We start from the raw sequence: 288,358 nt of genomic DNA, 5'->3' as shown, positions 1-288,358 counted from the left end.
CCCCCCTATAACAGTGCCATCCACAGATCTCCCCCCCATAACAGTGCCATCCACATATCCACCACCCCATAATAGTGGCATCCACAGATGCCCTAATAACCTGTGGGAGGGGCCGGTGTCATGCAAATGCCGGTGCGGTCACTGTACTCCGGCCCCACGGCTCACTCACTGCTTTATTGCCTAACATTTTATAATAATAGCTTTCATTGAAGTTCCGATCCCCAGCCCCATCTGTACTACTTACTAAATGTCCTGTAGCAGGCAGAGCAGGGCGGGCGGCCGGAACTCACTGACGTCACGTGCCTGCGCCGCCTACTTTATGAATGAAGTAGGCGGCACAGGCACATGACGTCAGTGAGTTACGGCCGGCTGCCCGCCCTGCTCTGCCTGCTACAGGACATTTAGTAAGTAGTACAGATGGGGCTGGGGATCGGAACTTCAATGAAAGCTATTATTATAAAATGTTTAGGCAATAAAGCAGTGAGTGAGCGGTGGGGCCGGAGTACAGTGACCGCACCGGCCCCGCCGCATTTGCATGACATCGGCCCCTCCTCCCTCCCCGTCCAGCTGATACATCGCAGTCTGCATTTCCCCATAAGACGCAGGGGCATTTCCCCACCACTTTTGGGGGGGAAAAAGTGCGTCTTATGGGGCGACAAATACAGTAATACAAGACACTTACTAATGTATTGTGATTATCCATATTGCCTCCTTTGCTGGCTTGATTAATTTTTCCATCACATTATACACTGTTCAGGGGTTACGGCCTCCCTGCAATCCAGCAGCGGTGGCTGTGCTTGCACAATATAGGAAAAAGCTGGGGCCTCTCTGGTGGCTGGGAGTGCACATAGGCCTGCACTTTTTCCTATAGTGTGCAAATGCTGAATTTCAGGGTGGTCGTAAACATGGAAACGAGCAGTGTATAATGTGATGGTAAAATAACTCAAGCCAGCAAAGGAAGCATTATGGACAATCACAATACATTAGTAAGTGGCTTGTATTAACTTTGTCTACAGTAAGTGATGAATGCCATTTCCATATGTGAGACAACCCCTTTATAATCTGGCATTTTTTTTTTCTGTTTTTTGATAGTTTCATTAAAAAATCCATTACTTTTACTTTTCTATCATCATAGATGTATGAGGACTTATGCAGGGCAAGTTGTATATTTTAATGGAACCTTTTTGGAGTACTTCAGGTGAATTGTATAACTCAGGCATGCTCAACCTGCGGCCCACCAGCTGTTGCAAAACTACAACTCCCAGCATTCTCAGACACACAGTCTACAGCTATCAGCCTGCGGCAGGGCACGGTGGGAGTTGTAGTTTTACAACAGCTGGACTGCCACAGGTTGAGCATCCCTGGTATAACTTATAAAACTTTTTTTGGTGCAACAGTGTGAAAAAACAAAACAAAAGCAATTCTGTCTTTTTAGGGTTTCATTTTTACAGTGTTCACTGTGATATTTTCTCTTTATTTTGCGGGTCACTTCAATTATATGGTTTGTGTTATGTTTTACTATTAATTAAAAATTTAATTGCTTTTGTAGCCATATTCTGACACGATAACATTTTTATTTTTCTGCCAACAGAGCTGTGTGGGGGCTTGTTTATTACGGGTTGACCTATAGATTTTAATAGAATTTTAATAGATTGGGTCATTGCAGTTATGTTTATCTAATTTTTCCCCATTTATTCAGAAGAGTATTTGTGAAGTCAGGCAATGACTTGGCTATTTCATTCAAATGGTGTTTGATGAGGTTAAGATCATGACTTTATGCGGGACAGTCAGGATCTTCCTCACTGAACTTACCCAACTGTGTCTTTATGGACCTTGCTTTGTGCACTAGAGCACAGTCATGCTAGAACAGAAAATGCCTTCCCCAAACTGTTCTTACAAACTTGGAAGCATGCAATTGTCCATAATGTCTTGGTATGCTGAAACATTAAGATTTTCCCTCATTGGAACTAAGTGGCCTAGGCCAACCTCTGAAAAACAACCCTACAGCAGAGATGTTTGGAAATCTGCAGTAATTGAGTCAGCAGAATGATGGTGACTTTTATGCACTATGGGCCTCAGCAGTCTTTGACCCTGGTCTGTAACTTTACGTGGTCTGCCACTTTAGTGCTGAGTTGCTCTGGTTCCTACATGCTTTCACCAATTCCGTGGTCTCTTTAGAATGACCCATTCTTTCACAAATCTTTGTAAAGGCAGACTGCATAGCTAGGTGCTAGATTTTATACTCGTGTGGCGATGGGACTAAATTAAACAAAATAACATAACAAAAACAAATACAGGTGCACTCTGCGGTCTTACTAACCCTCGTACTGGTGTAAAATTGAGAATTAGCCAAAATATCCTGCTTGGAGGACATGTCTGAGCCCGAGCACCGCGCCAAGGTTTCTCAAGTAGCTCGGGAACCTAACGCTAAACCTACCTGGGCCGTATGGGCAATACCAGGAGCCAGTGGGCGAATTACAGGTGCGCAAGGTCCGACTCAAAGCAATCTCCCAGTAACTTCCAGCATGTGACTATGCATACAATGGGAGGAGGCAGAGAGCTCTGAGCCCCACCCAAGACTGGCTGATATAGCCCGGGCCTTACATGTGCACCAGAATGCTGCCTGTGGATGGAAATGAAGGCACATTCAGACTAGGAGTTTCTACACCTCCAAAAATTCAAAATACAAACTACAAATTGGCGTGGTATTAAAAAGCAGGAAGTGCTCAAGCCTCCATTGTATGCATTTTTGCTGGAGATTGCCATTAGCAATGGGCCACAAGTGCAGGATCTGCCCCCCCCCCTTCCCCGGTATAGATGCACCACTGCATATGGGGTTGAGCACCTCCTGCTTTTTAATACCACACCAATTTGTAGTTTGTAGACTGAATGAAACACTTGAATTAAATAATTAAAGGGGTTGTGAGGGGTCCTCAGGATAGGTTATCAATATTGGCAGGGGTCCAAGACCCGGCTCCCCTGCCGATCAGCTGTTTGATGAGGAGGTGACGCTGCATGTGAGCGCCGCTTCCTGGTCATTACACTACGCGTCGTCTCCTGTGGAGTGGCTGCATAGTGTAATTACAAGTACTCGCTCCATTCAAGTGAGTGGAGAGAGTACTCATCATTAAACTGCACTTCCGAGACGAAGTGCAGTGTGATGAACAGGAAGCGGTGCTCGCATGGAGAACCGCCTCCTTTTCAAACAGCTGATTGGTGGGGGTGCCAGATGTCAATAGGTCATCAATATAAATCACTGCACAACCCCTTTAAGAGGTGGGTTCCAATACTTTTGTCCATATAAAGTATATGAGAAATAGGAAAAAAAAAACTTTTTTTTTACATTGTATGTTTTTTTAATTGTATGTTTAATTTTCCAATATACAGTGAAATACACAATTAAACAAAATACCCCAAAAGGTGCAAGGAAACATTTCAAGTGAAGATCTTACAAGAGTATGACGAAACAATCAAAAAGTACAAAACAGCCTAACAGACTAGAATGAGCAATCTAAGATAATACCTCAAAGAGGCATGAAGTGACATCAAGAGCATAGTATATATAGTGAGGAACAGAACTATTTGAACACCCTGTGATTTGCAAGTTCTCCAACTTAGAAATCATGAAGGGGTCTGAAATTCACATTGTAGGTACATTCCCAATCTGAGAGACAATGAAAAAAAAAAATAATCTGGAAATCACATTGTATGATTTTTAAAGAATTTATTTGTCTTGCACTGCTGAACCTAAGTATTTGAACACCTGAGAAATAGCAAGAATTCTGGCTCTCAAAGACCTGTTACTGTGCCTTTAAAATGTCCACCTCTACTCCACTCATTAATCTCACTTAGTAGCACCTGTCTGAGGTCTTTAAAGACCTCTGTCCACCCCACAGTCAGTCAGACGCCAACTACTACCATGGGCAAGAGCAAAGAGCTGTCAAAAGACACCAGAGACAAAATTGTGTACCTCCACAAGGCTGGAAAGGGCTACGGGGCAATTGCCGAGCAGCTTGGAAAAAAATAGATCAACTGTTGGAGCAATTGTTAGAAAATGGAAGAGGCTAAAGACGACTGTCAGTCTCCCTCGGACTGGGGCTCCATGCAAGATCTCACCTCGTGGGGTATCACTGATAAGAAAGGTGAGGAATCAGCCCCAAACTACAAGGGAGGAACTGGTCAATGACATGAAGAGAGCTGGGACCACAGTTTCAAAGGTCACTGTCGGTAGAACACTACGCTGTCATGGTTTCAAATCATGCATTGCACGGAAGGTTCCCCTACTCAAGTCATCACACGTCGAGGCCCGTCTGAAGTTTGCCAATGACCATCTGGATGATCCAGAGGAGGCATGGGAGAAAGTCATGTGGTCAGATTAGACCAAAGTAGAACTTTTTGGTCTAAACTTCACTCGTCATGTTTGGAGGAAAAAGGAGGACGAGTTGCATCCCAAGAACACCATCCCTACTGTGAAGCATGGGGGTGGTAACATCATGCTTCGGGGGTGCTTTTCTGCGAAGGGGACAGGACGACGGCACTGTATTAAGGAGAGGATGAATGGGGCCATTTATTGTGAGATTTTGAGCAACAACCTCCTTCCCTCAGTCAGAGCATTGAAGATGGGTCGTGGCTGGGTCTTCCAACATGACAGCGACCCGAAGCACACAGCCAGAATAACCAAAGAGTGGCTCCGTAAGAAGCATATCAAGGTTCTGGAGTGGCCAAGCCAGTCTCCAGACCTAAATCCAATATAGCATCTTTGGAGGGAGCTGAAACTCTGTGTTGGCCCATCTCCTGACAGATCTAGAGGAGATGGGCCAAAATCCCTGTTGCAGTGTGTGCAAACCTGGTCAAGAACTACAGGAAACGTTTGACCTCTGTAATTGCAAACAAAGGCTTCTGTACCAAATATTAAAACTGATTTTCTCAGGTGTTCAAATACTTATGTTCAGCAGTGCAAGACAAATAAATTCTTTAAAAATCATGCAATGTGATTTCCTGATTTTTTTTCTATTTTATTCTGTCTCTCAGAGTGGTAATGCACCTACAATGTGAATTTCAGACCCCTCCATGATTTCTAAGTAGGAGAACTTGCAAAATACCAGGGTGTTCAAATACTTCTGTTCCTCACTGTAGATGCATGGAGCTAAAACTATTCAAAAAGACAAAAAGGTTAGGGGAGAAAAGGTAAAGTATGGAGGGTGCAAGCCATCCATACCAGGCAGCATTGAGATAGCTACAGCTGGTGGGTGACCCAATATACATTCCATATGATCCAAATGTCCTCAAAAAGGTCAATTTTGTCATGGATTAATGCTGTAAGATATTCCATACTTCTAATTTCTAATTTCTCTGACCCTAGTTTAGATATTCGCCAGTGATAGTAGTGAATTCCGTTTCCAATACCTGGCAATAATACAATGAGCAGCCATCAAGATGCTAAGCATAAGGCTCATGGTGCGCTTTCAGATAGGATGGACAGGATGTTTAGTAGATAGTACAGAGGGTTGAGATAGATATCACACTCTAGAAAATCTTGGAGAAGCAACTCCAAGATACCTCAACGTACCTCTAACCAGAATGAATGATTAGCCATCATAAGATATGAAATATGATCCCTCTGGCACCATTACAGCACCAACACATTCCTTGGGTAAACAAATTAAATTTATGGAGAAGCTCCAGAGTGTGATACTACAACATCAGTACTTTGTGTTAATTGTCTTTATTAGTCACTGAGAGGGCTGATTTTGCTGCTGTCCTCCATACTAGGCGCCAGGTAGAGTCTGGCAACAGCCTAGCCAGGAATTCTTCCCAGTGAGTCATTTAGGAATGTCTAGGCAAGCTGTCTTAGACTGGATCGAGTAAGAGTGAATAAATATTAGACAAAGCCCACACATGAAGGTACCCAACTTACATTAATGTTCAAAGGCTGTAGGAATAGATACCTGGAGACTCTGAAAGATACAATGTGCGGTGACTCCCTGAGTAGCCGGTGTAGAGCAGGGATGGCCAACCTGCGGCACTCCAGCTGCTGTAAAACTACAACTCCCACCATGCCCTGCTGTAGGCTGATAGCTGAAGGCAGTCTCGGCATGCTGGGAGTTGTAGTTTTGCAACAGCTGGAGAGCCTCAGGTTGGCCATCCCTGGTGTATAGGATAGGAGTGGTAGTGCAATGTTGGCGGTCCATGCCCGCCACTGTCTTGTTGACCTGGGCAAGAACGGACGTCGCACTGTTCTCCCTGTGTGATTCGGGATTAGTGCTCAGTGAAGGTTCCTTAAGCATTGAGAGAGTTAATACTTTCCATCTGCCCCTGTCCAGGTGCTGGTTAAGTTGCTGACCAGTCTCCCTATGTAGCTGGGCTGTGGTTCTACCACCTCACTTGTGCTTTGAGGTTGTCTAATCTCTAGTAACCAGCTAAGGTGATCTGTTGTCTGTAAACCCGTGTACTGAACCTTGTCTGTATACCAATTCTGCTCCTTGCCACCTGCCTCGATCCTTGGAACTGGGACCTGGACTAAGCACGTATTTTGCCTGCCCCGACCTTGAAATTTCTATTTGGAATACGCAAGTACCCAGCATGTCCTGACTTTGGACTGTGTTCAGAATACGCTTTTTGTTTGTGTCCTTGGTACTTCGCACTAGTGTCTTTGACCCCCATGGGTCAGCAACCAACTACACCAGGACTACTCCCGGAGGTAGCATCCTGGTCGTTTTCCCTTTGGAAAAGACCAGATCCTTGTACAGTGGTTAAAGGGTGAAAAACAGGGAACCGCCAGTACAGTGCCCTTAGGTTTAGCCGAAAGTCAAACTGTTTAGTTGGCACAGTTGGTCCTCACCAATTGCCAGTTATAGCTAGTAGCCCTGATGAAGTGTTGTGTCACAGCGTACTCCCTTAGGCCGTTGCTTCCTGGGGATCAGTACAGTTAACAGTCTCCGGACCGCCTAACGCAGGATTGCGTTCTGGAGGCGGTCGATTCATTCCTCCTGGACACGTCGGCGCGTCATCTCGTGAGAGGCGAGATTTCCTGTAAACGTACGCACACAGGAGCACGTGTTTACAGGAACCGAAGGTAAACGAGTGGATCTGCAGCCTGCCAGTGGCGATCGTTCGCTGGCAGGCTTTAGATGCGATTTTTTTAACCCCTTAAAGGTATATTAGACGCTGTTTTGATAACAGCCCCTAATATACCTGCTACCTGGTCCTCTGGTGGTCCCTTTTGCTTGGATCGACCACCAGAGGACACAGGCAGCTCTGTAAGTAGCACCAATCACCACTACACTACACCACCCCCCCTGTCACTTATTAACCCCTGATCACCCCATATAGACTCCCTGATCACCCCCTGTCATTGATCACCCCCCTGTAAGGCTCCGCAAAACAGATACGGACGTCTGAATGGAGTCTTACAGGGGGGTGATCAATGACAGGGGGGTGATCACCCCATATTAGACTCCCTGATCACCCCCCTGTCATTGATCACACCCCTGTAAGGCTCCATTCAGACGTCAGTATGTGTTTTGCGGATCCACAGATCCGCAAAACACATATGGACGTCTGAATGGAGCCTTACAGGGGGGTGATCACCCCTTATAGACTCCCTGATCACCCCCCTGTCATTGATCAACCCCCTGTAAGGCTCCATTCAGACGTCAGTATGTGTTTTGCGGATCCGCGTACCCACGGATCCGCAAAACACATACAGACTTCTGAATGGAGCCTTACAGGGGGGTGATCACCCCATATACACTCACCTAAAGAATTATTAGGAACACCTGTTCTATTTCTCATGAATGCAATTATCTAGTCAACCAATCACATGGCAGTTGCTTCAATGCATTTAGGGATGTGGTCCTGGTCAAGACAATCTCCTGAACTCCAAACTGAATGTCAGAATGGGAAAGAATGGTGATTTAAGCAATTTTGAGCGTGGCATGGTTGTTGGTGCCAGACGGGCCGGTCTGAGTATTTCACAATCTGCTCAGTTACTGGGATTTTCACGCACAACCATTTCTAGGGTTTACAAAGAATGGTGTGAAAAGAGAAAAACATCCAGTATGCGGCAGTCCTGTGGGCAAAAATGCCTTGTGGATGCTATAGGTCAGAGGAGAATGGGCCGACTGATTCAAGCTGATAGAAGAGCAACGTTGACTGAAATAACCACTCGTTACAACCGAGGTATGCAGCAAAGCATTTGTGAAGCCACAACACGTACAACCTTGAGGCGGATGGGCTACAACAGCAGAAGACCCCACCGGGTACCACTCATCTCCACTACAAATAGGAAAAAGAGGCTACAATTTGCACGAGCTCACCAAAATTGGACTGTTGAAGACTGGAAAATGTTGCCTGGTCTGATGAGTCTCGATTTCTGTTGAGACATTCAAATGGTAGAGTCCGAATTTGGCGTAAACAGAATGAGAACATGTAGCCATCCTCTGATGGCTACTTCCAGCAGGATAATGCACCATGTCACAAAGCTCGAATAATTTCTAATTGGTTTCATGAACATGACAATGAGTTCACTGTACTAAAATGGCCAACACAGTCACCAGATCTCAACCCAATAGAGCATCTTTGGGATGTGGTGGAACGGGAGCTTTGTGCCCTGGATGTGCATCCCTCAAATCTCCATCAACTGCAAGATGCTATCCCATCAATATGGGCCAACATTTCTAAAGAATGCTATCAGCACCTTGTTGAATCAATGCCACGTAGAATTAAGGCAGTTCTGAAGGCAAAAGGGGGTCCAACACCGTATTAGTATGGTGTTCCTAATAATTCTTTAGGTGAGTGTAGACTCCCTGATCACCCCCCTGTAAGGCTCCATTCAGACGTCCATATGTGTTTTGCGGATCCGCAAAACATGGACACCGCGGATCCGCAAAACACGGACACCGGCAATGTGCTTTCCGCATTTTGCGGATCCGCACATTGCCAGAACTATATAGAAAATGCCTTTTCTTGTCTGCAATTGCGGACAAGAATAGGACATGTTCTATACGCTCTACAAAAAACGCAGTGTTCGCCCGATCAGGCCTGATCTTGTGCGCACACTTGCGTTCAGTCCGCCCCACCGCAGTGACAGAATTTTTTTTTTCTGATCACTGCAAAAACACCGTAAAATCGCTGCGGCGCTATAGAAAGATCACTTTTGAGAGGCATGGCGAGTTCATAGAAGATTTTTTTTTTTTGTCACAAGTTAGCGGAAATTCTTTATTTTTTGTTTTTTTCTTACAAAGTCTCATATTCCACTAACTTGTGACAAAAAATAAAATCTCACATGAACTCACCATACCCCTCACAGAATCCAAATGCGTAAACATTTTTAGACATTTATATTCCAGACTTCTTCTCACGCTTTAGGGCCCCTAAAATGCCAGGGCAGTATAAATACCCCACAAGTGACCCCATTTCGGAAAGAAGACACCCCAAGGTATTTCGTGAGGGGCATGGCGAGTTCATGTAAAATTTTATTTTTTGTCACAAGTTAGTGGAATATGAGATTTTCTTTTTTTCTCTTACATTTTCCGCTAACTTGTGCCAAAAAGAAAATATTCTAGGAACTCGCCATGCCCCTCACGGAATACCTTGGGGTGTCTTCTTTCCAAAATGGGGTCACTTGTGGAGTATTTATACTGCCCTGGCACTTTAGGGGACCTAAAGCATGAGAAGTAGTTTGGAATCCAAATGCGTAAAAAATGCCCTGTGAAATCGTAAAGATTCTCATTGGAATTTGGGCCCCTTTGCGCACCTAGGCTGCAAAAAAGTGTCACACATGTGGTATCGCCGTTCTCAGGAGAAGTAGGGCAATGCATTTTGGGGTGTCTTTTTACATATACCCATGCTAGGTGAGAGAAATATCTCTCTAAAATGACAACTTTGTATAAAAAAAATGGGAAAAGTTGACTTTTACAGAGATATTTCTCTCACCCAGCATGGGTATATGTAAAAAGACACCCCAAAACACATTGCCCTACTTCTCCCGAGTACGGCGATACCACATGTGTGACACTTTTTTGCAGCCTAGGTGGGCAAAGGGGCCCACATTCTAAAGAGCACTTTTAGGATTTCACAGGACATTTTTTACACATTTGCATTTCAAACTACTTCTCACGCATTAGGGTCCCTAAAATGCCAGGGCAGTATAACTACCCCACAAGTGACCCCATTTTGGAAAGAAGACACCCCAAGGTATTTCGTGATGGGCATAGTGAGTTCATGGAAGTTTTTATTTTTTGTCACAAGTTAGTGAAATATGAGACTTTGTATGAAAAATAAATAAAAAAAATCATAATTTTCCGCTAACTTGTGACAAAAAATAATAAGTTCTATGAACTCACTATGCCCATCAGCGAATACCTTAGGGTGTCTACTTTCCGAAATGGGGTCATTTGTGGGGTTTTTCTACTGTCTGGGCATTGTAGAACCTCAGGAAACATGACAGGTGCTCAGAAGGTCAGAGCTGTGTCACGGGGTTCCGAAGGTGCACTTGGTGCCCCATTGCCCGCAGAACTGTTGCTTAGCTTTTGGAATGAGGTTCTGTGTTTGACCTCATTCCCAGGGCGGCTTTACTAGCTGGGTGGCTCCCTGCTCCTAGTCTGCCTTGAGCGCCGAGCTGATCACTCGGTGCTCGACTGGTTGGTCTGTCGGTCATGTGATGCTGGCCACGTCACATGACCCTCACTCCCCACTATAAATACAGGCAGCCTGCTGGCTACAGGTTGCCTGTTAATTTCTAGGCTCCTGGCTATTTGTTGGACTACTGAATATTTACCTGATCCTGTTCCCTGACGATCCTCTGCCTGCTCCTCCTGTACTGCGCATACATCCTGGTATTGTGACCTCGGCTCCCACCTGACTACTCTCTTAGGACTCCTCTTGTACTTCGCTACTCTCCTGGTATTTGACCCCGGCTTCTCCTGACCATTCTTTGCTTAATCCGTTGTACTGCGTAGATCTCTTGGTTCTGACCCGGTCCGTTCATGTTCCGTATTTTGTCTTGTCTGTCTTCCCTGCACATATCCTAAGTTAGGGATTGCCGTCAAGTTGTCCCCTGTCATCAGGACTCGTGAGGCAAGTAGGCAGGGCCAGGGGTGAGGGTGGAGCGCAGTGGTCACTACCCTTCCCCCTGTGTGTGTGTGGACGTGACCGTTACAAGCTGCTTCAAAATGCGGAAATTCACATTTTTGTACCATAGTTTGTAAACGCTATAACTTTTACCCAAACCAATAAATATACACTTATTGCATTTTTTTTTATCAAAGACATGTAGAACAATAAATTTAGAGAAAAATTTATATAGAAATGTAGTTTTTAAAAAAAAAAATTACAACTGAAAGTGAAAAATGTCATTTTTTTGAATTTTTTTGGGTAAATTTCGATTAATAACAAAAAAGTTAAAATGTCAGCAGCAATGAAATACCACCAAATGAAAACTCTATTAGTGAGAAGAAAAGGAGGTAAAATTCATTTGGGTGGTAAGTTGTATGACCGCGCAATAAACCGTGAAAGTAGTGTAGTGGAGAATTGTAAAAAGTGGTCTGGTCATTAAGGGTGTTTAAGCTGAGGTGGTGAAAATACAGTACGGAAGGAGGCCAGAGTTAAATGTAACAAAGTCTTTTTTTTACTAAGTCCAACATAGAACTTTACATGCAGAAGCAGCAATCTCCAAGTGCAATTATCTCTGGCACCAGCAAGGAATCTGGTGGCAGGTTGGATGGCTGCAGTTAAGCACGGAGGTTGTACTGGCCTATTAATGTTCTGGGTGATGTGTGTCTTAGCTGTAGTCCCTCACCTTACAGCAGTATCTGTAGATGCTGATATAGCAGTTCATGTTGCTGTCCAGAATCTCAAAACTTCACCTGACGACAATTGGAGTACTTCTCTCTGGAGAATGTGGTAACAAGAGTAGGAGCTCTGCAGGTTGCTTCCTCTCTTCTCTGAGGTTAACCAGGAACTCCCCCTCTTGGCAGGGAGCAGGACAAGCCTACTTCTAGCAAGAGGGCAGGAACAGGGTGATTAGCCCTGTTCTTTGCCAACTTTTGCCATTCAGACTGTCGTGATCGCTATAGCCAGAAAGAACACAATAAAACACGTTATGCAATACCGTATAACAGTGCACACACTGTAGTACCCACAGGTCTGTAAAGGGCAACAAGCACCTTATGGTAGGGTCAACAATGTCTGCAAATGAAAGAACTTATTTTGGAACTATGGTTTAGATTTATTAGGGAAAGAAAGGTGGTATAAAAAAAAAAGAGGTGATTGGTGAACATGAAGATGCTTTGGGGCTACAATATCTCCAAATATCTATAGTAAGAGACACAGGGCTCAGGAAATCCCTAGTGAGTGGGTCAAATGGACTACACTAGAGTAGATTATAGTGGACTGAGGCTATTTTGCACCCATATTGGAAATGGAAAAAGCAACGTTCATGCAAGGGTTCGTCATCGGTGAGTAGCCCAGTGGTAGTGAGAAATACTGGGAACTGCCAGACCATCCATTTCCTTACTAGCTAGGAGGACTGACCTTGGAATTCTATGTCTTTTCTGAGCCCATATAAACCTTAAGATACAGTCCTAGATCATTTTAATATCTTGCAGAGGAATCACCACTGGCAGTATTACAAAACAGATATAACAGATTCGGAAGAATTGTCATTTCAACAGCGGAGATTCTGCCAAGGAGGGACAATGGCAGCTTAGCCCAATGGGAAAATAAATCATAGTCTGGTAGACTTACGTACTGTATGTTATAAAAAAAAAATTAAGGGAGCACTACATAACGTGATCTTCAGGGTATCCAGCAACTTTCCTGGGCAGCTCAGTTGCCAGAAGTTTCCCCTATCAAGAGAATGTCTGGGACTGGATGGGGTGATGGATTTCCCGTACACAATAGCCAACAACCACCTTAGGTAAACTACAGGTCCAAGTTAAAAGAGCTTGGAATGACATACACAGGAGGATATGTAATACTGATTTGCGATTAACAAAGTATAAACTGCTAATGGTGCTTGGTCAATGATCATACAATCACATTAATAGGTGGCATCCCCCCTTGCTGTGATACAGGCTGCCAGTATTGCATGGTAGCAGTCATACAGATGCTGGATATCCTCCCGTGGTATGTCATTCCAAGCTCTTTCAACTTGTACATGTAGTTTACCTAAGGTGATTTTTGATTGCTGTGTATGGGAGATCCATCGCACCATCCAGTCCCAGATATTCTTGATAGGGGAAAGATAATCATGTTAGGTAGTGCGGGCAGAGTGTGGGTGGGTGTTATCTTGTTAAAACACCATATCCCCTGAGGCAAAAAAGTCAGTGATTTCACAATGTCTTGGACATAATGAAGGCTGGTCAGTGTTCTCTTCACAAATACCAAATTGTAACACCTACTGTATAGTAGCTAATGGCACCCAGGGACGGATTGGCCATAGACCTTACAGGGAAATTTCCCGGTGGACCTATGCCCAGAGGGCCGCCCAACCCCCATCTCTGCTGTTGGCTGGGTACATAATAAGCTATTAGGGGTAATTAACTCTGTGAGAATCAGGTACTCATGCACCCAGCCAGGGACATGCTCTCCTGAATTCAACTATGTCCCGCATCTCACCTCCTAAGCCCCCTGCTCCATATCCTCATCAGAGACAAATGGAAGAGGAGAGAAAGTGGCCTCTATTGATGGCCAACTCAGAGGGACAGCTTTTGGGGCAATCTATTGTGCGGCCCTGAGGTACGTGATATTTTGCACTTTGGTATTACCGACCCCCCTACTTTTGTTGCCCCACCTCCTCTCAATTTAGACCCTCTTACAATATGGGGCTGCTTTTAGGTATTGTTTTCCAGGGCCACTTTAGGTTCCCAATCTGCCCCTGATCGCACCCCACAACATGACACCTGTTACTGGGTGTCTCCTCACTATGGATGATGGCAGTTATTATTTGCTATTCATGCTCTCAAAGGGCTGTCTTGTGGCACCAGTGCAGGCTCTCTTGGCAATGATGAGACGTCATTGGCAAACAAGCTAGTGGAGTGCAAAAATGCAGCCTTACTTCAAATAGATCGTTTCTTATGGGCTGGGCGGTCACTGCAGGGACTACTGTAGAACCAAATTGTAATGCCATTGCTGTCCTTTGAGACCACGCTTATTATTTAGTAATGTTAGCATACATTGGTCTGTCTTGACTAGGGATGAGCGAATTTCATATTTTGAAGTTCGTGTGTGGGTTCGTGTTGTGGTATTTACTGAATTGCGTTATGAATTCCGTTACCACGGACCATAACGCAATTCCATGACGGAATGCCTTTACAGGCATTTCGTTATTCATTCTGTCATAATAGAATTCTATGGCCAGCATAACGGATCCGTCCAGTTTCCGTTATGCAGGAGAGGACTTCAGGATAACGTAAACCAGACGGATCCGTTATGCAGGGCATAGACTTCTATTATGATGGAATGAATAACGGAATGCCTATAAAAGGCATTTCGTTATGCATTCTGTCATGGAATTGCGTTATGGTCCATAACGCAATTCAGTAAATACCACAACACGAACCCGCACACGAACTTCAAAATATGAAATTCGCTTATCCCTAGTCTTGACCACCCCAAACCTTCTCTACGTGCGTGTCCACCTCTGACCAACATTGAAACCTGCACTGCAGGCATTTTCATCCAACTTTTTCTGAGAGTTGATTGATGTCCCACTATTCGGCCCTTTTCAAAGTTCGTTAGTTGCACAAATGATGCACGCCTTCATTTAGCAGGCATAATGAACACTTTAACAGCACCCAGCAGGTTTTTTGTCTTTACTCTTTGTGTTGGTGTCCTTTTTTCAGTTTCTGGTAGTGTAATTATACCACATATGGTGCCCTCTTAATATACCACATACAATACCTCTGCACTCTCTATAGCCTTACTTTACTACTCTGATTTTACAGTTGTAACTGATGCTGGCTTCTCCTTTCTTAAAACACTGTTAGGCCCCTTTAACACAAGCGAGTTTTCCGTGCGGGTGCACTGCGTGATGCGAACGCATTGTGCCCACACTGAATCCGGAACTATTCATTTCAATGGGTCTGTGTACATAAGCGTTGTTTTTCACGCATCACTTCTGCGTTGCGTGAAAATCGCAGCATGTTCTATATTCTGCGATTTTCACACAACGCTGGCCCCATAGAAGTGAATGGGGCTGCGTGAAAATCGCATCACATCCGGATGGCATGCATTGCATTTTTAACTCAAGTAACTTAGCAACACAGAATGGATTTAAGACAGGAAGTTAAGTTGCTCAGCGTCTGGCTCCAGGCAGCACATGAGGCAGGAGTTTGCTGCACAGTTTTCCAGCCCTTGCGGACCTTTATCAGCCATGCCGAAGACACCACGGGCTATGGATGTTGAGAGGCTCATTGTCCTCATGCAGGAGAGGCCCTGCATTTGTGATACGCAAAGTGGGGACTACCACGACAGTTATAAAAAAGATGCGGCCTGGGTGGAGATAACCCAGGAGCTATTTGCCACCATCTGGGAGAAAACCAAAGGGCAAAGTTGCCAGAATTTGTGTAAGTAGCCAATGTATATACATGTGTGATCCTTGCTGTCCTCCCTAGCATAGCACATGTGATAGTTTATCCTCCATAGCATATGTGATACGTTATCCTCCATAGCATAGCATATGTGATACGTTATCCTCCATAGCATAGCACATGTGATACGTAATCCTCCCTAGTATAGCACATGTGATACGTAATCCTCCCTAGCATAGCACATGATACGTAATCCTCCCTAGCATAGCACATGTGATACGTAATCCTCCCTAGCATAGCACATGTGATACGTAATCCTCCCTAGTATAGCACATGTGATACGTTATCCTCCATAGCATAGCACATGTGATACGTTATCCTCCATAGCATAGCACATGTGATACGTTATCCTCCCTAGTATAGCACATGTGATACATAATCCTCCCTAGCATAGCACATGTGATACATAATCCTCCCTAGCATAGCACATGTGATACGTAATCCTCACTAGCATAGCACATGTGATACGTAATCCTCCCTAGCATAGCACATGTTATATGTTATAATCTGTTGGATTCTATATTTAGGTAAATTTTTATTTTTTTGATGAGGTAAAGAATCGTTGGCAGAGCTGCAGGAACCAGTTCCGCAAAGTGATGCACCACCAGGGGCGGAGTGGTTCCGGGCTGCCAAATAAAAGGCCATATATGTATAGGGAACAACTCATGTTCCTCCGTGAGGTCATGGAGCTGCGTCCATAAATTAATTCTACACAATGACCACTATACATGTTTATCCATACACACTGTATGTAGACTATTTAGGTAATGTTATATAGTTTGAAAATGTTCATGTAGAAAAGGCATATTTGCTAATAGCAACGATTCAAATTCCTCCTTTCATGAGCAAAAGTAGGTGACCAACATGACAAGTGGAGTATGATTTGTTGCTATGGGCAGCTAAGACACGTCTAATTTCCCCAATGTACATAACTTACCCCATATGTAATAAGTTGGTTATTTCATGTAGTACTGTGGGCAAAAAGTAATTTGATGATTATAGTAATATGTGACTTTAATAGTTATAAAACAAAATACTGTATCTAGTAATGTACTTTTTTTTTCCTTTTTTTTTTTTTTTTTTAAGAACTGAGGAGAACCTAGAGGATGAAGGGGATGAGTCTGCTCCGCTGCTCTCCAGTGCCTGTGAGGAAGACACTCCCTCTGGGGCAGCGCAGGCAGAGAGTGCCCCAAGAACAAGCATGGCCACCAGCTGTTTCTGGAGGGGATTCCCCCCCTCCCACTTTGGCTCTACCCAGCCGGGCCAGAAGACGGGCAATCGTTCCTGCAGAGTCTCTCATCAACACCCAGGTGCTTGATTATCGAGAGCCCAGCAGGAGGATGAGTTTGACTTTTATGCCCGTAGTCTGGCCTCATATTTGCGTCGGCTGCCTTCAGAACGAGTCCTGAGAACCAAAGCAGCTCTCAGAATCGTTCTGGATGCAGCCACTCCCCCCAACGACCCTACAGAAATTTTTAGAGCCCTGGAAAATTGGCACATCAATCGGAACATGTTTGACCCCCAGCCAATGCCAATTTCCCAGGGCTCACAACCTCCACCTCCTCCACAATTCCACCCTCCAAGGGGTCATTATGGCCCACCTACTCTGCCATATGGCCCACATTATCATGTGGAGTCCAAATATGGGCATGCTGTCCCCACCTCCTCACAAGATGCCCCATCGCAGTACTTAGGCCCCCCTTCCCAACCAGCCTACCCTGGCCCGCAGTTTCCAGCCCCACCCTCGCCATCTGGGCATTATACAAGTTTGTAAATGTTTTTGTATGCTTTAATTTATTTTCTAAAAATTACATCAAAGAAAAAGTCGATATGACTAATTTTTAGTTTATAATAAAGAGTTTTATTTAACCGATTTATATTGTTACTTCTCTTTATTATATACATTGCATATTTATATTTATGTATGACCAACACATAGATCACATTAATAATAGTATACTGTATAGTACTAGAGTACTATAGTATAGTACTGTAAGTATACTGTATAGTGATATACTGTATAGTAATATACCATACAATAATCTTACCCAAATACACTTAACTCTATATATACTTGTTTAGATTGTTTGATAGATCACTATTCAAAATGTTATTTTTACCTAGGTCTTCAAATTTCCAAACTTTATTATACATATTTTTAATATTTATACATATATACATAACATGTTTTCCACAATATAATGTCCTTTAAGCACACTCTAGTAAACCCAATACTAATAATATTTTTTGTCGTACATCATAATAAAGCCAAGTACAACTTTATTTATGATAATGGGGAAGCATGCATACATGTTTTTCGACATTTTAAAAATGTGTATGAATGAGGTGTTAGTACATATTTCACATACAGTGTTGAAAAAAAAAAAAAAAAAAAAAAAAAAAAGTCAAATATCTAAGCTCGCAACCCACGTCAAGGGTCCTCATTATCTTGCGAGTCACTAACTACAAAATACAAAAGCTAACTAAAATATATCCATCCTGGGCAAAAAAAATAACTGGCAAAAAAAATAATACAGCCAGGATTATAAAGATTAACCCCAACGGAACTTGATTCTGGTGTGACTAATAAATTACTTTGTATAACTCCAAGTTACTTTATACAAAGTGGCCGGCCCAAAAGCATACACACTTTGTTACTTATAATGTAATATATGCACAATACATATGTACTACTATTATGTACATAGAACAACAGTTCTGATTACACAGGCCATAGACCAAACTACTATGTATTGGCAAACAGTGGGTCATTCATGTACGAGTCTGATAATATAGTCTTACCTTAAAGTAATAATGAGACGTTCTTCAGGTGACACACTCCGCCGCATGTTGGTGCCCTGGAAAGTCAAGGCAGCCCTCAACTCCCCCAAAAGCCAATAAAATGTAGCCACCGACATGCGGCAATAATTATAGAACTTCACAGGAGGCGCATGGAGGTCAGAGTACAAACCAACAAATTGGCCTTTGCTGGCCCGCTGCGAAACAATAGGATGCACCCACATACGCTTCCTCCGCGGTTCCTCCTCTATCGTTTCTGGCTGCTCTCCAAAACAGCGGAAGACTAGCCAGTGAAAAAAAACATTGTCAGTGGATGATAAGGGGAAAGTGGACATCCTGCAAAGGGAAATCCAATAACAAAAACACACACCAACCACACGTCTAAAACTCTTCAAACAAATGGAGCTGTCCAAAAAACCAATGCATGCTGGGGGTATTTATATGTGTTTGCAGTAACAGGTGAATCTAGAGAATGGATCTGTTTTTTTCATGTGCGTTAAAAAAACACATGCAATCCGCATGTCATCTGCGCGGGGAAAATTTTCTGTGTTTTGCGGTCCTTTTATCACGGATTCAATTTTTTCTTTCCGTTGTGTCTCCGTTTCTGTTCCGTTTTTCTGTTTCGTTTTTCTGTATGTCATATACAGTATACAGAAATGACATAGAAAAAATTGGGCTGGGCATAACATTTTCAACAGATGGTTCCGCAAAAACGGAACGGATATGGAAGACATACGGATGCATTTCCGTATGTGTTCCATTTTTTTAACGGACCCATTGACTTGAATGGAGTCACGGAACGTGATTTCCAGGCAATAATAGAACATGTTCTACAGTCGTGGCCAAAAGTTTTGAGAATTACATAAATATTGGAAATTGGAAAAGTTGCTGCTTAAGTTTTTATAATAGCAATTTGCATATACTCCAGAATGTTATGAAGAGTGATCGGATGAATTGCATAGTCCTTCTTTGCCATGAAAATTAACTTAATCCCAAAAAAACCTTTCCACTGAATTTCATTGCTGTCATTAAAGGACCTGCTGAGATCATTTCAGTAATCGTCTTGTTAACTCAGGTGAGAATGTTGACGAGCACAAGGCTGGAGATCATTATGTCAGGCTGATTGGGTTAAAATGGCAGACTTGACATGTTTAAAAGGAGGGTGATGCTTGAAATCCTTGTTCTTCCATTGTTAACCATGGTGACCTGCAAAGAAACGCGTGCAGCCATCATTGCGTTGCATAAAAATGGCTTCACAGGCAAGGATATTGTGGCTACTAAGATTGCACCTCAATCAACAATTTATAGGATCATCAAGAACTTCAAGGAAAGAAGTTCAATTCTTGTTAAGAAGGCTTCAGGGCGTCCAGCAAGCGCCAGGATCGTCTCCTAAAGAGGATTCAGCTGCGGGATCGGAGTGCCACCAGTGCAGAGCTTGCTCAGGAATGGCAGCAGGCAGGTGGGAGCGCATCTGCACGCACAGTGAGGTGAAGACTTTTGGAAGATAGCCTGGTGTCAAGAAGGGCAGCAAAGAAGCCACTTCTCTCCAAAAAAAACATCAGGGACAGATTGATCTTCTGCAGAAAGTATGGTGAATGGACTGCTGAGGACTGGGGCAAAGTCATATTCTCCGATGAAGCCTCTTTCCGATTGTTTGGGGCATCTGGAAAAAGGCTTGTCCGGAGAAGAAAAGGTGAGCGCTACCATCAGTCCTGTGTCATGCCAACAGTAAAGCATCCTGAGACCATTCATGTGTGGGGTTGCTTCTCATCCAAGGGAGTGGGCTCACTCACAATTTTGCCCAAAAACACAGCCATGAATAAAGAATGGTACCAAAACACCCTCCAACAGCAACTTCTTCCAACAATCCAACAAGAGTTTGGTGAAGAACAATGCATTTTCCAGCACGATGGAGCACCGTGCCATAAGGCAAAAGTGATAACTAAGTGGCTTAGGGACCAAAACGTTGACATTTTGGGTCCATGGCCTGGAAACTCCCCAGATCTTAATCCCATTGAGAACGTGTGGTCAATCCTCAAGAGGCGGGTGGACAAACAAAAACCCACTAATTCTGACAAACTCCAAGAAGTGATTATGAAAGAATGGGTTGCTATCAGTCAGGAATTGGCCCAGAAGTTGATTGAGAGCATGCCCAGTCGAATTGCAGAGGTCCTGAAAAAGAAGGGCCAACACTGCAAATACTGACTCTTTGCATAAATGTCATGTAATTGTCGATAAAAGCCTTTGAAACGTATGAAGTGCGTGTAATTATATTTCACTACATCACAGAAACAACTGAAACAAAGATCGAAAAGCAGTTTAGCAGCAAACTGTGAAAACTAATATTTGTGTCATTCTCAAAACTTTTGGCCACGACTGTATTTTTCAACGGAACGGAAATACGGAAACGGAATACATACAGGGTACATTCTTTTTTTTTTTTGCGGAACCATTGAAATGAATGGTTCCGTATAAGGACCAATATACGGAACGCAAAAAAAGGCCCGTAAACAGAAAAAAAAAATGGTCATGTGAAAAGAGGCTTAACGCAACGCACTCGCATACAAAACAGACACCAGCCGCAAGCAAAATCGCGCGATCACTGAAAGCACCCGGACCCAATCCCTGACGCTCGTGTGAAAGAGGCCTTAGGCCAATTGCATAAAAGCGCAATATGGGCACAATTTTGCCTGACAGCAGTTCATAGAACTTTTTATTTTTTGTCACAAGTTAGCGGAAAATGATGATTTTTTTTTTTCTTACAAAGTCTCATATTCCACTAACTTGTGGCAAAAATTAAAAACTTCCATGAACTCACTATGCCCATCACGAAATACCTTGGGGTGTCTTCTTTCCAAAATGGGGTCACTTGTGGGGTAGTTATACTGCCCTGGCATTTTAGGGGCCCTAATGCGTGAGAAGTAGTTTGAAATCCAAATGTGTTAAAAATGCCCTGTGAAATCCTAAAGGTGCTCTTTAGAATGTGGGCCCCTTTGCCCACCTAGGCAGCAAAAAAGTGTCACACGTGGTATCTCCGTACTCAGAAGAAGTAGGGCAATGTGTTTTGGGGTGTCTTTTTACATATACCCATGCTGGGTGAGAGAAATAGCTCTCTAAAAGTCAACATTTCCCTTTTTTTTTTTAATACAAAGTTGTCATTTGACAGAGATATTTATCTCACCCAGCATGGGTATATGTAAAAAGATACCCCAAAACACATTGCTCAACTTCTCCCGAGTACGGCGATACCACATGTGTGACACTTTTTTGCAGCCTAGATGCGCAAAGGGGCCCAAATTCCTTTTAGGAGGGCATTTTTAGACATTTGGATTCCAGACTTCTCACGCTTTAGGGCCCCTAAAATGCCAGGGCAGTATAAATACCCCACGTGATCCCATTTTGGAAAGAAGGCACCTGTCACGACCATGCTTATGGTCGTGACTCTTGTGGTCGTATGCGGTTGTCAGTGGTTTGGTCTGGTTGTCAATCACAGGTGAGGGCTGTAGTATTTGCCTCACCTGTGGTTGCCGCTGGCAACATTATTTATGTGGCAGCATAGCAGCCTGAGCTGTATCGTAGCAGCTAGCTATGTTGTGCATGCGGTTGCACCTGGCAACCTCTCTTTATAGGTGTGCCTTTAATCGGTGTGCACTTCCCCTTTAAGTTGAAGTCTTCCCTTCCCTGGTGTTGGAAGGGTTAACTTCCTTCCTAGTGTGTGTGTGCACTGGGTGTGTCTGACTGTGGGTGTGGCTACTTGGCCCTATAAACCCCTCAGTGAATATCTCTAGTCTGAGGGGTACTTCAGCCATGGTTAGCTGGAGCAGCCTCCTGTGTTATTCCATCTGCCAGTGGGGGCTACCCTTGTGGTCATAAGTTTATGTATGGTGTTTAGTAGATGTTTGTTTGGTCTTTTTTTATTGCAGAATATGGTTTCCTGGGTTCCCGTGTGAGGTCTGTGTGTGCGGTGTCCTTTGTGTTGTTTGTGGACAGCAGCACTTGCACGTGGGTTCCAGGTGGTGTGTCTGTGGCAGGTAAGTGTGGTACTAGTCTCACTTACCTGTCACTGCCATATGTCTGTTCATGTTCCCCTTTCTATGTAGCTTGGCCACTTTAGACTCCTGTTCCTCCGTGTCCAGGAGGAACGGGCTGTCTACCCAGCTCCTAGTCCAGGGCCACCCTGAGGGCGAGCAGGAATATCAGGTTCCAGTGTATGAGCCCTCCCACCATCCGGGTCGGCTCATATGGCTAGGAGACAGGGTCAGAATTAGGGATGTGTAGGAGGTGACCTTCTCCCTTATTCCTGTCCTGGCCATGCTCAGACCATCCATCTTCTGATACTGCACGGCTGAGGGTTTTCCCCATCCTCAGCCGTGACAGCACCCCAAGGAATTCCATGAGGGGCATGGCGAGTGCATCGATTTTTTTTTTTGGCACAAGTTAGCGGTAATTGATTTTTTTTTTTTTTTTCTCACAAAGTCTCCCTTTCCGCTAACTTTGAAATTTTTGTCCCATCTTTCATGGACTCAATATGCCCCTCAGCGAATACCTTGGGGTGTCTTCTTTCCAAAATGGGGTCATTTGTGGGGTGTTTGTACTGCCCTGGCATTTGAGGGTCTCCACAATCATTACATGTATGGCCAGCATTAGGAGTTTCTGCTATTCTCCTTATATTGAGCATACGGGTAATGAGATTTTTTTTTTTTCCGTTCAGCCTCTGGGCTGAAAGAAAAAATGAACGGCACAGATTTCTTCATTCGCATCGATCAATGTGGAAGAAAAAATCTCTGCCAAAAAAAAAAAGAAGGGGAAAGGCGGCTGCCAGGACATAGGAGCTCCGCCCAACATCCAAACCCACTTAGCTCGTATGCCCTGGCAAACCCGATTTCTCCATTCACATCAATCGATGTGGATGAAAAAAATCATTGGCAGGATTTATTTTATTTTTTTTATATACAAAGTGTTTGCCAAAGCATATGAACACCGCCCCTCAGCTCATATGCCTCGGCAAACGCATCTTTTTTACTGCAGAGGAGAAATCTCGTCTTGCAGCGCCACATACACCGACTTTTGTGTAATCTGACAGCAGCGCAATGCTTCTGTCTGAATGCACATCAGTGCTGCAGCTCGTTCATCGGTTGGTTCACCTAGAAGGTAAAAAAAAAAAAGCTCCGCGGTCAAGAGCAGCTCAAAAAATCCCAGTGCCGAACCGATCTGAGCTGTCTCAACCCAAACTCCAGACTGGGCGGTGAAAGGGGGAACTATTGGTGCGGCTGAAGTTGGGGGCTGCCAATCAGGGTTTGCCAGCACCTCAGGGACTCTAGGGGCCTGTCTGTCTGTGCGCTGGCTGCGACGGGGGAACTACCTCACGTGCCACCGTACTAGCTTCAACTGCCCTTCTGGTGCTCACCACTTCACCATGTTGTATGGCAGTGCTGATACTAGGTCCAGGATGGGCTGCGCTGCTGGTGTATGCCTCACCATGTAATCCGACAGCGCCAGCCCCACTCTGCTGCCCTTGAAGCGGATCCTGCGCAACCTGTGGTCTAGCAACACGGGGCCGGGTACGCCTGGTGGTATCAGGGACCTCAACCTCCTCGTCCGAACTTTGGGTCAGACTGCCACTGCTTTCTACAGGTTCATATTCTGACCCGCTGGATTCGTCAGATGAGGGTTCCCATTCCTCATCCGACTGGGTCAGAATCCTGTAGGCCTCTTTAGAAGAATACCCCTTATTTGTTATTTGGTCAACTAAATTTAGGGGGTATTGCCTGAGACTACCAAAGAAAAAAAGCAAGCCTGTCTTACAAATGGGAGGCTACTGAAGTACCGGAAGCCGCTGCGATTAAAAAATATCAAAACTGATTTTTTTATCGCCGCAGCGCTTGTGAAGTGATTGTGCAGTAATAATAAAATAAAGAAATTTTTGTCACTGCGGCGGGGCGGGCGTGGGTGAACGCACGTGTGGGCGACCGATCAGGCCTGATCGGGCAAACACTGCGTTTTGGGTGGAGGGCGAACTAAGGTGACACTAATACTATAGATCTGCCTGTGATCAGTTCTGATCACTTACAGATACTATAAAAGTACAAATGCTGATTAGCGATACGCTAATCAGCGAATCAGTGACTGCGGTGCGATGGGCTGGGCGCTAACCGACGCTAACTGCCTAACAAAGGGGCCTAAACTATCCTAAACCTAACCGTCAATACTAGTGGGAAAAAAAAGTGAGTTTACACTGATCACTTTTTTCCCTTTCACTAGGTGATTGACAGGGGCGATCAAGGGGTTAATTAGGGTGATGGGGGGTGATCTGGGGCTAAGTGTTGTGTCTTGTGTACTTACAGTGATGTGTGCTCCTCTGCTGGGACCAAACGACGAAAAGGACCAGCAGAGGAGCACAGAAGCCATTTAACACATTATATTTATAAATATAATGTGTTAGATGGCTTCTGATTCGTTTTTTTGAAAATCATCAGCCTGCCAGCAACGATCATTGGCTGGCAGGCTGATGACGAACATGTCCTCTAACTTTTGCCGGCCCGCGATGCGCATGCACGTGTGAGCGTCTCGCGAGATGCGTGATTGTGCCTGAGTCAGCCGCCTCCGGAACGCGATCCTGCGTTAGGCGGTCCGGAGGCGGTTAAAAAGAAGGAACGCACCGGTGAGCTCAGCAACACCAAAAGACCCGGAAGACCACGGAAAACAACTGTGGTGAATGACCGAAGAATTCTTTCCCTGGTGAAGAAAACACCTTTCACAACAGTTGGCCAGATCAAGAACACTCTCCAGGAGGTAGATGTATGTGAGTCGAAGTCAACAATCAAGAGAAGACTTCACCAGAGTGAATACAGAGGGTTCACCACAAGATGTAAACCATTGGTGAGCCTCAAAAACAGGAAGGCCAGATTAGAGTTTGACAAACGACATCTAAAAAAGCCTTTACAGCTCTAGAACAACATTCTATGGACAGATGAGACCAAGATCAACTTGTACCAGAGTGATGGGAAGAGAAGAGTATGAAGAAGGAAAGGAACTGCTCATGATCCTAAGCATACACCTCATCAGTGAAGCATGGTGGTGGTAGTGTCATGGCGTGGGCATGTATGGCTGCCAATGGAGCTGGTTCTCTTGTATTTATTGATGATGTGACTGCTGACAAAAGCAGCAGGAGGAATTCTGAAGTGTTTTGGGCAATATTATCTGCTCATATTCAGCCAAATGCTTCAGAACTCATTGGATGGCGCTTCACAGTGCAGATGGACAATGACCCAAAGCATACTGCAAAAGCAACCAAAGAGTTTTTTAAAGGAAAGAAGTGGAATGTTATGCAATGGCCAAGTCAATCACCTGACCTGAATCCGATTGAGCATGCATTTCACTTGCTGAAGACAAAACTGAAGGGAAAATGCCCCAAGAACAAGCAGGAACTGAAGACAGTTGCAGTAGAGGCCTGGCAGAGCATCACCATGGATGAAACCCAGCGTCTGGTGAGGTCTATGCGTTCCAGACTTCAGGCTGTAATTGACTGCAAAGGATTGCAAAAAGTGAAAGTTTGATTTATAATTATTATTATTATGTCCCATTACTTTTGGTCCCTTAACAAGTGGGAGGCATATATGCAAACTGTTGTAATTCCTGCACCGTTCACCTGATTTGGATGTAAATACCCTCAAATTAAAACTGACAGTCTGCAGTTAAAGCACATCTTGTTCGTTTCATTTAAAATCTATTGTGGTGGTGTATAGAGCCAAAAATGTTAGAATTGTGTCAACGTCCCAATATTTATGGACCTGACTGTAGATTGATTATCGGCAGCACATCTCTGATAATTGTGCATCTTTCATCCTGGTGAAAGATGCAAATCAGCTGACAAATAAATATTTGCTCTTTTATTGGCTGATCAGCGGCACGATTATATACCGCAATAATAGAGAATGAGTGTTCCTAGGAATGCATGTTCTTGTTTAATTGGGCCAATTTTTTTAAATTATTACAGCCCATACACAGGCTGTCTAGACCTGCACCAGATTTATCCCTCAGGGATAGACACCTTTCTCTGACTATACCAACTATTGTCTGGCTTATCCTCAGACAGAATTTTATGCCATAATTGTGGCATATCTTAGGTTCTACCCTTTTTGATAATCCCACACCTTTTCCAGCAAGTCAGTGGAAAAAAGTGTGGAAACTCTAGTTCTGCCATATATATTGCACTAATTTGTACCCAGTTCTTAGACAGATTTTCAGCACAGACACATTAGTAAATCTGGGCCAATGCACGCAGTTTGATGAATTTGGCGCAAAGTATGTCAACAGAGACTCAAGCAAAACTGACTTCAAATATTACCCTCATGATAAATTCCACTTAGGTCTACTTTCACACTAAAGTTTTTTGCTGGATCCGGCAGGGTTCAGCAAATGCGCTTCGGTTACTGATAATACAACCATCTGCATCCGTTATGAACGGATCCGGTTGTATTATCTTTAACATAGCCAAGACGGATCCGTCATGAACACCATTGAAAGTCAATGGGGGACGGATCAGTTTTCTATTGTGTCAGAGAAAACATATCCGTCCCCATTGACTTGCATTGTGGGTCATGACGGATCTGTCTTGCTCCGCATCCCAGGACGGGAAGCAAACCGCAGCATGCTGCGGTTTGCGCTCCAGTATTAGAATGGAACGGAATGCATTTTGCAGCATTCCGTTCTGTTCCGTTACGTTTTGCCCCCATTGACAATGAATAGGGACAAAACGGAATCGTTATTTTCCGGTATTAAGACCCTATGACTGATCTCAATAGCAGAAAATAGAAACGCTAGCGTGAAAGTAGCCTAAAATGTTTGAAATTAAATTGTGTGTTTTGGAAGAGGTCAGTGGTGATGAAAACACTTATCTTTAAGGGCAGTGTAATGGATTTATGCTCTTGAAAATTTAAGCCTGAACGGGTTAAGCAAAATCTGTAACTTTATCATGTTCTAGTGTTTCCACCTCCGATCAGCTGTTCTGTGTAGCTCCATCGCTGGAAGTTGGCGCCACACTGCAGTGTCAACAGTGTAGCGGACAGCACTTGTCACTGCAGCGCTGCCCCAATCATGTTTACACATATGATCTAGTCAAGAACAGAGGGGCCATTTACACAACTCTCTAAGGCCTCATGCACATGACCATATTTTCAGTCTGTATCCAATCCGGATCATTCTTTAATCAAAACACTGATGTGTGACCTAGGCTTAACTGTCAGATGTTGCAGTTCCCTATTAAGCCTCCCTCTCAGGGCCACTGGAACATGTCTTTTAGTTTGTACAGATAGATATTTCTTTAAAAGAAGATACCAAGCTAGGATATTGAGAACTGGCAGCTTTCCCTGTCCTGTGAATACATTCTTAAATTCACTCTTATATACATACCAACATTTAGGTTGGTAACATTAGGGCATTCACTTACACCACTGAGGCAATTCTGTAATTTTCGGAAACCTCATCCACCTCTCTTAGGCTAGTTGCGCACTATGGGTGGTGATCATGCAGCACTTTTCTTCTCAGCTTATTTACTGGATCTCCGCTGGTCCCCCAATATGTTGAATGCGGCCGGAAGGAGGCTTACAAACCTCTGGTGATCTGCCTTACATTATCTTAAAGCTTTTCTCTAATGTTATGTCCCACTCCCTTCCTGGACCTTTAGATTATTGCATCCTATAACAAGTCTCCTCAGATTAAAGGGGTTATGCCTTGTTATTATTTTATCACCTATCCACAGGGTAGGGGATAAGCATGTTATCAGTGAGGTTCCCATTCCACCAAAGGAATGGAATGGTAGTACAGAATTCATCTAAGGACCAACACCAATGTTGCCCATGGACCACATCGTCTACAATGGGATCTGTTAGGTTTCCATTATGGTGTTTGTCGTTTTGCAGGACAAAATAGTGCAGCATGCTTTGCTATTTTGTTCTGCATTTTTGACAGACTATGATAATCCTCCCAAATCAAATTTTTATTTTTATTTTTTAAGAATTGTACATACAGTGAACAGGACTTCCCACCTTACTAAATGAAATGCTCCGCAGGCCAGCGATATCACGACTGTTTCACTTCAGTGGGGCTGAGCTGCACCCAGGCCACATGACATAGTTGTGATGTCACTGGCCTGTGGGAAGCAGCAAGAAGGCCATGTACTACTGCAAGCGCTGCTGCCTTCTCAAACAGCTAATCGGCAAGGGTTTTGGAGGGACCTCAGCCAATCAGATGCTGATGACCTATGCAAAGCATAAATCAGTAAGAAATAGGTATAGGCCCCTTTAAAAAAACACTGATTGTCTTCTTTTAATAGGGATTAGCGTTTATAGACACACATGGAATTGAATTTATGAACTACGGTGTTCAGGATGAACAGTGGATTAGGGCAAGGCATTTTGTCACAATGCTCATAGAGGTAAAGATTTTATCTGCATTTATATACATCAACTGCTGGCTCTACCCAGACTTCAGCAGTGTGTTTTACTGCCATCTGCTGGCAACTTAAAGCATTGCAGCATTCTTAATTTCCTCTTTGTTCACAGGCAATTGGTGGTATCTACCGAGGAGATTATGGGTTATATGGTTAGGTTTATGTATTACAACCATGTTTCTCCATGACTGTTACACAGATGAGGATGTCTGTCTTTATTACAGACTACAGAAGCACCATGATAGGCATTCATTGGTTACCTGGCGTTTTATTTAAATTTCCCCCACCCCAAATATTTATAGTGTCATTGCTGTCTTGACCCTGCATGTGTCACCTGAGGATAGGTCATCAATATTAAAGGGAATGTGTCATCAGAAAACAACCTATTGTTTAAATCATGTTTTTATCTTAAACATATTTATAATTTTCTTTAGCTATCAATATAGATATCAATATCTATATATAAAAAAAAATAAAACCAGACAATGACAGATAAAATAAATATATATTTTGAGGAACATCTGCTGGGACGGTTCGCGAACGCGATCAAATGTTCGCGAACCGTAAGTTCACGGCGGGTCCCATTCATTTTAATGTCAGGCGAACCTGAAAAACCTTCAGCTCATATTTGCAGCTAAGAAATAATTACTGGAAGTGCACAAATAGTCCCACAACATGGACAGTGACATACTAGATGTATTATTCGAATTTGCGATCTCCATTCATTTTTTTCAATGCGAAATATCGGCAATATAATTTTCGCGTACGCGCATGTGCAAATGCACTATACAGTACCCAAATGCACTATAAAGAAAGTATATTGGTATATAACACCCCGCTTCAATCAGTTTTTTGGGGGACGACTGGTATATAACACCAGTAGAAATTATTTGTTCCAATAACGCTTGTCCCTCTATATACCTGCAGTATCGCAGCAGAACCGCACACAACTGCCGCACAATACAAATGCACTATAATATACTTTCTAACATAGAAAGTATATTATAACATTGTACAAGGAAGGCAATCCTTAAGAATATACATAAAGATAAAACGCAACCTTTAATCATTTTACTATGAGGGTCCATTCAGATGTCCGTAAGGGTTTTGCGGATTCGCAAAACACGGACACCGGCAATGTGCATTCCGCAATTTGCAGACCGCACATCGCCGGCACTATAATAAAAAATGTCTAATCTTGTCTGCAATTGCGGACAAGAATAGGACATGTTTATTTTTTTGCGGAAACGGAAGCACGGATGCGGAAGTGCGGATCCGCAAATGCGGACAGCACATTCCGGCCCCATTGAAAATGAATGGGTCTGCACCCGTTCCGCAAAATTGCGGAACGGATGCAGACCCATTTTGCGGACGTGTGAATGGAAAAGATATCCCTCAAAATGAAAATATATTAAATTATTAAATTTAAGCAAAAATATAGATGTGGTAGGCAATAACAAGTGCTCGGTGCTAGATGATGATGTGGTATTGATGGACAGGGTGGGCAAAGAACTGTTCCTGATATTGCCCTACAGGGGGGGTGCTATTCTGGCCCTGATGGCCTAACCACAGACCACCCGCCCTGATAAGAGCGACCCCGTCCGGAACCTTACCCTATATAAAAATGGCCCTAGTAAGCCCCTAGCCCCCTGACTTCCAGGTGATCACTATATAGATCTATGTTTTTGACTCATTATAAAAGTATATTATAAGTATATCGCACCCCTCTGTGTATCACACCTATCGATAGCACACCTATACCAGTCCTTAAAAACACTTTTGTGGCCCTATTAGCTAGTGTTTGGTGTCCCTAACAGTCTGTCCCTGCTCCACACAGCAACCTCTCCCTACACTGGGAAAACACTGAATGTAAAATGGCGGCCAGATCAGGTTTATTTATAAGGTAGGGGGTATGTCCATGTGCTGAAACATCTCAATTGGCTGTCCTGTACCACCTGATGGATGTGTCATGGGTCAAAGTTCTTCACAATGTAAAAGAATATGGCGGGTGCGAATATCTCTATATGTTCGCATGTTCGGCGAATCGCGAACACGCAAAGTTCGCCGCGAAACAACTGCCCGGTGAACCGCAAGGCCATCTCATATTCATATACATACATATACATATATATATATATATATATATATACACACACACACACATATACACACACACTCACCTAAAGAATTATTAGGAACACCTGTTCTATTTCTCATTAATGCAATTATCTAGTCAACCAATCACATGGCAGTTGCTTCAATGCATTTAGGGGTGTGGTCCTGGTCAAGACAATCTCCTGAACTCCAAACTGAATGTCAGAATGGGAAAGAAAGGTGATTTAAGCAATTTTGAGCGTGGCATGGTTGTTGGTGCCAGACGGGCTGGTCTGAGTGTTTCACAATCTACTCAGTTACTGGGATTTTCACGCACAACCATTTCTAGGGTTTACAAAGAATGGTGTGAAAAGGGAAAAACATCCAGTATGCGGCAGTCCTGTGGGCAAAAATGCCTTGTGGATGCTAGAGGTCGGAGGAGAATGGGCCGACTGATTCAAGCTGATAGAATAGCGTTGACTGAAATAACCACTCGTTACAACCAAGGTATGCAGCAAAGCATTTGTGAAGCCACAACACGCACAACCTTGAGGCAGATGGGCTACAACAGCAGAAGACCCCACCGGGTACCACTCATCTCCACTACAAATAGGAAAAAGAGGCTACAATTTGCACGAGCTCACCAAAATTGGACTGTTGAAAACTGGAAAAATGTTGCCTGGTCTGATGAGTCTCGATTTCTGTTGAGACATTCAAATGGTAGAGTCCGAATTTGGCGTAAACAGAATGAGAACATATATCCATCCTCTGATGGCTACTTCCAGCAGGATAATGCACCATGTCACAAAGCTCGAATCATTTCAAATTGGTTTCTTGAACATGACAATGAGTTCACTGTACTAAAATGGTCCCCACAGTCACCAGATCTCAACCCAATAGAGCATCTTTGGGATGTGGTGGAACGGGAGCTTCGTGCCCTGGATGTGCATCCCTCAAATCTCCATCAACTGCAAGATGCTATCTTATCAATATGGGCCAACATTTCTAAAGAATGCTATCAGCACCTTGTTGAATCAATGCCACGTAGAATTAAGGCAGTTCTGAAGGCAAAAGGGGGTCCAACACCGTATTAGTATGGTGTTCCTAATAATTCTTTAGGTGAGTATATATATATATATATATATATATATATATATATATATATATATATGAGTATTACACTCACCGGTAATCCGGTTTCCTGGAAGTCTCCATGACAGCACAAACTGAGAGATTGCCTTCCTCTGATAGGACAGGAAAAAGCACACAGAGAGGTTAAAACCCCACCCCCACCCCTCATCGCCAGTGTATTATAACAGGACTAGGACAAGGGGTAGAACATAAAGCTAGCCAAATAGTCTATTGACAGAGAAAAAAACAAGGGCGGGACAAAGTTGTGCTGTCATGGAGACTTCCAGGAAACCGGATTACCGGTGAGTGTAATACTCATTTCCCCAGTCGTCTCCATGACAGCACAAACTGAGAACTAACAAAGTAACTTAGGGGGGGACTACAGCACCTAGGACTTTACGTCCAAAGGCCAAGTCCTCGTCAGCAAACACATCCACCCTATAATGCTTGGTGAAGGTGTGGGCCCTCTTCCAGGTAGCTGCCCTGCAGATCTGTTCTAACGAAGCAGAGGCTCTCTCAGCCCAAGAAGTGGAGACCGATCTAACCGAGTGGGCTCTAAGGGATGTAGGAGCCTCCTTGCCAGAAGCTCTATAGGCCTCAGAAATGGTGCATCTAATCCAGCGGGATATAGAGCTCTTAGCTGCCTTCTTACCCTTATTTGGACCTGCAAATTGGATAAATAAATTTTTATCGATACGCCATTCCTCCGTGGCGTGCAAATAATGAAGAACTGAACGCCTAACGTCTAAATTGTGGAATCTAGATTCCTGCTCGTCTTTAGGATTAGGAAAAAAAGACGGGATAACTATATCTTGCGACCTATGAAAGGAGGAGACCACCTTAGGGAGAAAACAGGGGTCTAATTTGAAAATGAGCTTGTCGTCTAGCACCTTGAGGAAGGGTTCCTGTATGGACAGGGCCTGGAGCTCGCAAACCCTCCTTGCGGAGGATATGGCCACTAGGAAGATGGTTTTCAGAGTGAGCCACTTAATAGATAGGGAGAGCAGAGGCTCAAACGGAACATCTGACAGCCCTAAAAGGACAGTGTTGAGGTTCCATGGTGCGACCATATTCCTGACTCTGGGTTTTAGTCGATCTGCCGCTTTCAGGAATCTTGCTACCCAGGGGACCTCATAGAGGCTGGTATTATAGAGGGCCCCCAAGGCAGACACCTGAACTCGCAATGTGTTAGGAGCAAGACCCAAATCCAGCCCATCCTGGAGGAATTCCAGGATAAGCGGGATATTAGGGGTGGACTGGTTGAACCTGACTCCTCCCCAGGAGGCGAACTTCCTCCAAACCTTGAGGTACGCTTTGGAGGTGTTAGACTTCCTACTGAGTAAGAGGGTCTTAACTACTCTCTCAGAGAGCCCTAGCCCTAGCAAGAGGGATTGCTCAGAATCCAAGCGGACAGCTTGAGGAGGTTGGTATTGGGGTGCGGTATGGGACCCTGGGTTAGAAGACCCTCCTCCGGCCGGAAACGAATGGGATCTTCCGGGCTGAGGGACCTGAGGAGCCCGAACCAGCTTCTCCTGGGCCAGAATGGGACCACCAGAATCAGTCTGCACCTTTCGGACTGAAACTTTTGGAGCACTCTTGGGATTACTGGTATCGGGGGAAAAGCGTAGACAAGGCCAGTCGTCCAGCTCTGGGTAAAAGCGTCTATTGCCACACATGGGTCTCTCCGATTGAGGGAGAAGAAATTCTGAACCTTGCGATTCTTTGCTGATGCGAACAGGTCTAGGATGGGATTCCCCCAACGGTCCCGAATTTGTTGGAAAGCGATCTGGGACAAAGACCACTCGCCTGGATCCAGACTTTGCCGACTGAGGTAATCCGCCTGGAGATTCAGGGATCCCTTTAGATGTACTGCCGCAAGGGATTGTAGATTCTTTTCTGCCCAAAGGAAGATTCGGTCTGAGAGCCTCTGGAGATGACCGTGTCTTGTTCCTCCTTGGTGCTGGATAAAAGCCACCGCTGTAGAATTGTCCGAATGGACCAGAACGTGGCGATTTTTGGCCTGTATTTGGATGGACCTGAGGCCTTCCCACACCGCACGGAGCTCTCTGTAGTTGGAGGACATCTCTCTCTGGTCCTCGGACCAAATCCCCTGGAAAGTCTCCGAAGCCGTGAGGGCCCCCCAGCCCCAAGAGCTGGCGTCCGTCGTGAGGGAAAACACACTTTCCTGCCTCCATGGAACTCCCGATTCCAGGTTCTTTGCCTTGAGCCACCAGCCCAGTGAAGCCTTTACCTCCCGGGACACTGACAGCCCCTGGTCCAGGGATGATCGATACCCATTCCATTGCTTTAGAACCAGCTTCTGTAAAGGCCTCGTATGGAATTGGGCCCAGGCTACCGCGGGGATGCAGGAGGTGAGATGGCCCAGCATTTCCATGCCCTGCCTTATTGAGCAACGGGACTGTTTGGTGAAGTGGAGGACCCTTGACCTCAGCTTCTGTACCTTTAGCGGAGGGAGAAAAGATTTTTGAAGAACTGAATCCAAGAGAATACCCAGGAATACCTTCCGATGGTCTGGGAACATGTCGGACTTCTCCCGGTTGATCAACCAGCCCAAGTTCTGGAGGCGCGAGAGAACCACCTGGATGTGTCTGTGAAGGAGATCTGAGGATTCTGCTACTATTAGCAGGTCGTCTAGGTAAGGGACGATTATTATCCCCTCCTTGCTTAGGGAGGCTACGACCTCCGCCATCACTTTGGTGAATATGCGGGGTGCCGATGATATGCCGAACGGGAGGCACTTGAACTGAAAGTGGCAAAGTGTCCCGCCTTGCTCCACCGCGAACCTCAGATATCTTCTGGAACGGACCTGTATTGGGATGTGGAAGTATGCGTCGGAGAGGTCTATTGTAGCCATCATAGACCCTCTCTTGATGAGCTTCACCGCTGACTTGACTGTCTCCATCCTGAACTTGTGGTAGGTGATGTGTTTGTTCAGGGGTTTCAAATTTATGATGGTCCGAAAATTGCCATTCGATTTCCGGACCAGGAATAAGGGGGAATAGTGACCCTTCCCCAAATCTCTGGCGGGTACCTTTTCTACTGCCCCCAGGCGTAATAAGTTTCTTACGCCCTCGGATAAGGGAGACTCGAGGCCCCTGGTGAGCTTGGTCAGGACGAACCTCTGCGGAGGAAGGGAATCCAGTTCTATAGTGTAGCCATGTTCCACGATGCCTAATATATATGGATCCGTGATGGTTTGCTCCCAAACCCCTAGAAAGGAGCTGAGCCTTCCTCCGACCGGGATGATGTCATTGTTTTGATGAAGAGGGAGAGGGATCTCCCCTGTTGGGATTAAGGAAAAAACCTTTTCCTCTCCCGCCTCTCGTAAATCCGCGACCCTCGCGGCTCCTCCTATCGGCCCTGGGATCCGGCTGGGGCCTCCGAAAAAACTGTCTCCTGGACTTGGATTTGTCCTCTGGAAAGCCCTTCTTACGGTCCGTGGCATTCTCAAGGATTTTGTCCAGGTCGGACCCGAACACGTACTGACCGTGAAAGGGTAGGGATATCAGCCTGTTTTTCGATACGGAGTCGCCCGACCAGGCTTTAAGCCATAGTACCCGTCTGGTGGTATTGGACAGAACCGCCGTGCGGGCAGAAAGCCTAACCGATTCTGCAGCGGCATCGGCAAGGAAGAAAGTAGCCTTCTTCAGAAGAGGAATACTATCCAGGATCTCCTCCCGAGGGGCCTTATTCGCTAAATGGTGCTCTAGTTGTTCAAGCCACACCGCGAGTGTACGAGCCACACATGTCGCTGCTACCCCCGGTTTTAGGAGAGCTGCTGTAGCTTCCCAGGTTCTCTTGAGCAGACTCTCGGCTTTCCTATCTAGGGGGTCCTTGAGCTGCGCTGCGTCCTCAAACGGAAGGACCGTACGTTTCGCTACCTTAGCGACGGGAGCATCCACCCTGGGAATGGTCTCCCAGTCGGCACAGTCCGCTTCGTCGAAGGGGTATCGCCTTTTGAGGCCCCGTGGGATAAAGGAACCCTTCTCTGGCTTCTCCCATTCTGCCCGTATCATCTTCTGGATATTGTCCGGGACCGGGAACACTGATTTGTGCCTCTCCCCTAAACCCCCGAAAATCTCCTCCTGGACTGACTTGGACCTCTTAGGGACCTCCATCTTAATAGTAGCCCTGATGGTTCGGATCAATTCTTCTATATCCTCTGGGTTAAAGAGGAATCTCCTGTACTCACTACTTTCCTCCAATTCCTGAGATCTAGCCGAAGTCCCGCATCTGACAAAACAGAGTCGGCCGAGTCCAGATCACTCCCGGAGTAGTCCAGGCCTCTGGAGGAGGGTGGTCTGTGGCCCTGACAGGGCTGGGGTATAGGGGAGGCAGGGGGGTCCCTAGCGGCCAACGCTGATTGGACCTCCGTTCTGACCAGAGTCTTGATCTCCTCCATAAAACTAGAGGACTCTGCCTTCACCACGGTAGAGGTGCAGTCCTTACACAGTAACTTGGACCCTGAGGAAGGAAGGCGCTTAGAACAGACGCCGCACTTCCTGGGTTTGGATTTAACAGAGGAGGTAGACTCCTATTCTCCCTGCAACACACAAGGGAGGAAAGGGTCAGCCACTGCAGGGAAAATATGCAATAAGAAAAGGTGCCAGCAGGCTACTCACACCGCCCAGAGTGGTAGGGGGCTCAGGACCCGAGCCAGTGGTGGTAGGGGCGCTCATCCTCTCAGCTCCCGTCCACTTACGATGCTGTCAGCAGGTAGGGTGAATCGTAGAGGCCTCAGAGCGGTCCGAATCGGTGTCCCTTTTTGAATTTGGCGCCGGCTGCGGCCTCCGTGACGTCACGACGCTGGCCACGCCTCCCGGCGTCCGACGTCATCACCTGGCGACTGGAGGGAAGCGCGTCATAGCGTCGCTCCAGCCGCCCTACCGCACTGCTTCAAGCCCGCCTGGGCCGCCGCAGAGGGAATTTCGCCGGGGTCACCATGAATGAGGGTGACCCGGGCATAGACCGCACCTGGAGGAGGGAAGAGCCGGACCCCGGAACCGACCTCCGGTCTAACGGATGACCCCCTGCCGTAGCAGGGCGAGAAGAAAAAAGGTAAAAACCGAAGAAAAAAAGGACTAGGGAACCCAGAAGAGCTCCCAGCACCTCTCTGGCATTCCTTCCTTGTCAGGACAGGAAAAAACACTGGCGATGAGGGGTGGGGGTGGGGTTTTAACCTCTCTGTGTGCTTTTTCCTGTCCTATCAGAGGAAGGCAATCTCTCAGTTTGTGCTGTCATGGAGACGACTGGGGAAATATATATATATATATATATATATATATATATATATATAAAAATATATATAAATAAAGCACATGATCCACTATTCATAATAGGTGATAAAGACTACTTCCACACTTGCGTTGTTTTCTGGTATTGAGATCTGGTCCTCATGCATTCTGAATGGAAAGAGATCCATTCAGGATGCATCATGATGGCTTCCGTTCCGGCAGCATTCAGTTTTTTGACTGGATACAAAACCACTGTAATCTGCAGACACAATGCACCTCCTGTCCATTGTGTCTATGACCCATGGTGGCTGCTGTAAAGCATATCTCTAAATACTGTTAAGAATAGCTCAGGCAAGATGGCAGCCTCTATAATCATGTTCAGGAAATAGAATTAAAAAAAAATCTATCAGAAAATAAAAACAGATTAGGAAAAAAAAGGAGATATGCTGCGATCTGGTTTTAACTGGCAGAAAAAAAAACATTTGGTAACACATTCCATTTAAAAGGTAAAGGCAAATAAAGCAGGCACAACCACCTTCTGGAGAATATTGTAGCAATTTGATTCAGTGATAAAAATATAGCAGCAGTTTAATCCAATAATAAAATATGTGTATATACTCAATTCATGTAGCAGCAGTTGGAGAGTATAGCAGCAGTTCAATCCAATAGTAAAATGTAGCAGCAATACAATATGTGTATATACTCAATACATAATAAGTGCTCAGTGAATAAATCGATAAAAAAAGATGAAAATTCATGACGAAAGGGTCCAGTAATTAGGTCAACGTCAAATAAAACCACTGGTAAGATGAAGGTCTCTGAATGTATCAAAAGCCCATATTGCTCATCTTTAAGTAGAATGCAAAAATGTCTCCTTATAGAAACGTAGTAATGAATATAGGAAAGTCCCACTTTTGAATGTATAAGATTGTGATAATGGAGATCACTGCCAGTTATCTTATAGACGGCTCAATATGCGGAATCACATAATATAGATATTGTAATATTTTAAACGTTTTGGAATGTCTCAGTGAGACTCTTACCGCTTGCTGGAAACTGGAGTGTCCGTTAGATGTATCGGCAAAATTGCCTACTCACGTGCGTGATCGGGCACAATACAGGAGGCGGAGAGCGAGAACCATTCCCCAGGACGCTGACTTCACCTTTTCCTTCTGTTTTACTGGGTAGGTGACCGAGTGAGCAGTGCACCCACCGCTACCTACCCATCTAGGTTTTGAGCCCCCCATCCGTTTACTCCACATTCTATTTAAACACACAGAAAACCCTTTTAAGCATGAAGTTCCTTAAAGGGATTAACTAGTTTAGAAAAACGTATCTTCAGATAACCTATTAGGGAATTCCGAGTTAATGGGAAAGCAGAGTCAATAGAGGGGACCTCCCTTCACACTCCTCATCTCTCTATCTACATCAGGGGTAGGCAACCTCCGGCACTCCAGCTGTTGTGAAATCACAACTTCCAGCATGCATACTTGCTCTGCTGTTCTCAGAACTCCCATAGAAATGGATGGAGCATGCTGGGAATTGTAGTTTCACAACAGCTGGAGTGCAGAAGGTTGCTGACCCCTGATCTACATGATCTGTCCTGTCCTGCATTGCACAGACAACTCAATAATTTCCATATACACAGTGTAAATTTCTCTGTGGCAGTACGTCAGGGAAATGAAACACTTAGGGGGTCATTTACGAAGACCGACTTTTTACGCCAGTCTTAAATTTCCCCCATTAGATGCCGTAAGATTCAGCTAAATTAAGTGCATTTACGGCTGCTGTGCGCCTGTAAAGAAAAACCTGAGTGGAGTAGTTTTCACCAGGGTTAGTAAGTTTACCGTGATCCAGGTCCCAGCCCGGTCCTGCCACTCCCAAGTGGCGAACTTGGCACAGAAACACCAGTGTGACTAAATATTGTCATAGACACAGAGCGAGATCTAATTCCTACTGGAAGAGATAAGTCTTGGAGGTAGTGTTGAGCGACTCGACCTTCGGATCGTAGATCTTAAGTTGATTTGTTCAATAATTTGTTTGAATCCGTACCTCATTCAAATGTACGGGCTGTGGCGAGGGAAATCTGTTATTACCGAAGTTTTACGGGATTAAGGTGAATAACTTCTGGATTTGATTTTTGAACTTTAAAACCATTTTAAAACATGGATCCAAAGTCGGCTTCAGTCCAAAGTACCAGCTGGTACCAAAGCCGACTGGATCCAGGTTTTAAAATTCCATGCTCTCCCTTATCCTCCGCAGAGGGTTCTACTTGAATATGATTTATTGATGCCCCTGTCCCCCTTAACATTCATTTGGTCACCTAATATCTCCTATCTTATGTTACAACTATGGAGGAAAATTCAATTTAAATATAAATTAGATACTCCAATCTTGACAATGCTCCCTATATTTAGAAACCTCCTCTTTCCTCCTGGGTAGGGATGTTCAGGTTCGCCGGGTTCTGCTGAACTTCGGGTACAAATTCGGGTTTTGGACCCAAACCCTATTGAAGTCAATGGGGACCCGAACTTAGGTGCACTAAAATGGCTGTAAAATAATCATAGTAAGGTCTAGAGGGCTGCAAAAGGAAGCAAAATGGGGGTAAGAGCAGGACAATTGCCCTGCAAACAAATGTGGATAGGAAAATGACAAAATAAAATTCCGTATGTTTCGCCCTATAAGACGCACCTAGGTTTTTGAGGAGGAATTTTTTTTTTTAACCAATAAGGTGTGCTTTTGAACTAATGGTGGTCTGTGCATGACACTATGGGGGATCTGTGGATGGCACTGTTATTGGGGGGGGGGGGGGGGGGGTAACCTGTGGATGGCACCGTTATGGAAGGGGATCGGTGGATGGCACTGTTTTGGGGGGTGGATCTGTGGATGGCACTGTTATGGGGGGTGGATCTGTGGATGGCACTGCTATGGGGGGTGGATCTGTCGATGGCACTGCTATATATGTGTCACCCACAGATCCCCCCACCCCATAACAGTGCCATCCACATATCCCCCACCCCATAATAGTGGCATTCACAGATGCCCTAATATACCGGAGCTAAACCTGTGGGAGGGCGAGGGAGTAGGGGCCGGTGGCATGCAAATGCAGCTCACTCACTGCACTCACTGCTTTATTGCCTAAACCTTTTATAATAATTGAAGTTATGATCACCAGCCCCATCTGTACTACTTACTAAATGTCCGGTAGCAGGCTGAGCAGGGTGGGCAGCCGTAACTCACTGATGTCACGTGCCTGCGCCGCCTACTTTATGAATGAAGTAGGCGGCGCAGGGACGTGACATCAGTAAATTACGGCCGGCCGCCCGCCCTGCTCTGCCTGCTACAGGACATTTAGTAAGTAGTACAGATGGGGCTGGGGATCGGAACTTCAATTAAAGTTATTATAAAAGGTTTAGGCATTAAGGAAGTGAGTGAGCGGCGGGGACAGTACAGTGACCGCACCGACCCCGCCGCATTTGCATGACATATCCTCCCTCCCCCCTCCAGCTGATACATCGCAGTCTGCACTTTTGGGTGGGTGGGGGGGGGGGGGGGGGAGGGCGTCTTATGGGGCGAAAAATACGGTAGAATAGAAAAAATTATAATCTTGAACTAGGAGGCGGAGGTCAAAATGGAGTAGGAGGTTGAGGAGGCAGTAGACGTGGCAGTGTAAGTGGAAGCGGCGGTGGAGGAGGAGATGGGAAGGCCCCAAAACATTGGAAAATGGAAAAAAGAACGCAAAGAGAAAGTGCGCTAGAGTATAATGGCGCTGGATGCGGCCAGTATACTTGTCTATTCAGCACAAGGTTCGGACAAATCCTGTGGAATCCATGCCTGGTTCATTTTAATGAACGTGAGCTTGTCCACGTTGGCTGTGCACAGGCGGCTGAGCTGGTCTGTGATCACCCCCACCTGCCATGCTAAACACACGTTCGGACAATACACTGGCCGCAAGGCAGGACAGTACCTCCAAGGTGTAAAGGGAAAGCTCAGGCCATGTGCCCAATTTGGAGACCCAGAAGTTGAATGGGGCAGACCCATCAGTCAGTACGTGTAGGCGTGTGCACACGTACTGTTCCACCATGTTGCTGAAATGCTGCCTCCTGCTAAGACGTTTCATATCAGCTGGAGGTGCTGGTTGTTGTGGCGTGCTGACAAAGCTTTTCCACATTTAGGCCATGCTAACCCTCCCTTCTGAGGTGCTGGTGGTGCCCCGGCTGCATTGGCGACGACTTCCTCCTCCTTTGCCTTCACCTTGTGCTTCCACTGATCCCCCGCTGTCAGGTGGGAATGCCATCAGCATTGCATCTACCAGCATTCGCTTGTACTCGCGCATCTTCTGATCACGCTCCAGTGACTGAATTAAGGACAGCACGTTGTCCTTGTAGCGGGGATTCAGCAGGCCACCCAGTAATTAGCACTGGTTAGAATATAGGCAACTTGGCGGTCATTGCGCAGGCACTGCAGCATGTAGTCGCTCATGTGTGCCAGGCTGCCCAGAGGCAACGACAAGCTGTCCTCTGTATCCCCCCAGAAATGCTCTAGTGATGCCCATGAGCTGCTTTGGGTGCCACCCTGCAGTGAACACGATTCCTCATCCTCCTCCGGAACGGTGTCCTGGCTGGACAGTTGTGTACCTGGCCTCTGTTGGTGCAGGAACCCACCCTCAGTACCACTTGCAAATGACTGGCCCGATAACCGTGGACATGATCTCTCTATCTCCTCCTCCTGTGCCACATCTTTTTTCATCATCGCCAGAAGCGTTTTTTCAAGGAGATATAGAAGTGGTATAGTAACGCTCAGGATGGCGTCATAGGCACTGGACATGTTGGTGAAGTACTCGAAACAGAGCAACACGCCACACACGTCTCGCATGGAGGCCCACTCGTTTGTGATGAAGTGGTGTTGTTCAGCAGAGCAGACGCGCCCATCTGACATATTGGGGTAATTTTTCAGGAGCCTTTGCACCACCGAATTCAGCACATGCGCCAGGCAAGGGATGTGCGTCAAACCGGCTAGGCCCAGAGCTGCTACGAGATTTCGCCCATCATCGCAAACCACCAGGCCGGGCTTGAGGCTCAGTGGCACCAACCACTCATCGGTCTGTTGTTCCATGCCCGTCCACAGCTCCTGCACGGTGTGGGTTTTTTCCCCCAAATAGATGAGATTCAAAACAGCCTGTCATTTCCCCCTGGCTGTGCTGAAGTTGCAGGTGTTACGCTGACCAGATGAGGAAGCGGAGAAGGAGGAAATGAGAAACGTCCTGCAATCCTCGGTGGTGGAAGGACATGCGCCAAACTGCTATCCTCCTCAGGCCCAGCCGCCACTGCATTTACTCATTGTGCAGTTAGGGTGATATAACGTCCCTGCCCGTGCTCACTGGTCCACGTATCGGTGGTTATGTGGACCTTGCCACAGATGGCGTTGCGCAGTGCACACCTGATTTTGTCCACCACTCGGTTGTGTAGGGCAGGGATGGCTCATCTGGAAAAGTAGTGGCGGCTGGGAACCACGTACTGTGGGATAGCCACCGCCAAAAGGTTTTTAAAAGTCTCTGTCTCCACCAGACGGAATGACAGCATTTGAAAGGCCAGGGATTTTGAAATGCTGGCATTCAGGGCCAGTAATCACTGGTGGGTAGGGGGGTACTTCCTCTTTCTCTCCAGTGTTTGGGGAGTGGACAGCTGAACACATCCATGGGACAGTGTGGAGATGCTTGGTGATGGTGGTGGTGTTGCTGTCACATCCTGTGTTTGCGGGGTGGAAGGTGCCACTGTCACTCCAGAGGGGGAGGAAGAGGCAGAGACCGCAGCAGAAGAGGGAGCAGGAGGAGCCTGTGGTTTTTTAAGTGTGTACTCCACTGCAGCTAGTGCTTTGTATTTATATGCCTGCTGGTCAAGCTCCGATTACACAGCGTGCAAACCAATCGCGTCTTGTCGTCAGCACATTGTAACTGAAGAACTTCCACGCCAGGGAACTCCTTGGAGCTGGCTTTGGTGTGCTCAGTCCCATGGTGCAGTGGGTTTTTGCACCCTGCTCCCTCTTTTGGTTTTCGGCTGGCGCTGTGTGACCACCACCTCTTCCTCCGAACTGCACACGTCACTTGCATGACCTTGATTCCATGTGGGGTCTAGGACCTAATCATCCTTCACATCTTCCACCCCTGCCCCTCTTGCCGGTCTGCACACTGCAGAAAGCCGTAGCAGTTGGCACCTGTGTTTCGTGCTGTGACGACGGTCCTCCCATGTCCACATCCTGAAGCATAAGTGGTTGGGCATCAGTGCACTCAATCTCTTCCACTTCTGGGGCAGGGCTAGGTGGATAAAAGACTGCTGCATGACTTGGGGCTCAGACTGCTTGGCTGATTCACAAGGGGGTGAGGTGAAAGACAGATGCCCATGGGCTGCAGGTGCCAACTCTGTCTCCCACTCGGTCCCCTGCTGAAAGAGCAATGTGAAGGAACTGGAGGCACTGTCAGCCACCCAATCTACTACCGCCTCTACTTGTTTTGGCCTCACCATTCGCACACCGGTATTCAGGCCTACAAAATAACTCTGAACGGTCTGTCGTTTAGCTGACACAGATCGACCACGTCCTCTCCCTGCAACAGGAGCGCCACCAACTCCAGCAGGGCCACATCCCTTATTTGATGCTCTCCTCATTCTTTGAGGTCACCCACTGAACTGACAGATTAACTATATTAATTTCTGTCACGTATGCAGTGCAGGTGAACCTCACACCAAAAATGGGTATATGTCACCAAACTAACAGATGGATTAACTATATTAATTTCCCTGTCATGGATGCAGTGCAGGTGTACCTCACACAAAAGGGTATATGTCACCCACCGAACTAACAGACAGATTAAGTATTATATTTGTGTCAAGGGTGCAAAGCTGGTGTATTGCACCCACAAAAAATAAAATCACTATAGGTCACCCACAGAATAAATAGCCAGATGAGATTCCTAAAACTTTCCCTCTCTTCAGCTGCCTGCTTCCTGTCCCAGCACTACTCAGAGCTGATGGGCGGTGCTACACGTGATCCAGCTTGTATAGAGGCTGGGTCACATGATGCACCGGCCAATCACCGCCATGCCATTACTAGGCATGGCTGTGATGGCTTTTAAGTGCCCACAGCTTAAAAGCTTGTTGACTGGCTGCCGTACAGCCTTTCAGCAAGCTTTATTTAATGCCCTTACTCGAACTTTGCAGTTTGGGTTTTCTCAACACTAGAGCTGACCTGCCCCTCCCAGCTAGTTTATGTAAAATACGAATGCTAAATTGGCCAACTGAATAAGGACTCTCTGATGTAGGAGGAGATGCATTGCCAGATGTATTGCCCTCAATTCCTTGAGGTTGGAAGAGATGTCCTTCTTTCTGAAGAACCTTCTCTGTATCCAAGTTAATACAGGCTCGCCAAACCACATTGAATGCACCTGTAGTTAGAACAGATTGAGGCACACTGTAAACAGACCTCCCTGCCTCTAATTTCTGGTGAAGCAGCCACCATTTGAGATGTCTGTCTGGTGGCCATGACTGTTATAGTAGCAGTGTTCCCATTCACTTGAGGGCTGAGGACAGAAAGGAAAGCACACACAAAGCAGTTTGCAGGGGGAAGAAAGCAGCACATATTATTGGGAGGGAAACTTTCACATAAGAAAAGCAGGAATCTAGAAGTAGGCAGCAAACTTATTATCAGAGAATCTGAAAATAAATGAAAATTGCAGCCTGAAATGCAACCCTTTTTCACTCAAGGTAACCATTAACATATGTAATAATATTTTGCACAATTTGACAGTTGGTGTGCTCTCCATGTAATAGAATTTATTGGGCACTGTATGGTATGAAAAAAAGATGCCACTAGTACATAGACTTTAAAAATATTTTATTACACAATTATTTTTTGTATCTTAATTACATTCTGCTTAGGTTAGCTAAGCTTGGTAACTCTGTGGCACCTTATGAGCATGGCTATGCTGTACATGTGTACAAAGTGTGGTAAACTTTGCCAACAGCAGTTTTTTTCCCCATAAACTCAGCTAAAATACCATGGTCTCTAAAATTGAAAATTAAGTGTAAATGTGCCTTACAGCAGCACGTTTTTTCCCCCCACAAAACTGACCTTTAAGAAACATAGTCCCAAGTAAATGAATATTCCTTATTTTTATCCTGATGAAAATACTATATAGCAGAACAGAACAAATTCAAGGCGACAAAATCCACAGGAGCTCCAGTATTCACAAGCTAGAGAACGCTACTTATAAGAAATCATTTGGAGATCTATTAGAAAAAAATACACTAATTATAAAGAATATATGCAAATACATCAAGAAAGACATCACAAGACTTTATTAACAGTGCAGAAAAATCCAAAAATGGGTAATGGATTTAATTTCATTACCCTTTTATGGCATTTCAACTTGATATGTCAGAAGTGATTGGTGTATAGCTGACCCTGGTAATTTTCACAAAATCAGGGGTCTTTGGCCCTCGGTGATACACATCCGGTCACTCACCATTAACAAACAGGAGAAACAAACTGTGGAGTGCTCAGTAGTGTGGTGGGAAACCCCTTTAGGGTGCCATTACAACAGCGTTCCTTCCTGTGGGTAAAATTCAAACTTTACTGCTAAATGCCGGTCTGCACCTGGACTTGCAACTTAAAACAATAGAAAGTCCTGGTACAGGCAGGCAATTAAACTATAAAACGCCTGCTAACACAAGGATGAGCAATTTGATAGAGCGACACAAGTAACAGTGGAGGAGATGGTGTTGTCCATGGCAACCATTCACTAATTTTAGCAGTTTTACTAGCTTTCTAAAACATTTCATTGCCTGGAAGAGATTCCAAAATAACCTGGAGAACAGTTACATAAATGAATATTGCATCATTTAGAGTAACTGCATAGCTTATCTAGCAGTGCTGATCTGGTGACTGCATAACTGTTTACTTACCGCCCGAATAATAGAGTCAGGAACACTAGCATGTACAAAAAGTACCACATTAAACCAATACAAATCTGAAACATGACATTTATTTACTGGAGGGGTTTCCCATTATATATATGTCAAGTAATATATAATGGGCATAGTTTTTCATTGGGGTGGGGTTGGCCTTATGAGGTTTCTACAGTGAAATGAGGAATCTTCTGTATCTGGATAAATGGGATTCATGTCCTGATATACATGTATAACCAACTTACAGATGGCAAACTTCTCTTTATCAATAACCCTCCCGATCTTATATATTGATGTTACTGTTGTAAATCAACATATATTTCACATACCGAAACATCCATTCACACACCCTACCCCACAGATCAGTTTTATATTCCAGAAGTTTTTATATTGAAGTTGTGTTGATTTTGAAAGCTGGAGCATTTCTTACACCTTGCCAGGTGCAAAAGATAGTAGATAGGTTGTCTTCTGGTGCCTGACCAGAAAAGGCCCCCACATAACACAAGCACAAGTGAAGCACAGTGAGCCCTTAGGTGTACAAATACACCAAAATCTGCATTTTTATGAACATGTCACATATTTGAAGGTGTAATTGTCTTTGTAACACAAAGCAGAAGGCAAAAACAGATTTTTAAAACTCAATTTCTCACTTTCACAAGTAAAATAGCAGTATCTCTACTGTCACAGACAGGAAGAGTACAGACAGCCCTGAGATAGTGCTGCAAAGGTATCAGGAGCGGCATAGAATGAATTACAGAATGTCAACGGCCACCCTCCAGTAAGAAAAAAAAAATAGCCATGTATGCCTTGTCATAACGATTGTACCGTTTTCATTTAGGCAATACGACATGGCCCTTGGACCCTCCTGCTACTGTACTAGAAAAAGTAGCACAGCAAGCCTACGCTGTACCAAATCCATGTTTGCAGGAGGAACACAGCTTTATAAGGTCATGGTAAAATATGGTGCACCGTTGATGAAAGCTGGTTTAAAAATCACCACCACAGGTCATTATTATAAGAGAATCATTCTGAAAGATGAGGAACCCAGCTACAGAGTGGTAGAGGGCAGTTTCTTGACACGTCGCTGTGCAAGGATGGAGGATTTGATTGGTTGTAGCTCAGGGACTGGCTTAGAGCTGTTTAAGGCAGAATATGTTGCAGCCATAGCTCCCTAGAAAGTAAAAAACAAACAAACAAATTATTCCATTATTTTATGAAGTATACTGACATCAAAGGTAGCAATAAAAAAAATCAATAGATTTACTGTATTGCGCCATGTATTATGGCCACATATATGCATTAGGTATTTGTACTGTATTGCAGCTACTGGTTCACCAGGACAAAAATTGTTGTAGCTAGACAATGTCACTGCTTTGACTAAAGGTGGACATACTCATTAGTTGATCAAAACAAATGATTTCTAACAAAACGATAATTCATTGGGCTAAATTTAACAAAATTGTTTTGGCCAACCAAAGACAGACTACCATTTTCTGAAAGGAAGTCAGTCGTGTTTGAAATGATCATCCAGTAGTTGAAAGAAAGATCTTTAAAAAATAAATAAAAATCGTTTGAGGAAGATCTTTCTTTCAAATAACGTTCCCAGAAATAGCTTTCATCCATTACCCTGTGTGACTGAACACATTGTACATTATAACCGTAATGTCCAATATGGACTAAAATATTTATGGCTGTGTGTGCGAAACGACTTAACCAGATGATTGTTAACATGTAGGAATAAAAATGGCGGTCAAGATGGACACAAAGGATCCTAGAATTTGCAACTAGTGACTGGTACCAGGACTGCCCCTATTTTTCTGGAAAAAAAAAGGTGGACAGATCTAGGAAAATATACAGTATATATGTGCAAATATTGTAGACCTGCTTCAGCCCATGTATTGACTCCCCAAAGATACATTATATGGAGCACAGCTCTTTATCACTATCTTGCAAAAGCAACCAGTAACAGACCTGGTGCTGTACAACTACAGCCATTAATAAGAGTAACAGGTTATTTCTCTGAAGATTTATTAGTCTTGTAGATCTACTTATTCAAGCTGTTTCTTAAACAGGTTATATACCATATCCCACGTATTACTGATGACGAACAATTTTTGTATCTCATGGTCTAAGAATAACAAAAGCATGAGTAGGAAGAGTCACCTTCACTAACTGTGCATCCTGTCTTTTAAGCTGACTCTGAGGTAGCAAGTCTCGTTTTGTTATCCACTCGTGTTGTAGAACTTGACGTGCAGTGAGCCGGCGATGGGGGTCCACGTGCAACATACGAGACACCAGGTCCTGGAAAAGAATACAGCTAATCTGGTTATAGACAAAATTCACACAGATGTAACAATCTCAAAGTTCTATCATAATGAACACAGAAATGGACAAGTCACCTAAGGGAATTAATAGACCATTATTACTAATATTTAAAGAAAATGTGTCACCATAAAATGTAGTGCAATCTGCAGACAAAGGATATAGAGCAGGAGAAGCTGAGAAGATTGGTACATAGTAGGGCTTCGTTCACATCACCGTTCAGCCTTTTCGTTCTGCTCCGTTTAGGAGCAGGAGAATGGAAAGGACGGAAAAGGCACATAACTGACGCCAAACAGTCAAACGGAGCCCTTAGGACCCCTTAGATTATAATGGGGTCCGTTATTTTTCCGCTCAGAAGATGATTTTTAAGCGGAGACAAAAGTCCTGCATGCACAACTTTTGTCTCCACTTAAAAACCATCTTCTGAGCGGAAACATAACGGACCCCATTATAGTGTATGGGGTCCTTAGGCTCCGTTTGATGTCAGTTATGTGCCTTTTCCGTCCTTTCCGTTCTCCTGCTCCTAAACGGAGCAGGAGAACGGAAAGGCAGAACGGTGATGTGAATGAAGCCTAATTTATACATTTAAAAGGGAATGGGGGACATTTATCCATAATGGTGTAATTTGCGCCAAAAAAATACTAAAGTTACAAATCAAAAGTGGCGATTTGTTTCACCTCATATCAAAAAGGTGCACGCCACTTGTAAAATGTTACTTTTTAAAATGTCAACTTGATTATATTTCTCTTGATTTGCGACATTTTAACACCAATAGCAGCAAAATAAAACACTTTTAAAACTGAAATGCGTTGATTTCAGTCACCCCCTGTCCAGACCACCCTTGCTACATTTGAAACATATTTGCAACTTTTGAAGTATATTTGCGACATTTCCACTGGTAAATTGCGACTTTTGTCTCTGGCTCAGGGTAAGTAACTGGCTCAATGATAGAAAACAGAGGGTGGTTATTAACGGTACATACTCAGATTGGGTCACTGTCACTAGCGGAGTACCTCAGGGGTCAGTATTGGGCCCTATTCTCTTCAATATATTTATTAATGATCTTGTAGAAGGCTTGCATAGTAAAGTATCAATTTTCGCAGATAACACTAAACTGTGTAAAGTAATTTACACCGAAGAGGACAGTATACTACTACAGAGGGATCTGGATAGATTAGAGGCTTGGGCAGAGAAGTGGCAGATGAGGTTTAACACTGACAAATGTAAAGTTATGCACATGGGAAGGAATAATGCAAGTCACCCGTACATACTAAATGGTAAAACACCTCGGTAACACTGACATGGGAAAGGATCTAGGAATTTTAATAAACAGCAGACTAAGCTGCAAAAACCAGTGTCAGGCAGCTGCTGCCAAAGCCAATAAGATAATGGGTTGCATCAGAAGGGGCATAGATGCCCGTGATAAGAACATAGTCCTGCCACTTTACAAATCGCTAGTCAGACCACACATGGAGTACTGTGTACAGTTCTGGGCTCCTGTGAACAAGGCAGACATAGCCGAGCTGGAGAAGGTCCAGAGGAGGGCAACTAAAGTAATAACTGGAATGGGGCAACTACAGTACCCTGAAAGATTATCAAAATCGGGGTTATTCACTTTAGAAAAAGACGACTGAGGGGAGATCTAATAACTATGTATATATAAATATATCAGGGGTCAGTACAGAGATCTATCCCATCATCTATTTATGACTGTGACGAGGGGGCATCCTCTGCGTCTGGAGGAAAGAAGGTTTGTACACAAACATAGAAAAGGATTCTTTACGGTAAGAGCAGTGAGACTATGGAACTCTCTGCCTGAGGAGGTGGTGATGGTGAATACAATAAAGGAATTCAAGAGGGGCCTGGATGTATTTCTGGAGCGTAATAATATTACAGGCTATAGCTACTAGAGAGGGGTTGTTGATCCAGGGAGTTATTCTGATTGCCTGATTGGAGTCGGGAAGGAATTTTTTATTCCCCTAAAGTGGGGAAAATTGGCTTCTACCTCACAGTTTTTTTTTTGCCTTGCTCTGGATCAACTTGCAGGATAACAGGCCGAACTGGATGGACAAATGTATTTTTTCGCCCTTATGTACTATGTTACTATGTTACTTTAATGACAATTTACTGATAAAGCCCTGCTGTTTAGCTCATTTATATCATCCTGTTTTAATACATACATTTTACTTGTTCCCACGACAGGTTGGTTTTTCTTTTCATAAATGCGACTTTTTAACAAAAAGTTGCCTCTTTAAGCCATAATTGCGACTTTTTAGGGCTCTTTCACACTTGCGTTCTTGTCTTCCGGCATAGAGTTCCGTCGTCGGGGCTCTATGCCGGAAGAATCCTGATCAGGATTATCCTAATGCATTCTGAATGGAGAGAAATCCGTTCAGGATGCATCAGGATGTCTTCAGTTCCGGAACGGAACGTTTTTTGGCCGGAGAAAATACCGCAGCATGCTGCGCTTTTTGCTCCGGCCAAAAATCCGGAACACTTGCCGCAAGGCCGGATCCGGAATTAACGCCCATTGAAAGGCATTGATCCGGATCCGGCCTTAAGCTAAACGTCGTTTCGGCGCATTGCCCGAGCCGACATTTAGCTTTTTCAGAGTGGTTACCATGGCTGCCGGGACGCTAAAGTCCTGGCAGCCATGGTAAAGTGTAGCGGGGAGCAGCATACTTACCGTCCGTGCGGCTCCCCGGGCGCTCCAGAGTGACGTCAGGGCGCCCCAAGCGCATGGATCATGTGATCACATGGATCACGTCATCCATGCGCATGGGGCGCTCTGACGTCATTCTGGAGCGCCCCGGGAGCCGCACGGACTGTAAGTATACCGCTCCCCCGATCCCCGCTCCTACTATGGCAACCAGGACTTTAATAGCGTCCTGGGTGCCATAGTAACACTGAAAGCATTTGGAAGACTGTTCCGTCTTCAAATGCTTTCAGTACACTTGCGTTTTTCCCGATCCGGAGTGTAATTCCGGCAAGTGGAGTACACGCCGGATCCGGACAAAGCAAGTGTGAAAGAGGCCTTACACAAACCACCACCACATAAGCTAGCTTAATTGTCCGCAACAATTTGAGCCATTTCTGTCCATAAGAGGATGATAAATGAGGCGTAATATGTGCCCATTTGATAGCCCCGCCTACTTTGACATTTATAACTCATTTCTGGTGTGATGCATTCTTTATGGTGAAAATTGTGGAGAAAACAATTGATATATTTGGTGCAAATTAAAACGCCATTCTTTTTGGTGCATTTTATGCCATAATTCTGATGCAACATACTTAATAAATGTCCCCCAATGTGTCATCAGAAAATGACCTAATTTGTGTGTTAAACATATTTCTTATGGTTTTTTGGCGACTTTTTTTTTTTTCCATGTCACTATTTAAAAAGAAATTCAGAATGCATTAGGACAAAACTGATGCGTTTTTATTCAGATATTGAGACCCTTTACTGGATTTCAATACCGAAAAGAATAACGCTAGTGTGAAAGTACCCTTATCCTTCAATTTTCACACTGGCCATGATTTCCTGTTCTATACAGGTAACTTTTCAGTAGCCATTATCATTATTAACACAGGCAGAATGACAATGACAAGTAACTCTATAGATAACCACCATTCACAATAGGTGATCACAGCTTATCTACTCCATCCTGATCTCTATACAGGTCACAGAGCATGCCTATCGAGTGACAGGGAAAATTTAAAAGGACACAAAAAAAAAAAAAAAAAAAAAAAAAAAAAAAAAGGGTAACGTCACGTGAATTCAAGAGATTTGAGAATGAATAAGCTTACGCAGGCTGAGTGAATAAATATATTATATATTTAAATCAACACAAATCACATACTGAATAATAAAAAGTAAATAAACATTAGTAGCCCAACTATGGGGTAGAGATCCGGTCGATCATGCTATAACACATGGCTGTCTACCACGTTATAACACATGACTAACACCCCACAGTGTACCAGAGATAGGGAAAATAAATACTTACATCCTACCTAGGATAAAGTGCCTGGTGGAATCCCAATTAACGGTTAGTGGAGACCACAGTTATTCTCATTAGCCCCTCCTCCAGTGTGCATCACGCATGTCTCCGAGATCACTCAGGAATGTGTTCTTATCAGCACAATGGGGGATGTGTACTATCTCTAACCCACTACATTACAAGGAAAACTTATAAACTATTACACAGAATTAAAGGGGACAGAACCAAAATCAGTACTTAAAAATACCCTTACAATACAAAACGTGTTTAAACAATGGATCATTTTCTGATGACACATCTTTTTTTCCCCCAACATTTGTTTTTTTATTAAAGGTTTTCACTGGTATACATCATACAGTATTGGTAACAGTACCAGCATAAGTTTGTACATTGAACATAATGAACAATAAAAATTGAACATGGGAAAACAAGGGGAAGGGTACAGCACCTTTCCTATACCGTAATAATGAGGTAATAAGATAAGTATGTGTGCAGATATCGATCAGCTGAGATCACAGTATCTGGAATTGGACCAAATGTCCCATATTTTTAAAGGACCCTCCAGGAGTCTGGTGTAGGTATGATAGTGTTTTTTCATACATATACGTAGTATTGATTCTTTGTAATAGATCTGAAATTGACAGAATGGTTTCACTCTTCCAGTTGTATGTGATCGATAGTTTTGTTGCTAGAAATAGATGTGCTAAGACATTTCTAAATTTGCAGGGGATGGTGTCCAAGTCCAGATATAGCAAAGCCAAGGAAGGGGAGGAGGCCATAGATTGGCCAGTAATATCAGTTGCTATCAGGAAAACTTCTCTCCAGAGTTTATCAAGTTTAGGGCAAGACCAAAGAATGTGCATTAATGTACCCCTGTTTCCACATCCCCTCCAACATAGGTTTGATGTGTTGGGGAACATGTGGCATAATCTGTCTGGGGTGAAGTACCATCGTAGTGTGGTCTTCATAATGGATTCATAATGTGTGGTACATTTGAGGAGTTTGGCGGATGTGAGCAAGGCGGGCACCCATTGAGCAGTCGAAAAGGATTTTTTCAATTCTGACTCCCAGGAGAGAAAAGGGGAGGATTTGTCAAAAGTCGCTTTATTGCCTAGCATGACAAATAGGTTTGAGGGGCAGGTTTGTCCGTCCTAGGGGGTCGAACACATTACTAGAATCGAGCGGTTTATATTGATGGGCATGCGTCGTTCTGTTTGGACTAGATGTCTAATTCTTAAGTATTTGTAGAAGTCTTTGGTCGGTATGTTGTATTTCTAACTTATGTGCTGCTATGAATATACAGTTGTGTTCAAAATAATAGCAGTCAAACATCACTAACCTGATCAATCACTGTTTTTGGTAGAAATTATATTTCTACGTGGCAAATAATTTACTAGCAAGTGTACTAGAGTAATAGAAATCCAGCAGGCCCAACAGTCATGACATGCATGCTGCTGATTCTGTGTAATTGAATCACTAATTGAAAGAGGCATGTTCAAAATAATAGCAGTGTGGAGTTCAATTAGTGAGGTCTTTCATTCTTTGAAAAACAGGTGGCAATTATTGCCCTTATTTCCTTATTTAAGGAAGGAAGGCAGCAAATGTTGTACAGTGCATTTCTCTCTGAAATTCTGAGCAGACATTGTTCAGAAGAACAGCGTACCTTGATTAAAAAGTTGATTGGAGCGGGGAAAACATATAAAGAAGTGCAGAAAATGATAGGCTGCTCAGCTAAAATGATCGCAAATACTTTAAAATTGCAACCAAAACCTGAAAGACGTGGAAGAAAGCGAAAAACTACCATTCGAATGGATAGAAGAATAGCCAAAATGGCAAGGGCTCAGCCAACAATCAGCTCCAGGAAGATCAAAGAAGGTCTAAAGTTACATGTGAGTACTGTTACAATTAGAAGATGCTATGTGAAGCCAAGCTGTCTGCAAGAAGCCCCCAAAAAGTCCCACTGTTGAAAAAAACACATGTGCTGAAGAGGTTACAATTTGCCAAAGAGCACATTGACTGGCCTAAACAGAGATGGCCCAACATTTTGTGGACTGATGAAAGTAAGATTGTTCTTTTTGGGTCTAGTGGCCGGAGACAGTTTGTCAGACGACCCCCAAACACTGAATTTAAGCCACAGTACACTATGAAGACAGTGAAGCATGGTGGCGCAAGCATGATGATATGGGGATGTTTCTCATACTACGGTGTTGGGCCTATTTATCGCATACCAGGGATCATGGATCAGTTTGAATACATCAGAATACTTGAAGAGGTCATGCTGCTTTATGGTGAAGAGGAAATGCCCTTGAAATGGGTGTTCCAACAAGACAAAACACACCAGTAAATGTGCAACATAATGGTTCCAGACCAACAAGATTGACGTTATGGAGTGGCCAGCCCAATCCCCGGATCTTAATCCAATAGAAAACTTGTGGGGTGACATCAAAAATGCAGTTTCTGCGGCAAAACCAAGAAATAGAGAAGAACTGTGGAATGTAGTCCAATAATCCTGGGCTGGAATACCTGTTCACAGGTGCCAGAAGTTGGTTGACTCCATGCAACACAGATGTACAGCAGTTCTCAGAAACAGTGGTTATACAACTAAATATTAGTTAAGCGATTCAAAGGAAAGCAAATACGTCAAACATTTTTCAGTTTATATAGTGAATGTTTGAGTTTGTAAAGAATACAAACACTGCTATTTTTTTTGAACAGTCCAATATTCACTTTTCTTCAATTTGGAACAACACAAATTTGATATATTTTTCTTCATGTTTTGAATGTGTAGTGTTCCCAATGCATTTGTGTTTATGGAAATAAAAGCTATTAGAAGGATTTATTCACTTTTTTAAACACACTGCTATTATTTTGAACACAACTGTAGATTAGACATAGTTGCTATCTGTGAGATCTTAGTAATTCCCTGGGCTATCCATGTGTTTACCTCTATATTGGAGGTGAGAAGACTTATGCAGTCAAGAGACAAATTTTCTAGAATAGAAGTAGGACTGTGACGAGTTAGGGCGTGGAATTTTTTCCAGAGCTTCAATGCTGCGTTTACCAGGTATGGGTATTGGGAAAGGGAGAAGGAGGGAAAAAGCGAGATCAACAATAGAGGCCTCAGAGAGGCTTTAGGGACAGAGGAAGCTTCTATTTGCACCCATTGTTTATAGAGGTCCCCCTGCCACCAATCCTGCAACTTCTGTATCTGTGTAGCTAGAAAGTAGTCAGATACATTAGGTAGGCCAATGTACGCTTTTAGTTTATATAGCAAAGAGGAGTGTATTCTTGGCTTTTTTGCCGATCCATGTGTAGGTGTTAATAAAACGTGTTTCCTTAGTAAAGAGGGATTTGGGCACTATAATTGGAAGAATCTTGAAAATGTAAAGTAGGTTTGGTAGTACCATCATTTGAAAGGCTGCTATTCTACCTAACCAAGAAACCTCTTTTAGGATCATGGATAAAAGGTCAGTTCTTAAAGTGTCTAGCAATGGTATGTAGTTAGCCTTGTATAGATCTTTCGTGGTGTGTGTGTGTGTGTGTGTGTGTGTGTGTGTGTGTGAGTTTTAAGCCAAGATAGTCTATCTGGTTGGCCTGCCAGTCTAAAGAGAACTTTGCTTGTAGGTGTTTCTCTGTTGAGATATTGAGGGGTAGAATTTGAGATTTCGTTTCGTTGAGCTTATAAAATCCTATGGAGACCTCTCCTTTTACAAGTTTCATAGCAGTAGCTAGTGATTTTTGCAGTTGGGTGAGGATTATGTCATCAACGTATAGTGAGATGTGATGTGAGTGGTCGCATATAGTCACCCTGGTTATATCCGGGTGGGTTCTAATGGCTTCCGCTAGTAGTTCAATTGATAGTACAAATATGATGGGGGAAAGAGGACAGCCCTGTCTCGTTCCGTTCGTGAGTGTTAACAAAGACTCGGGTAGACGGGGCAGAGTACAACGCTATGAATGCATTGAGGCATGTTCCCTCGAGGCCCATGTGTCGCAACACGGAAAAGGCGAACGACCAATTCACCCGGTCAAAAGCCTTCTTTCTCAGCATCCAGTGTCACAAGTACTGCCGGAGATTTCCTTCTCTCCAGGACGTCCAGTATATTAACAATCCTTCTGGTGTTTTCATAAATCTGTCGGCCTTTTATAAAGACCGTTTGATCGGGGGAGATGAGGTGTGGGACCAGGTCAGCCAGGCGGTTGGCTTGGATCTTGGCGTATATCTTTACGTCTGAATTTAACAGAGAAATCTGTCTGAAGTTCTGCAGGATTTCTGGGGCCTTGTAATAGTGGGCTCTAACATTTCACTCGGGAATTTCCCCTCATTCATAGCCTGTTGTAGAGTATGGGTTAAATATGTGGCCAAGGTGTCTCCGTACGTCTTATAATAAGCATAGGAGAGACCGTCAGGGCCCGGGGCTTTGTGTAGGGGTAAGGATCGGATGGTTAGTAAAACTTTTTTGGCCTATTGGTGCGTTTAAAATTTCTATTTGGGATGTGGATAGTCTAGGGAGCTTGAGTGTGTTTAAGTATGCGTATCTGCTTGTTTAGGGTGGCTGAAGGAGTTCCTTCCCTCTAGGTTGTATAATTAGGCATAATAGGCCTTAAATTAATTGGCGATTTTATTAGGATAATATATGTGGGCTCCCATAGACTGGGAAGGATTTTTTATTTTATAGCCCTTTGTTTAATCTTGTGTGCCAGTAGTTTGCCTGCTTTATTGTCCTGGGAGTAGTATGTAGCCTTGGTCTTTCTAAGGCCCTGTTCGTATTGGTATAGTAAATGTTCTCTAATTTGAGTCCTAAGGCACTTCAGTTGGGCAGAGCGTGTGAGGGAGAAGTTTATTTTATTGAGAGCCTCCAGTGGCGTGATTTTGGACACGAGATCCTACATTTTTTTTGCCTTGCTGCCCATCTTTATGAGTATTCCTCTTATGTAGGCTTTATGTGCATTCCACAGGGAGAAGGAGCTAGGAACTGAGCCTACATTATATTGAAAATATTTGTGAAGAGCAGATTTGATTTCTTTCTTATATATGTTGTGTTCTAAAAGGAAAGGGTTTAAGCACCAGGAGGAGTTCTCTTTAGCGTGGTAAGTATCTTGTAGCGTTAAAGTAATAGCTGCATGGTCTCACCAGGTGATTACTTCGATTGATGTGTCAACGGCAGCATGGATCAGGGGCCTACTCAGGAGGAAGAGATCTATCCTCTAGTACAAGTCGTGTACTGAGGAGAGGTCTCTCTCACAGTCATGCTGTAATCTCCATATGTCCTAAAGGTCTCCAGATAAGAGGAAATCCCTCAACCAGGGTGTTCTGTTTGCTGTAGAGGTGGTGTCTAGGGATGAATTCGCCACTCCATTAAAATCTCCGAACCATATGGATTGGCTCTGTCTTTCTCTCTCCACTCTTTTGAATAGTTTGTTGAGAAATGTAGTTTGGTGTTTATTTGGGGAATAGACTGCTACTAGTGTGTACATGACATTCTTCAAAGAACCTACTACTATTCTGAATCTACCATTGGGGTCCAATATAAACTTTGGATAGTTGGAAGTCTACTGTATCTTTAATTCCTAAGATAACGTCTCTGTTTTTTGATAGTGGGAATGGCATAGGACTGGGAAGGAACGGTGGTGGATCTGATTAGCGTCAATAGCCTTAAAGGTGTGATTCCTGTATGCTGAATACATCACACTGGAGATTTATGATCTCTCTCCACATAAACGCTCGTTTGTGAGGGCTATTCAGACCCTTTACGTTGAGCGATGCGATTTTAAGTACCATTGGAGACGTAGGATGAACTGCTCAGCATACCCAGAGGTCTAAGCCACAGCTTCAAAAGTACACTACACAAGACATGTACATAACCACAGGGGTTAGACACACAAGAGTTCGCTGTCAGCGTGATGTTAGCTGACGTTTGTCTGGGGGTTACCAGATAACTCACGGTTTATGACCGGATATATCAGTTCAGCTTTAAGCTACTTTGTACAGCTAGTCGTGGATGTGGCTTTTGTACTTGCACTTGGAGGAAACCACTTTCCACTCTTGGCATAGATGGGTTGGAGACGGTTTTTGGTTCTGGGCGGCATCTGGGATTGGGATGTTCCATTGCTGCAGCAGAAGTTTGCCCTCTTCCAGCGATGAGATGCACTGCAGTGCTCCGTCAGGTTAAATTAAGATCTTCGTGGGGAAACCCCATCTATAGAGCATAGCATGATCACGCAGGGCGGCGGTTATAGGAGCTAGGGTCCTTCTTTGCTGTAAAGTAGCTGCAGATAAGTCAGCGAATAGCTTGATCTCCTCATAAAGGGGAGGGCAGGGTTCCTTTATTCCTGCTGGCTTGAAGTATTGCCTCTTATTTGAAAAAAGTGGATCCTGGCTAGGACAGCTCTAGGAGTAGTGGGAGGTAGATGTTTATGGCGTGCCACCCTATGTATTCTGTCGATAAGGAGGTCACGTTCGGACAGTGAAGGGATTAATGCATCAGTCTCTGAAGGTATGACCGTAATTCTTGCGACTGGACCTCCTCAGGGATTCCCCAGATTTTGACGTTATTTCGGCGTGACTCATCTTCAAGGTCTGTAAGCTTGTTCTTTATTGCCTCTATTTGTTCTGTGAGGTCGTTATGAGCGTCAATAAGTTGGTTATGGGGGGATGCAAATTCTCCTAGTTTTGTTTCAGCGTGTTACATTCTGCCTTCTAGCTCTGAGATGGAGGCTTGTAAAGGAGATATAAGCGAGGCCATGTTATGTTACAGGGATTTGTTAAGCGCCAGTAACATCTCCTTCAACAGAGAACCAGAGTCTGGCACGTCTGAGGTAGGGAAGTCCTGGAGGGTTATACCAGTCTGATCTTTATTAGTAGTGGGCAGGGGTAGGGGACCCGTTCGCACCAGTGCGCTTTCTCTGTTGCAGGAGCTGCTGGTTATGGTAGCTGTTAGAGGGGGAGGTGTGCTGCTGAAGCACATGGTTCGTGGAGCGCGGGTTCCCTGTGAAGTTCTCATGTGGCGGGAAAGTGGGAAGTAAGTTTGTGCCGCTGTGCATGCTTGCCATTCGCGGAGGGGATCGGGGACTGGTTTCCGTACCTTCTCCAGGCTCTTCAGCAATGGGGGAGCCGTCTTCACAGTTCACTGGTGAGAAGTGTGTGCCTCTGTTGCCATGTTGCACCCGCTCTCTGTCAAAAAAGAAGCTCAGCTTTCCTTGAGCTTTTATCGAGCGCTTGCCCCTGGTCATCATAGATGTTTGGGACATGAGGGCAGAGAAGAGTACGCTGTTTTCCAGGGCATTAGGCTGTAACGTCGCTGCTGTACCGGAGGAGCTCAGCATTTAAACAGCAATCTTTCACGGCAGCAAGCCACGCCCCCCCCGACATCCCTTTTAAATCTGTTTCTCACTTTATTGTTCACATGGGAGATTATATCAGTGATAGATAGCATTATTTGTGTGTGTGTATGTAACGAAATCTGAGGTGAATAGACAGATAGATCTCATAGTCTCCTAAACTTACATTATCAATAGCTAACTGTATAGTAGTGGCTAATTGATCTATTAAGCAAATGCAAATGGTGCCTCTAGATGCCAGCCCGTCTGAAGACTAGGTGAGACACTCCACATTATCAAAGGAAGGCCCCATTTAGCACTGGCCTGCTAATTGAAAACCATTTGGGCATCCTAATGAAGACCTGGGAGGGGGATACTTAAAATGCACAGCCACCCTAGACATGTTGGCTGCTAGACCAGTGGGTGGTCTAACCCATTCAGTAGATGAATGAAATAATATCAGAAGCCATAACTCCGACCTCAGAACCCTAATAATTATGTTCAGCCTGACATGGGCCTCGGGCAGAGTCTATGCGCGCCATACTAGACGGGAGGCATTTCTCTGTATTCAGGATGTGGCCTTCTGGAATTCATAACTCAATCACATTTGGTGTCTGTATGACCGGGACGAAGTGACTCAGATTATGGGATCATACCTGTACCCGCAGTCCTTGTCATACAGCGAGGAATCGCCATGATTCATATTGCCACCTCAGTCAGTCTTCTGGGAAGGTGGGGCAGAAACCTGAATAATATCAGACGTCCCAGAAGGCCGGACCGAAAGGAGGGAGGTTCCTTCACAGCCCACCCCTCAGCTGAAGGGGGAATAATAATGGGTGTTTGGGAACAGGTAATTGTCATCCATTTTGGGGATCCACATCGTTTGGAGTGACTGCCCATATCTTCAGCTGTCCTTACAGCCGGAATATAACTGCTGCATCTCAGTAAGCCCATAGTCTGTATTTTAACCCTTTTATTTTATCCGTTTTACTGCATGGTTATTGTATTTATATTTTTATCTGACGCTTTCTTTTTGTATTGCACTGCTCTATTGTGTAAAAATGCAAAAATTGATAAGTCCCTTCCTTGTAGTCTTATAGAACTTGCTCTTTCGGAGGGAATAACGTTACCAGTAGTGTTTCAGAGGATTTTAGGTCCCATATAGATAACCTGTGTTACTATGTTAAATTTGGGTTGAGAGTATAGGCCCCTATTGCCTTATAGTATAGGTGGTGGCAGCTTTTGTGATAGAAAATATTGGGGTGTTAGAATCTAGGGGAGTAAGTTAGCATAATTCCGTCATCTTGAAAAGGTGGGTGGGAATTTCTGTGGTAACTTGATGAGCTCACTAGTATAATTCACCCCAGTGATGTGACCTATTGAGTAGGGATCGTCAGTGTATATACAAAGATAGCTGTCAGTCACTGATAATACCTCCCCTGTGAACAATTAAGTCAGAAAGTGCAGGGTTATAAATGTATAAATTGCAGGTTTTACTGAATTTTATATGTGCACTAGCACATAATAAATGTGGTGCCAATATTCAAAAAGGGGTCAAAAAGTTGGCCTGAAAGCTATAGGCCGTTAAGTTTAAAATCTGTTCAGGTAAACTGTTAAATGTTTTCTAAGATGTTACTCAGGAGTATCTGAATGAAAAGAAGTGTACAGGGAGTGCAGAATTATTAGGCAAGTTGTATTTTTGAGGATTAATTTTATTATTATTGAACAACAACCATGTTCTCAATGAACCCAAAAAAATCATTAATATCAAAGCTGAATATTTTTGGAAGTAGTTTTTAGTTTGTTTTTAGTTTTAGCTATTTTAGGGGGATATCTGTGTGTGCAGGTGACTATTACTGTGCATAATTATTAGGCAACTTAACAAAAAACAAATATATACCCATTTCAATTATTTATTTTTACCAGTGAAACCAATATAACATCTCAACATTCACAAATATACATTTCTGACATTCAAAAACAAAACAAAAACTAATCAGTGACCAATATAGCCACCTTTCTTTGCAAGGACACTCAAAAGCCTGCCATACATGGATTCTGTCAGTGTTTTGATCTGTTCACCATCAACATTAGGTGCAGCAGCAACCACAGCCTCCCAGACACTGTTCAGAGAGGTGTACTGTTTTCCCTCCTTGTAAATCTCACATTTGATGATGGACCACAGGTTCTCAATGGGGTTCAGATCAGGTGAACAAGGAGGCCATGTCATTAGATTTTCTTCTTTTATACCCTTTCTTGCCAGCCACGCTGTGGAGTACTTGGACGCGTGTGATGGAGCATTGTCCTGCATGAAAATCATGTTTTTTTTGAAGGATGCAGACTTCTTCCTGTACCACTGCTTGAAGGAGGTGTCTTCCAGAAACTGGCAGTAGGACTGGGAGTTGAGCTTGACTCCATCCTCAACCCGAAAAGGCCCCACAAGCTCATCTTTGATGATACCAGCCCAAACCAGTACTCCACCTCCACCTTGCTGTCGGACTGGAGCTCTCTGCCCTTTACCAATCCAGCCACGGGCCCATCTATCTGGCCCATCAAGACTCACTCTCATTTCATCAGTCCATAAAACCTTAGAAAAATCTGTGTGTCTTGTTCAGTGGTGGTCGTCTTTCAGCCTTTCTTACCTTGGCCATGTCTCTGAGTATTGCACACCTTGTGCTTTTGGGCACTCCAGTGATGTTGCAGCTCTGAAATATGGCCAAACTGGTGGCAAGTGGCATCTTGGCAGCTGCACGCTTGACTTTTCTCAGTTCATGGGCAGTTATTTTGCGCCTTGGTTTTTCCACACGCTTCTTGCGACCCTGTTGACTATTTTGAATGAAACGCTTGATTGTTCGATGATCACGCTTCAGAAGCTTTGCAATTTTAAGAGTGCTGCATCCCTCTGCAAGATATCTCACAATTTTTTACTTTTCTGAGCCTGTCAAGTCCTTCTTTTGACCCATTTTGCCAAAGGAAAGAAAGTTGCCTAATAATTATGCACACCTGATATAGGGTGTTGATGTCATTAGACCACACCTTCTCATTACAGAGATGCACATCACCTAATATGCTTAATTGGTAGTAGGCTTTTGAGCCTATACAGCTTGGAGTAAGACAACATGCATAAAGAGGATGATGTGGTCAAAATACTCATTTGCCTAATAATTCTGCACACAGTGTATAACTCCATAAAGGCATGGTTTAAGGGGGATCGGTCATTTCAAACTAATCTGATCAGCTTCTATGAGGTGAGTTCTTTACTGGACTGGGGCAATTCGTTGGATGTCAAATATATATTTTTCCAAAGCATTTGATACTGTGCCGCATAAAAGGTTGGTATATAAAAGGAGAACCTTTCCACTGGGGGAAAATGTGTGTAAGTAACCGTCTCAATGATAGGGTGATGTACAGTTCCTGCTGCTGAGGCCTGTGATTGGCTACAACAGTCACAGGACCAAGTGTTCCCTGGTCTTGGGGGGACCAGAAACACTCGTGAACCGAGCAGCAGTAGGCTTGCGGACATATGAGTAGGGTTGAACAAGCAAGCAGCTCCTAGTGGAGCCCAGTTGTGGGCATTAGTGAGAGCAAAACTTGATAGAATAAACTTCATATTCACACTACTCTTTAGGAGAAAGGTTCCACAAAAGATATGTTTGAACTGCTTTCCTCAGTCCCTACCTAGCCCTCTCAACGCTTGTGACAGACTCCCTTTAAAAACACATTTGAATTTAGATCACAAATTACTTTTATAGTCCAACAAATAAAAAGGTTATAGCCATTCAACCAGCACAAATGTGAAATTATTACAAAGTGTCAGGTCATTTCAGAATATATATATCCAGGCATTTAGTGGGTAAATTACCTTTGCAGATTCTGAAACAGTGTTCCAGTTTCCCCCTCTCAAAGTAAACTTTCCACTTCCAATCCGTGCCAATATCTCCTCCGGTGTGTCTTCTGGGCCATTAGCAAATGGAGTGTATCTGTAGGTATAAAAAAGATAAACGACCTATAAAAAACATCTTATAACTGTAAAGTAGTAAAAGGATTTTCATGGGAATGTAATTCACATATTACCTATCGTTCACAAATTATGGAAGTTTTGGGATTTTTGCAAACACTTTTCCATGTGAACCTAATTCAAAACCATAACCAGGCTCTATTCACATAATGTTTAGAGACTGTCTGAGGAAGGCTGAAACATATCCCACTGTATAGGCAAAATGAATAGGAATACTGACATTTTCAAGCCCAAAGGAGGCCAAAAGGAAAATAATTTGGCCTCAGTCGTTTGAATGGAGCCATACGGATTAATTTGACATATACTCCAAGCAGAGCACGATGTGAGCAGAACCTTAGAGCTGTGAGGGGAGCTGGACATTAAAAAAATGTTTGGAAATCTATATTAACAGAAGAGCAGTTCTATAAGAGCACTATGGAAGAGACTATGGAACATTCTGCCAGAGGAGGTGGTGATGGTGAACTCACTACAAAAGTTCAAGAGGGGCCTGGATGTATTTCTTGAAGGTAACAATATTACAAGTTACAGTTACTAGATTGCTGGAGAAAGGTTGCTCAATCAGGAATTATTCTGACTGCCAGATGTGGAATTGGGAAGGATATTTTTTTTTTTCTACGATGATGACATTTTTTGCTTTTACCTCATTGAGGACGGGGCTGGGGGTTGCCTTCCTGTGAATGTAACAGTTTGTTTGTAGGGTTAAAAGAATACCAATGTTGAAGTCAGCCCACACTTGTGTCAGAAGCTTAAGCTACTTTGACACCAATGTTTTTGCTGGATCTGTCATAGATCAGCAAAAACGCTTCTGTTCTGATAATACAACCGGCTGCATCCTTTATGAACGGATCCTGTTGTATTTTCTTTAAAATAGCCATGATGGATCCATCATGAACTTCATTAAAAGTCATTGGGGGACGGATCAGTTTTCTATTGTGTCAGAGAAAAACGGACCCGTCCCCATTGACTTACATTGTGTGCCAGGCCAGGACTTGTTCTGCACCACATCGCGGACAGAAAAACACTGCTTGCATTATTCTGTCCGCGATGGGGACACAACCAAACGGAACGGACTGCATTCTGGTGCACCCCGTTTCATTCAGTTCAGTTTTGTCCCCATTGACAATGAATTGGGACAAAACGGAAGAGTTTTTCCCCCGGTATTGAGATCCTATGACGGATCTTAATAGCAGAAAGGGAAAGCGCAAGTGTGAAAGTAGCCTTACTTATAAAGTAATGCAATAGTACGACCAACTTTGTCCTGACAAATGGCAGTAAACAGATTTCTTCTTTTTTGAAGATTTATTTTTTATTAAAGTTATGCCAAAGACATTGCAAAGGCACTGTACATAATAAACAATAAAAATTAACAAATAGAAGTATCCATATGATATATTCTGGCAAAGAAGGCTGGTTGGATGAAAATACTTCCAAAGAAGTGCCAAAGCATAGCACGTAAGGAGGGGAGGAAACAAATAGGACACATGGCAGGAAAGTGGTATAAATGGCCTTGTGTAAATACACAATGGCGAACAAGGGAACACATTAAAGGTAATCTATGTTAATCCACATAATGATCCAGCTAATTAAGACCAACCCCCTGCATAGACACACTTCATCATGTGGTGTTGTGGCGGGAATGTCCCATATAATCGGCCCATGTTTGCCATATTTTCATAAATTTTTCGGGTTTCCCTTTCTCCTAACTGGATAACTCCTCCATTCTGTAAATTTGTCTCACTTTATCTTTCCAATTTGCAAGAGTAGGAGGGGTGGAGCTTGCCGCGCTGCGTGATGGCCGCATAACTGCAGCGCTCCAGACTACCTAGCCTTCACAGCAGCTTTTAGAGACCACATTGTGATCGATATGGTCAAGATCGGAAGAGACAAGCAGGGGAACACTCTCCCTACCTTCAAAGTGGAGAAACAGCAATCCGACATGGATAAATTCTTACAAAAGAAGCAGGACAACACAGAAGGAAAATCGAAGATGGTGCTGAAAGGCGCACTGCCGCAGCACATGAGGGATGACTCCAATGGAGAGAGCTCAGGGGCAATGTCAGATGCGACCGGTGAGTCAATATCCACCCACGTCTCCAGGTCCTTTTTAACTAAAGCCCTTAGAAAAGCAATTGCTCCAGTAATGAGAGACTTGGCAGATATTAAAGCGGACATGAAGAGCTTAGGCCACAGAGTGTCAGTGCTTGAGGACTCACAGACTGAGGTCTCACAACAATGTGCAGCTTTGAAGTCACTTACCTCCTCTTACAGAGATCATATTAACCAAGCCCTCCTGCAGATCGAGGATCAGGAGAGCCATAGCAAGAGGAAAAAAATGCGGTTGAGAGACCTGCCAGACACTGTAGAGGCTGAGGCTGTCTCGCAAACAGTCCACTCTATATTCGCTCAGATTCTTGGGAAGGAGAGAGCCCAGCAGGTGGTAATAGAACAAGCTCACAGGGGCCTTAGGCCTAAACCTCCCCCAGATGCTCCCCCTAGAGACATATGTGGACTACTCAGTTACTTAGACACGGCAGCTATACTGAGAGCGTCCTGAGAAATCAAATAAATCCTGTATGAAGGAACCCACATACTTATATTCCAGGACCTAGCCGCCAGTACATTGGCGAAAAGAGTTCTGAACCCCTGACTGAGCTGTTGAGAGCACAACGCATCCCCATACCCTGGCTATACCCGTTTGGACTAGCCATAATGAAAGGTGGGCGACAACTTACAATACGTTCAACTGAAGTCTGGAAAAAAATGGAGATTCCTCCCATGGACATACCATCTTGGCTTTCTATGCCACATTCAGGTGATCTTCCAAACTTACCTCAGCCTGAGAACTGGTCAGTAGTATGGAAGAACAAAAAGCAGAAAAGACAACAAGCTGCTGCGGCGAGCACTCCAGCTTGAAGACATAAAAGAACAGATAATGTCTATTTTCTTTCTCTTCCCTTTCTTGTCCACATGTTCTATTCTGTTGCAGACATACCAGAGTTTTAAGATGACCACAGAAGTGGCTGTTTTACTTCATCTCATCTCCGGAGTTGGAAGTGCCCACTCTGCATAAAGACAAGCATGTTATGTGGGCTCTTTCTGAGAAGTACTAAAAAAAATTGATGTATTCGTGGAGGTGTAGGTAAGTCGCCTTATGAGGCACCCACCTCCCAGTTTATCAGAGACTCACTGTGGACCTCCTGGGGACACCTTTAGTGCCCCTGACGGCCTAACAGTGACTCTACCATTCATACTATTGCAGTTACAAATGTTCTTACATTTATCTCTTATATTTGGCTCTTGCCTGTTGAAATGTTTTACCTTTTGGTATACTGTCGTTAGATGTTCCAGATACCCAGTAAGAAAGCTTCAATACTATACCCCCCTTTTACATAGACATGGCTACACTAAATGTTGTGTCTTTTAACATTAATGGTTTAAATACGCCACAGAAGAGACAACAAATGTTCAGACTTCTCCGGGGTGAACATGTAGATATCCTGTTACTCCAGGAGACACACTTCCGCCACAAACGCATTCCTACACTCCCTACAAAACCCTATTCCCAATGGTTCCATAGTACACATTCCTCAGCTTCAAGAGGTGTTTCAATTGCGATACATGGTTCTTTGCCATTCAGAATGACATCACTGTATGCAGATCCAGAGGGTAGATACCTAGTGCTTGTAGGTACTCTGGGATACCAAGTTGTAACCATAGCTAATATCTATGCTCCTAACGTCAGACAGGTACTGTGGCTACTTAAAACACAAATTTATTACATCTCACTCAGCAGGCACATTGTTCTTGGGTGGAGATCTTAACCTGACTCTAGACCCATGTTTAGACTCGACCTCTGGCTCTCAATCCGCTCCTAGGTCATCTTTGACTAAACTTAAAATATTATGATCTGACATGGCCTTAGTAGACGCTTGGTGTACTGTCCACATAGATGATAGAGACTATACTTTTTATTCAAATACACATGGCACTTATCATCGACTTGACTACATATTTGTACCAGCTCACTCACTCTCCAATATTGTCTCGGCCAAAATAGCTCAGATATCCATTTCTGATCATGCTCATATTTCACTGAAACTCCAGCTTCAAGGACTGACCCATAAAGAATGGACATGGAAACTTAACACTACAATTTTGGACACCCCTTCTCACACGCAATCCCTGAACCAAAAACTAGAGTTTTATTTTCAAACTAATGCCGACCCTGATATCTCACAACCAATTCAGTGGGAGACCCATAAGGCGTACATTAGGGGTGAATTGATTGCATTAGGGAGCCGTCTTAAGAAACAGATGGAGAAGGATCTGAAATCATTGCCAAGTCAGATTTCACAATTAGAAACCACCCATAAAGTATCTAACTCTTCGCTCCATTTTAAGAGTTTAGTTTCCCTCAGGCGCCAGGTGAAGAATTTATTAAATATTAAGTCTGCAAATATCTCAGTTATAAATATTACGCACACTGAGATAAGGGTAACAAGGTAATGTCCTCGCTGTTAAAAAAAAAAAAAAAAAAAAAAAAAGCAGAGAACTAAAATCTTTATATCTTCCATCAAAACCGCTGAGGGCACTAGGGTCACTTCTACACCCCTAATAGCACAACAATTCCATGGTTTCTAAACTTTCTACACCGACCTCTATAACCTAAGTTCTCCAACTACAAATTGCCCAGATAATCTCACAAACAACCCAACTGAGGACCTGGGCTCTTCTTTCCTCAATAACGTTGAAAGCTTTCGACAGTGTCAGCTGGGAGTTCATGAGACGCTCGTTGCAAGCCTTTCAGTTTCCCGACTCGTTTATTGAGACTGTTTTCTCATTATACTCTTCCCCTACTGCTAGAATACAAGTAAATGGCACCCTGTCGAGCCATTTCTCTATTAGGAATGGCACGCGACAGGGATGTCCCCTGTCCCCTTCGCCAAACTAAACAGATCCAAGGCCTCAAAGTTGGCACTTTCACACACAAAACCGCTGCATACGCGGATGATTATTAATCATAACCAACCCCCTGGAGACGTTTCCCATTATATTACAGATATTTGACAGTTTTGGGAAGGTGTCTAATTTTAAAATCAATTTTGATAAATCTGAAGCTTTGAATGTGACCCTCCAGAGCTCCCAGCTGGCCCTTGTCAGAGAGCTGCCCATTCCGATGGCCTACTGATACCATTACATACCTGGGAATACGAATCCCAACAGACCTCACCACTTTATTTAGGATTAATTATCTCCCATTGCTCCAAAAAATAAGCAACTCTCTTCAAGAGTGGAAAGTACCGTATGTTTCCTGGTTTGGGAGGAAAAACATCATTTCCACATTTATTCTTCCTCAACTACTATACATAATACAAGTATTGCCTATAGATGTCCCACTTTCCTACTTTTCGAAAGTTCACACATTGTTTAGAAGATTTCTGTGGAACAACAAAAGAGCAAGACTGTCTTTGCTGCACCTCTCTCAAAAACCGGCTGGTGGAAGCATTGGCCTACCCGATTTACTGCTATATTTCCAAGCTTCCCAATAGGCTCGTTGGACACTGTTAGCCAACCCAACATTGAAAGTCACGTACCTGGAGATTGAGACACAGACCGTATCACCCGATTATAGACTCTGGCTGTGGCTTAAATACCCCCCTCTGAATCCCACAACTGTTCCTAGTAACTTAACATGAGGTATGCTGAGAGTTTGCAGGAAACACACCTCTCTGTCAATACATGGAGATTTGATCTCCCCCTTAGCACCTATAAATACATTACCTTTAGTTCTAGCACATAAACATATGTCCACTTGGTGGAATTCGTTAACTGTGTCGGGCATGGACATAGATAAGGATTAGAATATCTGATCCAGTTTTGGGGATTAGGGGGATCATCATTGACACACGTCAGGAACGTACCACAGGACGTCACAGATCACAGAACATCTTCACCACTTCCAGTCCTAAGAAAAAGCTCCCTACACCCTAAGGAATTCTTCCAGGGACACCCGAGACTCGCAGAAAAACTGACAGATCTAACTCTTGGAAAGCTGGGTCCCTTCTAAAAGCTCTTTATCCCAAAGCCAGGGGTAATGTACAATTTATTTCATTTGCAGTAATTATAAATCGCTCCAATGGGCATATAGTTGAGACCCCATTATTAGTGGGTCAATAGTGCTAAAACAGTAATTTTATGGGAAATTTTAATGAACGTGCACATCATTGGAATTCCTGTAATATTTCTATCAGAGTGGGATCTCTGATCGGATTTTATTATCCGTAGTAAGGCCAACGGGCGTATTTATAATGTGTCTCTTATTGCCATATTCTTTGATTGAGCATAAGGGACTTTCCACAGATTCATTTCTATAGTTTTTTTTTTTTTTTGCTGCATTATAATGTTTTGATAACCAGTACACTAATCTGTAATAATTTGATAAAAAAAATATAAAAAAAAGAGTAGTATTGTATTATACTTGGTGTAGTAAATTAAGTGAACCTGGCGTAAACGGTGGTGCACCATCTTGTGGTCAATTTTGATATTGTCCTTGTATTAATTTGTATGCCATTTTTACTGTATGTATTTGTAATAAATTATATTTTATATACTTAATTGCACCCTGTTTCATTAGCTGCACGAATTGACTTTAGATCATCAATAAAAGAACTGGTGTTTATATGTCCGCCAATTACATTTTTCAATTTTCATAAAAATATGAAATCATAATTTTTATGATTTCATATCTTATATAAAATAAATACTTGACAACTGATAAAGATTGCAGAAGTTGTTGATGCTAACACTGATGAAGATGCTTTGTCTCAAGTTTCCAAAAGCTCAGGACTGTCACTTTCTAGTCTACAAAGATTTGATATCCTCTCAACGCTTTGTCGTTTTGAGAGTCAGAGGTTAGAAAATTTCACGCTTCTTGATACTCCACCGGTCAAACTTCTTTCTAAGATTTATAATACTCTTCTCAAAAACCGTTCTGTCCATAAACCAGCGTTCATTGCTTTATGGGAGAAGGAACTTGGCTGCACATTTACGAAGGAAGAAAGTTCCACTATGCTTGCACGCTCTCATGGGTTCTCCAAGTGTGTGAAAATCCAGAAAAACTCCTTTAAAATCATTACACGCTGGTATAGAACACCGGAGTACTTGTATAGCATTGGGGTTTCCCCAGACAAGGAATGTTGGAGATGTTGTGCGGAAGCTGGAACCATTTTACATATCTTCTGGAAATGTGAAAAGATTAAAACGTTTTGGTCCGACATAGGTGAGACAATACATCAGATCTGCCCTAGGTCAGAAGCTCACTTAGATGAAAAATTAGTTCTCCTCTGGCTATCAAGTGGGTCCTTCCGCCCTGTTAAACGGGATCTAGTTACAACTCCTATAACAGCAGCCAAGTTGCTTATTCCTATGCATTGGAGGTCGACCTTCACACCTACTCTTGAGCAATGGGTAAACATAGTACATCCAATCTGTCGGTTTGAAGAAATAGCAAGTTGGGAAACTCACTCCAGACCATAAAGGTCTAACCTTATATTTGGATCCTGAGGTGTTTGGAAGTCTAGCGTGTTCTAAAGCCTTGTTAGCAGATGGCCTACAACATACTCTACACCTCTTTTCTCTTCTTGGCCCTTAAACCCCTATAGATTTCACTATATCCACTATTGGGTTATCACTGAAGCAATTTGTTTATTGTTCATTATTCTTTATTTTATATGTTATTTTTGTCACTTCCTATCTCATATACTTTGTGGAGTGGATTAACAGATAACCTATTTGCTGGATAGTCTTCCTTCTCTAAATATACTGCTGATTTGTGCCTTGATGTTTACATTGTAAGTTACTACCTTTATGGCCAACCAAGGCTTGCAAGCCAAATCTATGAAGACATTTTGGATCCTCTTCTTAATGTAAGCTCCTCTACAAGTGTATATTTATACTTCTTGTCTTCGACTTCGTCGAATGTACTTTTCAATAAAAACTGATTTTAAACAATTTGCAAAAGTAGAAGGCTCTGTTCACTGACCGTACAGAGGAATGAATGTTTTGGTTGCTGAAATCAGGTGCATTGAAAGAGCATGTTTTGAAGAGACATCATTTGGGGAGGTTCTCGCAAAGGCAATAATGTCAAACGCAAGTTTAAATGGAATATTACAAATATCCCTAATCTGCTGACCAAAAGAGTTTAATTAAGGAACATTCCCACCACATATAGTTGATGTACAACACCGGTAGGATTTGGTAGTAGACAGCCAAGGAGTGTAGACAAATTCTGGTGTCTTTTACCAACAGGTAAGCAATTTATAATGGTTAAACACATCTAGAAAACTCATGCCAAAAAATTCTAAGAATGATTTATATTCTTTTAGATTTGAACTGCTAATTCCTGTTCCCAGGAGACTCCTGGTTTCCAGGAGGATGTCAGTGCCAACAATTTATCATACACCATCACTAATCTCTTAACTGTCAGGAAGAAGTGTAATAAAAGCTGTTCAAATCAAGACAAGTCATTTTAAAATTCTAGACCATTAGCGAGATCATTATATTTTTTTTTTTGTAGGTCTCCCAAAAGTAAATTTTCAAAAGGGCCCCACACATGCAAAGAATCCTCAGAAGATATCTTTCCCAACGTATATAAGGTAGGAGGGAAAAACGGACTATTATGACCAAAAGATGATTACTAGAGGCTGTGTTTTGCCTGTCAGCACTGTAAGTATAAGGTCTCATGCACTTAGCCGTTGTTGGACCACAAATTGCTTTCCGCAATGCACGGGCACCGACTGTAGGGCTGCCGAATGTGGACTCAGGACCCACTGACTTGAATAGTGTCTGCAATCTACATCTAACATTCCGCACTGCAAAAAAGCAGAGCCTCGGTCACGCACCGCACTTTCGGAATTGCAGATGCATCCATGATTCGGTACACAAACGGCCGGTGCCCATATATTGCGCGCCACAATACAGGCACTGGCCAAGAATGGCAGTGTGCATGAAGGCCCTAGGGTACATTCACACAACTGTATTTATGGGTCCGCAAATTGCGGAACGGATGCACACCCATTCATTTCAATGAGGCCACAAAAGACGTGGGCAGCACATAGTATGCTGTTCGCATCCATACTTCCGCTCAGTGGCCCCGCAAAAAAGATAGAGCATTTTACTATTTTTGTCCGCAACTGCGGACAAGAATATGCATTTCCATCATAGGGCTGGCAATGTGCATTCCGTAAAATGTCGAACGCAAGTGGCTAGTATCCGTGTTTTGCGGACCGCAAAACACATACAGTTGTGCGAATGTACCCTTAGGCCTCATGCACACGACCGTACCGTGTGTTGTGGTCTGCAAATTGCACACCCGCAAGACACAGATAACAGCGGTGTGCGTTCCGCCCAATGATAGAAATGCCTAGTCTTGTCTGCAAAACAGAGTAGAATAGGACATGTTCTATTTATTTTTTATTTTTTAATTTATTTGCGGGGCTTTGGATCGGTGCAATATGTGTTGTCCACATCTTATGTGGCCCCATTGAAGTGAATGGGTCACACTTCAGTTATTTTGATCAGTTATTCTGAGCCAAAACCAGGTACAGGTCAAAATGACAGAACAGTTGCAAATCTTTACATTATACATGATCTCTGAGTAGGCTTCACTACTGGTTTTGGCTTACAATAACTGATGGAACTGACCAAACAACTGGTAACTTCGCCTTAACCCACTTACTGAATACTTTTAACCAGACTGTCATTGACAGTATGGTCACATCTACATATACACTCAGGTCTGTCTTCTAAATATCTATTCCTCAACTGTGATTTGCAAATATGACTTACCTCGGCCACATAATAGGACAGCAGTACTTTAATGATCATACAGTGATTAGTACAGATATAACATAGCCCAGGAAGTAGGCCGCAATCACATTTTATGGTTCACAATGAATTCTCTGTTCCAGTATGCCTGCACTTACCCTGCAAGCATAGTGTAGAGGAGAATGCCCAGACTCCAGATGTCACATCCTTCGTCATATCCTTGTCTCTTTAACACCTAAAAAATGTTACAATACATGACACACTAATAAAAGTCCCTTTGCATTCTTATTATACACCATTAGCCCATTCTTCAAGGGCATTATTACCTCAGGGGCCACAAAATTCGCTGTGTAACATGGGGTCATTAGTAATCCATTTTCTGCACGCAGTTGCTTTGCAAATCCAAAATCACAAATCCTTATGGACTCTGGGTTTCCAGATTCATCAACATACAGGATATTGCTTGGTTTCAGGTCTCTATGAACAACCTAGAATGCAAAAGGAAATGGTAAAATGGTCAACGCGCCTTTTTATTAGATATTCTGAGAATGTGATATTCTTACCCCTTGTGAATGTAGATATTCCACTGTCTTGCAGATAGTCAGAAGAACAGCACACGCCTCTCTTTCTGAAAAATACTTCTCACGTAAAATTCTGTCAAGCAGTTCTCCACCTCTCATAATCTCGGTCACCAGGTGGACACTGTTTCCTTCTTCATATACCTGTTTTGATTTGCACAGAAAAATCTATATAAATTACTTGCTTGCAAGAAGACGACCACTGTCTGCCATTTTGTGTGCTGCAGTTATTTAATTGTAATGTGCATACACAGCGTTCACACTTACATCCTTTAGTGTAATAATGTTGGGATGTTGACCGTATCTGCGTAAAATCTCTATTTCTTCTGACGGGTCCCTCTTGGTTTTATCTATTATCTGTGTAAGTAGAGGAGACCATGCAAGTTTCAAAGACACCGATATTAAGTGGAATTTGTTATTATTGCATTGCACTTATTTTGGGCTAAAAAACAATAGTGTTATAAAAAAAAATAATAATAATTCAGCCATTTGTTCTCTGCAGCCATCATGTTTACACCAACTCCACACACTGTCCTGTCCCCCTCTCGCTGAAATCCGTCAGAGAGCTGCCCTGATGGCTAGATCTGTAATCCTTATCCGTGGCCTCTTGAGAGATCATAAATTCATTTAACCCCTTAATAACCACCTACAGTATTTTGATAGTGGGTGGTGCAGGTCCTCTGTTTACATTGACATCTTTTGGTGGGTTAACATCTCCTAGAGTGCTCCTTTAAAGAACCAGCTGTTGCCAACACCTCTTCTCCTAGAAGCACCAATCTAGCTGTTAAGTCTTTGATTGCCATGGCCCATGAACAGAGCCTGACTAAAATGGGACTACCCACTACAATTATTAAAAGAATTTAAAATAAGAAATCTATATATATTAGATATCTACATGACCAAAACAACCTAAAGAATTCATCTGAATTAATTTCCTCTGGTTGATTACTATAAAGTATGAATAGTATAAAATATAAACCTAACAGTCAAAAACGGCTTTTCTTTCTAGATCTGCACAGCAAAAATAAAATTATAAAAGTTATGCCTCATTCACACGTCAGTGATTTCCATCAGTGATTTTGAGCCAAGACAAAAAAACAGAACAGGTGCAGCTCTTTCCCTTATACCTATGTCTGTGGAGGATCCAATCCTGGTTTTGGATCACAATCACTGATAGAAATCACTAACCAAACACTGAGGTGTGAATGAGGCTTCACGCTGTAGCTTATATGTACCCCCCAAGCATTGCCAAGTCAATGGAAGAATAAAAAAGCTCTGGCTGCTGAAATGCAGAGAGGCAAAAATGAAACCAGCCATTCATTACGGCCCTTTTGCCATTAAAGTGGTTGTGACAAGTTTAAAAGTTATACCCTATCCATAGGATATTATATAACAAACTATCTGGTGGGGGTCCAACTGGTGGGACCCCCATAAATCTAAAGATCGGGATTCTGTTGCTCAGTTTGAATGGAGAGGCAGGTAAAACATGCCTGCTGTTGCTCCTTTCATTCTCTATAGGACTGATGAAGACTGACAGTCCACTAGAGAATGAATGAGGCTTTAGTGCTCATTCAGGCAGGGGAACTGGACCCAGTTATTAGGATCCGTGGAGGTCCTATCGTCTGGACCCCACCAATCAGTTATCCCCTATCTTATGGATGGGGTGTTACAATTAAAAGTACGTGCTTAGTAGGACACATGCTGCACACATGACAGCCCATCCAGGGGACACATGCTGTATCGCCACAGCCTGACATCTAGACCCTCAAACAGCTGCTAACACCCTCAGACATGATAATGATGGGAGCTACGTGAGACTGTGCAGGCTACGACATCCTCCTTTTTCTTCTGGTGCTAAAAAGGAGAAGGAGCCAGTGCCCGAAGAAAAAGGAGGAAGGAGTAGTCGGCACAAAGATCAAATCTGATCACACGGCGTGCAGGTAAACAATGAAGAGAACTCTCTAAACCAGGCATCCTCAAACTGCGGCCCTCCAGCTGTTGCAAAACTACAACTCCCAGCATGCCCAAACAGCCTACAGGTATCAGCCTACAGCAGGGCATTGTGGGAGTTGTAGTTTTACAACAGCTGGAGGGCCGCAGTTTGAGGATGCCTGCTCTAAACAGCCGATCAGCAGTGGTGCAGGGAGTCAGACCTGGGCTTAGATTATTGGGGCAGGCTGCTGGCTGTTATTACTAGAGAACCTCTTAAACATTAAAAATTGTATTAAAAAGTAACACCCCCCCATCCCCCCCAAAAAAGATATTTCCCCAAAATTTTTAATGGTATTGTATAGAGGAATGCACGTAGGCCGTAAATCATTAAACATCTGCCTATTTTGGCATTTCCTTACCTTCACAGCATACTCCATATTTGTTCCCTTGTGAACACAACGCTTGCACACAGAGTAGGAACCAACGCCAATAGTCTCCCGTACAGTGTACACATCACTGAATACAGCGTTTTTAGTGTATATCTATAAGACATCAAGAGAACATGGAGGGAAATTGCATTGAAATGCGTGATAATATGCCAAAGAGGAGATATTTAATTAACTGTTATAGCCACGTTTTACCGTCACCTTAGGTACAGAAAGTCCAGGAGATGTGGAAGCTTTTCCATCCACATTGGGTAATGAAGTAGCCACAAAACTAAAACCACGGAAAAGCTGATGAGCTCCTGCGCTTGGAGGAATTCCAGGAGAGTCTGTGTAACAAAGTAGGAAGCTGATCACAGGTGGCAAGGTCTCCTGATACTACATGTAGCTACTTTTCAAATATCTCTATAGAGAGGTTTTATATAAGCAGCTTCACCTCGTTAGGGAATATGTTACAAAAGCAGATGAAAATGAGGAACAAACCTTTACTACATGTGCAACAAGCCAAACAGTGACGGGTTGTTCTATTTCTTCACATGTTACAGTGCAGTTAGCATGATAATTGACGGGTACAATAATAGTAAAGGACGGACAAACATCTTGAAGGTTGGGACCTAACGATACCATCTCATTGTAATCCACAGCATACAAAAGAAGCCTAAGATGATACCTAATGTTCCAATTCAAGTGACTGCATATTCTGACATAGCTGAAAGTAGCAGATATTAATCACGTAACGTTTTGATCCTTATGGATCTTTGTCAATCTGCTGGACAGTGTGGGCCAATGAGCAAATCACCTTGCTATGTATCATAGTGGCACAATTTGCTCCTCACACAGCGTTTTATGGCAGATTCTTGACAAAGATCAGTATGAACTGAAATGTTGCATTATTAACATCTGTTAGCTTTATGTTGGCATAAACAATCGCATGAACTGGAACATCATGAATCCTCTTGCGCCTCTTGTGTGCTGTGGATTACAATTAGACTGATTATTTACAGGGGCAGCAGTGGCGTATGTGCACACTGTAAAAAAAAGACTAATACATGCTATTGCGTTAGACTCCAGTCATGATCAGTAGCATTGTTTCATAGATCTATAAATCATTAAATAATTTCCATTAGTAATACGACTGTCTCAAGCACCAATGTTAGATTGCAAACCTAGATGAATACAAAGGTGCAATAATATACTATAGGATAGGTTTCAAACCTTTACTGCACTTGAAACTGTCCGGAATTGGGTATTCAGTGTTATATATATTATACATTTTATTTATATATCTGGTGCTCAGCTGTTTGATTATTTAGTAAAGTATTCCCCAACCAGTGACCGCAAGCTGTATATGATTGGACCCAATTACACTGACATCCTACTGTACCAGGAACGGCCACATACAGGCAGCCCAAGAGCCATATACAGCTTGCGGTCACTGGTTGGGGAATACTTTACTAAATAATCAAACAGCTGAGCACCAGATATATAAATAAAATGTATAATGTATAATATATATATATATATATATATATATATATATATTAATTATATATATATATATATATTTTTTTTTTTTTGTTGTTTTTCATTGAGTCTGTGTGTCTGTTTGTAGAATATATAATATAATATATATATATATATTATATTATATTATATATTCTACAAACAGACACACAGACTCAATGAAAAACAAAAAATAATCTAAGGCAGATAAGTAAATTATTATAGGTGTGGTCTGCTAAACACTGGGTCTTGCCACAATTGCTTCTCCAGCTGCCATATAAAAAGGCTCTCAGAGACTATTTTTGGGCGGAGTACCTCTTGGTAAGAAATCTTTGACTGCTAAACATGCCTCTATGATGCAATCAAAGACATTTTACCCAGTTGACAGACTTTGATAGGGGGCGCATCATTGGATTGAGAGAAGCAGGATGGTTGTTTTGATGAATTGCCCCCCCACCTAGGCAGTTCTGACCTAGCTGTTAGGTGGTGTTGGGAGCAGGGGTTACATAAGGGCACTTACACACGCCCAACAGGCTCCAGTAAAGACCACCAGTAGAGAGGATAGTTTGATCTGCAACCAGCACGAGCAGCAACCACAGTTTTGTTGCCCACCATACATACACAGATGGCACCTTCATTACACATGCCTGTCTCTGCCCACACGATTTCCAGGAGCTTAGCGGAAACAAACTTTGTGTCAAGGCACGCATTACGTGTCCTGCCAATGACAGCCAGCAACCATCGCCTTTGTTTGCAGTAGTGTTGTGAATGAGAAACCTGGACTTCCATGGACTCAAATATCATCTCTAGCGACAGATACAGGTTTTGGATGGGCTTCCACGACAGTTAGGTTCGACTATGGAGGCCTGGTGGTGAGCACTTCAATTCTACCTTTGGATCAAATGTAGTAGTGATGCGAGGAACTTTAAACAGTGTAGTGATATGTTCAGGACCATGCTACCCCACACACACAGCAAAAGGCTTCCCAGAAATGTCTCTCCGACTTCAACACTGCCTTGGCCTGCCCGTTTGCCAGATTTATTGCCAATCAAGCATTTATGGGACCAGCTGAGGTTCCAGTTTCAGCAACTTACAAGTGTGCAAGATCTTTGGGCAGTGTGCTGCAGGATACCATATGGAACCTGTATGCCTCCATGCCCAACCGTAGCTCATCTTGTATCCTGGCTAGTGGCGGTCCAGCAGGGTACTAGAGCCTTTCAATTTTACAGTTTCCCCACAATCCTTTTGCTCCAATACTGTAATCGCTTACATATATCATCATTATATTCATCCATATAAAGTTTCATTCAACTCCAACAACTCCTTCTTGGTGTGTTATTTTTAGCCAATGAGAGTGTGTGTGTGTGTGTGTGTGTGTGTGCTAAATTTGTGTACACAAAAGTGTAGAATAAAAAAAGTTTCTGAATTTGAGCTTGAAATCAGAAATCAGAATATCCAGTAACCACTGTAGTATTTTATGCATACAAGTGTTCAAGCAAGTGAAAAAAAAATAATCACCTTTTGGAGTGCGTGAAGTAAACTCTTTGTCAAAGTAGTAGGTGTCATCTGGCTGCGCAACTGCTGGTTTGAAGGGAGGGCTGATCTCTCTGCGGTACAGCTTCTATGAGTAGAAAGAAGGAGCTCAGTTTAGAAAGGTGTAAATTAAACAGCACAATGTCGTTAGTCGGTTGCTGTTCACACTACTGCAGGGGTTTTTGTTCTTAGTATGGTCATGAGAAATCTAAGATCTCTTATGAAATGAGATCTTAAACCTGTAAAATATAAATATATATATTACACACACATATATATATATATATATATATATTTATTTATTTATATTATAACTCTGGGCAGCACCGCAATCCAAACAGTAAAGGAGTGCCAGCGGCTGTAGATGCAATACCACCATCCAATAAGAAAAGAAACTCCACGGCACTTCCAAATAAAGTGTGCGTATTTATTCCACCAGTTGCGACGTTTCGGTCCTCTCAATGGAACCTTTTTTCAATGCTTGAAAAAGGTTCCATTGAGAGGACCGAAACGTCGCAACTGGTGGAATAAATACGCACACTTTATTTGGAAGTGCCGTGGAGTTTCTTTTCATATATTATATATATCTATATCTCTTTCTGCTGCTACTAAACATTTCTGTAAGATACATTTTCAGGTCCATGAAAATAAGAAAATGCAGATTTTCTGTTAAAGAGGTTCTCCGGTCCCTACTTGAAAATTGCCCATCTTCATTACCTGTGGGGGAAAGGTTATCACACCAATACTTACCCTCCACAGTGCAGCCCTTCCTATGATACTCTTCCTGAAGCGTTTTGAAGTCTTCAGGTCCAGCGCCATCCTCTTCTTTTCCTGCCTGAGGCAGGAGACGGAACGTCATCACTGACGTCATCGCCTCCTGCCGGCCTTCCTCGGTCCCGTCGCTTGCACACTACTGCGCATGCGCTGGGACCGCCGGCCGTCTACTGAGTGTACAGGAGGCTTCTATGTGAAGCCTGTACTGACTCATGTACAGCGCGATGTAAGCGCTGTACATGAGTGACAGCATAGCTATCAGCCACAGAGGCTGATCACAATGCTGTGGAGGTCATTGGGGGAGCTGTGGGTGGCACATGGGTGTCCTTGTGGGCGCCGTGGACGTCAACGTTATGGGGGCACCGTGGACGTCACCGTTATGGGGGCGCTGAGTATAAGTGATAGGGCTCATGCACAGAACCATTTCGGTCGGCAAGTTGCGGATCCACTAAATCAGGTTACTGTCCGTGTGAGATTCACTTTTTTTTTTTTTGCAGTCCCAGAATAGGACATGTTCTATCTTTCGCAGAACTGACATACGGATGTGGAAAGCACATGGACGTCATCAGTGTGTTTTTTACATCCGAATGTCAGTACCAGTAAAGACAGAACATGTCCTATTCTGGTATTCCATGGATTTGAGGTCCTCCTTTTGAACTCAAAGGGACTGCAAAAAATGTGGATCCCAAATGGATACGGTTGTTTGCATAAAGGTTTAGATACATAGCTCAGCAGATTTTATGATACAAAATGGAATTCAATACACAGCTCAGCAGGCTGTATCATAGAATATGGGATTAGATACACACTTCAGCAGCCAGTATCGCACAAAACAGGCTCTGTATCAGGCACACATACATGTTAGGATTAGATACAGATGTGTTTGGACATGCTTGCCGATTCCAGCTGTTTATCACACTCTGGAGATGGTGAGGGAAGAGCCAGTGGACGGTCAGTGAGGAGTTTAGATACACAGCTCAGCAGCCTGTATCACACAGGATAGGATTAGATACAGATGTGTTTGGTTGTGCTTGCTGCTTCCAGCTGTTTATTACACTCTGGAGATGGTAAGGGTAGAGCCAGTGGACGGTCAGTAATGGGATTTAGACATTGAGTGAGAAGTAGATTCCTGTCTGTGTGCAGAAAGATGGACACAGGAGTTATAGGAGTAGCTGCTGCAGACAGAGCAGTGTGGGGGGGGGGGGGGGGGGGGGTGTCCAGCCTGTGACTCGTCACTGTTTAGTGCAGCCAGGCTTGTGTATCAATAAAGTTATGTATTCAACAAAACAAGAAGGGGAGAAAGTAAACAGATCTGCCAGGATAATCTGATGTCTTCCAGGGAGAAAGGCAAAAACAGGTATTGGGGGCATATGTATGCATGGTGAGGGGTGTTAGGAGCACATAAAAAGAATTTTGATTTTGGGACCGGACAACCTCTTTAAATGTGACCAAAGACTATCTGCAGGACCTCACAACCTGTAGAAGATGTAGTGTGGGGAGGAAAGCAACTGCCATCCAGAAACGGAGCTGGAATGTCTAGTATAGACAGAGGCTATGCTTTTTCAAGTAGTGAAAAGTTTCTATTGCTTGGTGCTAACTTCATTGTAGAATTTAATACTCACATTCCAATCAATGGTGGAAAAAAATGGGTGGCGCTTAAGCTCTTCTGCGCCATCAACGCCAGAGCCTATAAAAAGAGCAGCATAACAAGCATTGCAGTTCAAAATTTGTAGAGCCTAAACGTGTAGCTAAGTAAATATTGGAAAATTAAACATAAAAACGCTCTCATGCAAAGTTTACCTAATCTATTGATTGGATTTCTCTTAAAGAGAGATCGTAACAAACCCTGAGCTTCACTGCTGAGAAACTGGGGCATCCCCAATTTGGCTCTAGAAAACAAAGGTAAGAGAATGAACACAGAGTAAAATGGAAAAATACTGAGCCATATTTTGTATGCAAGCTTTCTATATACTCAAGTGATTATTATTATTATTATTTTTTAACTCTTATTCGTACAGAAATTACTGTAATGGGTGAAAACCAAATCTGCAGCAAAATTGTGTGCAGTTTACCCAAATGTTTCCACTTATTATTGGACACCTATTCAGCATTCACAGTATTTTAGGACAGCTACTAAACTGACTTAAAAGATCGCAGTCAGATTTAGTTTCATCTGACCATATACAGGTGCATCTCAATTAATGAGAATATCGTCGAAAAGTTAATTTATTTCAGTAATTAAAAGAGTGAAACTCATATCATATAGCAGGCATCCTCAAACTGCGGCCCTCCAGATGTTGCAAAACTACAACTCCCAGCATGCCCGAACAGCCTACAGGTATCAGCCAACAGCAGGGCATTGTGCGAGTTGTAGTTTTACAACAGCTGGAGGGCCGCAGTTTGAGGATGCCTGTCAGAGCATCGTTACACACAAAGTGATCCATTTGAAGCCTTTAATTCTTTTAATGTTCATGTTTATGGTTTACAACTAATGAAAACCCAAAAGGTATTATCTCAGAAAATTTGATTATTATACAAGACTAATTAAAAAAATATGGCATGGAGGTGATCAGCCTGTTGCACTGCTAAGGTGTTCTGAAAGCCCAGGTTACTTTGATAGCGACCTTCAGCCTATCTGCATTGTTCGGTCTGGTGTCTCTCATCTTACTCTCGACAATACCTCAAAGTTTCTCTACGGGGTTTAGGTCAGGCAAGTTTGCTGGTTATTCAAGCACAGTGATATTGTGGTTATTAATCTAGGTATTGGTACTTTTGGCAGTGTGAAGGGTGCCAAGTCCTGTTCGAAAATGAAATCAGCATCTCCATTAAGTTTGTCAGTAGAGGGAAGCATGAAGTGCTCAAAAATTTCCTGGTAGATGGCTGTGCTGACTTTGGACTTGATATAACACAGAGGACACCAGCAGATGACATGGCTCCCTAAACCATCACTGACTGTGGAAACTTCCTTGTGAATGTTCCCCAAATTCTTGAATGGCCTTTTCTTAACCACTTAAGATCCGCCTATAGGATATAAAACGTCCTATGGGTGGATGTTTATCTCTGAATGGACGTTCTGGAACGTCCATTCATAGATGGCCGCTGAACGCCAATCGTGCAGCTGCCGAGCGGGGGCCCACTGTCAGTGACAGCTGGGCACCCCAGAGAGAAGGCAGGAACAGTTCAACGAGCGCTGTGTATACAGATCAGGAAGTGCTATGCTTCATGTGACCGCTGAGGCCGGGAGAGAGCAGGAGCTGTCGGGTCTTCCATAGACCTCGATCAGCCCTGTACTGAGGCTGTACAGCGTTGTATTCTGCTGTACAGCCTCTCTGGGGACTGTATTTCACCTGTAACTGGGGTTCGAGAAATCAATAGTGGGGAAAAAAAAAAAAGTGACGTTAAAATGTACCCCAGAGGTCTTATATGACCTTATGGTGGACACAAAGTGTGAAATAAAAAAAAATAAAAAATCGTTTTATAAAAATAAAAATAAAAAAAAGTTTCACATATAATTTTTTTCCCCTCAAGTAATAAAAAAAAAAAAAATGTTAAAAATAGAAAACAATAAATAAAATAGTATTGTCGCGTCCGTAACGACCGGATGATCCACCCTGTCTGATAAACACCATAAAAAAATAAAATAAAAACTGTAAAAAAAAGCCATTTTTGTCACCTTACATCACAAAAAGTGCAACTCCCAAGTGATCAAAAAGGCGCATGTCCCAGAAAATGGTACCAATAAAACAGTCACCTCATCCCGCAAAAAATGAACCCCTACATATGAAAATCGCTCCAAAAAAATTAAAAATAATAGCTCTTTTAGAACATGGAGACATTACATCATTTTTTTTTGTTTCAAAAATGCTATTATTGTGTTAAAGTGAAATAAAAAAAAAAAAAAAAAAGAAGTATATATATTAGGTATCGCCACATCAGTAACAACCAGCTCTATAAAAATATCAATATAAATACCGGTATATGACCTAACCCCTCAGGCGAACAGAGTTATGAAAAAAAAAAAAACAATGCAAAAAAAGCCATTTTGTGTAACCAATCACAAAGTGCAACACCTAGCGATCAAAAAGGCGTATGCCCCCCAAAATAGTACCAATCAAACCGTCAACTCATCCTGAAAAAATTAGACCCTAACTAAGACAATTGGTCAAAAAAAATTAAAAAAGCTATCTGCTCTATTAAAATGTCACATGACCTAACCCCTCAGGTGAACGCTGTAAAAATAAATAAAAACTGTGCTAAAACAACCAATTTTTTGGTCACCTTGCCGCATAAAGTGTAATAAATGATCAAATCATCATATGTACCCAAAAATGGTACCAATGAAAACGTCAACTGTTCCTGCAAAAAACGAGCCCCTGCACAAGACGATCGGCAGAAAAAAAGAAAAAGAAAAAAAAGGGCGTTCAGAAAATGGAGCCACAAAAATGCTTTATTATGTAAAACTAAAACAAAGTGGACATATTTGATATCATTGCGTCCGTAACAACCTGCTCTACAAAAATAGCACATGATCTACCCTGTCAGATGAATGTTGTAAAAAATAAAAAGTGCCAAAACAGCCATCTTTTAGTTACGTTGCCTCACACAAAACGTAATATAGAGCAATTAAAAATCATATGTAACCCAAAATAGCACCACAAAACAGTCCCCTTATCCCCTAGTTTCCAAAATGGGGTCACTTTTTGGGAGTTTCTACTGTAATCAGAGGGGGCTTCAAATGTGACATGGCATCTAAAAACCAGTTCAGCAAAACCTGCCTTTCAAAAACCATACGGCACTCCTTTTGTTCTGCGCCCTGCCATGTGCCCTTACATCAATTTACAACCACATGTGGGGTGTTTCCGTAAACCGCAGAATCCGGGTAATAAATATTAAGTTTTGTTTGGCTGTTAACCCTCAATGTGTTAAATAATTTTTTTTTTTATTAAAATGGAAAATCTGCCAATAAAGTGAAATTTAGAAATGTCATCTCCATTTTTCTTTAATTCTTGTGGAACACATAAAGGGTTAATAAAGTTTGTAAAATCAGTTTTGAGTAACTTGAGGGGTGTAGTTTCTTCAATGGAGTCATTTATGGGGGGTTTCCACTATGTAAGCTCCACAAAGTGACTTCAGACCTGAACTGATCCTTAAAAATTGGGTTTTGAAAATTTTCTTACAAATTTTAAGAATTGGTTCTAAAATTCTAAGCCTTCTAATGTCCCCAAAAAAATAAAATGACATTTACAAAATGATGCCAACAAAGTAGAGATATGGGGATTGTTAAGTAATACATTTTTTATGAGGTATCACTTTGTTTTAACCCCTTAGGGACACAGCCTTATTTCACCTTAAGGACCAGGCCATTTTTTGCAAATCTGACCAGTGTCACTGTAAGTGGTGATAACTTTAAAACACTTTGACTTATCCAGGCCATTCTGAGATTGTTTTTTCGTCACATATTGTACTACATGACACTGTTAAAATGAAGTAAAAAAAATTCATTTTTATTTATAAAAAAAATACCAAATTTACCTTTCATTTTCTCTACTTCTATAATACATAGTAATACCTACAAAAATAGTTATTACTTTACATTCCCCATATGTCTACTTAATGTTTGGATCAATTTGGGAATGATATTTTATTTTTGGGGGATGTTACAAGCAGGGCTGTGGAGTCGGTAGATAAATGGTCCGACTCCTCAGTTTTTGGTAACTCCGACTCCTCTGTATTTAATATGCAAATGTATTTTATAGTATAAAATACATTTGCATATTAAATACAGAGGAGTCGGAGTTACCAAAAACTGAGGAGTCGGACCATTTATCTACCGACTCCACAGCCCTGGTTACAAGGCTTAGAAGTTTAGAAGCAAATCTTGAAATTTTTCAGAAATTTTCAAAAACCCACTTTTTAGGGACCAGTTCAGGTCTGAAGTCACCTTGCGAGGCTCACATAATAGAAACCACCCAAAAATGACCCCATTCTAGAAACTACATCCCTCAAGGTATTCAAAACTGATTTTACAAACGTTGTTAACCCTTTAGGTGTTCCACAAGAGTTAATGGCAAATGGTGATAAAATTTAGATTTTTTGGCAAATTTTCCATTTTAATCCATTTTTTCCAGTAACAAAGAAAGGGTTAACAGCCAAACAAAATGCTATATTTATGGCCCCGATTCTGTAGTTTGCAGAAACACCCCATATGTAGCCGTAAACTACTGTACGGGCACACAGTAGGGCGTAGAGGGAAAGGTGCACCGTATGGTTTTTGGAAGCCAGATTTTGCTGGACTGGTTTTTTGACACCATGTCCCATTTGAAGCCCCCCTGATGCACCCCTAGAGTAGAAACTCCATAAAAGTGACCCCATCTAAGAAACTACACCCCTCAAGGTATTCAAAACTGATTTTACAAACTTTGTTAACCCTTTAGGTGTTGCACAAGATTTAATGGAAAATAGAGATACAATTTAAAAATTTCACTTTTTTGGCAGATTTTCCATTTTAATATTTTTTTTCCAGTTACAAAGCAAGGGTTAACAGCCAAACAAAACTAATTATTTATGGCCGATTCTGTAGTTTACAGAAACACCCCATATGTGGTCGTAAACTGCTGTACGAGCACACGGCAGGGCGCAGAAGTAAAGGAATGCCATACGGTTTTTAGAAGGCAGATTTTGCTGGACTGTTTTTTTTGACACCATGTCCCATTTGAAGCCCCCCTTATGCACCCCTAGAGTAGAAACTCCAAAAAAGGGACCCCATTTTAGAAACTACGGGATAGGGTGGCAGTTTTGTTGGTACTAGTTTAGGGTACATATGATTTTTGGTTGCTCTATATTACACTTTTTGTGCGGCAAAGTAACAAGAAATAGCTTTTTGGCACTTTTTTTTTTGTTATTTACAACATTCATCCGACAGGTTAGATCATGTGGTAAATTTTATAGAGTAGGTTGTCACGGACGCGGCGATACCTAATATGTATACAATTTTTTTATTTATGCAAGTTTTACACAATGATTTTATTTTTGAAACAAAAAAGTTTTAGTGTCTCCATAGTCTAAGAGCCATAGTTTTTTCAGTTTTTGGCCGATTATCTTAAGTAGGGTCTAATTTTTTGTGGGATGAGATGACTGTTTGATTGCCACTATTTTGGGGTGCATATGACTTTTTGATCGCTTGCTATTACACTTTTTGTGACGCAAGATGACAAAAAATGGCTTTTTTTACACCGTTTTTATTTTTTTTACGGTGGTCATCTGAGGGGTTAGGTCATGTGATATTTTTATAGAGCCGGTCGATACGGACGCGGCGATACCCAATATGTATACTTTTTTTTTTTACTTATGTAAGTTTTAAAAACCCACTTTTTAGGGACCAGTTCAGGTCTGAAGTCACCTTGTGAGGCTCACATAATAGAAACCACCCAAAAATGACCCCATTCTAGAAACTACATACGGACGCGGCGATACCCAATATGTATACTTTTTTTACATAAGTAAAAAAAAAAAAGTATACATATTGGGTATCGCCGCGTCCGTATCGACCGGCTCTATAAAAATATCACATGACCTTTCTTTGTTACTGGAAAAAATGGATTAAAATGGAAAATTTGCCAAAAAATCTAAATTTTATCACCATTTGCCATTAACTCTTGTGGAACACCTAAAGGGTTAACAACGTTTGTAAAATCAGTTTTGAATACCTTGAGGGATGTAGTTTCTAGAATGGGGTCATTTTTGGGTGGTTTCTATTATGTGAGCCTCACAAGGTGACTTCAGACGTGAACTGGTCCCTAAAAAGTGGGTTTTTGAAAATTTCTGAAAAATTTCAAGATTTGCTTCTAAACTTCTAAGGCCATTTTTTAAACAAAAAAATCATGTTTTAGTGTTTCCATAGTCTAAGAGCCATAGTTTTTTTCAGTTTTTGGGCGATTATCCTAGGTAGGGTATGATTTTTGCAGGATGAGATGACGGTTTGATTGGTACTATTTTGGCGTACATGCGACTTTTTTGATCACTTTTATTACCTTTTTTGGCAAGTAAGGTGGGCAAAATTTCAATTTCATCATAGTTTTTTATCTTTTTATTTTTATGGCGTTCACCGTTCGGGTAAAGTAACATGACCGTTTTATAGATCAGGTCATCATGGATGCGGTGATATCAAAGATGTGTAGGGAATTTTTCATTTTTAATCAGTGATAAATGTGTTTTTTGATTTTCACTTTTTTTTTTACCCAGACCCACTTGGTTCTTGAAGATACAGTGGGTCTGATGTCTGTATAATACAGTACAGTACACTATATAGTCTACTGTATTGTATTTTACTTACACTTTGTCTGAACAGATCTATGCCTTTAGCACAGATCTGTTCAGAACAATGGACAGCAGGATGCCTGAGAAGGCGTCCTGTTGCCATGGGAACCTTCCCCGTCTGCTCAGTTGTGGCCACAACTGCGCAGACGGGGAAGGGTAATGAGGGGGGCTCCCTCCCTCTGCGAACTCATCCTGTCTGGTGGCTGCAAAGGCACAGCACCCCCCCGATGGGAGAGTGAGGGAGCTCCCGACTGTTAACCTCTGCTAGTCCGTACGGACCGCGGTATGGAAAGGGTTAAACGGCTGACATCGCATCACAGATGTCAGCCGTTTATACCAGAGTGTCAGCAATGTGCTGACACTCTGGTATAACCACTGGCCACCAATGATTATTCAAGAGGAGGCGGGCGGTTTTGCCGCACTGCCCGCACAACCCCCCCCCCCCCCCCACCGCCATAAAAATCATTTAGGGGTGCAGGGGGGGGGGGTGAAAAAAATATATTTTAGGCACATAAAGTTTCTGATCCCCGCGAATCAGAAACTGTAGAAAGCGCAGAAAACCGCAGGTCTGAATTGACCTGCGGTTTGTTGCGATCGCCGACTTGGGGGGGGGGGGGGGCTTCACGAGAACCCCCCGCGCATTTAGCCGAGGTGCCTGCTCAATGATTTGAGCAGGCACCTTGTTCCGATCACCGCCGGCCGGTCCTTAAGAACTCGGGAAACATGCCATACCGGTACGTCATGTGTCCTTAAGGGGTTAAAAGCAGAGAAATATAAATTTAGAAAATTGCAAATTTTTCAACATTTTTGGTACATTTTGGATTATTTTATAAATAAAGGCGAAATTTATATAGACTCAAAATTACCACTGTCATGAAAAAAAAATCTCAGAATGGCTTGGATAAGTAAAAGTGTTCCAAAGTCATTACCACATAAAATGACACGTCAGATTTGTAAAATTAGGCTCTGTTAGGAAGGGGGTAAATGGCCCGGATGTGAAGTGGTTACCTATCCTTTAAAGGCAGCAGTAATCCCTGTTTGTGCACCTTTTTCTACCACACTGTTTCCTTCCACTCAACGTTCTATTAAAGAGATTGTCCAAATTATGAAAAAAATAAATATATATAGCGCTGTAAATCTGATGGGCAGCAATATGTAACTAAGCTAAGCAAGTTTTAGGCAAAAAAAAAAAGCTATTTCCTCATTTTCCTGGTTCTCTTCTGGCCCTTTATCTTAAATATCAACAATCTCTGAAGTTTCCTCATGAATATTTGTGCCCCTCCCCCTGCTCTGCAAAAGGAGTGAATAAAAGTGCTGCCCTGAGTGAAATGTCTGCCTGCTGGGAGACTCAGCAGCATGTTGTATGTGTAGGACTACAAGTCCCAGCTGTACAATGACACTGCTGATACACACAGGATCTTCCCCTACCTGTTCTTGTGTAAAGCTCTGCAGAACTCCTTCAGTCTGTCAGCTCTGTGACTGCAGGATGAGGATCCTGTGTCTCTTCACTGCCTGCAACTGCTCACCAAAGCCTCCAGCCCTCTCTGCTGCTTAAGGGGTTAATCTTTCCTGAAGTATCCAGTAGGAGGCAGACACAGGGCAGAGGGCAGCAGCTCAGCCAGTGCAGGGCGCATGGCCAGCACAGTGACATCTCATGTGCAGGCACATACAGACATCCCAACCTGCAAAAACCCATTTCAGGGAGGTGTACTTCCCATTTCAGGGAGGTGTACTTCCCATTTCAGGGAGGTGTACTTTCCATTTCAGGGAGGTGTACTTTCCATTTCAGGGAGGTGTACTTTCCATTTCAGGGAGGTGTACTTCCCATTTCAGGGAGGTGTACTTCCCATTTCAGGGAAGTTTTCTTTCACAAACTTTTTATTACATTTTCCAAACATATGCAGTATCTGCACACTTTGCTCTATGGTGTGGAGGACTGGGCTCATTACCCGGCCCCAAATTATCATATTTATGTATATGATTAAAGGGATTCTGTCACCACCTATAAGCCCTGTGAGCTAAACATCTGCTCATGTCCAGGTAGTATTCTGATTTCTAAGGTGGCCTTATAAAAGCTATTTGTGGCTTTATTCTGCGGAAAAACAGGTTTTACTAACCTGTCAATCATTGAATTAAGGTGCCCAAGCAGGGGAGGTCTGTGGATGCATGGTGCCCGGCCGCACGCATCACCGTTCGTGGCCAGCGCCGCCTTCTACTCCTCAGTGCCACCTCTCCCTCCCTCCCCCTCCTCCTACTTTGAGATCCCCCGCGTGCGCACAGGCTTAGCCTGATGCACCGTTGCGGACTGCTGGCATCGGCTTCTTCTTGCACTGTGCGCACGCGCCGAGAAGGGGACTCTGCTACCGGTTGCCGGAAAGGTTTACCGCGAGTAAACTAGAGATGGGAAGTTCGGATCTTTCACATGAATCGGTTTCATTTGAATCAGTTCATTCAAATGAACCGATTCATGAATCGAATCTTTGGTTCATTCGCTGAGCTGACAAGAAGCAAGTGAACCGAAGCTTAGGTTGCGCAATGCGCATGCGCGGATGCTTCAATTCACTTGCTGACTCGCTGAGTCGGCTCTTGGTCTGAGTCAGGAAGTTTATTCTTTAAAGCCCTGTGTGTAATTATCTACCCCACTGTAGGAAAAAAACAAGCATCCAGGGGGTGTGAATTTAACACTGGGGTAAATAATATAATTAAAATGGAGGGTTAAATGTGTAAATCTATTTAAAAAAAAATACATCTCTCTCAATAGTTATATAGCTACTGAATGAGACAGAAGGAGAGATGCCTTTAACATATATATCTCCTTGAGAAGCCAATTTGACCCTAAAGGGTTAATTCAACCTGTAATCTAAACTCTGTTCCTGACACTTCTCTTATCTCTCTGCTCTGCTATCAGTAAACCTTTCCAGGATATATTGTTTCACATGGGGTGTCAGGGAGCTGCTAGATAGCGGGAGACTCCCTGAACCTCGGGAGACTTGAGATCCCTGCACATATCTGCTCTTTCAGGCTTGTGCACAAATCAGAGCAGGGAGAGAAGCTGACATCACAGGTCATGTGGCCCTCAGTGAAATCTGAGAAAGGGGCCACTACAGATGAAGTGTATGGTAAAGCCTTTACATTTTCCTAGTAAGAAACATACAAAAGGACAAAAAACTAACTCAGACAACCCCTTTAATATGATTGAATACAGCACTTTGAACAGCCAGCTTCTTCAGCAATGACCTTTGGTGGCTTAATCTTCTTGTGGAGTGTGTCAGTGACTTCTGACAACTGCCAAGTCAGCAGTCTTCTCCATGATTGTGTGGCCTACCAGAACCAGACTGAGGGACCATTTAAAGGCTTAGAAAACCTTGGCAAGTGTTTTGTATTGATTGAATGTGACATCATGAGTCTACAATATTGAACTTTATAACAAAATTCAAACTTTCTTAGGGTACTTTCACACTTGCGGCAGGACGGATCCGACAGACTGTTCACCCTGTCGGATCCGTCCTTCCGCTATTTCGCCGTGCCGCTGGACCGCCGCTCCGTCCCCATTGACTATAATGGGGACGGGGGCGGAGCTCAGGCGCAGTACGGCAGTTCGCAGTGAGAGGCCGCCGGACTAAAAAGTCGGACATGCAGGACTTTTAGTCCGGCGGCCTTTTGCCGTGCACTACCGTGCTCCGCCGGAGCTCTGCCCCCGTCCCCATTATAGTCAATGGGGACGGAGCGGCGGTCCAGCGGCACGGCAAAATAGCGGAAGGACGCATCCGACAAGGTGAACAGCCTGTCGGATTCGTCCTGCCACAAGTGTGAAAGTACCCTTAGATACTGACTTTTGGGTTTTCATTAGCTGTAAGCCATAATTATCAACATTAAAAGAAATACACACTTGAAATAGAATCTATATTGTAATGAATCTATATACTAAGCGAGTTTCACTTTTTGAATTAAATTACTGAAATAAATTAACTTTTCAATGATACTCTAATAAATTGAGATGCATCTTTACATGTGGACAAAATAACCATGTCATCACTGGGCAGCCTGGGCATGAGCAGTATAAGACCATTAGTAAATGCAGGTGTAAGGAGATGGTTGGCAAGATTTTTAGCTACTAGAACTTTATCACTATTGTTTTTCTGTGTAAAAATGTTTAATTGTATTCACGTCAGTAACTCACTTTAGGATTAGTGTCATAGTTTCTTTGCGATCTTTCCCCTGGAATGGTAGGGACCCAGTAAGCATCTCAAACTGAGGAAACAAAAAATTTGGTTAAGAAGGATAATACAAAAAATATATAAAAAAATCCAATGCCAATTCTGCTCTTAAAGGGGTTGTCTGGGCCCCCACAGCAATTTAATTTATGGCCCCGAAAGTGCTCAGACTAAGACCTCATGCACACGGTCGTTGTGCGCCTGTTCCGTGCATTGGGGACTGCAATTGCGGTCCCCAATGCACGGGCAACATCCGTGCAGCGGGCCGGACCCATTCAACTTGAATAGGTCCATGGTCTGTCCACACTGCAAAAAAATGTGACATGTCATATTTATTTGCGGTGCGGAACAACGGAAAGAAACACCACAGAAGCACTCCGTAGTGCTTCCGGTGTTCCGTGACTCCCTTCCGTATCTCCGGAATTGTGTACCCATTCAAGTGAATGGGTCTGCATCCGTGATGTGTGGTGCACACGGCTGGTGGCCGTGGATTGCCGACCGGCTGTTTGCGGGCCGCAATACTGCCACGGCCGCCCAATGGCTGGGTGCATGAGGACTAAAGGTAAAAAAAAAGCCACTTACCTATTCACTGCGCAACATTCCAGCATTGTGGTTCCTATAACTGCTTTTGTTCCCCTGTGGACTGTAAGCGTGCAGTCCAGACTCCAGTCCATCATTACGTGCACCACTGCAGCAATTAAATGGCCTCAGTGGTGATGTGTCCCCTATCCACACTATTGCTCCATTTAGTTTCTATGGGACTGATTGAGATAGCCAAGTGCTGCACTAAGCTATCTCCATCAGTGCCACACAGATTGAATAGCACAGCAGAGTGCATACTTGAATATTTCGCCATTCAAACATGGGATCCCATCTTCATGATTGTTGGAGGTCCCAGCACTTTAACCCCCAGCGATCATCAAATTATCCCCTATCCTGTGGAGAGGAGATAATTGTACTTTTTGGCATCTTAAGATGTAAGATGGCCTTACACATTAGTTATGCACGCAGTTTATATTGAAGATCTACAGGTGAAACTCGAAAAATTTAAATATCGTGCAAAGTTCATTTAATTCAGTAATGCAACTTAAAAGGTGAAATTAATATATGAGATACTCGTTACATGCAAAGCGAGATATTTCAAGCCTTTATAATTAGGATGATTATGGCTTAAAGCTTATGAAAACCCCAAAGTCACAATCTCAGGTACCCTTTGCTCAGGGAATATGGATTAATTAGCTGACTAGAGTCACTTTTAGCCTAGAATATTGAACCTTTTCACAATATTCTAATTTTAAAGGGAACCTGTCACCAGGATTTTGTGCATAGAGCTGGGGACATGGGCTGCTAGATGGCCACTAGCTCATCTGCAATACCCAGTCCCACAGCTCTCTGCGCTTTTATTGTGTTAAAAAACTGTTTTGATCCATATGCAAATGACCCGATATGAGTCCTGTATCCGGAGATGAGTCAAGCGGAAAAGAGCCCAGCACCGCCCCGCGTCCTCCGAATCTCCTCCTTGCTGGCTGACGTCAAAGAGCAGGAGCGCCATGCGTAGTTCGTTCCCTGTGCTGATGCCAGCACAGGGAATGAACATGATGGCCATCTAGCAGCCCATGTCCCCAGCTCTATGCACAAAATCCTGGTGACAGGTTCTCTTTAAGTTGCATTACTGAAATAAATTACCTTTTGCATGATATTCTAATTATTCGAGTTTCACCTGTATGTCCTCCAGATAGATTATCAATATCTGATCAGCGGGGTACAACAACCTGGAACCCCAGCCGATGAGCTGTTTGAAGGAGGCAGCGGCATAGTGTAATTACAAGTACTCTCTCCATTCAAGTGAATGGAGCAAGTACTTGTGATTACACTGACTGATCCCCTTTTTTTTGCAGTTCCACACTGCACTTCCAAGACAGGCAGTGTAAATAGGAGGAAGTAGTGCTCATGGAGTTCTGTCTCCTCTTAAAACAGCTGATCAGCAGGGGTGCCAGGTGTTGGACCCCTGACTATCAAAGGTTAGGTCATCAATAGAAACTGCACAACCCCTTTAACTAATGTATATGATCATGTTAAATCTTCAGATCACAAAAAAAATAAAAATATATATCATCTATCCACAGGATTGGTGATCATTTGATTGTTGGTGATTGAAGTGCTGGGACCTTGAACGATAATGCTGCATGCTGATTTTGGTGGGATTGGCCAAGTGTATGGCAATGTCCTTACTCTCCTTAGATGGTTAAGGGATTTCAACATGCCCAATCTTTTGTTCACGGGGGAGATAAGCCACAGCCAGAGGCATGCTCCCTATCCCCACTTAGAAAACGTGCACTCGCCATAACTGACAATTTAAACCAAAACGATCATTTATCTGTAAAATTTAACAATGCGGGATCGTTTTCACCTACCAGTGACAGACCATTGTTGTCTGAAAAGAAAATCAGGCATGTTTGAATTTTTCCCCTGATAGCTGGACAAAAGATCTTTCGTGCAAAGAAAGATCATTCGTGGACAAAAAAAAACAAAACAAAAAAAAAAGCACTCCTTGAAAGAACATTCCCAGGAACATCTTTCATCCATTGGCTGGTGTTATTGGACATGTTTGACCTGTCTGAACAAGTGTAACAGTGAATATGGGCTACATTTTTTATGGCTGTATCTGCAAAATCATTGTCCACCAGATTATTGTTCAACCATCAGCCAACTTTTATCTAATGTGTATGGCCAGCCTTACATTGTCCACCACGGTTATTATACTTATAGGGCTTTATTTTCTAAAGAACTTAGATAACATTGTATGGCTCTCTAAACTCTCCTGCTCTCTTGAACACTGGAGTCCAGAAGTGCAAGTGATGCCTATCAGTACATACTAATAACTATTTAAATTTATGTAAGACACATACTTGAGCTCCCACTGGAATCAAATAAATCCGCTGTATTCTAGTACAAAGTGATATGACTTTCTACCCAACCTGAATTACAATAGCTGTCCAACGCAGAAGTGTCTGTTACCAGAGAAACTCTAAAGCCTCGGAAAGCCCAGTCTGATCTTAAAGAGATTATAGAGATCTGATCACTGTATTAACACGCTTCTAGATTAGCTGATGGGAATGTTCACCTGCACATTCACACATCTGAAGCTGCTCAGTGGTTTCTAGCACCTTTTACCCTTAAACATGAAAGCAGTTTACCATCAGAACGCCATAGGACCACCAATCTGCACTGTGCGAATGGCCTTGACGATTCACCACCTCAGGAGCCATGTACTCCACTGTCCCACAGAACGAGTATGCCTTTTTCTCGTGATCTATCGCTTCTTTACTAAGTCCAAAATCTGAGGGAATAACAAGCAAAGATATAACCATATAAGATGAGCATAAAGCAAGACAAGTGTATAAAAAAATATTACAGACAAATGTATCATAATTATTTTTTTTAAAACTGTGTAAAAGAAAATATATGTCTTTGTTGCCCATTGCAACCAAACACAGCACAGCTTTCAATTCATATTCTGCTCTTAAAAAATGAAACCTGTACTGCGATTGGTTAGTATGGGCAACAAATACATTTTTTTTTTAGACTGTTTCATAAATCTGCCCCATTATGTTCTAGGGATATGAAGCAAGTTGTGAAGTTTGGACAAAAGAGCTCTTACCAGTTAGTTTTATGTGACCTTCCTCATCAAGTAAGATGCTGCAAAAATAAAATACGCGCTCATTAAAATGAAAAAAAATATATATAAATTTATATAAACTATACTGAAATTATTCAATATGAATCACTAACAATTTGTGCTCTGTGTCTCTCACCAGATTTGGGTCATGAAAGAACATACATTTAGATTGGATGGACAGACATATTTTTCCCCCCTGTATTTATATGACAGGATCCGACCGTATTAAGTTTATTTATTACAGGTGTAAGCAAGCTTTAGTGTATATGCACACGTGACATGTAATATGTGCATGGATTTCTGCAACCTCCATCATGTGAATAGGGCAGTCCATTACATTTCTGGAAAAAAATTGCCATACATGAATATACCCATATTTTTTTTATTCCCCTACCTTATGTAGAGCTAACATATTCTGCCCCAATTTACACAGAAAGTTATTACCATCTATTCCTATCTCAGGCACATGGATAGAAAACTGGATTTTTGTACTCACCGTAAAATCCATTTCTCGTAGGATGCATTGGGGGACACAGCACCATGGGTATATGCCCAGCTACCACTAGGAGGCACTAGATAGATATATATATATATATATATATATATATATATAATCTAAGTTGGCTCCGCCCAGGTGGGCTATACCCTCTCCACAGCACTAGGCTATTCAGTTTGTACCAAAAGCAGTAGGAGAGAGAAACAAAAGCGAAGAACCAACATATCCTGGACCGGGAAACAGCAGCCCAGTGACAGGAAGAGTAAGTACCGACAGAGGGTGGGATCTGTATCCCCGAATGCATCCTACGAGAAAAGGATTTTACGGTGAGTACAAAAATCCAGTTTTCTCTTGAATGCATTGGGGGACACAGCACCATGGGAAAGCAGTCCTCAAGGGTGGTATTGAAACCGCATGCAAAAAGAAGGATGCACAGGTGCAGAAGAACCCTAGCATGAAATGGTTCCAAAGAAAAGGGAGACCGTGAAGATCCCAAAAACAGGTGCCTGGGAAACAAGGCGTGCAAGAAGGAACAAGGGAACACCCAGCTCCACCCAAGGTGGGAAACAATAGAATGCAAGAGGATAAGGGACAGGGCCAGATGTCCTGCACAAGAAGTTGACAAGAGTGCACTAGAGAGCCAGAGAAAGGATCTAGAAGAACCAGGGCTCCCCCTGAGGATACAGGAGAGTAGCATAGCAAAGTCTGTTGGTAACGACCTAGCGCTCTGCATATGGAAGGACGTAAGTTTGAAACAACCTAGCGCTCTGCATATATAAGGAATCTCCAGGAGGAAAAGCCCTAAGAGCACAGACCCAACAAGACAAAATAGACATGAGGGTGCCTGGCAGGAGATAAAATGCCTGGAAAAAGGACGGAAGCAGTTCTTAACCAAAGATTAAAACTAAGTTGTCTCAGACCAAAAAACAGCCTGTCCGTGGCCAACCACATGTAAGGGCCAGGGTAGAGAGGAAACAAGAAGCACTGGAGGCTAAACGCTTGAGAGAAATCTTAACAAAGGCTCACAAGGGAAGGGAGCGAGCCTCCTTTCACAGCAAGGAAGGGGGGAAAGAGAAACACCGAAGAGAAGGTGGAAAACTCTTCCTGCCAGAGAAAACAGCCAACCCCCGGAGGAGGGGGGTCTTATGTAATGGTCAGGAGAAAAGACCTGCTTCTCATCAGAGGAGGCGAGGAACAAGCCTCTGGAAGACATCATTTCGCTGTGAAATGTAAGACGAGGGAAATCCCTAGCTACATAAAGCCACAGGAAAAAAAGGAACCAGTCGCAGTACCTGGTAATACAAGCGGAGACCCACTGGTGTAAGAGATATTGGAGTAGGAGGAGAGGACTCCAAACAGCCAAAGGAGGAACAGTTCTCCAAATGAGGGAAAGCTCTGTCCCAAAAGTGCCCAAACAATGTAAACTGCAAACCATAGCACTAAACAACTAGGTACCAGGTACTTGACCTGGGGGGGATGGAAAGAGGGGTTAGAATCTCAAGAAGGCAACAACCTTTGAGGACACAGGAGGAAAAAAGGAGCAAACCGGGCCCAAAGAAGCAGCTGTCATACAGAGCCTGTGTGGTCAAAAGCCATGGGTAGCTTCCCCAGAAGGGAGCTGCCAGCTAGATGGGCTAAGAAAGAGTGGGGTCAGGGACCCCAAGCAGGATTACCCAGACAGGGACTCAAGAAGGGTCCAAAGGACCAGACCACCTAAGGACAACAATAGCCAAAAAAAAAACAAGGAAATAACATCGGCCATGGGTGACCAACGATCCCAAGTGTAGTGACCAGCCAACTGTATAACATGGTCCCAGAAGGGGCAAGTACAGCAGTAAAAGAAACGCCAAACATCCATATTCCAGAAGGATGCAGAAGTCAGCCGGGGAGATTACACTGACATGTAGCGACCAGCTACCAGCAGAGCACAATGAAACCCCCAGGGAAGGGGGAAAGAACTGACAGGTGCAGACAATGGCCAGGTCCAGAGAACGGCCCTTCTGTCATGTAGCACAACTAATCAGAAAACATAAAGGAGTACCAAGAACGCCCAGACCATGGAAGAGGTACGGTTCCACGTCCGATACCAGAGCAAGCCGCGGAGAAGTCCACCCGCCGGCAGGAGTGTGGCACTCACTGGTTCTGTCACAGCAATAACAAAGAGGACGACCAGCGAAGACGCATGTCATTGACCACCCAGAAGGATTCTGTATGGAGGACATCCAGCGATGACCAAAAACTGCAGCGGCGGCTGGTGCTCACAACGCTGCGTACCTTTGCGGGAAAGAACATCATAGTGCAAATCCCTGTTCTCTGCCAGGACTGTGCCATGTAACTCTCTGAAAAGGAGCAGAGGAGCAGTAACAACAAAGCGAGTACTCCATCATGAAATGGGGTAACGCGGCGTGCAGCATGCAGTAGTACTTTACAGGGTTGACAGAGAACAATCCTAGCATGCCAGCCAACAGCCTGCCCACGGAGGAAGAGAAAACTTCTGGTGCACAACAGGACTGGGAAGTCTAGTTAAATAGTGAGTCAGGCAATGAAGTAAAAATCATTCCTAGTGAGTGGGGGGGCGTGGCCTGTGAGCGCATGGAGTGAGACGCACCGTTCACTGCTCCTGCTAGTATCCTGCTATAAACCGGTAGCACGCTTTGATTATTTGAAAAATCTTACCTGGTGAGAGGAAAGTGTCCGGTGGCTGCTGTGTCACAAATCGGGAGCCTGAAAATGCCGAGGAAATCGAGCAAAGTCACTAAACAAGACCGGCTGGAGGTGGGCCAAAATGGCGCTGATGGCGGAGAGGTGACGGCGCTGCAGGAGATAGTGAGCCAGAGCGCGGCAGCTAAACTTAGCAAGTTTGTTCGGCTGGACAGCGGAGTGGGCGACTGGGCTGATGACAAGGGTACTGACATACTTACCTCCTCTGATCAGGAGGATGGTTCCGTGGATGGCGACGGCCCGGATACGGCTGATCAGCCTTTGCATACTCCTGCAGGCCCTGCAAAAGATACAGAGAGCCTTCGGGACGGGTCTACAAAGGAGCCCACTCTGAAGGACATAATGGCTGCTGTAGCAAGTTGTAATAGCACCCTTAAAGTGCTCACAGTACAAGTCGGCAGTCTGCGGTCTGATGTGTCTATAATTAGACACAATTTACACAAGATATCCGAGCGCACCTCTGAATTGGAGAAGAGAGTCTCCTCATTGGAAGATGTAGTCCAGCCTTTGAAAATGGCGTCTAAGACGTCTATGAAGGACATTGCTGCCCTGTATGCTAAAGCGGATGACCTAGAGAACAGGTCGCGGAGGAACAATCTGCGAATTGTAGGAATGCCAGAGAAGACAGAGGGGGCCAATGCCACTGAATTTGTGGAGAAATGGTTGTATCAGTTGTTTCATGAAAAAGGCCTATCTTCCCTGTATGCGGTGGAGCGGGCGCACAGAGTGCCCATGCGGCCGCTCCCACCGGGCAGGCCTCCACGCCCTATTCTTGCGAAGATATTGCATTTTAAAGATCGGGACACAATTCTACGTCAGTCCAGGGACAATGAAGAGATGGTTCTGAATGGGGTCAAAGTGTCCATCTTCCCAGATTATTCGAATGAGGTGCAGCGGAGGAGGAGGCGTTTTATGGATATCAAGAAAAGGCTTAGAGGGTTGCAGGTTCCATATGCCATGCTGTTCCCTGCTAAATTGCGAGTAGTGGCTTTGGGATCCACCAGATTTTTTGAGGATCCGGATGAAGCGGCGCAGTGGCTGGACGTCCACGAACGGCAACTGAGAAATGGGGCCCTGGACACTTGAAGAAGGCAGATATGCTTTTTGGGTTTAATTTACATATGTGTTTGCACTTTAATGTCACCATAATGTTGCACCAGTTAAGTGTTCTATATAATGCTACCGCATGGTAGATTCTGAAGTGGGAGTAGAGGTTAGGGGATTGTAATGTATTTCCCAGTTGTGGAGAGGATTCTCTGCCCGAGGTAAAGTATTGTTAAAATCAGTACTGATTATTGTTCATTAGGGGGCAAGTTGCTCACGGATAGCCCTGTTTTTGGGTTTGAAGTTGGAGAGGGGGGGGGGGAAGACTACTGTTCCCATTTGCAGTAACCTGATTACTGGGAGGGAGATATGGGGGGGGTAGGGTGATAGTTAGGGGTGGGGTTGAGGGCGTGAACTCTGAATGGATGTGGATTGAGTGGGGTGTGAGAGGGAGGTATGTCAGTGTTTTGTCATGACACAGGTGATTAAAGTTTTGAGCTGGAATGTGAGGGGTATGGCTGATGCACGGAAATGACAGTGTATTTTTCACTACTTGAGGCGTTTTCAGCCTGCCATCTGTTGCCTGCAGGAAACGCATTTGACTAGTGATACTGTACAGTGGCTGAACAAAAGCTGGGTGTGACATGTGGTACACGCAATTTATTCCTCACATTCCAGGGGAGTATGTGTGTTAGTGCATAAAAGTATTAGATATGAACATGTGCAGCAGTGTGTGGATGCTGAGGGCAGGTTTGTATGTATTGTGTGTAAGATTGATGGGATGCAGGTGGTGTTGGTGTCAGTGTATGTGCCTCCACCGTTTGCTTCTCCTTTGATACGGGCTATTATGACCTTTGTGGCGGACTTCCCTGGGTTACCATGGCTACTAGTAGGGGACTTCAACTGCACGCCGGATGACTCCTTGGATAGATGTCGGGTGGAAGGATCAAGCGGATCACCGGAGAGTGTTGCTCTGAAGAATATTATGAATGAAACTGGTGTGTTTGATGTGTGGAGACTACGCAACCCTAATAGGCACGAATATTCGTGCAGATCTGCTACGCATCATTCACTATCACGCATAGACTTGGCTCTGGTTAATGATGTTATGTTACCACTGATCAGGGATGTTACTTATCACCCTTGGTCGTTGTCTGACCATTCTTTGGTGCAGATTGACGTGTGCCTGGGGGTGCTCAGACAGGGACCAAGGTTGTGGAAATGTAACCCGCATTGGCTAAACGTACTGGATGACCTATCTGGGGTTTATCTGTCGGTCAGAATACTTTGCTATCAATGGAGGGACAGCTTCAATACACGGAGTCTGGGATGCTATGAAAGCATTCTTGAGGGGAGTACTGATAAAATAAATTAGTAAGCATAAATCTAAGTCCAGAGAAGCTGATATTAAAGCGCATGTGCAAGTGGCGGAAGCTGAACGGGTGTTTGGTAGGTCCCCTTCCCTGGCTAATAGTGAGGCTCTGGCGGTAGCTCAGGAACAGTTGAGGTGTCACTTAATGCAGGCTACAGAGCGGAAGTGTAGTTTTTGCCAAAGATCTTTTGAGGAGGGGGAGAAGGTAGGTCATCTACTGTCAGTTGTTTCTCAGGCTCAGCGGGGTTCCTCTTGCATACAGGAACTGAGGGATGAAACTGGGAATAGTAGCCAGGACACGAAAGGAATATTAGATATTTTAAAAGGTTTTTATGTGTCTTTATATGCTTCCACTGTCTCTAGTTCTGAGGAGGCTTTGACCGCCTTTTTGGCAGAGGCACAGTGATCAGTGTTGTCAGACGAGGATAGGGAGAGATTAGAGGAGCCGATCTCGCTGGAGGCTGCACTTGGGGATACGGCGAATGGTAAGGCTCCGGGGGCAGATGGCCTACCAGTGGAGGTATATAAGAAGCTGCAGGGGGTACTTCTTCCCGAATTGCTCAAGGTGCTTGAACATTCACTGGAGACGGGTTCACTACCACATTCTATGCAGGAGGCTATTATTGTAGTTATCCCTAAGCCTGGGAAGGATCCCAAATTACCAGATTCCTATAGACCAATTTCGCATTTAACAGCGGATGTAAAGCTCCTGGCGAAGGTGCTGGCGAACAGGTTGTCAAGGGTGATTCTGACCATTGTACACCCGGATCAGACTGGATTTATGCCTGGGAAGTCGACTGCTATAAATGTTCGCAGATTATATGCCAGTTTGAATATTCCGGCGGATAATTGTGGGGACAGGGCCTTGCTTACTCTTAATGCCACCAAGGCGTTTGATAGTGTAGAGTGGAATTATTTGTGGGGGATTTTGAGAGCCATGGGCTTTGGTGTGCGGTTTATTCAGTGAGTAAAGGTGTTATACTCGAGTCCCAGGGCGAGAATTAGAGCAAATGGGGGGTTGTCGGATAACTTTGTTTTGGCTAGAGGCACCAGACAGGGATGCCCACTGTCGCCCTTGTTGTTTGCTCTTGCAATTGAGCCACTGGCAGCCCTAATTCGCCTGTCGCCTCATATTGTGGGGTTTAGATATGGTGCGGTGCAGAACAAAGTGGCTATGTACGCTGACGACACCTTGTTATTCCTGGGTGATACTGGGTCATCTCTGGATGTGGCCATGGCTCTAATAGATAGATTTGGGAGCTTCTCTGGACTTCAGATAAATTGGCAGAAGTCTGCTTTGATGCCGATAGATGGGCAGGCCCTGCCAATTAGGTGAGTTAATAGTACGGTACTCTGGGTAAATAAGTTCAAATATTTAGGGTTGTATATAACACCTAGATTCTCGTTCACCTAGACACCTCGGATTTTGAAGAATTAAATCTGACCCCGTTGCTCGCTACTTTTAGGCTGAAGGTAAGGACTTGGTGTAGGCTCTTTTTATCAGTAGTGGGTAGAGTAAACCTTTTAAAGATGGTAATGATGCCCCAGCTGCTTTATGTATTAAATAATGCCCCTGTGTGGATTCCTTTGGATAGGTTTAGGAAAATACATTCTATGTTCAGGGACCTTATTTGGAAGTACAGTCAAGCAAGGATCAAGCTGGAGACGTTGCAATACCCTAAGACAGAAGGAGGTTTGGCAGTTCCGAATGCCTGGATCTATTTCTTGGCCTCCCAGTGTCAGCACTTTAAGGGCTGGATTGACTTCCAGTCGCCGGATGTGACGGGAAGGATACTGCAGCACTGGTTGGGAAGTCGTGACCTTATGTGTATACTGGAGGGGTCGGGAATGCATGTGAGGAGAGAGAAGGTCTTGCTTATTGAACTTATGAAGAAGGTATGGGCAAAGGTGAAACAGCTTAGTGGTGTGGGGGGAGTTGGAGAGCTGTCCCCAATATGGAACAACAACTTATTGCCAGAATTCTTGTCTTTGACAGGAATTGGGAATCTCATAAGGTAATGAGGATAGGTCAACTGATGGAGGGTAATGTGTTCAAATCATTTCAGGGTCTGCAGCAAGAATTCAATGTCCCCAAGGTCTGGTTTTATCAGTATCTACAATTGAGGCATGCCTATGATGTCACGATAAGGAAAGGTTGTATTATAGCTAAAATGGATGTGGTACATAAACTTGTTCTCCCGGTAGGGGGGAAGAGAGGGTTGATTTCGCAAGTGTATACTCTTGTACTGGACAAATTTCTAGAAGGGTCCCCTCTGAAGCGGATGGTGAAATGGGAGGACGATCTGGGGGACATTTCTAAAGATCAGTGGGAAGATATACTGGAGGCAGTTCCCAGAGTGTCCCTAAGTGAGCAGGGTAAGTTGTCACAACTATTCATCATCCACAGAGTATATAAAACTCCGGTATTTTTACGGATGGAGGAAGGAGCGGACCTGCTGCATATGCTTTGGTCTTGTCCAGTGATAGGTAGTTACTGGGGTGAGGTGTTGACTTTGATTAACCGCAACTTGACGCTGAGGTTGCAAAAGGACCCTAAGACATGTGTGTTGGGATATGTGTCGGAGATTGGAGGGAGTGAGCTAGTAAAGGTGGCGGTGGGGAGGCTATTATATGTGGCTAGAAAGTTGGTGGCGCAGCAGTGGATCCAGGGGAGTCCGCCAACACTGGATGAATATGTACGGAGGGTGCATGTCATGTTAACTATGGAAAGAGGTGTGTTTGCGAAGAGAGATTGTCCTCAGAAGTTTGAGAAATTGTGGAATGAATGGTTGTCTCATACTCATATTGTGATATAAGATACGCTGGAGGTATTCACGCTCTGAATTATAGGGGGGGGGGAATATTTTGCTATGTTTTATGCATATAATGTTCAATATTTGCTCTTGTTAGAGTACATTGTATACTGCTGTGAGGGGATTTTCTCCTGTTATTGTCATGGGATATTGCTATGTTCCAATCTCTGCATTTGTGATTGAAGAAAATAAGTCTACTATAATTGATCAATAAAAATGGTTTGATTTAAAAAAAATAATAAAATCATTCCTAGTACAGAATTAAAGGGAAGACTAGAGGGCCTGGTTCAGGGGGAACTGCACCTGGTGTCAAATCTGAACAGGCCAGCCATATACTGAAACTAACAAAGCAACTCTACTCTGCCCAGGAAGGGGGGAGACATATGGATACCAGTGATTAATACAGCATCAGGAGATGGAAACACCACTCCATGTGAATGGGGGGCCACATGATTGCGTATCACAGATCAGAGCCAGGGAAGGGAGAAATACGCCCAGTAACGTAGGCGCCGCATGGGCCGCAGATTGTACCAATAGGGCACAGCTCCTGGAGATATTGCAAATACTCCGCCTATAATAGGAGTAATGTGGCTGCATGGTGCTCATTATAATGAGAATGGAACACAGCTACGGCATTGGAATGCTACAGTATATGGAGGCTGTCAGGTACTCCACCTAATAAGGGAGAAATACGGCTGTGAAGTGCAGACTTAAAACCAGACAGGTGTAAAGGGTACAGCATCAGCAGATGGCACAGGAACTCCACGTCAGAGGGGAGCGATGCCTGGTACAGGTACTCTACCTCTAAAGGGAGCAATGTGGCAGCTTGGTGCACACTACCCAGCATAAGATAATGGTACAGATGGAGGACCAGAGAACCAGACAGGTGTACTGACTACAGCGTCTGAAGATGTTACAGATACTGTACCTATGAAGGGAGCAATATGGCTGCTTGGTGCACATTAGAACAAGTGTAATGGCTACAGCCCCTGGAGATGAAGCACCATAGAACCAGACAAGTGTACTGACTACAGCATCAGAAGATGGTACAGGTACTCTACCTATGAAGGGAGTAACGTACATAGCTGCCGGGATACGGCTGCATAGTGTACTGTAAAGGCTACAGGTACTCACTCTGGTGAGCCAGGGCTCCCTCTGTATATATTGTTCCCATTATATCTTAGAGTACCTGCGCCGGCTGTCTCTTCTTCAGGAGAGCCTTTCAGAGGAGTGGAGTGCGGGGATTCCCCTACTTCAGAAGACGCTTCTCTCCCATGTGGCCAGCCTCCCGCTGCTGTGTCGCAGGCTCCTTCCTGCCCGTCATGTACCTCTCTGTTCCCGGGTGCGGGACCTGGGGATTTCGGTGTGGTAAGTTCTTCCACATAGCTTGGGTGATTAACTGCTTGAGCGTCTTCCTCTTTGTCGCTGTCCGCAGCGTTTTCCTCTCCGGCGCCATCTTGGAACCTTCCCGCCTCTCGGGTGAAGTAAAACTTCGTCAGTTGGGGGTACTTCTGTCCCTTTCTTTTCCTCCCGGTCATGCTCAGGGAGTGCTCGGTGCCTTGTCTGCCTGGTTTTGGTGTGTTCACCGTGGGTATAGTCGCTTTTTAGGTCGCTGGGTGTAGTGCTAACTCCGGAGCTACAGCACACTACATCCGCGCGCCTCGGCAGCCAGACCACGCCCCCCCCTCTGTATATATTGTTACGTGTTGCACCAGAATGGCTGTTTTGGCTACAGCAAAAGCCCGGGAAACAAGGGAAAGGGGCGGGAGAGAATGCAGCCTAGGCGTGGAGGAAGCCGGGGCCTCGATTAATGAGGCAGCCGGAAAAGGTGCAAGTCGAAAGCGCGGGAGACCCCGGGCCCTCCGGAATGAAGAAAACCGGTGAGGGGGGCTCCTGAGGGGGAGCCACGCTCAGCGAGGGGAAAAACAGGGCAAAGGGAGCACCAGGGGTGGGCCATAGAAAACGCGGCTTAGCAGAAGCCACGGACTAAAGTAGATGGGAGGCCGGGGAGTGGATCAGGGGAGACCGCAAAGGAAGAGGAATGACCAGGAGAAGGGAAAAAGAGGCCAGGGAGGAAGGAAGAGGGGCCCGGAAGGTCCCCCTCCCTCTCCCAGAATGAGAATCCCCCCCCCCCTTCCCCCCCGCCTGGGAGAGAAGGGAAGGATCCCACCCCCTGGCCACAACAGGGGATCTCACCCTGGACCCCCACTAACTCTGGGACAGGACGCAGGAGGAATACTCACCGTCCGATGTCTTCGGGCGCTGCAGGGTCACCCCATCGGCAGACTCAACACTGGGACTGTGGGAATGCAGTCATGCCACTGTGGATGCAGTCAATGGGGACTGGGTGACCGGCGAGGTACCTGGGTACGCGCCCGCAGGGGGTGCAGCTAAAGTAGCAGCCCACGATGGAGTACCCGCCTGCAGAAGGTGAAAACCTGCAGGAGAAAAAAAAAAAGAAGAGAAAAAATTAAATAGCAGCAAGACCTGCAGGAAAAAAGCAGGTCAGGTCGGCCTCCTACGGCACTAGACTAAAAACCGAATAGCCTAGTGCTGTGGAGAGGGTATAGCCCATCTGGGCGGAGCCAACCTTTTTTTTTATATCTAGTGCCTCCTAGTGGTATCTGGGCATATACCCATGGTGCTGTGTCCCCCAATGCATTCAAGAGAAAGGCCAATTTCATAGAATGTTTTTAAGGGGGGTGGAGAGGGGTGGTACAGTACTTGAATAATTTGGAATAAACTCCATGCAGGTCTTTAGTACCTAGGACCTCAGTGCCGTAAGGCAACAATGCTAACCACTGAGCCACGCTCCTGACCCTAAACATACCCTCACACATCTGCCTGTCTTTTTTCCTGCATTAAAAAAACCTTTTTTTTCTACACTGGAGCCAGCTACTCCAAGGCTACTAGACACTGCAGCATGATGACAGATGCCATCTTCAGAGTGACTAATAATTTTGGACCATGATCACCTCCAGGTTCTGTTCACATATGCGTTAGAGGCCCCATTAAGAACTTCCACAGCAGATTTTATCATTTTATGAAGGGCAACTTGACTGATCCCAACGAAGACCATTATGAGTCAATTTGGCAAATCAGTAGCTGTAAGTGTCAGTCATGTAATGGATTCTTTACAGCCAAAATTCTGTATTTTCTACTCTTATGATGGGCCAGAAAGACGGAATTCATATAACAGATGTAAACAACTTAAGTGGGGAAAATTGGCTTGTACCTCTCAGGTTTTTATTTTTATTTTGCCTTCCTCTGGATCAACTTGCAGGATAACAGGCCGAACTGGATGGACAGATGTCTTTTTTAAGCCTTATAAACTATGTTACTATGTCCGCGATGTGATGCGGAGCAAGACGGATCAGTCCTGACACACAATGTAAGTCCATGACGGATCCAGCAAAAATGCTGGTGTGAAAGTAGCCTTAGACAACACAATTATCCAAGTATGACTCCAAAATAAATTGATGAGCATCCATTAAAAAGGTACATACTTCTCAGGTTTTAGATCACGGTAAATTATCCCAAGGCTGTGTAAATGATCCAAACCCAAAGCCAACTCAGCCAGGTAAAACTTTACATCCTCCTCTGTAAACATCACCTAAAAGAGAAAATTAAAATCCTAAGACTGGACAGAAACAAAGGGTCTACAGTTTACATTTTTCTGTACTGAAGATAAAAACAGTGCATGAGGTTCATGTAAGGATAGTTCAAAGAGAATAGTTTGATACTATAGGCAGACATCCAACTTTCACACTAACCTCCTTAGAAAGACGAGTGAAGAGGTCTCCTCCTCGTAAGAAGTCTAAGATCAGGTACAATTTCCCCTCAGTCTGAAAAGCTGTAACCAAATGACCCCAATTTCAGTCAAGGCTGTGCGGTATCAAAGGTATCACTATCACTAAAGCACACTGAATAGGAAATAACGTCTTGGAGAGTTCTTACCATAATGGAGCCGGACAACAAATGGATGATTAACTTCAGCAAGAATATCCCTTTCCATTTTAGTTCTTACTCTGTCTCTCACTGGGGGGAAAAATAAAAAATAAATCAGAACTGCTACATGACCCTCTCTTCAGCAACTAGCAAGTCAATATGTCAAAGGTTGTAATAATGTGCCACGGACATAAAATCTAATTTCACAGACTTAGGCCTCATGCACACGACCGTTGTGTGCATCCGCGTCCGTTCCATCATTTTTCACAGTTTAGCGGTGGTCCCATTCATTTCTATGGAGCTGTGAAAAAAAAAAACCGGATAGTCCTCCGTTTTTTCTCCGCGTCCGTGATTCCAGTCAGTCAAAAAAATATAACCGGTCCTATTCTTGTAAGTGGAAAATGGAGGACGGACCCATTCAAGTCAATGGGTCCGTCAAAAAAAAACGGATGCACAACTTTCTACAAGACCTTGGTGCAATAAAATTACACTTTTCATTAACCTTCCTTTTTTTTCCCCCTGTCAGACAAAAAAAAAGGAAGACACAAGGAAACACAACTGAAGCAAAATCGGACATGGACCACTGAAGCCAAATCACTGACAGTGAAAAAACACTGTCGTGTGCATGAGGCCTTAGGATGGTTTGACACAAATCTTTTTTTTCTTTAAAAACACAGAATTTTTATTAGCAATTTTGTATGTGCAGAAAATGTTATTAACGGATGTTAAATGTTGGCCAACAGGAAATTTTTAAAAGGCCTACAAATACTGTTTGTAGTACCAATTTAAGGCAGTTTGCCGGCATCCTATGGTCCCTTTTCAAGCATTATCCCATAGACTACTCTTTAGGGACAAGATTCTGAGAAACATTACTGTGACTACAAAATGTTTGGGAAAAACAACTGCATGAATATCAGAGTTTTAGGTTTTTTTACATGCAAAAAAAATGCTGCCCAAAAAAGACAACTAAATGCCCTTAAAGGGTCCTTAACAGGTAAACACTCATACCTGATCTGATAGTGTGTGGAGCAACATAACTGCATGTTGGAATGTAGAGTTCCTGAGGCAATTATATGACCCCAGCGAGCATCATACATTAATTCTAATTAATAGAACCCATGCATGATATTTTATGTCCACATAAAAAGAAAAGAGGCTCCAGCACCAGTGGCAAATGCTTTAGCAGTCCCGATCTTTATTCACCAAAATTGTTCAAAGTAAATACAACATACAGTGGCACCGATTCCCACTTACTCCCAGTAGATTTACGCGTTTCGAACAGTAGTGACTAAGAACACTACTGTTCGAAACGCGTAAATCTACTGGGAGTAAGTGGGAATCAGTGCCACTGTATGTTGTATTTACTTTGAACAATTTTGGTGAATCAAGATCGGGACTGCTAAAGCATTTGCCACTGGTGCTGGAGCCTCTTTTCTTTTTATGTGGACTTACATCGGGACTGGCATGGGTCCGCTCCGTGCACCGCTACACAGGATGATATAGGTGAGCTGGCTGTAACCTTCTCTTCTATGATATTTTATGGTCATTGTACTGCAAGAGGAACATTTTATGGCATCACATCATAAAGTAACCAGTAAAATGCAGACTCTCCTTATCCAACCCAATTTCTGCTTATCCCAACCTCTCCACTAATCTTTCCAAAGCCAAAAATAAATTTTTTCCCATAGTTGTGTTTTTTCCTTATACCAATACCTCAGTATTGGATGTTTGATCATGTTTATTTGGGTGGTCATAGGGCTCTTTCACACTTGCGTTGTTGTGTTCCGGCATAGAGTTCCGTTGTCGGGGCTCTATGCCGGAAGAATCCTGATCAGGATTATCCCCATGCATTCTGAATGGAGAGAAATCCGTTCAGGATGCATCAGGATGTCTTCAGTTCCGGAACGGAACGTTTTTTGGCCGGAGAAAATACCGCAGCATGCTGCGCTTTTTGCTCCGGTCAAAAATCCTGAACACCTGCCGCAAGGCCGGATCCGGAATTAATGCCCATTGAAAGGCATTAATCCGGATCCGGCCTTAAGCTAAACGTCGTTTCGGCGCATTACCGGATCCGACGTTTAGCTTTTTCTGAATGGTTACCATGGCTGCCGGGACGCTAAAGTCCTGGTTGCCATGGTAAAGTGTAGTGGGGAGCGGGGGAGCAGTATACTTACAGTCCGTGCGGCTCCCGGGGCTCTTCAGAGTGACGTTAGGGCGCCCCACGCGCATGGATGTGTCGCATGGATCACATCATCCATGCGCATGGGGCGCTCTGACGTCATTCTGGAGTGCCCCGGGAGCCGCACGGACTGTAAGTATACCGCTCCCCCGCTCCCCACTACTACTACTATCGGATCCGTCTTCGAATCCTTTCAGTTCACTTGCGGTGTTACGGATCCGGCGGGCACTTCCGGCAAATGGAGTGCACGACGGATCCGGACAACGCAAGTGTGAAAGAGCCCTAAGTTCCATTTTTTTTTTTTTTTTGTGCTGCAACTTTAAGGTTTTTGATTTCGGTTCTCACCATAATGAAATAATAGAAGTCACCAGTATATACTAAATGGTAAAACACTTAGTAAGGGCTTGTTCATATGAGCATGCCGTATTTTGCGGTCCGCAAATTGCGGATCTGCAAAACACAGATGCCGCCCGTGTGCCTTCCCATTTTGTGCCTTATTGGAGGCAATGGATGGAGATGATGGAGATGATGAAGACTCCATAGAAAGATGCGTGAAAAGACTCCACGACTATGGCGTATTTGTTGTTTATGCAGATTTTTGAGGACCAATATTTCTCTGGTTGTTACAGCGGTGAGCATGGGAGGGAAGTTACCTGGTATCCAACAGTGACCTCTCGATCTAAGGGACCTTAGTGGGTGGTGGATGCTATTATGAATACGGCTGATAGGGGCAGTGTAACATGAAAGTGATCACATGGAATGTTAAACGTCTTTGTTCCACATATAATGATATTCAGCCACCACAAGAAATTAAAAGCAGAGAAATAAAAAGCAGAGAAATAAAAAAATAAAAACGCAGGAGACAGGTGTGCTGCTGCTTATACACAAACACATCATGCACCGACAGAGGGATGCGGAAGTGTGAGTACAGCTAGATACAATTGTGGGGAATTTGACAGTGTATAATGAGTACACTCCAAACTAGTAGCAAACCCTTCTTTCTTTCCATGGAGAGTAAGATTTTGCAAGAAAGAAATGTCAATATCTTGGTAGAAGGGGACCATAACATTGCATAATTTGTCTCGGGGTGAGACTGGGAAGGAGGGTTCAGGGTCTCTGCCTTTACTCCAATGGACTCCACAAGACTTCTAGATGTTTGGCGGCACCATAATCTCACAGGGAGAGAGTATTCTCATTTCTTTCATGCTCAGCAATCAAGGTTAACTCTTAGTTTCACCCCAAATACTGCAGAATGTCATAAATGTTAATATTAAAGTCATCTCCAACCATGCACCAGTTACGATGAGCATAGCAGATGCCATCCCAAAGGGAATGGACTTCATCTCGTGCCTATCGGGATACTTGGCAATAAATGAGGACTTCATACAGAAACTACACTGTTGGTGGTGGGATAATGCCCAAAATATTGAACGCCATAGTGACATAACCCAACTACCAGTTAGATTTTTGCTTAAGGGCCCTTTACACGGGCCCAGAATCCTAAGAGTCACAAACAAGCATTCATAGGAACGCTCGTTAGCGATATAAATGTACTGCCGATTACCCGACGAACTAGCAAAAAGCTCATTCATCATGTTATCCGATCATTTGTGCACACACATAAATCATTGTTTGCAGGCAGCAGATCAAGCTGTGTAAACACGATCTGCTGCCGGCAACAATGAGTCAGTACGGGGAAGAGCAATGGCATTAGCGATCCCCATACTCTGGCGGAGCAATCTGCTGCTCTGTCGCCCCATGTAATGGGACCTTTAGAAAGGCTAGAGAGACTGCAGATACGAAGTTAGATGCCTTGATTAAGTTTGGCAACAAGGCAGGGAATTGTAAGTTAATCTAGTGAGAGGCCAGGCGGCAGATTCACTATATTCACAGATTAAATGAGAGAGAAGGGGTTTTAGTGACGATCATAAGCAAATTCTTGAGATTTCTTCTGATATGGCCAATGGATTCAAATTGTGAAATCAAGTACAACTACAGTAGATGTAGAGGAACTTTCCAGAATTAGGCTACTTTCACACTAGCGTTCGGGGTTCCGCTTGTGAGCTCCGTTTGAAGGGGCTCACAAGCGGCCCTGAACGCATCCGTACTGCCCTAATGCATTCTGAGTGGATGCGGATCTGGCAGCGTTCAGCCTCCGCTCAGCAAGCGGACACCCGAACACACGCCTGGCCGTGCGGAGGCAAACGGATCCGTCCAGACTTACAATGTAAGTCAATAGGGACGGATCGTTTGAAGATGACACAATATGGCTCAATTTTCAAACGGATCCGTCCCCATTGACTTTCAATGTAAAGTCTGAACGGATCCGTCTGAACTACTTTCACACTTAGAATTTTTTCAAAACTATAATGCAGACGGATCCGTTCTGAACGGATCCAAACGTCTGCATTATAGGAGAGGATCCGTCTGTGCAGACACCAGACGGATCCTCTCTGAACGCAAGTGTGAAAGTAGCCTTAAAGGGGTTATATGACTCTTTGTAACTGGTCTTATCTGACACCCAGGACCCCCGCTGATCAGCTGTATGACAAAGCCCCAGTGCCGTGGCCTTCTCACTTCTTACACTTGACCAATGACGTCACAACCATCGGTCATACGGCGTAGGCACAGCTCAGCCCCATTCAGGAACGGTTTTAGCAGTTCAGGATTCCTTATATCAGCTGTGTGTGTTAGGAAAGTCTTCAGAGCCTTTCACTTTTTTCACATTTTGTTATGTTTGCAACCTTGTGCTAAAATAAAATTGAATTTTTTCCCCATCATTCTGCACTCAATAATCCATAATGAGAAAGTGAAAACATAGGGGGTCATTGATTAAGACCGGCGTTTTAGACGTCGTTCTTAGTAACCCCTATAGCGGGCGGTGGATCCGCTGAAGTTATGAAGAGGCGCTGGCCTCTACATAACTTTGGCAGATCCAGCGCCAGTCTAAATGTAAGCCAGGTTTCTTCCCAAAACAGGCGTAGAAAATTATGAATGAGACGGGCCTGCCAGCCTGTCCCATTCCCTGCCCACACTCACTTTTTTAGGCCTGGCAGGAGTGGGGAAAAGTCGCAGATCGCTTCGCAAATAACTTCTGTGCCTTAATCTGCACCAGAAGAACGCCTAATATAGGTGTATTTTTGGATAGTAAACGGCACCAAAAATGTTTGAAATCTTTGCTAATTTATTAAAAAGGAAAAACTAAAATATTGCATTGACATAAGTATTCAGACCCCTTAATCAGTACAGAGTTAAAACACCTTTGGCAGTGATTACAGCCTCCAGTCTTCTTGGGTATGCTGCCACAAGGTTTGCATACCTAAATTTGGGGATTTTCTACCATTCTTCGCTGTAGATCCTCTCAAGCTCTGTCAGGTTGGATGGGGACCATCAATAGACAGTAATTTTCAGGTCTCTCCAGAGATGTTCAATTGGGTTCAAGTCAATGTTCTGGCTGGGCCACTCAAGGACATTCACAGAGATGTCCCTAAGCCATGTTGTTATGGCTGTGCGCTTAAAATCATTGTCTTGTTGAAAGGTAAACCTTTGGCCCAATGTGAGGTCCAGAGCACTCTGGATCAGGTTTTCATTAGGAATAACTCTGTGCTTTCCCCCAACTGTAATCAATCTCTCTATCCCAGAAGCTGAAAAACAGCCGCACAGCATGATGCTGCCACCATTGCTGTAGGGACAGTGCCCGTTTTCCTCCAGACATGACTTAGAACTAGGGCCAAAAAGTTCAATCTTGGTTTCATCAGACCTGTCACAGTCAGAGTCCATTTTTTTTTTTTAAACTACAGGCAGGTTTTCATGAGTCTTTAGGAGAGGCTTCTTTCTGGCCACTGCCATAAAGCCCAGATTGGTGGAGTGCTGCAGTCATGGTTGACCTTCTGGAAGTTTCTCCCATGTACACAAAGGATCTTTGGAGCTCAGGCAGAGTGGCCATTGGGTTCCTTGTCATCTTTCTTACTAAAGCCCTTTTCCCTCAATTACTTAGTTTGGTGGGGTGGCCAGCTCTAGGAAGAGTCCTGGTTGTTCCGAATTTAAGAATTATAGAGGCCACTGTGTTCTTGGGAACTTTCACTGCAGCAGAAAATGTTGTACCCTTCTCCAGATCTGTGCCTACACACAAACCTGTCTCTACAGGCAGTTCTTTCCTCCTCATGCCTTGGTTTTTGCTCTGATATGCACGGTCAGCTGTGAGAACTTATATAGATAAGGGCATGTCTTTCCAAATCTTGTGCAATCAACTAAATCTACCATAGGTGGACTCTAATCAAGGTGTAGAATCAGCTCAAATATGATTAAGAGAAATGGGAGCTCCTCAGAGCAAAATTTCAAGTGTCATAGCAAAGAGTCTGAATACTTATGTCCATGCAAAATTTTAGTTTTTCCTTTTTAATACAATTGCAAACATTTCTAAAATTCTCTTTTCACCTTCTCATTTTTATTATTTCAGTACAAGGCCGTAACAAAACATAATATAAAATGTGAAAAAAGTGAAAGGGTCTTTCCGAACACACAGTACATATGCCAACCCACAAGCAAGAGTTTCTCTCCCCAGGTTACTGTCCACTCCATTCCATCTACAGAAGGAGTAGACAGAGGTGAATTTTCTTGCACTATTGTGTTCACATTCATGCTGGAGCCTTTAATGTTACATTTAATACGAGTGGACATTTACAAAGGAATATTGGTAGGGAAAAAGGAAGTCAAGCTGACGTTAGCTAGTATTACACTGGCCGAATGCCGGCCAGATCATCACTTACTAATTAAGGATACCTTAGCTTCATGGAAAGCGACTAATTATATAAACTTCCAAAAAAAATAAAAAATAATTAAAAAATTTAGAAACAGCACACTGTCAGGCGGGTGCAAATCCGGCAAAGACCAGCGACCAAGATCCAAAATGATATACCAACAAACTTTTTAGTGAATGGAGATTGAAACAGATTATGGTCTTGCGGGATGTGCTAAAATCACCAGAAAACTGATTATTATCATGGCAAGTATCAGACAGGGTTCATTTTGATCCTAGTCAATACCTGCAGTACTTACAGATTAATTCCTTTTGCCATTCTCAAGCAGTCTCCTTAGATTATGCGGAGAGTATAGCGCATTTTAAGGGTCTGATGGGATGGCTGTATGGGTCGACTTGCTCCGATTTATACTGTAGGGTTAAAAATGTTCATTTTTAAGGGGTGACGGCATCTGCTTTTCATAAGTGGGAACATGAATTAGGAGATGATAAATTAGGGTTTAATATGAGAGAAGGCATGGCAGCAGGGGTAAGAGCAGCAATTAGTAGTGAGCAATAGAGGGAGATGCAGTTTTGCATAAAACATAAGGCAACCTATGCTTCTGACCTCTCATATAAGGATGCACCTTCACACTATTTGAGGTGTTGACCCAAATGCAATTTACAAAACGCTAATCTATTGAATGATTTATGGGAATGCCTGCTATTGAAGCGGTTTTGGCACAAGGTCTGTAATTTTTTTACTGACATCTGACTGATATTAGAGATTCTCCTCCTCAATGCATTTTTCACCATCTTCACATGGACCATGGAGCGGATTCTTCAAGGGTAGCTGTAAAGAAGTGCATTTTATGCCATTTGCTTCAACCGCACCTACCCCCCTTGAATGAGGTACAAGGGACTTTACGATATCTTATGTACAGACTAGAAACTGAACCTCACAAGAAGAAAGCCACTATTGGGTTTTTTAAGAAATGTCCAGATGGGTACTTGAGGTGCAATTTTATTTTGTATCATTTATTTTTCTCATAGGACATGTGACTGTACTCATCATGTATGTTGTTGCTTTAGTTGGTCTCATTAAAAACTCTTGCCTGGATGTACATCATGGTCTTTCAGGGGAAGGTTTTGGTTCCTTTCATCATACTACACCCAAACTCTAAACCAAAGGACCCACCTTTAAGTGTAGCTTTCTTGAGCACTTTCATTGCATACAGTTGATTGTTGTCAGGCGGGGTGATTTTACGAACCAGAAATACCTGCGGTGAGAAAAAAAAATAAAATCTATAAAGAGCAAATAAAGGTCATACCCCAAAAAATGTCATTCACTCCAATGGTTCTGGAGACAACTAATAAGATAACTGGAGTCTAAATTTTCCATGATTATCCCTCTAACAGAACACAGCCCTAGGCCTCTTGCACACGGACGTTTCGTGCATTGGGGACTGCAATTTGCTGCGACGGATCCAGAACCATTAAACTTGAATGGGTCCATGATGTGTCCGTACCGCAAACAAAACATTAACTTGTACATTCCTCCTACATACAAGTATGTGTTGACCAGATAGGCTCACAGCTGAAAGGTAGCGGTTCCATCTCTTAACACAGCTCAGGGTGTACTGGGTCGGCCTTATTGGTGTGGGTCTTTCACTCCTGAAGGGGGCATCAGATGGTCCCCTATTCTGAGCACCCAGTCATTGGATCGACTCACCCGATTTCCGAGCTCCCTGCACTCAGTTGTATCTGCGGCGACAATGCGCAGATATAACTGGGCATCCACCTCAGGGCTGGCAGAACAAGGGAACCATTGGTTCCCTACCCTGCCATTCGGCGCTTTGCTGTCATACAGGCGGCACGATGATGTCATTGCTACACCTGAAACATTCTGCCTAGCACGAAAAGGAGTGCATTACTGGATAACTTCTTGGGAACGGGGATAGGCGAGTATTATGCTGTGGGGTATACACTGTATACAGGGAAAAGATTCTAAAACACACAGCAGGGGGGCACAGATTCTGAAGCACAGAGCGAGGGCAGAGATAGTGAGGCGCAAAGCAGGGGGCACAGATTATTAGGCACAGAGTAGGGGACACAGATTATGGTACAGAGCAGTGGGCACAGATTCTGAGGCACAAAGCATGAGACACAGTATGAGGGCCCAGAGCATGAGGCAATATATACAGCGTGCACAGAGCATGAGGTACAGTATGGGGGGCAGTGATAAGCTGAAGACATCCGGGCGGCAAACTCTACAGAGCTGAGAATCCAACTATGGCTGGAGAAGCCAACTATGGTGGCCTGAACCAGACAAAGAAAAGGAAAAAGAATAACCCTGGAACAGACGTCAACTCTAAGTCACTAAATGTAAATCTTTATTCTGCCACTGACCGGGTCTGATCAGTGCTGTAGTCACTCGTATGGTCTACAACAGTGATGGCGAACCTTTTAGAGACCGAGTGCCCAAACGGCAACCCAAAAATGCACATATTTATACAATGTAACCTGAATACTACAGTCCAATAGTATATCTTCCATGTGCGTTATCACTTATCTATAATATCCTGCCTACATTCAGTGCGCTGCCTGTGCTGTTCATAGCGCATCCTGCGTTGATGAATGGCAGGAAAAGTCTAAGGCATATTGGTACACTATAGACTTTTTCTTGGGTGCGGGTGTCCACAGAGAGGGCTCTGAGTGCCGCCTCCGGCACCCGTGCCATAGGTTCGCCACCACTGGTCTACAGCATGACAATGGCTGGTAGCATTCTCTTTTGGGAATCTACCACTCCTAGCATACCTTTACACCTGTTCAGGACATAATGGGGGCTGTAGTTTCATACAGTATTGTGTTTGCTTCTTGCGCTGTATGTATGTAATGTGCTTGGTTCTAAGGGCTGTACGTATGCAATGTGCTTGGTTCTAGGGCTATATTAATGTAATGTACTTGGTTCTAGGGCTGTACGCATGCAATGTGCTTGGTTCTAGGCCTATATTAATGTAATGTACTTGTTCTAGGGCTGTACGCATGCAATGTGCTTGGTTCTAGGGCTATATTAATGTAATGTACTTGTTCTAGGGCTGTACGTATGCAATGTGCTTGGTTCTAGGGCTATATTAATGTAATGTACTTGGTTCTAGGGCTGTACGTATGCAATGTGCTTGGTTCTAGGGCTATATTAATGTAATGTGCTTGGTTCTAGGGATGTACGTATGTAATGTGCTTGGTTCTAAGGGCTGTATGTAGCTAATGTGCTTGGTTCTAGGGCTGTATATGTATGTAATATGCTTGGTTCTAAAGCTGTAAGTATGTAATGTGCTTGGTTCTAGAGCTGCATGTATATAATGTGCATACATGTACATAATGTGTTTGGTTCTAGGGCTGTATTTATGTAATGTGCTTGGTTCTAGGGGAGCTCTCCCTGCATAAAAGAGCCCTTATGCCTTATTCACACATCAGTGTTTGGTCAGTGATTTCCATCAGTGATTTTGAGCCAAAACCAGGTGCGGCTCTAAACACAGAACAGGTGCAGATCTTTCCCTTATACCTTATGTCTGTGGAGGCTCCAATCCTGGTTTTGGCTCACAATCACTAATGGAAATCGCTGACCAAAACACTGACGTGTGAATGAGGCTTTACACAGCTCCATCAGCAGGTGTCAGAATATAGGAAAGCAAAACATGGCAAAACAAATACAAATTAGCCATCACTTTTTACCGCCCAGTGAACACTGTAAATACGAAACCTGTAAAACAATGGTGGAATTGGAGGTTTTTGTTTTCCAATTCCACTTTTTTTTTTTAGCTTCCCAATAGATCATATGGAATATTAGGGAAGCTGGTTAGTGATGAACTGCCTTGTGCAATACTGCCATTGATTACCCTATGAACAAGCCAACACTTGTTCATAGGGCAATCACAATCTTTAAGCAGGTTTAAAAATAGAAAATGCAAATGCGATAGCACTCTATATCCAGCATTCTGCCCTGCCTCCATGCTGGATGAGACATTGGTGTACATTTTGGCCAAAGCGTAATAAGCCACTCACCACGTCAAGGTCGCCTCATTTGAGTGGTCCCTAACACTAGTTCCTACCTGTTTATGGGCCATGACAGCCACACAAAGTCCAGGGAATGCAGGTCAGCATGCAAGCCAAGCACACTCTGCTTTTAACCCCGTCCGGTGCCATTACAGCTTTCATCGGATCCAGGGATGCAAGTACCAACATGCACGCTGAGCCCACCATATACTTCTCCTGGAGCCATGCTGACCTGCATTCCCTGGACTTTGTGTGGCTGTCATGGCCCACAAACAGGTAGGAACTAGTGTTAGGGACCACTCAAATGAGGCGACCTTGACGTGGTGAGTGGCTTATTACGCTTTGGCCAAAATGTACACCAATGTCTCATCCAGCATGGAGGCAGGGCAGAATGCTGGATATAGAGTGCTATCGCATTTGCATTTTCCGTTTGTATATGTATTTCGCCATAGTGATGTGCACCTACATACAGGTTGTGCGGACTCAACCCCCCACAGGTTTAAAAATAGTTTGCCGGCGGCACATCATGCCCTCTAATCACGCTCTTCTGCCAGTAAATAATGATTCTCTATGGGGACAAGAGATGGCATTGGCTATAGCTCCTCCTCATACTTTGGTCACTGCATGTAATAACAGCAGTCTTCTCCGCTGACAAGCAGGTGATTGCCAGGAAGCCTTCCCAACAAATAGTCTACATGATCTGCTGGTGTAATACCAGCCTTAGGCCTCATGCACACGACCGTTGTGTGCATCCGCGTCCGTGGTTCCGTTTTCAGTTTTTTTTCGGGGACCCATTGACTTTCAATGGGTCCGTGGAAAAATCGGAAAATGCACCGTTTGGCAGCCGCATCCGTGATCAGTGTTTCCTGTCCATCAAAAAAATATGACCTGTCCTATTTTTTTGACGGACAACGGTTCACGGACCCATTCAAGTCAATGGGTCCGTGAAAAAACAAGGACAATGCGCCGCACAGACCTTTCACTTACCAGTAGGAGGAGCGCCCGGCCGGTCACAGACATCGCAGGTAAGTATAATGCTTCTATTGCTAAGAAACCATGGCAGCCAGGACTGCAGTAGCATCCGATCGGAACTCTCCGCTGCCACCAATGATGGGGAAGGTGATTTTAATTAGGGGGGGGGGGGGGATAGGGGAGGCCGCACATGGGGAAGGGGGGGAGAGGGGAGCCCGCACTGGCCACCAATGATGGGGGAAGGTGATTTTAATTAAAGGGGGGGGGGGCCCGCACTGGCCACCAATGATGGGGGGGTGATTTTAATTAGGGAGGGAGGGGGGGCCGCACTGGCCACCAATGAATTTAAAACTGGGGAGGGAGGGGGTCTGCCCTCTCCTGCCTGGCAGCACCTGATCTCTTACAAGGGGCTATGATACGCACAATTAACCCCTCAGGTGCGGCACCTGAGGGGTTAATTGTGCGGATCACAGCCCCCTGTAAGAGATCGGGTGCTGCCAGGCAGCAGGGGGCAGTTATCACACAGTTCATATTATATTCTAACTTGAAGCGTCCCCATCACTATGGGAACGCCTCTGTGTGCGAATATACTGTCGGATCTGAGTTTCACGATCTAACTCAAATCCGATGGTATATTCTAACATAGAGGCGTTCCCATGGTGATGGGGACGCTTCAAGTTAAAATATACCATCGGATTGGAGAAAACTCTGATCCGATGGTATAATAGGGACTCCTGACTTTACATTGAAAGTCAATGGGGGACGGATCAGTTTGCAATTGCACCATATTGTGTCAACGTCACACGGATCCGTCCCCATTGACTTGCATTGTAAGTCAGGACGGATCCGTTTGGCTCCGCACGGCCAGGAGGACACCAAAATGACCTTTTCCTTCATGTCCGTGGATCCTCCAAAAATCAAGAAAGACCCACGGAAGAAAAAACGGTAACGGATCATGGAGCAACGGAAATCCGTTTTGCGGACCGCAAAAAAAAACGGTCGTGTGAATGAGGCCTTAGTTGTGCTTCCTAGTTACATTATAATGGAATTCTTAACATGAATAAATTTAAAGGCAGCCATGCACATTATGTAGGAGTAGGTACATGGTTAAACAACTGCAGCTATACATATTTTAGTCCATATTGGTTGTTACAGTTTTTCAAACTGGCCAATGACAATAATGAGCAGTCTTCGTCTGCGTACATTCTTCTACTGAAAGTTCTCTTACGGACTAGATACGATCGGAAAACAAGTTTAAAGCACAGCAAACTTCTTTCTAAATGATGATGTACTGTCAGTTGGCTAAAAACAATGATTTGTTGTTAAAGGGGTATTCCCATCTGGGACATTTATGGCATTGCTAGGATATGCCTGAAGGTTGCAGGTCCCACCTCTGGGGTTCCAAAGTAAAGGGATAGCAAGCCCCATTCATAACTAAAGGACTTACAAAAATAGCATAGCACTGGCAGTTACTTGTGGTACTCCCATAGCAGTGAAGGGAGAGGATGCAGGCATACGAGGTGTGCTCTACATTCACTTCCATTCTTAAGGTAGGATTGGGTCCCAGAAGTGAGACCCGAAGCTATTGGACAATCTAGCAATAGGCCATAAATGTTCCAGTTGGGCCTGCCCCTTTAAATTTCACCCGACAAACAAATGGTTTGTCGAAATGATCCATTTTGATTAGCTTTAGACTAATGTGTATGGCTATCTTTAGAATTTACTAGATGATTCATCTACTCACCTTCCCAAAGGATCCTTGCCCCAGGACTTTCAGCAGGACAAAGTGTGATTGATCAGCCTTCTCAGATCCTTCCTTGACGAGGTGTGTAATGGGGATTTCCTTCACTACCACTTCATCCTGTTGAGAACAGAAATAAAAACATCAAACTTTAGTGTATGGTTTTTAAGAAAAGGCAATGTATGATACAGTTAGCTTTTATAGTATTTTCTTGACAATTTCTCAAGAGTCTTTAAGACCACTGTACTGTATATGTGTGCGCGATTGGACAGACAAAATGGACAAATCTCGGCTATATATGCATTTTAATAAAGATTTGCTTATTTCGAATTTGATCCTGTATTAATACAAAGTAAAACATTTTCAGACAAAACAGAAAAAGAAAAACCTCAAAATAGTACATTTAAGCAGCACACACCCCTCTCATCACACAGGAAGTGGTAAAAGCATCAGGCAGAACATCATATGAATACAATTCTTATGCCACTATAAAAAAAATAAAAAATAAAACACAATTGCCTTTGCACATGTTAGTCCAAACAGTAGTGCCTATGGGATGCTACAACTAGTGCCTACTGACCAAACTGCCCAGGTGTTCTGTATCTGGAACTGGAGGACATCGAGATTTGTCCTTGTGTTTTTTCTGGATCCAAAGCGAAAAAAGTGTCCGAAATCCAGGAATCCGAATCTCCTTCTCCATGGGGCTCAATGCCCACATAGAGAAGATGGCAATTGAACGCTAACGAGTGAGATACTGGACTACCAAATCCAAATGATGTTATCTGTCACCTCCTCAGCTGCTTTCTGCAGAAACTGAAAGCCTGTGTGATACAGCTATTAAACTTCCTCTGTTAACCTCAATACCAAAATACATTGTGAACCAATGGGTAGGACACAGAGCACCAAGCAGTCTCCTGTAGTACAATAGAGAAGCAGCAGCAGCACCTCAATGCATGATCTCAGCCTTAGAAGGGATGTCCCCATAAAACATAAAAGCTGCCATATATTAAATCAGAAGTTAGAGTAATAGCCAAAAATTTACAAGAGATATTGCCTTTTTTATTCAGATTTTTATTAAACAAATAATAAAAAAACGTATCCATGCGATCATTTCTTAAAGGCATAGTGGCATTAGGAAAAAAATTATACTCTTCTCTACTTTTCCCTGTCCCCCACTCCAACAGACATGTCCCTGCTGGTCGACTCTCTCAAATAACAAGAACTCTGCCAATCACTGGCTACAACGGTGACCAGCCTCCTCCTGGTAGGATGGCATGATTGTCAAAGATGTGATGTGTGATGAGGGAATAGAGGTGAGGCCCCACTGAATGGAGGTACAATGAGAGAAGGCTACTACAAAGTGGCTCTGGGTTGGCGTTGCAGCAATGGGGCTCCTGTCCTGCGCTAGAGAATGGAATAAACACTTGTTGTAGGGGGAACCATGATTTGAGTGAGCTATGTCTACACCAATCCATTATACTACAAAACAAAAAGGAACCCAGCAAAGTTGATACCCTCATGGAGGGGAGAGAGATGATGACCAGTATACAAATAAACAGTGTGTGGTTCACATATCTAAATCTGCACCATAGTAGATTTAGGCCTCTTTCACGCGAGCGTGGCAGATTGGCTCCGGTTCAGAGTGCGTTCAGTAAAAATCTCGCACCATTTTGCAAGCAAGTTCAGGTCAGTTTTGTCTGCGATTGCGTTCAGTTGTTTCCGCGCGGGTGCAATGCATTTTAAGGCGTTTTTCACGAGCGTGATAAACAAATGAAGGTTTACAAAAAACATCTCTTAGCAGCCATCAGTAAAAAACGCATTGTATCCGCACGTGCTTCCGAATGCAATGCGTTTTTCACTGAAGCCCCATTCACTTCTATGGGGCCAGGTCTGCATGAAAAACGCAGAATATAAAACATGTTGCGTATTTCACTCAATGCAGAACTGATGCGTGAAGAAAAAAAAAAAAAAGGGTCATGTACACAGACCCATTGAAATTAATGGGTCAGGATTCAGTGCTGGTGCTATGCGTTCACGTCATACATTGCACGCGCAGGAAAACTCGCTCGTGTGAAAGGGGAGTTACTGCGCAGGTTTTAGCCAGCTGTTCAAGTAATTGGACAGCTAAATGCCAGGTCGCCCACTATCAGCAACTACAGGGGACCCTGAAGATAAAACAGAAGCAGTTTTGACCACTCAATTAGTCTTGGTGGTCACATGATTGCCAGGATGCCAGTAGCAAGAGGCTGCTGCCTATACTAGAACCAGCATAGCCCTAAAAGTGAGAACTGTAACTGCAGAGGGGCCCAACTCTAGGGGGAAAATCTGCCCTAGAAAAATAAAGAAATAATAAAGTCCTTCAATGGTAATTTTCCCCGGTGTTCTTTTACAGGACAGTCCATAAACACTAACAGTGGGGCTATATTACAAGGGGGAAAAAATGAAAATTTTATGTCAATAAGTTTTCACAATTTTTTTTTTTTTAAACTAAAGCCTAAAAAAAAATCTATTTAAAAAAAAAAGCATTACCTATGTGTCTACAAATGATAAAATGGCATTGCTCATGAAAAAGATGATGTTGCTAGTCCAACAAAGTTATAGCTATCCCACATGATAAAAGCTGCTAATCTGTGTCTAGTCCTAAAGGCTTTTGAATGTGAGGCTTCTTTAAGACCAATATGCGTCATTTATCGCTAAAATTATGAGTTTTTGAATAAAAGTCGCATCTATCTGATCTGTCTTTTTAACAATTTACATGACCACAGAAGCAAGCTTAATCTACCGCTACATTTTGTGCCTTTTAAGCCGAACATAAGTTGATGAAGGTGGTGTAATATACGTCAATTTAGCAGCCCTGCCCACTTTTCTGCCATGTTTCATTCTTTCTGGTGAAAAATGAGGAAATAGTTGATATATTTGGTGCAAAGCAAAACGCCATTATTTTTGGTGCATTTTACACCAAAATTCTGCCGCAACATGATTCATAAATGTCCCCCATTGTGTCAACACATTCAGTTAGTGATAAAGAGACAGATGTACCATCAGTTGCAGAAAAGAAAGCAGCTGCAACTTCCTGTCATCACTACTTACAAAAATGGACATTACAACAAATAGAAAAATGCCAATAACTCAATATAGTCGTTACGAAAATATAAATAAATGCGGGCTACTGCTCCAACTTTAGATGTCCCTCATATGACCATTTTACATACTGAGTGCAAATGACCTTATATTTGTCCATATTTCACTTGGATTACGTTAGCACAGACTAAGCGAATGGAGTGGTGACGTCACTCCAAGTCTAGGTGACTCCTTTTCATAGCTCCCTAGCAAGGCTGTTACTTTAACCATGACCCGCCTAGCCCAACAAAATATGCAGATGTGGGAAAGTCAATAGCAGCATCTACGGTATTTCTTCAAGGGGCTACATATTTTACAAACTATATTCCTGTTCTAAGCTTCTACATAAGACACACTTATGATGGAGGTGTAGTAACCCCATGTATATTCAAGGAAGCAAAAAATACAAATAAAAACAAAAAAACAAAATGGAAGGTGTGTGGGATAAAAGCTGGTACTGAAACCTATTAACTAAAAGTCAAACACATGTTTTCTGGCCACGACAGTACTATAGGAAACACAGATCAGAACAGTCATAGGAGAGGAAGAGCAGAAACCACCAAAAGCTGCAGTGGATCGAGTATCCTCTCAGGTACAAACAGCACATAGAACTTGCCTCTTTCATCTTGGTTTTTGGACGGAATATTTGCTTTAACATTTTCGGGGCCACGTTTTTAGTCATCGCTATCGTCCTGTAAGGTCATCTCCCTTGCTGTCTACAATGCACTATGAAAGGGGGGTGGTCAGATAGAGGTGGGTTTTTGTAAAGGGCATAAAAAGGATATCCTTCAGCTACAGAAAAAGAAATGAAGAAAAAGGGAAATATTGCAATTTCCTTAGCAAAAGCAGAAACCACAAAGAGTGGCCGTACAGCTGGTTACAAGAGTAAGAGGTTGCGATAGAGGGAAGTCAAGCTGGGGGATAAGAATTGTAGAGAGAAAACAGAATGTATGTGGCTGATGGGAAATCTCTTCATGTGCCCATGCACACCACATCATTGTCTGGCCTGTGTTCTAATTCCAGTTTAGTACTAAAAGTTGTGAAGGTCACTCATTCAGGCAGTGATGTACATTCCCACCTGGAGTCTGCTAACTGTCATAAGGACAGAAGTGGGGAAATAGTCTACAGGCCAAATCCTAGGTAATCCCAGAAAAAAAAAAAACTATGACGCAGATAAAGAAATGGTAAATACTACACTATGATCTTCAAAGAAACCTCAGAGATTCTAGATGAGTTTTGGTTGCCAAGCTTTGGATATACCTAGCCAACAGCCTACAGACCCTGGTCCTAAGAAGGCTAGTCCATGTACTATATGCAGAATACGCAAGAATGAAGGTTAATAATAAGACTGAGCATGGCATGCAGTAATCATACAAATATAAAGTTGTAAGTAGCACCCCAACCGTTTCTATAGGTCATGCCTTGTATTCCAACAGGCATAAAATTTTCACACTTTCTTCTACTGAAGTACTTGCCTAACCTGCCAAAGAATACAACACTACTGAAGAATGAACAATGCTAAAGGGGGGGGGGGTCTGTCACACTAAACACACTGTACCGATGGGCAGCATGTTGTGTCTACCACAAATAAGCCTTCCCTTTTTGTATCCCGTACCTACACTTGTAATAGGTCACTGAGCATCTGCCGTAAATCCACTCGTGTCTGTTTGGAAAGTCCTATAAATACAGGTCAAAAGCCTTTAGCTTTAGGTATCTGCTGGATTTGAGAATGGAAAAGAGGCAAGAACACACCTTCCATGCACAGTGAAAGCAATAATGCTGACTACAGGAAAACTCGAGACAACCCCCTTCCATATGTCCCTATCAGCTGAAGTTGCAGTCACTAGCAAAGAATACATTGAACTTAAAAGGTTTTTCCCACCCGGACATGTATTTCATATCCTGAACGTCTGGAAACTGCATCGATTGAGTCTCAAGAACTGCTGCTGCTGAGGATGGAGAGGTGGCCACACCTCAGTACTACGGAACCATGGTCTGTTTTTTGCGAGTTGGCGGAACAGGGAGATAGGAGTACTCTCTTCAGTTTCTGAGAAAGTAACGGTGTGATAATCACCTATTTTCAGCCATATTACCAGTCAGACAGTTGAGGCTCTTTCACACAAGCAAGTTTTCTGTCCGAATGTGATGCATCTAGTTAGTCCTGACCCATTCATTACAATGGGTCTGGGTACATGGTTTTTCAAGGATAATCTTTGTGTTCGGGAAACGTGTTTTCCCGGCCCTTCATGAGCGATGGTGCATTTTGAACGGCACAGCCACCGCAGTGATGTTGCTGGTGCCTGAAATATTCAATAACAGAAAGGAGCGTTGTTATTGGTTGGTTTGGGGTCGGTTGCCGAACCATTTGGCACACCGCTCTGAAGCGACGGCACGCAATCTAACTACATGCACACACACCATCTGCACAGGGCAGCTCTAGCAGCAGATGATCCCCACAAATTACAGCACTGGGAGCACTATGCACAGGAACTATAGTAGAGCCCGCCCATTACCAGTTAACATGGCTGCTGATGTGCCTTCAGCTGCTGCTCAGGATGAGCTCAGTAAGTTAGCTCCCATACTTCTGTGGTGAGGGGCACTGTGGGTAGGGTATGATCTCAATGGTATGTGTATTCATCCGTGGCGTGGTGCATGGGCATAGAACAAGCCGTGGCACTGCAGCCTCCAGTGTGTGTATTCTATGAGGAGAGGGCGCTTCTCTGGCACTGCTATTCTGAAGAAGGCCTCTACATGTGGAGGGCAGTGGGGTTAGTGAGGGACAGGCAGTGGCAAAAAGACCTGTGCCCTTCTGTGTTTCCCGAGCCTGTCTGCAGTATTTAGGCTGGAAGTGAGAGCACAGTCTGGAGCTAGTCACTCTCCATAGTGCTGGTTCGCTCCCATGTTACAGGTTACCGTATTTTTTGCTTTATAAGACGCACTTAGATTTTATGAGGATGAAAATAAGAAAAAAAAAATTGTTTGAACGAAAAGGTGTGCTTTTGGTGGGTTTTGAACTAATGGTGGTCTGTGGATGACACACTTATGGGGGGGGGATCTGTGGATGACGCACTGTTATAGGGGGGGGATCTATGGATGACGCACTGTTATAGGGGGGGGATCTATGGATGACACACTGTTATAGGGGGGGATCTATGGATGACGCACTGTTATAGGGGGGGGGGGGGATCTATGGATGACACACTGTTATAGGGGGGGGGATCTATGGATGATACACTGCTATGGGGGATGTGTGGGGGGGGGGGGGACAACAACACACATATAGCATCTTATGTAATGGGGGTCACTATTCACACATACTGTGACCAGCATAAGATGATCCCTGTGTGAATAGTGACCCCCATTACACCCACTCACAGCAGTCTTTAAGGGTAAAATGTTTTTATGTAAAGCTCCAGCAATGTTTCTGTTTTCGTCTGTAACAGTAATCACTATCAAAGTAGCGGTCGGTCCGGCAGCATAACGCAACTCCCTCAGTCACTCCTGCCAGATTCATTAATGAAATGGGAAGAGCATGATCGAGTGAGTGACGTCACACGCCAACCGGACCGCTGCTTTGATAGTGAGTACTATTACAGAAGAAAGCAGAGCCATTGCTGGAGCATTACATAAAAAGATTTTACACATAAAGACTGCTGTGAGCGGGGCCCGGTGTAATGGAGTATAGTGACTGCACTGGGCCCTGCCGCAAGTTAAACAGCAGTTGCCAGCCTCCAGCACCTCCTCCCTTCCCGCTGATACATCGCAGGCCACGGTGTGCAGCATAGGCAGCCGGTGATGTATCAGTGTCAGACATTTAAAAAGCGCACCATTTGCTTTATAAGACACACTGGGGGGGAAGGGGGAGTGCGTCTTATATAGCGAAAAATACGGTGTGTGTGTGTGTGTGTGTGTGTGTGTGTATATAACAGTCACAGGATTCACTGGTGTGGACAAGGAGAAGGCCCCAGTGCTAATGGAGTCTCAGAGCACCCAAAGATGCCTGTAGCTCCCATGGATCTCTGTGTAGCCGTATGCCACTTGTAACCACAAGGCTGCTGTGGCCTACCCATTCTCTCTGTCAGGGAAGCCTTCACTTTTTTGACTAACCTGTGTGACTTGTGTCTTAAAGAGGTTGTCGGAGTTAGAAACATTCAAAGGACAAAAAACTAACTAGGCAAATGTAAGAGCTTTACAATGCACTTACTTTATCTCCAGTGGCTGCTTTCTCAGATTTCACTGAGGGTCATATGACCTGTGATGTCAGCTTCTCTACCGGCACTGATTATGTTTCGTGCACAATCCTGAGAGAGCAGATATGTGCCTGCACATGAGATGTCACTGTGCTGGCCACACATCCCTGCTCTGGCTGAGCTGCTGCTCCCTGCCCTGTGTCTCCCTCCCACTGGATTCTTCAGGAAAGAATAACCCCTTCTGCAGAGCATTGCACAAGAACAGGTAGGGGAAAGATCCTGTGTATCAGCAGTGTCATTGCACAGCTGGGACTTTTAGTTCTACACATACAACATGCTGCTGAGTCTCCCAGCAGGCAGAAATTTCACTCAGGGCAACACTTTTATTCACTCCCTTTACAGAGCACAGGGAGGGGCACAAATATTCATGAGGAAAACCTCAGAGATTGTTGTTATTGCAGGTAAACAAAGGGCCAGAAGAGAACCAGGGAAATGAGGAAATTGATTTTTTTTTGCCTAAAGCTTGTTTAGCTTAGTTATATATTGCTGACCATCAGATGTACAGTGCTATATATAGGGGACAATCCCTTTAAATACCAGTGATAAAGTATAGAGATGATTCACCCTACTGGACCGTACTTTATCATTTGGCTATAATAGCCTGATGTTATTTAGACCAGTAATGGTTCCCCTGTAAAAATACCCACCTCTTAGGGCGCATTCACACCACTGCTGCAAACAAAAATAACGGAATTGCTGGATCAGGCACATAACTGACAAGAACAGAGTTGAATAGACTCCATTTGGCATAATTAAGTCCGTTCAGGATCTTGTCTTTTTACCAGACAAAAAAAGTCCTGCGTATAAGGATTTTTTGGCCAGTCTTTTTGACAGAATCTGTGTGAGAGGCCCCGAACAGAGCCTCCAACACAGATGTGAACAAGCCCTTAAAGAGGACCTTTCACTAGAATAGAAAATCTAAACTAAGTATACAAACATGGAGAGCGGCGCCCAGGGATCTCCCTGCACTTACTATTATCCCTGGGCGCCGCTCCGTTCTCCTGGTATAGCCTCCGGTATCTTCGGTCACTAAGTTATGGTAGGCGGAGTCTGCCCTTGTTCTGCTGTAGCGCTGAACAATCGCAGCGCAGAGCTCACAGCCTGGGAGAAAATAACCTCCCAGGCTATGAGCTCTGCGCTGCGATTGGCCAGAGCTACAGCAGAACAAGGGCAGACTCCGCCTACCATAACTTAGTGACCGAAATCTCCGCCTACCATAACTTAGTGACCGAAGATACCGGAGGGCATAGCGGGAGAACGGAGCGACGCCCAGGGATAATAGTAAGTGCATTGAGATCCCCGGGCGCCGCTCTCCATGTCTGTATACTTAGTTTAGATTTTCTATTCTAGTGAAAGGTCCTCTTTAATATTACCTAGGCCAGGGATGGCCAACCTGAGGCTCTCCAGCTGTTGCAAAACTACAACTCCCAGCATGCTCAGACTGCCTACAGCAGGGCATGGTGGGAGTTGTAGTTTTACAACAGCTGGAGAGCCGCAGGTTGGCCATGCCTGACCTAGGCCTTATTATTTATGTATTATTGCAAATTTCTTACTCCTCCTCAGCTAAAAATACTTTTACCATTTTTGAGGAGTATTTTTACTCTTCCAGAAGAAAAATTAATGTAGTGTGACCCAGGGTGGATTTGATTTAAATCAAAATGATTTAAATCACTAGTCAGTAAGGCTTGATTTAAATCATAGTTTTCTACATAAAGACTAATTCTTGCTGGTATAACTTATAATATGCAAGTAGATGAAGATTTAAACAACTTTTCATATTAGTTTGATTAGGTTGATTCTGCATTCATAGGTTTGTAGAACTTAGGATTAAGGTATATTTCTCAACTCTGTTCATGTTATAACATTTTTGCTGTGAAGAAGAGGCATGTGATCTCTGCTGAGTCAAAAGTAAACCAAGCATCTGTGATAATATCTTGTAGGCAGAGAAACTGCCCAATAATCTTACAAAAACCTCTGGAAGAGCATGACATTGTGAATGAATTAATGGAATTTATTTACCAAAAAAATTACACATATAGAAACATAGAATGTGTCGGCAGATAAGAACCATTCGGCCCATCTAGTCTGCCCAATATACTAAATACTATGGATAGCCCCTGGCCATATCTTATATGAAGGATGGCCTTATGCCTATCTCATGCATGCTTAAACTCCTTCACTGTATTTGCAGCTACCACTTCTGCAGGAAGGCTATTCCATGCATCCACTACTCTCTCAGTAAAGTAATACTTCCTGATATTACTTTTAAACCTTTGCCCATCTAATTTAAAACTATGTCCTCTTGTAGCAGTTTTTCTTCTTTTAAATATTCTCTCCTCTTTTACCTTGTTGATTCCCTTTATGTATTTAAAAGTTTCTATCATATCCCCTCTGTCTCGTCTTTCTTCCAAGCTATACATGTTAAGGTCCTTTAATCTTTCCTGGTAAGTTTTATCCTGCAATCCATGTAACAGTTTAGTAGCTTTTCTCTGAACTCTCTCTAAAGTGTCGATATCCTTCTGGAGATATGGTCTCCAGTACTGCACACAATACTCCAAATGAGGTCTCACTAGTGCTCTGTAGAGCGGCATGAGCACCTCCCTCTGTCTACTGGTAATTCCTCTCCCTATACACCCAAGAATTCTGCTAGCATTTCCTGCTGCTCTGACATTGTCTGCCTACCTTTAAGTCTTCTGAAATAATGACCCCTAAATCCCTTTCCTCAGATACTGAGGTTAGGACTGTATCACTGATTTTATATTCTGCTCTTGGGTTTTTATGCCCCCGGTGCATTATCTTGCACTTATCAACATAAAATTTTAGTTGCCAGATTTTTGACCATTCCTCTAGTTTTCCTAAATCCTTTTCCATTTGGTGTATCCCTCCAGGAACATCAACCCTGTTACAAATCTTTGTGTCATCAGCAAAAAGACACACCTTACCATCAAGGCCTTCTGCAATTTCGCTGATAAAGATATTAAACAATATGGGTCCCAGAACAGATCCCTGAGGTACCCCACTGGTAACAAGACCATGGTCTGAATATACTCCATTGACTACAACCCTCTGTTGTCTGTCCCTCAGCCACTGCCTAATCCATTCAACAATATGGGAGTCTACGTACAGCCTTATTGTACATAATTAAAAAACTAATCTTTATTTCACGATGGAATAACCTTTGGATGGTAATATATTTTCCTCAAAAAGCATTTTATATAAAAAAAAAATCCGATTTAAATTAAAAAAAATCCGATTTTTTTGATTTTTTTAAAAAAAATAATTGATTTTTATCCACCCTGGTGTGACCTCTGGTCTCAAAATCATTTTGAAAGCAAAGCAACTGACAGATCAGAACCTTAACCCTAATTTACAAAAAAGGTATTTTTTAACCCCTTCAGGACCCAAGCCATTTTTCACTTTAGTCTAATTTTATAAATCTGATATGTGTCACTTTATGTGGTAAGAACTTTGGAATGCTTTTACTTATCCAAGCCATTCTGAGAAAGTTTTTTTCAGGACACATTGTACTTTATGTTAACAGGTGAATTTGAGCCAATATGTTTTACCTTTATTTATAATAAATAAAAAAAAAATCTTCAAAACAAGACTTTAAAGGGTTTCTGTCACCCTGCAAAACTCATTTTTTTTTTTTTTTGGATAGTTAGATTCCTCATAGTGCGATATAGGAGAATATAATGCTCTTACTTACTTTCATGCGGCCGATTCTTTATAAAACGAACTTTTATAATATGTAAATGAGGGCTCTACCAGCAAGTAGGGCGTCTACTTGCTGGTAGCTGCTGCAGAAATCCGCCCCCTCGCTGTGTTGATTGACAGGGCCAGCCGTGATCTCCTCCTCCGGCCGGCCCTGTCAGTAATTCAAAAATCACGCGCCTCGCGTCATTCGGCGCAGGCGCTCTGAGATGAGGAGGCTCGTATCCTCAGCACTCCCTCAGTGCGCCTGCGCCGATGACATCACCGAAAGAGAAGACGTCATCGGCGCAGGCGCACTGAGGGAGTGCTGAGGAGACGAGCCTCCTCATCTCAGAGCGCCTGCGATTTTTGAATTACTGACAGGGCCGGCCGGAGGAGGAGATCACGGCTGGCCCTGTCAATCAACACGGCGAGGGGGCGGATTTCTGCAGCAGCTACCAGCAAGTAGACGCCCTACTTGCTGGTAGAGCCCTCATTTACATATTATAAAAGTTCGTTTTATAAAGAATCGGCCGCATGAAAGTAAGTAAGAGCATTATATTCTGCTATATCGCACTATGAGCAATCTAACTATCCAAAAAAAAAAATAATGAGTTTTGCAGGGTGACAGAAACCCTTTAACCACCTCCGGACCGCCTAACGCAGATTCGCGTTCCGGAGGTGGCAGCGCTGCGCACAGTCACGCATATACGCGTCATCTCGCGAGACGCAAGATTTCGCTCCAAGCCGGCCCGCGCATGCGCATCGCGGGCCGGCAAAAGTTAAAGAACAAGTTCGTCACCAGCCTGCCAGCAACGATCATTGGCTGGCAGGCTGGCGATTTTTAAAAAATCCAATCACAAGCCATATAACAGATCATATTAGTAAATATGATCTGTTATATGGCTTCTCTGCTCCTGTGCTGGTCCTTTTCGTCGGTTGGATCCAGCACAGGAGCAGACTGAACTGTGAGTAGCACCAACACTACACCTTAGCCCCAGATCACCCCCCTGCACCCCAATTAACCCTTTGATCACCCCTTTGATCGCCCCTGTCAATCACCAGTGAAAGGAAAAAAAGTGATCAGTGTAAACTGTCACTTTTTTTTTTTCACTAGTATTGGCTGTTAGGTTTTAGGAATAGTTTAGGCCCCTTGGTTAGGTAGTTAGCGTCAGTTAGCGCCCACCCCACCGCACCGCAGTCACTTTTATTCGCTGAATAGCGTATCGCTAATCAGCATTTGTACTTTTATAGTATCTGTAAGTGATCAAAACTGATCACGGTCAGATCTATAATAGTATTAGTGTCACTTTAGTTCGCCCTCCACCCAAAACGCAGTGTTTGCCCGATCAGGCCTGATCGGTCGCCCACACGTGCGTTCACCCACGCCCGCCCCACCGCAGTGACAAAAAAAATATATTTTTTGATCACTGCACATTCATTTTACACGCACTGCGGCGATAAAAAAATCAGTTTTGATATTTTTTATCAACCGCAGCGGCCTCCGGTACTTCGCTAGCCTCCCCTTTGTAAGACAGGTTTGCTTTTTTTCTTGGGTAGTCTCAGGGAATACCCCTAAATTTAGTAGTCCAAAATGTCAAACAGGGGGTATTCTTCTGAAGAGGCCTACAGGATTCTGACCCAGTCGGATGAGGAGTGGGAACCCTCATCTGATGAATCTAGCGGGTCAGAATATGAACCTGTGGAAAGCAGTGGCTCTCTGACCCAAAGTTCGGACGAGGAGGTGGAGGTCCCTGGCAGCACCAGGCGTACCCGGCCCCATGTCGCTAGACCACAGGTTATGCAGGATCCGCTTCAAGAGCAGCAGAGTGGGGCTGTCGCTGCCGGATCACGTGGTGAGGCATACACCAGCAGCGCAGCCCTCCCTGGACCTAGTACCAGCACTGCCGTACAACATGGTGACGTGGCGAGCACCAGAAGGGCAGTTGAAGCTGGTACGGTGGCACGTGCACTAGTTACCCCGTCGCAGCCACCGCAAAGACAGGCCCGTAGAGCCCCTAGAATCCCTGAGGTGCTGGCAAACCCTGATTGGCAGTCACCAACTTCAGCCGCACCTGTAGTTCCCCCTTTCACCGCCCAGTCTGGAGTTCGGGTTGAGACGGCTCAAATCGGTTCGGCCCTGGGATTTTTTGAGCTGTTCTTGACTGCGGAGCTCTTGGACTTAGTCGTGGCAGAGACCAACCAGTATGCCACACAATTTATATCCGCCAACCCGGGAAGCTTTTATGCCCAGCCTTTCCGGTGGAAACCAGTCCAAGTTTCCGAAATTAAAATTTTTTTGGGCCTTCTCCTCAACATGGGCCTGACAAAAAAGCATGAATTGCGGTCATATTGGTCAACGCACCCGATTCATCACATGCCCATGTTCTCTGCTGCTATGTCCAGGGCACGATTTGAGGCCATCCTCCGTTTCCTGCATTTTAGCGACAACACCACCTCCCGTCCCAGAGGCCACCCAGCTTTTGACCGGCTCCACAAAATTCGGCCCCTCATAGACCATTTCAACCAGAAATTTGCAGATTTGTATACCCCCGAGCAAAACATCTGCGTAGACGAGTCCCTAATACATTTTACCGGGCGCCTTGGCTTCAAACAGTACATCCCAAGCAAGCGTGCCCGGTATGGGGTCAAATTGTATAAGCTCTGTGAAAGGGCCACAGGCTATACCCACAAATTTCGTGTCTATGAGGGAAAAGATCAGACCCTGGAGCCGGTCGGTTGCCCTGACTACCTGGGGAGCAGTGGGAAGACAGTCTGGGACTTGGTGTCACCCTTATTCGGCAAGGGGTACCATCTTTATGTGGACAATTTTTACACAAGTGTGGCCCTCTTTAGGCATTTGTTTCTAGAACGGATTTGCGCCTGTGGCACCGCGCGAACTAGTCGCGTGGGCTTCCCCCAACGGCTTGTAACCACCCGTCTTGCAAGGGGGGAGAGGGCTGCCTTGTGTAACGAAGAACTGCTCGCGGTGAAATGGAGAGACAAGCGTGACGTTTACATGCTCTCCTCCATTCACGCAGACACGACAATCCAAATTGAGCGAGCAACCCGTGTCATTGAAAAGCCCCTCTGTGTCCACGACTATAATGCGCTCATGGGAGGGGTGGACTTCAATGACCAGATGTTGTCTCCGTATTTAGTTTCCCGCAGAACCAGACGCTGGTATAAGAAGGTGTCTGTATATTTAATTCAATTGGCGCTGTACAATAGTTTTGTTCTCTACAGTAAGGCTGGGAGAACACGATCTTTCCTCAAATTCCAGGAAGAGATCATCGAGAACCTCCTTTACCCAGGAGGTTCCGTGGCCCCATCCCCCAGTGTAGTTAGCCGTCTACACGAGCGACATTTCCCCAGTGTCGTTCCTGGTACCTCAACCCAACCGTCACCCCGAAAAAGATGTCGTGTCTGTAGCAGGAGTGGAATAAGGCGTGACACCCGCTATTTCTGTCCTGACTGTGCTGACCACCCTGCCCTATGCTATGGAGAGTGTTTCCGGAAGTACCACACACAGGTACACCTAGCATAGGGATTGCATCTCACAGGACAGGCACACAGGGCTATTAGGGCCCTTTTACTCTCAGCTGCTGCAAACCTCTCCTTTCACCTGGGATAAAGTGCATAACGTACTTCGCCACATCTTTGGGCGATTTGCGCTTTGCACATTGTCCCATGGGGAAGGAGAGGTTTGTTCTATAAAGGTAAAAAAAACTAAACAAAAAAAAAATTACCGGTAAGTAAAAAAGTTTAAAAAGTTTAAAAAAGTTAATATGTTCTGTTCTAAAGTTAATAAAGTTATTGCTTTGCGGCCTGGTTTTTTCTTTTTTGTTTTGTTTTTTTTACCTTCCAGGTGGACCAACCGATCGACCAGCTGCAGCACTGATGTGCATTCGGACAGAAGCATTGTGCTGCTGTCAGATTACACGCAAGTCGGTGTATGCGGCGCTGCAGGACGAGATTTCTCCTCAGCAGTAAAAGATATGTTTGCCGAGGCATATGAGCTGAGGAGGTGGCGGTGTTCATATACTTTGGCAAACACTTTGTATATATAAAAAAAAAAATCCCGGCAATGATTTATTCATCCACATCGATTGATGTGAATGGAGAAATCTGGTTTGCCAGGGCATACGAGCTGAAGTGGGTATGGATGTTGGGCGGAGCTCCTATGTCCTGGCAGACGCCTTTCCCCTCCTTTTTCTTTTTTTGGCAGAGATTTTTTCATCCACATTGATCGATGCGAATGAAGAAATCTGTGCCGTTCATTTTTTTCTTTCAGCCCAGAGGCTGAACGGAAAAAAAAAATCTCATTACCCGTATGCTCAATATAAGGAGAATAGCAGAAACTCCTAATGCTGGGCATACATGTAATGATTGCGGAGACCCTCAAATGCCAGGGCAGTACAAACACCCCACAAATAACACCATTTTGGAATGAAGACACCCCAAGGTATTCGCTGAGGGGCATATTGAGTCCATGAAAGATTGAAATTTTTGTCCCAAGTTAGCGGAAAGGGAGACTTTGTGAGAACAAAATCCAAAAAATCAATTTCCGCTAACTTGTTCCAAAAATTTTTTTTTTCAATGAACTCGCCATGCCCCTCATTGAATACCTTGGGGTGTCTTCTTTCCAAAATGGGGTCACATGTGGGGTATTTATACTGCCCTGGCATTTTAGGGGCCCCAAAGCGTGAGAAGAAGTCTGGTATCCAAATGTCTAAAAATGCCCTCCTAAAAGGAATTTGGGCCCCTTTGCCCACCTAGGCTGCAAAAAAGTGTCACACATGTGGTATCTCCGTATTCAGCAGAAGTTGGGGAATATGTTTTGTGGTGTCATTTTACATATACCCATGCTGGGTGAGATAAATATCTTGGTCAAATGCCAACTTTGTATAAAAAAAAATGGGAAAAGTTGTCTTTTGCCAAGATATTTCTCTCACCCAGCATGGGTATATGTAAAATGACACCCCAAAACACATTCCTTACCTTCTCCTGAGTACGGAGATACCAGATGTGTGACACTTTTTTGCAGCCTAGCTGGGCAAAGGGGCCCACATTCCAAAGAGCACCTTTCAGATTTCACAGGTCATTTACCTACTTACCAGACATTAGGGCCCCTGGAAAATGCCAGGGCAGTATAACTGCCCCACAAGTGACCCCATTTTGGAAAGAAGACACCCCAAGGTATTCCGTGAGGGGCATGGCAAGTTCCTAGAATTTTTTATTTTTTGTCACAAGTTAGTGGAAAATGATGATTTTTTTTTTTTTTTTTCATACAAAGTCTCATATTCCACTAACTTGTGCCAAAAAAAAAAAATTTTCATGAACTCACTATGCCCATCAGCGAATACCTTGGGGTCTCTTCTTTCCAAAATGGGGTCACTTGTGGGGTAGTTATACTGCCCTGGCATTCTAGGGGCCCAAATGTGTGGTAAGGAGTTTGAAATCAAATTCTGTAAAAAATGATGAGTGAAATCCGAAAGGTGCTCTTTGGAATATGGGCCCCTTTGCCCACCTAGGCTGCAAAAAAGTGTCACACATCTGGTATCTCCGTACTCAGGAGAAGGTGGGGAATGTGTTTTGGGGTGTCATTTTATATATACCCATGCTGGGTGAGAGAAATATCTTGGCAAAAGACAACTTTTCCCATTTTTTTATACAAAGTTGTCATTTGACCAAGATATTTATCTCACCCAGCATGGGTATATGTAAAAAGACACCCCAAAACACATTCCTCAACTTCTCCTGAGTACGGGGATACCAGATGTGTGACACTTTTTTGCAGCCTAGGTGGGCAAAGGGGCCCATATTCCAAAGAGCACCTTTCGGATTTCGCAGGTCATTTTTTACTGAATTTGATTTCAAACTCTTTACCACACATTTGGGCCCCTAGAATGCCAGGGCAGTATAACTACCCCACAAGTGACCCCATTTTGGAAAGAAGAGACCCCAAGGTATTCGCTGATGGGCATAGTGAGTTCATAGAACTTTTTATTTTTTGTCACAAGTTAGTGGAATATGAGACTTTGTAAGAAAAAAAAAAAAAAAAAAATCATCATTTTCCGCTAACTTGTGACAAAAAATAAAAAGTTCTATGAACTCACTATGCCCATCAGCGAATACCTTAGGGTGTGTACTTTCAGAAATGGGGTCATTTGTGGGGTGTTTGTACTGTCTGGGCATTGTAGAACCTCAGGAAACATGACAGGTGCTCAGAAAGTCAGAGCTGCTTCAAAAAGCGGAAATTCACATTTTTGTACCATAGTTTGTAAACGCTATAACTTTTACCCAAACCATTTTTTTTTTACCCAAACATTTTTTTTTTATCAAAGACATGTAGAACTATAAATTTAGAGCAAAATTTCTATATGGATGTCGTTTTTTTTTGCAAAATTTTACAACTGAAAGTGAAAAATGTCATTTTTTTGCAAAAAAAATCGTTAAATTTCGATTAATAACAAAAAAAGTAAAAATGTCAGCAGCAATGAAATACCACCAAATGAAAGCTCTATTAGTGAGAAGAAAAGGAGGTAAAATTCATTTGGGTGGTAAGTTGCATGACCGAGCAATAAACGGTGAAAGTAGTGTAGTGCAGAAGTGTAAAAAGTGGCCTGGTCTTTCAGGGTGTTTAAGCACTGGGGGCTGAGGTGGTTAAGGACCAATTCAGTTTTGACATGACTGAGGGCTTATATAATATAAACCACCTATAAATGACCCTATTTTAGAACCTACACCCTGCCAATTATTCAAAACCGATTCTACAAACTTTTTTTTAACCCTTTAGATATTCCACAAGCATTAAAGGAAAATAGAGGGTCGAAATGTCAAAGCTTCACTTTTTCCTTGTAGATTTTCCATTTTATAAAAAAATTTATAAAAAAGAGCAAGAGTTAACAGCAAAACAAACCTAAATATTGATCACCCCAGTTCTGTAGTTTACAGAAATACCCCATATGAGGTCAGAAACTGCTGTATTATCCCACTACAGGGTTTCGAAGGGAAAGAGTACCATGTGGTTTTTGAAGAGCAAATTTCACAGGAATAATTTTCAGGCGCCATGTCGCATTTAAAGAGACCATGAGGTACCCCTACAATAAAATCCCACAAAAATGACCCCATTTTGGAAATTACACTCTCTAAGGAATTTTTAAAGGTGTGTACTGAGCATTTTGGCCCAACAGGTGTTTCATAGAATTTAAAAACACTTTGCCGTCAAAATGAATTTTTTTATTACAAGAAAATTTCACTTTAGGGGCAAATTTATATTTTTCTCAAATGTCAACAGGAGAAAGGGCACCTCACAATTTGTTACCCATTTTGTCCTTAATACAGCAACACCCCATATGCAGTATGAGAACACAGCAAAGCACCGAAGCTAAGGCATGCCCTATGGCTTTTCGAGGGCAGATTTTATAAGAATAATTTTCAGTCATGTCGCATTCAAAGAGACCCTGAGGCACCCCTAGTTTTATAAACTACACCCCTCAAGGAATTTATCTAGGTGCAGAGCATGAAAGTGGAGAAAAGCCCCTCAACAATTATTGAAGGACCACCACAAGGATGTTGAAACCTTATCTTTACTTAATTTTGCAGATGCTACACCATTTTCAAAAGGTATTCATCTAGGGCAGTGGTGGCAAACCTATGGCACAGGTGCCAGAGGCGGCACTCAGAGCCCTCTCTGTGGGCACCCGCACCCTGGAAAAAGCATATGGTGTACCAATATGTCTTAGACTTTTCCTGCCATCCATCAGAGCAGGGCGCACTATGAACAGCACAGGCAGCGCACTGAATGTAGGCAGGCTATTACAGCTACATGATAAAGTAAATGGAAGATATACTATATTGGTATTCAGGGTAAATTGGTTTTATGTTGCAGTTTGGGCACTCGGGCTCTAAAAGGTTCACAGTCACTCATCTAGGGGTAAAATGAGAATTTTTAGTTTTTGTTTTCCAATTTGTAAATGTTGAACATCCAAAATGATAAATAAAAGGGACATGTTAAACTAATAAATACATTCAAGAGAAGTGTGGTAGATGCAGAAGCATTCCTGTATACACAGTGAGAGGGGTGTGTAGGGGGGGGGGGGGGAACAGGTGTCACATTGATATATTGTCCCTTTGCATGTGCCTTTTTCGGCACAGACAACAGTTCTTCTGCGGACAGTGTTTTTTCCCACTGGATGGCACTTCACCAGGAAAGTGTTGCCCTGGAACTATCCTGGGGATATCAGAGCTTTCACCTTCCTCTGCTAGATTTTTAAAAAAAATAAAGGGATTTTATTATTTTCTCCTGTTATTCCAAGTACCGTATGTCCCCTCATGGCCAGTGCTCCTGTAGAAGTAAAGGAGTTTTAGTGAAGTACAGACAGTTTTTTGTACCAGATTTTAGACAATGGCTTAAGCACCTGGTCCGACAAGTCCACTCCCCCCATGAACTTATATGAATGAATGCATTTTGGTTTTTGCACAGTCGATGCTGAGCCACACATTGAAATAGGGAAGGAATTATGCATGGATGTAGGCATTAGGAAATCCTTTTTGTCCCTGAATTTTAAAAAAGGACCCCTTCACTAGGTAGTGCCCTGCTCTCCCGAACTGCAGGGTTTGGCTCACTAGGGACTTTGAGAGGTGTTTCGGGGGTTTTCAAACCGTCTGCATCCCACTTCTCTGTGCCAGGCTTTTGAATAGGGGTACACTTGTGTACAAATTATCAAAGTACACTTGGTACCCCTGATCAAACAGTGGGTGCAGGAGGTCCCACACAATCTTCCCACTTGTGGTTAGGAAGGGTGGACAGTCTGGGGGATCAATGAGACTGTCTCTCCCCTCATAAATCCGAAATGTGCGAGTGTTGCTCAACTGACAGTTTATAAATTTTGATTCCATAGCTGGCGCATTTGTTTGGCAAATACTGCCTAAATTTCACCCTCCCCTGGAAATACACCAGGGACTCAACTGAAATTTGTTGGCGAGGGGTATATACTTTTCTACCATAAATGAAATTAGGGGTCTGATTTTAAAAAGGCGGTCAAAATTGGAGTCATCCTGGGGGGGAGGGAGCCATAGGGAATTATCATTGTAAGGCCTCATGCACACGGCCGTGTTCCGCGGCCGAGAGCAGTCCGTGGTAACCCGGCCGGGATTCCTTCTGACAGCAGGAGCGCACGAAGTCATTGTTGCTATGACGCCGTGCGCTTCATGCCGCCGCTGCTGTACAGTGATACACTCGATACGGACCGCTCTCGGCCGCGGAACACGGCCGTGTGCATGAGGCCTAATGAATGCATTTTTAGATGGCCTCAAAGTGAGCCCTGGGCATTGTATTGCGGTACAAGGGGCAGTGGTGCAGGATGTCAGTGAACCAATAGGCCCATACTGAAGTTTTTTTTGTCCCATATTTAGAACCAGCCCACAATACTGCAAGACTTCGCCACTATTGGTGGGATGCCACCTGTATGGCCGGGCAAAATACGAACTGGAATTTGCCAAAATAAACCGTTGGGATTAAATATTTGTTTGGTCCACGATAATTTGGAGCAGATGATCAGAAAAAGATCATTTGAAAAATTCTATTTCTGAGAACCTGCCATCTCTATGCGGACCCCTGTAGCAGCAGTAAAATCTGGTAATTGGGGGCAGCCGCCTCAAGTGCAGGCACCAACTGAGCACTAACCTTTCTGTGACAGAGGAGGTTTCTTATTGCCACTTGAGGAGGATGACCGAACAAATTCTAATCCTCCCTCATTCACAGTATCAGTATCTGACGCGATCATCGCGTATGCCATTTTGACCGTGTATGTCCTGCGTACCATCTTAAGTCTATAATATAGAACTTTTTATTTTTTACATAGAACACTAAAGCCTACTAACGCCACTAAATAAGGGCTCATTCACACGGCCATATGAACGGATCCACACCCGTTCCGCAATTTGACAGAAGGTCTGCGGATCCATTCATTTCTATGGGCCCTTAAAAGATGCGGAGAGCACACCGTGTGCTGTCCGCATCCGTTATTCCGTACCGCGGCTCCGCAGAAAAGATAGAACATGTCCTATTCTTGTAAGCAATCGCTGGGAAGAATAGGCCTTTTCTATTATGGCTGCAGCCATATGCGGTCCGCAAATTGCAGAACGCACATGGCCGGTATCAGTGTTTTGCGGATCCGCAAAGCACTACAGCTGTCTGAATAGGCCCTCTAACTGTAATGTACACTAAGGCCCCTTTCACACGGGCGAGATTTCCACGCGGGTGCAATGCGTGAGGTGAACGCATTGCACCCGCACTGAATCCGGACCCATTAATTTCTATGGGGCTGCGCACATGAGCGGTGATTTTCACGCATCACTTGTGCGTTTTGTGAAAATCGCAGCATGCTCCTCTTTGTGCGTTTTCAACGCAACGGAGGCCCCATAGAAGTGAATGGGGCTGCGTGAAAATCACAAGCATCCGCAAGCAAGTGCGGATGCGGTGCGATTTTCACGCACGGTTGCTAGGAGACGATCGGGATGGGGACCCGATCATTATTATTTTCCCTTATAACATGATTATAAGCGAAAATAATAGTACAATAGGGCTGGAGGGGTTAAAAAATAAATAAATAATAATTTAACTCTCCTTAATCCACTTGTTCGCGCAGCCCGGCTTCTCTTCTGTCTTCTTTGATGAATAGGACCTTTGATGACGTCACTGCGCTCATCACATGGTCCGTCACAAGATCCATCACCATGGTGATGGATGATGTGACAGACCATGTGATGAGCGCAGTGACGTCATCAAAGGTCCTATTCATCAAAGAAGAAGACAGAAGAGAAGCCGGGCTGCGCGAAAAAGTGGATTAAGGAGAGTTAAATTATTATTTAATTTTTAACCCCTCCAGCCCCATTGTACTAGGCATTCTGTATTAAGAATGCTATTATTTTCCCTTATAACCATGTTATAAGGGAAAATAATAAAATCTACACAACACCTAACCCAAACCCGAACTTCAGTGAAGTCTGGGTACCAAACATGCCGATTTTTATCACGCGCGTGCAAAACGCATTACAATGTTTTGCACTCGAGCGGAAAAATCGTGCATTTTCCCGCAATGCACCCGCATCTTATCCGGGCCAAAAACATGACGCCCGTGTGAAACAGGCCTAAGTGGTTTTTTTTTTTACTACACACTTACCGGTAACACTTACTAACTAACACACTGACAATCAGGCACTAACAATGTAATGGACAGATGCAGACTTTCACCGACGCTCTGACACTGACAAATTAACACTGACTGGCAATGACACACTGACTAATTAAATGTGGCTGACAATTTACCGCTAACTGACAATAATACTCTGACACGGATAGACAATGATGCACTGATGGATTAACTTTGTCTGACAATGACATTGACAATTTAATGCTTACTGACAATGATGTTCTGATGCTGACCGATTAACGCTAACTGACAATGACACCCTGAAGCTGACTGACTACTGTGATCTGACACTGACAAATTACCACTGACTGACAATGACGCACTGAGGGATTAACTGACTGATAATGACACTCTTGCATTGACAATTTACCACTGAATGACAATGACACTCTGATGCTGACGGATTAACGCCGACTGACAATGACAGTCTGACGCTGACAATTTAAAGCTCACTGACAATGGTGCTCAGACACTGACAATTTACCACTGACAATGACGCTCTGATGCTGATGGATTAACACTGACAGAAAATGAACTGAGGGGTTAAGGCCTCATGCACACGACCATATGCATTTTGCGGTTCGCAAAAAAAACTGATCTGCAAAAAACACGGATGGCGCCCGTGTGCATTCCGTATTTTGCGGAACGGAAGAGCTGGCCCCCAATAGAACAGTACTATCCTTGTCCGTAATGCGGACAATAGAACATGTTCTTTTTTTGGCGGAACGGAAATATGGAAATAACTTCCATTTTTTTTGCGGACCCATTGAAATGAATGGTTCCGCATGCGGCAACCCCAAAAAAAAGGAATATGTTCGTTTGCATGAGGCCTAACTCTGAATGATGCTTGGACACAGACAAATTAATGCTGACTGACAATGATGCTCTGAAAACGACTAACGCTGACGGACGGCAGGGCGCTGACTGACACTAAAACTACACGCTACCTAAATAACTAAATCTAATACCTAAATAACCAATTTTTTTGTTGTTTTTTTTTTTTATTCCATTATACAGAGGGGGGAATATCACAGAAAGATGAAGGTGTTAAAAAGGAATTTATTTTTTAAAACTGAGGGGGCAGCACTGCTATACAGGCTCTGCTCTTCTCACAATTATGACAAGCTGTGAGGAGATCAGAAACCTTTTAACCAACTGATACAATATAAAATAAAATAGAAAATGTCAGTCCTGTGTCCCAAAACACGGACAGTTACTTGCGCTGCTGGTTCCGGTGTAGTGTGGTGGGTAGTTCACACTGGATAATCATATAATAAAGGTTTGAAACTGCGCTGCTTGAGATTTTGTCATCCGATACACAGATACAACAACTGTTGTCGCCCCTGAGGAAGCCAGAGAGCGAAACCCGGGTCGGGCAGGAACGTTACGGATTTTATCATTGTGATATGGCTATTGTCTACCATTGTTTGTGAGTAGAATAAAACCTTTTTATACTAACTACTAAGAGGGTATTTCACTATATGCCAATTATCTAACCCTGCAGAGGAGGCGGTCTGAGGAGGATCGAACACTTTGAGAAAGGAAGATAGAGGCTAATACCCTGATTCATTCACCTGTGTATCGGATGACAAAATCTCAAGCAGCGCGGTTTCAAACCTTTATTATATTTTAACCAACTGAGCAGACTAGCCAATCAGAGCGATCGCCGACAAGGCCCCACCGTGATTGGTTCCTTGCCAGCATTACTGGAGTGTCCGCTGTCAGTGACAGAATGTACAGTTCGGGCATAAATGTATGCCCAGGTGTACCAAGTTACTGCTCACCTGGGCGCACAGTTACACCTAGGTGCGCAAAGGGGTTAAACAATACTAGGACTATGGGATTTGTCTGTTCAGCTCCGTTTAGGTCAGTTATGTGCCCTATCTGGCACTTACAGGAAATTATGGAACAGAGCGGGTATGTAAATCTTGCCTTAATTAGAAACTGATTTTTCTGCCCCCAATCCTTGCTGAAAAGATCAGAAAAAAAGTGTACAAACCCTAGACAGATTTTTGACGTGGACACATCAGTAAATCTGGGCCAATGTTTAAAATTTTATGGCATTTTTTACACATACTATGAATGTTAATTTAGATAATTTTTCATGAATGTTGTACCATTAATATATTTCCAGATAATGAAAAGTCTATAAGGAGTTTTATTGCACATTCCTTTGAAGAATTGAGTTCTGGAAGAATTCTAACAGGTATGAGTGGCAATAAGCCATTTGTTCCACCAAGGTGACTTCTGTAAAAAGTCTGTGTAAGGAGGTTATCTCATAAATAACCTTGCTTATAAACCGCAGTGCAAACAACTCAGACTAAAACTAAGCACATTTTATAGAGCTGCCATAATCTCTGGAACACAAGGTGAGTGTGGGGTTCTGATGGACCTTGATGGTAGCCAGAGGAAGGGACTAATAGGCTTTCTGTCAGTATTAACTGCAATACACAGATAATGCAGTGCATTAAGGTGGATTTACATGTAGTGTTCCTTCCCGACAACAGGCTGTCCGTTCAGTGGAGGTGAGGCACTGCACAGTACAAGAACGAGCAATTGCTTATTCTCCTACAGCAACATTGTTTCTGGGCAGCAGAGGGGTGTTTAGCCAGTACGATCTGCTGCCCAGAAACAATTTACTTGCAAGCACTAAAAAGCATTTCACCTTTCTGCTCGTTCATTGGGTGATCTGCTGAAACTTTAGATGGGCAGATTGTCGGGAACCAGCTTGAAAGCTTTAAAAAATAAAATAAAAAATTTCCTGTAACGGATCTCCTAGCACCCCGACTGGGTACCTCCATTGATAGATGCTCCTAGTGCTTTCCGAGGACTCCAAGCACTCCACTTGACACCGTATGCACTGCAGAGCAGACCCCACGAACCGCCGAAGCTTGGTTGAGGTCTCGCCGTCTCCTACCCACCCTGGACCTACGACAAGGCTCCAGTGGGTGAACCTCTCCTAAATTCAGAGAGCAGGAACAGCTCTTAAAAGAGCTAGTAGTTATAGCCAGGGGAGTATAGCAAATCTCCCAGCGTATAGCATTCCCCCAGTGTTTATCAGTTACCCAAACACCAGCCTCAACATGATGAAGGATAAAACAGGCACACTTTATTGAGGGCTACCCGCCCGTATTTATGCAGGTCCCCATCTGGTGGACACGCCCCTAGGGGACCAGAAGGAAGACTGTGACACAGGACAGATACGTAGCAACTCAGGATACACAGACACAACACATCCCCACGATGCATCATGGTTTCCTCCTCTCTGCCCTGGAGACACCCGAGGAGTAATTCAATTATCTCTCAGGACAAAGAGAAATCGCCAATACACATGTGGGAACAACAAGACAGGAATCACCACCCAAACACACAATGTCACACCCCCACAGCAAACACAGACATTTAACCTATTTCCAGGTAGCTCAAGTCTGAGTGCATATCATTACGTGAATGGCACTCAGAATACACAAATACAATAAAATTAGCTATCTGGGTACCCTCACATAACAAAATACAATTGCAAAGACAGATTTAAGCTATGCGGCCGGTCTGTCTGCTCCTTTAAAGTTAGTATGGGCCATAATCCTGAGGCAAGAGGCTGGTAGCCAGGCCCCTCCAAAACCCAGTGGCGAGGTTGGTTTCGACACATTTCCTAAATTCAAAATGCTTTTACACACAATTTGTATTGCCGCATCTGTAACAACCTGAACTATAAAATGATCATGTTCTTTAAGGCCTCATGCACACAATCGTATGTATTTTGCGATTCGCAAAAAACTGATCCGCAAAAAAATACAGATGACGTCCGTGTGCATTCCATATTTTGCGGAACGAAACAGCTGGCCCCTAATAGAACAGTACTATCCTTGTCCGTAATGTTGACAATAATAGGACACGTTCTATTTTTTGCGGAACGGAAATGGAATGCACACGGAGTAACTTCCGTATTTTTTTTTTGCTGACCCATTAAATAAATTTTTTTTTTTAAAAATTAAAAAAAATGAAGGGATATGGAAAGAAAATACATTCGTGTGCATGAGGCCTAAAGGGGTTGTCCAGGATTACAAAAGCAGCAGCCCAACTGTTAGGGCTCTTCCACACGAGCGAATGCCGTGCGGGTAATCCGCTGCGTGAAAGACAGCCAAGCCCAGCTCCGGACAGCAGAGACACGGAGCATTAACATGATTGATAATGCTCCATGCCACTCTGACCTTTTTACTACAAAAACACAGTGTGATAAAGTTGTCACCGTGATTTTGTAGTAAAAAGATTGCAGAGAGGCACGGAGCGTTATCAATCATGTTACTGCTCCGTGTCTCTGCTGTCCGGAGCAGGGCTTGGCACTCTTTCACACAGCGGATTACCCGCACGGGATCCGCTCGTGTGAAAGAGCCCTTAGGCCTCTTTCACATGAGCGTGACTGATTAGGTCCAGATGTGTTCAGTTAAACTCGCACCATTTTGCAAGCAAGTTCAGTCAGTTTTGTCTGCAATTGTGTTCAGTTGTTTCCGCGCGGGTGCAAAGCGTTTTGATCAGTTTTCTTATCCCGCACGTGAAAAATAACTGAAGGTTTACAAACATCTCTTAACAACCATCAGTGAAAAAACACATTGCATCGGCACTTCCTTCCGGATGCATGGAGTTTTTCACTGAAGCCCCATTCACTTCTATGGTGCCAGGGCTGCGTAAAAAACGCAGAATATAGAACATGCAGCGTTTTTCACGCAACGCAGGACTGATGCGTGAAAAAAAAAGTGCTCATGTGCACAGACCCATAGAAATGAATGGGTCAGGATTCAGTACGGGTGCAATGCGTTCATGTCACGCATCGCACCGGCTCGGAAAACTCGCTCGTGTGAAAGGGGCCTTAACAGGTTTTGTGTGGTATTGATTCTCAGCTCCATTCACTTCAATGGAATGGAGCTGCAATATCAGACAACCATGGACAGTGAAGGCTTTCAAATAATTAAAAAATGCTAGAATTACTTTTTTTTGTTCAGCTCACCACCCATAAAACAGAATATAAAATAAGCTTTCCACCAATAAAAAGAACCACAAAACAACTAAAGTACCCCCAAAATGGTACCAATAAAACTGTAATCTCATTCAGCAAGTCCTCGCACAGCTCTTTCGATGGGTCTCTGAATAGGGCAATGCAAACACATATTTTTTTTAAGTTTTTTTATAGTGCAAAAGATAGGATAAAAAAAACGATATAAAAACCTATAAACATTTGGTATCACCATAGAATAAAGGAAACATATTATTTATGCTGAATGGTTCAAAAAAAACTATAAAGCAAAAAACAATGGCAGATTTTTTTTCTCCATTCTCCACACACACAAAATAATTCATATGTTACATGTAACTCAAACATTGGAAAAAGATAATTGAAGCAGCGCTCACCTCCGTTCGGCCACTCAAATTGTAGACCAAAAAAATTAAGAAATCCAGCTTCTGAAAAATTTGTCACTTTATTCCAACGTTAAAATCTCCACATACAGGAAAAAAACGTACAGGTTCTAAGCGTTTCGGACCTAAAAAAAACTTGATAGTCCTTACTCATGAGGTCATGATTAAAGATCATTAAGTTTTTTTTGGTCCGAAACACGTAGAACCTCTATGTGGAGATTTTAACGTTGGAATAAAGTGACATTTTTCATCATTTTTTGTCTACTATGTAACTCAACAGACCCATTCAAAAATACTATCTATCCCGCAAAAACAAAAATCTCCTCATATGATTAGGTCTTATCACGGACACAGACATGTGAAAGAGGCTTTAGGCTTTCACATGTTTGTGATCATGTCCATGACAAGGCGTTCAGTGTTTCTACTCTGAAGATGTCTTTGAAGGGTCTCTTGTTGGCGCATAAGTCCATTTTTTGCCCTCCATTTGTCATCTGTATTTCATGTGCACTACTGGGCTGAAAATGGGATTTCCAGTGCATCTCCTACAATGGTCAGTGAAAACCACTGACAGAAAACTGATGCCATCTGTGTTCTATATCAATGCTTTTCATTGACCCATAGACTTCAATAGGCTTCATCTATGCATTACAAAGTCAACCTATTGATTTCGATGAGAACTGAGCGAGCGTTTATTCACATGTGATCATCATGTAGTTGTCCCCCGGATATAACTGAAAATGCTGTGGATTTGCCTCCATATTATAATAAATGGGACATGACTGTGCCATGTGAACATGCCTGAGTACTATGTTTTCCAAGTATTGGCGCTGCCGGGATAGTGAACAATTGCTGCCAGGTTCCTGCACAGATTACTGATGCTGCACAGGACAATCTGATCTGCTCCTCGCTGATGGCTCTGCTGACTAAGGCTACTTAAACACTGGCGTTTCAGGGCTCTCACAAGTGGCCCAAAACGGATCAGTTCAGCCCAATACATTCTGAATGGATAAGGATCCGTTCAGAATGCATCAATTTGGCTGCGTTTGGTCTCCGCTGCGTTTTTTAGACAGTCACTAAAACACAGCTTGCAGCGTTTTGGTGACCGCCTGACTATGCAGAGCCAAACGGATCCGGCCTGACTTACAATGTAAGGCAATGGGGACGAATCAGTTTTTCACTGACACAATATGGTGCAATTAAAAAAAACGGATCTGTGCCCCAGTGACTTTCAATGTAAGTCAAGAGGGATCCGTTTTGACTTGGACTTTATTTTAATGAATAATGCAAACGGATTCGTTATTAATGGATACAAGTGTTTGCATTATTCGTGCGGATCCGTCTGTGCAGATACAAGACGGATCCGCACAAAACACGTGTGAAAGTAGCCTAAGGCACCATTCACACGTCCGTAGTGTGTTTTGCGGTTCCGCAAAACACGGACACCGGCAATGTGCGTTCCGCATTTTGCAAACTGCACATCGCCGGCACTAATATAATATGCCTATTCTTGTCTGCAATTGCGGACAAAAATAGGACATGTTCTATTTTTTGGGGGAACGGCAATAAGGACCCGGAAATACGGGTCCGCATTTCCGGAGCCGGGTCGCACATCGTGCGGCCCCATAAAAAAAATATATAGGTCCGCAATTCCGTTCCGCAAAATGCGGAACGAAATTGCAGACGTGTGAATGGGGCCTAAAAGAAATGTTCAAAGGATTTTAAAAAATAAAAAATTCTGGCGTATCCTGCACATATAAACATTGTATGCATATTCAGTGCTTGCAGACGGCTTAAAGGAATGATAACTGGGTCATTCAAAATAAATGAAAGGAGGCCATTAAGGGACTCTAGGTCTAATTCGGGGACCTTGCTCAGATACCTTCTGCTACAAAAGCTTTATTTCCTCTCTCTCCCCTCAGTCCCACCTCACTCAATTTGAGAAGCTTTGCTTTTCTACCTGTTCTCCAGAACATGGTATTTCAGTAATTTATGGATTGCTTAGGGACAAGGAGGGAGGGTCAGAAAAGCCTGCCTTTTTGGCAGCTTGGGAATCTGAGCTACAGGCCTCTTTTTCAGTCTCCCAATGGTAGGAGGCCTTTGAAACCACCCAGAGATGACCATTTCCTGCAGACTTCAGGAAACTAATTATAAGATTATCTCCTGCTGGTACATGACTCCTGCCCGACTTTAGAAAATATTCCCTCAGACCACCAAGACATGTTGGCGGTGCAATGTAGCCCCTGGTGTCATGCTCCATATCTGGTGGGACTGTTCTTGCTCCATTGTGGCGAGACGTGATCTCTCTCTTTAATACTTTACATGGAGACTTTTTGAGCCTCATCCCGGAAATGGCTCTTCTCTCTATTTTTCCTGGCTCCCTCTCAAGGGTCCGAAGGGGTCTACTGGGATTCTTCACCTTGGCAACTCGTCAGATCATCCCTAGGAGGTGGAAATCCACATCCTCCCCCTCCAGAGCGCATTGGGTTGAGGCAATGAACCAGATTATGAGAATGGAGGAGCTCAGAGCAGAAGACGCACAAACCCAGGATAAGTTTGACAAACATTGGCGTTCTTGGTCTAATTTCAGAACCTCTTCTGGGTTTGCCCATTGGGTTGAAAAAGGTACTGTCCAAATTGACTCATAAGGGATTGTGCTTTTACTCTTGGGGCCTTACAGTTTTTTAAGCTCCAAGGCACTATATATATATTATATATATATTCTTGTGTTGCGTTTACCCCACTTTATTGAAAAATGTATGCACCATTGTACTCCTTTTCCTAACTTAAAGAGAACCTGTTATCAACTTTATGCTGACCTCGCTGAAGGCAGCATGAAATAGTGACAGAAATGCTGATTTCTGCGGTGTGTCACCCGAGAACCAGCATCATAATCATTTCAAAGCCTGTGCTGCAATGAGTCAAATCTACCTGAGAAGAGTCCTGGTTATTCATATTCTCCTGCACTCTCACCCATCTGCTGATGATTGGCAGTTCTCTCCTAGAGAGAAAGGGAGAAAACTAGATACAGCAGGTGGGCAGGGAGAGCAGGACTTCATGAATAACCATGACTCTTTTCCAGGCCCAGTCTGCAACCACTTACTTATAAAATGACAGACCGCTAAAATCAGCTCACCTGTCTCTACTTTATGCTACCGTTAGTATGGACAGCATAAAGTTGATGACAGGTTCCCTTTAATGGGCTATTTTCTATTAATGTCTATGGCCATTCTTATTGCGTGGCTACTAAACAAAATGAAAAATAAATAAATAAATAAATATTGGTTCCTAGAAAGGATATCACATCATACCAACTGCAGTACCATGTAACACTATGATGAAGGTAATTTCCTGCCCATATTGGATCACTATGAAACCTGGTCACCCAAGTAAAAGGCTTAAAACAAGTACAGAATACAAGGAAAGACCCCCTACCAGTCCATGCCTGTTCTTATACCAGACCATTGTGCATATCACCGCACCTTCGTGAACTGTAGTTGTTGTTTTTATCCGTTGTTGCTGCTGTGACTAAGGGTACTTTCACACTAGAGTTTTTCTTTGCCAGCATAGAGTTCCGTCATAGGGGCTCAATACCGGGAAAGAACTGATCAGTTTTATCCTAATGCATTCTGAATGGAGAGTAATCCGTTCAGGATGCATCAGGACGTCTTCAGTTCAGTCTTTTGCCTTTTCAGAACGGAGATAATACCGCAGCATGTTGCTGTTCTATCTCCGTCCAAAATTCCGGAACACTTGCGGATCCGGCATTTTTTCCCATTGAAATGCCGGATCCGGCCCCGAGTGTTCCAGCAAAACGGATCCGGCATTGCGGTCTGCAAAAAATGTGGGAAAAAAAAAAAGTAAAATGAATGCCGGATCCATTATTCCGGATGACACCGGAGCGACAGATCCGGCATTTCAATTCATCTGACAAATGCCATCCGTTTGCATATGTTTTGATGGATCCGGCAGTCAGTTCCGGCGACTGAACTGCCTGCCGGAATCCTCTGCTGCAAGTATGAAAGTACCCCAAGTCGGGTTATTTTCACACTGTTTTTTTTAGTACTCTGAGATGGGGAGGATTCTCCAACTGATGGCACTGTTTATACATTCCGTGACATCCCTCGCCATCGGCTCCCAATGTATATAGAAAAAAAGCAAAGGATACTTTTAGACTTAATGGCTCTGTATATTGTGTAGTTCCATACAGCAAAGTATACAGGCCTGACAGACTCCAAAAGGTCATGCTTTTGGCCTTTTTGCCTGAATGGGACCTTTTGATAAGGCCTCATGCACACAACAGTATTTTTTTTTGCGGTCTGCAAAAAGCTGTTCCGTTGTTCCGTGATCCATTTCCGTTTCCATGTGTCTTCCTTGATTTTTGGAGGATCACCAGACATGAAAAGTGAAAAAAAAAAAACTAAGTCAAGATTGCCTTGCAAACGATAGGAAAAAAACGGGCGCGGACGACAATCTTGTGTGCCTCCGTGTTTTTTCACGGACCCATTGACTTGAATGGGTCCACGAACCGTTGTCCGTGAAAAAAATAGGACAGGTCCTTTTTTTGACGGACTGGAAACACGGATCACGGACGGCAAACGGTGCATTATCAGAGTTTTCAACGGACCCATTGAAAGTCAATGGGTCCGCAGAAAATCACGGAACACAGAACAACGGACACGGAACACAACAACGGTCGTGTGCATGAGGCCTAAACTTGACATATGTGGTGCATATGCTGCAATCGCAGTATAAACATAATACAAATCTATTGTTTAAATATTTAAAAAAATGCGTGCAAAGTGAAAATGTTAAGGGGTTGGCCCCTTTTTGGCTATTGTTATGCAAGATTACAATATAGTACTTACTAATATAGCCTAGTGGAATGTTCTGTGCCATCTGCTATACTTTATAAGACATGTCCCCTGGTTGAGCAAACGTTTTGTGCAGTACACACAGAGGTCCTGTCAAGGGGACGTGGCTTATGAAATATAGCAAACACCACAGAAAAGAAACAAAGGCTATATTAGTAAGGCTACTTTCACACTTGCCTTGTTAATTCCAGTATTGGGATCCGGCAGAGGATCTCAATACCGGAATTAAACCGATTTGTTTTTGCACATCAGGATGCATCTGTTCCGTTACGATGCGGTCGTGTGAAATCAAAAAACGGGAGAGAAAAAAACGGATCCTTGAATAGAACATTAAAAGTCAATGGGTGACGGATCCTGTTTTCTAGGCTCCTAAAAAAAACAGATCAGTCACCGTTGACTTACATTGTTTTTAGTGACGGATCCGATCCGTTCTGTTCCCCCCCCCCCCCCTTCCCCTTTTATGACCAGACACAAAACCACAGCTTGCAGCGGTTTTGTGTCTGGTCACAAAATAGAATGCTGACTGAATGGAAGCCATCCTGATGCATTCTAAACGGATCTCTTCCATTCAGAATACATGAGGACTAAATGGAAATATTTTCTTCCGGTATTGAGATTTTCTCCCGGATCTCAATATCGGAAAACAACAACGCAAGTGTGAAAATAGCCTTAGTGCCATAGAGTCAACCTACATATACATTGGTCAGCAATAGTAAGAAAGTGGCCAACCCTAAGGCCTCATGCACACAACCGTTGTTTTATTCCGTGTCCGTTGCGCCGTTTTTCGTGATTTTCAATGGGTTCGTTGAAAACTCGGCTAATGCACCGTTTGCCATCCGCGTCCGTGATCCGTGGTTCCAGTCAGTCACAAAAATATAACCTGTCCTATTATTTTTGCGGAAAACGGTTCGCGGACCCATTCAAGTCAATGGGACCGCTAAAAAACACGGAGGCACACAAGATTGTCGTCCGCGTCCGTTTTTTTCCTATCATTTGCATGGCAAACCTGTCTTTTTTTACATTCCTTTATGTCTGGTGGTCCTCCAAAAATAAAGTAAGACACACGGAAACAAAAACGGAAACGGATCATGGAACAACGGAACCCCATTTTGTGGAACGAAACACAACGGTCGTGTGCATGAGGCCTAAAGGGCATCTGTCAGCAGATTTCTACCCATGACACTGGCTGACCTGTTACATATGCACTTGGCAGCTGAAGGCATCTGTGTTGGTCCCATGTTCATATGTGCCCGCATTGCTGAGAAAAATGATGTTTTATTATATGCAAATGAGCCTCTAGGAGCAATGGAGGAGTTATCGTTACACCTAGAGATCCGCTTTCTCTGCAACTGCTGTTCCCTCTCCACCTTGATTGACAGGGCCAGGCAGTGTAAACATCACTGTCAAAGTGCAGAGGGGCCGGCAACTGCAGAGAGAGCAGAGCCTCCAGGAGTAACGACAACACCCCCGTTGCTCCTAGACACTCATTTGCATATATCAAAACTTCATTTTTCTCAGCAATGCGGGCACATATAAACATGGGACCAACACAGAGGCCTTCAGCTACCAAGTGCACATGTAACAGGTCAGTCAGTTCCATAGATACAATTCTTCTTACAGATGGCATTTAAGAAGAATATAAAGTTCATAGCTAAACAGGGATGATTTTCTAACATGTAGTGTGTTACTGGGTGGGACAGAGTGATTTTGCTTAGTCTCATAGCAGTGCTTCATCTAGCACACGATCTCCACACACTTTTTATAATGAAGGTATTAGTCTCTGAACATGTGCCAACATCATGCTTGCCTGAAGCGATAAAGTGCACCCTAAGGCATGTAACAGCAGGGAGTGCCAGAGTACAGCTTCTGTGCAGTGTCCACATGCTGCAGGCACATCGCAGTCCGCGCCTCCTCATACACACAGCTTCTTCAGAATAAGAAACTTGTCTTTGTTCCTTTGTAAGCAGACACACAAGTACTCAATATCCTGGGTTCCTACGAGGGCTAAGCTGTTAATATCCATTACTACGGACACAAGCAAAACTACTAGATTTACATACAAACATCTACAAGACATCCAACGAGCAGCACATTCCAACCCAAGACACAGAAGCAGTCATTACTCATGTCCGTACAATAGGTGTCACCTAACACGTCAGCACGTTGCTGCAGATATATCCTAAGGCTTCGTGCACACACCCGTGTCCATTTCATTCGGCAAACAGATCCACAAAATATGGAGACTGGCACGTGCAATCCACATTTTTCTCACTCCCATCAAATTATTATTCTAGTCTAGCAATACGGAAAACAATAATGGATGTGAGGGAGCTTAAAATTTATAACTTTTACTAATATACCTTTTAGGAGAAAAAGCGCCACGTACAGATAATTAGAATATGGCTTAAAAAGTATGGAACAATCTTACCATTCCGACGCAACCCTGATAGGGATCAACCCAGTGCGGTGGAAGAAATACACCTGGGCCGGTTGTTGGATGTTGTCGTTGGTTGTTTGGAGATGGAGACAGTGCAGGGAACCAATATCCCTAGTGATCCCTAATTGGGGATGGGGGCATTGCTGTTGTGCACCTGCCGGTCTATACAGAGTTCCTACCCCGCAAGGGGCGGCCCTGTCCAGATACCTTACCCTAGGATAGGGAGGTATCCCTATTACGCCCTATATAGGATAGTTCCCGACGTGTCACGTTTCAAGTGGTCTATCATCAGGGGGAAAATCCAAAATATGCAAAAGGCAATCCTGCAGGAAGAATATAGTCAACATGAGGATCTAGACAACATAAAATAGAGGTTCACATGAGCTGAGAACTATGAAGAGACAAAACAGGGACATACCTTAGATCAGTGGATCTTTAGGGTGCAAAGGAGCAGGACCGCAATGGTCCTATTAGGTGGAAGACCCCACAAGTTGCTGGTGGGCACCTCTGGGGCAGCCGAAATGATGTCTTCAGCTGCACACCAAATAGCCGTATGGACGCTGTATTTAACATCAAAAAGCATGCTCTCTATGTCCCGACCGTGCTCCCGGAGTCACATGGTCCGGTCACGTGACAAAGACGTCACGCTCCACCAGCGGGCTCGGCCAACGCATGGAACGCAGTGCACCAGTCAGTGGAGCGCAGCGTCCGGTCATGTGGGGCGGCCGAGAGGCAGGCAAGAGCAATGCGCTCATTGCTTGGCAGCTGTGTGACGCCGGTGAGAGCTCAGACGTCAGGTGCCTGCTGCAACAGAGCGGGCATGATAGCCAACGCTCATATAAACATTTAGAAAGCATTTCATGCAGGCGGTCAATAAGGGATCACTAGGGATATTTGTTCCCTGCACTGTCTACATCTCCAAACAACCAACGACCACATCCAACAACCGGCCCAGGTGTATTTCTTCCACCGCACTGGGTTGATCCCTATCAGGGTTGCGTCGGAATGGTAAGATTGTTACATACTTTTTAAGCCATATCCTAATTATCTGTACGTGGCGCTTTTTCTCTTAAAAGGTATATTAGTAAAAGTTATATTTTAAGCTCCCTCACATCCATTATTGTTTTCCAAATTGCTAGTGGGAGCGCCCCTATCTAACTACCACTATCCTACACATGTTTTTTTTCCTAGTCTAGCTATACGGACCAGAATAGGACATTTTCTACAATTTGTGGAAAGGCCACACAGGTCCACAAAAAATATGGATGTGTGCACGGCCCCATAGGAATGAATGCATCAGTGTGCTATCCACAAAAAATGCAGTTAGCATGTGGATGAAAAATACGATAGAGTGCATGAGGCCTACAGGTCTGACAGAGCCTTCAGTTTGCGGTCACACACACAACTATTCTATTAGAGCGGAGATGTCTGGAAAATGCCCTGCAGTGATTTCTCTATTGAGAGCACTTCAGAGCAGAGCTTACTGTCTGTAGGATCTTTACTGTCAGGAACCGATAGGTAGATACCTTCAAGGAACCTCTCAGAATGAGGCTAAAGAGTCATGTTGGCGGTCCCATCAGTGATGGCTGTCTGCACCGTCAAAGGGAAGACCGTCAATCACGGATATAAAGAACAGGTATGTAAATTAATTACAAGTGTTACTGAATCTTTTCCTATAAAGTATATAGCAATCTGCTCAGCTCCTCCTGCTCTATAACCTGCTGTCTGCAGATTAGGCTGCATTTTGTGGTGACAAATGCTCTTAAAGCTGGCCATACACTTTCGACATCTACCAGCCAAACAAGCTCCTTTGGCCAGCAGCAATTCCTCCCAGCCCCCATACACATGCTGGGCTGCTCCAATATGCATGTGTTTTCAGTAGGGAGAAGGGAATAAGCTGCTGTCAGACAACTCTGGTGACAGTTATCTCCCTTGAGAACAAAACGATGAAGCATGCAGACATCCTACATCCTGAACCTTCCTTTCCCCCCAATATCTGTCCGCCGGGTTAGGCTGGGTTCACATATGTGCTTTGAACTCCGGTAGAGAAACAGATTGCCGAAGTTCACCATATCCAGCATAGCTGCATACCACCGTGCACCGACAGATCCCCATTCATGCAATGGGATTCAGCCACTTTCTGGCTTATATGCCGACTTTCGGCTGTCCAAAAAATGCAGCGTGTGGAATTGTTGAAAAGCTGGCATGTACGCTGGATATATTAAATTCCTGCAGTTTGTTCCAGCGCATATGTGAACACAGCCTTAGAGTTCAGAAGCTCCCATGCACATTAGATGGTTGACTTACATTAATCTAATGTACGGCCGCCTTATAATGAAGAAGTTCTGGTAAGCGATATGGGCTTCCCTGGGATAAGGCTGACTGTAGAGTCGTATTGGGGCAGAAGGAAGCCACAGCAACATTCTCATGTACAGTTTAGCGTGTGGCAATACATTACAGACAAGTGCTTTACTGTAGTGAACAGGATTTTTTAAAAGGGGTTATCCAGGTAAAGATATTTAGGACATCTTCAGGATAGGTCATCATCAGTATCAGATCTTCAGGGGTACAACACCCGAGAGCCCCGCTGATCTGTTAAAAGAGGCCTTGAGCACTGCAGCGTATTCCTAGGGAAGTGACATCACTGTAGATCGGTCACATGGCCTAGTTGCAGCTCAGTCCTATTCAAGTCAATGGGCTGAGCTGCAATACCAAGCAGTGCCACTATACAATGAATGTATGGCGCTGTCCTTGGAAAGCTGCTGGGAGCCTGCATCACTCACTAGAGCTCTGGTGAGCGCAGCGGCTCCCTGAAAATGCTGATTGGCGGGGTGGCGGGCCACGGACCTCCGCTGATGTAATAATGATATCCAACAGTTAAGTTATCATTATCATTTCCTAGAAAATCCCTTTAAGTTATAATTCACATTAAGCGGCAGTTTCTTGACAGGCTACAGTTTTATTACATCCCCAAGTACAGCATGAACTATCACGGTTCCCAGAAGTTTTGCTTACAATTATTGGAAATGGCAGTTGGTTCACGTTTTGTTTCTAGAGGGGTAGTATTGCGGATTACGCTACTTTCACACTCGCATTTTGGGTGGATTCGTCATGGATCTGCAAAAATGTATCTGTTACAATAATACAACCGCATGCATCCATCATGAACGGATCCGTTTGTATCATCTGTAACATAGCCAAGACAGATCCTTCATGAACTCCATTGAAAGTCAATGGGAGACGGATCCGTTTTCTATTGTGCTAGATTGTCAGAGAAAACGAATCCGTCCCCATTGACTTACACTGTGTGCCAGTCTGGCTCAGTTTAGTCAAGCGGACCGCAAAACGCTGCAGGCAGCGTCTTGGTGTCCGCCTCCAGAGCGGAATGGTGACTGAACGGAGGCAAACTGATGCATTCTGTGCGGATCGTTTTCCATTCAGAATGCATTAGGGCAAAACTGATCCGTTTTGGACCGGTTGTGAGAGCCCTGAACGGATCACAAACAGAAAGCCAAAACGCTAGTGTGAAAGTAGCCTTATTTCCACAGCATTGCGTGAGAACTTAGTCTTACAATGGCCATCTCAGGCTGGGTTCACACCTGAACGTTTTACAGCGCGTTCCTACGCGCTGTAAAACGCTCAACAGGCAAGAACCAATGATTCCCTATAAGCATGGTTCTCACCTGAGCGTTTTACAGCGCGTACGAACGGGCTGTAAAACACACCCTACGCCCCAAGAAGTACAGGAGCTTCTTTGGGGCGTATGGTCACGCGTTCCCGTACACAGACTTCCGGGAACGCGCGACAATTGGCGATTGCTTCTTGCCGGCCGCGAATAGGAGCGCCCGATATAAATCGCACATACAGAGCGCTCCATACAGTACGCTCAGGTGTGAACCCAGCGTCACACAATAATCAAATATTCAGATCATTTGGAGACAGCATTGTTCACAAAGTGCAGTGTTTGGGTTAATTTTCCAGCCGAAACTAGGACAGGATCAAAAAGAAAAACAAAATAGCGGGGTTTGTGGCGCTTGGGATAAGCATTCAGCATGTGTGCTTACCTCTATTAGAGTCCATTCACACGACAGTATTTCTAGGTCCCCATCCGTTTCACAATTTTGTGTAACGGGTGCAGACCCATCAATTTCAATGGGGACGGAAAGGTGGGGACAGCACATGTCATAACCTACCTGTAAAAAAGATAGAGCATGTCCTATTCTTGTCCGCAATCATGGACAAGAATAGGCATTTCTATCATAGGGCTGGCCATGCATGTTCCGCAACGGTAGCCGTGTTTTGCGAATCTGCAATTTGCAGACCGCAAAACACTTAGTCGTGTGAATGGACCCCAAGACTGCTGGAGATAGCCAAGCGCAGTCCTCTGCTATCTCCGGATATTCTACAGAGTATGGATGAAGTGGCAGTGCGAATGATCCACTGATGTTCCATTCAAGTGGGGGGCACAGGACTACATTTTCCTGAACAGCGGGATCCTACCTAACGGATAACTGTTGTAACCAAAATATTACTTGAATTCTTCCCTCAGTTTCAGAATTCCCTCCTGGTTTTGGTCTCATTCACTGAAAGCAAGCAGGGATCTTGAAAACAGTGAATTGAAGAACAAAGCAGATGAGAAAGTTGGGCAGTTTTGTTATGCAATAATATTCCATTATAATCATTGATAGATGAGCCACCAATGTCAGACTGGGGTCGGACTGTAGCATACTCCACTGATGCCTACGTGTCAACTACTGGGCAGGAAGTAAGGACCAGATCTGTACATTTGGCCACCAATTTCATCTACGTCACTGTGGAATAAACATTTCATTATTAAAGAAACATCCAGTCAAATATGAAAGATCATCTTAGTGTTTGCGTGTGTTCCTTACCATTACATTGTCAAGGCTTTGCGCTTCCTTCTATTTGTCATTACCGCATATTTTCGACATTGTACCATAAAGCAGATGCTATTTCCATGACACAAAGTTTTCCAGGAGCTGCGTCAGCCATACACAGCCCCTCTCAGTATGGCAAAATGTAAAAAATAGCAGCTAGAAATGATACGTCACATACGGTAGGCCTAAGATACACGTAACACGTAGGCGGTCACATACCGTCAGCTCTACATTTACATGTGCTGCAAATTATCTGGCCAGTGTAAACAATATATGAATCACTGCCCGCTCATGAGTGGATTTGATCGATGTCTCATGAAAATGGGCAGAGTAGGCACTGGTATCATGTGAGGTGTTGGTCATCTTTGTAAAATAACCTTGGTTATTTTGACTTTTAAGTGGCTTTGTGCCAGCACTACATGGTCATGACCAGCTCAAGCTTCAGCTGGGACTAGTGACCACACGGCAAGTAACCCACTGAGCCAGCTGGTATTTACACTGAAAGGCTAGTATCAGGAAAAACATTATATTGGCTGGCCATTTTGCAGACAATGCTTGGACTTCTCCTTTGCCTGGCATGCCCAGAACAGGAAACGTGAGCAGCACCAAAACCAGGGTCAAGCATGGGACTGGCACTGGTGGTTTGCCCGCAGCAGAGGCAGCCACAGTCGGCAGACAAATACGTACACGCTGTTTGCCTATGCAGCTGGAGTCAGGAGTGGAGGATGGAGTAAGAGGACACTACGTTACATGGTATCACTGTAAGGCTACAACCAAATGGCATAGCCGCAGTAGAATTATATTAAAGGTCTATTCCCATCACATACAATGGGGATATATCGCTAGGATATGCCCCCATTGTCTGATAGGTGCAGGATCCACCTCTGGGACAAGGAGAACGGAGCGGGGAGAGCTGTGGCTGGAGGACCACGGGGTCCGTCCACCAATCGCTGCTCCTATTCAAATGAATGGGAGCACACTGCAAACACATGTCCCCTGCTCCCATTCATTTCTATGGGGCAGATGGAAATAGCCAAGCCAGCACTCAGATATTTTCGGCAGCCCCATTGAAATGGACAGCTGCGCGATATGCCTCCATTGTATGTGATGGCAAAACCCCCTTTAAAGGGGTTATCCAATATCTTAAATAGCCCCTCCATGTGCCGGGCCCTTCACAGGTAATATACTTAACCCACTCCCTGCGCTGCTCCTGGTCCCCGCACGGGGAGCAGCCGGGGGCGAGCCTCCCTAGCATCGTGGGTGACGCTAGGGAGGCTCGTCCCCATCTGCCATGACACATGGAGAGCAGACAATGGATACATGGACCAAACACAGATCATTCATGACATCTTCCCAGATGAACCACTAACCATCTTGTCACAGAAGTCAAAGACACGGCAGTGTGAAAAAGGACCTAACTGATTAGAACCAAATTGTTTATTCAGTGTTCATTGCTAACGGCTGCATAGTAACCTGTACCGTGCAGACATTGACCATGAAAACCAAAACAATTTAATCAGCTAATAAGATCCTGCTGCAGCTTGTACGGTGGTGCAGTACTCAGCTGCAAGACGACCATGTCCCAATTGTGCCACAGCCGCAACGTGTGGCCATACTTAAGAGGATTCAGGCCTAAAAGGCAAATTACACTCAGTATGAAGCCACACTTCCAAAACCACATATGGGTGTATTTTCAAGTGCCAGTTTTGTTGCCTTTTCTTTTGCCTGATAACAACTTGTGCATATAAGGTTGCTTTCCTATTTTTGGTTACTCTAGCTGTGGCCTAGTAGGGAACAGCAGATCTTCCAAATGGCACTGGGGAAAAAAAAATAAAAAGATAAAAACAGCAAAAAGGTCTGTTAAAAACAGTCCCCTTCAATTGTATGGGGGCTGTTGGTTAATGAAAACGGATATAAAAGGATACGCTCTTAAAACGGTCGTGTGATGGCAGTTTTTCATTGTCAAGTTAATGCAGCCTAAGGCTCCTTTCACACGGGCAAGTATTCCGCGCGGATGCGATGCGCAAGTTGAACGCATTGCACCCGCACTGAATCCGGACCCATTCCTTTCTATGGGGCTGTTCACACAAGCGGTGATTTTCACGCATCACTTGTGCGTTGCGTGAAAATCGCAGCATGTTCTATATTCTGCATTTTTCACGCAACGCAGGCCCCATAGAAGTGAATGGATGCGGTGCGATTTTCACGCACGGTTGCTAGGAGACGATCGGGATGGGGACCCGATCATTATTATTTCCCCTTATAACATGGTTATAAGGGAAAATAATAGCATTCTGAATACAGAATGCATAGTAAAATAGCGCTGGAGGGGTTAAAATATATATTTTTTAAATTAAAACTCACCTTAATCCACTTGTTCGCGCAGCCGGCATCTCTTCTGTCTTTAACTGTGAGCAATAGGACCTTTGATGACATCACTACGCTCATCACATGATCCATCACCATGGTGATGGACCATGTGATGAACGCAGTGACGTCAAAGGTCCTATTGCTCACAGTTAAAGACAGAAGAGATGCCGGCTGCGCGAACAAGTGGATTAAGGTGAGGTAAAAAAAAAAATTAACCCCTCTAGCGCTATTTTACTATGCATTCTGTATTCAGAATGCTTTTTCCCTTATAATACAATCTACAGAACACCGATCCCAAGCCTGAACTTCTGTGATGTTTTGCACTCGCGCAGAAAAATCGCGCATGTTCCCGCAACGCCCGTGTGAAACCAGCCTAAAGCTGAATGCACAAGGTTTTCCTGGAGCTAAATTTTTATATTAAAGGCTCATACACACCACCATTGTTTGGGTCCGCATCAGGGCCGCATTTTTAGCAGCTCAGATGCGGATCCATTCTCTTTAATGGGGCCACAAAAGATGCAGACAGATGTGGTCCACATTCATTGCTTTGTTCTGTGGCTCTGCAAAAAAAATTATAATAATAAAAAATAAATAGAACATGTTCTATTCTTTTCCGTTTTGCGGACAAGTATAGGCATTTCTATCATTGGATGCCTGTTCTGTTATGCAAATTGTGGTACGTCTGGCATCCGTGTTCTGTAGAGTAGAAAACACGGCGCGGCCATGTGCATGAGCCTTAAGGCAAGGGATTTAGACCCCTTAAGGGAGAAAAAAAAAAGCACTAGTTCCTAACATACTTCCAACAGAAAGCAGCACAGCGCTTTCCCAAACCATTACAAAATAAAGAGTCATTTTTGGCATCCATCGAATAAGTCCTCACATACACAACCATATGTATTTTGCGGTCTGCAAATCATGGATTCACAGAATATGGATACCGACTGTGTGCATCCCGCAATTTCCGCAGACTCAAAATGCCTATTCTTGTCTGCATTTTTTGAAGGGTGGAAATACAGATGTGCTGTCCTATTTTTGTGCGGCCACATTGAAATGAATGGGTCTGTATAAAATCCACACAAAACGCGGATCGAATGCGAAAAAAATACGTGTGCATGAAGCCTAATTGGGGCCATGTGGCTTATGTTTCAGGAGCTTTACAGCGAAAGGAGGTGAAAATTTTATATGAATCAAGCAAAAGTAAAAACAAAAAAAACTGGTCATGATAGAAATGGAAGCAAATGATCCATTTGGCATTTGTGCGAGTTCTAGAGAAAGTATACTTTTCGTCTAATAAGCCTAGCCTTACTCATACTTCTCTAAATGTAGCTCTAGGTTCTTTTGTCATTTACTACTGTAAAAAAAAGCAGAAATAGGAGGTAAAGTAAACCATGTCTGTTGGTGTGGCAGACACACCTTCCTGTTCAAACATGCCGTGACTGTTACATTCAATGGCAAAGCCCACTTAGGGCACAGGGTTCTTACACATCCTGTTCACCTATGAGCTGCTGTAAAGGACAACGTAACATTCTGATGAAGAATAATAATTCAGGAATTCTATGTCCTTAAAGGTGTTGTCCAAGATAACTTAAAATCTCAGAGAACTTCTACAATATCTGATTGTAGGAGCTGTCCTAGACTTAGATCTCAGACAACCACTTTGAATTGCCTACATTTGGGCAAACACACTGGTGTTTCACAGCTGCAGGAAAGGGTGAAGGGATGTGCAGTCTACAGACAAAATGTTCTGCGATGCTGGTGCCTGCAATAAACCCAAGTGAGATAAGGACCTCGCTCTAAATCCAAACTTCCTTCTCCTGGAATTCTAGCCCATTTTTGGGGAGAGTAAAACAAACCAATGTAAATGGAAGACTGACACTAGTGTGAATAAACACTCATGAATGAAGTGCTCTACTTTATAGCAAACATAAGCTCAATATGATGAATAGTTTATTAGTACGTAATGTGGGCCCATAAGTACTACAGTGGCTGCCTCTGGAATGATGGGCCAGGTAACATCTAGCAACATGTGTTATCAGCCAATGAGTCTTCTTAAGGCCTCCTACACACGAACGTGTGCTTCCCGTTGCCGTATTGCGGACCGACCGCATTTGCGGATCTTAAATACACAGGCGCCGTTCCGTGGCCATTCCGCATCACGGATGCGGAGCCGTTCACTTCAATGGGTCTGCAAATCCAGAGATGCGGAACGGAACCCTACGGGAGCACTACAGAGTGCTTCCGTGGGGTTTCGTCCCGTACTTCCGTTCCGCAAATAGAACATGTCCTATCTTTTTGCGGAACAGCCGGATCGCAGACCCATTAAAGTGATCCGCTGCGGCTGCCCCACGGACGGTGTTCGTGCATTGCGGCCCGCAGCACGACCATGGGGCGCACACGTTCGTGTCCAGGAGGCCTAAAGGGGTTATCCAGTAATTTGATGATCCTCAGGATAGGCCGTCAGTATCTGAATGTAAGAGTCCGACTCCTGGGATCCCCGCCGATCAGCTGTTTGAAGAGCTGTGGTGATCGCTGTAGTGTCTTGGTATTGCAGTTCAGTCCCATTCACTTGAATGGAGCTGAGCTGCATCTAGGCCACGTGACCGATGTCTGGTGATGTCACTGGCCAAGGAGGAGGCCTACATGCTCACACAGCACAGTGGCCTCTTTGTACAGCTGATCGGTGGGGGGGTCCCATGAGTTGGACCTCCGCCGACCCGATACTGAGGATAGGCCATCAATACCAAATTCCTGGATAACCCATTTAAAGGGGTTGTCCTTATAATTACATATTAATTTACTCTGTTGGATCATAAAAAAATAGAACACTTTTTCAGTTGGAATCATTTAAAAAAAAAAAAAAAATGTTCCCGAGTTGCATTTACATTTTTATGGTGCCCCCGGCTGTTCTATTGATTCCCTTTTAGGCCATCCACCTACCATGTTCAATGCTGGGGAGAAGAAGACACTTCTACAGAGCTGAATAGAATTGGCTGGGTTGTATAATGCAGTGCTCCAGACCAAAAAAAATGACCAGGAGCCATTGGCTCCTAAACTAAAAAATTTAGGAGCCAAATAAAAATTTTTAGTCGCCAAATTTAAAATTCATATAATAAAAAAAAAAAAGGACTTTGAGAAGATGAGACGCAGGTCACAGTAGTGAGCCAGCACTACATATAGGAGAAAACAGCACCACATACCTCTCACATCCAGTGACATCTTCTGGGGGACAAGGTGACTAAAAATGGCGAATTGCGTGGTTTAGAGTTTTTTTTTTTCTGTCACGGCCTTCACCGAGCGAAAATATTTTTTTATATTTTAATAGCTCATACTTTTTGGGACGTGGCGATATGTAATAGGTTTATTCTTTATTGTTTGTAAATTTTATATGTAAAACTGGGAAGGGGGCCATTTAAACTTTTAGTATTTTGGGTTTTTATTTTGTTTTTTTTTAACTTTTTATTTAATAAAACCATTCTTCCCTTAGGGACTAGAACTTGGATCTTTTCATCCCTTGTGCTATTCACCCTGATAGAGCTCTATCAGGGTGAATAGGATCTCACACTCTCCCGGCTGCCCTGTGCTCTGTGCACACAGCAGCAGGGAGCTGAACATGGCAGCCAGGGCTTCAGTAGTGTCCTGGCTGCCATGGTAACGATCTGAGCCCCAGCAGTGTAATCTGCCACTGCCACCAATGAAGGGGATGTGACCCTGTGGCCACCATATAACAACAACGGGGGGGGGGGGGGAGACTTGTGGCCAGTGATAATGGGGGGGGGGGGGGGGGGGGGGGGGGAAAGAGGCTTTGGGGGGCGCACTGCACCACCAATGAATGTAATTAAAGAGGACCTTTCATAGGTCCAAAGAATATGAACTTAGTAGCAGGCTGCATAGAGCCGCGCCCAGGGATCTAAGTGCACTTACTATTATTCCTGGGCGCCGCTCTGTTCGCCCGCTGTGGCCCCCGGTATTTAACATTCAGAGCAAGGAGGAGGAGACGCCAGTGTCTCTCCGTCTCCATGACAGCAGCGCTGTCCAATCAGAGCGAGGGAGGTTTTTTTCTCCCTGGCTCTGAGCTCTGTGCTGTGATTGGACAGCGCTGCTGTCATGGAGATGGAGAGACACTGGCGTCTCCTCCTCCTTGCTCTGAAAGTTGAAAATACCGGGGGCCACAGCGGGTGAACAGAGCGGCGCCCAGGAATAATAGTAAGTCCACTTAGATCCCTGGGCGCGGCTCTATGCAGCCTGCTACTAAGTTCATATTCTTTGGACCCACGAAAGGTCCTCTTTAACTCCTTTATACAATTGTCTGCAGCGGTATCACAGACCTGGCACAAGGCCTCAATAACAGGGCATGCGATCTGTGGCACCTGAGGGGTTAATTGCCACGTATCGCATGCCCTGTTATTGAGGCCGGGTGCCGGGTCTGTGGCTCCTCCCCTGCTATCTCCCCATTGGTGGTAGTGGCGGCTGCGTCACAGTGGAGAGGGAGGGAAATTTTAAGGCGCATTGGCGACCGTTTTGGTCGCCATCTGGAGCCCTGTAATAGCAGGAATCGCTCTGCCACCCACGTAAAAGAGGATCCCGGAGGTCTGACTAACCTACTGGGCATGTGTGACGACTGAAGGACACATTCACTGGACATTTGGAGAGGAAATCAAAATAACTTTTTTTCATAGGACAAACCTCTTAATTTGACAGATTTATACATAGGTGCCTCAATAATGAACTTCATGATATTTCCGTACAAAAGTTTCTGAATATTTGCTTTTATAACTGTTCATCAAAACCAGGCCTGAACTATCCAATCACAAAGAGAACACCCTGGCACCTTTGCTGGCAGTGCACATTTGGGCAAGCCCTGATGAGTGCAAAGGAAAATAAACTCAGACACTGTTCCTCGGAGCAGAGCCGGCTATGAGCTGTGCGCTGCGATTGGCCAGCGCTGCAGCAAGGGACACGCCTCATACAAAAAAATCAGTCCAGTACAACAGAGGGAGCGCAGACACTGGAGCCTATACCGGGCGAACGGAGCGGCGCCCAGACATACTAGTAAGTGCAGGGGGACCCCTGGGTGCTGCTCTGCCCACAGATATAGTTAGTTTTTAGTTTGTACACTAGTGAACGGTCCTCTTTAAGCATTGGAGCATTTCATGCACTGAATCGCACAGGGCAAGGGCTTTTCCTGCAGATCCTGTGACGTACCGGGTCTCTGCTAGGCTGATGTCTGTAAAACAACTAGGACAGTGCTAAATGCCGCCCATTAGTACCCGACTGGCAGTACGTGACTGGCAACACTGCTAGGTGGAAGCCTCCACCTAGCAGTGTAAAAATTTAAAAAAAAGCCCTTGCCCTGCGCATTACAAAGGGAGAGATGCTCATCTCAGAGGGGCTGCCTAGGTAAAGAAGAGGATTTGTCTGGGTTCAGCCCTGAACCCAGAGAACTCGGTTAAGAAATTTATTTCATACCTAAACTTTCAGTTTCACTTTATTAAAACATAATTAGGTACATTTATCAAGATTGGCGTACCTATACACCAGTCTTAATTTTCCTCCACTGGCGTGAGATGTGCTTAATTTATTAAGAGACAGAGGATTCTTAATAAATTAGGCGCATCTCTGCCCTGTTGTGCACAGATACTTAAGTCTACTAACATTATAGTAAACCTGGCAGTTGGCACGAACCCCAGCTCCTTTTCTCTGCACTTCTGGAAAGCAACGCGAAGCTTAAAGATGACCCTTCATGTTTGTTTGTTTTTATTCAAGATAAATACACACCCCCCCCCCCCCCCCCCCGATGCTTGCCACCCTGAATGTTTTTTTAAAATATCGCTCTTTCACCCTGCTGTGCCTCCCTGTATTCTTCCCGCTCAGTATGTTAGTACTGAGCATCGGTACAGGGAGGAGGAGACGCCAGGGTTTCTCAATGGGGGTCTCCTTCTCCCTGGCTGTGCCACGATCCAATCACAGCGGAGAGCGTCACAGCCAGGGAGAAGGAGACCCCCATTGAGAAACCCTGGCGTCTCCTCCTCCCTGTACCGATGCTCAGTATTAATATACTGAACGGGAAAACTACAGGGGGGCACAGGAGCGATATTTTAAAAAAAAAAAAACATTCAGGGTGGCAGCATCACCCTGCAAGGAAAGAATACAAAAAAAATCAATAAAAAAAAAAAATCAATAAAAAAAACTGTGAAAGCCCCTCTGTAAAAAGAGTCGCAAATTACCGTATGGTGCACATATGCTGCGTGCCATATTTTACGATTTTTGTAAGCCACAATAGTGGGGTAATGTAATGCCTTTAGTAAGTATTCCTCATTGTACATGTGATAAAAAGCAGAGTCAATATACTTTATTTTTTTACTTTTCCTCGTGAAAAAGGTGCCCATCTCAATTTGCAAACCTTCCTCCCCTACAGCGTACCAGAAAATGCCTCGTTATGAACTGGGAGAGGATGTCCATAACTGGTTGCCACAGTCTAGCCAGCAGCCTGCTCAGAGACTATTATGGGCCTTCTGGACGGTGATGAAGAGGAAGATTGTCTGTCATTTAATAAGGCTAAGGACCGTGTGGTTCTCTCACTACCATATTGTATGACGCTTGTTGAATGACGTATAGCTGTATTACTATACATGTAATGTACAGTGTATGATTCAGGGCTGTGGAGTCAGAGTCTGAGTCAGCAAAAATGAACAGACTCAGACTCCTACTAAATTTAAATTGTAATAATTTTTTTTAAAAAAAAGCAAGTTTAAATGTCCAAATTCACAAAAAGTTATAATTACTTCTCTACTGTAAGAATAAAGGCCAATGCATGTAGTGCGTCACGTTACCGCAAAACGAACATGTTAAGTGACCGTGAAGCATGCCTTTCATATGCTTCACTATATGGTACGCAACGCACAGTTAAGGAGCGGCAATACCTATACTTTCCATTGTGTTGTGTTCCGCTGTTGGAGGGAACGCAACGCCCATGGTTAACCTAGCCTCTCACTGATAACTGATTAAGTAAACCTGTATTTTGCAGGACTAGACACTTGTATAAGTGAAGGGAATGGATAGTCAATAGCTCAAGACTGAAGCTGTAAACCATTTGAAAAACTGTTGTCATTCAGCTAGGGCTATAAAAACTTGTAAACTCAGATTGCTAGCTTAAACTTTAAACATGACTATGGGATTCTACTAGGGAAATCATGTTGTACAATAAATGCCCCTTCCTGGATCCTCCCACTGCCCTATCTTCAGCAGAAGATCAGCACACAAAGGAGAAGGCAGCAGCACCATTTTTGAACTGGTAAAGTTCCTGTTCCTGATGTATATGCCTGCTGCTACTATCCAGCCACTTGATTATAAAAAAAAAATATAAAAAAAACTTTGTTGTTTTCATTGTGTTTTGTCTTTTGCTTAACCACTTAAGGACCACAGGGTTATACCCCCCTAGTGACCAGGCCCTTTTTTACAAATCGGCACTCCACAACTTTAGCGGTTTATTGCTCGGTCATGCAACTTACCACCCAAATGAATTTTACCTCCTTTTCTTCTCACTAATAGAGCTTTCATTTGGTGGTATTTCATTGCTGCTGACATTTTTACTTTTTTTGCTATTAATCGAAATTTAACGATTTTTTTGCAAAAAAATGAAATTTTTCACTTTCATAGACATCCATATATAAATTTTTCTCTAAATTTACTGTTCTACATGTCTTTGATGAAAAAAAAAAATGGTTTGGGTAAAAGTTATAGCGTTTACAAACTATGGTACAAAAATGTGAATTTCCGCTTTTTGAAGCAGCTCTGACTTTGAGCACCTGTCATGTTTCCTGAGGTTCTACAATGCCCAGACAGTACAAACACCCCACAAATGACCCCATTTCGGAAAGTAGACACCCTAAGGTATTCGCTGATGGGCATAGTGAGTTCATAGAACTTTTTATTTTTTGTCACAAGTTAGTGGAAAATGCTTTTTTTTTTTCTTACAAAGTCTCATATTCCACTAACTTGTGACAAAAAATAAAAAAACTTCCATGAACTCACTATGCCCATCAGCGAATACCTTGGGGTGTCTTCTTTCCAAAATGGGGTCACTTGTGGGGTAGTTATACTGCCCTGGCATTCTAGGGGCCCAAATGTGTGGTAAGTAGTTTGAAATCAAAATGTGTAAAAAATGACCGGTGAAATCCGAAAGGTGCTCTTTGGAATGTGGGCCCCTTTGCCCACCTAGGCTGCAAAAAAGTGTCACACATCTGGTATCGCCGTACTCAGGAGAAGTTGGGCAATGTGTTTTGGGGTGTCATTTTACATATACCCATGCTGGGTGAGATAAATATCTTGGTCAAATGCCAACTTTGTATAAAAAAATGGGAAAAGTCGTCTTTTGCCAAGATATTTCTCTCATATGTAAAATTACACCCCAAAACACATTGCCCAACTTCTCCTGAGTACAGCGATACCACATGTGACACTTTTTTGCAGCCTAGGTGGGCAAAGGGGCCCACATTCCAAAGAGCACCTTTCGGATTTCACCGGCCATTTTTTACAGATTTGGATTTCAAACCACTTCTCACGCATTCGGCCCCTGGAAAATGCCAGGGCAGTATAACTACCCCACAAGTGACCCCATTTTGGAAAGAAGACACCCCAAGGTATTTCGTGATGGGCATAGTGAGTTCATGGAAGTTTTTATTTTTTGTCACAAGTTAGTGGAATATGAGACTTTGTAAGGAAAAAAAAAAAAATAATAAAAATCATCATTTTCCGCTAACTTGTGACAAAAAATATAAAATTCTAGGAACTCGCCATGCCCCTCACGGAATACCTTGGGGTGTCTTCTTTCCAAAATGGGGTCACTTGTGGGGTAGTTATACTGCCCTGGCATTTTCCAGGGGCCCTAATGTGTGGTAAGTAGGAAAATGACCTGTGAAATCCTAAAGGTGCTCTTTGGAATGTGGGCCCCTTTGCCCACCTAGGCTGCAAAAAAGTGTCACACATGTGGTATCGCCGTATTCAGGAGAAGTTGGGCAATGTGTTTTGGGGTGTCTTTTTACATATACTCATGCTGGGTGAGAGAAATATCTCGGCAAAAGACAACTTTTCCCATTTTTTATACAAAGTTGGCATTTGACCAAGATATTTATCTCACCCAGCATGGGTATATGTAAAATGACACCCCAAAACACATTGCCCAACTTCTCCTGAGTACGGCGATACCACATGTGTCACACTTTTTTGCAGCCTAGATGCGCAAAGGGGCCCACATTCATTTTATGAGGGCATTTTTAGACATTTGGATCCCAGACTTCTTCTCACGCTTTAGGGCCCCTAGAATGCCAGGGCAGTATAAATACCCCACATGTGACCCCATTTTGGAAAGAAGACACCCCAAGGTATTCAATGAGGGGCATGGCGAGTTCATAGAATTATTATTTTTTTGGCACAAGTTAGCGGAAATTGATATATATATTTTTTTTCTCACAAAGTCTCCCTTTCCGCTAACTTGGGACAAAAATTTCAATCTTTCATGGACTCAATATGCCCCTCACGGAATACCTTGGGGTGTCTTCTTTCCGAAATGGGGTCACATGTGGGGTATTTATACTGCCCTGGCATTCTAGGGGCCCTAAAGCGTGAGAAGAAGTCTGGAATATAAATGTCTAAAAAATTTACGCATTTGGATTCCGTGAGGGGTATGGTGAGTTCATGTGAGATTTTATTTTTTGACACAAGTTAGTGGAATATGAGACTTTGTAAGAAAAAAAAATAATAATTTCCGCTAACTTGGGCCAAAACAAATGTCTGAATGGAGCCTTACAGTGGGGTCATCAATGACAGGGGGGTGATCAATGACAGGGGGGTGATCAATGACAGGGGGGTGATCAGGGAGTCTATATGGGGTGATCACCCCCCTGTCATTGATCACCCCCCTATAAGGCTCCATTCAGATGTCCGTATGTGTTTTGCGGATCCGATCCATTTATCAGTGATCCATAAAAATCATACGGACATCTGAATGCAGCCTGACAGGGGGGTGATCAATGACAGGGGGGTGATCAGGGAGTCTATATGGGGTGATCACCCCCCTGTAAGGCTCCATTCAGACGTCTGTATGTGTTTTGCGGATCCGATCCATGTATCCGTGGATCCGTAAAAAACATACGGACATCTGAATGCAGCCTTACAGGGGGGTGATCAATGACAGGGGGGTGATCAATGACAGGGGGGTGATCAGAGAGTCTATATGGGGTGATCACCCCCGTCATTGATCACGCCCCTGTAAAGGCTCCATTCAGACGTCCGTATGCGTTTTGCGGATCCGATCCATCTATCAGTGGATCCGTAAAAATCATGCGGACGTCTGAATGGAGCTTTACAGGGGTAGTGATCAATGACAGGGGGTGATCAATGACAGGGGGGTGATCAGGGGCTAATAAGGGGTTAATAAGTGACAGGGGGGGGGGGGTGTAGTGTAGTGTGGTGCTACATATTGCTGAGCTACCCGTGTCCTCTGGTAGCAGGTAGCGGGTATATTAGACGCTGTTATCAAAACAGCGTCTAATATACCTGTTAGGGGTTAAAAAAAAAAATCACATCTCCAGCCTGCCAGCGAACGATCGCCGCTGGCAGGCTGGAGATCCACTCGCTTACCTTCCGATCCTGTGAACGCGCGCGCCTGTGTGCGCGCGTTCACAGGAAATCTCGGCTCACGCGAGATGACGCCAATCGGCATTAGCGTAGCCTGGGAGAGCCGCCGCAATGACGCCTTTCGGCGTTACATGTGCGGCAAGTGGTTAAACTGTTCAATACAGTAGACTGTTGGCTTTCTAGCCAGTAGTTCTGTGGTAATGACATGTATGTTGCCTTTCTTTCCTTCAAGGAATGTATAAAATACATTTGCATATTAAATACAGAGGAGTCGGAAGTACCAAAAACGGAGGAGTCGGACCATTTATCTACCGACTCCACAGCCCTGGTATGATTCATGCACAACTTTTGTCTCCGCTTCAAAATCATCTTCTGGGCGGAAACATAACAGACCCCATTATAGTCTATGGAGTCCTTAGGCTCCGTTTGGCTCAGTTATGTGCCGAATCCGTCGTGATGTGAACGAAGCCTTAGGTGTTACATTTGACAAAACTCCTTACATACTAAAGAAGCTGTTCATTATATACTAAAGAAATAACACTAATTAGTATTAGTCTACTCACATTTCATAAACTTGTCAAATTCTCTACCTATACAATGCTGCAAAATACATTTAAAAAGGACAATGAAACTATTTCATATTTAAAGACTCTTGCCAAAACTTTTTTGTGCAAAGCTGAGCTTGCACAGGAGTGATTTTCCACATTTATAGCTAGAGGCAGACATCTGGCTAGGCTGCTCAATGTCCTTGCTTTTGATACATGACATGCATTTCTACCTTTTTAACCCCTGCAGTCCACTTCCTGCCGCATCTGTATTTTACTGTCTACTAAAACATTTCCCAGGAAAGTTGCAGCATTATAATCTACATAATGTACAAGTCAAAAACAATTTATCCAAAAAGCTACCGAAATCCAGATGTAAAATAGTTAAGTAAAACAGAATCTTCCGCTGAGTTTGTGAAATATCCCCAACTGTATGAAATGCTGGTGTCATTCACAACTAGAAATTCCTGCAAGTCCGTGAAGTGGCATCAATCTTGTTTCTCTGGAATAGAAGTTTAGATTATAAAACGTCTGACCCAGCACAACAGGCTGGGGGTACACAAGCTCTTATAGGAAATGTGTCATCTGAAAATACCTTTTAACTTTTTTTTAAAGAATTTTTGGTGATGTTATTTTTTATTTTCCATGTCACGATCTATAGTTAAACAAAAAACTGTTTTGCAGTTTTCGCATTGAGCCTAATAGGTGTCACTTCTTGCTCTATACAGAGCACTTTACTGCAGTTACCTGCTTATCTATACACAGAAGTGATATAATTACAGGCAGGATTAGAATGACAGATAACAGGATCCACCATTCACAATAGAGGATTGTGAAATCTTATCTATTATTTCCTTGTACAATCACCTCTGTACAGGACACAGAGCATGCCCAGAAAACTGTACCATAGAATGAGGTCCACCGCAGTCCATTGTGTCTGTGAGGCTATTAACTAAAAAAAAAAAAAAAAATCTGCAATCAGAAATACTGGCCAGGAACCTGCCCCCCCCCCCCCCTTTTTTTTTTTTTTTTTTTTTTTTTTTTACTCCTTCACAAATGTCCTATCTTTGTCTGCAAAACGGTGAGTAGGACATGTTCTACTTTTTTCGCGGGGACATGGAATGGATTTACAGCTGTGTGCCCTTAATGTGCCATTTTGCAGTTCAGAATAATAGTTATCTGAGGTAAGTAAAAGCCTCAGACAAGCCCAACAATTGACTAAAATAAAATAAAAATAAATTAAAATTTGTTATACTCCGCTCTCTTTCTCCAGCGCCGTTCTTGGTGGCACTGGTCCAGTTCTCCTGCCACTGCTTGTTTCTAAACTGCAGTGATGATGTTCTGGTACACAACACATGCTGCAGCTAATCATTGTCCTCATCAGAGGTCGCACTAGATTTTTTCCAGAAGAGTAAAAATACTCCTCTGACCATTTTTGAGGAGCATTTTTACCCGAGGAGGTGCATGAAATTAGCAGCAATTCAAATGCATAATATATCTGCCTACACTTGCTTACATCTGCATTGGAGGCTGCGTTTGGAGCCTCTGTTGCAGATTCTGTCTAAATCCAAAAAAGCCTTATATGCAACACTTTTTTGGTCAAGTAAAAAGACTTGTGAAAGGAAACTGAACGGGCTCCATCACAGTAAGCAGGGTTTGTTCAGCTTCTTCCCTGTCAGTTAGGCCGGGTTCACATGACATTTTTGCCATATATTAATTCTACACACAAAAAACATATATACATACTGTGGCATCTGTCACCATAGAATTTTTTTTTTTAACTATGGAACTCCATGGTGATGAATGTCACAGTATGGCATCAGTTGTGTATGTCGATTGTATGACAAAAACCAAGCCTTATGTGCCCGATCCAGCACTTCCGTTATTTTCGCTGTTCTGCTCCATTAGATGAGCAGAACAGAAATAAATAGTGGTGATGTGAACGGGGCCCAACAGGTGGGGATTTATGCAGGGAACCACTATTATAGCTAAGTTATAAAGTCCATTCCAATATGGCGGATCTTCCCTGTACTTTACCACTTGGCTATAATAGCCTGTCTGCATTCACTACATACTGCACCCATATACGCGTGTGATGTGTGTGGGGCAGAGTGTTATGATTATAATCCAATAGTCGTGAGACTAATAGTTCCTGTTTCTGGTCTATTTTAAAACATAACTTTTATTATTTATTAACATATATGACAAAACAGAAAAAAAGAAAAACTCTGTTGAGAGTGCTTTAAAAATATATATGAAAGGAATAGTGTACACAGGGTAGATTCGTGACACTGTGTCACTGATTCATTATATCAATTTGTGTCTTTTTGTGAATGATGCTTGTTATATTAAATGATAAATCTTCCAAAGTTTGCCTATGGCGTCATTCGTCACTTTGGGTTACCCACTGGTGTTGTCTCTCACCAGGTTTGAGCTATCATTCAATCGATATATTAGCTGTGCTGTTTCGATTCCCAAATCTCACTATATTGATAATTCTGAGGATAATCCAACTGAAATGGGATGACAGCCTATTCGCTGTCAGCACAGCTAACTATATCAATACTACCCTAGTGATTCAACTCTGAAAAGCACTGCTCCTGCAGGTTACAGCGCTACAGATGCACTATCCCTAACATATTCTTAAAAAGTAATGCGACGCAGCTCCCCCGACATGTTTCACCGCTCGCGGCGGCTTCTTCAAGGGAATGGAGCTACAGACAACACGAGTGTTTGCTACATTAACTGCTTTATAGTCCTAGGGCGGGTCCATATATCGTCTTACCCACTCAGGATCTATACACTCGTGTTGTTAGCGTCACTCGGGCCAATCTCCGCTCCGTCTCTCCCTTATGACGTCATCTGGTGAGGGTCGGATCCAAATGACCCTATACGCATTCGCTAATACTTAGAAAAAATCTTCTCTGATTCCCGAATTCAACTGAGCATGCGTCAGAACTTAGAGACTCGTCTTCTCTCACTCCCGATTTACACCGAGCATGCTTTACAGGTTTGGGAATCGAAGCCACTCTTCGCGCATGCGTCGGGACTTAGAACATTCAGAACAGAATACTATTACAGGTATGCTTCGTATTTGCAAGGGGAACATCCACTCAATACCGCTATACACTGGGGCACATCTGTACCCTCTACTAGATCAGGTACAGACGAGATCATGAGACCACACTGGTCCTTCATTTATTTAGGTGAGTATTCTAGGACAAATTGTCAGGTATTTCCTTATACTTAGGTATACCATATTTTTGGTCCAGTTCTTTAGTCCAACCTAAGTGGAGCCTATATCAGATCTTTAGTTGTTGTCCTATATTTGGATGGCCCTCACAGCTGACATAGCTAACACTACCTGTAAATAGTGCATTACACTATTCTTGTGTCATCAATGCATGGATTTTAGGACCCTCATAGAGTTGTCTTTTCTAAACAATTGTCATTGCGGTAATTGTGCCCTCATCGTTCTCAACTTCTGAATCCTAATTTCATGTGTCTATTATTCATTATTATTCTAATATGTCTTATCTATAGTTGACGAAGAGCTGAATAATTCTATTCGATTTTAAATAGATGGCATTTATACAGCACTTAGGGGTGATGGTATATCTTCACCTATATTGTTATATAAATGCTGTAAAAGGAGAAGCCTTCGTTGAGGCCATTAGGGCTCATTGTGTTCAGTCTGTCTATCCATCGTGCTTCACACTGCAGGAGCTTCCTATCTAGGTTGCCACCTCTTGGGCCTAAGTTTAATTTCTCAATACCCCAAAAACGCAAGACTGATATTTTATTCTCATGTACGTATTTGATGTGTCTCGCGATTGGGGTATCTTTGCCCGTCTCAATGGAGCTCAGGTGGCCAGAGATGCGGCGTCTTAGCTCCTGTGTGGTCTTGCCAACATATAGCATGGGGCAAGGGCATGATGCTATATATATCACACCCGTAGTTTTACATGTAATCAGGTCTCTGATGTTATACTCCTTCCTGTCTCCAGGGTTAATACATTTTTTTATACGGGGGATATATTTACAAAATGAACAATCTCCACATGGAGTTGAACCACTGTATTTTGTTCTTACTGAAATATTTTCCGTTTCTCTTTCTTTCAGATGGCTGTGGACCAATTGGTCCTTTAAATTAGGGCCTCTCCTGTAGGTGATACTTGGATTTGGGGTGAGTACTGATTTTAAATCTCTGTCTGTCTGGATGATATGCCAGTATTTACCTAAAATGCGACAGATTTCTTTGTTATAACCATCAACGGTACCGATGCACCTGATAATCTCATTCTTTTTAATAGGGGTTGATTTGAGTAATTCTCCTCCATCAGTGGTCTTAGCCCTATTAAAGGCTCTTTTGATGGGGGCCATAGGATATCCCCTCTTTTTGAATCTTTCTCGTAATTGTTCACTTTCCCTCATGAAGGAGGTTTCATCTGAACAATTTCGCCGAGCCCTCAGGTATTGGCCTGTGGGTATCCCTCTCTTCAGAGGTGTGGGATGCCAACTGGACCAATGCAAATAGCTATTAGTAGAGGTTGGTTTTCTATGTATCTCGGTGTTCAGATGTCCATCTTCAGTGATTTTGATTTTTAAGTCTAGGAACACGATTTCCCTCTCCTGAAGCTCGTATGAAAACTTCATTCCTATGCAATTATCATTTAATGCTTGGGTGAACTCGTGAAAATGTGCTTTATCACCATCCCAGAAGATGAGTATGTCGTCAATATACCTGCCCCAAAACAAAATGTGGCAGGTATATGACGACATCCCATCTGTGAAAACTAAACTATCCTCCCACCACCCTAAAAAAAGGTTTGCATAAGTGGGTGCACATGATGTACCCATGGCGGTACCATTTGTTTGTTTATATATTTTTCCCTGAAAAAGAAAATAATTGTGTTCTAAAATAAATTCTAACATAGAAAGTACTAAGTGTTAGTATAAGGTGTTAGAAGAGTGGAGATATAAATACCTATATGTTAACAGTATTTGCAATATATCCGCTTCACCCTAAATGCCTAAGTACATGACAATACCAATCTAGTATTCAACTATACCAGTTTAATGTAATTTTGCTCTTACAGAGGGGATCATACAGTTTAGAGGGGTAACCTCCAGCTAACAATTGGATTCAAATGATCCACTGGACCCAGGAGGTCAATAAATTATAATCCAATAGTCGTGAGACTAATAGTTCCTGTTTCTGGTCTATTTTAAAACATAACTTTTATTATTTATTAACATATGACAAATTTATTATTTATACTTTTTAAGAATATGTTAGGGATAGTGCATCTGTAGCGCTGTAACCTGCAGGAGCAGTGCTTTTCAGAGTTGCATCACTAGGGTAGTATTGATATAGTTAGCTGTGCTGACAGCGAATAGGCTGTCATCCCATTTCAGTTGGATTATCCTCAGAATTATCAATATAGTGAGATTTGGGGATCGAAACAGCACAGCTAATATATCGATTGAATGATAGCTCAAACCTGGTGAGAGACAACACCAGTGGGTAACCCAAAGTGACGAATGACGCCATAGGCAAACTTTGGAAGATTTATCATTTAATATAACAAGCATCATTCACAAAAAGACACAAATTGATATAATGAATCGGTGACACAGTGTCACGAATCTACCCTGTGTACACTATTCCTTTCATATATATTTTTAAAGCACTCCCAACAGAGTTTTTCTTTTTTTCTGTTTTGTCATATATGTTAATAAATAATAAAAGTTATGTTTTAAAATAGACCAGAAACAGGAACTATTAGTCTCACGACTATTGGATTATAATTATTGACCTCCTGGGTCCAGTGGATCATTTGAATCCAAAGAGTGTTATGATCACACACTGCACTACATACATCGTTACATTACACACCTTGTTCTGTGTCCATCTTCAGGTCCGGGCCTAGTCTTTAGCTCCACAGCCGACAGGGTCCTTGTGCAGCGCGCCCGGCACTCCATAATCAAACATCCCCCAGGAGCTGGCCCCTCCTCCTTCCAGCACCCGCCAGCCCCTCCTCCTTCCAGCACCCGCCGGCATCCCCTGAAGCAGGACTTGTATCGCTCCTGCGCTCGCCCAAACTAACCAATAGCAAAGCTCCTTTCTGTTCGGAGCTTTGCTATTGGTTACTGCGGGCACAGGCAGCATCGCTGCGCTACCTGTGCAGTTTACAGCGCGCCATACGCTGATGAAAAGCAGGGAAAAGTCTAAGGCTTATTGGTACGCCTTAGACTTTTTCCAGGGAGTAAAATGGCCTGAACAGGTGTCTATGACGCTTGTACAGGTGTTATTGCGACCTCTGGTCCTCAGTAATCCACTGCTGTGGACAGTGATTGGCTGCAGCAGTCCCGTGCTGTACACCTGCAATCCAGTGGGCAATCACGGTCATCGATTTTTAGGCAATTTGGGGGGCTTGTCCTTGATTTTTACTTATGTTGGACAACCCTTTCAAGCAAAACGCGGATTCGCAAGATACAGATATCTTCCGTGTGCAATCCACATTTTTCTCAGTCCATTATTAATAGTAAAAATAAACTGATTTATAAGGCTGAAAAAAGAAAGCCATCCATCCAGTTCATCCTTTTATCCTGCAAAGTTGATACAGAAGAAAAAATATAATAAAAAAACCCTCATGAGGTCAAAGCTAATTTTCCTCATTTTACAAGAAGAAAATTCCTTCCCAACTCCAAATCAAGGCAATACAGAAATCTAGTTACTAATCTAATATTATATTAAAAGAAATAGTTATTCTTGCTAGCAAAAAAAGGACAAGAATGGGAAGTGTCCTATAATTTGCAGGACAGAAATACTGATGACATCCGTGTATGGTCCTTTTGTTTCGTTTTTTTCAGACCTATTGAAATTAATGGGTCCATGTGCAATCCACAAAAATTCAGAACGGACGCAGATTCAAAATACATTTGTGTGCATGAGTTCATCAATATCAGTATGGCAGGGCTCCCAGCACCCATGTCAACTACACTGCTCAAAAAAATAAAGGGAACACAAAAATAACACATCCTAGATCTGAATTAATTAAATATTCTTCTAAAATACTTTGTTCTTTACATAGTTGAATGTGCTGACAACAAAAAAACACAAAAATAAAAAAATGGAAATCAAATTTTTCAACCCATGGAGGTCTGGATTTGTTGTCACACTCAAAATTTAAGTAGAAAAACACACTACAGGCTGATCCAACTTTGATGTAATGTCCTTAAAACAAGTCAAAATGAGGCTCAGTAGTGTGTGTGGCCTCCACGTGCCTGTATGACCTCCCTACAACGCCTGTGCATGCTCCTGATGAGGTGGCGGACGGTCTCCTGAGGGATCTCCTCCCAGACCTGGACTAAAGCATCTGCCAACTCCTGGACAGTCTGTGGTGCAACGTGACGTTGGTGGATAGAGCGAGACATGATGTCCCAGATGTGCTCAATTGGATTCAGGTCTGGGGAACGGGCGGGCCAGTCCATAGCATCAATGCCTTCGTCTTGCATGAACTGCTGACACACTCCAGCCACATGAGGTCTAGCATTGTCCTTGCATTAGGAGGAACCCAGGGCCAACCGCACCAGCATATGGTCTCACAAGGGGTCTGAGGATCTCATCTCAGTACCTAATGGCAGTCAGGCTACCTCTGGCGAGCACATGGAGGGCTGTGCGGCGCTCCAAAGAAATGCCACCCCACACCATTACTGACCCAATGCCAAACCGGTCATGCTGGAGGATGTTGCAGGCAGCAGAACGTTCTGCACGGCATCTCAAGACTCTGTCACGTCTGTCACATGTGCTCAGTGTGAATCTGCTTTCATCTGTGAAGAGCACAGGGCGCCAGTGGCGAATTTGCCAATCTTGGTGTTCTCTGGCAAATGCCAAACGTCCTGCACTGTGTTGGGCTGTAAGCACAACCCCCACCTGTGGACGTCGGGCCCTCATATCACCCTCATGGAGTCCGTTTCTGACCGTTTGAGCAGACACATGCACATTTTTGGCCTGCTGGAGGTCATTTTGCAGGGCTCTGGCAGTCCTCCTCCTGTTCCTCCTTGCACAAAGGTGGTGGTAGCGGTCCTGCTGCTGGGTTGCTGCCCTCCTATGGCCTCCTCCACGTCTCCTGATGTACTGGCCTGTCTCCTGGTAGCACCTCCATGCTCTGGACACTACGCTGACAGACACAGCAAACCTTCTTGCCACAGCTCGCATTGATGTGCCATCCTGGATAAGCTGCACTACCTGAGCCACTTGTGTGGGTTGTAGACTCCGTCTCATGCTACCACTAGAGTGAAAGCACCGCCAGCATTCAAAAGTGACCAAAACATCAGCCAGGAAGCATAGGAACTGAGAAGTGGTCTGTGGTCACTACCTGCAGAACCACTCCTTTATTGGGGGTGTCTTGCTAATTGCCTATAATTTCCACCTGTTGTCTATCCCATTTGCACAACAGCATGTGAAATTGATTGTCACTCAGTGTTGCTTCCTAAGTGGACAGTTTGATTTCACAGAAGTGTGATTGACTTGGAGTTACATTGTGTTGTTTAAGTGTTCCTTTTATTTTTTTGAGCAGTGTACTTGCGTAGTGCTGATGACTGGTTTTGGCTCTGCATATAGTGAAAACAGCTGATCAAGGGCGCTGGGCTTCGCTTATCACTAATCCCATCCACTTCTATGTGATGACCGCTACTCTGCGATCTTTGTCGAGACAACTGTCGTGTGACCAGTGCCACCATAGTCTAAGCCTTCAGAGGTGTTATTCCCTTCTTCCCATTGAAAACACTTGTATGATTGGCTAAGGCCACTTTCACACTGGCGTTTTGGCTTTCTGTTTGTGAGATCCGTTCAGGGCTCTCACAAGCGGTCCAAAACGGATCAGTTTTGCCCTAATGCATTCTGAATGGATAAGGATCCGCTCAGAATGCATCAGTTTGCCTCCATTCTGCAAGCAGCCTTTTGGTGTCCGCCTGACGATGCGGGGTGGATCTGTTTTCTATTATGTTTGTGAAAACGGATCCGTCCCCATTGACTTGCATTGTGTGTCAGGACTGATCCGTTTTCACAAACACAATAGAAAACGGATCCGTCGAGTATGCATGTGTATAGGGGAAGTTGTAAGGGATAGCTGTCTGCCAAACTGCACCCTTGTATGGGGAACTAATGAAGAAAGATTATTGTGAACACTTATTCTCTGTGCACCAGAATACGGATTGTAAATAGTCGCAAAGTTCGGCTCACACTGTGGTTGCAGAAAATTTTGCAGCTTTTTTTGGGGTTTCAGACAAAGTAGCAGGTGAGTGGGGGCAGCACAGTTGAGCCTTCACATTTACTATAATCTACGCTAGGAATTGGCCATACAATTGCTTGCTGGTGTAGATCTGCGCTTTGGCGCACAGACCTGCAAAGATGCAACACAAATATTAAGAGGCTTGCGCCACTTGCATCAGCTGAGAGTGAAGGGAGACTGAGACTGGCGTATAAAACGCAGGTCTTTATAAACCTCCCCACTGGTGTGTAACTTTTTAAAATGCCAATACATCTGAATGTAGCTGCAAATGGCGTTACTACACCATCCTTGTGGGGCGTGCCGTGGGTGGGGCCATTGGCGCCTGTACATCTGACATCATTTATGCCAGTTTCCCGCAGCAGGCGCATATAAAGACTGGCGTACAAAAGCTGGACTTATCCACAAAGTACTGCATTTTCTGGCACAACCTCCAGCAGCACTGAAATTGTTCCAACAGAAAAGACGGGCTAGAGCTGTGGCAGTCCGCTCACCCATGAGATGGTCATGGCATGCTGCCATGCTGCAGATGTTAACTGTTAGCACTGCATATGGAAGAATGCAGGTCAGTGACCTGTTACTATAAAACCTTACCCAACACATGTAGAACATGATCATTTCCCCCACTTTCCCTCAGATAAAGCTATCAAGTTACTTGCAGCTTGTTCAAAGGTTAATCTGGCACACCTATATCCAGATATGTCCATGGCAGGAGAACCTCCCCACTATAACATGTTCACCCAAGTGTAGAATTCTTGCTGGAGGTCCTCCCTTCCGCTTTCAATTCTTCCAATGTAAGCTATCCTAGGAATCCAGTCTGCAAGAATGTAAAGTAAACGCGGCTTTGAACGTGCTGATCTCCAGCTGTATTCTGAGATTATCACCATCCTCCTAGCCTGCAGGGTTTACAGACTGCAGGTTTTGACAATATCACTGCATGTTTTCATAAATGAACAGACCTTGATGACTGCGCTATCCCCCAAAAGATGGAAGAACCTATGGAAAGATTGCCCTGTGATGTAACCAGCGTGCTCCTGCATGTCACCCTACTATTTTGGCATTGGCATTAAAACGCTCACACCACAATGTAAACCTGCAGCAGTGAGCCACAGCTAATTACAATATGTTCTACTGTTATATAAATTGGCACAGTATGTTAACCATTTCCTGCTTTATATTTTTCTCTACTACTGTAGCATTCTGCAGCAGATTTGCCACGGATTTCACCCTATGCATTGCAATGGTGAAACACAGCATAAATCAACATGCTGCAGCTTTTATATGCAGTGTGTGGATGAGATCCATTTTGCTACTAGTGTAAATCCATGTGGATTCTCTGCACACAATTCAGTGGAGGAAAACCCGCAGTGTTTGAACCATATATGGCGGGTACCATTAGGACCCATTCATGCAGAGCCTTTTACCGGAAGAATTTGATGCAGTTTTCATGCCACAAAGCTGGCAGGTGGTTGCACGTTATGGCCACGACCACGTCATGGACAACCACGACATGTCCTTTCTTGGCCCAGTTGCTACTATAAACCACAGTTAAGCCTCCCATTGGGGCCTTAAACTGGTTGTTCTAGCACAACGCATAGAAATATCCCCACACGGTCTCTCATTGTGATAAAATATCAAACTTTATTTTATAATATATATTTAAAAAAATAAAGTTAAAAAGCAGCAGATCACATATGACAAGAGGACCTTGTGTTAACCACCTCAGCCCCCAGTGCTTAAACACCCTGAAAGACCAGGCCACTTTTTACACTTCTGACCTACACTACTTTCACCGTTTATTGCTCGGTCATGCAACTTACCACCCAAATGAATTTTACCTCCTTTTCTTCTCACTAATAGAGCTTTCATTTGGTGGTATTTCATTGCTGCTGACATTTTTACTTTTTTTGTTATTAATCGAAATTTAACGATTTTTTTGCAAAAAAATGACATTTTTCACTTTCAGTTGTAAAATTTTGCAAAAAAAAACGACATCCATATAGAAATTTTGCTCTAAATTTATAGTTCTACATGTCTTTGATAAAAAAAAAAATGTTTGGGTAAAAAAAAAAATGGTTTGGGTAAAAGTTATAGCGTTTACAAACTATGGTACAAAAATGTGAATTTCCGCTTTTTGAAGCAGCTCTGACTTTCTGAGCACCTGTCATGTTTCCTGAGGTTCTACAATGCCCAGACAGTACAAACACCCCACAAATGACCCCATTTCTGAAAGTACACACCCTAAGGTATTCGCTGATGGGCATAGTGAGTTCATAGAACTTTTTATTTTTTGTCACAAGTTAGCGGAAAATGATGATTTTTTTTTTTTTTAAAAAGTTCTATGAACTCACTATGCCCATCAGCGAATACCTTGGGGTCTCTTCTTTCCAAAATGGGGTCACTTGTGGGGTAGTTATACTGCCCTGGCATTCTAGGGGCCCAAATGTGTGGTAAAGAGTTTGAAATCAAATTCAGTAAAAAATGACCTGTGAAATCCGAAAGGTGCTCTTTGGAATATGGGCCCCTTTGCCCACCTAGGCTGCAAAAAAGTGTCACACATCTGGTATCCCCGTACTCAGGAGAAGTTGAGGAATGTGTTTTGGGGTGTCTTTTTACATATACCCATGCTGGGTGAGATAAATATCTTGGTCAAATGACAACTTTGTATAAAAAAATGGGAAAAGTTGTCTTTTGCCAAGATATTTCTCTCACCCAGCATGGGTATATATAAAATGACACCCCAAAACACATTCCCCACCTTCTCCTGAGTACGGAGATACCAGATGTGTGACACTTTTTTGCAGCCTAGGTGGGCAAAGGGGCCCATATTCCAAAGAGCACCTTTCGGATTTCACAGGTCATTTTTTACAGAATTTGATTTCTAACTCCTTACCACACATTTGGGCCCCTAGAATGCCAGGGCAGTATAACTACCCCACAAGTGACCCCATTTTGGAAAGAAGACACCCCAAGCTATTCCGTGAGGGGCATGGCGAGTTCCTAGAATTTTTTATTTTTTGTCACAAGTTAGTGGAAAATGATGATTTTTTTTTTTTTTTTTCATACAAAGTCTCATATTCCACTAACTTGTGACAAAAAATAAAAACTTCCATGAACTCACTATGCCCATCAGCGAATACCTTGGGGTCTCTTCTTTCCAAAATGGGGTCACTTGTGGGGTAGTTATACTGCCCTGGCATTCTAGGGGCCCAAATGTGTGGTAAGGAGTTTGAAATCAAATTCTGTAAAAAATGACGAGTGAAATCCGAAAGGTGCTCTTTGGAATATGGGCCCCTTTGCCCACCTAGGCTGCAAAAAAGTGTCACACATGTGGTATTGCCGTACTCAGGAGAAGTTGAGGAATGTGTTTTGAGGTGTCTTTTTACATATACCCATGCTGGGTGAGATAAATATCTTGGTCAAATGACAACTTTGTATAAAAAAATGGTAAAAGTTGTCTTTTGCCAAGATATTTCTCTCACCCAGCATGGGTATATATAAAATGACACCCCAAAACACATTCCCCACCTTCTCCTGAGTACGGAGATACCAGATGTGTGACACTTTTTTGCAGCCTAGGTGGGCAAAGGGGCCCATATTCCAAAGAGCACCTTTCGGATTTCACAGGTCATTTTTTGCTGAATTTGATTTCAAACTCCTTACCACACATTTGGGCCCCTAGAATGCCAGGGCAGTATAACTACCCCACAAGTGACCCCATTTTGGAAAGAAGAGACCCCAAGGTATTCGCTGATGGGCATAGTGAGTTCATGAAAAAAAAATTTTTTTGTCACAAGTTAGTGGAATATGAGACTTTGTATGAAAAAAAAAAAAAAATCATCATTTTCCACTAACTTGTGACAAAAAATAAAAAATTCTAGGAACTTGCCATGCCCCTCACGGAATACCTTGGGGTGTCTTCTTTCCAAAATGGGGTCACTTGTGGGGCAGTTATACTGCCCTGGCATTTTCCAGGGGCCCTAATGTCTGGTAAGTAGGTAAATGACCTGTGAAATCTGAAAGGTGCTCTTTGGAATGTGGGCCCCTTTGCCCAGCTAGGCTGCAAAAAAGTGTCACACATCTGGTATCTCCGTACTCAGGAGAAGGTAAGGAATGTGTTTTGGGGTGTCATTTTACATATACCCATGCTGGGTGAGAGAAATATCTTGGCAAAAGACAACTTTTCCCATTTTTTTTATACAAAGTTGGCATTTGACCAAGATATTTATCTCACCCAGCATGGGTATATGTAAAATGACACCCCAAAACATATTCCCCAACTTCTGCTGAATACGGAGATACCACATGTGTGACACTTTTTTGCAGCCTAGGTGGGCAAAGGGGCCCAAATTCCTTTTAGGAGGGCATTTTTAGACATTTGGATACCAGACTTCTTCTCACGCTTTGGGGCCCCTAAAATGCCAGGGCAGTATAAATACCCCACATGTGACCCCATTTTGGAAAGAAGACACCCCAAGGTATTCAATGAGGGGCATGGCGAGTTCATTGAAAAAAAAAAATTTTGGCACAAGTTAGCGGAAATTGATTTTTTGGATTTTGTTCTCACAAAGTCTCCCTTTCCGCTAACTTGGGACAAAAATTTCAATCTTTCATGGACTCAATATGCCCCTCAGCGAATACCTTGGGGTGTCTTCTTTCCAAAATGGTGTTATTTGTGGGGTGTTTGTACTGCCCTGGCATTTGAGGGTCTCCGCAATCATTACATGTATGCCCAGCATTAGGAGTTTCTGCTATTCTCCTTATATTGAGCATACGGGTAATGAGATTTTTTTTTTCCGTTCAGCCTCTGGGCTGAAAGAAAAAAATGAACGGCACAGATTTCTTCATTCGCATCGATCAATGTGGATGAAAAAATCTCTGCCAAAAAAAGAAAAAGGAGGGGAAAGGCGTCTGCCAGGACATAGGAGCTCCGCCCAACATCCATACCCACTTCAGCTCGTATGCCCTGGCAAACCAGATTTCTCCATTCACATCAATCGATGTGGATGAATAAATCATTGCCGGGATTTTTTTTTTTATATATACAAAGTGTTTGCCAAAGTATATGAACACCGCCACCTCCTCAGCTCATATGCCTCGGCAAACATATCTTTTACTGCTGAGGAGAAATCTCGTCTTGCAGCGCCGCATACACCGACTTGCGTGTAATCTGACAGCAGCACAATGCTTCTGTCCGAATGCACATCAGTGCTGCAGCTGGTCGATCGGTTGGTCCACCTGGAAGGTAAAAAAAACAAAACAAAAAAGAAAAAAACCAGGCCGCAAAGCAATAACTTTATTAACTTTAGAACAGAACATATTAACTTTTTTAAACTTTTTTAACTTTTTTACTTACCGGTAATTTTTTTTTTGTTTAGTTTTTTTTACCTTTATAGAACAAACCTCTCCTTCCCCATGGGACAATGTGCAAAGCGCAAATCGCCCAAAGATGTGGCGAAGTACGTTATGCACTTTATCCCAGGTGAAAGGAGAGGTTTGCAGCAGCTGAGAGTAAAAGGGCCCTAATAGCCCTGTGTGCCTGTCCTGTGAGATGCAATCCCTATGCTAGGTGTACCTGTGTGTGGTACTTCCGGAAACACTCTCCATAGCATAGGGCAGGGTGGTCAGCACAGTCAGGACAGAAATAGCGGGTGTCACGCCTTATTCCACTCCTGCTACAGACACGACATCTTTTTCGGGGTGACGGTTGGGTTGAGGTACCAGGAACGACACTGGGGAAATGTCGCTCGTGTAGACGGCTAACTACACTGGGGGATGGGGCCACGGAACCTCCTGGGTAAAGGAGGTTCTCGATGATCTCTTCCTGGAATTTGAGGAAAGATCGTGTTCTCCCAGCCTTACTGTAGAGAACAAAACTATTGTACAGCGCCAATTGAATTAAATATACAGACACCTTCTTATACCAGCGTCTGGTTCTGCGGGAAACTAAATACGGAGACAACATCTGGTCATTGAAGTCCACCCCTCCCATGAGCGCATTATAGTCGTGGACACAGAGGGGCTTTTCAATGACACGGGTTGCTCGCTCAATTTGGATTGTCGTGTCTGCGTGAATGGAGGAGAGCATGTAAACGTCACGCTTGTCTCTCCATTTCACCGCGAGCAGTTCTTCGTTACACAAGGCAGCCCTCTCCCCCCTTGCAAGACGGGTGGTTACAAGCCGTTGGGGGAAGCCCACGCGACTAGTTCGCGCGGTGCCACAGGCGCAAATCCGTTCTAGAAACAAATGCCTAAAGAGGGCCACACTTGTGTAAAAATTGTCCACATAAAGATGGTACCCCTTGCCGAATAAGGGTGACACCAAGTCCCAGACTGTCTTCCCACTGCTCCCCAGGTAGTCAGGGCAACCGACCGGCTCCAGGGTCTGATCTTTTCCCTCATAGACACGAAATTTGTGGGTATAGCCTGTGGCCCTTTCACAGAGCTTATACAATTTGACCCCATACCGGGCACGCTTGCTTGGGATGTACTGTTTGAAGCCAAAATGTATTAGGGACTCGTCTACGCAGATGTTTTGCTCGGGGGTATACAAATCTGCAAATTTCTGGTTGAAATGGTCTATGAGGGGCCGAATTTTGTGGAGCCGGTCAAAAGCTGGGTGGCCTCTGGGACGGGAGGTGGTGTTGTCGCTAAAATGCAGGAAACGGAGGATGGCCTCAAATCGTGCCCTGGACATAGCAGCAGAGAACATGGGCATGTGATGAATCGGGTGCGTTGACCAATATGACCGCAATTCATGCTTTTTTGTCAGGCCCATGTTGAGGAGAAGGCCCAAAAAAATTTTAATTTCGGAAACTTGGACTGGTTTCCACCGGAAAGGCTGGGCATAAAAGCTTCCCGGGTTGGCGGATATAAATTGTGTGGCATACTGGTTGGTCTCTGCCACGACTAAGTCCAAGAGCTCCGCAGTCAAGAACAGCTCAAAAAATCCCAGGGCCGAACCGATTTGAGCCGTCTCAACCCGAACTCCAGACTGGGCGGTGAAAGGGGGAACTACAGGTGCGGCTGAAGTTGGTGACTGCCAATCAGGGTTTGCCAGCACCTCAGGGATTCTAGGGGCTCTACGGGCCTGTCTTTGCGGTGGCTGCGACGGGGTAACTAGTGCACGTGCCACCGTACCAGCTTCAACTGCCCTTCTGGTGCTCGCCACGTCACCATGTTGTACGGCAGTGCTGGTACTAGGTCCAGGGAGGGCTGCGCTGCTGGTGTATGCCTCACCACGTGATCCGGCAGCGACAGCCCCACTCTGCTGCTCTTGAAGCGGATCCTGCATAACCTGTGGTCTAGCGACATGGGGCCGGGTACGCCTGGTGCTGCCAGGGACCTCCACCTCCTCGTCCGAACTTTGGGTCAGAGAGCCACTGCTTTCCACAGGTTCATATTCTGACCCGCTAGATTCATCAGATGAGGGTTCCCACTCCTCATCCGACTGGGTCAGAATCCTGTAGGCCTCTTCAGAAGAATACCCCCTGTTTGACATTTTGGACTACTAAATTTAGGGGTATTCCCTGAGACTACCCAAGAAAAAAAGCAAACCTGTCTTACAAAGGGGAGGCTAGCGAAGTACCGGAGGCCGCTGCGGTTGATAAAAAATATCAAAACTGATTTTTTTATCGCCGCAGTGCGTGTAAAATGAATGTGCAGTGATCAAAAAATATATTTTTTTTGTCACTGCGGTGGGGCGGGCGTGGGTGAACGCACGTGTGGGCGACCGATCAGGCCTGATCGGGCAAACACTGCGTTTTGGGTGGAGGGCGAACTAAAGTGACACTAATACTATTATAGATCTGACCGTGATCAGTTTTGATCACTTACAGATACTATAAAAGTACAAATGCTGATTAGCGATACGCTATTCAGCGAATAAAAGTGACTGCGGTGCGGTGGGGTGGGCGCTAACTGACGCTAACTACCTAACCAAGGGGCCTAAACTATCCCTAAAACCTAACAGCCAATACTAGTGAAAAAAAAAAAAAGTGACAGTTTACACTGATCACTTTTTTTCCTTTCACTGGTGATTGACAGGGGCGATCAAAGGGGTGATCAAAGGGTTAATTGGGGTGCAGGGGGGTGATCTGGGGCTAAGGTGTAGTGTTGGTGCTACTCACAGTTCAGTCTGCTCCTGTGCTGGATCCAACCGACGAAAAGGACCAGCACAGGAGCAGAGAAGCCATATAACAGATCATATTTACTAATATGATCTGTTATATGGCTTGTGATTGGATTTTTTAAAAATCGCCAGCCTGCCAGCCAATGATCGTTGCTGGCAGGCTGGTGACGAACTTGTTCTTTAACTTTTGCCGGCCCGCGATGCGCATGCGCGGGCCGGCTTGGAGCGAAATCTCGCGTCTCGCGAGATGACGCGTATATGCGTGACTGTGCGCAGCGCTGCCACCTCCGGAACGCGAATCTGCGTTAGGCGGTCCGGAGGTGGTTAATTACATGACTCATTAAACATTAAGATTACAAAATTAATAATACATTAATATATATTTTGTTTAAATAGGTCCAGGCTAAAACACTAAATCACCAAATACATAGCTAGCTTTATCAATTTACTATAGAAAAAAAATGAATATACATACATACATACATTAGGAGCAATATCAAAAAGCATATAGCAAAGTGACAGTCAAATAGCCATACATACCAAAATAGCAGGACCTCGCACCCACCCAGAGGTCGCACAAGTTTTTTCCAGAAGAGTAAAAATACTCCTCTAACCATTTTTGAGGAGTTTTTTTTACCCGAGGAGTACAAAAGTTGTGGTAATTCAAATACATAATATATCTGCCTACACTTGCTCACATCTATGTTGGAGGCTTCATTTGGAGCCTCTGTTGCAGATTCTGCATTAAAAAAAGCATTATATGCAGCACTTTTTTGTCTGGTAAAAAGACAGGATCCCGGACGGAAACTGAACGGATCCCATCATAGTCGGCGGAGTCTGCTCAGCTTCTTCCCAGTCAGTTATACCTACATTTTTTTTTTTTTTTGCTGAACTTTGCAGGATGGAAAAACATTGTGCACTACGCTTTCCCATCCTGCAGAGTTCTACAAAAAAAAGTTTTTAGTTTTTTTTTTACAATGGAACTCCACAGTGATGGATGCCTCTGTATGGCATCTGTCTGAGGCGTCCGGTAATGTATACAGTTTTTGTGTACGTTGAACATATCACAAAAACACACCCTTATGTGCCCGATCCAGCACTTCTGTTATTTGTGTTGTCCTGCTTATCTAACAGAGCAGAACAGAAATAAATAGCGCTGGTGTGAACGTGGCCTAAGAGGTAGATATTTATGCGGGGGAACCATTACTAATCTAAATAACATCAGGAAATTATAGCCAAGTGATAAAGTCCAGTCCAATATAGCGGATTTAACCCTGTACTTTATCACTTGGCTATAATAGCCTGCCTGCATTCACAACACACTACACTACATACATCAGTGTGTGATGTGTGTGTGGTGCAGTGATGATCACACGCTGCTTTACACACTGCTGTCACCTTGATGTACGGGGCAGTTTGTCACCTCTGAGGAGTCCTCTTCAGCTCCTCCACCGCCATGTTTCCTGGGATCCTTGTGCAGCACGCCCCACTCTTATTACTGTAGTAACTCCATGTAGCTGGCCTTGCTCATTACAGCTTCCGTCTGCTTCCCCTGCTGTTCGGCGCTGTATAGCTCCGGCGCCCGCCCAAACCAACCAATAGCAAAGCTCCTTACTATATGGAGCTTAGCTATTGGTCATTTCAGGCACAGACAGCATCGCTGCGTTGCCCGAGCCGTTCACAGCGCGCCCAGCGCTGCTGAATGCAGGGGAAAGTCTAAGGCCTCTTTCACACTACCATTTTTTTTTTCCGTTTTGCGGGCTGTTTTTTTGCGTCCTGTATACGGAACCATTCATTTCAATGGATCCGCAAAAAAAACGGAATGTACTCCGTATGCATTCCGTTTCCGTGTTTTCGTATCTCCGTTCCGTGCAAAGATAGAACATGTCCTATATTTGGCCGCAAATCACGTTCCGTGGCTACATTAAAGTCAATGGGTCTGCAAAAAAAAAAACGGAATGCAAACGGAAATGCATCCGTATGTCTTCTGTATCCGTTCCGTTTTTTGCGGAACCATCTATTGAAAATGTTATGCCCAGCCAATTTGTTCTATGTAATTCCTGTATAAGCCATACGGAGAAACGGAACTGAAACACAACTGAAACAAAAAACAAAATGGCTCCGTGAAAAACGGACCGCAAAACACTGAAATAGCCATACGGTAGTGTGAAAGAGGCCTAAGGCATATTGATACGCCTTAGACTTTTTCCAGGGATTAATATGGCCTGAACAGGAGTCAATGACGCTTGTACAGGCTTTATTGTGACCTCTGCACCCACCCCTGTTCCTAATATGTTTTTATTCATTCTTACTATAGCAAATTGATAAAGCTAGCTGTATACTTATTAGCAATTAATGTTTTAGTCTGGAACTACTGGATTTAAGTGACATATAATATAATATATTAATATTATGTATTGTAAGCTTAAAGAGGACCTGTCACGCCTGTTTTAATAGCTTCATGCATTCCCCATGTAATAACAATTCTGGAGCATCTATTCTTATGTCTCTATGTTGTGCCATTCCTTTATTATTTCTACTAGAAGTTATGAATGAATTGCTAGCAGTCTGCAGTAAGGGTACAGAGGGAAGGTAACTGCAGACTGCTTGCAATTCATTCATAACTTCTAGTAGAAATAATAAAGGAATGGCACAACATAGAGCCATAAGAATAGATGCTCCAGAATTGTTATTACATGGGGAATGCATGAAGCTATTAAAACAGGCATGTCAGGAGTGGTTAAAGGTCCTCTTTAATGTCTAATGATTCATCTATTTATGTGATCTGCTGCTTTTTAACCTTATTTTTTATATATATTGAAACAGTTTGATATCTTAATCACATTAAAGGGAACCTTTATTTACACAATAAAAGCACAGAGAGCTATGGGGACTGGGTATTGTGGATGTGCTAGCAGCCATCTAGCAACACATGTCCTCAGCTATATACAAAAAAATTGCGGTGACAGGTTCCCTTTAAGATACCATGTGGTTTATCTATAGGCGTTGTACCTTGAATGACTTTTCACCTAGGTACACAAGATAATTACATTGTAACAGCCCAGGTTTTGTTTGGCGTGTATATGGTTGTTATAGCAGCAGCTGCGGCGGCCGTGAGCTGCTGATGCTGCTCGGATAAACTTACCTAGCGGGCCAGACACACCTCCCGCTGCTCTTCCCTAGTGAAGTCCAGCTGCTGGGCCTGCAAGACGCATGCTTCCCGTCCGACTCTTAAAAGGGCCATCGGGATCCTTCAAGCTCCTTCCCTAGTGACAGGGTGCTTGAGCAATGACGTTCTTTAGTGTACTAAGTTTTTGCAAAGGTATGCTGTTCTGTGACCAGTTTACTGTTTTAGACCCTGTACTGCCTGCTCTCAGACTTGTTTCACATATTTGCATAAACTCTGCCATACCTGACCTCAGCAAGTTACTGAGTGCGAGTGTGCCTGATTTCTTGGTGCCCTGCACCAGTGTCTTTGCCTCCGCGGGTGAGCCATCACCATACTGGGACTACTACAGGAGGTAGTGGTCTGGTGGTTCTCTGCAGTGAAGTTCAGATCCCTATACAGGGGTTAAAGGATAAACACCAGAGGACTGCCAGTTAAACACCCTTAGGTTTAGCTCAAGGTAAAATCTGTCTGTTGACCCAGTGGTTGGGAAAACAGTGCTCAATATCAGCGCGGTTAGCAGGGGTTTTCTGTGACCAGGGACAGATTATTTCTGTTCCATGTCACAATATAGGATTGGACTGCCAGTGTGACATCCTGATCTTGCCAATGGCAGCATACAGAAACAATCAAACACAGCATGCAAATTAATAGTCTGCCAGGACTGGGGCCATGCCATTAGCCCAATAATTGACACCATCATTCAGAAGGGTTATTACGAGCCACTGCTCCAGGTGCCCAGTGTCAGCACCCTGACCAGCAGCGGTTAGCTACAGTAATACCAGTCACTCCAAACTCCACAGGAACTCCGCAATCGAGTGGGAAACAAAGACCGTAAATCTCCAGCAATATTGCATGATGGTCCTCTGCAGCCTGCCAGATATATTTAAGGGGAGCAGTTGGGAAGGGGCTTAAGACTATGTAAATTGCATGGAAAACCTATGACCAGCCACATAATCTGGCTAGAATATCTGTTCACTAAACCACCTAATCAGTCAGACCATGAACAGGTATTCAGTTTCAGATCATTTCCATGAGGCATATTTCTTGCAGAAATTTCTGTAACTTAAAATGCGTTCCATTAATGAGGTTGTTTCTGCAGCAAGCCTGAACAAATATGCCGCCTGTGAATTCATCCTTCCAGAGATGCTGCCTAATTGTCTGCTGCAGGGTAAAAGGAAAATTCTACTTTCCAAGAGGATAATATAAAGTAAAAGAAAGGTAAAGTTCACACTTGGCGATAAACACACAAGGAAAAGAGGTATGCCATGGTCTGAATGTGAAAATAGGTTGCAATGTGTGACTGGGATTTTACAAGATCCCTTCAGCCACAGTGGGATGAAACTACAGCTATAATGCAATAACATCAGCTTGCATATGTCACCTCTAGTGTGTACTGTGCGAATACTAGACTAGGTTGGGGATGTCTATACCGGGCACCAATATATCACTTCTGCAGTTTATAGAGCATTTACAGGAATTAAGCCCTGGCTTTATCTGGAGTTTCCTGCCACTGAGGCAGTGGTAGAGGAGGTGGTTGGCTGTAATGATCCAGTAACCTGATCACATAAAAGCTTTTTGTCACCTCCTGCTGTACGGAGCAGGACCAGAGGAGGAGGCCAAGATGGGATCAATATCCATCAAAGCTCCCATGCTTTCAACTGGAGACGCTGCAGCTTCTGCCCTCCTCCCAGATCCAGCAGCACTGACAAACATGGTCACATCAGTCCTTGGTGCTTGTCCTCCTGCTGATGTATTCCTGCACAAGTCCAAACAGACATGGCTCTGCTTTTCTGCAGTTCTCAGAAACTGACTTGTTTGGAGCTGCCTCACACCGACAAAGAATTTGTTTTGCAATAGTTAATTCATTTGGAACAGGTCTAGAACTAAATATATACATGAGGGCTCATGCGGTCCGCAAAACACAGATACCGGCCGTGTGGGTTCTGCCTTTTGCGGAACAGAATGTCCTGCCCTCTATAGAACTGTCCTATGCTCGTCTGTAAAATGGACAATAGGACATGTTCTATTTTTTTGCAGGGTGGCATAACGGACAGCGCACCGATGTGCCATCTGGTTTGCAGCTCCACTGAAGTAAACTGGTCCACATATGACCTTTAAAAAATGCGGATTGGATGTGGAAACATACATGAGCCCTAAGATAGACAGCTGGCTGAATAGGTAGCTAAAGGGCTAGAGCGCTGGCTAGTTCTATAGCTAGCTTCTACATTCAGTAGCTACCTAGATTTGTGCTCATGTGCAGTAGAAGGTAAGGGTTTTTTACTGTTTGAAAACACTCCACGTACTATTTTAGAGAAAGGCATTATATGAAAATAGCAGAGAGAGTGGAAGATATTCACAGAACCCTAATGGAGGTTCGGCGTCAGATGATCAATGTTTCCCAGAGCTCCTCGGCAGTGAAGATTCACATGTATTAATACAGGCAATTGCTTGCTATGTCCCCTGTTAATCACGCTGCTCTAATCCATTGTGGAAGCTATTGAGAAATGTCTATCTGCGGCTCATATAAAAGCATTAGCAACTGTGCAGCTATTGCTCCTGACAAAACATCTTTTAGAGCACAATTGTGGAATGAAATGGCATGCGTGGTGCTGGCGGTGCGGTTATCTCATCATTTCAGGTTCTTACAGATATATAGTACATTTTTGTGCTGAATGGAAGGCATTACCAAGAGATGAGCTTTAATTTATACCCCATGTACATTGCTTCAGCATTTCAATGAGAATTGGAAGGATTCCACAGGACATGGGGCTGACCCGAAATGTGACTGATAAACGTAAAACCGGCTTGGATGTTTGATGGGTCTCTCCCAAGCAACCACTTCAGGTCAACATGTCTGGTTTCGGGAATTTCATTACACTGCCTACAAAAAGTTCGTACAATCTTATGCACATGACTACATCCTGAAAACAGGACTTGGCAAAGTCTTTAGCAAACTACCTTTTGCTAGGGATACTCAGCTTTCCTGGATTTCTTACATCTCATCCAGCTTTCCCTGGAAGAGATATACACTTCCTGGAGCCTAGTACACATGCGAGAGGAATCTTGAGGAAACAGAACAATCTTCTCACAATACCTAGAGCAGAATACAAATGTAATTAAAGTATTTGTAATTCCTACTGTGACAGGCCCCATCTTTACCCTGCAGCATAACAGATGAACGTAAATTGTTCTAATTTCCTTGAAAGAAAAGAACAGTATGCCGAGACTCAATCTGCATTATATTTCATAGCTTTTGTGGACATTTCACATTAATTACAGTAATAATCAGCTTGGTGCATCCAGGGAGCCTGTTATCACTGAAAAAGGAACAAAAAGCCAACAAATATAAGAGACTACATTGAGATCCAGTATAGATCGTTATTTAAAGCAGTATTTTCATATAAAAAGCAGCATAAATGCTGCCAGGACCTAGATCATTTGGCCAATGCATGTGATGTCACAAGCAGAGGTGCAGCACTAAACGGAATACAGTGACCCCTTCAAACAGCTGATCAGCGGGGGTACCAGGGGTCAGAACTCCACCAATAACATATTGATGCCCTATTTGGACGATAGGTCATCAATATTTAAGTCCCAGACAGACCCCATAAATTGGTTGTGCCACCACACCCTCATGCTACAGTTTAAAAGGTCATTAACTTTTCACACAACTTTGCATAAATCAATAGTACGAGCGACCACAAGAAACGCTGCAATGTTTCATCAGTAAGGCCTCATGCACACGACAGTTCGGTTTTTTGTGGTCCGCGGAACGGAACGGGCGGCCCATTGTAGAAATGCCTATCCTTGTCCGCAAAACGGACAAGAATAGGACATGTTATATTTTTTTTCGGGGCTACGGAACGGAACAACAGATGTGGACAGCACACGGAGCTCTGTGCGCATCTTTTGCGGCCCCATTGAAATGAATGGGTCCGAATCCGAGCCGCCAAAACAGCGGCTTGGATGCGGACCAAAACAACGTCCGTGTGCATGAGGCCTAAGAGAACTGTCTAGTTCTCCTGTTACCAGATGTTTACCAAGAAACTTGGTGAACTAAATTAAAATAAATAATCCAGGGGGACATGATCTTCACTTGATTCGTTACACGGGTTGCTGCAAGCAATGTGTTCTAATATAGGTTTGTTTTTTACCACTTTTACAAAAAAAAATTATTAGGCTACTTTCACACTTGCGTTCAGAGCGGGTCCGTCTGGTATATGCACAGACGGATCCGCTCCTATAATGCAAACGCTTAGATCCGTTCAGAACGGATCCGTTTGCATTACCATGAACAAAAAAAAAAAAAATATATATATATATTTTTTTTTTTTTTGTTCATGATAATGCAAACGGATCCGTTTTGACTTTACATTGAAAGTCAATGGGGGACGGATCCGTTTGAAAATTGAGCCATATTGTGTCATCTTCAAACGGATCCGTCCCCATTGACTTAATTGTAAGTCTGGACGGATCCGTTTGCCTCCGCACGGCCAGGCGGACACCCGAACGCTGCAAGCTGCGTTCAGGTGTCTGCCTGCTGAGCGGAGGACAAACGGTGCCAGACTGATGCATTCTGAGCGGATCCGCCTCCACTCAGAATGCATTAGGACTGGACGGATCCGTTCGGGGCCGCTTGTGAGAGCCTTCAAACGGAACTCACAAGCGGAGCCCCGAACGCTAGTGTGAAAGTAGCCTTAAGTTTATGCTTTTTTAGTCCAACTAGGAGACATAGCTTTTATAATGCCTTGTATACCAAGGCATTATAGCCAGTGATAGGTTGTCTACTAGGCTGTGTTTGCACCAGTCTAATAGAACTGCTGCCCCCAGCTGCCATAACACACTGGCACCCCGCAATTGGGGTTGTGGGGAGCCATGGTGACAGGGAGCCCTGTCCGTCTAACTGCCTAGATGTCGCGGTCATTATTGACCACAGCACCTAGGGAGTTAAGCGGCTGGCATCAGAGTTATCTCCATTGCCTGCCGTTACAGTGGGAGTCCGACTACAGTCACTGCCAGGCTCCCGCGGTGTTCCAGAGCGGTGTTCCATCAGCCTGTGAGGCCTGTTCAGGGACTGAACCGTCTGAGCGGATTCAGAACTCCAGACCAAAGAAAGGCTCATGTGTAGAAATACCCAAGTGCCTTTTTTCAGAGCATAAATCTGTACAGGTGTCCGACGCCCGTAGAGATGTTATTGTGGCCTTAACCTTTCTAGCCCGGGCCAGTTTTATCCTTCCTTGCCAGGCCATTTTTTGCAAATCCGACATGTGTTACTTTATGCTTTTTATTTATCCAGGCCATTCTGAGACTGTTTTTTCGTCACATATTGTACTTCATGACACTGGTAAAATGGAGTCAAAACATTTCATTTATAAAAAATAAAAAAAAATAAAAAAAAGTTTACCCCAAATTTCAATTTCTCTAGTTTTATAATAGATAGTAATAACCCAAAAAATAGTTATTACTTTACATTCCCCATATGTCTACTTCATGTTTGGATCATTTTGTGAATGTCATTTTATTTTTTGGAAACGTTCCAGAATTTCCAAAACCCACTTTTTAACCACCTCAGCCCCCAGTGCTTAAACACCCTGAAAGACCAGGCCACTTTTTACACTTCTGACCTACACTACTTTCACCGTTTATTGCTCGGTCATGCAACTTACCACCCAAATGAATTTTACCTCCTTTTCTTCTCACTAATAGAGCTTTCATTTGGTGGTATTTCATTGCTGCTGACATTTTTACTTTTTTTGTTATTAATCGAAATTTAACGATTTTTTTGCAAAAAAATAACATTTTTCACTTTCAGTTGTAAAATTTTGCAAAAAAAACGACATCCATATAGAAATTTTGCTCTAAATTTATAGTTCTACATGTCTTTGATAAAAAAAAAAATGTTTGGGTAAAAAAAAAAATGGTTTGGGTAAAAGTTATAGCGTTTACAAACTATGGTACAAAAATGTGAATTTCCGCTTTTTGAAGCAGCTCTGACTTTCTGAGCACCTGTCATGTTTCCTGAGGTTCTACAATGCCCAGACAGTACAAACACCCCACAAATGACCCCATTTCTGAAAGTACACACCCTAAGGTATTCGCTGATGGGCATAGTGAGTTCATAGAACTTTTTATTTTTTGTCACAAGTTAGCGGAAAATTATGATTTTTTTTTTTTTTTTCTTACAAAGTCTCATATTCCACTAACTTGTGACAAAAAATAAAAACTTCCATGAACTCACTATGCCCATCAGCGAATACCTTGGGGTCTCTTCTTTCCAAAATGGGGTCACTTGTGGGGTAGTTATACTGCCCTGGCATTCTAGGGGCCCAAATGTGTGGTAAGGAGTTTGAAATCAAATTCTGTAAAAAATGACCTGTGAAATCCGAAAGGTGCTCTTTGGAATATGGGCCCCTTTGCCCACCTAGGCTGCAAAAAAGTGTCACACATCTGGTATCTCCGTACTCAGGAGAAGGTTGGGAATGTGTTTTGGGGTGTCATTTTATATATACCCATGCTGGGTGAGAGAAATATCTTGGCAAAAGACAACTTTTCCCATTTTTTTATACAAAGTTGTCATTTGACCAAGATATTTATCTCACCCAGCATGGGTATATGTAAAAAGACACCCCAAAACACATTCCTCAACTTCTCCTGAGTACGGGGATACCAGATGTGTGACACTTTTTTGCAGCCTAGGTGGGCAAAGGGGCCCATATTCCAAAGAGCACCTTTCGGATTTCACTCCTCATTTTTTCCTGAATTTGATTTCAAACTCCTTACCACACATTTGGGCCCCTAGAATACCAGGGCAGTATAACTACCCCACAAGTGACCCCATTTTGGAAAGAAGACACCCCAAGGTATTCCGTGAGGGGCATGGCGAGTTCCTAGAATTTTTTATTTTTTGTCACAAGTTAGTGGAAAATGATGATTTTTTTTTTTTTTTTTTTTTTCATACAAAGTCTCATATTCCACAAACTTGTGACAAAAAATAAAAACTTCCATGAACTCACTATGCCCATCAGCGAATACCTTGGGGTCTCTTCTTTCCAAAATGGGGTCACTTGTGGGGTAGTTATACTGCCCTGGCATTCTAGGGGCCCAAATGTGTGGTAAGTAGGTAAATGACCTGTGAAATCCGAAAGGTGCTCTTTGGAATGTGGGCCCCTTTGCCCACCTAGGCTGCAAAAAAGTGTCACACATCTGGTATCTCTGTATTCAGGAGAAGTTGAGGAATGTGTTTTGGGGTGTCTTTTTACATATACCCATGCTGGGTGAGATAAATATCTTGGTCAAATGCCAACTTTGTATAAAAAAATGGGAAAAGTTGTCTTTTGCCAAGATATTTCTCTCACCCAGCATGGGTATATGTAAAATGACACCCCAAAACACATTCCCCAACTTCTCCCGATTACGGAGATACCAGATGTGTGACACTTTTTTGCAGCCTAGGTGGGCAAAGGGGCCCATATTCAAAAGAGCACCTTTCGGATTTCACAGGTCATTTTTTACAGAATTTGATTTCAAACTCCTTACCACACATTTGGGCCCCTAGAATGCCAGGGCAGTATAACTACCCCACAAGTGACCCCATTTTGGAAAGAAGAGACCCCAAGGTATTCGCTGATGGGCATAGTGAGTTCATGGAACTTTTTATTTTTTGTCACAAGTTAGTGGAATATGAGACTTTGTATGAAAAAAAAAATAAAAAAAAAAATAAGCATTTTCCACTAACTTGTGACAAAAAATAAAAAATTCTAGGAACTCGCCATGCCCCTCACGGAATACCTTGGGGTGTCTTCTTTCCAAAATGGGGTCACTTGTGGGGTAGTTATACTGCCCTGGCATTTTCCAGGGGCCCTAATGTGTGGTAAGTAGGTAAATGACCTGTGAAATCCTAAAGGTGCTCTTTGGAATATGGGCCCCTTTGCCCACCTAGGCTGCAAAAAAGTGTCACACATGTGGTATCGCCGTATTCAGGAGAAGTTGGGGAATGTGTTTTGGGGTGTCATTTTACATATACCCATGCTGGGTGAGAGAAATATCTTGGCAAAAGACAACTTTTCCCATTTTTTTATACAAAGTTGGCATTTGACCAAGATATTTCTCTCACCCAGCATGGGTATATGTAAAATGACACCCCAAAACACATTCCCCAACTTCTCCTGAGTACGGGGATACCAGATGTGTGACACTTTTTTGCAGTCTAGGTGGGCAAAGGGGCCCATATTCCAAAGAGCACCTTTCGGATTTCACTCCTCATTTTTTCCTGAATTTGATTTCAAACTCCTTACCACACATTTGGGCCCCTAGAATACCAGGGCAGTATAACTACCCCACAAGTGACCCCATTTTGGAAAGAAGACACCCCAAGGTATTCCGTGAGGGGCATGGCGAGTTCCTAGAATTTTTTATTTTTTGTCACAAGTTAGTGGAAAATGATGATTTTTTTTTTTTTTTTTTTTTTCATACAAAGTCTCATATTCCACAAACTTGTGACAAAAAATAAAAACTTCCATGAACTCACTATGCCCATCAGCGAATACCTTGGGGTCTCTTCTTTCCAAAATGGGGTCACTTGTGGGGTAGTTATACTGCCCTGGCATTCTAGGGGCCCAAATGTGTGGTAAGTAGGTAAATGACCTGTGAAATCCGAAAGGTGCTCTTTGGAATGTGGGCCCCTTTGCCCACCTAGGCTGCAAAAAAGTGTCACACATCTGGTATCTCTGTATTCAGGAGAAGTTGAGGAATGTGTTTTGGGGTGTCTTTTTACATATACCCATGCTGGGTGAGATAAATATCTTGGTCAAATGCCAACTTTGTATAAAAAAATGGGAAAAGTTGTCTTTTGCCAAGATATTTCTCTCACCCAGCATGGGTATATGTAAAATGACACCCCAAAACACATTCCCCAACTTCTCCCGATTACGGAGATACCAGATGTGTGACACTTTTTTGCAGCCTAGATGCGCAAAGGTGCCCAAATTCCTTTTAGGAGGGCATTTTTAGACATTTGGATACCAGACTTCTTCTCACGCTTTGGGGCCCCTAGAATGCCAGGGCAGTATAAATACCCCACATGTGACCCCATTTTGGAAAGAAGACACCCCAAGGTATTCAATGAGGGGCATGGCGAGTTCATAGAAATTTTTTTTTTTTGGCACAAGTTAGCGGAAATTGATATTTTTAATTTTTTTCTCACAAAGTCTCCCGTTCCGCTAACTTGGGACAAAAATTTCAATCTTTCATGGACTCAATATGCCCCTCACGGAATACCTGGGGGTGTCTTCTTTCCGAAATGGGGTCACATGTGGGGTATTTATACTGCCCTGGCATTCTAGGGGCCCTGAAGCGTGAGAAGAAGTCTGGAATATAAATGTCTAAAAAATTTTACGCATTTGGATTCCGTGAGGGGTATGGTGAGTTCATGTGAGATTTTATTTTTTGACACAAGTTAGTGGAATATGAGACTTTGTAAGAAAAAAAAAAAAAAAATTCTGCTAACTTGGGCCAAAAAAATATCTGAATGGAGCCTTACAGAGGGGTGATCAATGACAGGGGGGGTGATCAATGACAGGGGGGTGATCAATGACAGGGGGGTTGATCAATGACAGGGGGGTTGATCAATGACAGGGGGGTTGATCAATGACAGGGGGGTGATCAGGGAGTCTATATGGGGTGATCACCACAATCATTGATCATGCCCCTGTAAGGCTTCATTCAGACGTCCGGATGCGTTTTGCGGATCCGATCCATCTATCAGTGGATCCGTAAAAATCATGCGGACATCTGAATGGAGCTTTACAGGGGGGTGATCAGGGAGTCTATATGGGGTGATCACCACAGTCATTGATCATGCCCCTGTAAGGCTTCATTCAGACGTCCGGATGCGTTTTGCGGATCGGATCCATCTATCAGTGCATCCGTAAAAATCATGCGGACATCTGAATGGAGCTTTACAGGGGGGTGATCAGGGAGTCTATATGGGGTGATCACCACAGTCATTGATCATGCCCCTGTAAGGCTTCATTCAGACGTCCGGATGCGTTTTGCGGATCGGATCCATCTATCAGTGCATCCGTAAAAATCATGCGGACGTCTGAATGGAGCTTTACAGGGGGTTGATCAATGACAGGGGTGTAATCAATGACAGGGGGGGTGATCAGGGAGTCTATATGGGGTGATAACCACAGTCATTGATCACGCCCCTGTAAGGCTTCATTCAGACGTCCGGATGCGTTTTGCGGATCCGATCCATCTATCAGTGGATCCGTAAAAATCATGCGGACATCTGAATGGAGCTTTACAGGGGGGTAATCAATGACAGGGGGGTGATCAATGACAGGGGGGTGATCAGGGAGTCTATATGGGGTGATCAGGGGCTAATAAGGGGTTAATAAGTGACGGGGAAGGGGTGTAGTGTAGTGTAGTGGTGCTTGGTGGGACTTTGCTGAGCTACCTGTGTCCTCTGGTGGTCGATCCAAACAAATGGGACCACCAGAGGACCAGGTAGCAGGTATATTAGACGCTGTTATCAAAACAGCGTCTAATATACCTGTTAGGGGTTAAAAAAAACACATCTCCAGCCTGCCAGCGAACGATCGCCGCTGGCAGGCTGGAGATCAACTCTCTTACCTTCCGTTCCTGTGAGCGCGCGCGCCTGTGTGCGCGCGTTCACAGGAAATCTCGGCCATCGCGAGATGACGCATATATGCGTGACTCTGCGCAGGGCTGCCACCTCCGGAACGCGATCCTGCGTTAGGCGGTCCGGAGGTGGTTAAAGGACCAGTTCAGGTCTGAAGTCACTTTGTGGGGCTTAGACATAATAGAAACCACCCAAAAATGACCCCATTTTAGAAATTACGCCCCTACCCCCCCAAAGGTATTCAAAACAAATTTTTATGGAATTAATGGAAAATGGAGATACAATTTCAGAATTTCACTTTTTTGCCACTTTTTTCCGCTAACAAAGCAAGGGTTAACAGCCAAACAAAACTCAATATTTATTGCCCCGATTCTGTAGTTTAAAGAAATACCCCATATGTAGTCGTAAACTGCTGTACAGGCACACGGCAGGGTGCAGAAGGAAAGGAACGCCATATGGTTTTTGGAAGGCAGATTTCACTGGAATAATTTTAAGCTACAGTGTCACATTTGAAGACCCCCTGATGCACCCCTAAAGTAAAAAAACTATGGGATAAGGTGGCAGTTTTGTTGGTACTATTTTAGGGTACATATGATTTTTGGTTGCTCTACATAAAAATAGCTGTTTTGGCACAGTTTATATTTTTTGTTATTTACAGTGTTCATCTGACAGGTTAGATCATGTGCTATTTTAATAGAGCAGGTTGTTACGGACGTGACAATACCAAATATGACAACTTTGGTTGTTTGTTTCAGTTTTACATAATAAAGCATTTTTGAAAAAAATGCTTTTTTAGTGTCTCCATATTCTGAAAGCCATAGGTTTCATTTTTTTTGGTATGAGATGATGGTTTGATTGGCACTATTTTAGGGTGATATATGACTTTTTGATCGCTTGGTATTACACTTTTTGTGATGTAAGGCGACAATAAATTGCTGACGCTATTTTAATTTTTTTACGGTGTTCATCTGAGTGGTTAGGTCATGTGATATTTTTTATAGAGCAGGTTTTTATAGAGCATGCATTCTGATGGGAGAGTAATCCGTTCAGGATGTATCAGGATGTCTTCAGTTCAGTCATTTTGACTGATCAGGCAAAAGAGAAAACCGTAGCATGCTACGGTTTTATCTCCGGCGAAAAAAACTGAAGACTTGCCTGAATGCCGGATCCGTCATTTTTTTCCATAGGAATGTATTAGTGCCGGATCCGGCATTCAAAATACCGCATGCGCAGACCTTTAACCTCCTCAGGACCGCCGTACGCAGGATTGCGTCTTTGCGGCGGTCCTGTTGTTCTGGGTGGACGCGCCGGTGCGTCCTCTCGCGAGACGCGAGATTTCCTGTGAACGCGCGCACACAGGCGCGCGCGTTCACAGGATCGGAAGGTAAGCGAGTGGATCTCCAGCCTGCCAGCGGCGATCATTCGCTGGCAGGCTGGAGATGTGATTTTTTTAACCCCTAACAGGTATATTAGACGCTGTTTTGATAACAGCGTCTAATATACCTGCTACCTGGTCCTCTGGTGGTCCCATTTGTTTGGATCGACCACCAGAGGACACAGGCAGCTCAGTAATATGTTGCACCAAGCACCACTACACTACACCCCCCCCCCCCCCCGTCACTTATTAACCCCTTATTAGCCCTTGATCACCCCTGATCACCCCATATAGACTCCCTGATCACCCCCCTGTCATTGATTACCCCCCTGTCATTGATCACCCCCCTGTAAAGCTCCATTCAGATGTCCGCATGATTTTTACGGATCCACTGATAGACTGATCAGATCCGTAAAAATCATACGGACGTCTGAATGCAGCCTTACAGGGGAGTGATCAATGACTGTGGTGATCACCCCATATAGACTCCCTGATCACCCCCCTGTCATTGATTACCCCTCTGTCATTGATCACCCCCCTGTAAAGCGCCATTCAGATGTCCGCATGATTTTTACGGATCCACTGATAGACTGATCGGATCCGTAAAAATCATACGGACGTCTGAATGCAGCCTTACAGGGGAGTGATCAATGACTGTGGTGATCACCCCATATAGACTCCCTGATCACCCCCCTGTCATTGATTACCCCTCTGTCATTGATCACCCCCCTGTAAAGCTCCATTCAGATGTCCGCATGATTTTTACGGATCCACTGATAGACTGATCGGATCCGTAAAAATCATACGGACGTCTGAATGCAGCCTTACAGGGGGGTGATCAATGACAGTTGGGTGATCACCCCATATAGACTCCCTGATCACCCCCCTGTCATTGATCACCCCCCTGTCATTGATCCCCCCCCCCCCTGTAAGGCTGCATTCAGTCTTTTTTTTGGCCCAAGTTAGCGGAATTTTTTTTTTTTTCTTACAAAGTCACATATTCCACTAACTTGTGACAAAAAATAAAATCTCACATGAACTCACCATACCCCTCACGGAATCCAAATGCGTAAAATTTTTTAGACATTTATATTCCAGACTTCTTCTCACGCTTTAGGGCCCCTAGAATGCCAGGGCAGTATAAATACCCCACATGTGACCCCATTTCGGAAAGAAGACACCCCCAGGTATTCCGTGAGGGGCATATTGAGTCCATGAAAGATTGAAATTTTTGTCCCAAGTTAGCGGAACGGGAGACTTTGTGAGAAAAAAATAAAAAATATCAATTTCCGCTAACTTGTGCCAAAAAAAAAAAAAATTCTATGAACTCGCCATGCCCCTCATTGAATACCTTGGGGTGTCTTCTTTCCAAAATGGGGTCACATGTGGGGTATTTATACTGCCCTGGCATTCTAGGGGCCCCAAAGCGTGAGAAGAAGTCTGGTATCCAAATGTCTAAAAATGCCCTCCTAAAAGGAATTTGGGCCCCTTTGCGCATCTAGGCTGCAAAAAAGTGTCACACATCTGGTATCGCCGTACTCAGGAGAAGTTGGGCAATGTGTTTTGGGGTGTCATTTTACATATACCCATGCTGGGTGAGATAAATATCTTGGTCAAATGCCAGCTTTGTATAAAAAAATGGAAAAAGTTGTCTTTTGCCAAGATATTTCTCTCACCCAGCATGGGTATATGTAAAAAGACACCCCAAAACACATTCCCCAACGTCTCCTGAATACGGCGATACCAGATGTGTGACACTTTTTTGCAGCCTAGGTGGGCAAAGGGGCCCACATTCCAAAGAGCACCTTTCGGATTTCACTGGTCATTTACCTACTTACCACACATTAGGGCCCCTGGAAAATGCCAGGGCAGTATAACTACCCCACAAGTGACCCCATTTTGGAAAGAAGACACCCCAAGGTATTCCGTGAGGGGCATGGCGAGTTCCTAGAATTTTTTATTTTTTGTCACAAGTTAGTGGAAAATGAAGATTTTTTTTTTTGATTTTTTTTTTCATACAAAGTCTCATATTCCACTAACTTGTGACAAAAAATAAAAACTTCCATGAACTCACTATGCCCATCAGCGAATACCTTGGGGTCTCTTCTTTCCAAAATGGGGTCACTTGTGGGGTAGTTATACTGCCCTGGCATTCTAGGGGCCCAAATGTGTGGTAAGGAGTTTGAAATCAAATTCTGTAAAAAATGACGAGTGAAATCCGAAAGGTGCTCTTTGGAATATGGGCCCCTTTGCCCACCTAGGCTGCAAAAAAGTGTCACACATCTGGTATCTCTGTATTCAGGAGAAGTTGAGGAATGTGTTTTGGGGTGTCTTTTTACATATACCCATGCTGGGTGAGATAAATATCTTGGTCAAATGCCAACTTTGTATAAAAAAATGGGAAAAGTTATTTTGCCAAGATATTTCTCTCACCCAGCATGGGTATATGTAAAATGACACCCCAAAACACATTCCCCACCTTCTCCTGAGTACAGAGATACCAGATGTGTGACACTTTTTTGCAGCCTAGGTGGGCAAAGGGGCCCATATTCCAAAGAGCACCTTTCGGATTTCACAGGTCATTTTTTACAGAATTTGATTTCAAACTCCTTACCACACATTTGGGCCCCTAGAATGCCAGGGCAGTATAACTACCCCACAAGTGACCCCATTTTGGAAAAAAGAGACCCCAAGGTATTTCGTGATGGGCATAGTGAGTTCATGGAAGTTTTTATTTTTTGTCACAAGTTAGTGGAATATGAGACTTTGTAAGAAAAAAAAAAAGAAAAGAAAAAAATCATCATTTTCCGCTAACTTGTGACAAAAAATAAAAAGTTCTATGAACTCACTATACCCATCAGCGAATACCTTAGGGTGTGTACTTTCCGAAATGGGGTCATTTGTGGGGTGTTTGTACTGTCTGGCCATTGTAGAACCTCAGGAAACATGACAGGTGCTCAGAAAGTCAGAGCTGCTTCAAAAAGCGGAAATTCACATTTTTGTACCATAGTTTGTAAACGCTATAACTTTTAGGGCTCTTTCACACTTGCGTTATTGTCTTCCGGCATAGAGTTCCGTCGTCGGGACTCTATGCCGGAAGAATACTGATCAGGATTATCCTAATGCATTCTGAATGGAGAGTAATCCGTTCAGGATGCATCAGGATGTCTTCAGTTCCGGTACGGAACGTTTTTTGGCCGGAGAAAATACCGCAGCATGCTGCGCTTTTTGCTCCGGCCAAAAATCCTGAAGACTTGCCGCAAGGCCGGATCCGGGATCAATGCCCATTGAAAGGCATTGATCCGGATCCGGCCTTAAGCTAAACGTCGTTTCGGCGCATTGCCGGACCCGACGTTTAGCTTTTTCTGAATAGTTACCATGGCTACCGGGACGCTAAAGTCCTGACAGCCATGGTAAGTGTAGCGGGGAGCAGGGGAGCAGCATACTTACCGTCCGTGCGGCTCCCCGGGCGCTCCAGAGTGACGTCAGGGCGCCCCAAGCGCATGGATCACGTGATCACATGGATCACGTCATCCATGCGCATGGGGCGCTCTGACGTCATTCTGGAGCGCCCGGGGAGCCGCACGGACTGTAAGTATACCGCTCCCCCGCTCCCCGCTACTACTATGGCAACCAGGACTTTAATAGCGTCCTGGGTGCCATAGTAACACTGAAAGCATTTGGAAGACGGTTCCGTCTTCAAATGCTTTCAGTACACTTGCGTTGTTACGGATCCGGCAGGCACCTCCGGCAACGGAAGTGCATGCCGGATCCCAACAACGCAAGTGTGAAAGAGGCCTTACCCAAACCATTTTTTTTTTACCCAAACATTTTTTTTTTATCAAAGACATGTAGAACAATAAATTTAGAGCAAAATTTATATATGGATGTCGTTTTTTTTGCAAAATTTTACAACTGAAAAATGTCATTTTTTTGCAAAAAAATCGTTAAATTTCGATTAATAACAAAAAAAGTAAAAATGTCAGCAGCAATGAAATACCACCAAATGAAAGCTCTATTAGTGAGAAGAAAAGGAGGTAAAATTCATTTGGGTGGTAAGTTGCATGACCGAGCAATAAACGGTGAAAGTAGTGTAGGTCAGAAGTGTAAAAAGTGGCCTGGTCATTCAGGGTGTTTAAGCACTGGGGGCTGAGGTGGTTAAAAATTAGAAAAAAAAAATAATAATACTGGATCCGTTTTGCCTGATGACACCGGAAAAACGGATCCGGTATTGCAATGCATTTTTCTGACTCAGGCATTTTTCAGACTGATCCGGATCCTGATCAGTCTGAAAAATGCCTGATCAATCAGAAAAAATTACATGCGTCTGCATACAGTTTGCCTGATCAGGCAGGCAGTTCAGGCAACGGAACTGCCTGCCGGAATCAAACAATGCAAGTGTGAAAGTACCCTTAGGGTACTTTCACACTTGCGGCAGGACAGATCCGACAGGCTGTTCACCATGTCGGATCCGTCCTTCCGCTATTTCGCCGGACCGCCGCTCCGTCCCCATTGACTATAATGGGGACGGGGGCGGACCTCCGGCGCAGCACGGCGGTGCACAGCGAAAGCCGCCGGACTAAAAAGTCCTGCATGTCCGCCTTAAAAGTTGATTTTATTGATTTTATGCATCTGAAGAAACATACAGAGGCATGTTTGGAAACATTTCCAGGTAAAGATACTACATGAAGCAAGGGCATTTATCTGGAAAAAGTTAAACGAGTGAAAAAAGTCCCCACTAACGCCTCATGCACACAACCGTATATGTATTTTGAGGTCCGCAAAAAAAACGGATGACATCCGTGTGCATTCCGTATTTTGCGGAACGGAACATCTGGCCCCTAATAGAACAGTCCTATCCTTGTATGTAATGTGGACAATAATAGGACATGTTCTTTTTTTGCGGAACGGAAATAGACATACAGAAACAGAATGCACACGGAGTACCTTCAGTTTTTTTTGCGGACCCACTGAAATGAATGGTTCCGTATACGGTCCACAAAAAATTAAACGGACACGGAATGAAAATACATTCGTGTTCATGAGGCCTAAGGAGTACCAAGAGCCAGCAAGTTGCTGTCAGATACTCTCAACCAATGAAAATTGCTCAAAGTGCTCTCAGCAATGCCGTTTACGCATGCACTCATACCGCAGCTATCTCTGCAAGTGGATGTAGAAATGGAGCCCATAGGTAACATGCATGATAGAGTTAAATGATTAAATCACATGACTGCATCATGTGACATTACATCAGCCTTGGCAGAGATTGTTAAGGTAAACATTTAGCGTATTTTTTTGGACTAGGTTGGCTAGGAATAAGACGCACCCCAGGATTAGACATACAAACACACACATACATCTTGCTACCTGGAAAGAAATCTTGTGAGGTTCACAGCTCTCTAAGATGTACAGTTCCCGAGATATTCCCAAAAAATTACCTACATTAGCCAATACAAGCCTGCAAGTCTTCAAATCCGAACTGCCATACACACAGTTTTACTCCAGGTTTCCATAACAACCCAGCCATTTTTCTTCACTGCTGTAGGTCAGCTTTAGGCTAGGGCTACAGGATGACAATAAGTCGCACGACACATAGGGCACAACTACACTGCTACATGCATCCATCTTGGATGGATTTTTTGCGACTGATGTGTCGAAGTCGCAGCTTGTCACATGTCGCAGTGCGACACCATAGCCTGTCATTATAAAAATTGTTGAGACAAAATGTCGAGCGACACACGTCGTCGTGTAGCCCTAGCATTAAAAGGGGCAGGGTGCTGTGGAGGTCATTGTTAAGGGAGCGGACCCCTGAGGAGGTCACTGTCAAGAGAGTGGAGTGCTGTGAAACTCACTGTTAGGCCCCTTGCAGAAGAGCGTGAGCAGATTAGGTCCGGAAGCATTGCGGATGCGTTGAATGAAAAATGCACGATTTCGCAAGCAATTTCATTCAGTTTTGTCGGCGATCACGTTTAGTCGTTCAGTTTTTATCGCATGGGTGCAATGCGATTTAATGCGGTTTGCACGCGCGTGCACATCTCTTAGCAACAATCAGTGAAAACCGCATCGCATCTGCACTTAATTGCGGGTGCGATTTTAACGCAGCCCCATTCACTTCTATGGGGCCAACGTTGCGTGAAAAAGAAAAAGAAAATCACAGAATATAGAGCATGCTGTGATTTTCAAGCAACGCACAAGGGATGCGTGAAAACCAACGCTCATGTACACAGACTCATTGAAATGAATGGGTCTGGATTCCGTGCGGGCGCAATGCGCTCGCATCACGCATTGCACCTGTGTGGAATACTTGCTCGTGTAAAAGGGGCGGGCTGCTGTGGAGGTCCCATTTTAAAGTGGCGGGGCACTGTGAGGGGGTCAGTGTTTAGGGGTGGGGGACTGTGGAGTTCACTGTTAAAGGGACTGGGTGCTGTAGAGGTCACTGTTATAGTGGATACTGGATAACAAACGTTAAATGAAATAGATGAAATATACCAATGCGAAGCTGGGTCCTTCTGCTAGTTTTTAATAAAATGAGTGATGCAAAAGTGGTAAAACATGAAAAAACAAATAAATTTGGTATCAACATAATCATATTGACCCACAAAATAAAGTTAAAGGGGTTGTCCGGGTTCAGAGCTGAACCCAGACATACCCATAATTTCACCCTAGCAGCCCCCCTGACTTGACCATCGGAGCAGTTCATACTCCGATGCTCTCCTTTGCCCTGCGCTGAATCGCGCAGGGCAAGGTCTCTCGTTTACAATCACACACTGCAGGGCGGAAGCTTCTGCCCGGCAGTGTGTTTGGTGTCGTCACCGGTGTCTCAAAGGGCGTGCTTTAGCGCTGCCCTAGCAGTTTTACTGGCTAGGGCAGCGCTAAAGCCCGCCCATCAGTGCCAGTTACGTCATCGGGCTTCCTGGCAGCCCCATGTAGAGCTCGGTACGTCACCGGATCTAAAAAAAAAATGCCTTTGCCTTGCGCGATTTGGCAGTTCATGTTCCGATGCTCAAGTCAGGGGGGCTGCCTGGGTGAACATGGAGGTATGTCTGGGTTCAGCTCTGATTGATCATATATACCACATGTGGAACACCATGAAAAAATTCAAACACTGACAGAACCAGTTTTTGCCCAACTCAGTTCCCAAAAAATGAAATAAAAAGCGATCAAAAAGCCAAATGCATCCAAAAATGGTACCAATAAAAAGTACAGCTTGTCTCGCAAAAAAACAACCCCTCACACAGATCAGTCAACAACAAAAAAAATATAAAGATGTTATGCCTCTTATATCTATTTCAGCAAACTCCATGTTACAAAATCCAGATGCCACTGCTTCCCTTCTGAGTGCTACAGTTTCCCCAAACAGTAGTTTATGACCATATACGGGGTATTTCTGCAATGAGGAAAAATTGCATAACAAATTATGTGATGCTTTTTCTCCTTTTAACCTTTGAAAAAAATGAAACACTATTGGAAAAAATATGCAATTTTTTGTTTTCACGGTCAAATGTTAATAAATTCCATGAAACACCTGTGGGGACAAAACTATTAGTACACCCTTAGCTGAATTATTTGGTAAGGAGGGGGACATTTTTTTTTTTTGTTCTTGTACAGATACCTTGCAAGTTCAACATGGCACCCAAACACAGTCTCAAAAGCCAAATGGTGCTCCTTCCCTTCTGAGCTCTGCTATATGACCAAACAGCAGGTTACAACCAATATGGGGTATTGCCGTACCTGGAAGAAATGGCATAACAATTTTTGGGGTGTTTTAGTCTCATTAACCCTTGTAAAAATGAAAAATTTTGAGCTAACACTACATATTATTGTTAAATTCTATAAAACACCACGGAGTTAAAATGCTCACTGCAACCCTACATTAATTCCTTGAGAGGCGCGGTTTACAAAATCGAGCCTTTTGGGGGTGTTTCTTAGGTTTTTAACACCTCGAGGCCCCTGCAAACCTGAAATGGTGCCCAAAATTTAATTAAAAAATGGAGACCCAAAATCCACAAGGCGCTTATTCAATTCAGAGGCCAGTATTGGAGTCGAGCAGCACTCTAGGGGCACATATGAGATATTTCTAAAAACTGGAGAATCAAGGTAATACATTTGGAGTATTAGTTCCATTTTATCACCTGATGCGTTCCAAAAACATGGATTAAAACACCTGAAGAGTTAAACTTCCTAAATGCAATTTTAAATACTTTGGGGCAATTTATGGGTGGGGTTTCTAATATATAGGCCTCTCAAAGCCACTTCAGAACTGAAGTGGTCCCGAAAAAAAAAAAAAATTAATAAATAAATTTGGAAATTTTCTTGAAAATTTGTAAAATTGCTACTAAATTTATAAGCCCTTTATTATCTCCAAAAATAAAAACATTTTTTTAAATCAAAAATGATGCGAAGACACAGGGAAAATGTTAAAAACAAAAAAGGGGGAGATTTATCAAACTGGTGTAAAGTAGAACTGGCTTAGTTGCCCATAGCAACCAATCAGATTCCACCTTTCATTTTCCAAAGGAGCTGTTAATTGATTGATTGCTATGGGCAACTAAGGGTGCTTTCACACTTGCGTTGTGAAGACCAGGCAGGCAGTTCAGTCGCCGGAACTGCCTGCTGGATCCGGAAATCCATGTGCAAATGGATAGCATTTGTAGACTGATCCGGATCAGTCTAAAAAATGCATTGAAACACCGCATGCGCAGACCGGAAAACTGGGTCAGTTTTGCCAGAATCCTTGGTGCTGGATCTGGCATTAATGCATTTCAAATGGAAAATAATGCCGGATCCGGCTTTCCGGCAAGTATTCCGGAATTTTGGACACAGAAAATACGGCAGCACGTTGCAGTATTTTCTCCGGCCAAATACCACAAGAGTGACTGAACTGAAGACATCCTGATTCATACTGAACGGATTACTCTCCATTCAGAATGCATTAGGATAAAACTGATCCGTTTTTTCCCCGATATTGAGCCCCTAGGATGGAACACAAAGCCGGAGAAAAGAATAACATTAGTGTGAAAGTACCCTTAGCTAGTTGTACTTTACACCAGTTTGATAAATCTCACTCAAACTTTTTTTGTGTGGTATGACTGTCTTTAACCACCTCAGCTCCCCTAGCTTAAACACCCTTAACCGCCTCCGGACCGCCTAACGCAGGATCGCGTTCCGGAGGTGGCAGCTGCAGGCAGAGTCGCGCATATACGCGTCATCTCGCGAGATTTCGCTCAAAGCAGGCCCGTGCATGCGCATCGCGGGCCGGCAAAAGTTAGAGGAGTATTTCGTCATCAGCCTGCCAGCCAATGTTCGTCGCTGGCAGGGTGATGATTTTTAAAAAAAATCGAATCACAAGCCATATAACACCTTATATTTATAAATATAAGGTGTTAAATGGCTTCTCTGCTGCTCTACTGGTCCTTTTGGTCGGTTAGTTCCAGCAGAGGAGCAGACATCACAGTGAGTACACACCAAACACTTCACTTAGCCCCAGATCACCCCCCATCACCCCAATTAACCCCTTGAAAACCTCTGTCAATCACTAGTGAAAGGGAAAAAAGTGATCAGTGTAAACTGTCACTTTTTTTTCACTAGTATTGACTGTTAGGTTTAGGATAGTTTAGGCCCCTTGGTTAGGTAGTTAGCGATAGTTTAGCGCCCAGCCCACCGCACCGCAGTCACTTATTCGCTGATTAGCGTATAGCTAATCAGCATTTCTACTTTTATAGTATCTGTAAGCGATCAAAACTGATCACAGTCAGATCTATAATTGTATTAGTGTCCCCTTAGCTCGCCCTCCACCCAAAACGCAGTGTTTGCCCGATCAGGCCTGATCGGTCGCCCACACGTGCGTTCACCCACGCCCGCCCCGCCGCAGTGACAAAAATATATATATTTTTTTGATCACTGCACAATCACTTTACAAGCGCTGCGGCGATAAAAAAAAAAATCTGTTTTGATATTTATCAATCGCAGCGGCCTCCGGTACTTCGCTAGCCTCCCATTTGTAAGACAGGCTTGCTTTTTTTCTTGGGTAGTCTCAGGGAATACCCCTAAATTTAGTAGTCCAAATGTCAAACGGGGTATTCTTCTGAAGAGGCCTACAGGCTTCTGACCCAGTCGGATGAGGAATGGGAACCCTCATCTGACGAATCTAGCGGGTCAGAATATGAACCTGTAGAAAGCAGTGGCAGTCTGACCCAGAGTTCGGACGAGGAGGTTGAGGTCCCTGATAGCACCAGGCGTACCCAGCCCCTTGTTGCTAGACCACATGTTGCGCAGGATCCGCTTCAAGGGCAGCAGAGTGGGGCTGGCGCTGTCGGATTACGTGGTGAGGCATACACCAGCAGCGCAGCCCTCCCTGGACCTAGTACCAGCACTGCCGTACAACATGGTGAAGTGGCGAGCACCAGAAGGGCAGTTGAAGCTGGTACGGTGGCACGTGCAATAGTTACCCCGTCGCAGCCACCGCACAGACAGGCCCGTAGAGCCCCTAGAGTCCCTGAGGTGCTGGCAAACACTGATTGGCAGTCCCCAACTTCAGCCGCACCATTAGTTCCCCCTCTGACCACCCAGTCTGGAGTTCGGGTTGAGACAGCTCAGATCGGTTTGGCACTGGGATTTTTTGAGCTGTTCTTGACTGCGGAGCTCTTAGACTTAGTCGTGGCAGAAACAAATCGGTATGCCACTCAATTTATAGCCGCCAACCCGGGAAGCTATTATGCCCAGCCTTTCCGGTGGAAACCAGTCCAAGTTTCCGAATTAAAAAAATTTCTGGGCCTTCTCCTCAACATGGGTCTAACCAAAAAGCATGAATTGCGGTCATATTGGTCCACGAACCCAATTCATCACATGCCCATGTTCTCTGCTGCTATGTCCAGGGCACGATTTGAGGCCATCCTGCGTTTCCTGCACTTTAGCGACAACACCACCTCCCGTCCCAGAGGCCACGCAGCTTTTGACCGGCTCCACAAAATTCGGCCCCTCATAGACCATTTCAACCAGAAATTTGCAGATTTGTATACCCCTGAGCAAAACATCTGCGTAGACGAGTCCCTTATACATTTTACCAAGCGCCTTGGCTTCAAACAATACATCCTAAGCAAGCGCGCCCGGTATGGGGTCAAAATTGTATAAGCTCTGTGAAAGGGCCACAGGCTATACCCACAAATTTCGGATCTATGAGGGTAAAGATCAGACCCTGGAGCCGGTCGGTTGCCCTGACTACCTGGGGAGCAGTGGGAAGACAGTCTGGGACTTGGTGTCACCCTTCGCCACATCTTTGGGCGATTTGCGCTTTGCACATTGTCCCATGGGGAAGGAGAGGTTTGTCCTATAAAAGGTAAAAAAAATAATAATAATAATCACCGGTAAGCAAAAAAGTTAACGTTCTGTTCAAAAAGTTAAATAAAGTTTATATGTTCCGTTCAAATGTTATTATAAAGTTAATAAATTTATTGCGTTGCGGCCTGGTTTTCTCTTTTTTTTTTTTTACCTTCCAGGTGGACCAACCGATCGACTAGCTGCAGCACTGATGTGCATTCTAAATTTATTAACTTTATAATAAAATTTGAACGGAACATATAAAAACTTTATTTAACTTTTTGAACAGAACGTTAGGGCCTCTTTCACACGACCGTTTTTTGTTTTTTTTTCGTTTTGCGGGCCGTTTTTAGCGTTCCGTATACGGAACCATTCATTTCAATGGTTCCGCAAAAAAACGGAATGTACTCCGTATGCATTCAGTTTCCGTATTTCCGTTCCGTTGAAAGATAGAACATGTCCTATATTTGGCCGCAAATCACGTTCCGTGGCTCCATTAAAGTCAATGGGTCCGCAAAAAAAAACGGAATGCATACGGAAATGCATCCGTATGTCTTCCGTTTTGCGGAACCATCTATTGAAAATGTTATGCCCAGCCCAATTTTTTCTATGAAATTACTGTATACTGTATATGCCATACGGAAAAACGGAACGGAAACACAACGGATACAAAAAACGGAACAACGGATCCGTTTAAAACGGACCGCAAAACACTGAAAAAGCCATACGGTCGTGTGAAAGAGGCCTAACTTTTTTGCTTACTGGTGATTTTTTTTTTTTTACCTTTATAGGACAAACCTCTCCTTCCCCATGGGACAATGTGCAAAGCGCAAATCGCCCAAGGATGTTGCGAAGTACATTATGCACTTTGTCCCTGGTGAAAGGAGAGGTTTGCAGCAGCTGTGAGTGTAAGGGCCCTAATAGCCCTGTGTGCCTGTCCTGTGAGATGCAATCCCTATGCTAAGTGTACCTGTGTGTGGTACTTCCGGAAACACTCCCCTAAGCATAGGGCAGGGTGGTCAGGGCAGTCAGGACAGAAATAGCTGAATTTAAGTTCACACAAGGTACCTCCCTTCTGGTGTGAACTTAAATTCAGCTGTCTCCACTCAACAATCAACGCCCCAGACGAAGCATTATGGCGAAACCCGGGTCGGGCAGCATACATTGTTTTTAACACGATTTTATTCCTGTGTTTTTTGTAAGTACAATAAACCCTTTTCATTTGCAACCACTGGTACATACTTCACCATTTCTGCGCCTTCCTTCCTTTTCGAGCTTTATGGAAGTGTGAGACGGGTGACATCTCGAAGTGACGCTCTCCTGGTAGAATCACAGTTCAGACAAAGATCTTCTGAATTGACGGCTCCTGGTCCTTACCTGCCCTACAACCAGAGCTCCCTGACTGAAGGCACACCGGTCTCTCTTTATGCGCATTACAAGTGATCTTTGAGTATATCGCATACCTCTGATGCGACAGGTGTCTGAACATACTACACCATAGTGCGTTTTTTCACTTCATTTTAGGTTTCCATGCAACTGTTGAAAATTTATGATTGAATGTGGTCCATCTAACTGAAGATTTTGCCGAACGTAAGAAAGAGAAAATAATAGGAACATTTAAAAGAATCCTCTCTTGTAGCGCAATTCTTTCCTTTATCATTTTATTTATCAGACTTTCACCCACATTGTCTTGGGATTTGCAGCGCTTGAGTTGACTTATTTCCTATACAGAGACTTTGTGCTTTTATTCTCAGGATAGGTCATCAATATCAGATGGGCCGAGGTGCAATTCCTGGCATCCCTGCCAATCAACTGTATGAACAGGCCACAGCACTCCACGAGCGCTGAGGTGTCTTCCTAGGCAGACGTCATGTTCATTGGTCACATGGCCTAGACACAGCTTAGTCCCATTCAAGTGAATAGGGGCTGGGCTGCAATGCCAAACATAGCAGTTATCAAGTGAACGGTAAGTTGTGGGGGGTCTGCGGTGCCAGGTGCCAGGCCCCCTCGATCTCATACTGAAGACCTATCCTGAGGATAGGCCATCAATATGAAAATCCAGGAGAACCCATTTAACTCAACTGTAAGCAAACAACAAGCTCTGCACTGCTGTTTTTACGGATACACAAAAACTAGAAAATCCATGTCAGAATGACAAGTCCTTTTTGAACATTTTCCTGTACAGCCACACTGACATGGATTTTCAAAGTAAGTACGCCAGGTCCAAGAGATACATTTACTAATTTGTGCAGTCTGTATGTGAATTCTGGCGACATATCTTATTTATGTCCCGCTATAAAATGTACTGTGTACTGTGGTTGACATGACAAACATCAAGGTAAAGCGGTGGGTGCACATGCAGTGTCCTCTATTCACTGCAATCCGACTTTGAAAATAGTAGAATGTGGTCACTTGACTCTCTTCAGAAGTCCATAGCAGTGAAGGGAGAGGACACTGCATGTGTGGCGTCAGGGCCTGGGGCTTGAGATAGAAGCAGGTCTTGGCCGGGATTTCCACTTACTGTACATTTATTGCATATCCTATCTTTATGCCATAAATATCCAAACGGCACACCCTCTTCATAGTGGTTCTATCTTCTAATGTGAACAATTTCAGATTGCAAAATCATTGTTTAAACACAATAACTTAATTGATCTTCAAAAATATCCAGGTTTCAAAACAGTGAAAACCAGTAACATGTAGATGTACCCAGATCTACTTAGCCATGTGATACAAGGAGAGCCGTCAATCACGTGAGAGGGGTAGTCCAAACGCTCACTGTCTCTCCCAGGAATCCAGTCAGGATTTAGGGTTCATGCATACAACCGCGATAAGCCCATGAAACACAGATCTCCTGGGCTGACTACATTATAGTGATCTCGTGTACTGAAGTTCTGTACAAGAGTTCTGCAATGAGATACAAACAGACTATCAGAAATTCCTATGATGCAGCGAGCCAAGTTCAGGGGAGCCGTGGTCGACCAAAGAGATCCGGCAGACACACAGACCGTGTTTCCCAGGCCGATCACCATCTCTCATAAATCCTGCTCCAAATCATATGAACCTATATATCACAGAGCTCAGCTTCTCTGCCCCTATCAGATCACTATCACCCGACAGCTGCACACTAAGGGGTCAGACACAAGCATATTTTTCTTCAGTGTAATATCGCAGGGACCACGCACACATCTGTATTGCTTGCGGATCTGCGTGGCCGTAAATTATAGAGGTCCTATTCTTGTCCATATTGTGGACAAATTGGCCCTCTCTATTGATAGGAAAGAGAAATCGTAATGCATATTGAAGGTATCCGTCTATTGCGGATCCATTTTTGCAGACCGAAATACAGACACAGCCGTGTGCACGAGACATAATGATTTCTGTATGAACAATCCAAACTACCAGCCACAGGTTGTAGGTATGCAAGTGGATACCTGTGCCACAGGCAGGAATGTAAGACTGGAAACAGCTGGGCGCAATAACACATAGTGTGCCAAATGACAGAACTGCTCTGTGACTGCAATCATGGCTGCTCCTAAGAGAACCTGTAAGGCAGAGTTCACACCAGTTATTTGGTCAGTTATTGTGAGCCAAAACCAGTAGTGAAGCCTACACTGAGATCAGGTATAATGGAAAGATCTGCACCTGTTCTGCGTTTCTGACCCGCACCTGGTTTTGGCTCACAATCACCGATGGAAATCACTTCAACGGGGCCGCAAAAGATGCAGATAGCACTCTGTGCTGTCCGCATCCGTTGCTCCGTTCTGTGGTCTGCAAAATTTTTTTTATATATATATATATATATATATATATATATATATATATATATATATATATATATATATATATAACCTGTCCTATTCTTGTCCTAACCTGTCCTATTCTTGTCTGCGGACAAGAATACGCAGTTATATCAATGGCTGTCCGTGCCGTTCCGCAAATGGCGGAACGCACACGGATGCCATCCGTGTTTTGCGGATCCACAATTTGCAGACAGGAAAACACACACAAAGGTCACGTGCATGAGGCCTAAGGAAAACTGATCTGTAAATTGGGGCCGTTTGGCTAATAGGTCTCATGCACATGACCATGGGCCAGTCATGCCCATGCTATGGTCCACAATGCACGGGCACCAAGCGCGTGTCCGCTATCTGCGGACGTGGACCCATTCACTTGAATGGGGTCCACACCGCAAAAAAAGTAGCGCATGCACTGCATAGTGCTTATGTGGGCTTCTGATCCGTGCCTCCGTTCTGCATCGCATCTCCCGGATGGCAGACCTATTCAAGCGAATGGGTCCGGGTCTGATACAGAGAGCACACGGCCGGTCGGCTTTTTGCTGGCTGCAATACGGGCACAAACGGTTGTGTGCATGAAGCCTAAAATGTACAAATACTCAAAAGATTTTATATGGCTCTGTATACTACCTAGATATTTTCAATCTCAATCATTAGTTCTCATTTTCTTACTATGACAAAGCCACAAAGGCAACACCAAATCAACAAGAAGCCTAACAAAAGGGGAACATAGATTTTTACATATCAGTCCCACTAATAATATTAAGGTACTGGTTGTAATAAAGAATTGCCAAGCACTATAGGGATGGTAAGAAATCTTTTCATCTTCTTTTCCCCATGGCACGCTTTATGGTACACTGCAGTGTATGTACACAGGGCAGCAGAGCAGTAAGCAGTGTATTGTGCTGTCAAATATCTTCAGACCACAGAAGATTATTCTGCATACTGTCAAGCTTGTTTATTGGCAGCAATACAGAGATATAAGGGGAGATTTATCAAAATGGGTGTAAAAGGAAAACTGGTTAGTTGCCCATAGCAACCAGATTCAAACTTTCATTTTCCAAAGGACCGCTGAAAAATGACAAGGTGGTCCCTGACTGGTTGCTATGGGCGACTAAGCCAGTTTTCCTTTACACCAGTTTTAATAAATATACCCCATGATGCCTGGCTAGACTGGCATCTCACATTTAACTTGCCATACATAGGGCAGCTAAATCTATTAATCATTATAGCTATGCATTCTATATAAAACTACTATAAAACTAAGAAAAAGTACACATTTCCAATATTAATTTAAAGGGAGTCTGTCAGCAGTTTTGACCATGTAATACTGTAGGAGGAGAGTGAATATTACGTTTTATTCTGCTAGACATGGCTCTTGCAACTGGACTGGAGGCGAAGTGCAACTCTAGTCTGAAGCGTTCTCTGCATTCAGCTGCTTCATAGCCCCTTCCCTCCGAGACAGCTACAGTGGTCTCCCGATTGGATGCTGGAACTAGGACACAGGGCAGAGGGGATAGGCTTTAAAGCAGCGCATTGCAGACAGCACTTCAAAGTGAAGCTCCACCCTCATTGCACTTAAAATAAAAGTTCATATTTACACTACTTCCGATTAAAAAAAAAAAGAAGAACAAATGGTTTGTTTGTCCATTTCATCCCAGTCCCTACCTAGCGCGGTCAACAGTTTTGCAGGGTCAAAACTGATGACTGTCTCTCTAATCAGTATGGCAGCAATTATCTATCTGAAATTAACATAGAATTGTCAGAATGGAAACAGTAAAAAATAAATGTGAGGAACTTATGGATGACCAATGCCAGAGTCATTCAACTGTGACACTTTTCCCGTTAGGTTCTAGCCCCCTGTCCAGTTATCAAGCATATCTACACATGAAATCCTGCGAGATCCATGACCAAATTACATGATAAATCAAGGATGTGGACTCAACCATGATCAGATGTGTATCTACACACTGATTTATTTTATTATTATTTTTTTATATTTTTTTTACTTCAGGTATAACCAACAAGCCAATGCCATTGAAAGGTTAATTATATGCAGGACTTTAGCAGGAAACTGTTGCCCCAGGTAAAGAGAAGCCTAGCTACGTCTGGAATGGGCTGTAACAAACCACCACTGAGCTTTATATGGTTAATTCATTCTTTTCCCATCCCACATTAGCATTTCAAGGGTTTTCCCCGATTAGCTTTCCTGAAAGAGAACATACCTAACCAAACACACAGAATCTAAAACAGACGTCCTAGAAAGCAAACTAAAAACCTTCAGAGAAGATTATTGATACAGACATGACATATTTTACAAGTAGCCGTCATAACCAATAACGTTTTTTTTCTGTATTATTTTTTTTCCCTTTTATAATTTTTATTTATATAATATACCAGTTCATACCCAATAACGTATTTAAAGCAAAAGCCTAGTAAAGCAAACTTTTTTTCATGCCAAAGAGAGCTGGATGTAGTGCCAACTCTTTCGGTCAATTCTGCCACTAGAAACATGAATAAAGCCATACGCCTCATTCACACGTCAGCGTTTTGGTCCGTGATTTCATTCAGTGATTGTGATACAAAACCAGGACTGGAGCCTCCAGAGACATAAGGTATAAGGGAAAGATCTGCAGATGTTCTGTGTTTAGAGCCAATCCTGGTTTTGGCTCACAATCACTGATGGAAGTCACTGACCAAACACGGACGTGTGAATGAGGCTTTACATTATCCATCTACATTTTGCCTAGTTATTCTAGAAGAAAAATCTTTCAGGCAATACAGTAACCTTTATACATAGGAGCAGTTCCCAACGTGTCCCTGTCATTAAAAGCTTTTCTGAAGACTTTCACCTTCAGGTCAAAAACACAGAATAATTATCTTGTAGTACTATCACCGTACTGGGAGACCAATCATGACAGCATATCCAACCAGAAGTATGTGTGGGAAGGACTTACCTTGTTTGCACATTTTCCAGAGTCCTCTGTGCCTGCATGCCCATTCTGTAATAGACAAACACAGATTAACTATCCTTCCAAAAAGTAATCCATAGACAATCCTCTGGCATTTTTTTATTTATTTGGTTTTTCTATTTTTTTTTAAAAAAGGGCATCTGTCAGCAGATTTGTTCCTATGAAACTGGCTGACCTGTTGCATGTGCAAATGCCTCCAGAAGCAACAGGGGCGTTGCCGTTACACCTAAAGGACACAGTTGCAAATTAGTTGCAGAGAGAGCAGAGCCTCTAGGAGTAATGACGACGCCTCTATTGCTCCTAGCGGCTAATTTGCATATATTAAAACATAATTTTTCTCAGCAACGCGGGCACATAGGAATATGGGACCAACACCGTTGCCTTCACAGGGCTCCAGATGGCGACCAAAATGGTCGCCAATGCGACTTAGAATTTACAAATGGCGACTAGACCCGCAGCCGCAGCTCTGCCATTCAATACAACGGCGGGCACAGGAGAGGATAGTTCTCTGCCCCGCCGCCGATGTTCTTCCCAGCAGTGCAGTGGAGGAGTCTCTCCCTCCCCCCTGTGCTGCTGCCGCCGCCACCAATAAGAAGAGAGGCGGGAGGAGGGGGGAGGGGCTGTGGCAACTGCGCCACCAATAAAGATAACTGACCTGTTAATACAAATAGCCGGCACCCGACCTCCATGACAGGTAGCTGCGATCAGCGGCAGTTAACCCTTCAGGTCCAGTACCTGAGGGGTTAACTGCAGCGGATCGCAGCTCCCTGTCAGAGGCCGGGTGCCGGCTATTTGTATTACCAGGTCAGTTATCTGAACTGCCTGCCGGATCCGCCGATCTGGATGTGACAAAGCATTTGTGAGACGCATCGGGATGCGGATCCATCTCACAAATGCATTGCAAGAACGAATCCATCCCTCCGCTTCTCATGCGGACAGACGGATCCATCTTGTATCTTTTTACACATTTTTACCGGTCTGACGGATCTGGTATTTTGAATGCCGGATCTGGCACTAATACATTCCTATGGGGAAAAATGCCGGATCCAGCATTCAGGCAAGTCTTCCGTTTTTTTCCCCGGAGATAAAACCGTAGCATGCTATGGTTTTATCTTTTGCCTGATCAGTCAAAGTGACTGAACTGAAGACATCCTGAACGGATTACTCTCCATTCAGAATGCATGGGGATAGGCCTGATCAGTTATTTTCCGGTATAGAGCCCCTATGACATTACTCTATGGCGGAAAAGAAAAATCGCTAGTGTGAAAGTACCCTAAAATATTAAGTTTAAATCCCCCCCTTTCCCAATTTTACATATAAAATATATAAACAATAAATAAATATATTACATAGCGCAGCGTCCGAAAATTCCAAACTATTAAATTATTAAAAAAATATCTCCTATGCGGTGAGCGCCGTAACAGAAATAAATAACCATGCGATTTGCCATTTTTTTTAGTCACCTTGTCACCCCAAAAAAATAGGATGGGACTGTTCTATTATGGGCCAAACGTTTCATACAATGCGAAATGCACGCAGCTTTTTTTGGTGTTGTTTTTTTTTTTGCGTGGTATTGAGTATCGCAATACTTTATGGTGACGAAAGCGAATAAAAATTTTGGTATCGAAACAACCCTACGCCGATCTGATTGGCGTAGCGTTGTCACGATACCAAAATTTTGATTCGGTTGCGATTTGGCGACTAAAAATTTAATTTGGCTCCTAAATTTTTTAGTTCAGGAGCCAATGGCTACTAGGTATTTTTTTTTAGTCTGGAGCACGGCTTCAGCTGCCAAGCGCACAAGCCACAGGTCAGCCTGTTTTATAGGTACAAATCTGCTGACAGATTCCCTTTAAAAATGGCATCTGTCAACCACAATTTTGACCCATTATCTACAGCAGAGATGCCCAACCTGTAGCCCTCCAGCTGTTGCAAAACTACAACTGCCAGCATGTTCAGACAGCTTACAGCTCTCAACCTACAGCAGGGCATGGTGGGAGTTGTAGTTTTACAACAGCTGGAGGGCCGCGGCTTGAGCATCCCTGATCTACAGTAATACATAAGCAGTACAGCTGATATGGAATCCAGATCAAATTTTTATTTTTCCTACTGCCTCCTGTTCCCCTGCTGTCCATGTTAAAAGATGCTTTGAAATATATTGTGAAGACTGCTGTGCATGCGCACGAGTCCACTCCAAAAAAAAAAGTGATCTATAGGCTCCTTATCTGCAGTACTACGCATGTATTACTGTAGATAATAGTCCAAAATCAGGATGACCGATTCCCTTTGAATAAATTAAAGAAACATAACCAGTAAAAGCTACTGTGAACAAAAACCATGATCCCAACTTCCACCCAACCCATAAAAAAAATAAAAAAATAAAAATAAAAGAAACGTTTGCCCATATAGGATGTTTTAGAAAAGTTTTTAATGGTTTTCTCGCAAGCCTGGCACTTTCTATTTTAGAGGAAAATATGTGCCCCGTAAAGTCACTTCCTTCTCCGCCATTAAAAACATGAACACCAAAAAGTGTAAACAGATCTCATAAGGCATATGAATCTGAGATAAAAAAAAAAAAAAAAAACACAACATGTGTGCGCATGGAGCCAGTGAATTGTATGGGTCACTGTGCTATCCATTTTAAAAATGGGTGAAAGGGCCAGAGAAATAAAGAAGAGCAAAGAGGAGAAGTGTGTGGGAGCACAGTGAAGACAGCAGGGACAATAAGTAGCAGAAGGCAGGAACATTAGGAAGAAGAAAGAGCATGAAATTGGACCGGGGCAGAAGAGTCAATGAGCAATACCTCCAACCCAAGAGAAGTAAGCAGCTGAGAGCTGGTAAGGAGGGGTAGCAAGACCGTGGCATACTCCATGTGCTCGCTGGCTATGGGGCCCTTGGTTAGGGGAGAAATTGGGTGGCCAGGCACAGCACTGATCTTTCTCCTGCTTCAGGACATGAAACCCCCACATCCATTAACCAGAAAACCAGAAGTACTGTATCAGGCAGTGTTGTAGTAAGGACATCTTACCTTGTTTGCACATTTCCCTGCGTCCTCTGTTCCTGCATGCCCATTCTGTAACAGACAAAAACAATTTTTAGACAACACTCTGACGTTTTAAAGGGGCTGTGTCACCTCACTCATTGGTGGCATATCGGCACCAATGTCCGATAGGTGCGGGGCCTGGACGAGGGCCCTGCGCCTATTTCTACAATAGGGACCCTAAAGTGAACGAGAACACCCCACACACTCGACTATTTTTGGAAGTCCAATTAAAACAAATAGAGCAATTAAAATGTGCAAGCATGGCCATACCTACTCCATTGACTTCTATGGGACTGCTGGAAATAGCCGATCCAGCTCTCAGCTATTTTCAAAACTTCCACAAATGAATGGAGGGTGGCCGCGCATTCGCAGTGCACCCTCGTTCTTTAGGGGCTCCCAAAAGGTGGGGCCTGCACCCATCAGACATTGTTAGCATGTCCTAGTGATATGCCACTAATGTCTGAGGTGAGACAACCTCTATTCTAAAAAACCTAAGAACACAAAAAGAAATTCCAAAAAATGCAGTCATATGTACACCGATTCTCAAGCTGCATACAGTTCTGCAAAGAAATGATAAGCCAGATTTGTGGCACAGGTCTTGGGTAGGACAATTACAGAATGAATAACTTAGTGTTGTTCTGGAATGTGTGTTAGCCAAAATCCTAAGTATTATAAAATGGAGAACTGAAGACTAAGGGGCGTTTACACTGTTTGACAGCTGAATTTGGTTTGGATTCTATGCCAAAAAGCCGTGCTGCCATTCATGTCACCGCAATTTATTGCAATGACCGCGGCAAGAAAGGACATTCTGTGCACACGTATTCTGTGCATCTATCAAAAAAATTTAATGTGAATAACTATTACCTGTACAGATTTATAACGGTTTGTGAAAACATTTATAGTTCATGTTTTGCCAGCGTCATTGACATATCTATTTAAACAGTTTTTTTTTCATTTTCTCAAGGGGTCATACAAGGAAAGCCCCCCTCAGTCTGTTACACAGTTTCTTCCTGATACAGCAATATTATCTTGGCTTTGAGCGCAGATTTCACTAAAAGGATTTTCATGCACCATGTCACATTTTTGGAACCACTAATGTACCAGGACAGTGGAAATTGACCTTAAGTGACCACATTTTGGAAACTACACCCCCCTTTCCAGGAATTTATTTAGGTTTGTGGTCAGATTCTTAATCCTATTGCACAAATGTGTTATTTATAGATAGTATTTTTCAGATACGGAGCATGAAAGTGGAGAAAAGCACCTCAACTCTCAAGTTCAGAAATACCACAAAGTGACCCAAAATGCGCTGTTTGGACACATGGCAGGGCCTGATTGAGAAGGAGCACCAGAGGCATTATTTTTACTTGGATGATTTTGGGCACCACGGAATGTTTGCAGAGGCCTATAAAATTGCGCGGACAGTACAACACTGCTAGATATGCACCCAGGGGTATGATGAGAATGTTTCGTTTTGTTAAAGGGTAAAATTTTAAATGTCAAAAAATGATAAATTAAAAGGAGGGGGTGAATTTGACCCAGGGAGGAGTGGTAAATATGGAGGCACTCCTTTATAGAGTCCCGGTTTGGACAGACAGGTACGTGTACCCCTTTTTGTGCAGACGGGACAACTTTTTTGGGCTTCGTATATCTTTTTCCATGGCTGGGACTTCAAAGGGAAAGTGCTGGCCTGGAACAATTCTTGGGACATCGCTGGAGGAGGTGGCAATTTCTTCTGCCTCTTCTCCAAAAAGAAGAAATCTTATAATTTTTTCTTGATACCCCAAGTAGGTACCCTGGTGGCCAATCTTTCTGTAAATCACCAAATAATTGTATAATGTCATTTGAATAAGGTACATCAATATTTTTTTACATCATAATTTTAATTTCCTCATGGCATTGTAAGATTTCACAATTTGATTAAGATCAAACCCTCCTTCATAACATTTATTAAACATCTTGACACACACGTTTCATGGTGTATGACGTGGTGCCACATACAGTGACCGAGGATCTGCTGGGATAATGAATTAACATCAACATTACAGGTGTTGTCCGCTTTTTTTCTTTTGATGACCTATTGTAAACAATATCAAATAGGCAGGAATCAGACTCCTGGCACCCCTGCCAATCAGCTGCTTGAAAAGAGCAGCGCTTGCACGAGCGCTGCCTTCTCTTCTCAGTTTACCTACTCACTAGGTACCTACTGCAGCAGCAAGCAGTGATTACAGCTATGGCGTCCCCATTCACTTCTATGAGAAGGCTCTGAAGTGAATTTTGCCGTCTCTCCCCTCTTAGACCCAGAATGATTGTGTGTATTCTCTAGTTCACACAAATTATAAGTTTTAATGTCATATCTGGCACGCTTTTGGGGCAAATATTGACTACATTTTACCCTGCCCTTGAATGACACAATGGACTCATCAATAGAGGTTTATTTTTGAGAGGTGTATAATTTTGGATCAAAATATTAAAGAGGGGACGAATTTTAAAAGCTAATAAAACTCATGGGGAAGGCATTGAGCGTACAATGGACAGTGATGTAAAATGTCCATGGATCATTAGCCTCTCTGTGGGTTTTTAACCCCTTAAGGACTCGGCCCTATTTCACCTTAAGGACTTGGCCATTTTTTGCAAATCTGACCAGTGTCACTTTAAGTGCTCATAACTTTAAAACGCTTTGACTTACCCAGGCCGTTCTGAGATTGTTTTTTCGTCACATATTGTACTTCATGACACTGCTAAAATTGGGTCAAAAAAGTTCATTTTTTTGCATAAAAAAATACAATTTTTACCGAAAATTTTGAAAAATTAGCAAATTTCAAAGTTTCAGTTTCTCTACCTCTGTAATACATAGTAATACCCCCAAAAATTGTGATGACTTTACATTCCCCATATGTCTACTTCATGTTTGCAGCATTTTGGGAATGATATTTTATTTTTTGGGGATGTTACAAGGCTTAGAAGTTTAGAAGCAAATTTTGAAATTTTCAGAAATCTTCAAAATCCCACTTTTTATGGACCAGTTCAGGTTTGAAGTCATATTGTGAGGCTTAGATAATAGAAACCTCCCAAAAATGACCCCATTCTAGAAACTACACCCCTCAAGGTATTCAAAACTGTTTTTTCAAACTTTATTAACCCTTTAGGTCTTCCACAAGAGTTAATGGCAGATGGAGAAACAATTTTGAAATTTAAATTTTTTGGAAAATTTTCCAATATAATCAATTTTTTCCAGGAGTAAAACAAGGGTTAACTGCCAAACAAAACTCAAAATGGGTTGCCCCGATTCTGTAGTTTGCAGAAACACCCCATATGTGGTCGTAAACTACTGTTTGGCCAAACGGGAGAACATAGAAGGAGGGGAACACCATATGGGTTTTGGAAGGCAGATTTTGCAGGACTGGTTTTGTTTATACCATGTCCCATTTGAAGCCCCCTGTTGCACCCCTAGAATAGAAATTTCAAAAAAGTGACTCCATCGAAAAAAGTACACCCCTCAAGGTATTCAAAACTGGGTTTACAAACTTTGTTAACCCTTTAGGTGTTCCACAAGAGTTATTGACAGATGGAGAAACTATTTAGAAATTTCTATTTTTTGGAAAATTTTCCAATATAATCAATTTATTCCAGGAGTAAAACAAGGGTTAACTGCCAAACAAAACTCAAAATGGGTTGCCCCGATTCTGTAGTTTGCAGAAACACCCCATATGTGGTCGTAAACTACTGTTTGGCCAAACGGGAGAACATAGAAGGAGGGGAACACCATATGGGTTTTGGAAGGCAGATTTTGCAGGACTGGTTTTGTTTATACCATGTCCCATTTGAAGCCCCCTGTTGCACCCCTAGAATAGAAATTTCAAAAAAGTGACTCCATCGAAAAAAGTACACCCCTCAAGGTATTCAAAACTGGGTTTACAAACTTTGTTAACCCTTTAGGTGTTCCACAAGAGTTATTGACAGATGGAGAAACTATTTAGAAATTTCTATTTTTTGGAAAATTTTCCAATATAATCAATTTATTCCAGGAGTAAAACAAGGGTTAACTGCCAAACAAAACTTAAAATGGGTTGCCCTGATTCTGTAGTTTGCAGAAACACCCCATATGTGGTCGTAAACTACTATTTGGCTAAACGGCAGGACATAGAAGAAGGGGAACGTCATATGGTTTTTGGAAGGCAGATTTTGCTGGACTGGTTTATTTACATCATGTACCCTTTCAAGCCCCCTGATGCACCCCTAGAGTAGAAACTCCATAAAAGTGACCCCATCTAGGAAACTACGGGATCAGGTGGTTGTTGTTTTGGGACTATTTTAGGGGTAAATATGATTTTTAGTTGCTCTTCATTACTCTTTTTTGAGGCAATGTAACAAAAAAAAATAATTAAAAATTGTTTCTACATTCGCTATTTAGTTTTGTGGAACACCTAAAGGGTTAACATAGTTTGTAAAGTAACTTTTGAATACCTTGAGGGGTGTAGTTTCTTAGATGGGGTCACTTTTTTGGAGTTTCTAGTCTAGGCTACATCAGGGGGGGCTTCTAATGGAACATGGTGTCAAAAAAAAAACTGTCCATCAAAATCTGCCTTCCAGAAACCGTATGGAGTTCCCTTCGTTCTATGCCCTGCCGTGCGGCTATATAGCCATTTACGACCACATATGGGGTGTTTCTGCAAACTACAGAATCAGGGCCATAAATATTGAGTTTTGTTTGGCTGTTAACCCTTGCTTTATTACCGGCAAAAAGGATTCAAATGGAAATTTTGCCCAAAAATGGGTGTTTTGGCACCGTTTTTATTTTATATTTTTAACACCGTTCATCCGAGGCGTTTGGTCAAAAGTTATTTTTATAGCGACGACTTTTACGCACGCGACGATGCCCAATATGTATGGCTCTCAGACTTTGGAGACACTAAGCAGGCATCCTAAAAACTGCGGCCCTCCAGATGTTGTAAAACTACAATTCCCACCATGCCCTGCTGATGGCTGTAGGTTGTCTGGGCATGCTGGGAGTTATAGTTTTACAACATCTGGAGGGCCGCAGTTTGAGGATGCCTGCTCTAAAACTAATATTTTTTTGGGGAAAAAAAATTGTTTCCGTGTCTCCAAAGTCTGAGAGCCATAGTTTTTTATGTTCTCTAGTGGACTGTTGGGGATTATAAAAATTTAGTACTCCATGGAAGTGTGATACTCCCTGAAGCAATTGATAATGCAGAAGCCCGGATGATCGGGGCAAGTGTCGCACTGAGTGGTGGTGTCCTTCCGTATCCCCCTCTTGTGACACACTCTGCATCTTTTTTGGGTTCGTCCCTTCTTTCCAGTATGGGGGACCACACCTGGAAAGTGTTGGCCAGGGACGATCCGGGCGCCTCCAAATCCCGAGGTACTCCGGCCTGCTCTTTCCCGGTCCGAAAAGATCAGGTCTTTGAGGACTGCCTCATAGAATTGGAGGAATGTCCCTGTGCTGCCAGCGCTTCGGGATAGTACAAAAGAGTTGTACATGGCAACCTGTACCAAGTAGACCGCAACTTTTTTGTACCATGCCCGGGTTTTGCGCATGGCATTATATGGCTTGAGGACTTGATCAGAGAGATCAACTCCTCCCATATACCGATTGTAGTCGACGATACAATCGGGCTTGAGGACCGTTGCCGCGGTACCTCGCACAGGGACTGGGGTGGTGCTGTTACTGTGGATTGTGGACAGCATAAGGACATCCCTCTTGTCCTTATATCTGACCAGCAACAGGTTTCCACTGGTAAGTGCACGGGTCTCACCCCTGGGGATAGGTACCTGGAGGGGGTGGGCAGGGAGGCCGCGTTGATTTTTCCGCACGGTCCCACAAGCGAACGTGGATCTGGCGGCAAGGGACCTGAACAAGGGAATGCTGGTATAAAAGTTGTCCACGTACAAGTGGTAACCGTTATCCAGCAGTGGGTACATAAGGTCCCACATGAGTTTCCCGGTAACACCCAGAGTGGGGGGACATTCTGGGGGTTGAATCCGGGAATCTCGCCCCTCGTACACACGAAATTTGTAAGTGTACCCTGAGGTACTCTCACAAATTTTGTATAGCTTCACGCCATACCTCGCCCGCTTTGTGGGAATATATTGGCGGAAACTGAGTCTCCCCTTGAACGCAACGAGAGACTCATCAACCGCGACCTCCCTTCCAGGTACGTAGGCCTGCTGAAATGTGGCCCCAAAGTGATCGATGACCGGCCGTATCTTATACAGCCGGTCATAGGCAGGATCACCTCGGGGTGGACATGCTGCATTATCGGAATAATGCAGACATTTCCGGATGGCCTCAAACCGGGGACGTGTCATAACCATACTGTACAGTGGGGTCTGGTATAGGACGTCCCCACTCCAGTATTGTCTGACACTGGGTTTTTGGACTAGACCCATATGCAGCACGAGGCCCCAAAATGTCCTCATCTCGGCTGCACTGACCGGCGTCCAGCCACCGGGTCTAGCCAAAAATGAGCCTGGGTTTTGAGCGACGAACTGTTGGGCATACAGATTCGTCTGCTCCACCATCAGATTCACCAGTGGGTTACTGAAAAAAAAACTAAAATAGTCAATTTCAGTAAACCCCACTGTGGGAATCTGGATTCCAGGATTGCCAGCAAAATCCAGAATCTCAGGCTCAGAGTCCACTGGGGGACACCAGCTAAGTTCATCGGCAGGGGGCTCCGGTGGACTTATTTGGTGGGCCGGGAAACCAGTACGAACCCCAGGGCGGCTCGTACTAGGGTGGGCCACAGGATCCCTAGCATGTGGGGCCCCTGGCTCCGCCTGGCGGCGTCTCCGCCGCCTTGGTGGCTCATCGTCATCCGATGATGATGAGGAGGATGCGGATGACAAAAGGAACGTGGGGTCATCCTCATCCTCACTGGGGCTCTCGGAGTCGGAGGCAATCTGGGCGTATGCCTCCTCGGCCGAGAACATCCGGCGGGCCATGGGTGTGTGTGCGTGTATGTGTGCGTGTGTGGCAAACTTTATTATATGTGCGTGTGTGTGGGGGCAACGGGTGTTCGCGTACTAAATAAGGAAAAAAAAGGGGCAAGTGTTTAGAAAAAAAAAAAAAAAGTTCAAAGTTGCTGATCAGCGGTACAACGCTGATCAGCGGTGGGGCGGTGGGGCGGGCGATGCGCTAACAGTGGCCGGACAAAAAAAGTGCCGGACAGTCAGCGCACGCAGAAAAAAAAAAAGTGGTGGTAAGGGGGGGGGGGGGGGTGGTAAGAGGGGGGGGTGGTGAGGTAGGGGCTGGTGGGGGGTGGGGGGGCTGGTGGTGGTGGGGGGGGCAAGTGGCAGGGGGGGTCTGGGGTCTGATAGATGGATCAGAAAGAAAGAAAAGAAAGTTTAGTAAAAGTTTTTTTTTTTTCCCTAACTTTTCCCTTCTTTCCCTTCCTAACGGTGCCTCTCCCTCACTGACCCTAACCTACCTGGGTGGCGATGGGTGCAGGAGGGTGATGGACTACGATTAGGGGGACTCAGGAGCTGGACGCTGGACGGTGCTGCACAGTCAGGGTGCTGGACAGGAAGAGGAGGGGAGAGAGGAGCGCAGGAAGTTTGAATCTCGCGCCTCTCTCCCCTGCACCAATCAGCACCCTGGACAGCAGCGTTCAGCACCAGGGCCAGCGCCGCCTCTCCAAATCCTCGGACTGCGATAGGTGGTGTATAATTACGCCACCGATCGCAGTCTTTTTCCGGTTCATCGGGTCACAGGACACCCGAATGGACCGGAAACGCAGAAAACCGCAGGTCTGAATTAACCTGCGGTTTTCTGCGATCGTCGATACGGGGGGGTCAAATGACCCCCCCCTGCATTGTTACGGGATGCCGGCTGAATGATTTCAGCCGAAATCCCGTTCCGATTAACCCCCGCGGCGCCGGAATAGCAAATTAAAGCCATGACGTACCGGTACGTCATGGGTCCTTAAGGATTCGGGAACCATGCCGTACCGGTACGTCCTAAGTCCTTAAGGGGTTAAGTAAGGCCCACGGTAAGAACCACCCCATAATATATCAGCATTTCACCGATGTTAGTGGAATGCCACCTGTAACTCTTGGAAAGAAAATTATTTGGATTTGACTGTATAAATTGCTGAGAAAAGATTTTCTAAAATCCAACTTTTGTCAGGCCTCTCTGTACACAGATTCTTGCTGCATCAGCAAATTATAGGATTTGTGGGAAAAGTTAACCCTTCTGCAACAGCCAGAAGGTGCCTCCCCATCGGTTGATGAGAAGGAGAGAAGACACTCTGGGCGTGTGTGTATTGGACACAATTATGGAGTATGCCTCTGGTGGTGTAGTATTATATATCAACCTAAGGGCCTTATTTATCAAAAACAGTTATAAGCAGGGTGTTCTACTGGTGATAATCAGTTCTCATCTCTCCTGTCCCTTTATTAGGAATCGTCATGCTTCTCCAAGGCCCTTAGTGACAATGCCTGAAACTGTGCTATACATGCTCAGTAGTACGTTCCTCCTCTAAAGACCAGAGAAGGAAGGTCACTATTGGGCATGTCTGCAGTCATAGTTACATAGTTAATACAGTTGAAAAAAGACATAAGTCCATCAAGTTCAACTAAGGGATAGGTGGGGAGGCGAATCCCAGAAGGAAGTGAGACTCAGATTTCTACACGTTTTCATAAGCATTAATGTCATTTACTTTCAAGAATTCATCTACAGTGATGGCCAGTTCGCCCGCGAACACATGCGAGCTGCCATCTTTACTGACAAGTCCGGCGAGGCACAGGTAAGTCCTTACCTGTGCGTTAGCCGGTCTGAAATGAAATGCGGTCTCGGAACTGCCTGCTCCCGGTGACCGCATTTCATTTCAGACCGGCTCGCGTACAGGTAAGGACTTACCTGTGCCTCGCCGGACTTGTCATTAAAGATGGCAGCTCGCATGTGTTCGCGGGTGAACTGGCCATCACTGTTCATCTAAACCCTTTTTAAAACTGTCCGCTGTGACCACATCCTGAGGTAGTCTATTCCACAGATTTACAGTTCTTACAGTAAAGAAGCTTTGACACTTCTGGAGACTGAACTGTTTCTTCTTCAGTCGGAGGCAGTGCCCCCTTGTCTTTTGAGGGCATTTGACATGGAACAGTTTTTCACAGTATTTTTTGTATGGCCCATTTATAGATTTGTATAGGTTAATCATGTCCCCCCTTAGACGTCTCTTCAGTCGTTTTAGAACTGCTAGACAGAATAGTAAGACAGCATTAAAGGTGTTGTCCAGTTCTGGTTTAATTTGTCCCTGCACGAGCATGATCATCTGCTCCACTACAGCCGTTCTTACTCTGTGCAATATGGGACTCGGACCGTCACATAGCCTGATATCCCTATACTGTCCCTTATATTTATAAGTGCCTTCTAGCATATCAGATTAAACCAATGCGCATAGTAAATCTAAGTTGGAGAGAGTGTGGTAGGTGATATTTCCACGAATGATTGAGATGACATCCTACTGGTGCTGAGGAAAACTTCCCCTAAATATTCTGAGCGAATCTCCCAATAAGGGTACATTCACACGACCATTAATTTCAATGAGGCCGCAAAAGATGCGGACAGCACACAATGTGCTGTCCGCATCGGTAGATCCGTTCCGCGGCCCCGCAAAAAAGATAGAGCATGTCCTATTCTTGTCCGCAATCACAGACAAGAATAGGCATGTCTATCATGGGGACATTCACACAGCCGGTATCAGTGTTTTGCGGATCCGCAATTTGCGGACCGCAAAACACATACGGTCGTGTGAATGTACCCTTATATATTACACATCAGGCTTACTTAACCACAGCCAGAGTGGATAAATATTGTCCAAGTAGACCAGATTTATGCCTCATATACAAGTTGGGGCCAGGTGCCTTTATACATCTTATCTGGCAGTGTCCCTATATCCAGACATATTGGCCATGAGTCATCAAATTCCTAAAATGATCTTATTGGAGTCCATGTTTCTCTGCCCCCCCCCCCCCCACCCCCTGATTTTGCTTACTAGGACTTAAAGAAACTCTCCCCATCACAAGTCCAGCTATTGCACAAAGTATTCTTTTAAACCAGGAAACATATTGCTAGGAGTTGGATGAATGAAGCTATACCATCCTGTGCTTAAAGAGGACCTTTCACCGATTATTACACTATGAACTAACCTTACAGACATGGAGAGCGGCGCCCGGGGATCTCCCTGCACTTACTGTTATCCCTGGGCGCCGCTCCGTTCTCCCGCTATGCCCTCCGGTATCTCCGCTCACTAAGTTATAGTAGGCGGAGATTCCAGTCACTAAGTTATGGTAGGCGGAGTCTGCCCTTGTTCTGCTCTAGCGCTGGCCAATCGCAGCGCAGAGCTCACAGCCTGGGAGGTTCTTTTCTCCCAGGCTGTGAGCTCTGCAATGCGATTGGCCAGCGCTACAGAAGAACAAGGGCAGACTCCGCCTACCATAACTTAGGAAACGGAGATACCGGAGGGCGTAGCAGGAGAACGGAGCGGCGCCCAGGGATAATAGTAAGTGCAGTGAGATCCCTGGGCGCCGCTCTGCATGTCTGTATAGTTAGTTCATAGTGTAATAATCGGTGAAAGGTCCTCTTTAAGGCTACGTTCACACGAACGCATTTGTTTTTTGTTTTTTGCAGACCGGATGCAGACCCATTAATTTCAATAGGTCCGCAAAAAATGCGGACAGCACACCATGTGCTATCTGAATCCGTATGTCGGTTCCGTAGCCCCGCAAAAAAGATAGAACATGTCCTACTATTGTCCATTTTGCTGACATGGATAGGCATTGTTACAATGTATCCACAAAAAAATAAAAATATATATATACAATTTGCGGACCACAAAACACATACGGTCGTGTAAATGTAGCCTAATGTATACAAACTGTATAGCTCTCTTCCATATAAACAGGGGGAACCCTGACAAATCCCACGTGATCTGGTCTGTTTGGACTACACCCGGTCCTAGTCTGATGGATTGATATAGCCCACTCTATACGCTTTGGTTGGGGACTGACCGACAGGAGCTGAGCTGCTAGGTTGGTTTCCCTGAGTTTCTTCTCCTCAAATGTCCCTGGGTGACTGGTCTTCATCAAGATCACTTTGTTCATTGTTTAAGTTTCTTTTATTTTCGTTGGATTCTAATGTTTATCTATCATTGTGGAGTATACTCTGTACTAGACGTATCTGTCTACATGGCTCACTTTGTCCCAACTATGCTGTGTCATATTTATGTATTACATACATCTGTATACTGTTCCTTTTACTTAATATGGACTGACTCAGCTACTTGCCATTGTCTGTTTATCTTTACAATTTGCTATATATATATACAGGGAGTGCAGAATTATTAGGCAAGTTGTATTTTTGAGGATTAATTTTATTATTGAACAACAACCATGTTCTCAATGAACCCAAAAAACTCATTAATATCAAAGCTGAATATTTTTGGAAGTAGTTTTTAGTTTGTTTTTAGTTTTAGCTATTTTAGGGGGATATCTGTGTGTGCAGGTGACTATTACTGTGCATAATTATTAGGCAACTTAACAAAAAACAAATATATACCCATTTCAATTATTTCTTTTTACCAGTGAAACCAATATAACATCTCAACATTCACAAATATACATTTCTGACATTCAAAAACAAAACAAAAACAAATCAGTGACCAATATAGCCACCTTTCTTTGCAAGGACACTCAAAAGCCTGCCATCCATGGATTCTGTCAGTGTTTTGATCTGTTCACCATCAACATTGCGTGCAGCAGCAACCACAGCCTCCCAGACACTGTTCAGAGAGGTGTACTGTTTTCCCTCCTTGTAAATCTCACATTTGATGATGGACCACAGGTTCTTAATGGGGTTCAGATCAGGTGAACAAGGAGGCCATGTCATTAGATTTTCTTCTTTTATACCCTTTCTTGCCAGCCACGCTGTGGAGTACTTGGACGCGTGTGATGGAGCATTGTCCTGCATGAAAATCATGTTTTTCTTGAAGGATGCAGACTTCTTCCTGTACCACTGCTTGAAGAAGGTGTCTTCCAGAAACTGGCAGTAGGACTGGGAGTTGAGCTTGACTCCATCCTCAACCCAAAAAGGCCCCACAAGCTCATCTTTGATGATACCAGCCCAAACCAGTACTCCACCTCCACCTTGCTGGCGTCTGAGTCGGACTGGAGCTCTCTGCCCTTTACCAATCCAGCCACGGGCCCATCCATCTGGCCCATCAAGACTCACTCTCATTTCATCAGTCCATAAAACCTTAGAAAAATCAGTCTTGAGATATTTCTTGGCCCAGTCTTGACGTTTCAGCTTGTGTGTCTTGTTCAGTGGTGGTCGTCTTTCAGCCTTTCTTACCTTGGCCATGTCTCTGAGTATTGCACACCTTGTGCTTTTGGGCACTCCAGTGATGTTGCAGCTCTGAAATATGGCCAAACTGGTGGCAAGTGGCATCTTGGCAGCTGCACACTTGACTTTTCTCAGTTCATGGGCAGTTATTTTGCGCCTTGGTTTTTCCACACGCTTCTTGTGACCCTGTTGACTATTTTGAATGAAACGCTTGATTGTTCGATGATCACGCTTCAGAAGCTTTGCAATTTTAAGAGTGCTGCATCCCTCTGCAAGATATCTCACTATTTTTGACTTTTCTGAGCCTGTCAAGTCCTTCTTTTGACCCATTTTGCCAAAGGAAAGGAAGTTGCCTAATAATTATGCACACCTAATATAGGGTGTTGATGTCATTAGACCACACCCCTTCTCATTACAGAGATGCACATCACCTAATATGCTTAATTGGTAGTAGGCTTTCGAGCCTATACAGCTTGGAGTAAGACAACATGCATAAAGAGGATGATGTGGTCAAAATACTCATTTGCCTAATAATTCTGCACGCAGTGTATATATATATATATATATATATATATATATATATATATATATATATATATATATATATATACACACACACACACACACACACACACACATATACACATACATACACACACACACACACACACATCTAATGAATTAACTATAGACTTTATTTTAATATCTGGCCTGTGGGGGGGGGGGGGGGAAGCTGTGAAAATTACAGTTAAAAAATGCTGCAATCAAAACGTAAAATAAGAAACACCTATGTGATATAAAGATATTGGTGTGAGGCAGTTAAATAGGTAACACTGCATCGAACAATGCGCTCCCTCCTTCTCACATTGCCATGGAAATGGAAGGCACCATGAACAAGAGAAAAGTGTGTACGAGACCTGGTGTTACATGCCACGGCGAGGAAGCTGATGCACTTCTTTACGATCTGCCATTGTTTGATTGCACAGCAGACACTGTCACAGGAGTGGGGTGCCAGGTAAAGCATGCTGAGGGCAAGAACATGCGTGTAGCTGTCATTCACTTGATCACAAACAACTGTAACAGCATACAGAAAGATGAGGAAAGTTCCCTCCAGTTGCCTTATCCAGGCTGACAGATAACGAAAAGTGAGGAGATAATTTCTCTCTTGGCAGATCACCATCCCCCCCAGACGTGCTGTCAGTTTGATCCAAACATTATATGCACATGCATGTTACCGCGCAGGGCTACAGTGCCCATAGACTAATAAAGCAGCATTATTACAAGTGAGGACAGAGTCTTAACCCTTTCTGGCCTGTATTGTGACAGCAGCATCTGATCACTGGGCCAGATATTCGGAGATCTAGAAAATACTAGAAGGGAATCATTTTACACTCCTTTATTAGATCATCATGAATCTTAAAAGGGCTGTCCATCCTTGGGGGGGGGGGGGGGGGGGCTAGCATTCCCCCTTCCACACACAGACCTGTGAAAGGAAGCATAATTGCTTGCTTCCTGGCACTGGCTCCTTCGCTAGGCTCCCCCCTGAATGTAAGCTTCCTGTTTAATAAGGGGAGCAGGTCACTGCTGCCACAGCAAACAGGACATTTCCATCCAGAGAGCCCAAAGGTGCAGCCGAGAGCCAGCGCCAGCAAGCAGGTAAGTATGCTTCCCTTCGCAGGGCTGCTCAGGAGGGGGTGCCAAACACCCACCCCCAAAACAGTGCATAACCCCTTTAAACTGGAAAAATTGTAAAAGAATGGTGCTGAAATCATGGCACACAGGGAAACTTTCTTCTTTACACCATGGTATCTTTTTTTTTTTTTTTTTTTTTTTAATTAATAAGATTTTTTTTTTTTTTCTTCAATAGTAGTTACAAAACATTTAAAACAGAGCAGAAAGGGGGCGGAGCTTGCCAATGGCCGAGTGAGCAGCACGCACTCTGAGCTCCTGACTGTCTCCGGTGTTCATTCCAGATTCGGGACCCACTATCTTACCTCATGAAAAACAGGAGGAAGAGAACCTCATCCATTCCGGCTCCGATGGAGGGAGATTCCGGGGCCATAGAACGTTTCCTGGCCTCCAGCTCTCAGCTGGTGAGAAGCGCCAAGGCCTCCACGCTTCACAAGATGGCGGACGCTACTTCTGGCGGGGAGGCCGCGGCAATTGCCACAGCCGCATCCCCGAACCCCAGTCACCCACTGCTAGTTCCATCAGGGGCTTTGTCATATGCTGGGGCTGTTAATAGCCCGTCTTCAGCAGCTCCTTCCTCTCCTGCAATGGCGGACAGCAGACGCTCCACACCTGGTTCCTCACCCCCAGTCACATAGCTCTCCAGGGCTTCCGGCTAACACAGCCATGCTGGAGACGCAGTCCTTGCCGGATAGAGATTGGGACTGGAAAGTCCACCTCAAGGCTCTACCCACCAAACATGAGCTGAATGCTCCCTTTTCCAGGATGGAAGCCTCCCATAAGTAAGACATAGCAGCTCTGCAAACAGATCTCAAGCAAGTGGGACACAGAGTAGAGGAAATCGAAGCCATTCAGGAACAGACTCTCCAGTCACTTGAGTCTCATCAGCAGACCCTGCAGGATAATACTGAGCCGCAGACCCAAGACATCCTGAGCCATCTTGATGATATTGAGAACAGACACAGGAGGAACAACCTACGCATCAGAGGTGTGCCAGAATCTATCCTCCCACATGACCTAGAACGCTGGGCCCAAAGTTTCTTTGACAAATTACTTAATAAACCATCGGATCCACCGGTCGAGATTGACAGAATCCACAGAACACTGGGTCCGAAATCCATGGATCCATCCCGATCACTCGACATTGTGTTCAGGATTCAGTTCTTTAAAGAAAAGGAGGCGATCCTCAAAGCTTCTAGGAACCTGTCTCCAAGTCTCCCTGATTACCCTGGTATCATTATCTTACCAGACCTGGCTAGGCGCACACTTATGCTATGCAAAGACCTCAAGCCACTGCTGCTCCTCCTCAAGGACAATGATATTGTCTACCGCTGGGGCTATCCCTTCCAGCTTTTTGCCAGAAAAGACGGGAAGTCTGCCTCCTTCAAGACCATCACTGACCTCCTGAAGTTACTGGACACTTTCAACCTGCCCCATATCAACCTTCCAGACTGGCCCAGACAACGGGAGATGATCCCCACGCCGCACAGGGATCCCTGGCAGACGGCACGCCCGAAGCAGCAGAGGCTCATGCTCTCCCAAGGACTGAACTGTCCGGTTGTTGATAGGCGTCAGTTTCTAGTTGCTATTGCATTCTTACTATGGCCTTGCCACATGATCCCACCTGTTCATTGTTGCTGTCCTACTTAATGTTCTAGCTTGATAGGCTGTTTGAAACCTGTTTCACTTACCTCATAATTTACCCGGAGACATGTTGGGCTGCTGTACTGCCCTTGTCTTCTCTTTCCCCTACAAGGTACCACAACACCCCTTTTAGTGTTGTACTTGACGATTAGTCATTACTTAGTGACCGCTGAACCGATTGTTTGGTTCCCGTTGAGCTTTAAAAGTTCCAGTATATGTCTACTGGTTCCACATCACTCCTTTACTGTAACACGTGTTTGTCTCCCCTCCTCCTCTTGTTTTTTTCCCTACGTGTAGTCCAGCCATATGATCGTGCCTCTCTTCTTTCTTACCCACCATGACAGGTCTGTTATCATTTAGCTCCTACAATGCCAGGGGTCTTAACAAACCTGCGAAACGCAGTCAAGTCCTATATCGATTTCATAAAAAAATAAATCATGATAGCGATGATTCAGGAGACCCACTTTAAACTTTCATCTATACCGAACTGTGTGAACAGATACTACCCTACTTGGTTCCACAGTCCGCACCCAGATAAAAAAAAGCAGGTGGAGTTTCCATAGCTTTCCACAAAGCTTTTCGGCCCAAGGTTTTATCATCAGACGTGGATCCAAAGGGTCGTTATATCTTTAAGCTCACACTTAATGACTCCATATTCACTGTAGCAAATGTTTATTTCCCCAACCAGGGTCAGATATCCTGAGAAGACTGGCTGGCTTCGCCGAGGGCTCCCGTATCATCCTAGGCGGAGATTTCAACATGGTCATGGATCCCGAGCTGGACTCTGTGGGTAAGTCCGCGATCGCTCCCTCTTCATTGCGCATGTTTAAAGGAGCTCTCACTTCTCTCAAGCTAGTTGATCTATGGAGGGTCTTGCATCCAGGTGTCAGAGACTACAGCTTCTATTCTTCTGCTCACAACACCTACAGCAGATTGGACCATCTCTTCGTATCGCAGAGCTTCCTAGACCTTGATCCCCGATGCTCAATTGACTCCATAATATGGTCCGATCATACACCAGTATTCGGCCTACTATCCCCAAGTCACATACTTCCTCGCATGTTCACCTGGAGATTAAATGACAATCTCTTGAATGACGCAGTCTGTGTAGCAGACGTGAGGAAAACCATTGCAGACTTTGTCACTGATCATAGATCAGATAACACCGCCCAGCCCTTAAAATGGGAAGCATTTAAATGTGTCCTCAGGGGTATCTTCTTGTCACATGGGGCTCGGCTCAAAAAAGAAAGGACTCACAAGCTATCTACACTCCTTACGGAACTAGATGCTAAAGAGGCTGTAAACAAAACCTCTCCTTCAGACTCCCTTAAAGCTGAGCTATCCTCCATCCGACAACAGATCTTAAAAATACTTGACCAAAAATCCCTTTGTCTCAGAGTTAGAGTCAAACGTGGTTACTATGAATTTGGAGATAAATGTGGTAAATGGTTGGCGAAAGTCTTGCACCCACGCATTCCTCTCACACATATTCCCTCGTTAAACGTGGGCTCGAAAGGTCGGATTCATGCTCCACTTGAAATCGCACATGACTTTCAGACATATTACTCCAACTTATATAATCTAGACCAAACTCACGCAAATACTCCTAGATCATCGTCCCCCGATGCGCAAAATTACCTTTCCCAATTTGGACCCTCGTGTCTACCAGGTGATACATCTTCTGGTATGGAGGATGATTTCTCCACTCCAGAGCTCCTGTCCGTCAAAGATCTTAAAAACGGGAAGAGTCCTGGCACGGATGGGCTGACCGCTCGTTTTTACAAGTCTTTTAAAGACGACTTGACCCATCTGCTCCTAGAGACATTCAACTCAATATCAGATATATGCCTCTTTCCATCTCAGTCCCTTCAGGCACACATCACAGTTATCCCCAAACCGGACAAAGATCATTCCCTCTGCTCAAACTATAGACCCATTTCCCTCCTCAATTTAGACTTAAAAATATTTGCCAAAATATTAGCCTTAACCCCTTAGGGACGCATGACGTACCGGTACGGCATGTTTCCAGAGTCCTTAAGGACCCATGACGTACCGGTACGTCATGAGTTTAAAATAAGATTGCGGCGCCCCGGGGGTTAATCCGAACGGGATGCCGGCTGGAATCAATTAGCCGGCATCCTGTCACAACGCCGGGAAGGGGGGGGGGGGGAATGTGTACGTACGGACCGCTGTATGGAAAAGGTTAACAGCTCAGGGAGCACCCTCCCTCTCCCATCAGGGGGCTGCTGTGCCTTTGCAGCCCCCCGATGGGAGAGGGAGAGAGCCCCCAGACAGCCCCGTCCTTACCCTTCCCCGTCTGCGCAGTTGTGGCTACAAATGAGCAGACAGGGAAGGTTCCCATGGCAACAGGACGCCTTCTCAGGCATCCTGCTGTCCATGGTGCTGAACAGATCTATGCTAAAGGCATAGATCTGTTCAGACAGTGTAATAAAATACAGTACCCTATATAGTGTACTGTACTGTATTATACAGACATCAGACCCACTGGAATTCAAGAATTAAAAAAAAAATTTATCACTGAATTAAAAAATAAATAAAAAAACAAATAAAAAACAAATATACTACACATATTAGGTATCGCCGCGTCCGTAACGACCTGATCTATAAAACGGTCATGTTACTTTCCCCGCACGGTGAACGCCATAAAAATAAAAAAATAAAAACTGAGAAAATAGAAATTTTGCTCACCTTACTTCCCAAAAAAGGTAATAAAAGTGATCAAAAAAGTTGCATGTACGCCAAAATAGTACCAATCAAACAGTCATCTCATCCCGCAAAAATCATACCCTACCCAAGATAATCGCACAAAAACTGAAAAAACTATGGCTCTTAGACTATGGAAACACAAAAAAAAAATTTTGTTTCAAAAATGAAATCATTGTGTAAAACAAATAAATAAAAAATAAAAAAAGTATACATATTAGGTATCGACGCGTCTGTATCGACCGGCTCTATAAAAATATCACATGAACTAACCCCTCAGGTTAAAGCTAAACAACTAAAAGATCCCTTTATGCTTGCTTTCGGTTGATGCAGAAAAGGCCTTCGACAGGGTCAGTTGGCACTTTCTGGAGAGAACCTTAACTCATATTGGCTTGGGTTCCAAAATGATACATAGAATTATGGCAGGGCTTGACAAATTTCCTTGGAATCTAGGAGCCAGCTAAAAAAGTTAGGAGCCAGGCGGAGCCGCGTCATAAAGCCCCTAGTAGGTGCCCCCCCCCCACTTCTCCATAGAGCCCCCCCAATAATGCTGTATACCATGTTACATATACCGCCGCTCCGTCCCTGGACCCTATTGACTATAATGGGGACGGGGGTGGAGCTCTGGCGCAGCATGGCAGTTCGCGGTGAGAGGCCGCCGGACTAAAAAGTTGGACATGCAGTACTTTTACCATGCACTGCCGTACTGCGCTAGAGCTCTGCCCCCATTATAGTCAATGGGGACAGAGCTGCGGTCCGGCGAAACAGCGGAAGGACGGATCCGACAGGGTGAACAGCCTGCCAGATCCATCCTGCCGCAAGTGTGAAAGTAGCCTAAGGGCTCTTTCACACCTGCGTTCTTGTCTTCCGGCATAGAGTTCCGTCGTCGGGGCTCTATGCCGGAAGAATCCTGATCAGGATTATCCTAATGCATTCTGAATGGAGAGAAATCCGTTCAGGATGCATCAGGATGTCTTCAGTTCCAGAACGGAACGTTTTTTGGCCGGAGAAAATACCGCAGGATGCTGCGCTTTTTGCTCCGGCCAAAAATCCGGAACACTTGCCGCAAGGCCGGATCCGGAATTAATGCCCATTGAAAGGAATTGATCCGGATCCGGCCTTAAGCTAAACGTCGTTTCGGCGCATTACCGGATCCGACGTTTAGCTTTTTCAGAGTGGTTACCATGGCTGCCGGGACGCTAAAGTCCTGGCAGCCATGGTAAAGTGTAGCGGGGAGCGGGGGAGCAGTATACTTACCGTCCGTGCGGCTCCCCGGGCGCTCCAGAGTGACGTCAGGGCGCCCCAACAGCATGGATCACGTGATCGCATGGATCACGTCATCCATGCGCATGGGGCGCTCTGACGTCATTCTGGAGCGCCCCGGGAGCCGCACGGACGATAAGTATACTGCTCCCCGCTCCTACTATGGCAACCAGGACTTTAATAGCGTCCTGGGTGCCATAGTAACACTGAAAGCATTTGGAAGACGGTTCCGTCTTCAAATGCTTTCAGTACACTTGCGTTTTTCCGGATCCGGCGGGCACCTCCGGCAACGGAAGTGCATGCCGGATCCCAACAACGCAAGTGTGAAAGAGGCATTAGTTCTATAGCTACTGAATGAGACAGAAGAAGGGATGCCTTTAACATAGATCTCCTTGAGAAGCCAATTTGATCCTAAAGGGTTAATTCAAACTGTAATCTAAACTGTGTCCTGTCACTTCTCTCCTCTCTGCTCCTGTCCCTTAATCTTATCACTGCTGCAAAAGCATCAGCCACAGCATCAGTGTAAACTGTTCTAGAGTCTGACTGACTGTTCTTTTAACTCAAAGAATCGAATGAGTCACTAACTGTAGGATCTTTAGATTCTTTTAACCTGTGACTCATTCGATTCTTACTTAGACTCCCTCCTGTACTTGTGTCAGTGACTCGGACTCAGAGCTGCTAGTGCTTGCCTTGCCTTGCCTCAGCTCTGATTGGTTGGTGGGCGGGGAGGGGAGGGGCTGTCAGAAGCAGCTTCCACTCTAGGATCAGATTACACTCCTCCCGAGCCCCTCCCCTCCCTGCTGCCAGCGTCTCTGCTATTGTGTGCTGTGACGGAGCTGTTTAAACGGTGCTGCCTCCGGACAGAACGGCAGCTCCGCACCCATCGCCCGGGCACCTTTGAAAACGGGCTGACAAATACCCAAGCGCCAGGACTAAATTCCTGGTCGCCATGGCGACCTGGGATTTGTCGAGCCCTGAATTATGGCACTATATACCGGTCGTACTGCCCGGGTACGTGTCAACGGCACGCTGTCGAATCCTTTTCCTATCTCAAACGGAACACGCCAGGGGTGTCCCCTCTCACCGTTCCTTTACATATTAGTTATGGAATCCCTAGCTAACGCTCTACGAGCTAACGACTCGGTTAAAGGACTTCATATTAGTAATGTAGAACAAACTTTCACTGTTCGCCCACGACCTTTTGTTATACTTAACCTCTCCTAGAATTGAAATCCGTTCGGTATTGAAAGAATTTCAGATTTTTGGGTCACTGACCAACTTCAAAGTTAATATTCAAAAATCTGAACTTCTAAATATCACCCTCCCTCCCAGAGAAGTCGCCACCCTCAAGGGCTCCTTCTCGTTTAAATGGTCCTCGCATACGCTTAAACACCTGGGAACATACATATCACCAGATCCTTCCCACTTGTTCAAGCTCAACTATTTACCCTTACTCCATACCATCGAAAATAACCTCCGATCCTGGTCGAATTTGAATGTCTCCTGGTTTGGCAGAATAAACACCTTGAAAATTTTTAACTGAATCAATCTATAACTGGATGCAGATACTACCTTTTTCGTATTTTGGAAAATCTGTGACCAGGGCAGGGGGGAGTTATCAATTCCTGCTCCCATTTATGTATACTTTTAAAAGAAATCACCGTGGAGAGAGAGAAAAGCGCATTTTTCGAGTAGATCTGTGCCATTTTAATCTTTTTCCCTGTGTGACAAAAACAATAATCAAAAAATGAATGTTGTTGAGTAATCATATGTTTTATTAAGTGTGGCTTCGTATGCATGTTTTAAACATGCATACATAAAAATCGGTCTAGAAACGAAATATTAGTGAAATTAAAATCCCTTAAGACCTTAAAACGATCTGCCGCAAACAAATGTGCCACTCTAGTGATACCCCTACGACTCCAATAAGTGTAATCAATTATTTTCAAGAATTCCGGTAAATTCTGATTTCCCCACAACGGGGTAAAATAAAAAAACATGTGACGCCTGCAGAGTGATTTTCAATCTTTCCCAGACCCTCTGCAGCGTTCTCAAAATTAAACAACTGGTAGCCAAAGCTCCACACTGTGCTATTTCTAAGTGCATAAAAATATTATCAAGGGACCTACCTATTAAGCTAGTTAAATATTGACCAAGTGCATTCTCTCTAAAGTTACAGCATCTTTGTAGCTGCACAGAAAAAAAAATACCCTTGAAAGAAAGGAAGTGATAGTCCCCCTTCTGACTCAGCCAGCCACAAATATCTATGCTTTATACGAACCCTCTTCCTCCCCCAAATTAGATAGTTTATTAAGACTTCCAATCTATAAAAAAAGGCATCCTCTATCCAAATGGGGCAGGCACAGATCGGGTACAGAACCAGAGGTAGCATGATCATTTTCACTAGTGCTAATCGACCCGATTGGGATATTAACAATTTTTGGCAAGCTCTAAATTTTCCCCTTTACTTTGTCTATTACCGGGGAAAGATTTAACTCGTAAAATCTACCTATAGGAACACCTATCTTTATCCCCAGATAATCCAGAGTCACCCAAGGACAGCGTCCGGACCGGGAACCCCCTTCGGGGACTTTTCGATTTAGCGGGAGGACTTAGCCCAGTTAATTAAGTAACCAGACAGTAGACTAAACTCCTCTATCACCCGCATAACATATGGAACAGCTTTCCAACCCTGATCCAAAAAAAGGATAACAGTCTGCGTAAAGCCAAATTTTGTCACTATCTCCCGCTACCCCGAATCTGACCATTCGAACAAATCCTGCACGCCAACGGTTCCATAAATAGCGCAAATAAAAGGGGGGAGAGGGGACAACTGGCTCAATAATGGAGGAATTTACCCCATCAATATTGACTCGGGCTATTGGTTGAGTGTATAACAATTGAGTCATTGCAATAAAAGTAGTCCCCAATCGAAGATGTGCCATAGTTCGCCACAAGAAGGACCACTCCACCCTGTCGAACGCTTTAGCAGCATCCAAAGACAGGATGGAGTGGTCTGGTCCCCCCCTACCAACAGGTTCAAATATACCCCATAGAGATTCGACTGAATCTGTCTTCCGGGTATAAATCCTGTTTGATTAGGATGCACCAGGGGTGCAATTACACGTTTAAGACGGTTTGCTAAGACTTTTGCAAAGATCTTATAGTCTGTATTGAGGAGTGATATGGGGCTCACTTCAATGGGGCCGCAAAAGATTGTTGCTCCGGTCCGTGGTCCACAAAAAAAAAAAAAATATATATATATATATATATATATATATATAACCTGTACTATTCTTGTCTGTGCTTTGTGGACAAGAATAGGATATTAAAGGCTGTCCGCTCCGTTCCGCAAATTGCGCAACGCACACGGACCCCACCCAGATCTGCGATTTGCAAACCGCAAAACACATAGTCATGTGCATGTAGCCTAAGTCAGCAGACGCATCGGCTAAAAAATTTGACGCCTTTTTTAACATAGGCAAGGAGGCCAAGATTTCTTCCCTCTGGGTACCCGCAGCTAAGTGCTCTTCTAACTGATTAAGCCAGACAGATCGTGTTCTGGCTGTACAGGTAAAAGCAATACTAGGGTGCAGCATGGCTATATTTGTCTCCCAGGCTTTTTTTTAATAAACTTTCTGATTTCTTATCCATGGGATCTCAAAAGAGCCCCAGATCCTCAAATGAGAGAGAGGATTTTTTTTTTAGAAATGCAGGCAACTGGGGGCATCAATTTTTGGCGTCTTGTCCCACAGATTAGACTCAATCTCTGCAAAAGGATATTTTCTTTTAAAAGAAGTTTGTTACAGCCGTTCTCTCAGGATCCCTCCATTCTTTGGATATCAGAGATTTATTGTTATTATGGATGGGGAAGACCCTTCTTTCTCCCAGACCCTGGAACATTTTATCCTGAATGGAGTGGGCTTCCTTCACCTCTTCAATATCCATGGTGGCTCTAATGGTCTTTAGAAGACAGTGTTTCTTTCGGAGAAACAAAAGTCTACCCGAGCAGTCATCTGAGGATCAGATACTAGCTCCACCTTATCCAGATCAAATGCCACATCAGAAGTATGGGATCTCTGGGACGTGGGGATTGTGGTGCCATTCTCAAGTCCACTGCCGCATTAACTTCCTCCTTAATCATAGCTCTCATTGAATCAAGGAAGGAAGGAGACTCCTCTGAAACAACTTTTTCAGTGCACTGCAGATGGCGCACTTTCTGCATCCTGAATCTCCACTGGCTGGTTTAGGTGTCATGGTCTCTGTGCCCTAAGATTTAATTTAAAATTTTTTTTTTAAAAAAGGACACCACCTTCACCAGGGTGTAATTCTACTGCCACCAATAACCCAAGGAGCTGTGCAGATTATAAGCACACTATAAGGATAGAAATATAAGTCCCATGGGGGATGAGACTTACCGGGCTGAGGTCAGAGGCAGTGGGATCTCCAGGCTTTCTTGAGACGTCATTATCCACGGAGGCAAGCATGACTGCAGACTGAGCGCACACTTGTTCAGCAGGCTTCATCGCATTTGAATGTTCCTGCAGTCGCGCTCTTATCACCCGTGGAAGCCGCCTCAGTATCGCAAGATTCTCTTGCCCAAGGAGAACCTTGCCTGGTGACGTCACGAGTCAGGATCCCGCGCGATTTCCCCTTACCTGGGAATATCGCGAGCTCGAAGAGGCCTGCACGCAGGGCTTACTCTGAGGAACGGGTAAGGAAGGCAGCGCATCCCCGGGGTATCCATTCCCTGCACCAGCCCTCGCACATTCTGTGGGGAAGTAAGGCTGGGCGAAATAAAAGTACATTTCTGGCACTCCAGGAGAGGCTCCCACGCATCCCGAGGACAGGTAAGAGGAGGAGGCCTTTTAAATCAGGGACACCCTCCTGTAAGTGCCGTTGTGGAGGCGCCGGGAAAAAAGGGAATTTGTTTTAGATTTGTGCAACTAAACTGCATCATGAATTGCAATATGTACAGTGACGTGCAAAAGCACCCCCTCCCCCCTTAGTGTTGTCCCAGTATTGCTGCATTACAACCTGGAATCAAGACAGATATTTTTGGGATTTGCACCATCTGATTTACACAATATGCATTATACAGTACTGTGTAGGTGGTAATAGTTTTCACTGTGACACAAACAATAATTAAGACACAACAGAGAACCTCAACTTGCAAGTATTCCACCCCTAAAAAAAAAAATATATATATATATATATATATATATATATATATATATATATATATATATATATATATATATTTTGTGAAGCCACCATTTGCAGCAGCTACAGGTCTATTGGGGCTTAGCACATCTAGACATTGGGATCAACTCCTTCACGTTAGTTGGTTGCATTGGTGTACAGCAGTCTTCACCGCATGCCACAGATCCTCCATTGAACTGAGGTCTGGGATTTGACTAGGCCATTCCAGGTCTAAAAAAGTGGGCATGTCGTTTCATTTACCATTTTCTACGCCTGTTTCAGGTCTAAATGTAAGACAAAAAAAAAAGGTCTAAATGTAAGACAGCTCGAAAGCGGTACATTTAGAGGCCTGCGCATCATCATAACTCCGGCGGATCCAACGCCAGACATAGGGCCTTTATTAAGACCGGCATCTAAAATGCGTCTGGGAGAGAACACTGTATGCACTCAACTTTTTAGTTTTTAGTTTGACCAAGGTACTTTTTCATTCCAGGGTAATCTAGAACACCACCAAGGGGGCTTAATACTTTTGAAAGGCACTATAATGGCCCATATTTACTAGCGAGTGACCCTGAATTCTAGCGTAAGCTGTGCCAAAATATATCTGCACCTAGTCTGATGGGGGTTGTTTACCGGGAAAAAAGGGACCAGCTTTGTGGGAGAGGGATAGTTGCCCAATATATGACATTTAGCTCCAAAATTGTTCCACAGTTCCGGCATAAGCCAACCAATAGTTGGTATATAGTCAGAAAAAAGCCCCTGTGATAAATCTGATGCAGGTCTAGACAGACAGCCTCTCGACAATACAAAGCAGGAGCTCCTGAAAGAGGAGAGGACAGGGGATAATATTGGGACATCGGGTCAGCTATCGCACGGACAGTATATTCGTAAGTGTAATGAAGTTCAGATTTAAAACACCTGGCAGAACAACCCTTTTAATGTAAATGTCACTACCAGCAAGAACAACTGCCCTTTAGCTATTGCTGGCATTTTATTTCCTCCTTGGATTGCAAGATGAAACAAACCAGATCAAGGAAAAAGAAGATATTGTGGTGTTAAGGGTTCACAATAAAGAAAAAAAAAAGAAAAATAGCAGCTACTGATCTTTCTTGAACAGTAAAGCTAAAGTTGAGCTTCTCTCTATTTCTCCAACATTCACTGTTACCTGTAAAGCCTTAATCACACACTTTTTCTATGGTTTGAGAAAGTTGTACAAATTGTCAGTCATCGGAAAATACTGGGTTTTTAAAAAGGGTTATCCCATGATACATGGCCCATCCACCCAGTTTTGACCTCCTGTTGTTCCTCACTGCATGACAACAACGAAGAGGAGTGCCAAAGGGGCTTCCCAAGACTTTTTTTTTTAACTGATGACCTATCCCCTGGAGGCACCAGTGCTAGCAATTGCTCCACGGCCTTCTCTCGGCTCACCAAGCACAGCGCCATACGTACACCGGTTGTGCTCAGAATCGCAGTTCAGTCCCATTCATTTCAAAATTTAGGCACTGAGTACCTGGGATTTTGAAAGTCACATCTACTTAGTCAGTACTCTATTAGGGCTCATGCACAGGACTGTAAAATATTATTATTATTAATACTAATACATAATACAATTATTACTACATTATTATATTATTATTTTCTTTTTTATTTTATTATTACATCCGCGAGACATTGTTTTTTTTTCTGTGGATACACTGTAACAATGCTTGTCCTTGTCCGCAAAACAGACAAGAATAGGACATGTTCTATTTTGCTGAACAGACTTGTGTACATATACGCATAAGGACTACATACAGAGTAATTTCCATTTCATGATGTCCCTAAAAACTACAATATGACAAAAAAATTAAGTTATTGGCAGAAAAAAAAATAATAATCTAGAAAAAAAAGAAAATACAAAAAAAATTATAAAAAATTACTTTTTTTTTGCATGCGTAACCAGCATAGTGTGCAGTTACCCCAGACAGCCCCTTTAACGTCCACTAATAACACACACAGATTTTCTTCACAATTCTACTTTTACTCAAACCAAGCTCGCCCGCTAACCCTATCACTCCATCCAACAGACTTATCAATGGGCCACCAGATCTACGCTACCACTGTCTTGTCCCAAATGCTCAATAGGGGACATGTCCGGTGAGTATGCTGACCACGCAAGAACTGGAATGTTTTCAGCTTCCAGGAATTGTGTACAGATCCTTGCAAAATGGGGCCGTGCATTATCATGCTGCAACATGAGGTGATGGTCGTGGATAAATGGCACAACAATAGGCCTCATTCAAATTGTCAAATAAAATGCACCTGTGTTCGTCGTCTATGATATACGCCTGTCCATACCATAACCCCACCGCCACAACGTTAACGTCAGCAAACCGCTCACCCACACGACGCCACACACGCTGTCTGCCATCTACCCTGAACAGTGAAAACCGGTGTTCTATAAAATTTTCCTACCCTTGTCACTTCCGGCCGCACCGGACATGACGTTACCAGCTTTCGAAGGAGGTGTGCCGCAGGCGCACAACGGGGTAGGGAAATTTCACAGCAGAACAGCAGCCAACACTGCGCATGCACCAGGAGCCTCAGCAGCGTTACAAGGTAGAAAAAAAATTACGGGCCAGTGCGCACACGTGGCGGACAGGGAGATCTCTCATACCGAACATCTGTCTGATCATCAGGCGAAGATCGGATGGATGTTCGGTATGAGAGATCTCCCTGTCCGCCGCGCGTGCACACTGGCCCATAATTTTATCGTACCCTGTAACGCTGCTGAGTCTCCGGGCGCATGAGCAGTGTCGGCGGCGTCCTGATGAGAAGTACGGCGCAAGCGCATTGCTTCTCAGCAACTCTGCTATGAAATGTCCCTACCCCGTCGTTGTGCGCCTGCGCGGCGCGGCACACCTCCTTCCAAAGCTGGTAACGTCATGTCTGGTGCGGCCGGAAGTGACGAGGGTAGGGAAATTTTATAGAACACCGGGACTCATCCGTGAACAGAACGTCTCTCCAACGTGCCAGACGCCATTGAATGTGAGCATTTGCCCACTCAAGTCGGTTACGACGACAAACTGCAGCCAGATCCAGACCCCGATGAGGACGACGAGCATGCAGAGGAGCTTCCCTGAGACGGTTTCTGACAGTTTGTGCAGAAATTCTTTAGTTATGCAAACCGATTGTTACTGCAGCTGTCCGGGTGGCTGGTCTCAGACGATCATGGAGGTGAACATGCTGGATGTGGAGGTCCTGGGCTGGTGTGGTTACACGTGGTCTGCGGTTGGATGTACTGCCAAATTCTCTAACGCCTTTGGAGATGGCTTATGGTAGAGAAATGAACATTCATTGCACGGGCAACAGCTCTGGTTGACATTCCTGCAGTCAGCATGCCAGTTGCACACTCCCTCAAACGTTGCGACATGTGTGGCATCAAACTGCACATTTCAGTGTGACCTTTTATTGTGGGCAGTCTAAGGCACACCTGTGCAATAGTCATGCTGTCTAATCAGCACCTTGATATGCCACACCTGTGAGGTGGCATGGATTATCTCGGCAAAGGAGAAGTGCTCACTAACACAGATTTAGACAGATTTGTGAACAATATTTAAGAGTAATGGGTCTTGTGTATGTAGAAAAGGTTTCAGATCTTTGAGTTCAGCTCATGAAAAATGGGGAGCAAAACCAAAAGTGTTGCGTTTATATTTTTGTTCAGTGTATATATCATTTATTTCTTCAACTGCTCTTTCTACTGTTCCTGGGATCTTCTAGTTGCTTAATCTGAAGGTCATTACTGAGTAACAATTCTTCTGATCTCTGCTGGGAAGAGTTCCACCCTTGTAATTCTCTTTCTTTCGTTATACAGCCACCAACATTAACTGAATTTACAAAGGCCCAATAACACAGATTCTGTATAACACATTTCTGTTATATTGCTGTAACCCACAGATCCCCCACCACAGGACCTCTGACCAGTACCGGACCATGGGTCATTTGGTACTGGTCCACAGGGGTGCCACCCAGCCGGAGTTGAGCAGTGGGGATGGGAACCATTGTCTCCTGTGCCCCACCGTTAAGCCTTGTGGGCTATGAGGCAGTGGAGAATGGTCACGATGACACCACTGCAACCTCATGTGCTGGGTCACAAGCTAAGGGGCATTATATGTAAAGACGGCACCACATGGGGACATTATTATGTACACCGGGCACTATAGGAGGACATTATATCTACTGGGGCCTAAATGGAAATTATTACTGAGTGGGACTGGTGCCTAAGGGCTTATGCACACGGCCGAGCCTGCAATTTGCAGTCCCCAATGCACTGGCAACATTAGTGTGGATTCCACAGATGGATCCAAACCCATTCAACTTGAATGGGTCCGCGATCCATCCGCACCACAAAAAAAAAATAGAACATAGTGCTTCCGTGGGGTTCAGTGTCTCCTTTCTGCACTTGACCTTCCGGATTGCAGACTCATTCAAGTGTACATGAGCCCTAAATGGGATTAGTAAGGGCATAAAAGCCCTGTGTCCAATTATGCAGAAATAAGTTGTCAGGAGACATCATAATTCAGGGGAAAAAAAAAAAAAACCACACACACGAACTCCTCAAAGCAGAGGAGACACCAACTGGAAGTCACTGAGTGGGGACCTTAATGGGTATGGTCATAGCCCTGCATGAAACTGGTCCGTGGTGCAAAAAAAAAAAAAAAAAAAAAGCCATTTTTTACTTTTTGTTTCCATTTCACCCAATGGGATAATTATTTTTACATTTTAATAGTACAGGCATTTTCGTACGCAGCGATACCCATGATGAGTCCCATCTTTCTAAATTGTTTACTTTTATTTTCATTTTGGGGAAAGAGGAGGGGGGGGGGTGACTTGAATTTTTATTTTTATATCTTTAAAAAATAGGTTTTACTACCTTTCTTATAGAGCAAGCAATCGTTAAGTTTGTTTTCCACAATGCATTAGCATTGGAGTTAGTGAGAATTACACTATGTTCCTGTGGAGCACTGCCACAGGCAGGGGCTCTATAGGAACTAATGTGCAGCAGCCTCCTGTTACACAGGAGGACAGGGGCTGGAATTATTAGGAACACCATACTAATACGGTGTTGGACCCCCTTATGCCTTCAGAACTGCCTTAATTCTACGTGGCATTGATTCAACAAGGTGCTGATAGCATTCTTTAGAAATGTTGGCCCATATTGATAGGATAGCATCTTGCAGTTGATGGAGATTTGAGGGATGCACATCCAGGGCATGAAGCTTCCGTTCCACCACATCCCAAAGATGCTCTATTGGGTTGAGATCTGGTGACTGTGGGGGCCATTTTAGTACAGTGAACTCATTGTCATGTTCAAGAAACCAATTTGAAATGATTCGAGCTTTGTGACATGGTGCATTATCCTGCTGGAAGTAGCCATCAGAGGATGGGTACATGGTGGTCATGAAGAGATGGACATTGTCAGAAACAATGCTCAGGTAGCCCGTGGCATTTAAAACGATGCCCAATTGGCACTAAGGGGCCTAAAGTGTGCCCAGAAAACATCCCCCACACCATTACACCACCACCACCAGCCTGCACAGTGGTAACAAGGCATGATGGATACATGTTCTCATTCTGTTTACGCCAAATTTGGACTCTACCATTTGAATGTCTCAACAGAAATTGAGACTCAGACCAGGCAACATTTTTCCAGTCTTCAACAGTCCAATTTTGGTGAGCTCGTGCAAATTGTAGCATCTTTTTCCTATTTGTAGTGGAGATGAGTGGTACCCGGTGGGGTCTTCTGCTGTTGTAGCCCATCCGCCTCAAGGTTGTGCATGTTGTGGCTTCACAAATGCTTTGCTGCATACCTCGGTTGTAACGAGTGGTTATTTCAGTCAACGTTGGTCTTCTATCAGCTTGAATCAGTCGGCCCATTCTCCTCTGACCTCTAGCATCCACAAGGCATTTTTGCCCACAGGACTGCCGCATACTGGATGTTTTTCCCTTTTCACACCATTCTTTGTAAACCCTAGAAATGGTTGTGCGTGAAAATCCCAGTAACTGAGCAGATTGTGAAATACTCAGAGCGGCCCGTCTGGCACCAACAACCATGCCACGCTCAAAATTGCTTAAATCACCTTTCTTTCCCATTCTGACATTCAGTTTGGAGTTCAGGAGATTGTCTTTACCAGGACCACATCCCTAAATGATATATATATATATATATATATATATATATATATATATAGTGGGGGAAATAATTATTTGACCCCTCACTGATTTTGTAAGTTTGTCCAATGACAAAGAAATGAAAAGTCTCAGAACAGTATCATTTCAATGGTAGGTTTATTGTAACAGTGGCAGATAGCACATCAAAAGGAAAATCGAAAAAATAACTTTAAATAAAAGATACCAACTGATTTGCATTTCATTGAGTGAAATAAGTATTTGAACCCCTACCAACCATTAAGAGTTCTGGCTCCCACAGAGTGGTTAGACACTTCTACTCAATTAGTCACCCTCATTAAGGACACCTGTCTTACTAGTCACCTGTATAAAAGACACCTGTCCACAGAATCAATCAATCAAGCAGACTCCAAACTCTCCAACATGGGAAAGACCAAAGAGCTGTCCAAGGATGTCAGAGACAAAATTGTAGACCTGCACAAGGCTGGAATGGGCTACAAAACCATTAGCAAGAAGCTGGGAGAGAAGGTGACAACTGTTGGTGCGATTGTTCGAAAATGGAAGGAGCACAAAATGACCATCAATCGACCTCGCTCTGGGGCTCCACGCAAGATCTCACCTCGTGGGGTGTCAATGGTTCTGAGAAAGGTGAAAAAGCATCCTAGAACTACACGGGAGGAGTTAGTTAGTTAGTTAATGACCTCAAATTAGCAGGGACCACAGTCACCAAGAAAACCATTGGAAACACATTACACCGCAATGGATTAAAATCCTGCAGGGCTCGCAAGGTCCCCCTGCTCAGGAAGGCACATGTGCAGGCCCGTCTGAAGTTTGCCAATGAACACCTGAATGATTCAGAGAGTGACTGGGAGAAGGTGCTGTGGTCTGATGAGACCAAAATAGAGCTCTTTGGCATTAACTCAACTCGCTGTGTTTGGAGGAAGAAAAATGCTGCCTATGACCCCCAAAACACCGTCCCCACCGTCAAGCATGGGGGTGGAAACATTTTGCTTTGGGGGTGTTTTTCTGCTAAGGGCACAGGACAACTTATTCGCATAAACGGGAAAATGGACGGAGCCATGTATCGTGAAATCCTGAGCGACAACCTCCTTCCCTCTGCCAGGAAACTGAAAATGGGTCGTGGATGGGTGTTCCAGCACGACAATGACCCAAAACATACAGCAAAGGCAACAAAGGAGTGGCTCAAGAAGAAGCACATTAAGGTCATGGAGTGGCCTAGTCAGTCTCCGGACCTTAATCCAATCGAAAACCTATGGAGGGAGCTCAAGCTCAGAGTTGCACAGAGACAGCCTCGAAACCTTAGGGATTTAGAGATGATCTGCAAAGAGGAGTGGACCAACATTCCTCCTAAAATGTGCGCAAACTTGGTCATCAATTACAAGAAACGTTTGACCTCTGTGCTTGCAAACAAGGGTTTTTCCACCAAGTATTAAGTCTTTTTTTGTTAGAGGGTTCAAATACTTATTTCACTCAATGAAATGCAAATCAGTTGCTATCTTTTATTTAAAGTTATTTTTTCGATTTTCCTTTTGATGTGCTATCTGCCACTGTTACAATAAACCTACCATTGAAATGATACTGTTCTGAGACTTTTCATTTCTTTGTCATTGGACAAACTTACAAAATCAGTGAGGGGTCAAATAATTATTTCCCCCACTGTGTATATATATATATATATATATATATATATATATATATATATATATATATATATTACACACACACACACACACACACGGCAGACAGAAACAGGTTATAATTCTTCAGGTTTATCATCCAGCACAAGTCACTGTGATTTGATGCTTTTTAGACTGTTTAGCCAGTGGTGTGAAGGTTTAGGGCATGCCGGGGGAAGAAATGATCCATTTTACATCTTCACATACCAATACACACTACAAAGTGAACAGCCCCTTTAGGGTAACTGTACACAGACTGCATATTTGTGTGCAGAAAGTCAGCAGGAAATCTGCACCGAAAGCGCACAAAAAAAAAAAAAAAAAAAAATGTATATGTGTGTGTGTGTATATATATATATATATATATATATATATATATATATTATATATATATATATATATATATAAAAAAAATCTGCACTGTTTATCATGCAGATTTTGGTGATTGTTTTCGGTTTATGTTCACAACCCCATTAAGGTCTAGAGGAAAGCCGTGCAGTTTTAAAATTTAATAGCATGACAATTATGGTTTTAGCTGTGGATTTCACCCTTTTCAAGCGAGATCTGCACCAAATACTGCTGTCAGACTTTGCAGATTTTGGCGTAGATACGCTGCAGAAACGCACATAAAATCTGCAAGTAGATTCGTGCAGATCTTATGCGTGTTCACCCGCACCTTTGTGCAGGAGGCCTAAGGGTGGCTACACAAGCTGCGGAATACACACTTTTTTGTGCAGAGCTCATGCAGGAAAATTTTTTTTTTTTAAAATAAACACTGCATCATACAATACCAAAGTGTATGAGATTAGGCCTCTTTCACACTTGCGTTGTCCGGATCCGGCGTGTACTCCACTTGCCGGAATTACACTCCGGATCCGGAAAAACGCAAGTGTACTGAAAGCATTTGAAGACGGAACCGTCTTCCAAATGCTTTCAGTGTTACTATGGCACCCAGGACGCTATTAAAGTCCTGGTTGCCATAGTAGGAGCGGGGAGCGGGGGAGCAGTATACTCACAGTCCGTGCGGCTCCCGGGGCGCTCCAGAATGACGTCAGAGCGCCCCATGCGCATGGATGACGTGTCCAATGCGATCACATGATCCATGCGCTTGGGGCGCCCTGACGTCACTCTGGATCGCCCGGGGAGCCGCACGGACGGCAAGTATGCTGCTCCCCGCTACACTTTACCATGGCTGCCAGGACTTTAGCGTCCCGGCAGCCATGGTAACCATTCAGAAAAAGCTAAATGTCGGGTCCGGCAATGCGCCGAAACGACGTTTAGCTTAAGGCCGGATCCGGATCAATGCCTTCCAATGGGCATTAATTCCGGATCCAGCCTTGCGGCAAGGGTTCCGGATTTTTGGCCGGAGCAAAAAGCGCAGCATGCTGCGGTATTTTCTCCGGCCAAAAAACGTTACGTTCCGGAACTAAAGACATCCTGATGCATCCTGAACGGATTTCTCTCCATTCAGAATGGATGGAGAGACGGAACTCTTTGCCGGAAGACAAGAACGCAAGTGTGAAAGAGCCCTTAGACAAATCTCATGTCAACGCTACTTTTTCTCTTAGGTGTGTCGATTTTGAAATTTACAGCATGTCAATTGTCGTTTTTCTTGTGCGGATTTCCCCCTTTTGAATGGAAGGTTGAGATTTTCGTGGAGAGCTCTTAAGGAGGGGCTGTAGCGCCAGTTAATTGCGAGAACTTGTCCTAAACACACTTTTATTTTCTTTTTTTGGGACTTTGCACCCCTTTCATTTATTTTAAAAATAAATTTAAAAAAAGTGAATATATAGATATTTCATGCATATGAAACTGAAACATAGGGTGGAAATAAATCCCGGGTGCAGTCATGGGCTCATGGATTACCGGCAAGTAATCCTGAATTTCCCCTACGCCCATTACAGCACCCTTGAGAGACGACTAGAATAGAACTAGCTTAGGCGGGGGATAACCGCTTGTAACACTTTCCTCCCGAAGGATAGACGATCATTAAAAAGTCTAAATCTAACTTGTAGTGACGAAAAAAAGTACATGGAGACTTCCATGTAGCTGCCCTACAGATTTGCTCTAACGATGCATTGGCCCTTTCTGCCCATGAAGTAGAAATGGATCTAGTTGAATGAGCACCAAAACCCAAGGGGCCAAAACGTTAGCCCCTACTATCCATCTGGCTAGGGTTCTAGATGAAACCTTATTACCCCGTATAACCTCTTTGGATAGGCCCTTACGCTCTAAGATTTCCCCTTCCAATACCAGGCTGCCAAATGAAGGTTCTTTACCTCCGGATGAAAGACAGGCCCCTGAAACAGATCCTGCCTGTCCGGGAGAATCCATGGATCTGACAGACAGTTTCCTCAGCCAAGTGAACCACATTCTTCCCGGCCAGAAAGGTGCAATTAGAACGAGCCTCGTCTGTTCCTGCCTCAGCTTCTGCAATACCCTCAAGAGAAGTCTTATAGGAGGAAGGGCATACAGAAGAAGATCCGGCCAAGGAAGGGAGAAAGCGTCTATCCCTAACGGAAAGTCTCTTGGATTTAGGCCGAATGCACACGGCCGTGAGCGGTCCGTGGTATCCCGGCCTGGCATCCTGCTGAGGGCAGGAGCGCACAGCGTCATTGGTTGCTATGACGCCGCTGCACTACAGTAATACACTTGTATAGATCATACGAGTATTACTGTAGTGCAGCGGCGACATGAAGCGCACAGCGTCATAGCAACCAATGACGCCGTGCACTCCTGCTCTCAGCAGGATGCCAGGCTGGGATACCACAGATATCCAAGTGAAAAGATAACCAAAATAAAGAAAAAGATGTTCAAAGCCGTCCCACGGCCGTCGACGGCTTTGAACATCTTTTTCTTTATTTTGGTTATCTTTTCACTTGGATAATCACCATCACTATTGTTGGGTACTTATATTGTTATTTATTATTTTTTTCTGTACTTTAGTATAGGTAGTCGATTAGGGCAGTTCTTTTTCCCTTGCAGGGTCCTCCAGGGTCACCAGGAGGAACGAGAAACGGGATCGCCCCTATCGGGGCGGCTATTCCGTATCTAGGTAGGGCATCTTACACTAGGGCTAGAATTAGGGACATTTATCCCATTAGGCCCCTATCAATCTACATCTACCCCTATCAAATAACTCTAGTAAGATCTTACTACCAGACCTATACTTCTTTTCTTTATAATTTCCTTTTTTTCATTTGTTATTTATATTTTGTATCTATATAAAAAAGGGTGTAACTACTTTTTACATAATAAATAATAAAGGTTATATTTTAGAATGGTGGTAGTTCTGTGAATTTATGGGAGCCATTACACAGTCTTTGAAAAGAGATAGTCTTCCCCAGACGGGACAGTAACAGTCATTGTTGACCAGACTTGGGGCCTGAAGTGTACTGGGGAAACCTTTATCCCTTCTACCTCTGTTTTCTCTCCAATTATTTTGCTTTCTGTTTTGTTGAAGACTCTCCGTTTCTGCGAAAACAATCTGCTGCTTCCTAGGTTTTCCCGTTTCCAAACCCCCTTTTTTATTATCAGAGACCTTCTCTAAAAGGTCATCCAAAACGGACCCAAAAAGAAAATCTCCCTGGCACAGGATAGAGCAAAGCTTATTCTTTGAACATGTGTCACCAAACCACCCCTTAAAAACAAAATTGCTCTCCTAGCAGAGTTGGAGAGAGCCGCGGATCTGGCATTTAATCTTAATGCGTCAGCCAAGGCGTCTTAAATAAAATTCAATTGTAATATATTAGTTGGATGTCTTAAATAAAGTCCACTGCTTTAAAAATGGTGGGAAACACCCCTAGGAGCTGGTCTCTGGAGATTTTATTTCGGATATGGGATTCTAATTCCTGTAGCCATAATTCCTGGCAGTAGAGGTAGTGGCTATGTTAGGCTTAAAAGCCTGAGTAGAAGCCTCCCATACTTTAAAGGTACAGCTCTGCCCGTCTATCCATCGGGTCTTTTAAAGTGCCATGGTCTTCAAAAGGTAAAGCAGATCTTTTTGACAATTTTGCAATAGGAGCATCCAGTTTAGGCGGCCTATTCCAACATGATGACTCACCCTCATCAAAAGGATATTTTCTCTTAATGTTCTTAGGAATAAAAAAAACTTCTTGTCAGGTTTTTTCTACTCTTTCTGAATTAAATACTTTAGATTTTTGTTTAACGGAAAAACTCTAGATTTCTTTTGACCCAGATCACCAAACATTATATCTTGAATGGATTTCTGTTCTCTGGATTCATCCACCTTCATCGTGGCTCTAATAGCTTTGAGCAGAGAATCCGTATCCTCAGGGGAAAATAAAGGTCTACCCATGGATTCTTCATCTGAGGAAGAGCTTGAGTTATCTAGGATTTCTCCTTGCTCATTCTTGTCAGAAGATTGGGTATCAGATATGACATTAGAGTGACCCTGTTTGCCCGCAGCTGAGGAAGGGATTTTTTTAACATTTTGACAGAATCAGAAACTTCAGATTTAACCACCTCCGGACCGCTGTACGCACAGACGCGTCCTGGAGGTGGTTGTTTCATTCCACCTGGACGCGCCGGCGCGTCCTCTCGCGAGACGCGAGATTTCGGTCACAGCCGGCCCGCGCATCGCGGGCCGGCAAAAGTTAAAGGACTATTGCATCAGCAACCTGCCAGCCAATGATAGTCGCTGGTAGGTTGCTGATTTTTTAAAAATCGAATCACAAGCCAGATAAGAGATCATATTAGTAAATATGATCTGTTATATGGCTTCTCTGCTCCTCTGCTGGTCCTTTTCGTCGGTTGGATCCAGCAGAGGAGCAGACATCACTGTGAGGACACACAAAACACTACCCTTAGCCCCTGATCACCTTCCATCACCCCCATCATCCAAATTAACCCCTTGATCGCCCCCTGTCAATCACTTAGTGAAAGACAAAAAGTGATCAGTGTAAACTGACAGACTTTTTTTTTCACTAGTATTGGCTGTTAGGTTTTAGGATTAGTTTAGGCCCCTTGGTTAGGTAGTTTAGGGATCAGTTAGCGCCCAGCCCACCGCACCGCAGTCACTGATTCGCTGATTAGCGTATCGCTAATCAGTTTTTGTACTTTTATAGTATCTGTAAGTGATCAAAACTGATCACGGTCAGATCTATAATAGTATTAGTGTCACCTTGGCTCGCCCTCCACCCAAAACGCAGTGTTTGCCCGATCAGGCCTGATCGGTCGCCCACACGTGCGTTCACCCACGCCCGCCCCACCGCAGTGACAAAAAATAAAAAAATTTTGATCACTGCACATTCACTTTACACGCTCTGCGGCGATAAAAAAAATCAGTTTTGATATTTTTTATCAACCGCAGCGGCCTCCAGTACTTCGCTAGCCTCCCCTTTGTAAGACAGGCTTGCTTTTTTTCTTGGGTAGTCTCAGGGAATACCCCTAAATTTAGTAGTCCAAAATGTCAAAAAGGGGGTATTCTTCTGAAGAGGCCTACAGGATTCTGACCCAGTCGGATGAGGAATGGGAACCCTCATCTGACGAATCTAGCGGGTCAGAATATGAACCTGTAGAAAGCAGTGGCTCTCTGACCCAAAGTTCGGACGAGGAGGTGGAGGTCCCTGACAGCACCAGGCGTACCCGGCCCCGTGTCGCTAGACCACAGGTTACGCAGGATCCGCTTCAAGAGCAGCAGAGTGGGGCTGTCGCTGCCGGATCACGTGGTGAGGCATACACAAGTAGCGCAGCCCTCCCTGGACCTAGTACCAGCACTGCCGTACAACATGGTGAAGTAGCGAGCACCAGAAGGGCAGTTGAAGCTGGTACGGTGGCACGTGCAGTAGTTACCCCGTCGCAGCCACCGCACAGACAGGCCCGTAGAGCCCCTAGAATCCCTGAGGTGCTGGCAAACCCTGATTGGCAGTCACCAACTTCAGCCGCACCTGTAGTTCCCACTTTCACCGCCCAGTCTGGAGTTCGGGTTGAGACGGCTCAGATCAGTACGGCCCTGGGATTTTTTGAGCTGTTCTTGACTGCGGAACTCTTGGACTTAGTCGTGGCAGAGACAAACCGGTATGCCACACAATTTATAACCGCAAACCCGGGAAGTTATTATGCCCAGCATTTCCGGTGGAAACCAGTCCAAGTTTCCGAACTTAAAATTTTTCTGGGCCTTCTCCTCAACATGGGTCTAACCAAAAAGCATGAATTGCGGTCATATTGGTCCACGAACCCAATTCATCACATGCCCATGTTCTCTGCTGCTATGTCCAGGGCACGTTTTGAGACCATCCTGCGTTTCCTGCACTTTAGCGACAACACCACCTCCCGTCCCAGAGGCCACCCAGCTTTTGACCGGCTCCACAAAATTCGGCCCCTCATAGATCATTTCAACCAGAAATTTGCAGATTTGTATACCCCTGAGCAAAACATCTGCGTAGACGAGTCCCTAATACATTTTACCGGGCGCCTTGGCTTCAAACAATACATCCCAAGCAAGCGTGCCCGGTATGGGGTCAAATTGTATAAGCTCTGTGAAAAGGCCACAGGCTATACCCACAAATTTCGGATCTATGAGGGAAAAGATCAGACCCTGGAGCCGGTCGGTTGCCCTGACTACCTGGGGAGCAGTGGGAAGATAGTCTGGGACTTGGTGTCACCCTTATTCGGCAAGGGGTACCATCTTTATGTGGACAATTTTTACACAAATGTGGCCCTCTTTAGGCATTTGTTTATAGAACGGATTTGCGCCTGTGGCACCGCGCGAACTAGTCGCGTGGGCTTCCCCCAACGGCTTGTAACCACCCGTCTTGCAAGGGGGGAGAGGGCTGCCTTGTGTAACGAAGAACTGCTCGCGGTGAAATGGAGAGACAAGCGTGACGTTTACATGCTCTCCTCCATTCACGCAGACACGACAATCCAAATTGAAAGGGCAACCCGTGTCATTGAAAAGCCCCTCTCAGTCCACGACTACAATGCGCTCATGGGAGGGGTGGACTTCAATGACCAGATGTTGGCTCCCTATTTAGTTTCCCGCAGAACCAGACGCTGGTATAAGAAGGTGTCTGTATATTTAATTCAATTGGCGCTGTATAATAGTTTTGTTCTCTACAGTAAGGCTGGGAGAACACGATCCTTCCTCAAATTCCAGGAAGAGATCATCGAGAACCTCCTTTATCCAGGAGGTTCCGTGGCCCCATCCACCAGTGTAGTTAGCCGTCTACATGAGCGACATTTCCCCAGTGTCGTTGCTGGTACCTCAACCCAACCGCCACCCCGAAAAAAATGTCGTGTCTGTAGCAGGAGTGGAATAAGGCGTGACACCCGCTATTTCTGTCCTGACTGTCCGGACCACCCTGCCCTATGCTTAGGAGAGTGTTTCCGGAAGTACCACACACAGGTACACCTAGCATAGGGATCACATCTCACCAGGACAGGCACACAGGGCTATTAGGGCCCTTTCTCTCACAGCTGCTGCAAACCTCTCCTTTCACCTGGGATAAAGTGCATAACGTACTTCGCCACATCTTTGGGCGATTTGCGCTTTGCACATTGTCCCATGGGGAAGGAGAGGTTTGTTCTATAAAAAAAAAAAAAAAAAAACACCAGTAAGCAAAAAGGTTAATGTTTAGTTCAAAAAGTTAAAGTTTAGATGTTCTCTTCCAAAGTTAATAAAATTATTGTGTTGCGGCCTGGTTTCTTCTTTTTTTTTTTACCTTCCAGGTGGACCAACCGATCGACTAGCTGCAGCACTGATGTGCATTCGGACAGAAGCATTGCGCTGCTGTCAGATTACACGCAAGTCGGTGTATGCGGCGCTGCAAGACGAGATTTCTCCTCTGCAGTAAAAGATACGTTTGCCGAGGCATATGAGCTGAGGAGGTGGCGGTGTTCCTATGCTTTGGCAAACACTTTGTATATAAAAAAAAAAAAAAATCCCGGCAATGATTTATTCATCCACATCGATTGATGTGAATAGAGAAATCTGGTTTGCCAGGGCATACGAGCTAAGTGGGTATAGATGTTGGGCGGAGCTCCTATGTCCTGGCAGACGCCTTTCCCCTCCTTTTTCTTTTTTTGGCAGAGATTTTTTCATCCACATTGATCGATGCGAATGAAGAAATCTGTGCCGTTCATTTTTTTCTTTCAGCCCAGAGGCTGAACGGAAAAAAAAAAATCTCATTACCCGTATGCTCAATATAAGGAGAATAGCAGAAACTCCTAATGCTGGGCATACATGTAATGATTGCGGAGACCCTCAAATGCCAGGGCAGTACAAACACCCCACAAATAACACCATTTTGGAAAGAAGACACCCCAAGGTATTCGCTGAGGGGCATATTGAGTCCATGAAAGATTGAAATTTTTGTCCCAAGTTAGCGGAAAGGGAGACTGTGAGAAAAAAAAAAAAAAATCAAAAAAATCAATTTCCGCTAACTTGTGCCAAAATTTTTTTTTTTCTATGAACTCGCCATGCCCCTCATTGAATACCTTGGGGTGTCTTCTTTCCAAAATGGGGTCACATGTGGGGTATTTATACTGCCCTGGCATTTTAGGGGCCCCAAAGCGTGAGAAGAAGTCTGGTATCCAAATGACTAAAAATGCCCTCCTAAAAGGAATTTGGGCCCCTTTGCCCACCTAGGCTGCAAAAAAGTGTCACACATGTGGTATCTCCGTATTCAGGAGAAGTTGGAGAATGTGTTTTGGGGTGTCATTTTGCATATACCCATGCTGGGTGAGATAAATATCTTTGTCAAATGCCAACTTTGTATAAAAAAAAAAAAAAAAAAAAAAATGGGAAAAGTTGTCTTTTGCCAAGATATTTCTCTCACCCAGCATGGGTATATGTAAAATGACACCCCAAAACACATTCCCCAACTTCTCCTGAATACGGTGATGCCACATGTGTGACACTTTTTTGCAGCCTAGGTGGGCAAAGGGGCCCACATTTCAAAGAGCACCTTTTAGATTTCACAGGTCATTTACCTACTTACCACACATTTGGGCCCCTGGAAAATGCCAGGGCAGTATAACTACCCCACAAGTGACCCCATTTTGGAAAGAAGACACCCCAAGGTATTCACTGATGGGCATAGTGAGTTCAAAGAACTTTTTATTTTTTGTCACAAGTTAGTGGAATATGAGACTTTGTAAGAAAAAAAAAAAGAAAAAAAATCATCATTTTCCACTAACTTGTGACAAAAAATAAAAAGTTCGAAGAACTCACTATGCCCATCAGCGAATAGCTTAGGGTGTCTACTTTCCGAAATGGGGTCATTTGTGGGGTGTTTGTACTGTCTGGGCATTGTAGAACCTCAGGAAACATGACAGGTGCTCAGAAAGTCAGAGCTGCTTCAAAAAGCGGAAATTCACATTTTTGTACCATAGTTTGTAAACGCTATAACTTTTACCCAAACCATTTTTTTTTTTACCCAAACATTTTTTTTTTTTATCAAAGACATGTAGAACAATACATTTAGAGCAAAATTTATATATGGATGTCGTTTTTTTTTGCAAAATTTTACAACTAAAAGTGAAAAATGTCATTTTTTTGCAAAAAAAATCGTTAAATTTCGATTAATAACAAAAAAAGTAAAAATGTCAGCAGCAATGAAATACCACCAAATGAAAGCTCTATTAGTGAGAAGAAAAGGAGGTAAAATTCATTTGGGTGGTAAGTTGCATGACCGAGCAATAAACGGTGAAAGTAGTGTAGGTCAGAAGTGTAAAAAGTGGCCTGGTCTTTCAGGGTGTTTAAGCACTGGGGGCTGAGGTGGTTAATAATGTCTTTGATATTCTGAAGTAGTGACGGGGATTCTTCCTCTACCACCTTGTTAACACAATGCTGACATAACAATTTAGCCCAGGAAGGAGCGAGTTTTTTTCTTGCATACAGCACATTCTTCCTTTAATTTTAGCGGTGGCTTTCTTAGGGCCCTCTTTGGTATTCTAATATAAAATAAGAGAATAAGCCCCATTAGATACTGAGGGAGGAATAAAAGGTCGGGATTGACCCCCTTACCCCAACAGGAATACCGGTCGGCCATCATGACCCTCCTGGACATCAGCGCGCTGACTGGTCTCCTCCTCCATACTTCACGATAAGGATAGAGCCTTGTCTATAGGCACATCCACGGATGCCTGCAGGCTGGCTGGGAACCTTCTGACTGTGCGCTGATAAAAAGGTTTAAAACCCACAGGTCGGGTCCCTGCTGGCGTTCCCATGCAGCCCCTTATGGAAGAAGGAGGTTTCTCCCTCATTTCCGGAACGTTGGCCACCGGAACCACATGCATTCCAAATACCGGAAGTTGAGTGACGCATGGAGTGCGCTCAGAGAAGCTCAGCCCTCCCCCGGCTCTCTAAGCTACTAGAGGCTAGGAGGAAGAAAAACTAGGCCCCAGACCTCCCCAAAAAACCAACAGGAGGGTCCAGCGTGACGGCATTACCTCCCAGTAACACTGGGACTGCCCAGGAACGCAGACCTAGCAGGCGGCTTCTAGTGGAGTCTTACACCGAACCAGGTAACCCCTTAACCTGAAACACATGCAGGGTTCCTGCAGCCTAATCTTCAGCTCTTCACTTAAGTCCTATCCAGGAAACAAGAACTGGTGCTACAGGGGCAGAGTCCCTCCTTAAGAGCTCTCCACGAAAGTTACTGTTTCCTGTCCTGGATGGAGGCAGTCTCTAAAGGGTGCCGTCATGGGCGTAGGGGAAAACCACATGAAATCTGCACTAAATAAGAAAAATGCATAAAACACTCATAAAAATGTACTAAAAAGACAGCGCAATGCAGATTTTTGGATGTGCAAGCACCCTTAGAAAGGTTGTTTACCCAGTAACCTTTTTTGCAGACTTCTACCCAGTATGGCCAGACCTGCAATGGGAATCATACTTACAGTACCTGGTCCCCACTGATCCAGCTCCATCACTCTCACTCAGGTGTCACAGGTCTCTTGTCTCACAGCATCAACATCCACTTTGATGTGGATCACGTGGCTCCTGAAGCCAATGACTGGCTGCAGTGATGACATGTAGGGGTGGGCGATATGGCCTAAAATCTATATTGCGATATAATTTTAAGTATGTGCGATATGCGATATATATCGCGATATATTGTTTTCTATTTTTTTGGGGGGGGGGGGGGGGGGGGGAGTGTTTAAAACTTTTTATTTAATAACTATTAGCCTCCTTAAGGGCTAGAACCTGTGTCATATTCACCCTAATAGAGCTCTATTAGGGTGAATAGGACTTTACACTCTCCCTGCTGCCCTGTGCTTTGTGCACACAACAGGGAGCTGACCATGGCAGCCAGCCTCTCGTGCCCCCCCCCCCCCCCCCCCCCCCAGCCTCTCGTGTCCCCCCCCCCCCCCCAGCCTCTCGTGTGCCCCCCCAGCCTCTCCCTCTTATCAGCCCCCTCTGGTAACTCAAACCCACCCCCCTCCCTCCCCAGTATTAATCATTGGTGGCAGTGGCCACTGGGTCTCCCTTCTCCCCCCCATATCATTGGTGGCAGTGGGCAGTTCCGATCGGAGTCCCAGCAGTGTAATGCTGGGGCTCCGATCGGTTACCATGGCAGCCAGACGCTACTGAAGTCCTGGCTGCGATGGTAGGTTAGTGAGCAGCATTATACTCATGTGCGCCGTGGCCGCCGGGCACTCCTCCTTCTCATAGGTCTGTGCGGCGCATTGCTAAAGCTATAAGCATAAGCAGGAGTCGATTCACTTGAATGATCCGATCCGTTTGAAACGGCTCTCAGTCCCAGCACACAGACAATGCAGACAGAGACGCTCAGCTCACCTCACGCTGGCAGCAGGAGCCTGAGGGAGGGACTGGGAGGAGTCAGTAATATGATCTTAGAGTGGAAGAGCTGCTTCTGCCAGCCCCACCCCTCCCCGCCCACCAACCAATCACCGACCAGAGCTGAGGGGGCGAGGCAAGCACAGCACACTAGCAGCTCTGACTCGAGTCCTCGGAGTAGTACAGGGTCAGGGAGTCTAAATGAATCGAATGAGTCAAAAGAATCTAAAGATCCGACTCAGTTAGTGACTCATTCGATTCATTGAGTTAAAAGAGCCGTGAGTCAGACTGTAGAACAGGTTACACTGAGGCTGTTTGTTGCAGCAGTGATAAGGAGCAGAGAGATAAGAGAAGGGACAGATGACACAGAGTTTAGATTACAGGTTGAATTAAATTAACCCTTTAGAAACAAATTGGCTTCTCAGGAGATATATATGTTAAAGGCATCTCATTCAGTAGTACTGCCTATATATGCCTTTAACATATATATCTCCTGAGAAGCCAATTTGATTCTAAAGGGTTAATTTAATTCAACCTGTAATCTAAACTCTGTGTCATCTGTCCCTTCTCTTATCTCTCTGCTCCTTATCACTGCTGCAACAAACAGCCTCAGTGTAAACTGTTCTACAGTCTGACTCTCGGCTCTTTTAACTCAATGAATCGAATGAGTCACTAACTGAGTCGGATCTTTAGATTCTTTTGACTCATTCGATTCATTTAGACTCCCTGACCCTGTACTACTCCGAGGACTCGAGTCAGAGCTGCTAGTGTGCTGTGCTTGCCTCGCCCCCTCAGCTCTGGTTGGTGATTGGTTGGTGGGCGGGGAGGGGTGGGGCTGGCACTTGCGAGTCAGCTCAGCAGTCTGACTCACCAAATGAACCGATTCACCTAAAAGATCCGAACTTCCCATCACTACTGGCTAGGAAGCCAACAGTCTACTGTATTGAACAGTTTAAGCAAAAGACAAAGCACAATGAAAACAACAAAGTTTTTTTTATATATTTTTTTTTTTATCAAGTGGCTGGATAGTAGCAGCAGGCATATACATCAGGAACAGGAACTTTACCAGTTCAAAAATGATGCTGCTGCCTTCTCCTTTGTGTGCTGATCTTCTGCTGAAGATAGGGCAGTGGGAGGATCCAGGAAGGGGCATTTATTGTAAAACATGATTTCCCTAGTAGAATCCCATAGTCATGTTTAAAGTTTAAGCTAACAATCTGAGTTTACAAGTTTTTGTAGCCTTAGCTGAATGACAGCAGTTTTTCAAATGACTTACAGCTTCAGTCTTGAGCTATTGACTATCCATTCCCTTCACTTATACAAGTGTCTAGTCCTGCAAAAAACATTTACCTAAATCAGTTATCAGTGAGAGGCTAGGTTAACCATGGGCGTTGCGTTCCCTGTAACAGCGGAACACAACACAATGGAAAGTATAAGTATTGCCGCTCCTTAACTGTGCGTTGCGTGCCATATAGTGAAGCATATGAAAAGCATGCTTCTTCATGGTCACTTAACGTGTTCGTTTTGCGGTAACGTGACGCACTGCATGCATTGGCCTTTATTCTTACAGTAGAGAAGTACCGTATTTTTTGCAAAAGTGGGGGAAAAATAGCAGTGCGTCTTATGGGGGCGAATGCTGCGACCGTCCGGTGAATAGGCTGAGAGGGAGGATGGGCTGAGGGCCGGCATCTGGTTCTGTAATGGCAGCGGGGCCCGGTGCAGTCACTGTATTCTACTACACCGGGCCCCGCTTACTGTAGTATATGGTAATCATATCTAACTTGTGGGTATTGTTAAAGTATTCCAATCATCTTAAATCTAGCGCTGTATTAGTTACTACTAACTTCTTGGCAGTCAGGAGGCCGGGTGGGCGCTCGTAGCGTAGCCCACTACGTCACGCGCCTGCTCCGCCCACTTTATGAATGAAGCAGGCACCGGGCCCCGCTGCCATTACAGAAACAGAGGCTGGCCCCCATTCACTACACAGGGACACTGTTATGGGGGGGGGGGGGGGGGATCTGTGGATGCCTCCACAATGATCCCACATAACAGTGCCACCCACAGATGCCCCCATAACAGTGCCACCCACAGACCACCATTAGTTCAAAACCCACCAAAAGCACACCTTTTGGTTCAAAATATATTTTTTCTTATTTTCCTCCTCAAAAACCTAGGTGCGTCTTATGGGCAGGTGCGTCTTATAGAGCGAAAAATACGGTAATTAATTATAACTTTTTGTGAATTGGGACTTTTTTTAGTTCCAATTTAAATCTAGTAGGAGTCTGAGTCGGTTCATTTTTTGCGGACTCCAGGTACCCAAAATTGCCTCCTCCTCCTCCTCCTCCTCCTCCTCCTCCACAGCCCTGACTGTAACTGTCGCTATTTAGGGGGCACTCTGGCTGGCAGTGTTATGGGGGCACTAACTGTCGCTATTTAGGGGGCAGTGGGGCACTATGACTGGCAATGTTATGGGGGCACTGTAACTGTAGCTATTTAGGAGGCACTCTGGCTGGCAATGTTATGGGGGCACCAGAGCATTCACCATCCATGAAACCATGTACAATAAAGTCTGACCAGCTTGCAGGACTGTCTACAGTATGTATATAACAGTAGTATTGTACGTAGAGTGTATATGTATATATTCACTTATTACACCACCATAAACCAGTACCGCCTACCGGAGTGACGCAGACTGTGGAAATCCACCCTGTGGACCCACAACACCCAGCATGCTCCACAGATGACGTAAGGTTAACGAGAAGTTAGTGACAATTCTCTACATTTTGGGGGACATTTACTAATCATGTTGCGCCAGAATCATGGCGCAAAACGCTCCAAAAAGAATGGCTTTTTGATTTGGGCCAAATATTTTAACTGTTTTCTCCGGAATTTACCATGAAGACATCACGCCAGAAATAAGTTATAGATGTCAAAATGGGCGGGGCTATCAAATTGGTGCATATTACGCCTCATTTATCATCCTCTTATTGACAGAAATGGCTCAAATTGTTGCGGACAATTAAGCCAGCTTATGTGGTCCTGTTTTGTGTAAAAAGTCGCATTTATGGCAGAAAGAAGCGACTTTTTGTCAGTCGCATTTATAAAAAGAAAACCAACTCGTGGTGGGAACAAGTGATAGGTAAGTACCGTAATAAAACAAAGCATTTATTTTTATCCATATACAGTCAGGGCCATAAATATTGCGACATCGACACCATTCTAACATTTTTGGCTCTATACACCACCACAATGGATTTGAAATGAAACAAGATGTGCTGTAATTGCAGACTGTCAGCTTTAAAGGGCTTCTGTCACCCCACTAAAGTCATTATTTTTTTTGGGCTAGTTAAATTCCTTATCCTGCGATATATGAAAATATAATGGTCTTACTTACTTTCCTTCAGCAGTTTCTTATAAAAACGAACTTTTATAATATGTAAATTAGGTCTCTACCAGCAAGTAGGGCGTCTACTTGCTGGTAGCCACCGCAAAAAACCGCCCCCTCGTCGTGTGGATTGACAGGGCCAGCCGCGATCTCCTCCCCGTGAGCATTTCAAAAATCGCGCGCCTGTGTTCATTCGGCACAGGCGCTCTGAGATGAGGAGGCTCGCCTCCTCAGCACTACCTCAGTGCGCCTGTGCCGATGAGGTCTTCTCTTTCGGTGAGGTCATCGGCGCAGGCGCACTGAGGGAGTTCTGAGGAGGCGAGCCTCCTCATCTCAGAGCGCCTGCGCCGAATGAACACAGGCGCGCGATTTTTTAAATGCTGACCGGGCCGGCCGAAGGAGGAGATCGCGGCTGGCCCAGTCAATCAACACAACGAGGGGGCGGTTTTTTGCGGTGGCTACCAGCAAGTAGACGCCCTACTTGCTGGTAGAGACCTAATTTACATATTATAAAAGTTTGTTTTTATAAGAAACTGCTAAAGGAAAGTAAGTAAGACCATTATATTTTCATATATCGCAGGATAAGGAATTTAACTAGCCCTTTAATTTGAGGGTATTTACATCCAAATCAGGTGAACGGTGTAGGAATTACAACAGTTTGCATATGTGCCTTCCACTTGTTAAGGGACCAAAAGTAATGGGACAGAATAATAATCCTAAATCAAACTTTCACTTTTTAATACTTGGTTGCAAATTACAGCCTGAAGTCTGGAACGCATAGACATCACCAGACGCTGGGTTTCATCCCTGGTGATGCTCTGCCAGGCCTCTACTGCAACTGTCTTCAGTTCCTGCTTGTTCTTGGGGCATTTTCCCTTCAGTTTTGTCCTCAGCAAGTGAAATGCATGCTCAATCGGATTGACTTGGCCATTGCATAACATTCCACTTCTTTCCCTTAAGGACTCAGCCCCATTTCACCTTAAAGACCCGGCCATTTTTTTGCAAATCTGACCAGTGTCACTTTAAGTGGGGATACCGTATTTTTCGCCCTATATGACGCACTTTTTCCCTCCCAAAAGTGGGGGGGAAATAGCAGTGCGTCTTATGGGGCGAATGCTGCTGATTTTGCCGAATATTCAATGATACACCCGCCGCGATGCCGCGCGGCGGGTGTATCAGCTATGAGGGAGGAGGGGCTAGGGACCGGCATCTGCTTTTATAATGACAGCGAGGCCCGTGCAGTGACTGTATTCTACTACACGGGCCCCGCTCACTGTATAATCGTATCTGTAATAGTTAATTGTTATGTATATACCGTAATCGCATAATCAGCGCCTGTATACTTACAACTACAAGCGCTTGGTAGGTAGCAGAGAGGAGGGAGGAAGCAGGCCGGGAGGAAGGGCGCTGGCAGCGTGAGTCACTACGTCACGCGCCTGCGCCGCCCACTTTATGAATTAAGCAGGCGGCGCAGGCGCGTAACGTAGCGACTCACGCTGCCAGCGACCGTCCTCCCGGCCTGCCTCCTCCCTCCTCTCTACCGAGCGCATGTAGTTGTAAGTATACAGGCGCTGATTATGCGATTATATACATAACAATTAACTATTAGAGATACGATTATACAGTGAGCGGGGCCCGTGTAGTAGAATACAGTCACTGCACGGGCCCCGCTGTCATTATAAAAGCAGTTGCGACCCCCACCCCTGTATTGAGGGTCATTCACTACAGGGACACTTATGGAGGGGGATCTGTGGATGACACATAGCATATGATGCTATATATGTGTCATACACAGATCCCCATAACAGTGCCATCCAGAGACCCCAATAAGAGCCACCCACAGATCCCCCATAACAGTGCGCCACCCACAGACCACAATTAGTTCAAAACTCGCCAAAAGCACACCTTTTGGTTCAAATTTTTTTTCTTATTTTCCGCCTCAAAAACCTAGGTGTCTTATGGGCCGATGCTTCTTATAGGGCGAAAAATACGGTAACTTTAAAACGCTTTGACTTATCCAGGCCATTTAGAGATTGTTTCTTTCGTATCATATTGTACTTCATGACACTGGTAAAATGAAGTCAAAAAAATTTATTTTTATTTATAAAAAAAAAATAAAAATACCAAAAATTTGTAAAAAATTGCAAATTTCCAAGTTTCAATTTCTCTACTTCTATAATACATAGTAATACCTCCAAAAATAGTTATTACTTTACTTTCCCCATATGACTACTTCATGTTTGGATCATTTTGGGAATGATATATTTTATTATTTGGGGATGTTACAAGGCTTAGAAGCAAATCTTGAAATTTTTCAGAAATTTTCAAAAACCCAATTTTTAGGGACCAGTTCAGGTCTGAAGTCACTTTGCGAGGCTTACATAATAGAAACCACCCAAAAATGACCACATTCTATAAACTACACCCCTCAAGGTATTCAAAACTGATTTTACAAACTTTGTTAACCCTTTAGGTGTTCCACAAGAATTAATGGAACACAGAGATACAATTTCAAAATTTCACTTTTTTGGCAGATTTTCCATTTTAATAATTTTTTTTCCAGTTACAAAGCAAGGGTTAACAGCAGGGCTAAATGGTCCGACTCCGACTCCTCAGTTTTTGGTACTTCCGACAGACTCCTCTGTATTTAATATGCGAATGTATTTTATACATTCCTTGAAGGAAAGAAAGGCAACATACATGTCATTACCACAGAACTACTGGCTAGGAAGCTGCTGCCTTCTCCTTTGTGTGCTGATCTTCTGCTGAAGATAGGGCAGTGGGAGGATCCAGGAAGGGGCATTTATTGTAAAACCTGATTTCCCTAGTAGAATCCCATAGTCATGTTTAAAGTTTAAGCTAACAATCTGAGTTTACAAGTTTTTATAGCCTTAGCTGAATGACAGCAGTTTTTCAAATGGTTTACAGCTTCAGTCTTGAAGTATTGACTACCCATTCCCTTCACTTATACAAGTGTCTAGTCCTGCAAAATACAGGTTTACTTAATTAGTTATCAGTGAGGCTAGGTTAACCATGGGCGTTGCGTTCCCTGTAACAGCGGAACACAACACAATGGAAAGTATAGGTATTGCCACTCCTTAGGGCTCTTTCACACCTGCGTTCTTTTCTTCCGGCATAGAGTTCCGTCGTCGGGGCTCTATGCCGGAAGAATCCTGATCAGTTTTATCCTAATGCATTCTGAATGGAGTGAAATCCGTTCAGGATGCATCAGGATGCCTTCAGTTCCGGAACGGAAAGTTTTTTTGCCGGAGAAAATACAGCAGCATGCTGCGCTTTTTGCTCCGGCCAAAAATCCTGAAGACTTGCCGCAAGGCTGGATCCGGAATTAATGCCCATTGAAAGGCATTGATCCGGCCTTAAGCTAAACGTCGTTTCGGCGCATTGCCGGATCCGACGTTTAGCTTTTTCTGAATGGTTACCATGGCTGCCGGGATGCTAAAGTCCTGGCAGCCATGGTAAAGTGTAGCGGGGAGCGGGGGAGCAGTATACTTACCGTCCGTGCGGCTCCCCGGGCGCTCCAGAGTGACGTCAGGGCGCCCCAAGCGCATGGATCACGTGATCGCATTGCACGTCATCCATGCGCATGGGGCGCTCTGACGTCATTCTGGAGCGCCCCGGGAGCCGCACGGACTGTAAGTATACCGCTCCCCCGCTCCCCGCTCCTACTATGGCAACCAGGACTTTAATAGCATTCTGGCTGCCATAGTAACACTGAAAGCATTTTGAAGACGGATCAGTCTTCAAATGCTTTCAGTACACTTGCGTTTTTCCGGATCCGGCGTGTAATTCCGGCAAGTGGAGTACACGCCGGATCCGGACAACGCAAGTGTGAAAGAGGCCTTAACTGTGCGTTGCGTGCCATATAGTGAAGCATATGATAAGCATGCTTCTTCATGGTCACTTAACGTGTTCGTTTTACAGTAACATGACGCACTGCATGCATTGGCCTTTATTCTTACAGTAGAGAGGTACCGTATTTTTCGCAAAAGCGGGGGAAAAAAAATAGTGCGTTTTATGGGGGCGAATGCTGCGACCGACCGGTGAATAGGCTGAGAGGGAGGAGGGGCTGGTGGCCGGCATCTGTTTCTGTAATGGCAGCAGGACCCGGTGCAGTCACTGTAGTATACGGTAATCATATCTAACTTATGGGTATTGTTAAAGTATTCCAATCATCTTAAATCTAGCGCTGGAATACTTATTACTAACTTCTTGGCAGTCAGGAGGCCGGGTGGGCGCTCGTAGCGTAGCTCACTACGTCACGCGCCTGCTCCGCCCACTTTATGAATGAAGCAGGCACCGGGCCCCGCTGCCATTACAGAAACAGATGCCGGCCCCCATTCACTACACAGGGACACTGTTAAGGGGGGTGGGATCTGTGGATGACACATAAGATAAGATGCTATATATGTGTCATCCACCGATGCCCCCACAAAGATCCCCCATAACAGTGCCACCCACAGACGCCCCCATAACAGTGCCACCCACAGACCACCATTAGTTCAAAACCCACCAAAAGCACACCTTTTTTTTCTTATGTTCCGCCTCAAAAACCTAGGAGTGTCTTATGGGCAGGTGCGTCTTATAGGGTGAAAAATACGGTAATTAATTATAACTGTTTGTGAATTGGGACATTTAAACTTGCTTTTTTTTTTATTCCAATTTAAATCTAGTAGGAGTCGGAGTCGGTTCATTTTTTGCCGACTCAGACTCCGACTCCAGGTACCCAAAATTGCCTTCGACTCCACAGCCCTGGTTAACAGCCAAACCAAACTCAATATTTATGGCCCAGATTCTGTAGTTTACAGAAACACCCCATATGTGGTCGCAAACTGCTGTACGGGCACACGGCAGGGCGCAGAAGGAAAGGAATGCCATACGGTTTTTGGAAGGCAGATTTTGCTGGACTGTTTTTTTTGACACCGTGTCCCATTTGAAGCCCCCCTGATGCACCCCTAGAGTAGAAACTCCAAAAAAGTGGCCCCATTTTAGAAACTACGGGATAGGGTGGCAGTATTGTTGGTACTAGTTTAGGGTACATATGATTTTTGGTTGCTCTATATTACGCTTTTTGTGAGGCAAGATAACAAGAAATAGCTGTTTTGGCACAGTTTTTATTTTTTGTTATTTACAACATTCATCTGACAGTTTAGATCATGTGATATTTTTATGGTTGTCACGGATGCGGCGATACCTAATATGTATACTTTTTTTTTAATTTATGTAAGTTTTACACAATGATTTTCTATTTTGAAGCAAAAAATAAATAAATCATGTTTTATTGTTTCATAGTCTGAGAGCCATAATTTTTTCAGTTTTTGGGCGATTACCTTGGGTAGGGTATGATTTTTACGGGATGAGATGACAGTTTTATTGGCACTATTTTGGGGTGCGTGTGACTTTTTGATCGCTTGCTATTACACTTTGTGATGCAAGGTGACAAAAAAATGGTTTATTTAGCACAGTTTTTACGGTGTTCATCTGAGGGGTTAGGTCATGTGATATTTTTATAGAGCCGGTCTATACGGACGCGGCGATACCTAATATGTATACTTTTTTTTTTTCTTTATTTGGGGGAAATGACGTGTTTGTTTATTTTTACTTGAAACGTAATTTTTTTGGGGGGGAAAACTTTCAACTTTTTTTTCACTTTATTTTTTGTCACACTTTGGGGGTCTAATCCTTTACAATGCATTCCAATACTTCTGTACAGAAGTATTGGAATGCATTGGCTGTATGAGTAATACTGTGTGTATTACTCATACAGCTTCCGGCCTGTGAGATCCAGGGGGCTGGATCTCACAGGCTCGTCACCGGAAGGCAGCGCAATGCCTTCCTTAGGCATCGCGCTGCCTTCCATGCCATCGGGTCCCCCCTACAGCCGCATGGGGACCCGATGGTACGCCCGATCACCGCCGCAAGCACAGGTAAAAGCTGCAAACTGCAGGTCTGAATTGACCTGCGGTTTGTGCCGATCGCCAACATGGGGGGGGGGGGGGGGTCACGGGACCCCCCCGCACATTTAGCCAAGGTGCCTGCTCAATGCCGGCGGTGATCGGAACACATGACGTACCGGTACGTCCTAAGTCCTTAAGGGGTTAAAAATCTCTTTGGTTGTTTTTGCAGTATGCTTTGGGTCATTGTCCATCTGCACTGTGAAGCGCCGTCCAATGAGTTCTGAAGCATTTGGCTGAATATGAGCAGATAATATTGCCCGAAACACTTCAGAATTCATCCTGCTGCATTTGTCAGCAGTCACATCATCCATAAATACAAGAGAACCAGTTCCATTGGCAGCCATACATGCCCACGCCATTACACTACCACCACCATGCTTCACTGATGAGGTGGTATGCTTAGGATCATGAGCAGTTTCTTTCCTTCTCCATACTCTTCTCATCACTCTGGTACAAGTTGATCTTGGTCTCATCTGTCCATAGGATGTTGTTCCAGAACTGTGAAGGCTTTTTTAGATGTCGTTTGGCAAACTCTAATCTGGCCTTCCTGTTTTTGAGGCTCACCAATGGTTTACATCTTGTGGTGAACCCTCTGTATTCACTCTGGTGAAGTCTTCTCTTGATTGTTGACTTTGACACACATACACCTACCTCCTGGAGAGTGTTCTTGATCTGGCCAACTGTTGTGAAGGGTGTTTTCTTCACCGGGAAAGAATTCTTCGGTCATCCACCACAGTTGTTTTTAGTGGTCTTCTGGTGTTGCTGAGCTCACTGGTGCGTTCCTTCTTTTTAAGAATGTTCCAAACAGTTGTTTTGGCCACGCCTAATGTTTTTGCTATCTCTCTGATGGGTTTGTTTTGTTTTTTCAGCCTAATGATTGCTTGCTTCACTGATAGTGACAGCTCTTTGGATCTCATCTTGACAGTTGACAGCAACAGATTCCAAAAGCAAATAGCACACTTGAAATGAACTCTGGAACTTTTATCTGCTCATTGTAATTGGGATAATGAAGGAATAACACACATCTGGTCATGGAACAGCTGAGAAGCCAAGTGGGAGGCACATATGCAAACTGTTGTATTTCCTACACCGTTCACCTGATTTGTATGCAAATACCCTCAAATTAAAGCCGACAGTCTGCAATTACAGCACATCTTGTTCGTTTCATTTCAAATCCATTGTGGTGGTGTGTAGAGCCAAAAATGTTACAATGATGTCGATGTCCCAATATTTATGGACCTGACTGTAAATGAGCTAAACGACAGGATTCTGTCAAGAAAATTAACATTGAACAAAATAACAAATACATCCCGAGTCCGAGACAAAAGTCGCAATTTATCACAGGAAATGTCGCAAATATCCTTCAAAAGTCGTAAGTGCGGTCTGGCAGTGTTGGCTGAAAAGGCACATTTCAGTTAAAAAAAATAAATTAAAAATAATTAGCATTTTAGTGCTATTGTCATTAAAATGTCGTAAATTGAGAGAAATAGGCGGATAATCAAGTTTACATTTTAAAAAGTCGCATTTTAAAAGTGGTGTGTGCCTTGTGAAATATGAGGAGAAACAAATCACCACTTTTGATTTGTAAGGTTAGTATTTTTTTTACACAAATTACGCCATTATCGATAAATGTCCCCAATTGTGTCAGGTTGGGATGATATTAGAAGCAGATTCCTATTGGATGGCGGTGTTGGCAGGTTGCTGCTCATTGGCTGACACAGAAAGACCCCGTCCATTACGCCTTGTGAAAGCGCAGAGCACTAGGTGGACATAATGTAATGCAAATGGCAATACAACGCGATGCGACATAGCTGGGATTTACAATCATCATCATGTGTGCCGCTCAGTAATAGCAGGGAAAGTATTAATACTCCTAAAGGTATTTTAGAGTTAAACCGCCTGTACAAAAGTACTTGTAGTGCAGTCAGTATAGTACAGTCAAGAAGAAGCACACAGCATCACAGATCATTATGATGCCGTCAAGGTCGTGTCACAGGAGCAGCGCAGCCGTCACACACAACGCGTTTCCTGCGTTGAATACGCTCATGTGAAATTGGCCATACTTTGCTAACAGCTCCACCCGAAGCCACAGCCAGTAGAGGACTACTGATTGTCCACAAGATGATTACTGAGTAGTGTTGAGCGAACTTGTGTTTTAAGTTCGGCGTATCGAAGTATCCCGTTATGGATTCTAAATTCCGTTATAGTCCGTGGTAGCGGAATCCATAACGCGATTCTTCGATAACCCGAACCCAAACTTTAGACGCCGAACTTAAAACACAAGTTCGCTCAACACTATTACTGAGCAGTCAGGGAAGGCAAAGTGTTATCACCCCCCCCCCCTTCGCCAGGAAAGCTAAGGCCAAATTCACACTTCAGCTATTTGGTCAGTTATTTCCGTCAGTGATTGTGAGCGGGTCAGAAACAGGAGCAGATCTTTCCCTTATACCTTATCTCTGTAGGCTTCACTACTGGCTCACAGTCACTGATGGAAATAACTGAAGTGTGAACTCGGCCTTATACTTGACTGGGGCAAAGCATTTTTTGCAGCCCTGGGCACTATAGGAAGCTGCTGAGAGGCAGAATGGTCTCCACAACGTGCGGCACCAGACTTCTAAAGAATACATCCAAGAAGATGAAACTGCGCTTTATAAGGAAGTCTGGGTGACAGGGGCCCTTTAAGGCTATCTCTTGACCAAAAGTTCCTTCACATCAGACCAAGCTATTTTAGGATGGGTTAATAGTCTGCTGGGAAAAATGTCATTTTGGGGCTAAAACAACTATTTGGCCAATTTCCCCCAGAGCTCAGCTAGACTCCACAGCAGGACCTCACTGCGGAGGACGGAGTCACCCAGGCTGCACTTTCTGCCTTGTTGTTTTATTGCCATGACAATGCCAGGAGCAGTGCACAGCCACACGGAGGCAGAAGGGCTGCCGCTCCAGTGTAGGCTGGCACCTGTTGCCGCACGGCACTGCAGAGACTGTAGTAGATGGAAGCAGGCACCAACGACTGCTCCTCCACCGCAACGCTGGAGCAACCGGTGCTCCCTGGCAATTGTCACACACGGCGACTAGCCACTGACAGGCACAAGCATAGCGGCACTGGCACACACTGACTGGACCAGCCTCACCTCAGTTTCCTCTGGCACCAGCTCGACGTTGGGCCACAAATCTACCAGTTGAGCGAGCGGCATATTGCACGGGCAAGCACTCTCGTTATTCCTCCTCACGGCACACCAGCTCTACAGTGAACGTGTAACTCCACCCCTAGCTCACTGACAGCGCGGAATTTACCGCCCTCCCCGCCTCCTATTGGTCTCTGTCAAGAGCTGGGCTCGCTATTGGTTGCTAGTGAAAAGGGGGTGTGGCTTGCCGGGTACCCGCCTCTATTTTATTACACCCTGAGCCCCTCAGGTAAATGATTCCTTATTAAGATTTCAGAGAAGCGGGAAAGAGAGCGCCATCTTGTGTCTGAAAATGGCAGTACAACTAAAAGGAGAAACTGACCAAAGAAGAATCCATCTTCAGTGGAAAAATCCCAAACACATAAGATTTTGGCCAAATGCAGTAGATTTTTTTGCAACATTTGCATTTATTTGCATGCTGAGGTTGTCTGCTCTGAAGCATTGTGACAGTCGTCACCACAAAGCCAGTAATGCATAATCAGGGCCAGTTCACACGGCTGATCTTGAAATACACGCTTAAAAGATCCATGCGGAATATGTGTCTTTTTTCAGTGCGAAAATACATTTTGACATTATAGACCGCTTACATAGCGCTGTAGCATAACTGTAGATGATTCAAATGGTACCTTTGTTGTGTTCTTGTGAAGTTTACCCGAGGCAAAAATAGACTTTTATTCGTATGTAAATGAGGGCTCACAAGTGCCGAGGGTCGGCATTCACTTCGTTGGAGCCCAGGCTGCTCTGCCACTTTTGCTTATATCCCCGCCCCAGCCTCTGCCTCTGGCCACCCTTCTCTTCCCTTGCGTCCTCCTTCTCTCTCAGCGAGATCCCGCGACTGCGCTCTCCCTCGCTGGGCCGGGGCATGCGCACTGCGATGCCCATTGTGGGCACGGCATCACTGTAGCTTGACCAGAGGCGCAGTAGCTACAGTGATGCCGTGCCCACAATGGGCATCGCAGTGCGCATGCCCCGGCCCAGCGAGGGAGAGCGCAGGTACGAGATCTCGCTGGGAGATAAGGAGGACGCAAGGGAAGAGAAGGTCAGGCTGGGGCGGGGATATGAGCAAAAGAGGCAGAGCAGCCTGGGCTCCAACGAAGTGAACGCCGCCCCTCGGCACTTGCGAGCCCTCATTTACATATGAATAAAAGTCGTTTTTGCCTCTGGTAAACTTCACAAGAACACAACAAAGGTACCATTTGAATCATCTTCTACAGTTATGCTACAGCGCTATGTAAGCGGTCTATAATGTCAAAATGTGGTGACAGACTCCCTTTAAAGGGTTTC

General features: G+C 44.0%; 1 protein-coding gene across 4 annotated transcripts; it reads right to left on the bottom strand.

Annotated features, from left to right (window-relative positions):
• Positions 1 to 45,433: 45,433 nt before the first annotated feature.
• Positions 45,434 to 287,145, bottom strand: RPS6KA1 (ribosomal protein S6 kinase A1). Of its 4 annotated transcripts, none has more exons than XM_040424248.1 (23): positions 287,021 to 287,145; positions 230,000 to 230,044; positions 226,957 to 227,001; positions 122,824 to 122,940; positions 117,250 to 117,331; positions 109,144 to 109,224; positions 108,960 to 109,039; positions 108,693 to 108,799; positions 96,723 to 96,760; positions 96,259 to 96,428; positions 93,028 to 93,098; positions 82,332 to 82,420; positions 82,154 to 82,218; positions 79,743 to 79,845; positions 76,926 to 77,050; positions 76,698 to 76,820; positions 74,614 to 74,703; positions 74,332 to 74,490; positions 74,095 to 74,256; positions 73,927 to 74,003; positions 63,788 to 63,905; positions 48,446 to 48,583; positions 45,434 to 47,453 (listed from the first exon to the last, which is right to left on the bottom strand). In XM_040424248.1, exons 1-23 carry the CDS (start codon positions 287,081 to 287,083, stop codon positions 47,331 to 47,333), a joined length of 2,271 nt encoding a protein of 756 aa, XP_040280182.1. In that variant the 5' UTR covers positions 287,084 to 287,145; the 3' UTR covers positions 45,434 to 47,330. The 4 variants fall into 4 exon arrangements, with proteins under 4 accessions (XP_040280182.1, XP_040280184.1, XP_040280185.1 ...); XM_040424250.1 differs by having other exon boundaries at positions 96,259 to 96,401; XM_040424251.1 differs by lacking the exons at positions 226,957 to 227,001; positions 230,000 to 230,044; positions 287,021 to 287,145 and adding an exon at positions 126,557 to 126,715.
• Between the last annotated feature and the right edge of the window lie 1,213 nt (positions 287,146 to 288,358).

The sequence above is a fragment of the Bufo bufo genome, chromosome 3 (assembly GCF_905171765.1).
Source record: "Bufo bufo chromosome 3, aBufBuf1.1, whole genome shotgun sequence".
Taxonomy (NCBI): Eukaryota; Metazoa; Chordata; class Amphibia; order Anura; family Bufonidae; genus Bufo; species Bufo bufo.
The sequence above is the reverse complement of the archived record's forward strand: the minus strand, read 5'-3'. Positions and strand labels throughout refer to the sequence as shown.

What these genes read in the sequence shown, in the direction of transcription:
- RPS6KA1 (XM_040424248.1), bottom strand. Translation starts at nt 287,083, where the DNA reads ATGCCGCTCGCTCAACTGGTAGATTTGTGGCCCAACGTCGAGCTGGTG. An exon ending in GGCAAGGATCCTTTGGGAAG is followed by an intron (nt 117,332 to 122,823) that starts GTGAGTAGATGA and finishes TTCTCACCGCAG; the next exon opens with GTATTTCTGGTTCGTAAAAT. An exon ending in AAATCCAATCAATAGATTAG is followed by an intron (nt 82,219 to 82,331) that starts GTAAACTTTGCA and finishes CTCTTTTTATAG; the next exon opens with GCTCTGGCGTTGATGGCGCA.